Raw genomic sequence first — 288,358 nt, forward strand, 5'->3', positions numbered from 1 at the left:
AAATTCCTTGAATGATTTTACTGCATCAAAGTACCCACAGCTGAATACAAAGTAACAGCACAAATCAGAATTATTAGCAGCTATCATAGACTCAGTGATGAATTCCAAGAAGTTAAAAGCAAATATGAATATTCAGAAAGTGCACAATCAAGTGAAGAGGGATGTTACAAGTCAGAAGAATCTGCTCCTTGGTATTCAGTGTTAGAGAGTTCAGAGCATGCAATCTGGAAACTGAGTACAGCCAGAAAATAAAATACAGAAAATTTTCTGAAAATAGAGATAGATAGATAAATCAATCAATCAATCAATAATTCCACTCTACTTCTCAGCAGATACTTAAAACACCACAAAAATATATAAGATTTTGAGGTGTAGGTGTATAGAAAGATTTTAAAGGAATCTCAGAAGGTGAGGCAAGGCAAACATCCCAACATCACTCCCCACCCCCCCACCATGCAGGACTCACAATCCTTCTTGCTGGGATATTAGTTCTCTTCCAGTTTAGGTGCCACATGTTAAAATTGTATGATTTTCCTATTTCTGGCCTCACTGGCATGTGGCATGGGCAGCAATCCTGAGATCACAACCCTGGAGGTCCTGCCCTTTAATTTAGTACCTAACTCCCTGAACTCACTTTCAGAACTTCATCCCTCTTCCTACCTATGTCTATATGGACCACGACCTCTGACTGCTCACTCTTCCACGTAAGATTGTTAAAAACTCGATCTAAGATGCCCTGGACTCTGGCATCTGGGAGGCAACATTGCATCTGGGAATCTCATTCTCGTCAACAGAGCCGCCTTTCTGGTCCCCTAATGAATCCCCTATCACCACAGCTCACCTCTTCTCCCCCCTTCCCTGCTGAGCCATAGAGCCAGACTCACTGCCAGAGACCTGACCGCTATGACTTTTCTCTACTAAATCATATCCCCAACCGCATCCAGTGTTGTTGAGGAGTATCCTGTAGTAGCTGTTTAACACATTTTACCTTGACTGCCACCCAGTTTCCTGTGCCCTGCACCTTGGGTGTAACTACATCTTTATATGTCTCCCAAATGATCTGAAGTTTATCCAGTTCCAGCTCTAACTCCTTAATGCAGGATGTTAGAAGCTGGACATTGGAGGTCTCCCTGCCTTCTCACATCCCACTCTTACATTGTCCACTCCGACAAAGGCCGCTCCACTTACCCATGCCTTATTTTAATTTGCACTTGCTACTGAATCTCAATCTCTGATTGGCTGTTGTTCAAACACTGTAACTTCTGCAAAGCACTGGCTTTTAATGTACATTTGCTGACCTGAGTGAGTCATTCCTTCTCTCACTCTCAATCTGACTGGTCGCTGCTCAAATTTTAACAATTTGAGGCAATAAAAATTTCCTTTTTTTTTGGAGTGTGCCTGCGTGCACACGTGTGCGTGCGTGCATCCGTTATGATGTCTTTTTCATGGCTTTTACAAGGCGCAGAGCAAGAGAGAGAGAGAGAGAGAGACTGTGTGGCGCGCCACTCCTCACATAAACATTTACGCAGTATTTTCCCTTTATTTTACGAGGTCGTGTTGCATTCTCGACACTCAACCAGGCACGGATGGAAAGCGTACTCAGGGGTGGGCCCGACTAGTTTCGAACCTGGGAGCTTCCGCTCCCGGGTCCAGCGCTGATGTCGTTGTGCCACCAGCCGGCCCGCAATAAAACTTTTAAAATTTATTCTTATAACATTACAGCACAATTCAGGCCTTTCAGCCGATGACATGCTGATCTTTAAACCTACACTAAGATCACTCTGTTTCATTCCCCCAAGTTCAGTCCCTTCCTACCTACATCCATGATACTTCACATGCTCTGGGTCTTTCAATGATTTCAGGTTCCCTGACTCCTATTATCTTATTTTTACAATGGATGCCCAGTCCCTATACCTCAAAGCTCACTGTTTCTTTCTGGACACCAGACCAAACCAGTTCTCCTCCACCACCACTCTCCTCTGTCTAGCAGATCTTGTCCACACTTTTAATAATTTCTCCTTTGGCTCCACCCACTTTCTTCAAACAAAAGGTGTAACCATGGGCACTCGCAAGGGTCCCAGCTGTGCCTGACTTTTTGTCGGCTACATGGAACAGTCTATGTTCCTAGCCTACACAGGTATCTGTCCCCCACTCTTCCTATGCTATGGCTTACTTACAGATGTTTATTATATGCCTATGGACTCTCACGGCTACCCGCATTATACCTCTTCCCACCGTTACTTGTAAAAATGCCATCCCTTCTCTTAGTTCCTCTGCCACATCTGCTCTCAGGATGAGGCTTTTCATTCCAGGAGAAGGAGATGTCCTCCTTTTTCAAAGAAAGGGTCTTTCCTTCCTCCACCATCAACATTGCCCTCAATCACATCTCTTCCATTTCACACACATCTACTCTCACTCCATCCTCCCACCACCCTGACAGGGATAGGGTTCCTCTTGTCCTCACCTACCACCCCACCAGCCTCCATGTCCAGCACAAAATTCTATGTAGCTTCCGCCATGTACAATGGGATCCCACCACCAGGCACATCTGTCCCTCCCCCCCCCCCCACTTTCTGCAGGGATTGCTCCCTGTGACTCCCTTGTCCATTCCCCTCCCCCTCCCCCCACTGATCTCCCACCTGGCATTTATCCTTGCAAACAGAACAAGTGCTACACCTCCCTCCTCACCACCATTCAGGCCCTAAACAGTCCTGGGAGGGGACATTTCACCTGTGAGACTGTTGTGGTCATCTACTGTACCTGGTGCTCGTGATGTGGCCTCTTATATATTGATGAGACCCTACGTAGATTGGGAGACCGCTTCACTGAGCATCTACGCTGTCCACCAGAAGAAATTAGATCTCCCAGTAGCCATCTGTTTTAATTCCACTTCCCATTCCCATTCCGATGTCAATCCTTTGCCGCCTCTACTGTCGCGATGAGGCTACACTCAGGACCCTTATTTTGTCTGGGTAGCCTCCAACCTGACGACATGAACATAGATTTCTCAAACTTCTGGTATTGCACCCCCCCCCCTTCACCATTCCCCATCCCCTTGTCCTCTCACCTCACCTCCTTGCTTGTCCAATGCCTCCCTCTGGTGCTCTTCCTCCCTTCTGTACTACTACTACGTCGACTCGGGCCTAGGGGGCCGGCGTCGGGCACAATGACGGACTCTCCACTTCTCCCTCGCCCTCATCAGTGTGTCTGTCCTCTCCTATTATATCCCCCTTCTCCAGCCCTGTTTTACTTTCACAGATCAACTTCCCAGCTCATTACTTCATCCCTCCCTCTTCAGGTTTCACCTGTTGCCTTGTGTTTCTCCCTACCCTTCCAGTTGTAATTCTACTCATCGTTTTTTCTTCAGTCCTGCTGAAGGGTTTCGGCCCAAAAGAGTGACTGTATTCTTTTCCATAGATGCTGCCTGGCCTGCTGAGTTCCACCAGCATTTTGTGTGTGTTGCCTGGATTTCCAGCATCTGCAGATTTTCTTATTTGTGCTAAGATAAATCTAACTCTTCCCTCCTACGCAACCCTGTTTTTCTAATATCTGTGTGCCTATGACTTTCTTAAATCCCCTTGGTGTATCTGACTCTACCACCACCCCTCGTAGGGTGTTCCATTCACTCACCACTCCTTGTTTTTAAAAAATACTTAACCCTGGCATCCCTACCCCTTTCTTCAAATCACCTTAAAATGATGCCCCTGGTATGAGACATTTCTGCCCTGGGAAAGTCTCTCGCTGTCCACTCGAGCTACAAACGTTTGTATATCTCTTATCAGCTTGTACATCTCTATCAAGTTACCTCTCATCTTCCTTCACTCCAGAAAGATAAGATTTAGCTCGCACAACCTGCCCTCATTAAACGTGCTCTCTAATCCAGGCTGCATCCTTGTAAATTTGCTCTGCACTCTCTCTAGAGCTTCCACATTCTTACTATAATGAGGTGACCAGAACTGAACATAATTTTCCAAGTGTTTACAGAGCTGCAACTCTTGAACTCACCCCACTGACTGATGAAGGCCAACATCCCATATGCCTTCTTTACAACCATATCATCTGGTAGAAATTTTCCCCAAAGGACTAATTGTACTCAAAACTTATTATTAAAACCAAGTGGCCGTTAATAAATACAGACCAAAAAGTCAAGAGTAGTCAGATCCTGAAACCATCTGTGACAGATACCACAGTAAAATTAAATAGGAACTGTTGAGATTGCAGAATTAATAAACGTTGATAGAAGAGTGTAATTATAACATTGAGACAGCAGGATCTGGAAAGAGGAAATTTAAGCCATATGTATGACTTTGTTTTTACAAGTGGTTTTAAAATATGTACATTTAGAAAGGCAATTTGAAGTAGAGTTTTGTCTTAGAACTTGGGGAGGGCACATCACTGGACACAAAGTAAGCAATCTTAATTTTACAAAACACAAAAACCACAAAACTAGTTACTCAGTTCACATTTTATTGAATAAAACTTAAAATACAACATAATTTATAAACTTCTTTAGTCAGGTGGAGTACTTCGGTTCAGATCATAGCCCGTTTCTCTTAGACTGCTGGTTGTACCCTACCACTATTCACAATGTCAATAGTGCTTTTCAGTGGATTCACAAACAGAGCTGTGAGAGCAGGACAGGTGGTTCCACATCATCACGCCTCTCCTCCTGGGGAAGAGTACCAGTCCTAAGCTGACAGTCTATCAAACCAGAGTGATAGTCACAGAGAATTCTGAACCTGTCCTCGCCTTTAGTTCAAAAAGGAGTTAACAGCCTGCAGTCAGGAGCGAAACCACTGGAACATTCAGCAAATCAGGCCACATCTGCAGTGAGGAAAAAGTGTTCAGGCGAAAGACCCTTCATCACAACTGTGGGGGAAAAATACTGATTTGTTTTCTCTTTTCCAATTCTGAAGAAGGATCTTTGACCTGAAAATAAACTTTTGCACAGATGCTACCTGACCTGCTAAGTGGTTCCAACAATCTGAGATTTCCAGCATCTGTAGTTTTTTTAAAAATGAATCTTATTTTGATTCCTGAGCCAAATCAACTCGCACCAGGGATTAAACACAGGACCCCATAATGCACAAGGCTCAGAATTCACCAACAGCCATTGGAAATGGATTTCTGTTCCAGGAGGCATTTGTGCAAATAATTGTGACTTAAAATTATTGCTAACAAGATACACATAACAAATGTACAGCTGCCCATTGGTCAATTTAGGATCAAGATGTATCCAGGTTTGCATTCTACTCGTGAATTGCAGCTTTGAATTATAATGACTGCTTACTGAGTGATTACCCCAAAAATAAATTGCCCTTAGCCTAAAATAATCAAGAATCATCACTAATTTCTCACACGTGCAACTTTGCCTGCTGAACACCGCTTATTGCCAATGCTCCAAACCTTTCTTTTCCCACTCTCCCTCCCACTTCAGACTTACTGCCTTGACATTGAGCTGTCCCCAAATTTGCCAAATGCACACCAAACTGATACTCACTCTCATTACACCATACTAAGCTGGATACTCAATCACTTCACCCAAGCCAACGTAACCTTCCCATTCACATCACCCACACCATACCAGTTGTATCCCTCTCTGCCTCCCATTCTAAACTGCATCCCCTCACTCAGCCAAGCCCATACTGTACCCCCATAGCCTAAATACAACTGAACTCCTTACATCTCATTTCTCTTTTTCAAGCGACCCGTGTTCAGTTCCTGCTGCTGTCTGTAAGGAGTTTGGATGTTCTCCCCGTGACCATGAGGGTTTCCTCCGGGTGCTCCTGTTTCCACTCACATTCAAAAGATATAAGGGTTAGCAGGTTCACTGGTCCCATGGGTGTAATTGGCCAGCACGGGTTTGTTGGGTCAAAGGGCCTATTAACATGCTGCATCGCTAAAATAAAATAAATTAAAGGAATACTTACTACATTCTGACGGACAGAAACGATGAGTCACCTGCCCCCTGACTCTACCATCTTGCCTTCAGCTGGCATTGGTGTGAGAGGATTGATGTGCTGAACAAGTGTGGAGTTAGGGAGGGATCTGAAGATCTTATGTCCTCTTCTTGCTGGTTAAGCTCCTGAGGTTTTGTTCACCAACTTTACCCCTGATTTTAAGAGTCAGACTGAGCTAAAAGTTCTCATCCCTGGGAAATCCCATCAATACCAGAATGAAATTCCCTTGTAGTTATTATCTACATAACACAGATATTTTTTTACACTTCTATATATATATATATCAGTGCTTGTGTGGCGGATGAGAATACAGCGTAAGCAACCAAAAGAAATTGCGACAGGATCGCTGCCCCCCCATCATACAAACCATGGTGAACAAAGTGCTCAGATAATGTGAGGAAGTCATGAAGCTCGGTACATTCATCTGCATGGGCACCTCCCAGTAAAGCAGGAAGCTGCTCAAGGTAGCAGGGTGAAGGGATTTCCTTCCTTGGGCAGAGACTTCCCACAAACGGCTTGCAACTGTTCAATTCAGCATCAAGTAAAGAACTCAGTCACACTTACTAACGTCAGGCAGATCTTCTATACCACACAATATCCCACCCAGCTCGTAGTAACTCACTCAAAACTTGTATTCTCCACAGTTTGTACTTTGCTCCTGGCCAAACCAGGTAACATTGGTTCACCGTTCATACATGTGAGCGTGTGCGCAAGGTTTTTATTTCCCCCCTATCATTCTCTCGCTCTCTCTCTCTCTCTCTCTCTCTCTCTCTCTCTCTCGCTTTCTCTCTTGTCACTTGATGGCAAGGGATTCCGGTCAACCAGGGGAGCGGTTGGCGAGCTCCTCTTGCATCTTCTGCCGGCAACGGGCGTACTTTCCGAACATCTGCCTGACGTGCTCCTCCTCCTCCCGCTGTAGGATTCTCAGGAAGTTCTGCAGCTCCGGTAGAGTGAAGGCATCCCACTGAACAAAGAAGAGAAAAGAAAGAAAAACACCCATGGTCACCGCTCCTCACAAACTCATTTTACCTCCGCTCCTAAGTCACAATAGCACATCTGTGGCTCTTCTAGGGTGGAACAGTGAAAGTCATTGGACTTTATATGCTGCTTCCCTTGTTTTCAGGACAGTCAAAGTGCTTTATAACCCCAATATCATTACTGTCATGATATAGAAAACAAAGCTGCCAATTTGTAAATGACAAGCTTCCACAAAACCAATGAAATAAGGACTGTTTAGCTCTGTTTTTATAATTTGATTTTGCAGCCCTGCTGTCCTTCAATCTCATCCTACATCAAAGGCAGCAGTACCTTGGTTTAATGTTGTGTCTGAAAGAAAGCACCTTGTGTACCCCTCTCATGCGGAACTAAAATATGTGCTCAACTTTCTGGGCATGGGTTCTGATAACATGACTGTGTCTCAGAGGTGAGTGTTTTACCAAGTTGATACATCTATTCGTTGTCTTGGTCCTTCATTGTGATTTAATTGACACCATTTTGAAAGCTCTATGAGCTGTTTCCTGTGACTAAAGATGAGCTCAGATGTAAGGTGTCTGCGTGCTCATTTTAGCCAGAAATGTTACACATAAGACCATAAGACATAGGAGCAGAATTAGGCTATCTGACCCGTCGAGTCTGCTCTGCCATTCAATCACGGCTGATTTTTTTTTTATCTCCTCCTCAACCCCAGTTCCCGGCCTTCTCCCCATAACCTTTGATGCCATGTCCAATCAAGAACCTATCAACCTCTGCCTTAAATACACCCAACGACCTGGCCTCCACTGCTGCATGCGGCAACAAATTCCACAAATTCACCACCCTTTGGATAAAGACGTTTCTCTGCATCTCTTTTGAAAGGGCGCCCCTCTATCCTGAGACTGTGCCATCTTGTCTTAGACTCCCCACCATGGGAAACATCCTTTCCACATCTACTCTGTCTAGGCCTTTCAACATTCAAAAGGTTTCAATGAGATCCCCCCTCATCCTTCTGAATTCCAGCGAGTATGGACCCAGAGCCATCAAATGTCCCTCGTGTGATAACCTTTTCATTCCTGGAATCATCCTTGTGAATGTCCTCTGGACCCCCTCCAATGCCAGCACATCTTTTCTAAGATGAGGGGCCCAAAACTGTTCACAATACTCAAGGTGAGGCCTCACCAGTGCCTTATAAAGCCTCAGCATCACATCCTTGCTCTTGTATTCCAGATCTCCTGAAATGAATGCTAACATTGCATTTGCCTTCCTCACCACTGACTCAACCTGCAAGTTAACCTTCAGGGTGTTTTGCACAAGGACTCCCAAGTCCCTCTGCATCTCAGATTCCTGGATTTTCTCCCCATTTAGAAAATAAGTCTGTACATTTATTTCTACTACCAAAGTGCATGGCCATGCATTTTCCAACATTGTATTTCATTTGCCACTTTCTTGCCCATTCTCCTAATCTGTCTATGAGTCCTTCTGCATCCTACCTGTTTCCTCAACACTACCTGCCCCTCCACCAATCTACATATCATCTGCAAAGTTGACAACAGAGCCATCCATTCCATCATCTAAGTGGTTTATATACAGCATAAAAAGAAGCGGTCCCAACACCAACCCCTGCGGAACACCACTATTCATTGGCAGCCAACCAAGAAAGGATCCTTCTATTCCCACTCACTGCCTCCTACCAATCAGCCAATGCTCTAACCATGTTAGTAACTTTCCTGTAATACCATGGGCTCTTAACTTGGTAAGCAGCCTCATGTGTGACACCTTGTCCGAGGCATTCTGAAAGTCCAAATATACAACATCCACTGCATCCCCTTTATCTATCCCACTTGTAATTTCGTCAAATACCAACAGGTTCATCAGGCAAGATTTTCCCTGAAGGAAACCATGCTGACTTTGTACTATCTTGTCCTGTGTCACCAAGTACTCCATCACCTCATCCTTAACAATTGACTCTAACATCTACCCAACCACTGAGGTCAGGCTAACTGACCTATAATTTCCTTTCTGCTGCCTTCCTCCTTTCTTAAAGAGTGGAGTAACATTTGCAATTTTCCAGTCCTCTGGCACCATGCCATAGTCCAAACATTTTTAGAAACATAGAAAACCTACAGCACAATACAGGCCCTTCGGCCCACAAAGTTGTGCCGAACATGTTTCTACCTTAGAAATTACTAGGCTTACCTATAGCCCTCTATTTTTCTAAGCTCCATGTTCCTATCCAAAAGTCTTTTAAAAGACCCTATCATATCCGCCTCCACCACCGTTGCCGGAAGCCCATTCCACGTACTCACCACTCTCTGAGTAAAAAACTTACGCCTGACATCTCCTTTGTACCTACTCCCCAGCACCTTAAACCTGTGTCCTCTTGTGGCAGCCATTTCAGCCCTGGGAAAAAGCCTCTGACTATCCACACAATCAATGCCTCTCATCATCTTATACACCTCTATCAGGTCACCTCTCATCCTCCATCGCTCCAAGGAGAAAAGGCCGAGTTCACTCAACTTATTCTCATAAGGCCTGCTCCCCAATCCAGGCAACATCTTTGTAAATCTCCTCTGCACCCTTTCTATGGCTTCCACATCCTTCCTGTAGTGAGGCGACCAGAACTGAGCACAGTACTCCAAGTGGGGTCTGACCAGGGTCTTATATAGCTACAACATTACCTCTCGGCTTCTAAATTCAATTCCACGATTGATGAAGGCCAATACACTGTACGCGTTCTTAATCACAGAGTCAACCTGCGTAGCTGCTTTGAGCGTCCTATGGACTCGGACCCCGAGATCCCTCTGATCCTCCACACTGTCAAGAGTCTTAGCATTAATACTATATTCTGCCATCATATTTGACCTACCAAAATGAACCACTTCACACTTACCTAGGTTGAACTCCATCTGCCACTTCTCAGCCCAGTTTTGCATCCTATCAATGTCCCACTGTAACCTGTAACAGCCCTCCACACTATCCACAACACCTCCAACCTTTGTGTCATCAGCAAACTTACTAACCCATCCCTCCACTTCCTCATCCAGGTCATTTATAAAAATCACAAAGAGTAAGGGTCCCAGAACAGATCCCCGAGGCATTCCACTGGTGACCAACCTCCATGCGGAATATGACCCGTCTACAACCACTCCTTGCCTTCCGTGGGCAAGCCAGTTCTGGATCTACAAAGCAATGTCCCCTTGGATCCCATGCCTCCTTACTTTCTCAATAAGCCTTGCATGGGGTACCTTATCAAATGCCTTGCTGAAATCCAAATTTTTGAAAGATCATTTCTCATGCCACCACAATCTCTAACACTGCCTCTTTCAGAATCCCAAGGTGCAGTTCCTCTGGTCTGGGTGACTTACACCTTTAGGTCTTTCAGCTTTTTGAGCACCTTCTCTCTTGTAACAGTAACTGCACTCAGTTCTCTTCCCTCACACACTGCAACATCAGGCATACTGCTAGTGTCTTCCACAGCGAAGACTGATGCAAAATACTCATTTAGTTCATCAGCCATCTCCTTGTCCCCCGTTATTATCTGTCCTCCCTCATTTTCTAGCGGTCCTATATCCACTCTCATTTCTCTTTTATTTTTAGCATACTTCAAAAAACTTTTACTATCCACTTTGATATTATTTGCTAGCTTGCTTTCATATTTCATTTTTTCCCTTCTAATGATTTTTTTAGTTGCTCTCTGTAGGTTTCTAAAACCCCTATCCTCTATCTTCCCACTAATTTTTGCTTTGTTATATGCCCTTTCTTTTATTTTTACAATAGCTTTGACTTCCCTTGTCAGCCATGGTTGTACTATTTTGTCATTTGAGTAATTCTTCACTTTTGGAATATACATGTCCTGCACCTTCCTCATTTTTCCCAGAAATGCACGCCATTGCTGCTCTGCAGACATCCCTACCAGCAGCTCCTTCCAATTTACTTTGGCCAACTCCTCTCTCATACCACTGTAGTTCCACTTACTCCACTGAAATACTGCTACATCAGACCTTACTTTCTCCCTATCAAATTTCAGGTTGAAAACAATCATATTGTCATCTCTGGTTCCTAAGGGTTCTTCTACCTGAAGCTCCCTAATTGCCTGCGGTTCATTACATATCAAGGACCACTGCCGTGGTAACTAGGAAGTTAGGAGAGTGGAGGGCTGGATCTTATACATTCAACTCAGACTGGAACACGAAATTTCAGAGCTTGTTCCTATTGTTGAGGATAAACCCATCAAGGTTGGCATTTCTTCATCACCTCGGTCAGCTTGTTTTGTTAAAACAGCCTGGATTGCTCGGTCACTCCCAAGGACAGGAGTCAACATTGACGTAGGGGGCTGGACTCATGTGCATGTCAGACCAAGTAAAGAAAGCATTTTTCTCTGTAAATTACATTACAGGACCAGTCAGATATGCTACCAACCCTAATTCCTGGAATTTTAGACCAAGATTCAAAATTCCTTGACCTATATTCTATGGATATTAGTTTGTACTACTAAAAAATAATTGCTAAACAATATAACTTGTACACTCTTAAGCACCAATCTAATGTGGTAAAATAAAAAGGACGATTTGAGTCAGGTGCCAGTTTAACACCATACCTAATATTAGAACATAGAACAAAACAGCACAAGAGCAGGCCCCTTTGGTGCACAATGTTGTGCTGAACCAGTTAAATTAGTAATCAAAATATTATTAAATATCCTTCACCCAGTTAGAATTCTTCTGATTTTGCAACTAAGCCAAGTATCTGGAACTTTACACCTAAACTACCAGCATAAGATTGACTTACATTCACTTCCCCTGTCTCATTCTCTTTCAGGACGAGACTTAACATCTTCTCATCTGGCCCAGCCAGCAGCCTCAGGTACAAGGGGTGTTCATCATCAGAAAGTTTCCGAGTATAAACTGCAGAGGAGAAAATGCAGCAAAATTTTAAGTTTCTTATTTAATTACGCAATCATACAATCAAGACTGCAAAGATCCCTCCTCCCACTTCCCTGGTTATGAGCAGAAGGGACTGATGGCAGAGCGAATGCTCCTATGTGCCAAGTTTTATGACACATATTGAGAAAATGAATCAAACATATTCACTCAAGTCAGACAGCCACATTTTGACTTTTGCACCCCAACCCCCCCCCCACCTTGTTTACATTCCTTTGTTCATCAGCAGTGACTCACTAAATGCTCATCGTTCAGTGTCTGGACATGCAGTTTCAATCTGAGTAACTGCATCAGACTCTGGACACATGGTTCGATACCCAGCAGCCTAACATCCTGGAGTCGGGAAATTGCAGTTAAGAAGCAAAGGATGAGCCTCTGAGCTGTAATGGTACAACTTCATAGGGAGTCTGGCCTGGGTTGCAATTGAGGACTTAGCCAGTGACAAGGGGACAACTCAATGACAGTTAATGAAAGTTGTATATTTAAAGTTATTTAAATATACAGAGTGGGACAGCCCTTTCGGGCCCAATGAGCTGGAACACCCAGCAGTCCTCCTAATTAATCCCAGCCTAATCACAGGACAATTTACAATGACCAATTAACCTACCAACCAGTACGTCTTTGGACTGTAGGAGGAAAACATACAAACTCCTTACAGACCGCCAGAATTAGCTCTGATCGCCAGTGCCCTGAGCTGTTATAGTGTTGTGCTAACTGCTACGCTACTATGGTGTCCGTTTTAAAAAAGTTTGCTTAATCTGAAGTTTCAAATGTCTGTCGATAAAGCACCCACAAAGCTGAGTGTCATTGGATTCAAAATAACTTAATGCCATTCTTCAGTACGTAAGTGAAAGGAGAACAAAATGATTGTTATTATGGATCTGATGTAGCATAAAATAAACACATTAAACATAAAGAACACAATAAAAAAAAGCTTGTGTGTATATTGATTGATTATATGTACATAAAGTGAATGCTAGGTACAGAGTATCCAGTTAGTCATTTTAGTGCCAATGGATAAAAGGCCCATAAGATCTTTGTAAACACAATTGACCCAGCATAACACAAAAACTAGCTGGGAAAGTACAGGGTTTCCATTTCCTAAGTCTAGCTTCACAGCGTTTTAAGAAAAAGCATTTATAAGGGAGGATACGGGAAATACATTCTAACGAAATCTCCAGAGTGCAGCCTATGATCCAAAACACCACATCCTTATGTTGGAGTTGGCAGGGTATCAGTAAATTCCAATTTCTATTTATGTCAGCATTTCCTCTCAGCAGAAGTGAACGTGAGGATCTTAATCAAATTGGCAAACTACCTGGACACGATCGGTCATTCAATGCATTTCAGAACACAGCATTTTTAGGAACAGGAAATGACCATTTGACTCCTGATCATGCCTGGACTCTTTCGAGTGCTGAATATACCTACACTGGCTCAGCTGCACTTAGTGTATTAAAACAAAGTGGCATCTGCTGCTCTGCTTTTGGCATTACAGCCACATATCCTCAACAGTGCCCGGCTTCCTGCCAAGAGATTCTCCTGTGGTAGGGCGTTCTGCTGGCAAAGCTCGTTGTGAAAAGGAAAAGTGAAATTTCAAGCCTTGATTAACTATGCTATTTTACCCTATAGAGGACAATTGGTTTTAGCTCAGATCTCCTTTTCCTCTTCCTCTATGCCATCTTCCTTCTCCATGCCTTTGACTCACTGGGCAGCCCACTCACTTTGACTCAGAAAATTGCAGGGCCATATCCTTGTGCACGTAACCTAGCTGACAATCTGCAGCACTGGGTAAGGCACCACTGCCGGGAGGTGCTGTCTTTAGAATGAAAAATTAAACCCATGCCCTCTCATCTCTGTGCAAAAGACAATTACGTAATCCCATGAAAAGTAGGGGAAACCTGCTCCCCACCCTGCCCCCCCCCGCCAGTCGCCTGGCAAACATTTATCTCCGAGCAGATGCTCTGCCATTACTACAATGCTGTGTGATGTTTCTGTGAGCTAATTAGTTGCTACATTTCCGGTGTATCTACAGTAACAAGTGGTGTGTATGGGGTGCCCAGGGAAGGGTAGCGCCTCTGTTGAAGGTGCTTGTTTCCATTCTAGGACGACGCACTCCCCTCTGATCCCACCAGACACACAGTTCTCATCTGTGACTCCAAGTAGCTGTTTGCATGTGACAGCAGCCACGCTGCAGGTGGGGGTAGCCAGTGGGCCTCATAGCCCAGTGAGACAGGGACATGCCTGTCCTTAGCATGTGAAATCGGCTCTGGCAGGATGGGTGGCTGAGATCAATAGTGAGAATCAATGGCCAGGAAGGTGGTTCCGTAACACTTTGTGGGGAGCAAGGCACAGAAAAAGTCATCGTCATCCACTGCAACCCCAGCTGTGACGACTTCCCGTACCACTGGACCTGGACTTTCAAGGTCGAGAGAGTGGAATTGCCCCAGTTCAATGGCTTCTCCGCTTTAAACAACCGCTGTACTCACAAATTGGATTCATTACCCACACTCAACTGCGCGGCAGAAGGAATGCACAAATCTGTTGTCGTCGGATACGACGGACAACCCATCACATTGTCAAACATACCGTGGGTTGGAAGACATGTTGGGATGTACTGAGATTGTGAATGGCAGTATTTCTGCTATACTTCCAGCATTTGCAGAATCTCTTGTATTACGTCTTAACTGGCCTGAGGACAGCAATATTCTCTGAATAGACATACCTTGATCGTCTTTCTCAATCCGTTCAAACAGGGCAAACTTGCGGGGATTATCCACCACCATGAACTTGTTGAGCAGTGCTTTGATCACCTCACTGGCCTTTGTGTGGCTGCTGATGTGCAAGTGTTTTACGGTGTCCTTCGGGAGGTAGAAGGACGTGCGGCGCTTTATCGACTGCGGCCGTGCTGGCGTTGCTGCTTTCTTGGCGTCGTAAATTGACTGAGGCTTCGTGTTTGCAGAGACAGAGATTGGCCTTACCAACTTCAGCTGCACCTTTATGAACCCGGTGTATGTACCGTCACTGTTCTGTGGAGGTGATGGAAGTAGAGAAAAGTCAGAGCTGTCAATTGTCACATTTACATCGTGCACTCTGTCCTCATCCACGCTGAAGCAAAGCTTGGATCGCAGGCTCATTTTTTCTAGGCTGATTTTGCTCCACCAACTTCTGCTGAGGTACCATTTGGTTGTGATGTTGCTCGCTGGTTGTTATTAACTATGCCAACTTAACAACAATGAGCAGGCATTTGAGGTATTGAAAGGCAAGGAAAGTCTATGAAACTCGAGCTAATGACTGTACTTCTAAGGTCTAGAGCACTGCTGCACAGAAACAGGCCCTTCAACTCACTTAGTCAATGCTAAGCCATGATTCTGCTTAGTCCCATTGATATGCACCAAAACCATAGCTCTCCATACCCCTTCCCATCCATGTACTTACCCAAATTTCTCTTTAATGCTGAAATCAAACCCATATCTATCACTTCCACAGGCAGCTCATTTCATTCCCCCTTAAATATTTCACTTTGCACCCTCAACCTATGACCTGTAGTTCTAGTCTCACCCAACCTCAGTGGAAAAGCCTGTTTGTATTTGCCCTGTCTATACCCCTCTTAATTTTGTATACTCCTATGAAATCTCCCCTCATTCTCCTATACTCCAGGGAATGAAGTCCGAACCTATTCAATCTTTCCCTATAACTCAGATCCTCAAGTCTCGACAACATCCTTGTCAATTTTCTCTGTACTCTTTCAAACTTATTTACATCATTCCTGTAGGTAGGTGACCAGAAATGCACACAGTATTCCAAATTAAGCCTCACCAATGTCTTATACAACTTCAACATAACATCCCAACTCTTGTACTCAATACTTTGATTTATGAAGGTCTTTACAACCCTATCTACCTGTGATGTCACTTTCAATGAATAATGGATCTGTATTCCCAGATCCTTCTCCTCAGTCCCCTACCATTCACTGTGTAAGACCTACCCTGTTTTGTCCTCCCAAATTGCAACACCTCACACTTGTCTGCATTAAATTCCATCTGCCATTTTTCAGCCCATTTTTGTGGTTTTATCTGTAAATTTGTTGATCCAATTTACTACATTATCATCCAAATTATTGATAGAGATGGCAAACAACAACAAACCCAGCACTGATCGCTGCAGCACACCACTAGCTATAGGCCTTCAGTCAGAGAGGCAACTTTCTACCACCTCTCTGGCTTCTGTGAAGCCAGGGAGAGGACATAAAAATCACAACGAAGCAATAACTAAAAAAGCAAGTTAATTTAGTTCATCCATGTGAGCACACACTGGTAACATGGCAGAGCAAGCCAGAGGGCCCAAATTATCATTGTCACATTGGATGGACATTACGTGGTGTACTTCATCTTCAGGTTAGTTTCAGGGGCCCTGTTAACAGTGGATGTCCCTGTGCTGATGTAAACAGCAATGAAAAAGGCTGTCAGGCAGAATTAGCCGCAAGATTATATCAGACAAGCCCAGCTGGTTCAGTGGAGAGTGGGAGGAAATTCTGGCATCAGTGGAAGAAGGAGACTAATGCAACCTCCTCCACCCTCTGCTGCTACCCTGCATTTTAGGACGGGCAATTCCCAGGACAGAGAAGTAGTAAATATCCCCGCCCGAGTGAGAAACGCAGTAAAAAGCACATTAAAAGGCTAAAGACAAAACACAGATACGAATGGGGACTATTTAACCACTAATACAAGTTTTTATCTCATGTTCTCCACCATATCAAAGTAATGCAAGTCATAAAAGAATGCCTATTCACTAATGAGATGCAGAAGCACAAGAAAGCTGCCAAGTTATAATAATGGGTGGCAAATACTATCCAATAAAAGCCTATTCATTTTTGAGAACAAGACACTACTGGGTTTATAGGCAATTACTGATTGTTTTAAAAGGCGTTGAGTCCCCACTTATACTGTTGCATTCAATATGGTGAAGTTACCCCTAAAATATTGTTAGAAATTTGACGTTAAAAAAAATTGCCGCTTATGATCAAGGTATAATCACACATCACTTGTTAACTTACCAGGGTCATGATGAGATCACTGTTGATCTGTGAGTTGTACTCTTTAACCTTGGATTCGATTTCATCACGTGTAAGGACCTGTTTCTCCCAATTAATGTATTCATCCTGGAGAATAGCAGGGAAACTTTAATTATACACAACCTTCATTAACCCATCACAAGGCAGGTACAGAAAGGGATGTGGGGAAGAGGGTGGGAGATGTTGCTTTCATTCACTTTATAATTCCAATTTTCATATGCACATTGGTTTGAGATCTAAATGTGGTGGTTTATCTAGTTGTCATTTGACCAATTCCGTCAGTCACATACACGGCATCTTGGAGCAGGCAGTCGGGTCAGAATTACCTACTTCTACCTGTTTCTTATGTTCTACTTGTCAATGGTAAACCCTTCACATGTTTAACATGTAAGTGCTCAGAGAAAGTAAAGTAGTCTTTGATGGTGAAAAAGGCTTACCTATTAAAATTTGATATTTAGTAAACAATCTTACCAACACACTGGCTACAATTTTTATAGCCACTTTAATGTATCAAAGTGTCCAGTCTGCTTCTAAAGAAACATAATTTATTTATTTAGGCAAAGGAATATGGATTTCTTCCCAGCAGGACAAGTGGTTGATGCGGACTTGGACCCAGGTGCCCATTTCCAAGCTGTGGCACCCGAGGACTTTGATCCCACCAGAGTGAAGCTTTGGTTACCATCAATTAGTACGTACGAACATTCCTGTGACAGGTGGTGGCAAAAGCAGTTGTGGATGTCTCCCCAATCCTTTTCAGATCTTTACTTTTTACGAAATACTGCTCTTAACCTCTTGTCACATTCTTTGGCTCTCTGACAATTTTTAAATTGAGGAGGTATAGTAGGGGTCGAATTGTCATTGGGTATATTTGAGTATATTTAAAGTGGAAGTTGATACTTTTTTGATTAGTAAGGACATCAAAGGTTACAGGGAGAAGGCAGGAGAATGGGAACGAGAGCAATAATAAATGAGCTGTGATCGAATGGCGGAGCGGACTCAATGGGCTAAATGGCCCAATTCTGTTCCTATGTCTTATGGTCTAAAATAACAGACACGGGACTTTATCCTCCTGATTCCAGAGTTATTTATGCACATGAATGTAAATTCCCCAGCTGCCATGGTGAGATTTGAACTCAATGTCTCTGACTGGACCAGTGGTCCAGAACTCTGTTGCTGGTCCAACAATTTACCCCCTACCATACCAACACCCCAGTTTAAAAACTTTAAGAGCCAAAGAATGTGACAAGAGGTTAAGAGCAGTATATCATAAAAGAGTAAAGATCTGAAAAGGATTGGGGAGACATCCACAGCTGCTTTTGCCACCACCCGTCACGGGAATGTTCATACATACTAATTGATGGTAACCACAGCTTCACTTTGGCGGGATCAAAGGAGCCTTTCAAAGTCCGAGGGTGCCGCAGCATGGAAGCGGGCACTTTGGTCCAAGTCCACACATCAACCACTAATGCTATTTTTTATTCTCTCCATATTCTCACGTCCCCCACTGAAGGGAAATTTACAGTGGCCAGCTCACCTACCAACCTGCAGATCTTTGGGGAAGGGGAGAAAGCAGAGTACCCAAGGCAGAAGATGCAAACACACAGATGGTCAGTATTGAACTTGGATCCATTGCTGCGTAAGGCAGCGACTTTACGAGCTGAGCCACAGTGACCTGCACTCATCTATCTGATCTGTAGTCAAGGAAAACTCATTCATAGCAATGGTGACAGTGACTGCAGTGGAGAATGGGGCACGTGATGCATCAGAGGCCTACCAACTACCAACAAAAACATGCTCATTCAAAAACCATGCAGAGACTTCACAGTTCTAAATTAACACACAGAAAATGCTGGAGGAACTTGGCGTCAATTGTTCATTCCTCTCCATGGATGCTGCCTGACCTACTGAGTTTCTCTAGTATTTTGTGTGTGGTACTCTGGATTTACAGCATCTGCAGAATCTCGTGTTTACAATTCCAAATTAGTTGTGGGGAACGCTTGCCTATCTCCTGTGCTCGTGCTAAAATTAAATCAACAGCTGAAGGATTCAGGAAGGAAAAGGATTGCTTGGCAGTTTCTGCCCATGTGTTCAGGATGTGTCAAACAATTCCCGGAGGGTCCATTATCAAATGGAAAAGCCACATCCTGTTCACTACGTGGTCTCAGAAGGTATCATTGCTCGACTCACAGCACGCTTACAAAGCAAACCCACGTGTGTTTTGGTGAGGGGCACTGGAAGTCCAAAGCTACACCCCAGTGCATGGAGCACATGAAGAGCTAATTTTCCAAGACCCCCCGAACAACTTGCATCTTTAAGGCTGTAAAATGACTGAAGGTCCTTTATAGAAACATTACCAGGCTAAACTTAACACTAAGATCATAATATGAAAATGAGAAAGGTGAACACGGTAGTAGATATTTATAAAAGGAGGCAGTAAAGTGACAAGGGCTAAAGAGGGAATTCCTGAGTTTATGGTGTAGTCCAGGGGTTCCCAACTTTTTTAATGCCATGGAGCCTTACCATTAAGCAAGTTTGGGAACCCCTGAGACTCTAGTCAGTTAACAGCCCAGAGGCAATTGTGGAGTAAATGAAATTACTATGTTCAAGAACCCAAATCAAGCTTAAAACATGGAAGCAAACAAGAATCCAGCAGGTAGGCAGCCAGTTCATTTGTGTTACACTTCAGACTGAGTAAAAAGAATTACTTCATATGACAGCTCAGCTTGAGATTCTGCAGTTAGGCCTCCAGTGCAGTACTTTGGCCTGGTAAGAGCCGAATCCCTCCCCGCCCAGTCCCTCACGTACTGACTCACTCTGTTCTGGATCTGGTCCAGAAGAGAGAAAGAGATTGTGGGGGCGGTTGTTCGTACAATCAGGTTGGAGACTACCAAATCTATCTATCTATCTAAATGGAATGAGGTGTTGTTCCTCTAATCTGTGTCTAGTCTCAACTTGGCAGTAACAGAGGCTAGGAACAGACATATAACCACATAACAATTACAGCACGGAAACAGGCCACCTCAGCCCTTCTAGTCTGTGCCGAACCCTTTTTCCCACCGAGCTGCACCGACCTGCACTCAGCCCATAACCCTCCATTCCTTTCCTGTCCATATATCTATCCAATTTAACTTTAAACGACAACATCGAACCTGCCTCAACCACTTCTGCTGGAAGCTCGTTCCACAGCTACCACTCTCTGAGTAAAGAAGTTCCCCCTCCATGTTACCCCTAAACTTTTGCCCTTTAACTCTCAACTCATGTCCTCCTGTTTGAATCTCCCTCACTCTCAATGGAAAAAGCCTATCCTCGTTAACTCTATCTATTCCCCTCATAATTTTAAATACCTCAATCAAGTCCCCCCTCAACCTTCTACGTACTAAAGAATAAAGACCCAACTTGTTCAACCTTTCTCTGTAACTTCGGTGATAAAACCCAGGTAACATTCTAGTAAATCTTCTCTGTACTCTCTCAATTTTGTTGACATCTTTCCTATAATTCAGTGACCAAAACTGTACACAATACTCCAAATTTGGCCTCACCAATGCCTTGTACAATTTCAACATTACATCCCAACTCCTATACTCAATACTCTGATTTATAAAGGCCAGCATACCAAAAGCTTTCTTCACCACCCTATCCACATGAGATTCCACCTTCAGGGAACTATGCACCATTATTCCTAGATCCCTCTGTTCTACTGCATTCTTCAATGCCCTACCATTTACCATGTATGTCCTATTTTGATTAGTCCTACCAAAATGTAGCACCTCACATTTATCAGCATTAAACTCCATCTGCCATCTTTCAGCCCATTTTTCTAACTGGCCTAAATCTCTCTGCAAGCTTTGAAAACCTACTTCATTATCCACAACTCCACCTACCTTAGTATCATCTGCATACTTACTCATCTAATTTACCACTCCATCATCCAGATCATTAATGTATATGACAAATAACATTGGACCCAGTACAGATCCCTGAGGCACACCACTAGTCACCAGCCTCCAATCTGACAAACAGTTATCCACCAGCACTCTCTGGCATCTCCCATCCAGCCACTGCTGAATCCATTTTACTACTTCAATATTAATACCTAACGATTGAACCTTCCTAACCAACCTTCCATGTGGGACTTTGTCAAAGGCCTTACTGAAGTCCATATAGACAACATCCACCGCTTTACCCTCGTCTACTTTCCTAGTAACCTCTTCAAAAAATTCAATAAGATTTGTCAAACATGACCTTCCACGCACAAATCCATGTTGACTGTTCCTAATCAGACCCTGTCTATCCAGATAATTATATATACCATCTCTAAGAATACTTTCCATCAATTTACCCGCCACTGACGTCAAACTCACAGGCCTATAATTGCTAGGTTTAGTCTTAGAACCCTTTTTAAACAATGGAACGACATGGGCAATACGCTAATCCTCCGGCACCATTCCTGTTTCTAATGACATTTGAAATATTTCTGTCAGAGCCCCTGCTATTTCCACACTAACTTCCCTCAAGGTCCTAGGGAATATCCTGTCAGGACCCGGAGACTTATCCACCTTTATATTCCTTAATAATGCCAGTACTTCCTTTCACATGTCAGTGTGGGAATGGAAAGAAGAACGAGAATGGCTGGTCTTTGGTCTAGATTTACAGCATTGCAGACTTCTTGTGTGGCTACGGATGAGACTCCTTCTGCCATTCAACATTGAAGAGTTTGGAAGCTCCTCAAAAACAAGAGGGTTTATCACCCTAGGAGCCACACGAATGGCAATGGTAAATATGCACAGAATCATCAACATTGAGTATGTTGACTAATCGGCACTAAGAACATAAAGGGGTTTGTTTGTACTGTTATTCTTTTTATATAAATTTATAATGGAAAATGTTTATTTTTGAAATTAACAAAGGAATAACCTCAACAATACAAATCCCTTGCCATTACATCCCATTGTTGTCTTCATTATGCTCAAAGGTGTTCAAGGTAGGAAAACACTAGATGCTATTAGACTGTAGAAACAAGTTTTGGAGGTAAGATATGCAGATTTGTGAACACTGTGAAAGAGATCTAGTGCTTATTAATGTTAAGTGAGAAATCCAGCATGACAGAAACAAATATTTGTACGTGCTGCACCAATGCCCAGGAATAGGAAAGGCTGCAGAAAGTGGTGGGTATAACCCTGCCCATCACAGGCAAAGCTCTCCCCACCACATGAAGGGTCTTGGCCTGAATCGTCGACCGTTTCTTCCCCTCTGTAAATGCTGCCTCACCTACAGAGTTCCTCCAGCACTGAGATCTATATGGTGCGCTGCCACAAGAAAGCAGCATCCATCATCAAAGGTGCAAAGCACCCAGGCCATGCCCTCCTCTCACTACTACCATCATGTAGAAGGTCTTATGTCCTACACCACCAGGTTCAGAAACAGTTATTACCCTACAATCTTCAGGTAACTATTCCAAATTGATTCTGAACTGATTCTATGACCTACAGACTCACTTTAAAGGACTATTTACAAATCACATTCTCAGTTTTGCTTTTTATTTGCAGTTTGTCTTCTTTTGCACATTGGTTGTTTATTAGTCTTTGTCTGTTTAAATACAGCTTTTCATAAAATTCTTTTTTGCGGCAAGAAAATGAATCTCAAGGTAGTATACACACAATAATAATAAATTTAATTTGAACTTCTAACTTTGAACACACACACAGTCCAAAGAATTAACTCTGTCATTTTCTACTGACAGACTTAATCGACAAGATAGATCAAATTTTTAAACTTGCTCATTTTATTTATTCACAGTGATTGGACCTTTAAACTCGAAGTAACTTTTCCAAAGAAACAATATAGAAGTGAAATCAGTCAGAATTGTAAAGCAAGGAACTAGGCACACTGGTTCAGAGTTCTGGTATGAGGGGACCATTGAATTTATTATAATGTAGAACTGAAAGACCACCCTGTGGAACAGGACATGGGTCCAGACAATGAAAAATGTAACAGGAGGGTGGGGAGATAAAATATACCCAGAGGTGTAAGAATGAGTAGTATGCAAATCAAAACTTGTTTTTTTTTGCAAGAAATTGAATATCTTGAAGAAAAATGTGAAGGAAATCTGAATTTTCCCAGAACATGGGAGGGGGGAGGAAGGAAGGAAGCCAAGATAAGGAATGACTAGCAGGGTGCACTTAATTCTTACCACTGGCCTTTGGTCCACAAACTTCCCACCCTTCCGTACTTCCTGCTGACTCTGTCATTAGATCATCACATTACAAGTAGGGGATGGGTAGTCCACGTGGAACACCCTGCGGCTGTCTGCTATCATACACCCTTGCTTAGTGCTTGAAGTAGATTTGGCACTGCCATGTTCTACTGATACACATCCAATCAATTATTTCAGGAATAGTGTGAACTCTTAGTCAGGGGAGGTTGGAGAGGAAACGAATAAAAGACAAACTATTTAACGCTGTAGGGATTAACAAAAAGCTCCAGATGAAAATGACCTCACTCCAGGATCAACAGTTTCATCACTGGATGTGGTTGGTCCCTCCCCCAAACCAAGGCAGCCAGTTCCACATAGCTTTTCATAGTTTTTAATTAGCTGATACAGGGGACATGATTGTGAGACTGAACATTCAAGTAGTTTGGAAGGCGGGACTGAGGCATTTGGGGCAAGGGGAGTGAACAGTGCAACCAGCAGAGGGTCTCGGGGAGAAACAGAAGCAATAGTGTGAAGAAGCCTCAGGAAAGCAGCCAAGTCAACCCCTCCCAGAAGATGTAAACATTTGAGAGCAAGGACAACTACTGCACTGTTATCAGGCTCTTGCACAGATCTCTCATATACTGAAGAATGAACCCATGATCTCCCAATCTGCCTTGTTGTGGCTCTTGCATTTTCATCTTCCTGCACTGAACTTTCCCTACAATTGCAACACTATGTTCTGTATTGCTTTCCTTTACACTATATCAATCAATTTATGTACAGAATAATCTGCCTATGTGGTATGCAAGCAAGAGCTTTTCACCACACCTATATAATATACTGTAGTTTCTGGAAATAACTTGGAATATGTGTAGCTCAGGGGTATGACGGGGTTGAAATGAGTTGTTCGCTTACCTTGGCAATCTACTTCCAAATGTTTCAATACCATTCGAGGAGACTCAATCAGTGAAAAGTGTGCTGATGATATCTCCTCATATGGTGACGAAACGTTTGCAAGTCGATTGCCTGGATTGGAAAACTCAACCCAACTGTAGATTCTGCTGCATCTCTCCCGTATCTCCATCATTTTTAACGAACATTGAAGTTAGAAGAAAAGCGTGGGCCACGACCTGTGCGTCACACAAACCACCTTCCCTTCATTCCATGGTCCACTGCACTCTCCTTTCAGATTCTATCTTCTGCCCTTGGCCTCTTCGACCTATCATCTCCCAGCTTCTCACTTCATTCCCACCTACCCGTCTTCCCACTCTCACCTGGATTCACCTATCAACAGCTAGCTCCCACTGCACGCCTCACAAAAACTTTACTCTGACTTCTGCCCTCTTCTTTCCAATCCAATGAAGGGTCTCAGATTGAATCATCGATTGTATATTTCCCTTCATAGATGCTGCCTGACCTGCTAAATTCCTCTAGCATTTTGTGTATTGCTACCTGTATGGAACATATTGACTTCCATGCAAGTCGCTACATAAATACAAATTGTTTTCTGTGTTAGTTGAAAGGCCTCGGGTTGGCTTTAATATTTGCTGTACAGCCATATCCATGAAAATGTGTTATTTAAATGAATCACTGTAAATGGTGCTTCGTGAGTGGAGAGTGGCCCAAGAAAAATCAATCATAATTGAGTTGCAGTGTGGAACTCAGTGCTATACCCAGGCATCACATGGAATCCTCAGTGCAAACAGACCTCTAGCTCTTGCTGGGTTGTGCTTGAAACGGAATCCTCAATTAGGACCGTCTATGAGCTTTAGTTTCACTGATACGTGGTAACTTTGTAAATTCAAAGTGAACGGGAACTGGTCTTGGCAAGTCCTACTGGAAGTTTTACTGAAAGTTTCAATGAAAATAAAACCTAGAAGGAACAGAATCAGCCAGCTCTAGAAGTGCGTGCGTGAGCGCGAGTGAGACAGAGACAGAGACAGAGAAAGACAGAGAGACATGCATACGCAAAGAGAAATTTGTTGAGTGGTTTATGACCAGTCTGCTGGTATATCACCTGACCTCCTGATGCGATCAGCCAACGGTGGGCAGCAGTTTTACCTAACCAAGATACTGGAGCTGGAGATAGGAATGGGGTAAAGGATGGTTAGTCAAGGGTTAGGTAGATATTCTTTGGTTTCTGTCTCTGGACACCCTACCAGCCATCCCACCCCCAATGCTCTCCACAGACAGCGCTTACTCAGCTGACGACTGGGATTCGAGGGGGAATTTTTCTCAGTCAGAGAGGGACAAGTACCTAGAATCCCTAGAAAGACTGATAAAGGTACCATCACAGGCAACGTTCAAGCGTCCAGTCAGAGAATGGACGGGTGCCCACTAATTCGTGTGCGGACATGACGGGCCGAATAGCCCGTTCCCGATCTCTTTAATTCTATTCTCTTCGGGCCGATCCCCTCCTCATTCCACCAGCTCTTTCCCCTTTCCCTCACGGCCACCTCCTCCAAACCCTTCTCCCCCTCGGCTTCCAGCGCTCCACAACCCACCTTGTACTTCCTGGGTTTCTTAATGAACGAGGTCCTGGCTGTGAAGAACTGCTCGAATTCCGAGTCTTCCTCCTGGCTGCAGTAACCACTGCTGCTAGTGCTGGTCCACGTCATCTGGAACGAGGGGGAGGGGTATTTCACTCTTTTTAAGAAAAAATAATTTACGGTTGTGGGAAATCAAAGCAGCCACGTAGCGGGGAGAAAACCCTGCCTCACAACCGAAACCCTGGACACACTGTGACTAGTGATCGCTCTGGTATTGTCTCCGCCAGGCGAGCGAGCGCTTGATCCTCTCTCACACAACCGTTGAGATTGGAAAGTACACACACGGCAAATCTCCGGCGCTGATTTGCTCAAAGAAGGAAGTGCGGGGAATGTGGGATCTATACCGGCCCCTCCTTCTTCCTGTCGTTAATGTACAACGCCACTGATATCATCTCCTAAGTATTCAACGGCTAAATATAGCAGCTTTAACCCCTACCGTGCCAAACTCATCCAACAACCCCTATGGGCAGGCCCTCAGTTAGAAAACAGAAGCAACGCAGAAAGGGGGTTTGGTGCAGTAGGCAATCGGGGTTTGGATGAAAGCAGAACACATTAGACAGCATGGAGGTTCAGCTATTTGATTATACAGCCTCCAAACAATAATCCAATCCAGACGTAAAATGAATTTAAAAACACACAGACTGGGCACCCACACCCGCAACAGGAACGGACACCAACACTCCTTCACATGCCCAATGTGTCCAACCGCATCAGAGATGATCAATTCGAGATCCAAACATTTCCTCGCTGGTAGCTGGCCTGAAGTATAATTATTTCCCTTTTTGGTGAGATGAATTGTGGCGGGGTGCGGGCTGGAATTGCATGAGATCAGGAAGGGCGCACGCATGTCGCACTCTTCTCATGATTAATGTCTCATGATACCTCCCGGAATATCTGTTGCTCAACCAAAGTCAGCCCCAGATTATCCCGCTGTTACACTGAGAGTGATGTGCACAAGGTGCGCTCTTAACATCAGAAGACTTTAAATGTATTTCACTGGACAGAAAGTATGATCGGACATGCGATGACTGTAAAGTAAATGCTACTGTACACACCCAGCCCGGTACGCGTCCACTATCCATTCAAACCTTTACTCTGGCACATTGCCCCTGTGGTAGTGATAACTGGTCCTGGACGCCCAGCAGCGAGATGGGTAGCATTGGTGAAGGGTGAAACACACATACTAACTGAGACTCCGGTCCTTCTCCTCTTTCATCTTTTCACAGGGCACTGTGACTTTGGTCCGCTCTTCCGTTCCCACCGGCCAGCCATTTCAGAACAGCAGAGTGTGCGGCCCCCGCCCCTTTCACCTCTTCCCACCATCCAGGAAACATAAACAGTCTTTCCAGCAGAGAGTGCGGCCCCCGCCCCTTTCACCTCTTCCCACCATCCAGGAAACATAAACAGTCTTTCCAGCAGAGAGTGCGGCCCCCGCCCCTTTCACCTCTTCCCACCATCCAGGAAACACAAACAGTCTTTCCAGTAGAGAGTGCGGCCCCCGCCCCTTTCTCCTCTTCCCACCATCCAGGAAACACAAATAGTCTTTCCAGCAGAGAGTGCGGCCAATCATCTGCACTTCTTCCAATCCTGTGTACTGCATTTCGTGCTCGCAATGTGGTCTCCTCTACATCAGGGGAAAAAAAGAAATGCAGACAAGGTCAAGGCGCACAAAATGCTGGAGGAACTCAGCAAGTCAAGTGGCATCTAGGAAAAGGAGTGCAATCGACGTTTCGGGCCGAAACCCTTCGGCAGGACTGGAGAGAACAAAGCTGAGGTGGATTTAAAAGGGAGGGGGGGAGAAGCACAAGGCGATAGGCGAATCCCGGAGGGGGAAGGATGAAGCAAAGAGCTGGGGAGTTGATTGGGGAAGGAGACAGAAGGCTATTGAAGAAAGAAAAGGGGGGAGGAGCACCAGAGGGGGGCGATGGGCGGGCAGGGAGATAAGGTGAGAGAGGGAAAAGGGGATGAGAAATGGTGAAGTGGGGGGGGCATTACCGGAAGTTTGAGAAATCGATGTTCATGCAATCAGGTTGGAGGCTGCCCAAACGGAACACAAGGTGTTGTTCCTCCAACCTAAGTGTGGCTTCATCACCACAGTGGAGGAGGCCATGGATGGACGTATCGGAATGGGAATGGGAAGTGGAATTAAAGTGGGTGGCCACTGGGAGATCCTGCTTGTTCTGGCGGATGCAGCGTAGGTACTCGGCGAATCAGACTCCCAATCTACGTCGGGTCTCACAGGAGGCCGCACCGGGAGCACCGGACACTGTATATGACCCCAGCAGACTCACAGGTGAAGTGTCGCCTCACCTGGAAGGACTGCTTAGGGCCCTGAATGGTGGTGAGGGAGGAGGTGTAGGATCAGGTGCGGCACTTGTTCTGTTTGCAAGGGTAAGTGTCAGGAGGGAGATCAGTGAGGAGGGGCAAGGGAGTCGCGTAGGGAGCGATCCTTGTGCAAAGCAGAAAGTGCGGGGGTGGGAGGGGGAGAGGGGAAATGCGCTTGGTGCTGGGATCCCTTGGAGGTGGCGGAAGTTTCGGAGAATTACGTGCTGGTCACGGAGACTGGTGGGGTGGCAGGTGAGGACAAGCGGATCCCTATGCCTGGTAGAGTGGCAGGATGGTGGGGTAAAAGCAGATATGCGTGAAATGGAAGAGATACGGTTGAAGGCAGCGTTGATGGTGGAAGATGGGAAGCCCCTGTCTTTGGAAAAGGAGGACATCTCCTTCGTTCTAGAATGAAAAGCCTCATCCTGAGAGCAGATGCAGCAGAGACGGGTGAATTGAGAGAAGGGCGTGGCTTATTTTAAACAAATAACAGGGTGTGACGAGGTACCGTCCAGGTAGCTCTGAGAGTCAGTGAGTTTATAATAGACATCGGCGGATAAGCTGTCTTCGGAGATAGAGGCAGTGAAATCGAGAAAGGGGAGGGAGGTGTCGGAAATGCACACCTACAGATTAGGTGCCTATGTTCAGTGTGCAGGACAATGCTGAAGTTATCTCCCTATTGCTCGCCACCTTTATGCTCCATAGATAAGAGTGGACGTGGAGAGGGACAGAGGGTATTATCTCAGAATAGGACGTCCCATTAGAATGGAAATAAGAAAGAACTTCTTTAGCCAGAGGGTGGTGAACCTGTAGGATTCATTGCCACATACAGCTGTGGAGGCCAAGTATTTGGGTATATTTAAAGCAGAGGTTGATAGGTTCTTGATTAGCAAGCATGTCAAAAGCTTCAGGGAGAAGGCAGGAGAAAGCGTGGAGAGGAATAATAAATCAGCCATGATCAAGAGGTGGAGCAGACTTAACAGACGGACTGGCCTAATTCTACTCTGATGGCTGATGGTCATCCCACTCTCATTCCGACTCATTGGTCTGTGAACTCCTGTACTGCTACAATGTGGCCCAGCACAAGCCCGAGGAACAGCACCTCATCTTCCATCTGGGAACACTGCGACCAAACGCATTTAATACTGAATTCCGTACCTTGATTTCCCTGTCTGTATCAGTCACCCACCTGTAGTATTTCAGCTTGTTTGTGCTTCAACCCTTCCTGGGCGTGACCTGCCGGGAATGTCTTCCTGCTCTGTATTTCACAAGTCCAACATTCTTTTGTCTACCTTTTCACTCTCTTGACAGCTCTCATTCATTGACCATATAACCTTGTGAATAATTTATAACCCAGTTATACCCTGTCAGAGACATACCTCATCCGGATGGGCTGTACACTAAACTTCTCTCTCTCCCTCCCCACTCTGACGAAAGGTTTTTGAGTACAAGACATTGGCGCAGAATTAGGCCATTTGGCCCATTGAGTCTGCACCACCATTCCATCACAGCTGTTTCAAATTCCTTCTCAACCCCATTCTCCTGCCTTCTCCCTGTAGCCTTTAATGCCCTTATTAATCAAGGATCTATCAACCTCCGCTTTAAATATGTCCAGTGACTTGGCTTCCGCAGCTGTCTGTGGCAATGAATTCCACAGGTTCACCACCTCTGGGTAAAGAAATTCCTCGGTTCTGTTCTAAAGGGAGTTTGAGGCTGTGCCCTCTGGTTCTAGACTCTCACACTATTGGAAACATCCTCTCCATTCTACCAAGACCTTTCAATACTTGTTTCAGTGAGATCCCCCCTCATTCTTCGAAACTCCAGCATGTACAGACCCAGAGCATTCAAATGCTCCTCACATGTTAACCTTTTCATTCCTAGGATAATTCTTATAAACTTCCTCTGGACCCTCTCCGATGCCAGCACATCTGTTCTTAGTTAAAACTGCTAATAATACTCCAAATGTGGTCTAACCAATGTTTTATAAAGCCTCAGCATTACATCCTTACTTTAATATTCTAGTCCTCTGGAAACCTGTGTGGATGAGAGTGTGCCAACGAAGACTTACTGTACATTCCCAAACCAAAAGCCATGGATGAACCAGGAGGTATATCATCTGCTGAAGGCTAGATCTGTGGCATTCAAGTCTGGCAACCCAGGCCTGTACCAGAAAACCAGGTATGATTTGCGGAGGGCTATTTCAAGGGCGAAGAGACAATTTCAAGACAATTTTGAACGAGGTTAGAGGCGACATCAGATGCAAGGTAACTCTGGCAGGGTCTGCAAGACATTACTTCCTACAAAGTGAAACCCAATAGTATGAATGGTAGTGATGCTTCACTACCAGATGAACTCAACGCCTTCTATGCACGCTTTGAAAGGCAGAACACGACTACAGCTGTGAAGATCCCTGCTGCAGACCCTGTGACCTCTGTCTCAGAGGCCAATGTTAGACTGTCTTTAAAGAGAGTAAATCCTCGCAAGGCAGAGGGTCCCGATGCAGTACTTGGTAAGGCTCTGAAAACCTGTGCCAACTAACTTACAGGAGTATTCAAGGACATTTTCAAACTCTCTCTGCTATGGGCGGAAGTTCCCACTTTCTTCAAAAAAGCAAAAATTATACCAGTGCTTAAGAAGAATAATGTGGGCTGCCTTAATGACTATCACTCACATCGACAGTGATGAAATGCTTTGAGAGGTTGGCCATGACTAGAATGAACTCCTGCAAGGAGTTCAGCAAGGACCTGGACCCATTGCAATTTGCCTATCGCCACAGTAGGTCAACAGCAGACGCAATCTCAATGGCTCTCCACACGGCTTTAGACCACCTGGACAACACAAACACCTATGTCAGGATGCTGTTCATTGACTATAGTTCAGCATTTAATACCATTAGTCCCACAACCCTGATGGAGAAGTTGCAGAACCTGGGCCTCTCCAATTGGATCCTTAACTTCCTAACTGGAAGACCACAGTCTGTGCGGATTGGTGATAACATATCCTCCTCGCTGACGATCAACACTGGTGCACCTCAGGGGTGTGTGCTTAGCCCACTGCTCTACTATCTGTATACACAACTGTGTGGCTAGGCATAGCTCAAATACCATCTACAAATTTGCTGACAATATAACTATTGTTGGTAGAATCTCAGGTGGTGACGAGAGGGCGTACAGGAGTGAGATATGCCAACTGGTGGAGTGGTGCTGCAGCAACAACCCGGCACTCAACGTCAGTAAGACAAAAGAGCTGACTGTGGACTTCAGGAAGGGTAAGACGAAGGAACACATACCAATCCTCACAGAGGGATCAGAAGTGGAGAGAGTGAGCAGCTTCAAATTCCTGGCGGTCAAGGTCTCTGAGGATCTAACCTAATCCCAACATATCAATGCAGCTATAAAGAAGACAAGACAGCAGCTATATTTTATTAGGAGTTTGAAGAGATTTGGTATGTCAACAAATACACTCAAAAACTTCTATAGTTGTACCGTGGAGAGCATTCTGACAGGCTGCATCACTGTCTGGTACGGAGGGGCTACTGCACAGGACCAAAAGAAGCTGCAGAAAGTTGTACATCTAGTCAGCTCCATCTTGGGCAGTAGCCTACAAAGTACCGAGGACATGTATAGGGAGCAGTGTCTCAGAAAGGCAGCGTCCATTATTAAAGACCTCCAGCACCCAGGGCATGCATTTTTCTCACTGTTACCATCAGATAGGAGGTACAGAAACCTGAAGGCACACACTCAGCGATTCAGGAACAGCTTCTTCCCCTCTAAATGGACATTGAAGCTTTGGACACTACCTCACTTTTTTTTTGATATACAGTATTTCTGTTTTTGCACGTATTTTTAAAGATCTATTCATATACATAATTGATTTACTTGTTTATTTATTGTTTTATTTTACTTATTATTTTTTTCCTCTGCTAGATTATGTATTGCATGGAACTGCTGCTGCTAAGTTAACAAATTTCACATCACATACCAGTGATAATGAACCTGATTCTGAAATGAATGCTAACATTGCATTTGCCTTCCTTACTACCAACTCAACATGCAAGTCAATGTTTAGGAATCCTGCACTAGGACTCCCAAGTACCTTTGCACCCCAATTTCAGAATTCACTCCTCATTTGAGAAAACAGTCTACACGTTATACCTTATACCAAAGTGTATGACTGTACACCTTCCCACATTGTATTCCATCTACCACTTCTTTGGCCATTCTGCTCATCTGTCAAAATCTTTTGTGGACTCATTGTTTCCTCAACACTACCTGCCCCTCCATCTAACTTTAACCTGCAGTATTAACCCCATTTCTCTTCCCACAGCCTGACTTTCTGAGTACATCCAGCATTTTCTGTTTTCATTCTAGTCTGTGCAACAGACTGCTTTCCCCAAAGGTGTCATGGTCTGGTCCGTGAAGTCCGCATTCCGGTTCATGGTCCGGTCCATCGATCCTTGCTCCAAGTTTTCCTGTCTACCCTGTTTCTGTTCCTGTCGAGCACTAATTGAGGCAGCTGATTCTCGTTGGGGCTGGCTGCATAAATACCTCCAGAGTCCAGGGTGTGGCTGCTGGATTGTTCTTGTCCTTACTCCTTGTATCCCTTCCCCTGCCTTCTGTTTCCTTGCCTGAAGCCTTGCCTTGTCTTGCCGGTAACTCTCGCCTCACCTAAAGCTCTTGTCCCGCCTTGCCTTGTCTTGCTGGTAACTCTCGCCTTGTCTCGCCTGAAGTCTTGTCCTGGAGCCACCCTGTACCTAGCTCCCTTCCTGTCCCTTGCCTCCGTCGGGTAAGTCAGGCCATCTTGCCGTTACCCTGCAGTTGGTTCTGTCCCTTCCTGTCCCTTGCCTCTGTCGGGTAGGCCAGGCCGTATTACTGTTACCCTGCGGTTGGTTCTGTCCCTTCCTGTCCCTTGCCTCCGTCAGGTGGAGTACCGCGCCCTGCCCAGGAGGAGCTTCAAGACCCCAAGCCTCAAGTCTCTGGTCCCAAGCCTCGCCTCAAGTCTCTAGTCTCCAGCCTCGTCCTGCTTGCCAGCCTTGCCTAGTTCTGGGGTCCAAGCCAGAGGCAAGACCCAGGTTCCAGGTTCTAGGTCCTTGTCCAGTCTCTGGCTCGGAGTCCAAGCCTGGGCTCCTAGCTTTCTTGTCCAGTCCTGTTCCAGGTTCCCGGTTTTCGTGTCCATGTCCTTGCCCTCGACCTGTATCCTAGTCCTGTCCCCAGTACTTCAATGTCTGTGTCTTGCACTTGGGTCCATCCAGCCACCTCAGTATGACAAAAGGTCAAGTAAAAGAGACCATGTTTACTCTGCAAAGCCATTCCTGGTGGGTAAAAGGAAGCTGACAAGTGTCACCATACTGTGGAGCAAATTCAATCCTAGCAGCTTGGATGAACGATTGATATACACCATTTGCGAAACTAAGTATATAATATGTTCATGTGACATTGGTTTAAAATGCGGGCTATACACCTTCTCCTTCCCTTCTTCGATTAGGTGGTGCCGGGGTCATGTGCTTGCCAACCTGATTGCACATTTTTTAAAAATGAAATTACATAATTGAGCAAAAGAAAAACTTCCTGGTGTGGAGGGCACCACCTATATTGTGTGCCAGAAGACATTGCAGAGGTATGGGTGAGGTTGGGAAGAGGGATTTTTTTCCCGTATTTTGTATTTGTACATACAGAACTATCCCACATTCTCAGGCAAAGGTTCCCAGCCTGGGGTCCATGCACACCTCAGTTAAAAGTAAGGATCTATGGCATAAAGAGAGATTGGGAACCCCTGTTCTATGGTGTAGGCTGTGCAAGGAAGGTCAAGGCATCAGCTGTAAAATTAATAGGGAGCCTGTTTCATTATTCACAGCCACTCGGCTGTGCTTTTCAACATAATGCTGACTCTGCCTCCATTCTACACTGCTGCCCGCTCTTCCACATTCCTGAGGTGGATAATCCAGTTGTGGGAACCACTGGAATTTCAGCTTCGTCACTCATCAGTTGCTGTGGGATATATCGGGGAAGAAGAAGTGACAGACAGGAAAAGTACCCTTTTTCAATGCACGCTGTCCCACAATTCTTGGGATTACTATGTAAATAATTTTCACACACTGAGATCTCCCACGGCAAGCAAGAACCAAAATAGACAGGAATTTACTGATGAAAGCACTTTCATTGACATCAGAACAGCTAATTTTGAACCGTAGCCAATGTTTATAATAATGGGAAATGCAGCAATCATAAACAATGGCCTGATAATAGTCATTGAGAGATACGCCTCAGGAACAGGCCCCTAGCCCTTGGCTACATAAACACAAGACATTCTAAAGATGTGGAAATCCAGACCACCAACACACTCAGAAATGCTGGAGGAACTCAGCAGGTCAGGCAGCATCTATGTGGAGAAATAAACAGCTGACTATTTGGGCCAAGCCCTTTCATGGGGACTAATCGTACCATAACCCATTTTATTCTCCCTAAATTCCGAACAACTACCCCTTACTCTATTTCCCAGCTAAAACTCTAGGGGGCAATTCACAGTGGCCAATTAACCTACAAGCTCATACCTCTATGGTATGGTGGCAGGAAGCTGGAAGACCCACAGAGGGAGAACATGTAAACTCCATAGAGACAGTGCCAGAGGTAGACTGTTGGAACTGTAGGCAACACCTCTACTAGGTGCTCCACCATATCACAGAAGTTAATCAGTTTTATTTTTGTAGATGAAAATATATTGGCCAGAATGCCCGAGATAACTCTCTTGCCTGTCTTTGAATTAGTACACCAAATAGATTTTTCTTTATGTCCCTCCACCTATCTTAAATGAAAGCTAGCAGTAACCCCAATCCCTCAACAGGTCTCCAAGACCTGGGTTAGATACATAAAGCATCTCAAAGTACTGGGAAGATCCTACTAATGCATCTTTGCAAATTCCTCCAAGATTTCTGGAAGGATAAGTATCAGTATAAGGATAAGTAATGTCAGTATCTTTTCCAAAGCTAACATCCTCCAGTTACACTCAGAAAGCAATGTTGATGAGGCCATTTTGTTTGCTTGTCTAACACCACAATGGAGAAACAAAGCTTTTCTTCTGAGGGGCACCAGATAATGCAGATGCTGTTGTAACATAAAAAATACTGAAAGAACTCAACGAGGCAAGCTGCATCTGTGGAAGGAAGTGGGCAGTCAGCATTTCGGTTGGAGTACCTTAATCTAGACCAGCAGACAGAAGAAAAGATTTAACGTTGGGCTCAAAGCCTCGTTGAAGAAATGTAACATGCCACCAGCTCCTGGGATTGTCTGGCCCATGACGTTGCATTTTGCTATGCTTAGATGATACTGTTAGAGTCCCTGTGCCAGGGAGCACACAGTGTGGATGTCGGGAGAAGTGAACCACTCACAAAACAAGCCAGGTTTCTTCTGCCCCATCAGTTGAAAACTCTGTGGTTCCCACGTTGGTCTCGGTCACCTCAGAACCCATAAAACTCAAGTGTAAGCAGGTTATCTTCAATAGAGAAGGAATGCCTAGGAGGAGGCACATGGGCAGAGGAGCTGCTTTTTTTTTTACGGGAAATGTTTTCCCACTGCAATCACTGATGCCTACTCTGCCAGCTCCTGTTGGTACAGCACAGGGGATGAAAAGGAGGCGTGGCAGCTGGGGAAACATCGTGGGACATTTCATTAGAGGGACAGAGAGCTTAGCCTGCTTCACTCATTGCCAAAGCCAGAACAGGCTGATCTTGTGGCCAGATGAAAAAGGAATCAAAAATCTTAATTACATCTGCATAACATAAGGTATATATATAATTAAGGATCAAGGATCAACTTTATTCACCGCGTACACTTACATGTATTAGGGATGTGCTGTGGTGAGTTGGTTAGTGTGCAACAAGAAACTAAAAACAACAAATCAAACAATTAAAAAGAATAATGATTTATATAAAATAAAGTTAGAAGTTAAAGTATGGATATGGAACAAATATACATAAATAACAGCAGGCGTTTACAATGCAAGCAGCATTTATAAAAAGTGCTTTTGTGTGTTTGCAGTGCAGTGACAGGGGTAGTGGAGGGGGTGGGGGGGCTAAATAGAATGGTTGATCAGATTGGGGGATGTAACTTTTGGCTTGAAGAATTTGTTTTAATGACCCATTAGCGTTTCCAGAAGGGAGCCTTTGGAAAGGGCAGCTTGCAGGGTGGGTAATGTTCACAATGATTTGTCCTGCCCACTTCTTTGTTCTGGATGCATACAAGCCCTGCAGTGATAGTAGACTGCAGCCAATGACCGTTCCTGCTGGCCTGGCTGTTCGCTGTAGTTTTTCTACATTGTGAGAGGATGCTGCAACAGACCTCTGACAATATGCAAAATGAAACTGTAACCTGGATTTTATCTTAAAGGCTTTAAAGAAATTCAAGTCAGGAACCAGATTGTGAGCACTTCAAGGCCGCAGCATCAAGAGGAAAGCATGAGAGGTTGAAAGAGAAAAATGTGACCTCTGTTGGTTGCAGCTGCTTTCAATTAATCTACAAACAGGAAGAAACTGGAAGGAAGCAGCAAATACGGCACACAAGGCCGTTTCTGATTCTGGCTCACCCCCACTCCCTTAGGAGTCAGGCTTGGTGTACAGGCAGCGGCGATGAAGCCAGCAAAGACCCTTTCACTTCCTCACCAGCCGCAGGGTTTCTGTGGAGAGTTCCCGGCAGTGCTGACAGACTGCTGACCTGCCCCTCCCCCAGCAATGCCACGTCCCCAGGAGCACATTGTGCAACGAGAGAGTCCCCGACACTGCATTCAATACCATGAATAAAACTGAATGTGCTTTGGGATTATTGGGAAAGAATTGTAACAGCACCACAGTCCACACGGTAGGTTACTGTACGTTGCTGCTCCTCTTTGCCCTGGCGGGTACGCATGTCAATTCCTGTCTCAGCTGTATATCAATTACTTCCCACTACCTCTGAGCTTGCCCTGCCTTCCAAACCTCTTCCTACAGTAGTATTGTTCACTTAAAACAACTTGTGTCCCTTCTTACGGAGCTTGGGAGATAAATGGGAGACAAGCAGTTTACAGTATGTTTTAAGGCTCTCAGATCTCCTGATTCCACCCAAAGCTTTTCTGCCTGGAACAAATTTCACCTTTTCCACATTGAGATTGGGTGAGACTAGAACTGAAGGTCATAGGTTAAGGGTGAAAGGGGAAATGTTTAAAGGGAACATAAGGGGGAACCTCTTCATTCAGAGGGTGGTGAGAGTGTGGAACAAGCTGCCAGTGGAAGTGGGTTTGATTTCAACGTTTAAGAGAAGTTTGGACAAGTACATGGATGAGAGGGCTCTGGTCCAGGTGACCATTGATTGGACTAGGCAGAATAATTATTTGGTACAGACTAGATGGGCCAAAGGACCTGATTCTGTGCTGTAATTCTCTATGACTCTATGATTCTCTCTGTCATCCACCTTTGTGCGCCTATATTGGCTTATTACATGCAGTTCCCGGGTTGTAACAGGATTCTGTCCCTGAGAACTGTTTGTAAGTCGGAGATGAACAGAAAGAATATGTGGGGGAGGATCACAGAAACAATTGTGATGGGTGTAGGAAGACCTGGCCTCTGCTCAGCCTCCCACCTCGGCTCGGCTTGGCACAGCCCCTGATTGTTGCAGCTTGGGGCTGGGATTAGGGAGAGGAGGCAAGTGGAAATGATCCATTCCCACTCTGCTGAAGGTGCCTGCCACTGCCAGCAAACCTATCCCCATCCATCCCACCGGTCTCCAACGTCTTATTCATATGTAGGGGCTACCACAGGCTAGGCGTTCATCGCCCGGGAAGGACCTGTATACACTAATACCTCAGTTTAAAATCATGTCCCATCCCTCAGTATCATTGTTTCCCCAGTTTGTGACCCACCCTAACTCTACGAACATGACCTTGGTGCTCTTGATTCTGGCCTTTGGTACATCGATTATTTTCAACAATCACCTTTCAGGTCCGTCCAAGCTCAGGAGTTCCTTCCCTCAACTTCTTCAGCTCCTTAGCTCTTCCAAAAACTGAAGTGACGCTGATATTTAGTCCTGACATTGCTATGGTTGTGTGTCACAGTGGATGTGTTGTGAATGAATTAAGTCATTTTTACAACATGGGTACTTGAATAATGTTTATTCATCCATTCGTTGGTATTTGGGCATCACTGGCTAACTATTGCTAACTGCCCTGAAGAAGGTGGTGATGAGCAGCCTCCGTGAACCACTGCAGACCTTCAGGTGAAGATACTCACAATAGAGTTGGGTTGGAAGTTCCAGGATTTAAACGTAGTGATGAAGCTGGTAACCAGAGATCTGTATCTGGCAGTGAGCACTTTTGAATACTCGCCCTACTCCAACAAGAGCCAGAGTAATACAGCAGGAAACAACCCCTTTGACCCAACTTGTCCATACTAACCAAGATGCCCATCTAATCTAGTTCCATTTGCCCCAGTTTGGCATGTATCATCTCTGAACCTTTACTATCTACGTACATCTCCAAATGTCTTTTAAATATTGTTGCCGTACCTGCCTTGACTATTTTCTCTAGCATCTCATTCCAAATACGCATTACGCCGTGCGTGAATCTGCCCCTCAGGTCTCTTTGAAACCTTTCCCCTCTCACCTTAAACTCATGCCCGTGAGTTTTTGATTCCCTTTCCTTGGGAAAATGACTGTGTCCACTCACCTTATCTCTGCCCCTCATGATTTTGTACAGCTCTACTGGGTCACCTCTCAGCTTCCTTTGCTCCAAGGATTAAAGTCCGAGCCAGTCTTTCGCAATAACTCAAACCCTCATGTCCCGACAATATCCTCATAAATATACTTTGCACTCTTTTCAGTTTGACGACATCTTTCTCAGTACAGGGTAACCAAGACTTCACATAATACTCCAATTGTGGCTCACGCACTGGTCTTGTACAACTGCAACATAATGTCCCAATTCCTATACTTAATACCATGTCTGATGAAGACCGATGTGCCACAACTGTTCACCTGTGATGCCATTTTCAGGGAACTATATACTTGTATTACAGGAGCTTTCAGTTCTGCAACATCTGAGGGCTCCACTATTCACCTCAGTATGACTTCCCAAAATGCAACACCTCACACTTGACCGGATTGGACACCATTTGTCATTCCTTGGCCCACTTACTGAGCTGATTAAAAGTCCGGTTGGTTGTAGTGATAGCTATTCTGGGGCTAATCTTCGGTGGTCAGTCATTCTCTGGATTGGCTGTAGGCTTTGAACTTCTTTTCAGAGGAAAGGAAGTTTCAGTCTTTCGACACTCTTTGCATTTCTGCTTCATACTACAGGATTATTAACCTTCTAAGGCTCAGAAATCAAATCCTGAGCATATATTCTGAGGTTTAGGTACTTAACGTAATTCAATTCTTATGATTCAAGTCTGTCTGTAATACATAATTGATACCTCTTTCCTAAGGCAGCCATTAGCTGGTCAGAACAGAAGAGCAAAACAAAAACAAAAGCAGGTCTCCTATCAGTTTCTAGCCTTGTCAATTTTGTGGCAGGAAGTCAAAGAGCCACTTGTTTGTGTTTAAAAATAAATATAGTCGCTCTTTCTCATATTCTGTGGGATATCATTATCAGTTTGGGATGTTCAGAAATTCAATCAACAAAAATTTGAATAAAAAGAAAAATCCCTGAACATTAATCCTACTCCCATGCCCCATGTCTGTAGCTCCAGCCAAAGACAATTAAGCAGACTTGGGACATCAGTGAGGAGCTGGATAAAATCACTGTTACTGGAGAGGTAGTGCCAAGCAAACTGGTGTGCCTAATGGTAAACATGTCCGCTGGTTCTGATGGGATACCTCCCAGGGTACTGAAAGAAATGGACGGAAGTTATAGTAGACATGTTTGTGATAATTTAACACAATTCTCTGGACTCCGGGCAGGACCCCATGGATTGAAAGACAGCAAATATCATACCACTCTTTGAAAAAGAATGTAAGTAAAAAGCGGATAACTATAGGCCTGTTAACTCGATGTCTGTGGCTGGGAAACTGTTTGAAGCTATCATTAAGGAAGAAATACCGGGACACCTGGATAGAGTGATTCCATTAGGCAGACACAGCATGGGTTTACGAAGGGCAGACCTTGTCTGGCAAACTAAATGGAATTTGTAATAAGTGCAGTGGATAGAAGAACACAAGTGGGTGGTGTATACTTGGATTTCCAGAAAGCACTCAGTATTGTGCTGCATAAAATAAGGATGCATGGGGTTGGGGTAATGCATTAGGGAGAGGATTGGCTAACCAACAGAAGGCAAAGATTTGGAATAAATGGGTGCTTCAGGGGTTGGCCATCAGTGGCGAGCAGAGCACCACAGCAGACAGTGCTGGGCCCACAACTGCTCACAATACATTAACGGTTTGGAAGAGGGGACTGAATGCTGCTCATCCAACTTTGCTAAAATGAATGGAAAAGCAAATTGCCCAAGCGGATGCAGGGAGTCTGCAGAGATATATAGACAGGTTAAGTGAATGGGCAAGGGTCTGTCAGATCGAATTACAATGTTGATAACTGTGAGATCATCCACTTGGGCAGAGAAATAGAAGATCAAATTATTATTTAAATTGTGAAAGATTGCACTATGAAGTTGTGCAGAGGGACATGGGAATACTTGTGCATGAACCACAAAAGTTTGGTTCACATGTGTTACCGATTATCAAGAAGACAAATGGAATGTTGGCCTTCATTGCCAGAGGCACTGCCAGGGAGATTATGTTGCAACTGTACAAAGGTATTGATGAGCAACACACACAAAATACTGGAAGAACTCAGCAGCACAGGCAGCAACTATGGAAAAAAGTAAACAGTCTTTTCCATAGAAGCTGCCTGGCCTGCTGAGTTCCTCCAGCATTTTGTGTGTTGCTTGGATTTCCAGCACCTGCAGAGTTCCTCATGAAGGTACTGGTGAGATGGCACCTGGAGTAATGCATGCATTTCTGGTCTCTTTAGTTCAGGCAAGATACATTAGCATTGGAAGTAGTGTAGAGGTTGAGCTGCCTTTGATTATACTTGCTGGAATTCAGAGAATGAAAGGAGATCTTATATAAAATTCTGAAAAGGATAGATAAAATGGAGGCAGGAAAGTTGTTCGTTCTGCATAATCCTTCTAAAATTGGGTTTGAGGAGATCCAAGCACGAGCACAAGGGAAAACTAAGGAGTTGTTGGCTGTGGAGCGTGCTGTGTTGCGATATGCAAGGAGGAAATTGGCAAGCTTCTGATTCAGTGTTAGCGAAGCGTGTTCTGCTGACATTGCTCATAGTGCGTTCTTCAGACTCTGGACAAATCTTTCTGCCAAGCCATTTATAGCTGGGTGGTACATTGCAGATGTAATATGTCTTATTCTATTCACTTTTGGGAATGGCTGAAACTGTTCTGCGACAAACTGCGGTCTGTTGTCGCTGACTAAGTGTTCTTGAACACCTGTACTTGAGAAGAAGCTTCTCAACATATCAGCTGTGTGCAAAGCTGTAGTGGGGTTATTGGGAACACTTCTGTAGCTTCATCCACTATTACCAAGAAATTTGTGCCCATGAATGGTCTGGCAAAATCCACATGAATACAATGCCAGGGCAATGCAGGTCATTCCCAGGGATGGAGAGGTGCTGCTCTTGGCATCTTTTGAACGCGTTGGCAACCCAAACAGAGCGTGGTTGGCTGCTCGCTCTGCTGATACGTCATAGACAAAGCTTTGAGCTAACACTTTCATTTTGACCATGCCAAGATGATCAGAATGTAGTTCCTCCAACACTTTTGTTCTCAGCTTGCATGGAACAACAACTCTCAATCACCACAGAAGGTAACTCCTGTCAAGGGGAAGTTCATTCCGGTGCTGGTAAAAATGGGGGAGCTGGAATTTCAGCTGCACGTACCTGTCATTTTTGGTGGTCATGTAGACCTGAGACAGTGTGGGGTCTTTTCTAGTTTCCCTTTGGATTATCTCTGCAGCAGTCAGGAGTTTTTCAATTTGCATTACTGAGAATATGTCAAGAGGAGTGTCCTCTTTTGCAAATTTTTCAGGTATTTAACTTTTTAATGGTAACTTGGACAATCCATCAGCATTTCCACTTTTAGTGATCCTCTTGAATTCAATTTTGTAATTGTGTCTTGCAAGAAACAGAGCCCATCTCTGTATTCATGATGCAACTGTTAGTGGAACACCCTTCTATGCATACAAAAATGGACACCAATGGTTGATGATCAGTAATGACAGTAAACTCTCTCCCATACAAGTACTGATTGAAATTTTTTACAACCAAAACCAGAATCAAGGCCCCTCTGTCAATCTGTGCATAATGTTTCACTGCAGTGGTAAGGGGTTCAAAGGCTATGGGGTGACTGCACCTAGACCATAAGGTGAGTTGTCACAGGTAAACTTCACTGGATGACGTGGATCATAATGTGTGAGTACAGTGACTGACGTCACCACTTCCTTTGCCTTTTTGGAAAGCCACCTCATATTACGTTGTCCATTGCCCATTCTTCCTGACCTGTAGTCATGAGTTCAAGGGGTGAAGCACAGTAGCCAGGTTTGGCAGGAACCTGTTATAGTAACTGACAGACCCTAACAAGGACCACAACTGTGATACGTGTTTTGGCCTCAAGGCAACCACCACTGCTTGAATTTTCTCAGCGCATTTGTGTAATCTTTGTGCGTCAATAGTGTGACCAGAGTAGGTGATGCTTAGTTTAACGAATTAACACTTGCAGCGTCATGCTCTGAGCCCATAATCTCATAATCTTCTCAACACTGTCTTATGATTTTGGAGATCTGGTAACAATAGCGTCATCCAGGAACAATTGAGACCCTGGGCATTTCTGCTGCACCTGGTCCACAGCTTTGTGCCAGTGTACAAGGGCAGATGCCACGTTAAATTAAGCCTAGAATAGTGATAAAGCCATTGTAACTGTTTATAGTGAGAAACACTTTTTACTCTTCTTCCATCTCCATCTACAGGTAGGCCTCAGCTAATTCCACTTTGCCGAAGTGTTTCCCTCCAGAAATGTTTGAAAAGATATCCTCTATCCTGAGCAGAGGGTATTGATCTACTTTCAGTACTGGGTTGACGGTAATCTTAAAATCATCACAGATCCTATCAGACCTATTTCTCCTGGCTACTGGGACCACCGGCATTACCCATATGCTCCACTCAACCTTGGAAAGAATTCCTTCTGCCTCCATGCGATCTAGCTCACTGGCTAATTTATCACGGATGGTATAAGGAACTGGAAGGGCTTTTTAAAACTTGGGTGTTGCATTTTAATTTAACACTATTTCACACTTGAAATGTTTGAGTTTCCAATGCCATCCTAGGGTTTGGAAGGATGTGGCCTTATCCGGTACCTTCCTTAATTCGCTTTCAGTTGACTCTGTTACAGGGGATGTGGCATGCAAATGGTCAATGGATTTCCTATCAAGTTGTACTTGTCTCAGCCAGTCATGGGCCCACAATGCTGGCCCCCCTGTTTTTCCCATATATAAGCTCAGGCTTGTTGGTTGTTGTATTTCACTGTTATGAATGTCATTTTCACAGGGGTTAACTTTTCTCTAGTACAAGTTCTTATTTCGATGTCTGCAGGCTTCAGTTCAGTATCTTTCAATTACCATTCAAACTCATTTTGTGGAAATGACTGAAAAAGCTGAGCCAGTGTCCAATTACATTTTAATTAATTTGCCATTCACTTCTGGTGTAAGCCATCTTGCTTGTCTCTCGTTAATTTTCACATTATAAATCTCAGTCCTGTGTCACTCTCATCATTGTCAGATTTTTCCATCAACAGCACGTGGATTAGTGCTCTTTTTGAAACTGCAACTTGACTTTTTATCTTTTTCTCTTCCCTCTCTGGTCCATTTATTTTTGTTTGCCCAAAATGCCCTTTGTCTGCATACTACTTTGTTGCATTCTCTGTAAGTCTCGCCTTTAAATCTATATTGGTCTGGTGTATGTGAGCCCATGCCACAATGGAAATGCAATTTGTTCAGCCAGGAAGGTTTCTGTTTAGACAATGCCATTTTGTTCACATTCCCTTTCATTCTGACTGCAACTGAATTGGTTCTCCAGCTGATGCTTCCATTCATACAGCAAATTCAACTGCTCCTTTAAATGTGAGTTGTGCTTCACTTAGAAGCTGTTTCTGAATGCTTTCTTGTAAGATTCCACAAATTAAATAATCTCTCAGTGCATCATTAAGCCCGTCGTTGAACTGACATTGCTCAATTATCAATTGAATCTTTAATTCATCCACATAAGTTGTAATGAACTCCCCTTCCTTTTGACTCTACTTATGAAATCTGAAGTGTTCCTACATTATATTCACAGTATCAGCAAAGCTTATTTCAGCTGGTTTCATTGGAGCAGTTAAACATCAAAGCAAATTGTATGCCTTTCCACCCAATACATTCAGCAAAACTGACACTCACATTACACTGACCAGCTCAATTGCTTCAAAATACTACGCAATTTACTCAGTACAAAATATCCAGTTATCTGTTGTGCAATTGAACACATCTCTCTTTCTGAGGTAGCCAGCCATTTCTGCTCTTTTTTAAAAAAATTAGATTATCCCTCCATACTCACTGTTTATGAACCCCGGAATTTCATCCATTTTTGCCTTTTTAAAAATTCTCCCATCTTCTCCCCTTGTGAACAAAAAAAGTGCCATGCTTTGTTTTTTACTCAACTATTTCTGTCCTTTTGTGAAGAAAGCACGTTGCACTTATTCTTTAACTCAAACGTCTTGGTGTGCTTTAACAGGTAGGAAGTTGTCACAGGTCATTTTAAAACTTACTTGTCACCACAGTTATGTTTTGAAACTCCAAAAATGAATGGAAAGAAAAATATGGGAGCCTGGTGATAAATGTGTCGACTTCATTCTTACTTGTAGCGCAGCGCAGCGCATACTTATGGTGGCATAATAACGTATGCCGTTCACATACTTTTACATAATGAATTATTTAAACAAAGAATGCTTATTCAAACAATTTACCATATTACTGAAATATTAAATACACAAGTTATCTCATTAAATCTATTTAAGACACAGTTAAAAAGATTTTTGCATTACAGGGAAATTAAAAGTTTATGGGAAGAAAGAAGGTATGTGGAACTGAGTCCACAGACAGATCAGCCATGATCTTATTGGATTGCAGAACAAGCTCGACGGGCCAGATGGCCTACTCCTGCTCCTATTTCTTATGAAGGAGCCTCACTCAGATTCAAAGGTCAGCTTCTGACAGTATCATCAAGGCTATCACTTAATTGACAAGATTAGACACAAGTATTTGAAGAGCTTCTTTGTTCAGAGGGGTGAGAGTTAATTTGTAATGGTAGAGAGTGTCTGATTATTCAGAAGGGTAAGGGTTAACAGGGTTCATTTTCTTATAATTACATCACATAAGTATAATCAGATTTTGTGTCCTATTATAGCGGGCAGGCTTGAGGGTGCTGATTGCCTGGTGCTGACAAAGTCACTCTGGCTGTAACTGTGACCTGAAACATGGTTGTCACTGAGCTTGGAAGGATAGGCACTGGGAGTAGCACAAGCAGGTTTCACACCACTTTATGTAAGGGTATCAAATAAACTACAATTATCTGCGTCATTACCATAGTGCTGTTAGTGTCTTGCATAAACCTGCCTTGCACCAGCTGTCCCCGGGGAATCCTACCCTCCTGCATTCCTCCCCTTGCCCTCCACAGGCTCCTATTACCAGGAAGTTGTACGATCCCTACCACATTGGTGTCCTGCTCGAGCGCCTGTTCTGTGCCGTCCACAAGGTTCAACGTTTTGATCTTTGGCCGGTTGCAGTCGAGCTGGATCAGGGGTCGGCAGCGGTAGTGGCAACGGAACTTGCAGTCTGAAACAGTTAGACAGGAGGAATCTTAATACAGTCACCAGCACACTGTACACAATAAACAACTTGCAACATTACCACATTGGGCATGTAATCTCCCAAAAGTACCTAAGATGAATATTTACATTTTACATGCACCGGAATCGTTAAGGCAGAGAAGGCCAGGGACCAAACAGAATTAGAGTGGATGGGTATCTGATTGCTAGTACGGATATGATGAGCTGAACAGCCTGTTTCTGTGTTGTACGAGTCAATGCTACTTGGTGTTAGAAAACAAAACCTGATGTGTTAGGAGATACTAAGACATGCTAAGTCAGAGATGATATTGGAATATATTTATTATTGTTATGTATACTGAGATACAGTGAAAAACTTTATTTGCATGCTACCCAGACAAATCATTTCATACATAAGTACCTTGAGGCAAAATAGAAAAAATAACAGTATGCTGAACATTGAACATGGAACATCACAGCGTACTTCAGGCCCTTTGGCCCATAATATTGTACTGACCTTTTAACTTAAGTTATAACCATTCCCTTCGACATTACCCTCAATTTTTCTATCATCTACATGCCTATCTAAGAGTTTCTTAAATATCCTGAATAAATCTGCCTCTATCACTGCAGGAGGAGGAGGAGGATGATTCCTTATCCATGTTTTACCTGAAGCCAGGAGACTACATTAACTCCAGCTGCAGTTCATACCTTCTTGGTCCTCTTGGTGCTGTGGTCATCAATCTCTGCCTATACTCAGCTAGCAGAAGTACAGCCAGGTGATCAGACCTTCCAAAGTGTGGGCATGGGATGGCACAGCGTCCAGGACATCTTCAAGAAGCCAAGCCGCAAAAAGGTGTCATCCAATATCAAGGACACCCATGGTCCAGGACCTGTCCTCTTTTCATTGCTACCATCAGGAAGGAGGTACAGGAGCTTGGATTTTGATTATTATGTATGCATTGTACTGGTGCCGCATGACAACAAATGTCCTGACACATGCCGGTGATAATGAACCTGATTCTGATTCTGATGACACCCAGGCTACCCCCTCCTCTCTGTACCTCCCTATGCCTCTTCCTCTGATGGACCAGTTCAGCAGGATGTGGCATTCCCAGGGAGTGTAATGGAGGAATGGCATATTACACACATCTGAATTCTGTGAGTACAATATCAGGTATTGCATGACCAGTTTAGCTCCAGTCCCAGATGTTTGTAAGGAGGACCTTGTATGGGCAGGGAACATATCTGAAATTGATGCCTGGGTCTGCCTTACTTTTTGCTTTTGCCCTTTCATTGTTTTAACGACAATACAAATGAGTGACTTGCTAAATCACTTCAGAGTTCAGCCTTATTCCAAGCCTTAAGTCATGGACGGTGCAAGGACAACAGACTTCCTCCCTGAAGGACATTAGTGAACCTAGCAGGTTACTACAACAATACTGCACCGTGTTTTCACATTCATCATTATCAACAGTAATTTCACTTTAAATACCAAGAAATAAGATAAATACTTAATATTTTTCATTACCTAATGAAGTGAATGACTCACGTTTGTGAAGAGTGAGTTGGGAACATACTGTCTTTCAATAACAAACTAAGCCTTACTCACCAACCTTCCTTATTTTCACACGTACAAAGTAGCTTCTAAAGGGCTTCTGCAGCCCCAGACCCTGAATATTTCCTGGCATGGAATAAGACTGAAGAAGGTGTGTGCTTCACAAAGATACCTGCATCCAGACTTCATTGTTAAATCACATTCTGGTGAATCGATTTACTTCAGTAGACAATGATTTTGTTTTAAATTCAGAGATACAGCATGGTAACAGCCCCTTCTGGCCTTAAGACTCCGCACTGACAACGACCCCCATGGACCAATTAACCTACTAACCTGTACGTCTTTGTAAGGTGGGAGGAAACCAGAGCACCCAGAGGAAATCCACGTGGTTTCAAGGAGAACATACAAGTTTCTTACAGACAGTGGTGAGAACTCAACCCAGGTTCCTGGTACTGTACCATCAGTCCAATGGAGAAATGGGAAAATTCTGGCTCCTAGAATGCCTTTCTTCAATATGCTACCTCTCCTCACCCCCAACCTGATCTTGGCAGCTCAGAACAAGGGATCTTGGATCAGTACCATTGAATGCAGCACTTTTCTGATAACTGTCTTCTCCTAATAATGTTCCAATGAAGGACAGTTTCTTTTGAGAGAGGATATATTCCCATTGGCAATCACTTCTGGGTCTGCTAGCAGACCAGGAATCATTAGTGTATTGGGGAATCAAACTTCCATAAGGGTGGGGAGCACAAGTGATGGTAACCCCTAGGTATGCAAATTGGCAAGACCAGAGTTTGATGCCTAGTAACACACATAAAAGTTGCTGGTGAATGCAGCAGGCCAGGCAGCATCTCTAGGAAGAGGTACAGTCGACGTTTCGGGCCGAGACCCTTCGTCAGGACTAACTGAAAGAAGAGCTAGTAAGAGATTTGAAAGTGTTCATGTCCTGTCAGGGTGAGTTGGGTGTTCGAGGCCCAGCGTTCATGGTTATCATTCCAGGGTCCTCGTTCATCATCATTGGCAAATCTTAGGTTGCTATCGAACATCAAAGCCCGAAGGTCAATCAGAAGTCTAGAAGCCGAGACTCGTGCGCTGGAACCCCAAATCTGCTGGGGAAGTCGAAGGCCAGATTCTGCGAATCTACAAGTCTGCTGGGGGCTGAGGTTGGTCTGTGCTGGGGTTGGAGGACCGTGCTTGTGCGTGGGTGGGAGGGAGGATCAGAGCTTGTTTCACTGTTGTTGCTTGTTGTGTTTTGTTTTGTTTTGTTTAGTTGTGTTCTGTGAATGTGTGGTGACACCTGTGGGCTTTCCCCAGCCTACTGCTGGATGTGTTGGTTGTTAACACAAACGGCCCATTTCACTGTGTGCTTCAATGTACATCTGATAAATAAATCTGAATCTGAACCTGCTCTGAACCCCAAAACCAGCAGACTCCCTGTAAAAGTATTACATGTTGTGGATTACAAGCAGGAAGTTCCTTCACTAGATCATTCAGTAGAAATTATACAAGGCTGCACTATTCTCTTTTAAATTTTTACCATCCATGAAGCAAAATAGTATTTACTCCTTTCCATTTCATGCCACACTTCCATACTAGTGCCCTTGCAATAGAAACGCCCATTCCCCCCACACACACCAAAAGTTTCTCCAAACAGTGTTTAAAGGTACTCTTCCTTCAATGGAGGAAAAAAAAACAGCTTTCCTCTATTTCACATTATTATATATTGTTTCTTTTTGTTGCATTTCCTGTGTTCCAGGTTGGCAAGGTGGCACCAGCAAACCACGGCGATGCTTTGGTGGAAGGTGGGGGTGAGGTTACGTACAATATACATCTCTTTTGAATTACTCTCACTGCAGTCACCCAGGCTGTGGATTGAGTCCTGTTCAATGGCTCATCTGTGGATCTGAATGAATACACCACGGTTGTCACGGACCTCATTAAAACAGTTGTAGACGAGTATGTCCCCACAAAATCATTCAGTGTCTTCTCCAACCAGAAACCCTGGATGAAGCATGAGATCTGCAATCTGCTGAGGGCCAGATCAGAGGCATTCCAGTCTGGCGACCAAGTGAGGTACAGTCTCTGGAAAGCCATCTCACGGGCAAAGTGACGATTCCGGACTACCCTTGATTCAACAGAGGATGCTCGACAGTTGTGGCAGGGCTTGAATACTATTTCCTTTCACAAAGTAAAATCAAGTGACACAGATGCAACAGGGCTTTGCCCCCAGATGAGCTTAATGTCTTCGATGCTTGCATTGACCGTTAAAACATGGAAAAACCATCGCAAACTCCCACAGCCCCCGAAGACCCTGGGATGTCAGTCTCTGAGGCCGACATGAGAGCATCCTTCGGGAGGGTGAACCTACAAAGACAGCCCAGCCCAGACGGGGTATTGGCCAAGAACTAAAGATCAATTGGCTGGAGTGTCCACTGAGATTCTTTACCTCTAGCTTCAGCAGTCTGAGGTACCCACCTGCTTCAAGCAGATCTCACTTATACTAAGAAGAACATGGTAATCTGCCTCAATTAATATCATGCAGTAGCATTTGCATCCACAGTGATGAAGCTGGTGATGAAACAGATCAACTCCTACCTAAGAAATAACTTGGATCTGCTCCAATTTGCCTACTGGTGCATCATTCCATCTCACTGGCTCTCCATGCAATCCTGGAACATCTCCACTGCAAAGATGCATACATCAGGATGCTTTTTATTGACTATTGCATGTTATTTCATACCATCGTCCCCTCAAAACGAATCAATAAGCTTCGAGATCTTGCTCTCAATTCCTCCTTGTGCAATTGGATCCTCTATTTCTTCACCTGCAGATCCCAGTCAGTTCAGATTGGCAACACTTCCTCTACATTCTGCATCAGCACAGGTGCACCACAAGGCTGTGTGCTTAGCTCCTGCTCTACGCGCGTTACACTTACGACTTCGTGGCCAAGTACAGCTCCAATGGTATATTCAAGGGTGCTGACAACACCACTGTTGTAGACTGAATCAATGGTGCTGATTGACCAATGGAGGGAGATTGATAATCTGGCAGAGTGGTGCCACAACAACAACCTCTTCCTCCATGTCAGCAAGACCAAGCATCTGAATAATGACTTCAGGAGAAGAAAGGAAGAGGTCTATGAGCCAGTCCTCATCAGAGGATCAGAGGTGTAGAGGGTCAGCAACTTTAAATTCCTCAATGTTATCATTTCAGAGGACCTGTCCTGGGACCAGCACACAAGTGCAACATAAATAAAGCACAGCAGCACTTCTACTTCCTTAGGAAATGGGAGGATTCCTTTTGACATCTAAAATTTCGACAAACTTCCATAGATGTGTGCTGGAGAATATAGACTGGTATATCACAGCCTGGTATGGAAGCACCAATGCCCTTGTATGGAAAGCAGTGGAACAATCCGATCTGCTCGGTAAAAATGAGACTGAATACTCAGCAATTACTGGCACTGCGCCAAGTATGGAGGATTTCAGCTGAATTGAGAGATGGATAAGCAGACATTGTTCCCATTGAAGAGAGATTAGGCAGAAATTTCATGAGTTCACAGTTCTAAAGGTCTTTGATAAGTGGAAGTAAAGCAAGTCACAATGGATTGGTAATGAGCAGAGAAAACATTCAGATATTGACCAAATCCTTACGATGAAGCACAAATAAACAGGGCTCCGTCTTTCCTTTCCTGGCCAAAAACAAACAGGACAAGTTCCTGGTCATTCCAAGGTGAGCAATTGTCTTGCCAGCTCAGCCAAAGTCAAGAGAACGTTTAATCTGGCTACCTATGTTTTAAAACATTATTCAGAGCAGTGAGTTAACTTCGTAATGATCATCTTCTGGTCACTTACTGGGGCTTGGTTGGTGTAATGGAACTGGGACAAACCATACTAAGTGAATGTAGCCCAAGGCCTCAGATTACTATTTGTTTTGCTGTTGTTGTTTTGTTGTTTGTTGTGTTCTGCATTGTTCCGCAGAGCACTGTGGGCACGCCACATTGGCACCGGAATATGTGGCGACACTTGTGGGCTGCCCCGAGCACGCTCTCAGGGGTATTAGTTGTTGACACAAATGACGCATTTCACTCTATGTTTCGATGTGCACATGTACAAACTTTAATCCTGAATCACTATTCCTCACATTACTATGATTAAAATGCAACTAAATCAACTCCTTTGATTCAGGTGGCAGAGGAGTGGCAAGGAGTTGAGGATAATCTCCTTCTTTCACATCGAAAGATTATTTTAACAGAGTATTCTCATGAAAGTTCGTACACCAAAAATAATCATGTGATCCAATAGGAAAACGTTTGCCCATGGGAACCCACTTGTATGGAATCGTAACCAATTTTAATGAGCTCATAAAAGGGAATAATGTTGAACTTAATCTGAAATAATTTATTCCTGTAATGGAAACCTGACAGTTTATAAATTCTGTGTCTAGATTCAGCAGAGTTTTTATCTCTAATGAAATAAAGGTAATTTGGTGAAACTACAATATTTAAGCATTACAGGTCAGCATGCTATTTAATGAAGCGGGTTCTTTGGTGAATAAGAATTAAAACCTCTGATGAAAAACAGAATATCTAGCATTCCTCCTGCAATAAACTTGCAGGAAACGAGAATCCATATTCAGGTACATGTAATGCTGTTTCTCATCGCTAGAGTGAATGAAAGCTCAAAAGGTAAACCAATAAAGAGAGCAAATTTTGACTGATTCAATGGTGTTGATGATGAACAAAAACAGCAAGATTTTTATTTCGCAAACAACAGGAATTCTGCAGATGCTGGAAATTCAAGCAACACACATCAAAGTTGCTGGTGAACGCAGCAGGCCAGGCAGCATCTATAGGAAGAGGCGCAGTCGACGTTTCAGGCGAGACGAAGGGTCTCGGCCTGAAACGTCGACTGCGCCTCTTCCTATAGATGCTGCCTGGCCTGCTGCGTTCACCAGCAACTTTGATGTGTGTTGCAAGATTTTTATTTATTTTATTTTAATTTTGACTGAATAAAAATAACCCACACACCTTTGGAGTGGAAGTGGAGCAAAACCACGCAGTCACAGGGAGGACGTACGTATAAACTCCTGACAGACAGTGGCAGGAATTGATACCTGGTCGCTGCTGCTACCACAGCATTACACTAAAAGGTAAGCTGATAGCTTGCATTTAAGAGTATTTTGAAACATTTATTTCTTTGATTTCAGTTAACGAAACAAAAATAATGGAAGTTATTTTCCTGCTTGGCTAATAATCTAAATCAGAAACTGCTCAATTCATCCATTCATCATTACACTGAAAATATCATATGTCATGGCTGCTGCCTGGACCAGCTCCTGTGTTATCCTATTTTGGAATGTTTCACCATGGGACCTCCCACCTCCCAATGCTCCCACAATACCTTCATTGATGGTCAAATGTCAAACAATTAACAATGGTAGTTTTGATACCCACCGCATTCCACACACTCTTTTATCCATTGTGTACTCTTACTGCAGCAAGCATGTGCTTAGATCCCCGACTACACTAGATGCCCAGTGGCCTTGCTGCTTATAATAAGCCTCAAAAGAGGAAAAAAAGATAAGAATATCTCCTGATTATTTTTGTCTGAAGTTACTTTTGAGCATATCCAGGAAATTTATCTTAAGATGGTCATTACAAGACAATTCAGTAGAGTCAACAAATTATTGCAAAATAACTTAAGGTAACAAGTCAGTGCTGTATGAAGAGAGCAAGGCACTACTGAGACATATTTCAGGCGAAGTGTTAAATCAAATCCCATCTACCTACTTAGGCAGATTTGAGTAGATAGTTTTCAAAAATAAAATATTCAATCGTTTTTTTTTCCTTAATTCAGCCCCATTCAGTATTTGGGCCTGCCCAGTGCTCACAGTCCAGCTGGAACAATCCATGAATTTAGTGCCTTGCTCAGCTATTTCAGAGTTAACTAAATTGAAACCATGCAATTTGCAAAGTAAAATTGTGAAATGCACAGTTTCAAAATAGCTAACTCCTAAATAACTGAGCAGGGTACTGAACTGTAAGTACCTGCTCATCGTACCATTTGATTTCTGAGCAATGCACACAAAATGCTGAGACAGCAAATATCTGGGGGAATAAACATTTCAGGCTGAGACCCTTCATCAGGACCGGAAAGGAACCAGGGAAGAAGCCAGAATCAGGAGGGGAGGAACAACAATCTGGAAGGTGATACGTGAAACAAAGGTGAGGGGGCAAGTGGGTGGTTGGGGGTGGAGGGATGAGGTGAGAAGCTGGGAGGTGATAGGTGGACAAGGTAAAGGGCTGCAGAAGGAGGAATCTGATAGGAGAGGACAGTGGATCAAGGGAAAAGGGAAGAAAGTTCAAAGTAAAATTTATTATCAGAGTACATATGTGTCACCACACACAGCCCGGAGATTCTTTCTCTGTGGGCATGCTTAGCAAATCTATAGAGCAGTAACTGTAAACTGTAGACATCAGGAACTGTAAACAAACCATGCAAATGCAGATAAAATAAACAGCAAAAAATAACAAGCATGGAATAACAAGATAATAACCATCAATATAACAGAGTCCTTAAATGAGTGTAGCTATCCCATTTTGTTGAAGAGCCTGATTGTTGAGGGGTAGTAACTATTTTTGAACCCGGTGCTACGAGTCCTGAAGTTCTTCTGCCTTCTACCTGCCGGCAGCCCTGACAAAAGAGCATGGCCTGGGTGGTGAGGACCTTTGATGATGGATGCTGCTTTTCTACGGCAACGTTTCATGTAGATGTGTTCAATGGCTGGGAGGGTTTTCACATGATGTACTGGGCCAAATCCACTACCTTTTGTTGGATTTTCTGATTAAAGGCATTGGTGTTTCCATACCAAGCTGTAATGTAGCCAGTCAGCACATTTTCCACCATACATCTATAGAAGTTTGCCGAAGTTTTTGATGACGTGCCAAATCTCCTGAGGATGTAGAGGCACTGTCGTGCTTTCTTCACAATGATATTTATATGATGGGTCCAGGACAGGCCCTCTGAGATAGTGACACCCAGGAATTTAAAGCTACTGACCCTCTCCACCTCTGCTCCTCCGATGAGTACTGGTTCATGGACCTCTGGTTTCCCTCTCCCATAATTTACAATCAGTTCCTTGGTCCTATTGACATCGAGTGAGAGGTTGTTGTTATTACTCTACTGAGCCAAGTTTTCAGTCTCCCTCCTGTACGCTGATTCATCACCACCTTTGATACAGCCCACAATAGTAAACTTGTATATGGTGTTGGAGCTGTACTTATCTACACAGTCATAGGTGTAAAGGGAGTAGAGTAGGGGGCTATGTACACATCTCTGTGGTGCTCCTGTACTGATGGAGATTGTGGAGATTTTTGTTTACCAATCCAAACTGACTGGGGTCGACAAGTGAGGAAATCCAGGATCCAAGGAGCAGGAGAAGGGGCATCAGAGGGGAGGTGCCAGACAGTTGAGAAGAGAAGGGATGTGAATTAAACAGCTTTACTTATTTCTTGCTCCACCTTTTCTCCCCACCTCCTTATAATGGCCATCTCCCCTCTGTCCTTCAGTCCAGATGACTTTATTGCTTTTCCATTATTCTACCTTATGATCTGTATGGAAGACATGCAAAAATATGTTTTTCCATTGTGTACACGTGACAATAATAAAACAATTCCAATTCCACTGGCGTGGATCGGAAACGCCAGCTATCCATTTCCCTCCATGGATGCTGCCTGACCTACAGTTCCTCCAGTGTGTATTCATCTGTACATTGGTACCCCACTTAGCACGACATCATAGGGTGCCAAGTCATTATAGCATACTTGATCCTCTCTTCCGAAAAGACATTAGCTTGAGCTGGACACTTCTGTGCCAGAAACGTGGATCCCGGGAAACTCATGTGAATCCTTGTAGTTGACTGGTGGTGAATCTCTGCCCCTTGTGTGGTGTATTTAATATTCCAGTAATATTGTAAATATATTGTTTGATTTAGCATTCTTTGTTTGTTTACATAATTCAGTACGGGTTATATGCAAGATAGACGAATGGCACATGTCATTTGTTTGCGTCTCACTAAAGAAAATCTGATAATGATGAGAGTGACACAGGACTGAGTAGCCTTGAGAATTAAAATGCAAAAACTAACAAGTAACAAGCAATATAGCTTACAGCAGAAGTGAACCACAAATTAATTGAAATAAATTTGGACACTGGCTTGGCTGTTTCAGTCATTCAACAAAATCAGTTTGAAAGGCAATTCAGAGATAATGAACTGAAGCTTGCAGATATCCACCCAAGAACTTACACTGGAGAAAAAATAACTCCTATAGGAATGATATTTGTAACAGTGAAATACAACAACCAGCAAGCCACATTGGGCTTGCAAGTAGTAAAAAACAGGGAGGCCAGCATTGTGGAGCATGATTGACAGACAGACAGACAGACAGACATACTTTACTGATCCCGAGGGAAATTGAGTTTCGTTACAGTTGCACCAACCAAGAGTAACGTGTAAATTGCCTGAGACAACTACAACTTGTTTGAAGATCCATCCACCATTTGCATGCCACGTCCCCTGCAATAGAGTCAACTGAAAGCAAATTAAGGAAGGTACTGGATGATGCCACAGCAGTGTTCATGGATGGCATTGGAAAACTCAAACATATCAAGGCTAAAACAGCATTAAATGAAAATGCCAAACCCAAGTTTTACAATGTCCATCTCATTCCTTATACAATCTGTGATAAAGTAGCCAGAAAGCAAGATTGCAAACCTTTTGCCCTTCCTATGGTAGAAGTGCATTCATGTCACACATTATGAGTGATGGAAGTGAACACCCCATAGCCTTTACATCATGGCGCCTTATTGCTTCAGGGGGAAGAAAGCAGCTCCGATTATCTCCAAAGACAGGCGATGAGGGAGACTCTAGCAACTACTACAGTCACCATCTGACGGGGTGTGGCCCTGAGCCCCACATCTCACCACTGAGCCCTCATGAAGCTCCCTGACCCGACCCGACCCAATACCAGTCCTCGCGGAGAATGCTTGCTCACCCACCCTGTGGGACAATCCATTAGCAGCGAAGAGCAGGGATTCACCGCGGGCCCCAGTCGTGAGAGGGCCAGAGAGTGCACTAGGTCCTTGGCACAGCAACACTCTCAGTAACGTGCTTCTCTATGTATCAATTTTGTAATGACTCATGTCTCAGCACTGATTCCGTTAGTGCCCTCACTCCAGGGTCCACGCCCTGCAAGATAAGCAAGGCAACAGTTGTAAGGGAATGATAAGCAGCTTCTGAGGATTCCGAGCACCCTCAAGCTGCAGCAGTGTCTTTTATTGCAGTACAAGGAAAGCAGTGTCTTTTATTGCAGATAAGGAAAAAGAAACAAAGATATATATAAAACACTAAATCTAAAATAAATGATAAAAGAAGTCCCACACCCTTCTACTAAATGACGTAAAGGATTAACAAAACAACAAATCTAAAATAGAGTACAGAATTATTAATACAGTAGCAGCAAGTCTTTCGCCCTTCTGCTGGTCGAGGACTCTGATTTCTGACAACTGGCCTGGAGACTCCAAAATGTCCTTGGCACCAATCACGATTCTGGCCAGACAACAGATACCCGATGAGCTTGTGCACTGTTCATGATCGAGAAAGCCCACACTTATTTTCTAATCTATATATATCACCAGTCAGCTACAATTCTAAAATTAAATTTCTTAATGATAGATGTCTAGAGTGGATTTTGCGTTTCCACTGAACCAGTCTCACTTGTTCGCAAAAATCTTATCAGTCAAAGCATTACTCTGCTAACTGAAGTGGTTTTCTTCATTCTTGGAAAAAAAAACAAGTTGTATAACATTTCCTGAATGGCTTACATCTGTACACCTCAAGGTCTCATGGACCTTGTGAATCAAGAGCTATTATTTATTCATTGAGATTTAGGCTTTTCCAGGCACGCAGCTCAGCAACGCTCGATTTAACCCCAGCCTCATCACGGGACAATTTAAAATGACCAACTAACCTACCAACCGGTAGGTCTTTGGACTGTGGGAGGAAACCAGAGCTCCCGGAGGAAACCCATGTGGTCATGGGGAGAGCGTACAAACTCCTTACAGGCGGCGGTGGGAATTGAACCCATGTCTCCTGTACCGTCAAGTGCTGTGCTAGCCTCTGTGCTATCATGCCACCCCAATTATCTTTAACTAACAAACTTGCTCATTATCAGTACAGTGAATGGACAACTCCATTCCGAGTAAAAAGATCTGTTTTAACCCTTTCATCACACAGTATACGAGATTAGATTGTGCAAGGATTTGTCTACTGCCTGCATTTTACTGAATGTTATCTTAATATATCATCCCAGCTTTAAAATAATAAACCAGTCATAGAGAAACATAATTGAAAACTTCAGACTCCACGACTTCTGGAAGTGTTGGATTCAAATATATTGGCCATTTAAACCAAAGATACAAGTAAAATTTGCTTTTTGAAAGTCTAATGAGCTGAAGGCAACGAACTCCAGGAAAATGGAAGAGCCCAGATTTTTTAAAAGCCGCTCACATATTAACTGTGCTAGCTGACTTCCACTGACTCAGAGATCCAAGCATCTGATTTTAATATTCTCAATCCGAACTGCCCACCCATCTATAAGTGGCTCAGTCTGCTGCCTGTAGTCTAGGAACATTGATCAGACCAGTCATTAGTTTGGCAGGACCTGCAGGATATGAGTGCAAAACAAACTGCCCACAGTCTCCACATCCACTTCCCACAAATAACAGGGCCCTCACGTCTCAAACTTATTGGCATTTTTCCCCCTGAGGACTGGAGTGAATGTACGAGCTGTGAAATCTCTCTCAACCTGAACAAAGAGGGACAAGTTTAAGGCTGGGGATGCAGATCTCCAGAAGTGTTTATAGGGAGGTACAGAATGGGAACAGGCCCTGCGGTCCATTGTATCTATGCTGATCATTATCACTCATTTGTCGTGATGAAGGGTCCCAGCCCAAAATGGTGACAGTTTATTCCTCTCCGTAGATGCTTCCTACCTGCTGAGTTCCTCCAGCATTTATGTGTGTGTTGCTCTGGATTTCCAGCATCTGCAGAATCTCGTGTTTATTCTTCCCACCTTCAGGATTTACAATTCACAGCAGCCAAATTTACTATTTGCCTATCAGCCAGCTCCATCATGGGCACTAGCCTCCCCAGCATCGAGGTCATCTTTAAAAGGCAGCACCCATCATTAAGGACATGGCCTCTTCTCATTACTACCGGAGAGGAGGTACAGGAGCCGGAAGACACACACTCAATGTTTCAGGAACAGCTTCTTCCCCTCCGCCATCAGATTTCTGAATGGTCAATGATCCAACCCATGAACACAAATCTCACTATTTCTGCTCATTTTGCACGACTTATTTAATTAAAAAATGTAATTCTTTTTCTAATTTTTTAATTGTTATGCATTGCTGCTGCAAAACAACAAATCTCACCACTTATGTCAGTGATAATAATCCCGATTGTGATACTGACATTAACCTGCACATTTTGGGATGTGGGAGAAAACTGGAGCACAGGGAGGACACCCACGTGGTCACAGGGTGTACGCAAGAACTCCACACAGATTGCATCCCAGATCAGGATTGAAACTAGGCTGTGGCTCCACCTCTGTGCTGTCTGTTTGAGTAACTCCATGATATTCACCCTCCCTGTCCCCACCAACCCATACTGCTTGCACGAAGATAAAATCTGAATGAAAGGAGCCAAGTGGTCACCAGTCAGGATTCTTACTGCCCTCTTTCAGAAGTGTGGTAGATATTCACTTTACAGGGCCTAAGGGGCTTACTGGTGACCTCAGCCTTCTGGCACACCAGCTTGACCTTTCCAGGGGTCAGAGTGTTATTTTGACAAAATTAAACTTCTCACCAATGTTCCTCGCTAAACCTCTTGTCCTAAACAAACGAAGAACAAGGTTATCTCGTTGGCCTATGATTTAATCAAGAAAAACAATGGGGCCCACCTAGGCCTAAATAAACATTGCATTCTCCTGGTCAGGAGAATATAACTGAAGAACATCACATGCAATTAGAGGCAAAGCATTCTGTAAATGTTAGAAAGCAGTTAGGATTGTTAGGAATGGCAAAGAAAATGTCAGAAACATGGAGGTGACAGGAAGAAGAATTAGAATTCATTCCTCAGCCTTCTGCTTTGGTCTGCAACCTGCTAGCATGTCTTTTTCGTATGTAAGAATTGTACCTGTGTTTGTCAATCCTTTGTAGATCATATATCTTTTCTAATTTGGAAATCTTTTATGTTAGAAATCCTCTGAGACATTCCTGATGAAGAGTCTCAACCCGAAATATTGACTTTTTATTCCTCTCCATGGATGGTATCTGACCTGCTGAGTTCCTCCACACTTTGTGCTGCTACTCTGTTCTCAAATGCTGAGTGGCCCTCTGCTGCCCCCAGTGGTGAGCTCCAGAGGAGCAAAGTCCAAAGTAAATTTACTATCAAAATACATACGTCACCTGATTCATTTTCTTGCGAGTATTTGCAGTAAATACAAGAAACACAACAGAATCAATGAAAGACTGCACCTAGCAGGACAGACAAACCACCAATTTGCAAAAGACAAAATGAAGGAAAATACATTAATAAAGTGAGCAGCAAGCATTGAGAACATGAGATGAAGAGCCCTTGAAAGTGAGTCCTTAGGTTTCTGTTTTGAACGTTTCAATGGCGGGGCAAGTGAAGTTGAGTGAAGTTATCCCCACTGGTTCAAGAGACTGATAGCTGAGGGGTAATAACTGTCCCTGAACCAAGTGGTGCGAGTCCCGAGGGTGCCCTGCCTTCTTCGTGAGGGCAGCAGTGAGAAGAAGGCATATCCTGGGTGGTGGGTGTCCTTGATGATGGATGTTGCTTTCCTGCGACAGTGTTCCATGCAGATGTGCTCAAAGGTGGGGAGGATTTTACCTGTAATGTCTTGGGCCAATTCCACTATTTTTTGCAGGGTTTTCTCTTCAAGGGCATTGGTGTTTCCATACCAGGCTGTGATGCAGCCAGTCAATATACTCTCCACCACACATGGATAGAAGGTTGTCAGATTTTTAGATGGCATGCTGAATTTCTAAGAAAGTAGAGGCGGTGCCATGTTTTATTCATAATGGCACTTGCGTGCAGGACCTAGGAGATCCTCTGAAATGATAACACGGAGGAATTCAAAGTTGTTGACCTCGCCACCTCTGATCCCCCAATGAGGACCAATTCCATAAGGAGGTAAAGAGACCAAGGTGTTGAAGATTATTGAGTAGTTTTGATAGGATGATGGTATTGAAGGCTGTCTGGTCCATCCTGTATATCGAAAAGCCCTTGGGCCCTACTAATGTATCTGAAGTGAGCCACGTCTCTGTGAAGCAGAGAACACAGAATTTCTTCATTTCCTGCTGATGGAACAATCTTTCGCCAAGTTCCTCAATTTTGTTCTCCAGTGACTGTACATTTGCTGACAGGGTACTGGATAGAGGAAGCTTCAAGCCTTGGTATTTTAGCCTGACTTTGAGCCCTCCCCTCCTCCCTCTCTTATGACCATGGTGATGTACCTTCCTGCATGCTTGAGAGTTGAGAGCGGTCGCAGGAGGCAGAGGAGATTACTATTTCAGTACAATAATTCAGAATACATTACTTAAAGGGCAATTGCAGTGAGAGTCGTTACAATTTTTGTAAGCTGCCTGCAACATGCTGCCATCTTGCCACCTGCTGTTCAGCAGGTCTAGACAGGAAGTGCAGAGTTACGCAAAGAAGAGTAGAATATTTGGCACCTCAGCCTCAGCCTACCAAACTACCTTGTCATGGCCTTCCCACTTTATTGTCCGCCTGCACTACACTTTCCCTGTAGCCATTACAGTTCACTCTACATCTTGTTACTGCTCTCCCTTTTACCACCTTGATGTCTCGATGTCATGAAATCATCTGTAGGAGATGGCACTAAATGGCAAGAGATGGCAACCAAAGGTTTTCACTATGTCTCAGTACTTGGCAATAACAAACCAACTTACCTGAACTCCAATTTCCTACACTAACTCCATAACTCTTGATTCCCATAATATCTAAAGACCTTATGATCTCTGTCCTGGGTTTCCGTTATCCCTCCTGGACACTAAATGGCAAAGATTCACCACAACTGGTGGAAATATGTTCCCACCTTTGTGCTGGCTGGCTGACTCCTCATTTTGACTCCTCCCCTGTCAACCCCTGCAATAGTTTTGTACCTTGAAGTGAGGTCATCTCCCACTGCGTCGACAACGTTGTACGAAAAGGCCAACTGTACAGAGCAAGAAAAGGCTGCTATACACGGAAGCTTGCCCAGAATGTAATATTACCCTGCATGCAAATATACACAAATATTTTTCTTGTACAGACAAAGAGCTCATTGCAAGCAGTTGCACATAATGGGCTAGGATTCCAGCCAGACCCACACAAACTGCAGTTTCTCATTTGCAAAGCAATCTCAGAAAGTGACATCACTGGTCTACAATGTTAGCTGCACAGTTCCCAACTATATGCACACATACTCGGTCTTGCCTCTAGGATCACATCAAAATAATCCTGTTTCTCAGCCACCTCCTTGTGAAGCTCACCAACAAGGTCAAAATTCCTCCTGCTCTCATGATTTGGTGAATTGATTATGGGGAGCGAGGACATGGCAGACCAATTGAATAATTACTTTGGTTCTGTCTTCACTAAGGAGGACATAAATAATCTTCCAGAAATAGTAGGGGACAGAGGGTCCAGTGAGATGGAGGAACAGAGCGAAATACATGTTAGTAGAGAAGTGGTGTTAGGTAAATTGAAGGGATTAAGGGCAGATAAATCCCCAGGGCCAGATGGTCTGCATCCCAGAGTGCTTAAGGAAGTCGCCCAAGAAATAGTGGATGCATTAGTGATAATTTTTCAAAACTTGTTAGATTCTGGACTAGTTCCTGAGGATTGGAGGGTGGCTAATGTAACCCCACTTTTTAAAAAAGGAGGGAGAGAGAAACCGGGGAATTATAGACCGGTTAGCCTAATGTCAGTGGTGGGGAAACTGCTGGAGTCAGTTATCAAAGATGTGATAACAGCACATTTGGAAAGCGGTGAAATCATCGGACAAAGTCAGCATGGATTTGTGAAAGGAAAATCATGTCTGACGAATCTCATAGAATTTTTTGAGGATGTAACTAGTAGAGTGGATAGGGGAGAACCAGTGGATGTGGTATATTTGGATTTTCAAAAGGCTTTTGACAAGGTCCCACACAGGAGATTAGTGTGCAAATTTAAAGCACACGGTATTGGGGGTAAGGTATTGATGTGGATGGAGAATTGGTTAGCAGACAGGAAGCAAAGAGTGGGAATAAACGGGACCTTTTCAGAATGGCAGGCGGTGACTAGTGGGGTACCGCATGGCTCAATGCTGGGACCCCAGTTGTTTACAATATATATTAATGACTTGGATGAGGGAATTAAATGCAGCATCTCCAAGTTTGCGGATGACACGAAGCTGGGCGGCAGTGTTAGCTGTGAGGAGGATGCTAAGAGGATGCAGAGTGACTTGGATAGGTTGGGTGAGTGGGCAAATTCATGGCAGATGCAATTTAATGTGGATAAATGTGAAGTTATCCACTTTGGTGGCAAAAATAGGAAAACAGATTATTATCTGAATGGTGGCCGATTAGGAAAAGGGGAGGTGCAACGAGACCTGGGTGTCATTATACACCAATCATTGAAAGTGGGCATGCAGGTACAGCATGCGGTGAAAAAGGCGAATGGTATGCTGGCATTTATAGCGAGGGGATTCGAGTACAGGAGCAGGGAGGTACTACTGCAGTTGTACAAGGCCTTGGTGAGACCACACCTGGAGTATTGTGTGCAGTTTTGGTCCCCTAAACTGAGGAAAGACATCCTTGCCATAGAGGGAGTACAAAGAAGGTTCACCAGATTGATTCTTGGGATGGCAGGGCTTTCATATGAAGAAAGACTGGATAAATTGGGCTTGTACTCGTTGGAATTTAGAAGATTGAGGGGGGATCTGATTGAAACGTATAAAATCCTAAAGGGATTGAACAGACTAGATGCAGGAAGATTGTTCCCGATGTTGGGGAAGTCCAGAACAAGGGGTCACAGTTTGAGGAAAAAGGGGAAGCCTTTTAGGACCGAGATTAGGAAAAACGTCTTCACACAGAGAGTGGTGAATCTGTGGAATTCTCTGCCACAGGAAACAGTTGAGGCCAGTTCATTGGCTATATTTAAGAGGGAGTTAGATATGGCCCTTGTGGCTACGGGGATCAGGGGTATGGAGGGAAGGCTGGGGCAGGGTTCTGAGTTGGATGATCAGCCATGATCATAATAAATGGTGGTGCAGGCTCAAAGGGCCGAATGGCCTACTCCTGCATCTATTTTCTATGTTTCTATGTTTCTACGATTTATCAAGACTTTTGTTCTAAGACAGCACTGACAGAGATCTACGCTGTCTGAAGTGTTGTTTTTCAATAAGCAAAGGTCTCGTAGATGGATGCAAAAAGCCTCTTGACACTATGAAGAGCAATGGCAGTCACCCCTGGTATCATGGCCAATAATTATCTCTCAGACACCAGCACAAGAAAAATTATTCCTGATCTTATCAGTTTGCTCTTGGTGCAATTTTTTTCCCGCTTTATTTTCTTTTTCTGAGAGACGGAAATTTCCTGCAAGTCCAGCCCTTTGTTGGCTATTCTTAGCTCCAACCTTGGAGCATACAAGCTTTGAGTCTGAAGTCACAATGACATGTTTGGGTGACAATACAAGATCTCCCCTTCTTGAAAACTAGAACTGTTGTACAACAATTCAGTAATTTTGAATTTAACGTTACAGAGATGATTTTTTTTTACTGCAAAGTTTCGTTGAATTTAAATTTTCCAGGTGCCACGATGAACAGCCATTTACAGAAGTCCATCACCAGGCAGAGAATTGAAGAATTATAGACCTCATGCTGGCAGATGTATAGTTGAAACAGGCTTCGTTGCCAGCACCGACATACTGGGCCAAAGGGCCTGTTTCTGTATTGTACTGTTCTATGTTTAATGATGGGATTCAAGTTCTGGATCAATGGTCCTTTCTGATTGCTACAAAAAGATGAGGATGAGGGGTCTGGATCCTGAACCTTGGTGTTCTTCATAAATTGCTCACTACGCCTGGTCAAACTTGGGAGCTCTCAGCTGCAATATCTATAGGAGCTCACCGTGTGCAAATTGTCAATTTTCCAAGCTTAGTTGTTACTAAGCACCTTTGGATCTTCAGTGATGTAAAGAAGCTGAAGAAATCTCATCTGTTTTGAGGTAAACAGTTGAGGATTTGGTTTTTACAGGATACTTCAAAAGATGATCAAAGTTCTTAAAATGGCTGCTTAAGCAAAAAATCTGCTACAAATAACTCAAGAAGCTATTCAGGGCAGGAAGGAAGGGTTGACAGCTCCCCCTGGGTAGTCCAAACCTGCGTGACTGGGCAGACTGCACGCTCTTGCTCAATCAGGCAAACCACAAACTAACCAGCCAGCGTTCAGTTGACCTGCATTCTCAGAAATGACAGCCTAGTTCCCATCTGCCCACCTGCTCCACTGACCTCAGTGAAGGAGCACAGTCCAACTACACAAAGGAGCTGGTTGTGGATTGCAGGAGGAGTGGAGATGGGCTAACCCTTATTGACATCAATGGATCTGGGGTTGAGAGGGTAAACAGCTTTAAGTTCCTTGGCATACACACCAAGGGTCTCACGTGGTCTGTACACACCAGCTGTGTGGTGAAAAAGGCACAACAGCGCCTCTTTCACCTCAGACGGTTGAGGAAGTTTGGTGTGGGCCCCCAAATACTAAGAACTTTCTACAGGCGCACAATTAAGAGCATCCTGTCTGGCTGCATCACTGCCTGCTATGGGAACTGTACTTCCCTCAATCGCAGGACTCTGCAGAGAGTGGTGCGGACAGTCCAGTGCATCTGTAGATGTGAACTTCCCATGATTCAGGACATTTACAAAGACAGGTGTGAAAAAAGGGCCCAAAGGATCATTGGGGACCCGAGTCACCCCAACCACAATCTATTCCAGCTGCTACCATCCGGGAAACAGTACCGCAGCATAAAAGCCAGGACCAACTGGCTCCGGGACAGCTTCTTCCACCAGGCCATCAGACTGATGAACTCACACTGATCTGAGTGTACTCTATATTACATTGACTGTTCTATTTATTATAAATTATTATGAATTACCATGATTGCACATTGCATATCTAGACGAAGACGTAAAGAAAAGATTTTTACTCCTCATGTACAGTATGTGAAGGACGAAAGAAATAAAGTCAATTCAATTCAATACAAGGTCGTCCTCCTTACCATTATACACATTACTCCCTGCCCTTTCCAAGCCCTAATAGACTTGCACTCCACCTGCCCCTCGCTACTGTACCCTGCAGGTTCTGACTCTACATTCACCTCTGTACTAAACAATCTTGCAACTTTTTTCACCCACAATTCAAGTATTTTACTGGTCGTGCCCACTGTTTCTCATCTCTTGTTATCCATCAGTTGACAAGATGCCGTGTTGCTGCAGAGGCTAACCTGTGCCCTCCACTTCAGCGCTCAGGGAAAAGCTCGTATCCATGGTGATCAAGATCTCAGTGAAACAGTGTACAGAGGATGGGGAAGTCAAGGCGATGACTTTGTCTTCACCTTCCTCAAATTCTTCTTCACTAGAGAGTCAATGTAAGGAGTCAAATGGAAGTCAGCATTCATCTCCACTGGAGAAGAGTGAAGAGGGAACGGAGGAGCATAATTACAGTATATTACAAAGGAATGAGGCAGCGTGTGCTGTGTCTGGACTGGAGAGACACTGCATACATCAGTGAGTCGGTAGAAGGTACAGCACTGTTGTATTAGCCAGACAGTCATCTGGACATTGAATGAGTACACGGTACAAATCCAGATATGGCTTACAATGTGGAAAAAATACAAGAGAATACATTACATTCACCAGCAGCTAGGCTATAGCTAGCTAACAGCTGACTGGCCACCCAACTGCCGGCCAGCTACCAAACGGCAGTCACCGTGAGCCAACCAATTGTCGAATGGCGGTTACCATGGGCCAACGGAATACCAAATGCCAGCTACTATGGGCTACTGGGCTACCTACAGCTAAGTACTGCAGGACTCCAGGTTACCGAAAGCCAGCCCCTGCCGGGCAACAGGCCATGCAATGAGCCAGCACTCTGCTCTCGGGTTCCTGCATCTACATCTCATCCCTGTGCTACGATGAGCAAGCTTCCATGAAAAGTTTGACATACAGTATGTACGAATGTCTTCCCCACAACCCCCCTCCCCCAGCAACAGCAGAACTAGTTTCCTCTCTCTCTGCCATTTCTTACGGGCCTTGTGTGCTTTGATGCTCTTCATTACAATACTCTGGAGACATAGTTACCATCTCGAGTGATTTTTCTGCATTTTCTGACTTCCGAACTGCATTAACTTATTGCTATCAGTAAAATTGTAACCTATTTGTAACCCGGGGGCAACCTACATTCATGGTTTTAAAAAAAAATCAACATACACACAATTTACTCGCAATCATGACTACGCCTCCACGTTTTTGTAATGAAAAGCACTGAAGCACGCAAGGCCAATAAGAAAGGGGAGAGGGAGCGGGGGAGGGAGAGAGAGAGAGAGAGAGAGAGAAGATTGAATTAGAATATCAAAGAAGCTTTAGATACAAAACAGGGGAACCTTGGGAGTCTGAAATTTAATTAAGAGATTCATGGACATTTAACGTGACAGATGCTCCCAAATCCAGTCATCTGCAGAAAACTGATTACAGTCATCTGATCCCTGTTTGTGCAACCCGATCTGTTCTGTATTCTTCTGCCAAGCACAGTGGGCATGTCACATTGGTGCTGGTATGTGTAGTGACCCTTGAAGTCTGCCCCAGCACTTCCATAGCACCACAAGACATAGCAGCAGAATTAGGCCATTTGGCCCATCAAGCCTGTTCTGCCATTTGATCATGGCTGATTTATTATCCCTCTCAACCCCATTCTCCTGCCTTCTCCCCTTAACCTTTGATGTCCTTACTTATCAAGAACCTATCAATCTCGGCTTTAAATGTACCCATGGATTTGGCCTCACAGCCATCTGTGGCAATGAATTCCACAGATTCACTACCCTCCAGCTAGAAATTCCTCCTCTTTTCTGTTCTAAAGGGTTGCCCTTGTATTCTGAGGCTGTGCCCTCTGGTCTTTGACTCCCCAACTACAGGAAACAAATCCAAGTGCCCCTCTATTCTGAGGCTGTGCCCTCTGGTGCTAGACTCCCCAACTATAGGAAACATCCTCTCCAATCCCACTCTATATAGGCCTTTCAGTATTTGATAGGTTTCAATGAGATCCCCCCCTCATTCTTCTAAATTCCAGCGAGTATAGGCCCAGGATCATGAAATGCTTAACCCCTTCATTTCCAGGATCATTCTCGTGAGCCTCCTCTGGACCGTCTCCAATACCAGCACATCCTGTTTTTGATAAGGGGCCCAAGGCGTGTTGGTTGTTAATGCAAATGAGTTTCCGCGCATGTGATAGATGAATGCGAATCTGAATAGCACTCGTAGTGAAGGCAGAGTCACACAGAACCCCCCCAGGGTGAAGAATGTTAGCTTTGCCAGCAGCAGATCTCTCTCAGTACCTGAAGGTTTCATGATTGAGAGAGAACACAACAGGAACAGGTTTGTATTCCTGCCAGTCTGCCAACATCCAGCTAGAGAGCACGCCTCATCTTTGAATCTGATGTAGGGGAAATAAGGTGTCCTGTCAGCCAGTTGTGCACAGTACAGCCCCTTACACACCGAGGTGAGTGATAAATGAATTTTGACCAGGAGAACACCATGACTCTTCCTCACACAGATGGACCTAATGGTTTCCTTGTGCACTGACAGGGCAGAAAGTGCAATGTCTCAAAAGAGGGGAATATAATCAAAGAAAACTGCAGATGCTGAAACAAAGAGAAGATGTTGGAAACACTGAGGCAGCATCTGCAGAGAGAGACACATTTAATGTTTCAGGTCTGGGACTATACATCAGAATGAGGGGTCTTGGCCCAAAACGATGACTGTACCTCTTCCTGGAGATGCTGCCTGGCCTGCTGCGTTCACCAGCAACTTTTATATGCGTTACATCAGAACTGGGTTTGTTTTAAACCTCATTTGAAATATTGAGGGTTTGCCACAGCTGACCTCTCTCAGGACTGCACTGGGGTCCGGGCTGAAGTCCCTGGGGTGGATGTGAGCCCCAAACTCCCTCCTCAGGTGAGGCCGACACTCACTGAGCCACGTCGAAACACTGAAAAAAATGCGTCAGTGTGACTAGTGGCTCTCAGTACCAAATAAATATGGGTCACTATACTGCAACGTCCTCTCATTCAGGCCTGATGAAGGGTCTCAGCCCAAAATATCAACGGCTTATTCTCTCTCTGTAGACACTGCCTGGCCTGCTGGTTTCCTCCAGCAGTGTGTGTGTGTTCCTCTTGTTCCGCATTTGGCTGAACACATATATTTTACATTTCTCACTGCGGCCAACTGACCCGAGTCTGGGTGCTCTCAGAGCCAGTTCAATCTCACCCACCCACTCTCATCTCTGCAGCCTTTTCTGATGCCCACTAACACACTTCATTCACACGTCATCTGTTGACAGGGTGCAATTTGCAGCTGGAGTGGCTTTAACAAACAGCACGACTTTGGGATGTGGAAAGAAATCACAGCGCTCACAGTAAACCTGCACGATCCACAACATCGTGCAAGCTCTACACAGACAGCACTAGAGTTCGGGACAGACTGCGGACCACCGGAGTGAAGGGATCACCGGACTGGAGGGACCACCGGACTGGAGGGACCACCGGAGTGAAGGGATCACCGGACTGGAGGGACCACCGGAGTGGAGGGACCACCGGACTGGAGGGACCACCGGAGTGAAGGGATCACCGGACTGGAGGGACCACCGGAGTGGAGGGACCACCGGACTGGAGGGATCACCGGACTGGAGGGACCACCGGAGTGGAGGGACCACCGGAGTGGAGGGACCACCGGACTGGAGGGACCACCGGAGTGGAGGGACCACCGCGGCAGAGGGCAGTAGACCAGCTGAATGGCCTCGACAGCCTCTAATATTTGGTTTCCACTGGGTCAAAAATCAAGAAATATTACCTGGGCACCACCTCCTGCTCACTCTCAGCTGATGAAGAAGGGTAGGAAGGCAGTGAGATAGTACCCCCACCAACCAGAATGACCCAGAGTGCATCTACCTGGCCCACACTGCAGCAGGCTTAAGAATCAATGGAAGGAAAGACAGCGACTTGACCACGCCCTTAACACACACAGAATGCTGGAGGAACTCAGCAGGCCAGGCAGCATCTACAAAGACTGAAGTTTCAGTCGAGAGACTTCATCAGGTCTCGGCCCAAAATAATCAACTCTTTAATCCTGTCCATAGATGCTACCTGACTTGCTGACTTCCTCCAGCATTTTGTGTGTGTTACTCTGGGTTCCCCGCATCTTTTGTGTTATTGACCAACAGAGCGATGCAGGGGCATGAGAATATTGCTCAGAGTTGCTGACAAGCTTCCATTCCCCACTGAGGACACTCCCCTTATAGAGTGCTCACAGAACATTACAGCACCGCACAGTTCTTTCAGCCCATGATGTTGTGGCAAACATTTAACCTACTCTTAAGATCAATCTAACCCTTCCTTCCCACATAGCTTTCCATTTTCCCATCATCCGTGTGCCTATCTAAACGTTTCTTACATACCCCTCATGAACCTGCATCAACACCACCCCAGCAGTGTGTTCCACGCACCCACCAATCTCTGTGCAAAAACAATTTACCCCGACATCTGCCTATAATTTCCTCCAATCACCTTAAAAATTACGTCCTGTGGCTCTGGGCATTTCCACCCTGGGAATAAGTTTCCACCCTGGGAATAAGTCTCTGGCTATCCACTTGATCTATGGCTCTTATCATTTTGTAAAACAGTATCAAGTTTACAATTTTTAAAAAAGAATGGTATTTGATCATGAGATTAGCGCCTTAACCTCTGGGTACTGCTGCCTTCCATGATGGCTGATTATCTTACATGGGTCCACCATCGATTTGGATAAAACTCGCCCTTTGCCAAGAGAGTGCTGCAGAGTGGTTGAGGTTTGGCTATTTGATCCTTCAACTGTTGCACTCTCCCCACCCCTTTTACTTGCTCAATAATCCACTTCTCTCGTTTTGGGCTGAAGGTCATTTCCTCCATACCACTGCCTGCCAGGGGCCAGGGTAAGCCGGGCTCTGACTTTGGATACAACTGGTGCCAAGGATCAGCAACATTTATAGAAAACAATGGCATTCGACAGGACGCAGCTGGGAGGTTCCATCCACCTGTATGCAGGAAACAGCAGCAGGGCAGATGTGAGCTTGACCTGAAATGTTAACAATCCCTTTCACACAATGGATGCTGTTTGACCTGCAGAGTGTTACCAGGTTGTTACACAGGGGACTGGAAGAGAGATATGGATTGCACAAGTTTAAATTCCTCCACAGTATCTGGGCAAGAAATCAACTATATCTGGAATGAAAGCCTGCTGGCAGTAACGGTGCCAGGAAGCCTGTATAATACCTGCCCGGTTCTCTTTGGGATACGAGGTATAGCTGGGTATTTGATTAATGAGTTCTCCAGTTGCAGTGACAGCCATCCTTGCTGGTTCTGGGCTAAGTGCAACTCCAGACCCAGTTGGAGACCCAATTCCTATCCCCAAGTAATGTGCTCATTTCATGGATAATGAGGGATGGGCTTGCATTACCTTCTACTTCTACAGCCCTTGAATAAATAAAAACAATTTTATGTGGCCAGAGGAATCTTCAAAGATTAGCTGTTACTGTAGGATTCAGGCTCCAACACAGGTGCGGGCAAAGCTGGTGCCAGGTAGATACAACAGAAATACAAGGTGGCTTGGCGCATGGCCAGGTGGTTAAGGCGTCGATCTAGTGATCTGAAGGTCGCTAGTTTGAGCCTCAGCTGAGGCAGCGTGTGTGTCCTTGAGCAAGGCACTTAACCACACATTGCTCTGCGACGACACCGGTGCCAAGCTGTATCGGCCCTAGTGCCGTTCCCTTGGACAACATCGGTGGTGTGGAGAGGGGAGACTTGCAGTCCATACAACCTTGCCCAGGCCTGCGCCCTGGAAACCTTCCAAGGCGCAAATCCATGGTCTCACGAGACTAACGAATGCCTACACAAGGTGGCTTCATCTTTAGTAACAGTTATCCAAATACTACAATCTTCAATCATTTCCAGAGCTCTGAAGTTCCAAGGAATGGCAGAGGGAATTTAAATGTGAACTGTGTTGCATTTTGGGATTTTAAACTTATGCCAGGATGCATACAGCGAATGGCAGGACCTTGAAGCGTTTTGCAGAACAGAGGGGCAAGTACATAGTTCCCAGAACTATGTAACACGGGTGGACAGGGTGGCGAGTGCTGTTAAGTACAAAAATTGTGATGTTATGTTCGTACTGTTCAAAATACTGGCGAGACCACACTTGGAGTATTGTGCGTAGCTTTGGTCACCTAGTTATATAAAAATGTCATTAAGCTGGGAAAGGTGCAGCAAAGATATTACGTGCAGAACTTGAGATGTGAGGACAGGCTGGTTAGGCCGGCACCAGAAACATAGGCCGGAACCTTAGGGAAGTATACAGAGCCTTGAGGGAAATACACATTTGTAGATGGCCATAGTCTTTGCCCATGGTAGGGGAGTCCTAAAACGACAAGGCATAGGTTTAAGCTGAGATGGGGAAAGTGTAAAGGAGACCGGAGGGGAAACATTTTCCACACAGGGGGTGGGGAGTGTGTGGAACTAGCTGGTGGAGGCACAGTTTAAAATTCATTTAGGCAGGTACATGGATAGCAAGGGCTTAGAGGGATGTGGGCTGCACGTCGGCAAATAGGACAAGCACAGGTAGTCAGCTTGGTCGGCATGAGTGAGTTAGGGCAGAAGGCCTGTATAATGCTTTGACTCTGTGCTTAATATAAATGCTTGGCTTGGCATAGACTTGGTTGGGGGTGGCGGGGGGTGGGGCGCTGAAGGGCCTGTTTTCATATTGTGTGATTCTATGAAGCCAGTGTGAAGTCACTGCAGCTGGACGGCGCGTTAACTAGATCCTCAGAGATGCCTCACTACAGCTTCTCGCCCCAAAGATCCCCAGGTTAGCTGAAGTTCCCGTTTGTAATCAAGCTGCTGGGAGCCAAGGAAAAGCTCTGTTTACCCATCAGAAGAGGATGAGTTATAAATGGGGATGGCAAGAGATTCTACGGAAGGAGTACCCACCCATTCCCAAAGCTGTGTCCAGAGATATAAATGAATGAGTGGCCCGCATCCAGCATGTAAATGGAAACACCGCCCTCCAGTGGTGAACTACTCAAAATACACAATTAAAGTATCACAAAATGCTGGAGGAACTCAGCAAGTCAGGCAGCATCTATGAAGGGGATAAACAGTTGACATTTTGGGACGAGATCATTCTCCTGATGAAAAGTCTCAGTCTGAAGTATTGCCTGTTTATTCCTCTCCACAGATGCTGCCTGACTTGCTGAGTTCCTCAGCATTTTGTGTGTGCTGCTGTGGATTTTGAGCTTCTGCAGAATCACTCGTGTTTACATTTAAATATATATTAATTATCACTGGCAAGGCCACCATCTGTTACCCTGAACCAGGTAGTGGTGATGCCGTTTGCCTTGAACTTCTGTAGACCTCCACAAAACTGTGGAGTAGAGCTCCTACTTTCAGCAATAAAGAAAGGCCAGACGATTTCATGCCTGGTAGGAGTAACTTGGGTGGAGAGGCTGAGCCCAAAAAAGGTCAAACAGGAGCATAGGCCACATGAAAAGTACCCTCATATCCTGGAGTCTAGCTCCGGAGAAAATACATTTTCCTATCAGGATTATTGTTGATTATTTTTGAGCTTCAGTTTCAGATTTGACTGCAGAAAATCACACGGCGGTGTAGTTGGGTCTGCCCTGTTGATAACCTGGCCCACACAACATACAAACTGAAGTTGTAGCCGGTGGTGGAGGTAAGCAAGTCTCAAAGTGCTTTTGAAAACCAGAACATGAGAATGGAATCAGCTTCTCAGGAGTCATCTACTTGATCAGAAATGATGTTTGATACCAAGTAGACAGGGTGAAGGAGGGCAGATATGCAGGAAAGCGAGCTACGTGATCCCACATTTACCTTCCTTGGTCAAACTTTGGATTGGAGGGCACATGTCGATTAAAGCATTTTTTTTCTGAAGCCGTGTAGATCATCATCACAATCATTGCACCCAGCACTCAGGAATCCAGCCCTGGAGAAAATCTTCATCAAACTTTATATAGATGCACAGTGGAGAGTATCCTAGCTGATTGCATCACAGCCTGGTATGGAAACACCAATCCCCGGAAAAGGAAAAGTCTACAGAAAGTCCGGTCTGTCACAGGCAAAGCGCTCCCCATAGACCGCATCTGGAAGGAGTGCTGCCACAAGGAAGCAGCATCCATCGTCAAGGACCCCCACCATCCAGGTCATACTCTCTTCTTGCCACTACCAACAGAAATCTATAGGATTTCTTTATTTTCCTGTAAGTGCCTGCAAGAAAAGCAATTTCAAGGTAGTATATGGTGACATCACTTTTTTGCCCACTGGGGCTCTGTGGTAAATCATATATATATGTTGTAACTGGGTTACCTGTCTAGACACGCCCCTCTGCCGACTGCCCCTGTGGCTCCTCCCACAGACCCCTGCCATGCCTCCTCCTCTCAGTCCAGGGGCAGACACTCAGCATGCTGGAGGTCACATTTTACTGCGAATAAAAGCCTTTCAGTATTTACTCTACTTCCAGTCTTTTGGAGTTATTGATGGTGCATCAGGCTCACTGACCTTCCTTCAACTGGGAGTGAAGGACCTGTTTGGGGAGATATGAGCTATCCATCGGAGTTGGTATTACTTTATCGTGGTGGGGATGTTGATCATGTTGGCTCCCTCCAGTCACTGGTGTCAGTGTGTCTGCCCTTCCAGCTGATCCTCAGAATCTTTCGTAAGGATCTTTGGTTCCAGGACTTTAAATTGCCTATTGTACACGGTCCATGATTCAGCTCGATACAGTAATGTAGAAAGGACAACTGCTCCATAGATCAAGAGTTTTGCTCGGACCTGCAGGTCACGGTCTTCAAAGACTCTTTTCCTTAATCTTGCATAGGTTCCACTAACACTAGTCGGGTGGTGGTTGATCTTTGAGTCGATGTCTGCTTTTGAGGAGAGAATGCTGCCGAGGTAGGGAAAGTGGTCTACATTTTCAAGGGCGATACCGTCAACTTTAATGGAGCACTGGATAATCAGCTGGTTGGGCGGTGGTTGATATAGGACTCAAAGATAGTATCAATATCAGCCTGAAGGAATTCAACATTACATGTAAAAACTGGGAAGACACTGCCCGCAATAGACACAACTAGAGGAGATCTGTTGAAGAGGGAGCTGCACTACATGAGAAGGTCCTCCACTGTGCTGCAGAGAACAAGGGGAAGCAGTGAAAGGAGAGACTGAATGACTGAAAGTCACAGCCACAGCTTACTCTTGCCCACTCTGCACCAGAATGTGTGGATCTCCAATCAGCCAATAGGGTCACCAATAGACCCCTCAGTAGACATCATACTCAACTCAAGTGATTGCACTACTACGGTGACATACTGTATACGTACTTTGATAATAAATTTATAAGGAACTTTCTATTTTTCCCTTTCTAGAAGTACTTAGTGAAATCCCGGTATAGGGTTTTGTAAACTGGGATTTGCCTCTCCTCTCTCCAAGGTTTCATCTGGTATCTGCCCTGCCACCTACCTAGCTGCCCTTTACAGGAAAGTAACTTGAGAGCCTTCTGGTGACTGCACGTCCACGTGTCTCGGGATCCAACTGGGTCAGAGAAGGATATGTCCAGGTGTATAGAGAGGTATGGTAAATTCTGTTCTGTGCTTAGCTTCCACTTCCTCCAGAATAATGTGAAAAGCCCCTGAAGATGTATAAAGCTCCAAAAACTAATACCAATGAGGAGGAACCGTGGTCCATTGGTGCCAAGGCTCTGGTGCCTAGGTCCAAGCTTCTGGAAGGCACATATGAGAAACTCAAGTACAATGCTCACAACACAAGATCTGAATGTACACACAATGGAATCAGGTGAGCGTGAGCCAGTCGAAACGAAAGATCTGGTTTGACCCGTCCTGTCAGATTATACTCCTCCCCCCCACCCCCATATTCTTCTTCTGGCTTCTGCCCTCATCCTTTCCAGTCCTGATGAAGTCTCAACCCAAAATGTCAACTGTTTATTTCCTCTATAGATGCTGCCTGACTTAATGAGTTCCCTTGGCATTTTGTGTGTGCTGCTCAAGATTTGCAGCATCTTCACAATCTCTTGTGTTATTCCCTTAGAATATTATTCATCTCTCCTGCTCTCTGCACAACAACAAAGATATCCTGTTCATTCCCGGGGTGGATTTGCAGTCTCCTATGTTGGTCAGTCAGCTTTCTGCTTCTTTTTCTGCATGGACACTGCTTTATTCGAAAGCCCTAACCATCAAGAAATGGACGTAATTACCCATAATATCCCATCAATACTGTATACCATTCCAATTAATAAAATGGGGGGGGGGGCACAGCAATTTTCAGATTATTCCTTGCTCCTTGCAATTTGGGCTTGCATCCAGCCCTGATAGAATGGAATAATATAACATAGGACATAGAAATTTACAGCACATTACAGGCCACAATGTTGTGTCAACCATGTAACCTAAGGAGAGTATCTGTTGCCTACAGCAACAAGGCCCTTGGATAACAGACCCATCTTCACACAATGCCTCAGTTTTAAACTTCCATGCTTTTTTTTTACATTTTCAATGTAACATCTTGCAGTCATTCACACCTATCAAATCAGAACTGTTCATTTACTTTTACCCCATAACCAGCCACGGTCCAGGCTTCAAACTGCAGGATTCACTCCCTAAAATATTTCTGTACCTCCTTTGGACATTCATTTAATATCTGATTCCTTCACCAAACTTTCATTCATCCATTCTAATGGCTTCGTAGGGGGTCAGTGACAAACACTGTCTATTGTCCCTTCACTGGAGCATTTTGGGATCTTCCACTTCATCCTTATAAGCAGTGTAAGCACCTATAAGGTATTACAGCTAAATTTGTCCTGTCCACACCTGCTTTCAAGCAAAGACCACTTAATAGCAATGACTACAGTAGCCCTGACAGACTTTCTTCCTCATAAACCCAGAAGATTTTTTTTTGAACACAAGCACAAGACTCAGATCAGCTGTCAGCACGTGCCAGCAGGATACCCTGACTGGATGACTCATTACCCAACCACATGAAGCAATTCTCCCCAGGCACCAAGGACGATCTTCAGTCACATCATCAAAAGGTTCCGTTATCTTCTTTCGCAACTTGCAACAGCATGGGTATTTCAATGTACTGTCACGGGAGCAAATACAGTAAAAAGTTCACGGGATTAAGGTGAAAGAAATCACACCTTTGGTCTGAGAGCGTAACAGTATTGTAGCACTAGCAACCCAGGTTCATTTCCCACCGGTCTGTAAGAGAGTTTGTGCACTCTCCCCCAAGACTGCGTGGGTTTCCACCAGGTGCTCTGCTTTCCTCCCTCAATTCAAAGATGTGGGTTAGCCGGTTAATTGGTCATCAGAATCAAAATCAGGTTTATTATCACCGGCATGTGACATGAAATTTGTTAATTAGCAGCAGCAGTTCAATGCAATACATAATCTAGCAGAGAGCGAAATAATAATAATAATAAATAAAATAAAACATAATAATAAATAAACAAGTAAATCAATTAGGTGTATTGAATAGATGTTTTAAAATGTGCAAGGAACAGAAATACTGTATATTAAAAAAAATGAGGTAGTGTCCAAAGCTTCAATGTCCATTTAAGAATCGGATGGCAGAGGGGAAGAAGCTGTTTCTGAATCACTGAGTGTATGCCTTCAGGCTTCTGTATCTCCTACCTGATGGTAACAGTGAGAAAAGGGCATGCCCTGGGTGCTGGAGGTCCTTAATAATGGACGCTGCCTTTCTGAGACACCGCTCCTTGAAGATGTCCTGGGTACTTTATAGGCTGGTGCCCAAGATGGAGCTGACTAGATTTATAACCTTGTGCAGCTTGTTTGGGTCCTGTGCAGAAGCCCCTCCATACCAGACAGTGACGCAGCCTGTCAGAATGCTGGGTATAGCTGGGCAGTGTGGGCTTGTGGCTGGAAGGGTCCATTACTGTACTGTACCTCTAAATAAAATAACTCTGCGTGTGTTAATGAGGAACCTAAAGCTGGAGGGGAAGTGGATTTGCATGAGTGGCAAGGATTCTGAAGGGAATACCCACTGATGGTGTCAAAATGGTTGTTGTGCTGCGTCTAATGTGGTAGTGTAGTGGACAGTGATTGTGCTCTCACTTTCAGCTTCCAAAGCTGGCTAACAGACAAATCTGTGAGTCTCTCCCTGCCAGTACATAGCCTGTCCCACAGCAAGCCTCATGTAGTGCCTCCTCACTGGTGACACACGGAAACTGAACTCCTTTCGGACTCAGGATGAACTGCAGAGGCCGGTGAAGAAGTCTGGCCCCTGCTCACTGGTGTGTGGACACGCCCTGGTGCTCGTGAACCAGATCCCCAACTATGGGTAAATAGCCCCACTGCCTTTGTGGGCAGCCTCAAGAGAAACAAAGGCCACAGGAGTAAACCTGGAGTGGAGCCCCTGGACATCATTGACCATCCTTCTGGCAGCTCCTGCAGCCAAGCTGGTGCCAAACGTACTGCTTCATCAGCTTTCCCTTGGACTTCACTGGTGAGGCCGAGCGGGGGAATCTTGACGACTGGGCATCTCAGGATCTCCATACCTTCCACCCTGGCTTCTGATGATGATCATCATCGATTGTCCTTTGAGACAGGCAGGTGCTAACCAGCACCAAGAACACCAGAGACCCTGCTTATCCCATCAGTTCTTGTACAAGATCCACTACTAAGCTGCTATGGCGGCGGGGGGGGGGGGGTCCTTCAACTTGCGCAGACATTGCTCAGACGAGGTAGCATTACAGAACGGAAGAGAAAAAAAGCCCACCTCAAAGCAGTATTTACAAGCTGTAAAGCAATTTGAATTGGCCAAATGTCATGAACCGCTCTCCATAAATGAACATCTCTCCTTGCCAGAGCTGTTCCTGGAATCAGATCCAGAGACTGCAGTGGGACTAATATGTAGAACTCAGATCCCTTGGTGAGCCCCATATGGCTAAAACAGCAAGAAGAGAAATTTAATCATGTTAAACAGCACACAGATCATCCCTCAGGATTCTTTCACCATGAAGTAAATCATAAATCTGCTGTGGCAAAACTTAGAACAGCGGAAACAATCGCATTTGAGATCTACACCCACTGAGTACTGTGTAGTCTGACTTCCTGTAGAACAAAGCTCTTCCCTCATACCAGACTGGTAAGTATTGACATTTCCTCTACCAGTACAGCCCCACATCCTGCTCCCTATTAATTTGTCCTGACCTGATTTGCAGTGTGATCTCTTTGAAGAGGCCGTATATATAATAGATGCAGATGCAGCTTATGTGAAACTGCATCTACACGTCATGAGGCCGTCCGAAAAGAAAACCATAGGAGCAGCAACAGACCACTTAGCACCTCAAGCCCGCCCCACCGTTCGCTGTCATCATGACTGATCTGCCCCAGGCCTCCACTCCTCCTCTGTCCCCGTTCCCCATAGCGATCCTTCAAAAAATCATCCGCTTTCTTTTTAAACACACCCTATGATACAGCATCCATGGGGTAGATAAATCCAAAGATATCCTAAACACTTCTTGCAGATGACAGTGAATCTCTTTTTAAAATCACTGCCTGCTAATTTCTTAACTATATTTCCTCACCTCCCCCTGGTGCCCCTCCTTCCCTTTCTCCCATCAGATTCCTTCTTCTTATTCAGCCCTTTACCTTTCCCACCTATCACTTCCCAGCTTCACACTTCATCCCTCCTCCCCCCCCAGCCCCCACACACCCCCTCACCTGGCTTCACCAACTTGTACTCCTTCCCCTCCCCTCACCTTCTTATCCTGGCTCCTTCTCCCTATCCTTCCAGTCTTGATGAGGGATCTTGGCTTGAAATGTTGATTCTTTGTATTGTCATACACTTTAGTAGAAGAAATGAAAGGGTTAACTATTTTCTAAATGGAGAGAAAATACAAAAAAAACTGAGGTGCAAAGGGACTAGGGAGTCCTTGTGTAGGATTCCCTAAGGGTTAATTTGCAGGTTGAGTCTGTGGTGAGGAAGGCAAATGCAATGTTCGCATTCATTTCAAGAGGACCGGAATAGAAAAGCAAGAAGATAATGTTGGGACTTTATAAAGCACTGGTGAGGCTTCACTTGGAGTATTGTGAGCAGCTTTGGGCCCCTTATCTTTGAAAGGATGAGCTGAAACTGGACAGGGTTCAAAGGAGGCTCACAAAAATGATTCCAGGATTGAATGGCCTGTCATATGAAGAGTGTTTGACGGCTCTGGCCCTGTATTCACTAGAACTACAACTAAATGCAATAAGGCTTGTTTCTAGTCTGTAACTGAACAAACACGCACCAAGTCTTTCGTTTGGCAATTTCCTTTAAGTCTTTCTAGTCCGTAACTGGACAAATACGCACCAAGTATACCGTTTCCTCTTCACTTGTTTTCTGTGTGTCCTGCACATGCCCAGTAGGAGGAGATTAGCCCAAATATCTGCTTTAATGTGGACAGAGATATTTTTTTAAATGCCTAATGTGGATGCCTGTCACTTTTAAGCGAAACTGGCGTTTTCAAAATTATCCGGTCTAGTGTGGACGTAGCCTTATATTGAAAGAATAGAGTTATATTGTGATGCTGACGATTTTAATGCAGAAAAGAAAGCCAGCGTCTTACTTAGTGTAATGGGCACAAAAATATACGGCCTACTACGCAGCTTGTTAACCCCTGAAAAGCCAGCTGACAAAACGTTCAAGCAAATAGTGGACACTCTCCAACAGCATTTAAACCCCAAACCACTGGTCATTACTGAAAGATTTACATTTCACAAACGGAATCAGAGCAAAAATGAAAGCATTTATGAATATTGTGCTGAATTGCACGAATTATCAGAACATTGTCAATTTGGAGCTGGTCTATCGGACGCATTGAGGGATAGGTTAGTGTGTGGCATGCACTGTGAAACCACACAGAAGAAGCTCCTGTGTGAAAGAGACCTTACGTTAGAGAAGGAACATTGCAATATCAACGGAAACAGCAGCACGAGGTGCTTCAGAGATACAACAAAAATCTCTGGAATATGCCACAAATAAAATGTCACTGAACGAAATGAAGGAAAGAAATGTTACCGTTGTGGGAATATGTCACATGACCCTGATGACTGTTGGTTTAAAGATAAAGAATGCAGAAACTGTGGCAAACAGGGCAACACTGGCAGAGTATGCAAAGCTAGTAAACAGCAGGAAAAGGGCAAAATACAAAGAAACAAGAAACTCCAGAAAGGAAAATACAACAATGTGCACAAAATGAAAGAAAGCAATTCTGATTAAAGTGACTCAGACAAAAGTGAATTGTCTTGTCTGCCACTTCACAGCGTGGAAGAGACAGATGATCGAAGAGTAATATGGATCACTCCACAAGCAGCAGGCGTGAGACTGAAAATGGAGTTAGACACAGGCTCAGCCTTAACAGTGATCTCTGTATATGACTACAAACAACTGTTTTCACACATACCTCTGAAACGAACTTAACTACTGCTAAAGACTTACACAGGACAGAAAGTGCGTCCCAAAGGCAAAATTAAAGTGACAGTGACCCACGGAGGTAAAACACAGCAACTGAACCTCTATGTACTGAGAAATGGAGGACCACCATTGCTGGGACGTGAATGGCTCAGGAAAATCCAGTTGGATTGGCACACCATCACGGCACTAGATGTGTCAGCAAGGCTACATCTGAGAGACTGTCACAATACTTGCTGACTCTGAGGAAGTGTTCATGAAAGGAATAGGAACACTTCGGGGCATGAAGGCAAAGATTGAGACTGAGGAAAATGCACGTCCAAAATTTCACAAGGCCAGGCCAGTGCCATATGCAATCCGTCCTACAGTAGAGGCAGAGCTGAAAAATCTGGAGCAGACTGGGGTCCTGTCAAAGGTGGATTGGAGTGAATGGGCCACACCTATTGTTCCAGTGATGAAGAAAACGTCCAGCACAAAACCAGGAAAACCAAGCAAGGTGTGCATATGTGGAGACTTTAAAGTGACTGTTAACCCAGTTCTCCGCATAGTACAGTATCCTCTACCTCGTATTGAGGACATCTTTGCTTCCCTGTCAGGAGGGGAACATTTCACAAAAATCGATTTGGCCCAGGCTTATCTCCAAATGGAAATCGATGAAGCATCCAAGAAATACCTGACAATAAATACTCGCAAAGGACTTTACCAGTACAACACGTTGGTGTTTGGGATAGCATCAGCGCCTGCAGTCTGGCAAAGGGCAATGGACCAGGTCCTGCAGGGGATTCCAGGGACTCAGTGTTACCTGGATGACATCATTGTCACTGGCAAAGATGACGACGAACATCTTTCTAACCTAAAACAAGTGCTCACCAGGTTACGAGAATATGGGCTCAGAGCTAATCGACAGAAATATGAGTTTTTCACAGTTTTTCACTGTGGGCATGTGATCAACAAGGATGGCTTACACATGTCTCAAGACAAGATAGAAGTGGTGCTTAAGGCACCACCACCTGAAAATGTGTCTCAGCTGAGAGCATATCTTGGTCTAGTAAACTACTACCACAAGTTCTTGCCTAACCTATCCACAGTCCTACACCCACTAAGTGCATTATTACAGACAGGGACACAATGAAAGTGGAGTGAGAGCTGAGAGAAAGCGTTTCAAGAAACTAAAAGACTCATAACTTCAGACGGGGTGCTCGCGCACTTTGACCCCTCCTTACCTATCCGACTGGCTTGTGATGCCTCGCCCAATGGGACAGGAGCTGTGTTACCGTACAAGTTTCCAGATGGCTCAGAAAGACCAATAGCCTTTGCCTCAAGAACGCTAACTTCAGCTGAACACAACTACGCACAATGACAGAGAGAGGCCCTAAGCCTCGTGTGGGGAGTCAAGAAATTTAGTCACTACCTGTATGGCCAAAAGTTTACTCTGTTGACTAACCATCAGCTGCTCATGTCAATCTTCAATCCAAGAAAAGGCGTTCCAGTGATGACAGCACAAAGGCTACAGCGATGGTCCCTTTTCTTAGGAGGTCACAGGGACGACATTGAACACAAGGGGACCAAGCAACATGGCAACACAGATGGTTTGTCACGTTTACCACTGCCCACTTCTGAGGTAGCTACGCAAATGGATTAAGCAGAGCTCTTTCACACAACAATAGTTAACAATTACCAGTAACAAACAGCCTCATTGAAAAGGAAACACACAATGACCCTATGTTGTCAAAAGTGTATGACATCACGGTAAAGGGATGGCCAGCACGGGGTAGTACACTGTTTCCAGCCTTCTCAGCGAGGAAGGAGCAGTTGTCAGTGTGTCGGGGAACACTAATGTGTGGTTCACGAGTTGGGATTCTGGATGTCAAAAGATCCAGAACACACCACCACAATGGGAGTGGCCCTCATCACCATGGCAACGAGTGCACATCAACTTTGCTGGACCATTCATATACTCTATCTTTTTCATCGCCGTTGATGCACATTCCAAATGGCCAGAGGTCATCAAAATGAAGACAACCACATCAGAAAAGACCATTACAGTTCTGAGGACCATGTTCGCCAGGAATGGCATACCAGAGCAAATCTGCACAGACAATGGACGACAATTTGTCTCTGAAGAATTCCAAAGTTTTGTGAAGAACAATGGAATCAAGCACTTTACATTGGCTCCTTACCATCTATCCACAAATGGCTTGGCAGAAAGATTTGTACAGACATTCAAGAAAGCCCTCAAGGCAAGGGACAGTGAAAATCGACCACTACAACACAAGACAGACAGCTTCCTCCTTGCCTACCATAACGCAGTACATGCAACCACTAACCAGAGTCCAACGATGATGTTTCTGAACAGAAACCTGAGGTCCCGCATGGATCTTCTCAAATCAAATGTACAGTGTGATGTGGAGAACAGACAGTTCAAACACTTGAATGCTAAGTCAACACGGAGCTTCAGTGTGGGACAGTCAGTTCTTGCACGGGATTACCGGACTGAAAAGTGGCAGCGGGTGTAATTTCTGCCATAGACGGGCCACTGACGTACAGAGTTCAGGTGGGAGAGGATGTATGGAGACGTCATGTGGATCAAATCCTGGATGCTCAGGTGGAAAACACAGCAACACCTTGCCCTGACTCCCCGGACACAGAAGCAAACACTCCTGATGTGACCACGTCAGCCTCGCCCACAGATAAGCCTGTCATCAGTGCTGAGGACCCACCTGATGTACCTGTGGAGACCAATTCCCCAAATCAAACGTTGCAGGGCAGACGTTACCCGGAGAGGCAGAGAAGGTCCCCCCCAGAGGCTTCAGTTATAATTATTAGTATAATAATAATAATAATTATCATTACGTTACTTTGTTATAATTTCATATTATTAAGTTACTAATTAAACAGTTGGTGGGCATTTGTATATTAAGGGTACACATACAGTATTTGTTTAGTGTAGTGCCTCTAAAAAAACAGTTGATACACTTTTAAAATAAAACGGGAGGAGTGTACCATATAGCCTACTGTATAATATGGGACTATTTTATGTCGTGGTAACACGTTATTGAGTATTGATCTGTCTATGTGTGTTCAGTTCGGGTTCCGTAAGTAAAAGCCCCTGTTAATTTAGCTCCAGTCTCCAGCGTTGTTATCAATGATTATTGTTGTGTAAACGGCCACATACACAACAGTGGACGCGTCTAAGATAAGAGGACACGGCCTCAAAACAGAGGGGCATCCTTTTAGATCGGAGATGAGGAGGAATTTCTTCGGCCAGAGAGTAGTGAATCTGTGGAATTCTTTGCCACAGGCCAAGTCTTTCTGTAAATTTAAGGCAGAGATTGATAGGTTCTTGATTGGTCAGGGCATGAAGGGATACGGGGAGAAGAAAGGAGATTGGGGATGAAATGTCTTGAGGGGCCAAATGGTCTAATTCTGCTCCTATATCTTATGGTCTTAGTTCCTCTCCATAGATGCTGCCTGTCCTGCTGAGTTCCTCTGGCATTTTATGTGTGTTACTGTGAGCTCAGTGGCCACTTTGTTAAAGACCTTCTGCCACATTTGTGGTCTTCTGCTGCTGTAGTACATCCACTTGAACGGCAGACATGTTGTGCCTTCAGAGTTGCTGTTCTGCACACCACTGTGGTAACACAAGTCTATTTAAATTACTGTCACCTTCCTGCACCTTGAACCAGTCTGGCCATTCTCCTTTGACCTCTCTCGTTCACAAGCTGCTCTCACCCACAGAACAACCGCTCTCTTGACCTCATTTTTTGCTTATCGCACCACTCTCTGTAAAATCTATGCATGAAAATCCCAGGCAATCAGTAGTTTCTAAGATACTTAAACCACCCCGCTTGGCACCACGGTCAAGGACAATTATATCACATTTCTTCCCCATTCTGATGTTTCATCCAAACAACATCTGAACGTCTCGACCATGAATGCATTGAGTTGCTGCCACGTGATTGGATGATTAGGTATTGGCATTAATGTACAGGTGTAACTAACAAAGTGGCCACTGAGTGTACTTCCAGCTTCAAGATTCTGTCACAAGTAGAAACATCTACCCTGCCATATCACCATCATATAGTATCTGAGTCGTTACATGACTCACCAAGTTTGTGCTGACCAGTTTTGAGGAGGAAGAGGTTAATGCACGAAGTGCACCTGTAAAACGCATCATGGGAAAGCTATCTTAAGGTTTCTTTTGTGAAGTTTTGTTATTTGTGGAAAAATATCACAAACGCTCTTCATTTAAAATAACAGCATTACTTGACAGTCATTCTGTTAGGTTGCAAAAGTGCGTTTGCTTCGGAACGCCCACGGGTAGATTGTCTGAGCGGGAGGATGCGTCACGAAGGCACGGAGATGGCGAGCAATGTTGGGGTGGTTGGAGGTGCGGGCCACGTGATAAAACTTCCAGGAACTGACCTGAGAAAAGCATGATTGGTTTGAGGGTAGAGATACACACATTTTACAGGAAGTCAGACCACACAGCACTCGGTGAGTAAAGTTCCCAAGTAAACTTTTTCCTCTGTGCAATCTCTGCTACGGTGTGTTTATGGACTGAGAAGGCATAGATTAATCAAGGCCAAATTCCCTTTAATAACAGAAACTTGCATGTCTAAGTGAACTCAAGTTATTACAAGGAAAGCCACCCAGCTTGAACACTGAACATCTTCGGCGTCAGCGAGTTGCTGTGCATGGCAGACTGCGAAGGGTTAGTAAAGCAAGAACTGAAAGCGAGATCCAAAACAGACAGGAAGGAAGTGGGCATTTTTTGACTGAAGGCTACTTTTGATAAGAATCCACAGCACCCCAAAATAGAGCACTTGCATTTTGTTTTGTTGCAAGGATTGGGAAATTTGCAAGTGACACACACAATTTAAAAAATCGCCTGTGTTGTTGTCAGTGTGGAAAACACTGTGTACCACAGGAAATCATCAATAGATAAGGCAGATGCGTGGTGAAAGGGAACAGGGAGCTTCAGAGGGTGTGCAAGAATGTCTTATGGAGAGAGACATGTTCACATCCTTTGTATTATTTTAAGTAATTATAATTATGTGCATGTATATACATATTGGATTGACACGTCCTGGGCCCAGCACTTTATGAAGAAAGTGCGATTATTTGTAGGTTAAGGAGGTTTGGCTTGTCATCAACCGCTGTCAAAATTTTACAAATCTACAGCTAAAAGTATCCTGACTGGTTGCATCATGCAACTTGAATGCACAGGGACATAAAAAATTGCAACGCGCAGTGAAATTAGTCGAATACATCATGGACTCTTCCTTCCCCACCATCGGTAGCCTCGACAGCAGGTGCTGCCTCAAGAAGGCACCATCTATCATCGAAGACTCCCACTGTTCTGGGCCACGCCATTTTCTTCAGGAGCCTGAGGTCTGACGTCCCTCACCAGCAGGTTGAAGAGCAGCCGTGTCCCTTCAACCAGTCGCTGAAGCAACCCCCAGTCATTATAGCTGCGCAAACCTACGACCTCTCAGCACTAAACTAAAACGGACTGTTGGTTTTTGCTCTAAATATGTTTTTTTTTCTTGTAAAAACTATGTATAATTGATGCTTTCTTGTTTATATTGCTTATATGATGCTAGGTACTTGTGATGCTTTTGCAAGTTTTCCATCACACCTGTGCATACGTGGACTTGTGCATAGGACAATAAACTTAACTTTGATTATAACAAGATCGTGCTCAATAATTATCCTAGTGATGGCATTTGCTGACGCTACTAACCACAGCAACATTATTTAAATCATTTAGATTATTTCATATGCAAGCATTGATGTGAGCAGATTATTGGAGCTTGTCCTGTCCCACTTATCCCCAGCCCCCTCTCCTTGCAGGCAAGGAGGCCATGCATTGGCTCTTCCAGTGAGACATCGCGTTGGTGTTTAACAAGCGAGAAGTGGACAGATACAGACGGAGAGATCGGGGAGCAGAAATGCTTGGAGTCTGTTTTCACAAATTCCTGAATGCAGAAGCACAAGACGAGCAGATGGTTAAAAAGACGTCCAGATAAGGAGGTCTATTCTAAGGCTATTCCTGATGTAATGGAAAAATCCACAAAGCAGAATTTAAAACCTTCAGCGGCTGGCACAAGTCCACTTACCATCCCATTAAATTTAATTCACAAAAGATGATATATTTTAAGTAACTCCTTAAACTCCCTTTTAAGAAAAGAACAAAACATGGGAAACTTTACGCCATTTGTCCTTACCCAATCTCTTACTGAACAGTGCACCCTCCCATCTTCCATCTTTTACTCCATCACCCTTCAGCCAGAGAAACCGAATAAATGGACATTTGTGCTCATGTCTGTCAGTAATAGTGGGGATTAGGGGAAATTACGATGCAGTGTTTAAAACTGGTATTAGATTAGATTAGTTCACTGTTACGTAGGTCAAGGGATACGATTCCCGCTGTCATCACCATCCACACGAATAGCCTCTGCCTCCAGCACATCGTTCTTGGTAATTTTCATCACCTCCAATGGGATCGCAAGCCCTGAAATATCTTCCCTTCCCCACCCCTCTCATCTTCACTGTAATCGATTTCTCTGTGACTCACTTGTTTGCTTGTCCCTAACCCCACCCTCCCGCCCCCCCGACGCTCATCCCTGCAACCATGCTATGTTACGTCTGCCACTACACCTCCTCGCTCACCACCACTCAGGGTCCTTCCAGGTGAGACAGCACTTGTATCCATCTGTGCCATCTTTATATCCTGTGCAGCCTTCTCTACATCAGTAATTCCTGATGCACATTGGGGGAAACAGCTTTAAACACCTTCGCTCTGTCTGTTGTAATGTTCTGGTGGCCAGCCATTTCAATTCTACTTCCCATTCCCACACTGCCATGTCCATCCATGGCCTCCTCCACTAGCAGTCTAGGCACAGACTAGATGAAGAACACCTCATACTCTGCCTTGGTAATCTCACTTCCTTCACTTTATTCCTTGGTCCACAGTCCTCTCCTACAAGATTCCATCTTCTCTAGCCCTTTGTAATCTCCACCTACACGTATCTCCTCCCAGTTTCTTAAATCATTCTCACTCGCTCCCTCCCCTACCTGCCTATCTTTTGGATCTACCCATCACCCACCAGTTCTTGCCCCCCACGCTATCTCCCTTCTTTCTTTCCAGTCCTGATGAAGGGCCTCGACCTGAAAAGTTGACTGTCCATTTCACGCCATAGGTGCTGCCTGACCTGCTCAGTTCATCAGTAGTTTGTGTGTTGTTCCAGATTTCCAGCATCTGCAGTCTTTCTTGTGTCTCTTTAATTCCAGACCATGCTTTTGTGGTTTCTCTCCTAAATAACCTTGCAAGTAACTCAGCTGAAGTGACCCCTGAACCCTGGTGTCTATGCCTCTGTGAAGATGTGGATCTCACTTAATTAGTTCACCCATTGACAGAGTCACTAGCACCCACAGTGGATCAGAAATAGTCTTTGAGTCATTGAGTTAGACAGCATGCAAACAGGTCCCTTGGCCCAGTGCCTCTATGCCAACCAAGTTATCTACCAGAGGTAATCCCATTGGCCAGTGTTTGTCCCAAACCCCGCTAAGCCTGCCTGATCCAGGTACCTGTCTAAATTTCTTTCAAATGTTGTTAACTGAATTGTATCATGGAAATGCTAACACACAAAAACCTGCTAATTTGGAAAACAATTAAGCCTAATTGTTATTTTTGTGCTGAATACTGAGATTTTTCCCACCCAGTCATTTCTTGTAAAATTATTTCTTAGCTATCATAAACTAAGCGGATCTCATTTGCCTGAAGTGAATCATCTTATTGTAAACTGATTTCAGGCAAAGGATTGTTTTGACTTTCAAAGCAAATGTCGCTGAAGTTTTCAGGTTTGCCTGCCTGATTTCATGCTGAGCTGGTGGAAAAGAGCTCCTGCCATACGTCTTCGTCATTTGCTCTTCAGAGACTCAATCTGTAACAAATTACTGAGATTTGGACTCTGAGAGAAACCTATCTAACAAGTAGCTTTCTGCTCTGTGGGGAAACAAAGACAACCACAGTGAGAGATTCATAATTGCCTGTTAATTACTTCTCCTGTTGTTCTGGGAGAGTGGGTTTAGACTTGGGGTTATGAACGCAAATCGAGTTTTTATACACTGTTCCTGAGCCTAAATACGTGGCAGTCTAGCCATCTGACACATACAATCCGACACAAGACTGGATTGTGGGGGGGGGGGGAATTACCTCTGAATGTTTCATTTAGCTACACTGCAACTAATTTGCCTCTTGAATTAGTTCACAGCAATGCTGCAAAGCCAGATCAAGTCTGATATGATGTCAATACCATGGCATAGTGCAGGCTACGCACAGGCTTCTGATCTGAAACAGCTGTTGGCTTGCTTCACCACATTCTGCTGTTGCCTGTGGAATAGAGTCACAGAACATGTCTGCACAGAAACAGGCCCTTCAGCCCATCTAGGCCATGCCCAACCAATAATCTGCCTGGTCCATTCGATCAGACCATAGCCCTCCTTTAAATGTTGAAATCCACCACTTCTGCTGGCAGCTCTAGCTACACTTTCACCATTCTCGTCTTGTTCCCCTTAAGCATTTCACCTTTCATCCTTAAACCACGACCTCTAGTTCTAGTCTTACCCAACTTCAGTGGAAAAAGCCTGCTTGCATTTACTCTGTGTATACCCCTCATAATTTTGTATGTCTCTATAAAATCTCCCCTCATTCTCCTACGCTCCAGAGAATAAAGTCCTAACCTATTCAACCATTCCCTATAACTCAGGTCCTCAAGTCCTGGCAACATCCTTGTAAATTTTCTCTGCACTCTTTCAATCTTATTGACATTTTTCTTGTAGGTGGGTGATATCAGGATGAAAACAATGCAAAGATTTTCTCACAGCAATTGGGGAGGAGGAATAGGGTTTTCCTGCAGAATGAGATAATTCAAAGTCAAAGTAAATCTATTATTGAAGTATGTATATATCATCATTTACTGCCTTGAGATTCATTTTCTTGCAAGCATTCACAAAAGAACAAAGAAACACTATAGAATCAATTAGAAACGACACACTGTGGCCTCGGAGGAATGATGTTTGCTGGGCTAAATTCACGTGTGGCTGAATGATAATTAAACTTGAACTTGCTGTTTTTTTGTGTAGCATATAATTCCATATGATCAGCAGAGTGTCACAGCAAGCAGCACTGCAGCCTCCAGCACAGTCTGTGTGGAGTTTGCATGTACTCCTCATCACCCTGTAGATGCTCCTCAGTGGACTCCACATTTCCAAGCTGTGGTTATTAGGTTAACTAACCACTATAAATTACCCCTAGTGTAAGTAGGACAAACAGACATGTAGGAGACTGAACAGTTTGCAGGGAGTTAAGTGGGGGAAATGGGAGTGCCCTGAGAGCCAGCACAGTGTCAATGGGCTGAATGGTTCCACATCCCAAGGAAATAAGACATAAAAGGGGGAGGAGGATGACAATTATCATCTTGACCATGAACCTGCAAGACTAAACAACAGGAATTCTGCAGATGCTGGAAATTCAAGCAACACACATCAAAGTTGCTGGTGAACACAGCAGGCCAGGCAGCATCTCTAGGAAGAGGTACAGTCGACGTTTCAGGCTGAGACCCTTCGTCAGGAACCTGCAAGACTAGTTTACTGCTATTTGAAGGATTAACTGTCCTTCCCCTCCACAATGCTGCCTGACTTGCAGAATGTTTTCTGAGGGTTTTTTTCCGTTCTGTTTGAAATGGAAGAGCTTTATTAACATGTTGGGGATTTTGCCTCCACAAACTAATTTGTTTTGGCCGTAACCCATAGAAAGTCCTCCTCCTGCAATCTGCAGCTGACTAACCTCAATACAGATGAGCATGAAAATGTGTGTAGTTCAGGGACCACTGCCCTGCCAGAACACAGCCAATACAGGTATTCCTCAAATTGCTTAAGGGTGCTGTTTCTAGAACATATTTAATGGACAGTTTATACATTTTAAAGGCTGGGTACTTTCGGGGGATTTTGCCACCCATTTCAGTCAACGTCACTTCTTCCCCCTTTCATCAGGCAGCAGATGAAACATCTCAAGCACACAAACCACCAGGCTCAAGGACAACATCGACCCCATTGTTATCAGATCCTTGAACTGATGACTTACGTGACAGAGATACCTCACCATGGCCCTTGCACTTTATTTGTCTGCCAGGACTGCTCTTTATCTGAAACTGTAACACTATATTCTGCATTTTGTTCCTTCTTCCTTTTGTACTAACTCGACGTACTTATGTATGGAATGATAAATCAGGATGGCACGCAAAACAAAAGGTTTTCACTTTATCTCTGTATGTGCGACAATAATAAACCAATTATCAAATTACAGGTGTTCACGCGTTAAGACCCTTTTCATATTTCCTTACAATATAGAAGGATGCCATTTAGCCCATCGAGTCAATGCTGGGTCTCAGCACAATTCCATTCTCTCATGTTCCCTGCATTTTATTCCCTCTCACATGCCTTCCTGTGGCTCCTACCGGCCACTTACATGTGGGGGGGGGGGGGTGGAATTTACAGTTGCTAATTAACCCAAGAGAGTCAGTGATATTATAGCAAAAGACAGTGTTGTAAATTGAGGAATATCTATTTTTAGGACTAAGCAACAGAGCCTGCACTTCCTCTCAGTGTGAATATTGGGAGCTCACCTTTTCTGTATGATCCCTTTTTCCCCCAATTTCTCCATAGTGCTGAAACTGCCAGCCACGATTGTAAACTGTACCCATAACTCTCATTTTTTGGCATCCACTGTCTTTGCACAAGAATATGAACACTAGGAGTCTTGTAACCCAGCCATTAACAGCTCCTTTGCCACCACCACCACTTTAAGTCACTGTGTGTGCTTTCTCCAACCAGAAGTCTGCAGATACTGGAAATTCAAGCAACACGCTTCAAAGTTGCCAGGCAGCATCTCTAGGAAGAGGCACAGTCGACGTCTTGGCCCGAAACGTCGACTGTACCTCTTCCTAGAGATGCTGCCTGGCCTGCTGTGTTCACCAGCAACTTTGATGTGTGTTCCATGAACACCAGCTCACTTTTTTTTTTGTTATTTTTGGACTCTTCTCATTTACTTTTTTTTAAAAGAAAAAATACATACATTTTCTTTTGTTACTTATAGTTTTTTTTAAAGTTTTGCTCTGCCCTGCTGCTACAAAACAAGAAATTTCATGGATTATGCCAGTGATATTAAACCCAATTCTGAAAGTATCATCTCATGGTCACAAAGGTATCTGGTCACAATGTGGTCACTGACTGGATCAAAGGGAAAATTTGTCTGGACAGACTGCATGCTGACATCAAAGACTGTCTAATCCCCCACGCCCCCCCCCCACTTTGAACTTATCTGGGACAACACTCCCTAGGTCTGGATCCCACCTTCAGCAGAAGCATCTGCAGAGCTGAACCAGATCAGGCTTCCTCAGTAAGATTGAAGGCGATACCAGGCATCATTCCCAGGATGAGCATTAACTTTCAGATGGATGTAAATGATTCTTATGGCACTTCTTAAAAGAACAGGTGGACACTTGTTTCAAGGAACTTCACAACCAAAGTATCATTGGGCCTATTAATTCTGCTCTGCCATTCCATTACGACTGATACATTAGATCTCTCAACCCCGTTTTCCTGCCTTCTCCCCGAGAGCTTGGCAAAACCCTGCTCGTTCCTTTCTCATGAACACTATAATGTTTTGGGGGGTACTGATTGCCGGAGAATCGGACTGAATGAGAGAGCGGCAGTTCCACAAATAGTATCTTTGTGGGATTTTACAATGTGTGAGTGAACAACTCTCGCGGACTCTCACTCTCATGGTATGCTCTACATACTGTGAGCTTTTATTCTGCACAAGGATGGGTCTACCACAGTGAGCCACCCTGGTCAAACCCCAACCTGGTGAGTTCGTGCCATGAGAACAATCAAGCAGTTTTTTCACTGGACTGCTGAAAATTAGGATCTTGACATTTAAAGTAAAATAGAGGGCTGTAGGCTGAGAGGACAATACTGAGCACGACATGAACGAGGGAAGGCTAAGGGATAAGAAAGGAAGAATTACTGATTATAGACTTCAAGAGAGGAAAACTGGAAGCCTGTGAGCCAGTCTTCATCAAAGGGTCAGAGTGGAGAGGGTTAGCAACTTTAAATTCCTGGATGTTACCATTTCAGAGAACCTGTCCTGACCCAGCACGAAAGTACAATAACAAAGAAAGCACGGCAGTGCCTCTACTTCCTTAGGAGTCTGTGGAAACTCGGCATGACAGCTAAAACTTTGACAAACTTCTTTGACAAACAGTGGAGAGTATACTGACTGGCTGCATCACAGCCTGGTATGGAAATATCAATGCCTTTGAACGGAAAAATCACATAACAGGTTGTAGATTCAGCCCAGTACATCAGGAGTAAAACCCTCCCAACCATTGAGCACACCTATATCACTGACCTCCAATAGAGGCCCCAACCACCCAGGCCATGCTCTCTCATCAGGCAGAAGGTACAAGAGCCTCAGGACTCACACCACCAGGTTCAAGAACAGTCCCTACCCCTCAATCATCATACTCTTCAATAAAAGGGGATGACTACGCTCACTTGCCCCGTCATTGAAATGATCCCACAACCAATGGACTCACTTTAAGGACTCTTTATCTGATTATCTATTGCTATTTAAACTGTGTATTTGCAGAGTTTGTTGTTAATGCACTCTGGTTGACCTTTCACTGATCCTGTTACAGTTACTACTCTATAGACTTGCAGAGTATGCCCACAAGAAAATGTACCTCAGGGTTTTATATGGTGACAATAGTTTTCTTTTTGACAATTTTGAATTACTGATGTAGTGAACATACAGTATGTTTAGCACACTGACACAGCTAGTAGAGCCAGTGTCTCAATGAGACAGAGACCCTGGCTCTATCTGTCCTCTGGTGTCGTGTGGAGTTTGCATGTTTCCTCCAGATAGTCCTCCCACATCCCAGAGGCCTGTGGGTAGACAGCTTAATTGGCTCCTAGTATGTGGATGTATCTGTAGGGGAGTTGATGAGTATATGGGGAGAATAAGAACTAAGGGTAGGAATAAATGGGATTAATGGAAGATATGGTTGACAATCAGCACAGTCTTAGTGGACAAGTGAACATGGAGTGTTAGCCATTTGGTTCTATTGAGTTTAAAGCCGCTAAAAAAGAACGGTTTGGAAAATCAACAAGTCAGGGTCTATCAGACAGAAACAATGCTTCAGGTCAATGAAAAAACTGTCAGAGACTTTCTAGGAGTAGCTGCCAGCAAAATATTAAAAAATAAACATTTGAAATTTGCCCTTGAGCTTTGAGCAAAGTAATATCTATTGCAAATGATGCTCATAGTTCAAGATCGTGGCAACTGGCTTTCTTAAGTTACTGGTGATAGGAATGCAGGGTATTGATCTTGCACTTAACATTAAAGAATAGTGATGCCCACTAATGCAGGATGGCATGGGATTTAGTACACCAGCTACACTTCTCGACATTCATAGCAGTGAGTGTCACTGCAGCAGTGCCTATCACCTGTAGGAAATGTCTGTGATCACTTGCTTCTCTGATATCATGCCAGCAATGGGCATAAAGTCACTCTGTGTGAAGCAGATAGAAATTCTCAACTGGCCACTTTAACTCATATGTATTGGTCTTGTATAAAGCTAGATAACTTTTGGAGAGATGTTTTTAAAACACTATCAAAAGTTTTGGATCTGGATCTACAACCTAATTTGCTTACAGCAATTTTTGGGATTATCCCATCGGAAGCAGGAAATATTCCTCTTTCCACTCAACCTATGATAGCCTTTTTGACCTTGCTGGCTAGGAGAGCCATTTTATTGACGTGGAAGGATTCTAATCCACCTACGGTTTTTTATTGGCTTTCCTCCATTATGTCCTGTTTAAGTTTAGAGAAAATAAGAAGTCAGACATTTGATACACCCTTTAAATTTGAGCAAATATGGCAACCTTTTATCCAATATTTTCATTTAATTTGATTTATTACTCTTTCAATCCTTTTTTTTGAAGTTTTAGATTTGATCAGAAAGTCTCTCTTTCTTTTTTGATCGTATCCTCGAAATGGGCTGCCCAGTTCCTTTTTTTTTGATTTCTTTTTTTTATATATAGTGTAGTGGTTTTTTTTTCATTTAAAACCCAGTGTTTTTTCCTTTCTCTTCATAAACTGGTAAGAGGAGAATTGTCATTTTCATTTTTTTTATTATATATTTTATAGTTTAACAATATCTATGATTTTGACAATGTCTATCTTAATCTTGGCTTATATTGTTACTGATGTATATATTTGAACTAATTCTCCTCTTGATTGTATTTATGCTTTTTTTTAATCAATAAAAAGATTAATAAAGAAAGAAAGAAATTTTGAGGGAAAAGAAATTACCCAAAGCTGAAATTTCCTCACTTAAAACCAATTCTCACTTTCTCTGACAGTCTAATTGTTAACTGATTGTCCTCGTTATGTCTCTCCATGAAAAATTGAAACAAGATGTTTCATGCAAACTAAGAGGCACAGATGAATTAGACAGCCAGAGACGTTTTTCCAGGGTGGAACTGGCTAATAGAAGGGGACATAATTTTTAAGGTAACATTGGACAACAAAAATTTTGCTTCCTCAATACCTTTGGGTGTATCTTATGTATTTTGGACTGCTGATCATGAAAATGACCATGAAATTTCTCTATCACGCACAATTTTTTTAAAAATTTGTTACTTCAATTCATAATTCAAGTCAGAATAACTGATGTCAAGATTAAGGAAGGCATTTTGGTTGGTCCACAATCCAAACAGGTCATCAGTGACAAGCAAACAAGAGAAAATCTTGTTTTCAATTACAGGCAATGCGAAGAACTTCCAGTGGGACCAGAGAAAATCACATGGAAGGCATTCAAGTATGTTGCTGAAAATTTTCTTGGCAACTGCAGAGTATCAAACTATGTGCAGCTGGTTGACAACACGCTCCAAGCATTAAACACCGTTTAGTGCAACGTGTCACTGAAGATTTATTTTCTGCATTCCCATTTAGACTTCTTCCCTGGAAATCTTGGTGCTGTCAGTGACGAGCATGGTGTAAGGTTTCACTAGGACATTGCGGTCATGGAGAAACAGTATCAGGGCAACTGGAATCCATCAATGCTGGCTGATTATTGTTGGATTCTTAAGCGAGAAGCCTCAGACACTGAGTACAAATGAAAATCATCAACACAACATTTTTAGCTTAGTTCATGCAATTAAACCCATCATATTCAATAAAAGTTAATTCCTTGTTTCTCCAAATCCATACACGATACAAGTAGTCTGAAATTATATTTGAGTTCAGCTTAGTTATCCAGTGTAATTGGAGTGTATGGGGTAGGGGTTGAATAATGTCAGAGGTAAGATTGTTCGTTTTTTTTTTACACAGAGTGGTGGGTGCGTGGAATGTGTTGCCGGGGTGGTGGTACAGACAGGTACAGTAGGGACATTTGAGAAACTCCTAGATAGGCACATGGAAGATAGAAAACCACAGGGCCATGTGGGAGGGAAGGGTCAGATTGCTCTTAGAGTAGGCTAAAAGGTCAGCACACCCCTGGGGGTGAAGGGTCTGTACTGTGCTGGTACGCTCAAAGTTCTACTAAATCTATGAAACACTTTGAATGCAAAAGGGTCACATGCTCTAAGATGAGCACACTCTGTGCAGAACACCTTTAACAAAAGCAGGCTTCAGTCTGCATCGTTGGCTGCAGCTGATCATGTGAGGCCGTTGCCAGTGTTTGCCATACTTCTAAAAGTCTTAACTTGATCAGATAACCTTACAGCTTGTGTTAGCCGTAAACCACAGCCACTGCGACGAAAACGGCCCCACACGAGTGAGATCCGATCAGCACACATCCTGCCCTACAAAATGTAAACTGCTCTGACTTTAACATGGCACTCAAGGAACCAGCAGAGACTAAACAGCCAGCTTCTTTCTCACTCTCTCCCTCACACACACACACACCCTCACTTTGACAGATCACAGGAGAGCCCTGAGGGACAACCCAACTCCTATCCTGCCTCTCTCCCTCCCCCACCCCTCCTCAATTAGTCCTTTACAAACTATGCTTGCAGGACTGGGGAAACATAAATGATCTAGTCAGGCATGTGAAAAATATACTCATGAAAACGAATGGATGGCCAGAGACTTTTTCCCCGGGGTGTTAATGGCTAATATGAAGGGGAATAATTTTAAGGTAATTGTTGGAAAGCATAGAGGGGGAACTCAAAGGTTGTTTTTTAAACACAGAGTGGTGAGTATATGGAACACCCTGCCAGAGGTGGTAGTAGAGGCAGATACATTAGGGACATTTAAGAAGCTCTTAGCTAGGCACATAGTTGATAGAAAAATGCAGGGCTCTGTGAGAGAGAAGGGTTAGATTGATCTTAGGGTAGGTTAAAAGGTTGGCACAGGATTGTGGACCAAAAGGCCTATACTGTGCTATTACATCCTTTGTTCTCTGTTCTTAACTACCAAGAGGTGCTGCATAACAAGTGAATACACAATAACTGAGAGGGTATTGGATAATGAGGAACAAAGGGACTTTGCTTGGTGTTTATGTCCACAGATCCATAAAGTGGACAGGACAGGGCAGGTAGGGTGGATTTTTTGTTGAGATGCTGAGTGAGAGAGCAGGAAAGCAACAGGGATTTGAGTACTGGCCCAATTCCTGTCTCCACAATACAGGAAAACTGTAATTGCAGTGGGGAAGGTGAGGAGGAGGTTTACCATTATTTCAACAGGGCTAATAGACTGTAATAGTAATGGGCAAAAAAAGGTGATAAGCTAGGATTGTTTCTCGTGGAAATAAATTACTCTGTAGGGAGAAATAATTGGTGTATAAAATTGAAGGCCTCAGATAACTGGGAAGTGTCTTCTAGCAGATGTCAAAAAAAAAAGGCAATTAAATTGACGTAATTGAGACAAGGGTGAGAGCGGAAATATGGCCGCTCTGTTCTAACCACCCAGAGGGAAGTGAAAGTCTGGAACACTTGATATGGAGCAACTACTTTCTGCAGTGCTATAGACCCAGTACTCGATGGGGGGTTTAGTGGGAATCTGGAACTCTGCCCGATTGGGTCATGAAGCAAGAAATGCTTACCACAGCATGGACGGCCTATGTTCTGCAGTGCCATAGACCCAGTACTTGATGCTGGGATTAGACCGGATAGATTTCCCTTAACTAATGCAGACAAAATGAGCTCAATGGCCTGTGCTGTAAGTTTTCAATGATCTATATTTCACTCACCTGGTGTATGCCACAGATGCTCAGCCAGAACACAACAGTTCCTCTGCCTCTGCTGCATCTGCTCTCAGGATGAGGCTTTTCATTCTATTACAAAGGAGGTGTCCTCCATTTTCAAAGAAAGGGGCTTCCCTTCCTCCACCATCAATGCTGCCTTTAACCGCATCTCTTCCATTCCACGCATGTTTACTCTTACCCCATCCTCCCGCCACCCTACCAGAGATAGGGTTCTTGTCCTCACCAGCAGTCTCTGCGTCCATCACGTAGTTCTCCGAAACTTCTGCCACCTCCAAAGGGATCGCACCACCAAGCACATCTTTCTCTCCCCCCGCCCCAACTTTCTGCTTTCCACAGCCATCCCTTGTCCATTCATCCTTCCCCACTGATCTCCCTCCTGGCACTTATCCTCGCAAGCGGAACAAGTGCTACACTTGCCCCTATACCTCCTCCCTCACTACCATTCAGGGCCCTAAACAGTTCTTCCAGGTGAGGCAGCACTCCACCTGTGAGTCTGTTGTGGTCATAGACTGTGTCTGGGGCTCCTGGTGTGGCCTCCTGTATATGGGTGAGACCCGGCGCACATTGGGAGACTGCTCCGCTGAGCACCTACGCTCCGTCTGCCAGAAAAAGCTGGATCTCTCAGTGGCCACCCAATACTTATCACCAGTTCAGTTGACTCCACTATCTTTGGCCTGCATTCACCCTACTCACTGCATGCCATTGAGAAGTACTGCCTCTCTACTTGTTAGTCTTCAAAGTAATGATTCAGAACAGAGATCCTTCCTCGGCCTGTCTCCAGACAACATTCCATCCTCTATCGTCCCCAACAACACAAGAATGGACAACTAATTTTATTCCGATAAAGCTACTTTACTACTATTTGTATACAATTACTTAGCAGAAAGGCCACAGTGGGTCCATGTGGGCAGAAACACCTCTAGCTCCATCGTGCCGAGCACAGGTGCTCCCCAGAGCTGCGTGCTCAGCCTGCATCTGGCACGGGACTGCACCGACAGATCCAGCTCAAACCAAATCATCAGATTTGCTGATGATACTACAGTGGCTGGCCTCACCAACGACGACGATGAGACAGGATACAGAGGGGAAGTAGGGCAGCTGACAGAACAATGCAAGCACGGCAACTTGAGCCTCAACACAGACAAAACCAAAGAGATGGCTGTGGATTTTTCGGAAGGTGCAGGCCGGCTACTCCTCACTGCACATACACAGCTCCTTTGTGGAGAGAGTTAAAAGCACCAAATTTCTGGGAGTGCACATAACAGATGATCTCACCCGGTCCCTCAAGCGTCTCTTTGTTCAAGAAAGCACAGCAGCATCTCCACTTCCTGAGGAGAATGAGGCGAGTTAGGACTCCCCGCCCCCCCACCTCCCACCCCGCACCTCCATTTTAACCAATTTTTACAGGAGTACCATCGAGCGTGTCCTGACCAGCTGCATCACCTTTTGGTTCAGAAGTTGCAAGGATTCTGACCACAACGCCCTACAAAGGATTGCAAGGTCTGCTGAGACGATCATTGGGGTCTCTCTTCCACCCATCAGAGATATTTATTGGAAATGCTGCACACACAGGGCCCTTAGCATTGTCAATGATCTCTCCCAACTGTCCAACAATCGCTTTGACCCCCTACCATCAGACAAAAGGGACCATAGCATTAGGACAAGAACTGTTAGGATGGGAAACAGCTTCTTCCCCCAGGCCGTGAGACTACCGAACTCCCTGCCACCGCCCACACCGTTATGCTGTTTACGTTTTAAACTTCGTATCGTATATGCACCTTATTATCTGTGGTAATATTATGTGTTGTGTGTGTGAGTTATATGTACTGTGTAGTGCACCTTGGTCTGGAGGAACCGTGTTTCATTTGGAGGGATACAAGTGTACCATTGTATGATAATAAACTGAATTTGAACTTGAAACAAATCCTGGGGTGGGATGAGGTACAAATTATTTACATTAGCATCTGTTTTTTTCCTTTGCGATGAAAAAATAACTTGATGCTTTATATCTAAAACAACAGCTCAACAACAACTGGCAAGCATTTTCCCCTTAGGTTGGGTAAGATTAGAAGTAGAGGTCATAGGTTCTGGGTGAAGGGTGGAATACTTAAGGTGAATTTGAGGCGCAGAACTGCTTCACTTAGAGGGTGGTGCAAATATGGAACGGGCTGCCAGCAGAGGAGACGGATGCAGGTTCATCTGTAACTTTGAAGACAAGTTACGACAGGTACATAGATGAGAGGTATGCAGGACATTGGTGGGATGCATGGAGATGGGATTAGATTGACACAGACTAGATGGGCCGAAGGCCTGTTTCAGTGCCGTAGTGCTCTAAGATTGTATAGATAATACCGATAAACAATAATAAAAATTACTTTACAGAAACAGCACAGTTACAAGCCCTTCTGGCCCAACGAGCTTACACTGCCCAATTATACTCGGCTTCCAATTATTCTGCAAACTACAAGCCTTTGGAAAGTGGGAGGAAGCTGGAGCACCCCGAGGAAACCCACACAGTCACAGGGAGAACTTAAACTCCTCACATAGAGCGGTGGAATTGAGCTGGGTCACTGGTGTCGTAATGGTGGTAGGCTAACCACTACTCTTCCGAGTTGCCCAATTATACTTAATTACAAGGTCAAGGATACAACTGACATTATTCTTGCTGAGAGTCTAATCTGCAACTGCAAAGCATGAATTGCATTTGAATGGCAATATAACCCAGCTCTGAGATCACCTATGCTTGATATATGATGAACATGCATGAATTTCTGGGCTCTGATAATTCCTGACAATGGGCACCAATTTTGAGGGGAGAGTCCCTTCCAAACCCCACTCTCTATGTCCTCCAATTCTAAGCTCAGATCCAAGATAATTATTCTTGCATTGCTGAATGCATCAATCACAGGTAAGTGGGCAGTTGCTACCTGGCCTGTGATACAAATTCAGCATCCAAATTCCCTTCCCCCCATGCAGAGCTCTCTCTGTCCCCCACTGTGGCTGTCTTGTAACACAGTGATTAAGTGAAGCTCTATGCAGATGACTCTTTGCTACTTTCAGGAGTCTTAGAACCCTGAGGAAAGAATCAGTTAGAAACCATAGTTTCTGCAAGCCATAGTTTCACAATTCAACTGACGCAAGATTGGCACATTTGCAATACAAACTTACAAACTCCTTCCAAAAGCTCAATTGCCCAAAGTGTGTACCTTTGAACATTTGCCCGGCTTTTAAACTTCAGTGCTGCCAACATACTGGGAAATATTAGCACTCCAACTTGGCCACAGGATCCACAGGAAGATAAATCTTACACTGACAAAACCGATAATCAGTTCCTAAACCACAGCAGGCCAGGCTTTGCAGTGTTTACAGTGGCAGTGGTTTGGGGGTCCCCTTCAGTATTATTAAAAGACCAGCTCATCCAGCATGTCACTGTTCCCACTCGAATCCTGTCCCAAATCATCCCGAGGGCCTCGGAGACCCAGCTCACATTTGAAATTTTTCACCTTTAGGGCCTTATCCTCCCTGTGGGAGATCCTATCCCTGTCCTACAGATTGTGAGGGGCAAGTATCATTGGAAAGTTGCTTTCTGCAGTTGGTTAACATTCCAAGATGTTCTCCTCACACCTCTTCTCAGTGAAAATCCTCCTAAATACAACTGTAGACCCATTTAACATCATTGTTCTACTGTGTACAAATCAGTCCTTCAGCCCTCCACATCCATGCTAACGTTTTATGTTCACCTACACTAATCCTATTTGCCTGCATTAGGTCCTTAGCTTCTATGCCCTGCTCACTGAAGCATCTCCCTAAATGCCTCTTAGACATAGTAATTGTACGCAATTCCGCCATCTATTCTTGTAACATGTTCCAAATATCAATTAATCCCTGTGTAACAGACTTTCCCCTCAAAGCTTCTTTAAAACGCCTTCCTCTCACCTTAAACCAGTGCTTCCCTTGATTCCAAGTTGTATTGTGCCTCACTGTTCCTCTAAAGTTACGTCACATTAAACCCATTCCATGACCGAACAGTTCACAGTAGCTTAAAAAGCTGAAGTGCATAGAAAAATCTTCTTTCAGAGGGCAGGACATCTCTACAATTCTCTTCCTTTAAGAATGGTAGAGACAAGACCAGTAGATATGGTTAAGTTGGAGATAGATAAATATTTGAATGATCGAACAGTTGAAGGAACTGGCACAAAGGAGCAGCTGAAACCAGCCATGATTATAAGGAAAGGTAGGACAGGTTTGAGGGGCCGAGTGGCCTTCTCTTGCTGCTTTTTTCCTGTGCCCTTGTTTTCTGCCACTGGTCAGGTTTTCAGAGGACTGTGTTTAGGTCTGGGCGGGTGGTCAGGACTCTGCTGATGACTTATTAACTAGGATGGCACAGGGCGTTTAGTTACACAGAACGTCTACAGAAGCTGAGGCCTCTCAGAGGAGGGAAGGTGGATGAAAGATTTACAAAGCAGCCAAAGTGCAGATGAGAATAATCCACATTGAACCTGATGCAGTGAGTCCCCATGAGGGAATTGTCCAATCCGTATGTGAGTGATCCCTGTGACTGTACACTCTCATGTAAGCAGTCTCCCTGAGTCAGCATCCATTTCCACCGTAGCTGTTGTTACCGAAGGCTACCAGCTCGAGGTATGTGAACAGGAAGTTCAGGGTGTGGTACAGAGTTCATCAAGTTCAAGTGGAAGAATAATGGCTTATTTTGAGCAAGGACCCTCAGGTTATTTTCAACAATTTGGATCATGGCCATATCGGATTTTCATTGTAGGATCTGCTGGATAGCACAACCACAGGAGATGGAGTGTGAGGCACACCAAATACAAACTGTGGGCAAGTGTTTTTTTACTTCATCAGCCTGACAGATTAAAGACTGAGAAGCTCTCAGCCACAGCCCATTTTGCTTCCAGCTGAAAGAGATCTGAGCATGCAGTGGGGTCTGATGCCCAGCACCAAGGGACTGCTGAAATATTATAGCTGCTGGGTTTTGTTAACTCAAGATCCAATCTGCTTTCTCAGAATAAAAACAAAACCCATGCCATGATCTCAAACAGTAGAGAGTTTTTCTTTCCTAGTGCCCCAGCCAATTCCCATGACCAAGGCAGGTCATTATATTATCATCACAAACAAGAGAAAATCTGCAGATGCTGGAAATCCAGAGCAACACACGCAAAATGCTGGACAAACTCCGCAGCCTAGGCAGCTCCTATGGAAGAGTATAGTCGACGTTTCCGGCTGAGACCCTTTATCAGGACTGAAACGTCGACTACACTCTTTTCCATAGATGCTGCCTGGCCTGCTGAGTTCCTCCAGCATTTTGTCTGTGTTGTATCATATTATAATACCATTTTTATTTCAAGAACCCTGCTGTTCACAAAGCAACTACTACCTTACAGGAGAATGCACTCAAAGTGTACCACGGCCAATAAAGTTTTCTGTGAATGGCACTATACAAATGCTTTGCCCATTTTCCTTCTGAAGCCATCTTCATATTGCATGATATTATTCGTCAAACAAAAAGTCTTTCCATCAAGGAGCAGAAGTATGTATCTAGGTGTAGTTCTCCTTCCCTGTGGAAGCTAACGTAAGAAGAGCCTTAGGCTAATTAACCCGCCGTGCCTGCTCTGCCATGCAGTGAAACAGCACGCACTGGTTCATCACTGTCACGTGAACAAAGGTACAGTGAAAAGCTTTGTCTATATGTCATTCATGCAGATCTTGTCACTGACAAGAACACCGAGATGGCAAAAGAATGGGGAATCCAACCAACTACCACCACCGGGGAGGAGGTACCACACCACCAGGTCCTCGATAAACATCAGGCTTCTGAGCCCGAATGGATAACTTCATTCACTTCAGTGCTTCACTGACTCCACCCATAAAGTCTCGCCTTCAAAGACTACATATCATGTTCTTGGTGTTTCTTAAAAATCATAATTTGCATGATTTGTCTTCTTTTGCATATTGGTTGCTTGTCAGTCTTTATTACTTATAGTTTTTCATAAGTTCCTTTGTATTTCTTTACTTTTCTGAAAATGCTTGCAAAAAATGAATCTCAAGGTAGGATATGGTGATGTACACGTACTTTAATAAGTAATTTACTTTGAACTTTGAATATGGTATAGCTACAAAGTGCAGTGCAGCTCAAAAATCAACTTCCGGACTCGACAACTAATCAAATGCATTGATGTCCTCCTATGGAAGAGAGTACCAAGCTTACAGAGCCCGCTGTAGGTGTCAGTTGAATACAGACTACAACACTGCCCCTATCACTACTCCAAGATGGCACAGACCCGATCAAGGAGCAAGTACAGATGTCACTGACTTGCCCCACATTCACAGTGGGAGTGAGTCAACCTTCAGTGTAGCACACACAAAATGCTGGAGGAACTCAGCAGGTCAGACAGCATCTACGGCGAGGAATAAACAGTCTATATTTCGGGCCGAATCCTTTCACCAGGGCACTTTCAGTGCAGTATTGATGGAGTTAATATTTCAGTTCTCGTGAAAGGTCATCAACCTGAAATATTAACTGTTTCTTTCTCTTCAGATGCTACCCGATTTGCTATTTTCACTGACGTTTTCTGTTTTTTAAATTTATGATGCTGGAGCAGGCCATGATCCAAATTGCTGAAGATAACCTGAAGGGTTCTTGTTCAAAGTAGCCCATTATTCTTCCACTTGAACTTGATGAACTCTGTACCACACCCTGAATTTCCTGTTCTCATATCCCGAGCTGGCACCTGTCACAGGTCTAATAACAGGTCTAATGGATGACTTTGTAAAATTACCATACCTGAAGCCAAAGGGAATGCTGCAAGTGGCAGAGTAATAGATGCGATTCTGTATGGAAGAGGTTAAAATTTCCCTCTGGTCAGTGACTCATCACCACCAATGAGAGGAGAGACTATTTGGTAGACATTCTACAGTTTTATTAGACCATCAAATGGCAGGGAGGATCTAATCTGCAAATATTTCACAACCAATTAAGTATTTTTGAAGTATTCTCACTGCTATACAATGTAGGGAATTAACATTAAGTTGGCTATATGCAAATACCATTAACAGCAATGAGATAATTAATGAATAATCGTATTTTGAGTTATTTTGCTTAACCTGCAAATACAGACCAAGGAAACAGAATTCTCCTGGTTTCCACTGTATCAATACCATCTATCCATGCAGATTTCCACTCAGAGGAGGCCTAACCTCAATATAATGCTCCCTTAGTATTGTACTGAGTGTTAGTCTATATCCTCTGTTCAAGTCTCTGGAGTGGATCTTGAACCCACAAACTTGATTAAAGTCAGAATTGCTTTAACTGATATTATCTGCAATGCCAATATCCCATCAATGCCGTAATTTTGCAGGATTTCACATGCAAAAACCATATCTCCTTTAAAATAACAAAAAGGCTCTGCAGAGGATATAGTTCTTGCAATAGTTGGTAAAATTTCATCTTCCCCAAAACACAGTGGTGCAATTCTGCACCGTCATCATTGACAGCATCCTCACATCAGCTAATACTGTCAGTTGGTGCAATATCCTCTCACAATACACAAAAACTACTGGAAACTGCCGGGTCAGCAGAGACCTGACCAGTCACCAGTCTACCATCACTGCAGGACTTGTGTGAGTCCAGGACAAGGAAGCAGGCAGGAAAAATCATTGCAGACCCTACAGACCCAGCATCTTCTGGAAAGCACTAGAAGGCTATTAAAGCAGAAACTCCACACCATTTTAAAAGTTTCTTCCCCCAGTTAATCTGATCAAAGCAACACTTTCAGTACGCTGGATGAACTCAGCAGGTCGGGCAGCATCAATTAGAAACGATGAGTCGACGTTTCGGGCCGGAACCCCTCATCAGGACTGAAGAATGAAAGATGGGGAAGGATTTGAAGAATGCTTGTAGCGTCAGTTGATAGACCAGTAATTTGAAAGACAAAGGGTTGGGGGAGGAGAAGCATTGACGTCATAGCCCTGAAAACAATGGGTGGTAGAAGAAGGAGGCGGAACAATGAGGGAGCTGGGGGAGGGGGTAGAGTGAAATAGGGATAGAGGAAGGGAGGGGGAGGGAATTACCGGAAGTTGGAGAATTCTATGTTCATACCAAGGGTCTGGAGACTACCTAGACGGTATATGAGGTGTTGCTCCTCCAACCTGAGCTTAGCCTCATCATGGCAGTAGAGGAGGCCATGTATGGACATATCTGAATGGGAATGGGAAGCAGAGTTGAAGTGGGTGGCTACCGGGAGATCCTGTCTGTTGTGGCGGACAGAGTGGAGGTGCTCGACGAAGCAGTCCCCCAATCTGCGTCGGGTTTCACCGATGTAGAGGAGGCCGCACCGGGAGCATCAGATGCAATAGGTGACCCCAACAGACTCACAAGTGAAGTGTTGCCTCACCTGGAAGGACTGTTTGGGGCCCTGAATGGTTGCAAGAGAGGAGGTGTAGGGACAGGTGTAGCACTTACGCTTACAGGGATAAGTGCCAGGTGGGAGATCCGTGGGGAGGGACGTGTGGATCAGGGAGTCACGGAGGGACCGATCCCTGCGGAAAGCGGAGAGGGGTGGAGAGGGAAAGATGTGCTTAGTGGTGGGGTCCTGTTGAAGGTGGCGGAAGTTGCGGAGGATAAAGTGCTGGATCCGGAGGCTGGTGGGGTGGTAGGTGAGGACAAGGGGAACTCTGTCCCTGTTGTGGTGGCGGGAGGATGGGGTGAGGGCCGAAGTGCAGGAAATGGAGGAGATGTGGGTGAGGGCATCATTGATTAGGGTAGAAGGGAAACCACAATCCTTAAAGAAGGATGACATTTGAGATGTCCTGGAACGGAAAACCTCATCCTCGGAGCAGATGCAGCGGAGATGGAGGAACTGGGAATAGGGAATGGCATTTTTGCATGTGGCGGGGTGGGAAGAGGTATAGTCGAGGTAGTTATGAGAGTCAGTGGGCTTGTAGAAGATGTCAGTGGACAGTCTGTCTCCAGAGATGGAGACCGAGACATCGAGAAAGGGGAGAGAAGCAAGTGAATTTGAGGGCTGGGTGGAAGTTTGAGGTAAAGTCGATGAAATTGACGAACTCAGCATGGGTGCAGGAAGCAGCACCAATGTAATCATCAATGTACCGAAGGAAAAGTTGGGGAACAGTACCAGAATAGGTTTGGAGCACAGACTGTTCCACATAACCAACGAAGAGGCAGGCATAGCTGGGGCCCATGCGAGTTCCCATAGCTACACCCTTAGTCTGAAGAAAGTGGGAAGAGCCAAAAGAGAAGTTATTGAGTGTAAGAACCAGTTCTGCCAACTGGAGGAGGGTAATGGTGGTGGGGAACTGGTGAGGTCTATTATCCAGGAAGTAGTGGAGGGCTTTGAGGCCTTCTTGATGGGGAATGGAGGTGTATAGGGATTGGAAATTCATAGTAAAAATGTAGTGGTTGGGACCGGGGAATTGGAAGTTATTGAAGAGGTGGAGGGCATGGGATGTATCCCGGATGTAGGTCGGGAGGGACTGAACTATGGGTGACAAAGTGGAGTCCAGGTAGGCAGATACAAGTTCGGTGGGACAGGAGCAGGCAGAAACTATGGGTCTACCGGGATAGTCAGGCTTGTGTATCTTTGGAAGAAGGTAAAACTGAGCAGTACGGGGTGTGGGAATAATGAGTTTAGCCGCTGAGGATGGAAGGTCCTGAGTTGATAAGGGCGGTGATGGTGCGGGAGACAATGGTATGATGGTTTTTGGTGGGGTCCTGTTCCAGTGGTAAGTAAGAGGAGGTGTCAGAGAGCTGACATTTTGCCTCAGTAAGGTAGAGGTCCGTCCGCCAGACTACTACGGCACCACCTTTGTCAGCAGGTTTGATGGTGAGGTTGGGATTAGTGCGGAGAGAGTGGAGTAATCTGATCAACCATTCTATTTAACCCCCCTCCCCCACATTATTACCTCAGTCACTGCACTGTAAATACTATAAATCACTTTTTATAATGCTATTTAAATTATAATTACACGCTAGTATTTGTATATCTATGCACATTTTATTCTATATCCATACTTCTAACTTTATATAATTCTTTATTTTTTACTATTGTTAAACATTGTTATTTTTCGTTGCGTTGTGCCAAATGACCACAGCAAATTTCTAATATATGAAAATGTATATGGCAAATAAAGTTGATCCGTGATAATAGCTTTATGGAAGACAAGACAATTTAATTTGGGCACAGCAAGACATAAATTTTGATAAATGTCTATGATCTGAAATACAAACTTTTGCTCTCTAACCGCAGATACTGTCAGACCAGCTAACTGCAGTACTTTCCTATTTCCTGAATCTGCTGTTTTGCTGATTTCCATTGAAATACACTCAGTGGCCACATTATTAATGCAAATATCCAATCAGCCAATCATGTGGCAGTAACTCAATGCATAAAAGCATGTAGGCATAGTCAAGAGGTTCAACTGTTGTTTGGACCAAACATCAGAAAGGGGAAGAAAGATTGTTTATTTTATGTTACTTTGACTGTGGAATGATTGCTGGTGCCAGATGGGGTAGTTTGAGTATCTCAGCTTTTGATCCCCTGGGATTTTGATGCACAACAATCTCTAGAGTTTACAGAAAATGGTGCGAGAAACAAAAAAACACATCCAGTGAGCAGCAGTTCTGTGGGCGAAAACACGTTGTTAATGAGAGGGGTCAGTGGAGAATGGCCAGGCTAGTTCAAGCTGACAGGAAGGTGAGAGTAACTCAGATGACCACACATTACAACAGTGGTGTGTACAAGAGCACTTCTGAATGCACAACACGTCAAACCTTGAAGTAGATGGGCCAGGCAGCAGAAGATCACTGAAGTGGCCACTGAATATATATTCATTGCTCCTTTCATGTGAGCTACAACACAAATGGTTTTATGAACTCAAATTAACTCACTGGAGGAAAGCAATCAACATAACTGAGAAACCATCTCAGATAGAGAAACCACATGATTGTTATATCAAAATTGATGTGCTGTTGAGTTCCTGTGTTGAAGTTTTTTTAAATTTTAAAGCAATCTAAAATCTTCATTTTGAATGTCGTGGCTACATTGATTTGTAGTGGCCTGAGAGATTAAACCCTCTAAAGGAACTAAAGCATTCGCCACTTCCTGTATCAACTTGTTAGCTGAGAGAAGTAGCGTATATCCAGCTACAAGTCAGACCAGAGACTGGAGAAACAAGCCCAGTCACAGTCAAACTGGATCTGCAATGAACTTCTCTTCATATCCCTGGGGCACCAGACTGCACGCTGACCTTGGTTAGCTGGAAAACCCAGCAGATTTCAATGGCAGCTACCCTGCAGATTCACTATACCCACTGTTTTCTTTCAACCATACAGCCTGGAGGTACTCTTTATTCATTTGGGTGGCAAGGTTGCTTACTCTGAAAATGCACAAAATATGAACATCTGAAGATGCATAGATACTGCCAGACTTGTTGAAGGAACTCAACAAATCAGGCAGCATCTGTGGAGGGGAATAAACTGCTGACGTTTAGGGCCGCCACTCTGCTTTACTTGCTGAGTACTTGCAGCATTTTCTGTGCGTTGCTCAAGATTAACAGAATCTCTTGTGTTTATGACGAACACCGACCACCTCAAAGCATACAGGTACATTTCAGGATCAAGCCTGAATGGCTCGGCGTGTTCAGCCATAGGACAGATGCAAATTGACTGTATGGAAAGACTGGAAATGATGAGACCACAGTCTCTTCCAAGACCCCTTCAAGCTCTTCTTGCAGTAATTGGATACTCTCTAACATCTCTGCCACAACCTGTATGACTATCCTGTGAGTGACTACCTACCTTCAGGAAGGGAAGGAAGGCAACAGAGAAGGGGAGAAAGGATTTTCAGCCTTTAGAACCTCTGCTTGTTGCCCCATAGAAGGGAGACAAAGGCAGAAAATAAATTACTGACAAATTATATTTTGGACGATATATTCAAAAGGAGAGTTGTTTCTGAAGCATTTTCTCAATGTTTAGTTGCAAACCCAGCTGTCTGGGTCTTTAAGATCCACAAACGAACAAAAACACATTCTAAAAGGGATTGATTCCTTCCCTACAATGAACGCATTCTTGAGAAAATTACTCATACAGCTGATGCTTCTTAAGAGAAATTATTTGCCAGTCGATAAGGAGAGCCAGACAGAGAGCACTGCAAGTTGCTTTGTTTATAGAGAAGTACAGTGTGTCACTGTGATGGGCCTGATAAATGCATCAAGTACAGCTAGTCACTGGGTTTATATTCCACAGTCACAAACACACAGGGCTAGAAAGCCCGATTTACAACTTGCTCAACACCCCAACACTACAAGTATGAGATGCAATTGATCCACAGGACAGACGCTGGCATTCCACATCAGTGACTTGGGAGATCCTGCTTTCTCTGGCGGACGGAGTGTAGGTGTTCAGCAAAACGATCTCCCAGTCTGCGTCGGGTCTTGCCAATATATAGAAGGCCACAATGGCAGCATCTCCCAGTGGCCACACATTTTAATTCCACATCCCATTCCCATTCTGATATGTCTATCCACGGCCTCCTCTACTGTAAAGATGAAGCCACACTCAGGTTGGAGGAACAACACCTTATATTCCGTCTGGGTAGCCTCCAACCTGCTGGCATGAACATTGACTTCTCTAACTTCCGCTAATGCCCCACCTCCCCCTCATACCCGTCCGTTATTTATTTATATACACACACATTCTTTCTCTCTCTCTCTCCTTTTTCTCCCTCTGTCCCTCTGACTATACCCCTTGCCTATCCTCTGGGTTTTCCCCCCCTTCCCCCTCTTCCTTCTCCCTGGGCCTCCTGTCCCATGATCCTCTCATATCCCTTTTGCCAATCACCTGTCCAGCTCTTGGCTCCATCCCTCCCCCTCCTGTCTTCTCCTATCATTTTGGATCTCCCCCTCCCCCTCCCACTTTCAAATCTCTTACTAGCTCTTCCTTCAGTTAGTCCTGACGAAGGGTCTCGGCCCGAAACGTCGACTGTACCTCTTCCTAGAGATGCTGCCTGGCCTGCTGCATTCACCAGCAACTTTGATGTGTGTTGCTTGAATTTCCAGCATCTGCAGAATTCCTCGTGTTTACGTAATTCCATTCCAGCTGAGTTGACCAGTAGTGATAGAAAGTTAATACAGACAAAATGTTCTTCACATGAATACTTTCATCACCACTGATCTACCCAAATGAACCACAGTTCTCAGCCCCTTTTCCAGACATACATGTCCTACTTTTTCAGTTTTCCATTGCTACGTATCTGATAGTTTTCCTTAATTACACACGAGGAGGTTTGTGCATCGGCGTAGTTCATGTAATTATTGAATGATGTGCTATATTGGACATTACAGAGAATTTCCCAAAGTCTGAAACTGCACTCATAGTCATTACTCTCCCACTTACTATTTTAAACCCCATTTTGCATCTCATTACATGACTCAGACTCTGAAGTCTTAAATCCCTCTTAAAGGCCGTGTTGGGGACATCAAGACCTTTCCAGTTAAGCAGACATCTAACACTTTCCGAGGCTTATTACAGAGTTGTCCATACTATACTGAGTGCTAATGATAAACTGGCTAACTCTTTTTAAAAAATATATATTGATTCAAGGGATATGGGCTTCACAAGCTGAGCCAATATTTAATTGCCCGTTCCTAGTTGCCCTTGCATCAGTGAGAGCAAGAATAGGATGATTTGGCAGATGGCTGAGAAATTGGTACAGGGGCAAGGATTTAGATTTCTGGATCAATGGGATCTCTTCTAGTGGAGGTATGACCTGCACTAAAAGGACGTGTTACTCCTGAACCTGAGGGGGACCTACAATCTTCTGGGCAGATTTGCTGGAGCTGTTGGGGAGGCTTTAAACTAATTTGGAAGAGGGATGGGAATCGGAGTGATAGGCCTGAGGATCGGGTAGTTGGTATAAAAGCAGATGCAGGGTGTAGTGAGACTGTGAGGGAGGACAGGCAGATGACAGGGTAAAATTGCAGTGAGAGGGATGAGTTAAAGTGTAACTTCAGAGCAAAATCGAAAAGAGTGATGAATACAGGACTGAGAGTGTTATATTTGAATGCACGCTATATACAGAATAAGGTAGATGATTTTGTAACGCAGTTAAAGATTGACAGGTGTGACATTTTGGGCATCACTGAGTCGTGGCTGGAAGAAGTAGGGAGCTTAACGTCCAAGGATACACATTGTACTGAAACGACGGGCATGTAGGGCACGTGTGGGCACGTGGCCGAGTGGTTAAGGCATTGGACTAGCTACCTGAAGGTCGTGAGTTCGAGCCCCAGCCAAGGGAACACGTTGTGTCCTTGAGCAAGGCACTTAATCACACATTGCTCTGCGACGACACTGGTGCCAAGCTGTATGGGTCCTAATGCCCTTCTCTTAGACAACATCGGAGTCGTGCAGAGGGGAGACTTGGAGCATGGGCGACTGCTGGTCTTCCATACAACCTTGCCCAGGCCTGCGCCCTGGAGAGTGAAGACTTCAGGCGCAGATCCATGGTCTTGCAAGACTAACGGATGCCTTTATATTTATATTAGGGCATGGAGTGGCTCTATTGGTAAAAAAATGAAATCAAACCCTTAGAAAGAGGTGACATAGGATTAGAAGATGTGAAGTGCTTATGGTTAGAGTTAAGAAATTGAAAGGGTTAAAAAAGTTCCTGATGGGAGTTATATTTTAGTCTCCAAACAGTAGCCAGGACGTGGAGTACAAATTTCAACAGCAGATAGAAGGGATATGTAAAAAGGGCAATGTTATGATAAATACGGGTGATTTCAATTTGCAGACTGATTGGGAAAATGAAGTTGGTGCTGGATCCAAAGAGAGGGAATTTGTAGAATGCCTATGAGATGGCTTTTAAAACACCATGTGGATGAGCCCACTAGTGGAAAGGCAATTCCAGGTGTGTTTTGTGTGATGAACCAGATTTGATTAGGGAGCCCTTAGGAAGCAGTGATCATAGTATGATAGAATTCACCCTGCAGCTTGACAGGGAGAAGCTCAAGTCAGATGTATCAGTATTACAGTGGAGGAAAGGGAGAGGAACTGGCCAAAGTTGATTGGAAGGGGACACTAGCAGGGATGGTGGCAGAACATCAACTGATGGAAGTTCTAGGAGCAATCAGAACACCCAGGATAGATACATCAGTGTGAAGTGAGTGGGAATCTTTTAAAAACCAATAGGAGAGAAAAGATGAAATACGTATGTAAGCGAGCCAATAATATAAAAGAGGATACCAAAAGATTTTTTTCCAGATAAATAAAGAGTAAAAGAGAGGCAAGAGTAGATATTGCACCACTAGAAATATACATTGGAGAAGTAATAATGGGGGATGAACTTACTATGTATTTATAGGAAAATTGGAGCATTCAGCCTATCAAATCTGCACCAGCCTTCACTGTGGAAGACACTAGCAATATGTCAGAAATTCAGGAGTGCTGGGGGCAGAAGTGAGTATAGTTGCTGTTGCTAAGGGGAAGGTGCTTGCGGAAGATGAAAGGTCTAAAAGTAGATAGATCACCTGGACCAATGAACTACATCCCAAGGTTCTGAAAGAGGTAGCTGACGAGATAGCGGAGCATTAGTATGATCTTTCAAGAATCACTAGATTCTGGAATGGTTCCGGAGGACTGGAAAATTGCAAATAACACTCCAATCTTTAAGAAGGGAGGAAGGCAGAGAAAAAAAGAAATGATTCTCCCCCTTCTCCAGCCTTGTATCCCTTTTGCCAATCAACTTCACAGCTCTTGGCTTCATCCCTCCCCCTCCTGTCTTCTCCTATCATTTCGGGTCTCCCTCTCCCCCTTCCACTTTCAAATCTCTTACTATATTTTTTTCCCGTTGGTCCTGATGAAGAGTCTCGACCCGAAACGTCGACCGTACTTCTTCCTATAGATGTTGCCTGGCCTGCTGCGTTCCCCCAGCATTTTGTGTGTGTTGCTTGAAATGATAGGCAGTTAGCCTGACTTCAGTGGTTGGGAAGATGTTGGAGTCCATTATTAAGGATGAGATTCCGGTGTACTTGGAGGCACATAATAAAATATGCCAAAGTGAGCATGAACCCTTCAGAGAAAACCTTGCCTGACAAATCTGTTGGAATTCTTTGAGGAAATAACAGGCAGGATAGACAAAGGAGAGTCAAAATGGCTGTTGATTATTTGTAACTTCAGAAGGCCTTTGACAAGGTGCCGCACGTGCGGCTGCTAATCAAAAGCCCATGGTATTACAGGAAAGGTACTAGCATGGATAGGAGATTGCCTGACTGGAAGGAGGCAACGTGTGGGATAAAGGGGGCCTTTTTTGGTTGGCTGCCGGTGACTAGTGGTGTTCTGCAGGGGTTGGTTTTGGGATCATTTCTTTTCACGTTATATGTGAAAGATCTGGATGACAGAGTTGATGGCTTTGTGGCCAAGTTTGCAGATGATACAAATTTAAGAGGAAGGGTAGGTCATGTTGAAGAAGCAGGGAGTTTGCAGAAGGACTTAGACAGAATGGAAGAATGGACAAAGAAGTGGCAGATGGAATATGGGGTAAAGAAGTGTATGGTCTTGCACTTAGGTAGAAGGAACAAAGGCCTAGACTATTTTCTAAACAGGAAAAAAATTCAAAAATCAGAGGTGCAAAGGGTCTTGGGAATCCTCATGCAGGATTCCCCAAAGTTTAATTTGCAGGTCAAGTCATTGAATACATTTAAAGCAGAGATTGATAGGTTCTTGATTAGGCAGGGCATCAAAGATTACGTGGAGAAGGCAGGAGAATGGGGTTGAGAGGGATAATAAATCAACAATGATGGAATGGCTGAACAGATTTGATGGGCCAAATGGCCTAATTATGCACCTATTTTTATGGTCTTAAGATGGTGATGATCAGACTTCTTGAATCACCGTCGTCCTTGAGGTGTGGGTGTACTCAGAGTGCTGTTACGGAAAGCTTTGCAAAATAAAAATCAGTCCAAATCATTCCAAACCTGACCCAGTCCAAAATACTTCTAATTCTTTGTAATCTCAAGGCATCTAGATGAGCCACACATTCTTTGGATTAGGCCTATGCTAACGAATCTTTGTCATAGAGTTGGGTCTTATACTGTGGTGAGGCAGCGCACTGACAGAGAGAAGTCGCTTCCTGCGCTTCCTCTGGCTACTTGTGGCCCTATCACATCACACAGCACTAAACCATAGGCTACTGATTTAGGAAGGTGCCAGTCTGGCCCAATCCAACCCAAGTCTGAGGATATAATCTTTGTTTGCCATCCAATGCAAAGCCGTTTCTCATTAGATAGCCGGGGACTGAGTATTATTAGAGTGTGCAGTGTTCTGACTGGCCTCTCCCTACACGATGCTTCAGATGGGCTGACAATGTCCACTCTGTGCCTGGACAACAAGGACGATAATTGACCCAACAGTGCTCAGGACAGACAATGAGCATTGAGTGAACTGCACAGAGCCTCTGATGAGGTGTCGGTTGGGAAGTGTGGCAACAAGAGTCCAGCTCCAACCTTGAACCACATTTTGAAGATGGTGATGTTCAAAGAACATGTTACGTGGACAGAAGAAATAGGAGTAGGAGGCCACTCGGCCCATTAAGCCTACTCCACCATCTTAACTGAAGATCTGGCTGACTGGTGCCATGACGACAACCTCTCACTCAATGACAGCAAGATCAAACAGATGATTATTGAATTCAGAAGGAGGTAAGGTCTAGGAGCCAGTCTTCATTGGTGGCTCAGAGGTAGAGAAGGTCAGCAACTTTAAATTCCTCAGGGTTATCATTTCAGAGGATCTGTCCTGGGTCCAGCTGTAAGTGCCATTATGAAGAAAGCATGGCAGCACCTCAACTCACTTAGAGGTTTGTGAAGATTCAGCACTTTGTCTAAAACTTAGCCAAACTTCCATAGATGTGCGGTGGGGAGTATACTGACTGGTTGCATCACGGCCTGGTCTGGAAATACCAATGCTCTAGTATGGAAAGATCCTATAAAAAGTAATATGGCCCAGTCCATCGGGGTAAAACCCAGAACACCACTGAGCACATCTACACAGGATGCTATTGCAGGAATGCAGCATTCACCATCAAGGACCCCCACTACATAGAACATGCTCTCTTCTTACTGCTGCCATCAGAGGGAAGGTACAGGAGCATCTGGACCTGTACCACCAGGTTCAGGAAGTTAATGCCTTTCAACCATCAGGCTCTTGAACTTCACTTGCCCCATCACAGAATTGTTCCCACAACCTAGGGATTCACTAGAGGATGTTTCACCTTATGTTTTCAGTATTTATTGTTTGTTTATTTACTTTTTCCCCCTCTTTCTTTTTTTGTATTTGCACAGTTTGTTGTTTTTTTGCACATTGATTGTTGTCTGTCCTATTGGGTGTAGTCTTTCATTGATTCTATTGTGTTTCTTGTATTGAGTGTGAAAGCCCACAGGAAAATGAATCTCAGGGTTGTATATGGTGGCATATATACACTTTGATAATAGGTTTACTTTGAACCCTGAGCTGCCCTGACCTCATTTCATTTGTTTCAGTTCGCCTTCGCCCTCAATTCCATAAAACTTTCAGAAATGTATCTACTTCCTCTTTGAATACCACCTTTGGGGCAAGGAATTCCAGCAATTCACTAACCTCTACAGCAACTTGTTCCTACACACATCATTTTAAATGATTTTCCCCTTCACTCAACCCTTTCCACCCTAGTCCCGGAAAATAATCTCAGCACACAAGGCAGCAAGACCTCCAGGGTAAACACATCCAGAGGCTATGTATCTGCAGGAGGACTTGCTGTTTAAGAGCCAGATGCTCCCCTGCTCATCCTCATCTAAAGTCATTTGCTTCAACTTTAGAAAATTCAATGCAAAATAGTCTCAAGAAAGATGTCCAAGTTTAGTCAGCATCTCCAAAGAACAAAAAAACTGACAGTAGACCATTCCAAAGGAAAGTTATGATCTCTGTTCCAACAATGCAGCTGACACATTTTACCTTTAATAATTTCAGAAACAATATTGATAAGACTATAAGACCAGAAGACATGGGATCAGCATTGGGCCATTTGACCCATCGAGTCTGCAATGCCATTCCATCATGGCTGATTTATTATCCCTTTCAACCCCATTCTCTTACCTTCTCCCTGTAACCTTTTGATGCCAAGAACCTATCAAACTCTGTTTTAAATATACACAATGACTTCGCATCCACAGCCATCTGTGGCAATGAATTCCAGAGATTCACCAGCCTCTAGCTAAAGCAATTCCTCCTCATCTCTGTTCTGAAGGGACATCCTTGTACTCTGAGGCTGTGCACTCTAGTCCTGTACTCCCCCACTATAGGAAACATCCTCTCCAATCAACTCTATCCAAACCTTTCAGTATTTGACTGGTTTCATTGAGATCCTCCCTCATACTTTTAAATTCTACATCTAAAATTCATTAATTCAGGGAAAAATCTAGGTTCTCAGGCAAAAATGTATTTTGAGTTATTGGGAGGCAGAAAAACATTGGTCAGAGTTACCTTTTAAGGCAGTTTCAGGAAGGAATTCCAGCGTGCGCAAGAGATTGCAGATACTGGAATCTGGAGCAACAAACAATCTGCTGGGGAAGCTCAGCGAGCTGAGTGTACCCATGGGGGAGAGAGAATTGAAGATGATTTGGATCAAAACCCTTCAAGCCAAAATGCTGGCAATTCCTTTCCTCCCACACATGCTGAGTTCCTCCAGCGTATCGTTCCAGAGCACTTAGCTCAGTCAGCTGAAGCCATGGTCCCAATGATAGATTAAAAGAATATCAACGTGCAGAGATGGTGTAGCTGGTTTCAAACCAGGAATAGATACCGAGCCTGACTAACCATGCTACTAACCTTAATTTTTAGTATATGTAACAGCTTAATAATACCTTAAAATAAACACTACACTTCGCACAGCTGAACCAGGCAAACATTAAACTTTTGCTGTCTGATTAATTAGCAGAAGCAATTTTGAGTGGGTTCTGCTCGGAGTCGGGGCCCAGTACCTACCGCTTCTTTGATATGATTAACACAACGATGACAGTGGATCCTTGATACTGGGTATTATAAACAGAAGAGATTCTGCAGATGCTGGAAATCCAGAGCAACACATACAAAATGTTGGAGGAACTCAGCTGGTCAGACAGCACCAACGAGAGGAAATCTAGAGATGCTGGAAATCCAGAGCAACATAAACAAAACTTGGGAGGAACTCAGCAGGTCAGGTCAATGTTTCAGGCTGTGACCCTTCATCAGGACCGGAAAGAAAGGGGGAAGAAGCCTGAATAAGTTGGTGGGGGAAGGGAAGGAGCACTTACACACGAGATTCTACAAATGCTCTTATATATCTCTTGAGAGTGGATTATAACCACAATGACATGAAAATTGAGGCAATTTCCTTCACAGTAAAAAGCTTTGACTCCAAAAGGGCAGAAATAGCTGAGACAGAGGATGGCACAAGGGGAACAGGCATCATTATTACCCTGCAGTAGGGAACAGTATCTTGAGGCATTGGGGTAAATAACTTCATCAGCTGTGGTTAATCAAAAGTTATGGGTTGAGTGGCAACAAACAGCTGAAGTTATGAACTCTGGTCAAGTGTATTGATAAACTTGACACCCACAAATAGCAGCTCAGACGTCAGCAGTATGAGGTTTTTCTGAGAACGGCCCGCCCCAAGCAACAGCAGTGCACTAAGTAGAATTTTAAAAACAGACAGCTCTGATAACATTTGCATACAAGGTACATGGCTACATTCTCTTCAGGCACCGGCAGCAGGAAGAGGAAGTCTGTGCAACTGGCTGCTTGGGAGAACAAGGAACAGCTGGAATTTTTCACCTCACTGCTCAGGGACTTGGTGAGAGGGATAATGTTGCAAGGGAGAGTTAACAGGAATGCGGGAGAGAATTAAATGTGATTCGAACACAAGAACACAGGAGTAGGGGAAGAGCACCAGCCCCTTCAATTTAATACGATCGTGGCAGATCTATCCTGGTGTGAGCTCCTTTCCTGTGCCATTTCTCTATGCCCCTCTATTAGGATCAGTGGGTGGTTGATGGTTGGCACAGACCCAGAACAGTAGAGCACAAGAACAGGCCATTTGGCCCACAATGATCTGCTGAACCACTTGATTAATGACACCCAATCCCTTCTGCCCTCATCTGGTCCACCTCCTTCCTTTCTCTGCATATTCCCACGTCTATCTAAGAGCATCTTAAACACCACGATTGTACCTGCCTCTACCACCACCCCTGGCCATACATTCTAGGAACTCATCATTCTCTGTCTAAAAATAAAACTTGCTCCACACATCTCCTTTGAACTTTGCCACTGGTGGGCTGAAAGGCCAGTTTCTATACCGCATGGCTTTATTATGACTGGGGGCAGAAGGCGGCTACTAACACTGCATCATTTCTCAAGCATTCCCACTTCTTGTCTACCACAGTTCTCCTTAATTCAGATACTTGGAAGGCAGACACATTTTAGGTGTTGCTTCTCAAGCCAGTCCCATCCACTCATTTTAATTACTTGGTCATCTTAAGCCAAGACAGCTTTGACAGGCAGACGTAGGAGGCAACTTTATTAAAGTATTTTTTAAGGCTCCTTGTGTTCAGAGGAACACCCCTTATTCCCAAATTAAAAATCAGCATTTAAAAATTCTTAATGGAATGGATAGGAAATGGCAGGACCTCAACAGCATTGACACACAGAGGGATCTTGGGTTGCAAGGCCATAGCTCCCTGAAAGTGGCATGGTCAGGGCACTGATAATAAAAGTCAGGAAGTCAGGTTGAGCCTGTAGAAAACTTTGGTCAGGCCACACTTGAAATATTGTGCACAATTCTGGTCACTACATTACAGGAACAATGGGGGAGGTTCTGGAGAGAAAGAAGAGCAGATTCACCAGGATGTTGCTTGGATTAGAACAAATGAGCTACACGGAGAGTTCGGTCAAATTTAAGTTGTGTCTCGGGAGCGTCAGGTACTGAGGGGTGAAATATTGTATATAAAATTATGAGTGGCATAGAAAGGGTGGATGGTCAGAAACCTTTTTCCACAGGCATTATAGTTGGCACAGATCTTGTGTTATGACAGCTGTTTTTGTGCTGTACTGTTTCATTCAATGGAATAAATAATAATATCCACAGTGCCATTCAAGTCATTTACCCAGTTTCAAAACCAACGTCCAGGTTCCACAGAAGCCTTCCCTTATCCCTTTGCATCTAATCCACTCAACGTTTACCTTCTGTTCTTTCTTTCCTCCTGCGGGCGTTTATATTGCTTCATTATACACTTAGGAATCCAAATGTGCTTCGTGAAGGGATCTGGGATTTACGTGTATGAGCATTCAATGGGCATTTAATTAGACAGAAGGAGAACTGAAAGGAACTGATTTTAAAACGAATCATCGCTTGTCCAGTGTTGGATGGGAGAAAGGCAAGAAGAGGTCATCTTTGAATTTCCACTGAATTATGGTTCATGGGCACTAACCTCCCCACCATCTGGGATACCTTTAAAAGGTGAAGCCTATAAAAGGTAGCATCTGTCATTAACAACCCCCCACCACCCAGGACATGCCCTCTTCTCATTATTACCATCAGGGAGGAGATACAGGAGTCTGAAGCCCCACACTCAATGTTTCAGGGACAATACCTTGCCCTGCACCATCAAATTTCTGAACGGTCCACGAATCCATGAACACTACCTCACCATTTCACTCTCTCTTTGCACTATTTAATTTTTATTTATTGTAGCTTAGTCATTTTTATATATTGCTCTGTACTGCTGCCACCAAACAAACTTCACAACATAGGTCATTGATAACAAACCTGATTCTGATTCGAAACAAGTTTAAATCTAGAAAGGTGATTGGGGAAATTAGACCTTTTATTTGCACCTGAAGACTTCTTGGAATACAGGATGTGTAATTGGTTATTGAAGCAGAGACTGTCGCAGATTATAAAGTGAACTGGGTAGGTACTTGCAAAGGCAAGGTGCCACAATTTCATGTTTTGCCGCTAACAGTATGGCACTGGCAGGGCACCTACATTACAGCCATCGGCGGTTTCGAGTGATTCTCAAAGCATTTACTCAGTCGAACAACGCACTAGATAACATCAGAAACTAAACGTGACAAGCTTGCTGGGGAGGTACTTTTCAAACAAAGTGATTTTCATGTGAACTCTCACAGTAATAGTTTAAATGTGAGAATTGGACTTGGGCTTTAATGCCCTGTTCTGCCCAACTCCATTACTCCAGCTGCATTTACTGGCCTTGAAATATCTCTTGGTTACATGCACCAGAGCTGATGTGGCTCACTTCTTACCCCGCCAATGTCAGGGATTGCCAGCACCAACTGAAAGAGCATGGCCAAGTCTTCCCGTTGACTGGGAGCAAACAAACATTTTTCAGAGCTTGTCCTGCACTACCAGGACATGGAGGACAAGTTCACATTAATTCTTTATACATCAATGAAAATATTTTATTTTATTTAGTGATTCAGCACGGTAACCGGCCCAGTGAGCCTACACCACCTACTTACATCCATGTGACCAATTAACCTTTAACTCTTTGGAATGTGCAAGGAAACCAAAGCACCCAGGGGAAACTCGTGTGGTCATGGGGAGAACATACAAACGCCTTACAGACAGCGGTGGGTTTGAACCTGAATCTCTGGCTCTGTAATAGCATTATACAAACCACTATGCTACTTTCCCATAATATATATATATGTTATTACAGCGCCAGTGACCCGGGTCCGACATAGTATCTGTGGAAGGAGAAACAGTTAATAGCTCAAACTGGAGACCATTCAAAAGAAATTATATTGACTGTTCTCTCTCCACTTTTGCTGTCAGAACCCTTGAGTGTTTCCTGTATTCTTTCCTTGGATATTGAAATTCTAGTAAGACTTAATTCTTGAAATCCCAGCCAATGCCATACGACAAAATGCTAATGAAACATTAACAAGAACACAGAATACAGTGCAGCAAAAGTACAGGGCCTTTGGCCCACAGTGTCTGTGCAAATATGATACCAAATTAAACTAATCTCTTCTGTCTGCACATAATCCACACAGATAGTCTCTTAAATATCACTATAGTATCTGCATCCACCACTAACCCTGGCAGCTCATTCCAGGCACTTAAAACTTTTTGTTTAAAAACAACGTGCCAGCACACCTCCCTTAAACTTTCCCACATTATCTTAAATGAATGCCATCAAGAACTTGACATTTCAACCCTGGGTAAAAGACTCTTGCTAACCACCCTATCTATGCTTTACACAGCTTTATACATTTCTTCCAGGTCTCCCTTCAGCCTCTAGAACTCCAGATAAATCAACCCGAGTGTGTTCAACCTCTCGTTATAGCTAATATACTCTAATCCAAATAGTATCCTTCATCTACGCCCTTTCCGAAGCCTTCACCTCCTTCCTGTAATGGGTCACATAGAATTTTTCCCTTTCTGTTTCTCCTTCCACAGACTCTGCCTAACCTGCTGAGTGCCTCCAGGATGAACGTGCATCACTGGGCCACATACCCAACAGGTACAAACATCTGGTAAACAGAACCTGTGCTTTCAAGGTGATTAACTGGCCATCAATTGCACTGAAGCATGTGAAAGTCAAGGAAGGTGTGACAGAAATGTAGGCTTTTTTCTCCTGGGAGTGGAGCATAGGTACACCATCTTTCCAAGAGATGCTGGAGATCCAGAATAACACACACAAAATGCTGGAGGAACTCAGTAGGTCAGGAAGCATCTATGAGAAGCAATGAAAAGCTGACATTTCAGGCCAAGACCCTTCCAACTACTAACTTTAAACAAACCAAAAATATAATGATCAGCAAATTCCCTGCAAGCCACCAACCGGTTAAACATTCCAGTCTTCATCAGAACCTCAGTTGTGGCTTCGATTTCCTATTTTTATGTCAGCTTTCCAGTGCCTCTGCGTTTTTTTGATTTTCAGGAGTTGAATGAGTGGCGGCAGCTGGCAGCCAACAGCACACAGCGAGGATTGAGCCAAGGTTATTCCTTGTATGAACAGGCAGCTGCTTTCACTGCCAGGGGGAAGGACAACAAGGAGATGTCGCTTTCTAACAATCACACCCTCACCAAAGCCATTCTCGGCTGAGCAGAGCACAATTAAGTATTTCTGTGGTCCTTTTGCATCATCGTATTAATAATTTGCCAGCCAGACTACAAATCCAATGCACTAATACCCTGATGACTGCCATCTCACATCCAATAAACAACGCCCCCCCATCCATTTTCAAATTATTCCAGAAGATTTTACTGGAGAGCGGGTGGAAGTGGATAGACCTCTCAACGGGACTGGGCAGGAATGCAATAACCTTGACCCTTTATTTTCTCCTTTAAATGTTATATTATATTAATATATAATTAATATAAAATATTATAGAGTTTACACCATAAGTTCTACAATAGCAAATTATGAAAAAAAAGTGTTAATACTGAAACTCTGAAATAAGAATAGCAAGTGTTGGGAAAGGCAGTTAACATCGGAACAGTTCTGAAGAACGATGTACTGTACTGGCATTGGAGAGGGTCTAAAATAGGTTCACTAGAATGATCCCAGGAATGAATGAGTTAATTGTGTAAGGAGTGTTTGATGATTCCGGGCCTGTACTCACAATTTAAAAGAATGGGGAATCTCATTGAAACCCATCGAATACTGAAAGGCCTGGACAGAGCCGATGTTTTCATTAGTGGGGAAGTCCAGGACCAGAAGGCACAGCCTTACAATACAAGGATGTATCTTTAGAACAGAGATGAGGAGGAATTTCTTTAGGCAAAGGATGGTGAATCTGTGGAATTCATTGCCATAGACGGCTGGGGAGGCCAAGTCATTGGGTATATTTAAGGCGGTGGTTGATAGGTTCTTGATTAGTAAAAGTGTCAAAGGTTACGGGGAGAAGGCCGGGGAAGGGGGTTGAGATGGATAATAAATCAGCTATGACGACGGAACTGGTGGAGGTGACTCGAAAGCCAATGGGGTCGAATTCTACTGTGTCTTTATGATTATAACGAAAGGCGGGTAGGCTTGACGGGCCATGTGGCCTTCTCTTGCTTCTATTTTCCTGTGTTCTGTTTTCTGAACCCCGTCCCTGTCCTATGTCTTATGAAAGGTCTCCAACCTGAAAACTTAACTTTTTCTTTCCACAGATGCCGTCTGACCCGCTGAGTTTTTATACCCATCACTAACTTCACAATGTTACATCAAATCAAGCCCGGCGACCCATGATTTGCACTGAGCACCCACAGAATCTCTCTTGATGTACTGTACTTGGTGCGTTTATTACTCCTGAATTCTGGTCGCGATCCCTCTCTGATACAAGTATTTCAGATTCCCAGTTCAAAGTCCATCTACTCATTCCCCTACTGACTTACTTGCACACTGTAGACTTTGCTTGTACAGTCCCCAGATAAAGTCCCCGCACAGATCGCACCAGCTGGGCTGGGTCTGGGTACAGGGGCTGAAATCGTGTCCTTCCCCCGCAGCTTCTGTCAGCCTCGGGTCCCGGTCCACCAGCAAAAAGCGCTTCTTCCCCGACTCCCTGCCGCTCTTGCCCCGGTCCTGACCGCTGGCCGCCCGCACTTTCGGGCTGATCCTCATGGCGTTCGTCCTCTCCAAACCCGGGGAGCGGCAGACCGACTTGTAACTGCCCGAGCTGGGAGCCCCGTCCGACCGCTGAGAGTCTCTCAGATTCCGCAGCTCTATTAACTCAGCCATGAGAAAGTGAGAGACAGGGCGATGGGTTCGAGCCCCCGAGCAGACTCGAGGTGAGCGGTTTAGAATTAAGCAACGCAAAGCCTAACAAACAGGTCCAAACAAACAGTCCAACCAGGGTTAAAATTGTGGTTTAATTCCACTCAGCTCGATTAAAAGTTCCATCTGCCACTGTCCCGGACCGAGTAACTGCTCACTTCTCCGTTACTCCAATCATCGTTGCAAAGACCCGCCCCTCCAGCCGCTCCCATTCAAACCAGTGTCGCCACCCAACAGCGGAGACGTGAGTCGCGGCGCAAACGCTGGAGTAGGTTCCAGTTGCAACCGATAATCGTCGAGTCCCGTAGTTTATTTCCAAATAAAAGCCTTAAACCCTGCTTAAAGGAGGAGAGCAAGTTGCGGTGTGGTGGCGGACTGTGGGAAGATCTGCGTCAGTAATATGTTGATGGTGTTCCGGAGCTGGCAGCGCCGAGATCTCACCGGCTGCCCAGCCCTGGCGCAGCGCGGAGCCAGGCGCGGGTCCGTCTCCGCCGCGCACCACGCATTGTTTACTAAATCCAACCACTTGTCCGGGACATGTCTGCGTTGGCCCCAAAGTATGGGAATTTATGTTAATTGTTGCTGCAGACATGCGACATGAACCCTGGGTCACCGACATTGGGCAGGTTGCCGGGACTTTGGTGTGTGTGCTCTGGTGTGGACATCAGACTTGGGGATCACTATACTTAGTATCCCACCTAATCTGTGTGTGTGTCTTCATCTAACCCGGGATCTGTGTGTGACATAGCGCCTGCCTGTGTGCCCAACCTTTGGCCAATGCACGCCCCTTACCTGGAACACTTACATCTAGTGCACACACCTGATCTGTGTGTGTGTGTGTGTGTGTGTGTCTGTGTGTGCGTATGTGTGTCTGTGTGTGTGTGTGGCTGTGTGTGTGTGTGTGTGTGTGTGTGTCTGTGTGTGTGTGTGTGGCTGTGTGTGTGTGTGTGTGTGTGTCTGTGTGTGCGTGTGTGTCTGTGTGTGTGTGTGGCTGTGTCTGTGTGTGTGTGTGTCTGTGTGTCTGTGTGTGTGTCTGTGTGTGTGTGTGTGTGTCTGTGTGTGTGTGTGTGTGTGTGTGTGGCTGTGTCTGTGTGTGTGTGTGTCTGTGTGTATGTGTGTCTGTGTGTGTGTCTGTGTGTGTCTGTGTGTGTGTGTGTGTGTCTGTATGTGTGTGTGTGTCTGTGTGTGTGTGTGTCTGTGTGTGTGTCTGTGTGTGTGTGTGCTTTTACTCAGCGGCAGGTTACAGGTTTCATTTCCTGCGGACCTGGTTTCAATAGCTGCAAGCGTTTGATGAGGGAAGTGTTAGGTGACACAAATTTTAGTATTAAGGGGACCTGTATTTGCATTGCACCTTTAATAAAGTATAACAGAACATAGCAATCTATAGCACATTATAGGCCTTTCGGCTCACAATGTTGTACTGACCATGTAACCTGCTCTAGAAACTGCCCAGAATTTCCCTACCGCATAGCCCTCTATTTTTCTAAGCTCCGTGTACCTATCTGAGTCTCTTAAAAGACCCCATTGTATCCACCTCCACCACTGCTGCAGGCAGTGCATTCCACACACCCACCCCTCTGTGTGAAAAAACTTAGCCATGACATCCCCGTTGTATCTACTTCCAAGCAACCTAAAACTCTGCCCACTTGTGTTAGTCATTTCAGCCCTGGGGAAAAGCCTCTCATCATCTTATACACCTCTATTAGGTCATCCCTCATCCTCCATCGCTCCAAGGAGAAAAGGTCAAATTCACTCAACCTATTCTCATGTCCGCTCTCTAATCCAGGCAACATCCTCTGCACTCTCTTTATAGTATCCACATCCTTCCTGTGGTGAGGTGACTAGAAATAACACAGTTCACCAAGTGGGTTCTGACCAAGGTTTTGTATAGCTGTAATATTGAGCTTCACCCTAAGCCAAAAGAGTCAATTAGACTTATAACCAAAGTCCAGATCCTAGAGGTTCTGCATTAGGGTGATGCTCGGTGTCATGTTATACTCCAGTAAAGGCACAGTGTAAATGCAAGTTCCCCTGCTTATTGTGTGAAAAAAGGGTCAGAGGTGTGCAGTGCAGATTAAGGAACATGTAATCTAAGAGACACTGCTTTTGTCAAGAAATGATGTGAGGATGAACAACAGGCAGAGTCTGTTGGGACTTTGGGAGTTGTGGAGCTGGAGGAATTTCAAGAGCTGGGGTAAACAGAAAGGCAACTGCTTAAATACACCTCAAACTGGGAAGCCGTCATAAATATTGTTGAAAACCAAAAGACAAAATAGTGAGGTAGTATTCATGGGTTCATGGTCCATTCAGAAATTGAATGGCGGAGGGGAAGAAGCTGTATCTCTTCTCTGATAGTAGTAATGAGAAGAGGGCATGACCTAGGTGGTGGGGGTTGTTAATGACGGATACCACATTTTTTTGAGGCATCGCCTTTTGAAGACGTTCTCAAAGCTGGGGTGGACTCTTATCTGTGAGAGAGCTGGCTGAATTTATCACACTCTGCAGCTTTTTCTGATCTTACGCATTGGTGTCTTCATACTAGACAGTGACCCAACCAGTCAGAATGCTCTTTACAGTACATCTGTAGAAATTAGCTGGAATTTTGAGGACATACAGACATAGGGTGCAGAAGAGGTTTACCAGGTTGTTACCTGGATTAGATGGTATGTGATATAACAAGAGATTGTCAAACTTGTGTTGTTTTCTCTGGAGCGATGGAAATTGTGGGGAGATCTGATGGAGGATTATAAGAGGCATTGAGTAGGCAACCAGTATCTTTTACCCAGGGTTGAAATGTCTAATACCAGATGGCATGCATTTAAGGCGAGAGAGGGTAATTTTACAGGAGATGTGATAGAGAAGTTTTTTTTTACACAGAGAGTGGTGGGCATCTGGAACGTGCTGCCTGAGGCGGTGCTAGGAGCATCACTATCTGGTACGGAAGATCTACTGCATAGAAATGGAAAAAGCTGCAGAACATTGTAAGCTCTGTTAACTCCATCATGGGCACTACCTGCCTAGCATCGAGGACACATTTAAAAGGCGACATCCATCATTAAGGACCCCCATCTCCCAGGCATGCCCCCTTCTCATTGTTACCATCAAGGAGGAGGTACAGGAGCATGAGGGCACACACTCAGTGTTTCAGGAACAGCTTCGACCCCTCTGCCATCAGACTTCTGAATGGACTATTAACCCACGGATATTACCTCAGTATTTTTCCCTTTCCTTTTGCACTATTTAATTTAATTTAATATTTTTATATATAACTATTGTAATTTATAGTTTTTCTTAATATGTATTGCAATGTACTGCTACTGCAAAACAACAAATTTCATGATATATGAAAGTGATGTTAAGCCTATTTCTGATTCTGAATTTTATAGTCATTGTTTTATTATATTTAATGCTGTTTCATTTTCTTTGATTTGTTCAAATTAATACCTCTCTTTTTTCTCATTTAAAACCAGTTAAGTGATTTTCTTCCTCTAATGAAATTTGTCCACAAGCAATCTATTTTCTTTTCTAATGTAGTACCACCTTCTCTACTGTATCTTTCTGAGCCCAGTGGTTATTCTTTATTCTCTTTCTTTTTTTAAACAAGCCTTCATTTTCTAATGCAACACCAATAGCAGACCAATATGTTTTTGTGGTGCACTGATAACTTCGACTGATTTCATGCAAGGTCTACACATTAAGACAGCTCCTGGTTTACCGTGTGCAAAAGGGATGTCACAGCAGGCTAGTGATTTGCCTTCTCAACATATTAACTCCTTTTTCTGATGGAACTACTTCCACTTCTTCAGGAAAAGTGCCATTTCCCACAAAATGGAAACCCTCCTCTTGGCAGAATACCCCCCCCCCACCTTACTTTAAGCCACTCCATATATCCTGTACAAGCACTTAGCTGGATGAGTTACCCACTGCAGTAAGGCTAAAGGAGAAATAAAAATGAAGAAACTCTGTAAAATATAGTTTGCCCCAACTAAAATATTAACCCAGCAATTCTCTTTAGGGACTCTAACACACATTTTGTCTATATTCAACATACTCATTTTATATATTTTTTTGGCTGAATAAAAGATGGTGATGAATCGGCAAAGGAGGAAGATTGAAAATCTGTTTGGCCGCACCATCCAGGCCATGCTGTCTCACTGCTGCCATCAGGAAGGGGGTACAGAGGCCTTGGGTCGCACACCACCAGGTTCAGGGACACTTATTAACCTTCAACCATCAGGCTTCTGAACCACCAGCATGAATAACTTCACTCACATCAACACTGAGCTGATTCCACAACCTATAGAATCACTTTAAAGTTCTCAGTATTATTTATTTATTTATTTTTGTTCTTGCATAGTTTGTCTTCTTCAGCACATTCATTGTTTGTGCATTGTTTTTCATTGGTTCCATCGTCTTTATTTTATCTTTTGTGAATGCCTACAAGAAAATTGATCTCGGTAAGTATACAGTGACATATATGTATTTTAAAAATAAATTTACCTTGAACTTTAGTTTTTCTCTTCATAGCTGTTACAAATTCTTGCTTCTAGTTTAGAATGTGATTCAGTGGAATTGAGTGGCAGAGATCATGAACTACTGCTTAAAGCAAATGAGATATAGTTCATTAATGACTGGATCTTGGAACGAATGCCACAGCTGTCATTGTGCAGTAATTTCTCTGATTGAAACCAGCCTTCAACAGAAACATATTTAAACTGGATTAACAGGACATTAAACTCTGCAAAGTCTTTCTTGATCCAACAACGTTTTTCTGAAAATGTACAAGGATTAAATTACAATTTTATTTTGCCACTTAAGGACATATTGGAATTGGATTAACAATATTTTTCAAAGAATTTAATATATTGCAGTAGTTCCAGATTTTGGCAATTAAACAGAATAATCTCCCACTGTGAATTGCAGTTACTGAAGCATCTCCTTTAATCTTGTTAAGGACAAAATATTTTGTGCAGCTTGCCAAATACATATTAATTATCTGACACCACTGGTTCAAATGATATATGGTAACTGCAAGTTGGGAATTTAACTATTTAGCATTTACAGAGCTGGTCAATCCCTAATTGTTGAAAGGTCCTTGAAGAGGTTGTGTTCTTGTCATCACTAGCTGGTTGGTCCTATCTTCCTGTGCATCTGAAATAGTGGATTGAAAGGATAGGGGGAAGATAGATTCTTCAAGGTGTCTGTCTTCTTGTGGATCCATTACCTTCTGCTTTACAGCCTGGGAATCAATGAAGAATCTGCAAGAATCTCCCTTCATGAGAATGGTGTTGTATTCCAGGAAAAATGCAGCGGTTTGCTTTGGCTGTTAATTAGTTTAAGTCAGAGGTCTATGTTCAGTTCATCCTAATGACTAGTGACAGTATATTTTTTGACCAATGCTTATCAGTCTGCTGCCAGAGACAGAAAACTGGACTAGTGTCCTAAGGTTTCAGCCACTGAATTCAGGTCCCAGTGTGGCAGCTCTCACTTGAATCAAATGGTCTCCTTCTGTGCTGTGTGATTCTATTTACGATGTCAAATAGAAACATGCAAGAAAACGAGAGCAGGAGTGGGTCCCTTGCCCTCTGAACTGCTCCACTATTCAATATGGTCATGGTTAATCTACCCTAGGACTCATCTCCTCTTCTGCCCCAGTTCCCCATAGCCTTCAATTCCCCAGTCATTCAGCATTTTCTAGACTTCCTTTTTCAACATCCTTTGTGACATAGCTTCTACAACCCTCTAGAATGGAGGAGTCCAGAGATTCACTACCTTCTGAGAGTAGAAATTCCTACATTTTAAATGACCACCTGATAAACTTGTATCTCTGTCCCCTCATTTAATATTTCCCAGTAATAGAATCATTTCTATATCTACTCTGTCATTGGGATCTTGTAGATCTCATTTTTCTAAACCCCCCAAAAAAATTCCTAAATTCCTTAGCCTCTCACAATACAATAATCCTGTCACACCAGGAATTAGCTTCATGAATCTCTTGGATTACCTCTAATTCTGGTATATCCTTTCTTGAGTAGATGGAATGAATAACTGCCCAATAGCCTCAGCCACACCATGGGAAATTGTAACAATACTATGCTAATTCTAAAATCCAACTCTCCTGCAACAAAATGCACCTCGTTGGGTCCAACGTAGTTATTCCATGATCTCAACAGTTTCCTTTGGGACCAGTCTCCGTCTAATGATGGAGAGAAGTTAGTGTACTGGCATCCTCAGATTTCAATGACTGAATTCTGATCCCGGAGCGGCAGCCTTCGATATGGGCCAAATATCCTGTTATGTGATTCTAGTTGATAAATTGGTGTGTGAAGATTAAGCTGGCCCCAGATCATGTTTAAAATGCTCCTTGAACTCCAGTCTCTCCTGTAATTCTGATTTTCTTCACCTCACATTTAGCAGCCCTGCCTTCATGTGATTTAATTATCAGTTGTTGCTTTATTTGGCATGATGGTCAATTTTCATATGGGCTCGCATTTGAAACTTGGAAGACACTCTTTTTGCAGGCAGAAACACAGATAAAAGGCTGAGTCAAAATGCTATTTACAGTATGTTAAACAGTCGTGCAAAATTATCTTTTAAGTGGATTTGTATGATTTTTAATATCCTTCAGACATTTTGAGAAGTTCCATAGCCAGAACGGTACTTTGATGTTGTAACTTTTGTAATGTCTGGTCTTTTTACCTGAAGCAACAATGCAAATATATACATATCAGGATGTAGAATACAACTCCTTTTGTGTCAAACATGAAAACCGATTAAAACGAGTGTTTGACTTGTGTTGCTGTCTGGTTATTAACAACGTACTGGCTGAATGTAGATCTCTGCTGCCTTTACTGACAGATACGCACTGACATCTTTCATTCCCCTCCATTCAGGCAGCTGCAACTTAAAACTATTTCTCTGTGATATCTGTTTCTTTTCCCCTTTGGCTACAAAGTGAAGTCACTCTGCTCCCAAACTACAAGACAGAATGACAATCAAACACGTACAGATGGGAGATAGATTAGCAGGTTGAATGGTGTCACAACAGCCACTTTGCACCCAGCCTCAGGAAGACCAAGGAGATGGTTGTGGACTTCAGAAAGGGGGAGTCAGGGAAACACACACCAGTCCTCATTGAGGGATCGATGGGGCGAGCAGTTTCAAGTTATTGGATGCCAACATCTCTGAAGATCTATCCTTGGTCCAACATATTGACGCAATTACAAAGAAACATAATAGTGGACGTATTTCAATAGGAGTTTGAGTGAACTTGGTATGTCATCAAAGACTCTCGCAGATTTCTATAAGTGTTCCACGGAGAGCATTCTAACTGGTTGTTTCACTGCCTGGTACGGAAGGGCCACTGAACAGGAATCGGAAAAGATGCAGAAAGTTGTTAACTTAACCAGCTTCATCATGGGCACTAGCCTCCCCAGCATCAAAGGCACCTTCAAAAGGCAATGTCTCAAGAATGTGGCATCCATCATTAAGGACCCTCATCACCAAGGACATGCCCTCTTCCCATTGCTACCATCAAGGAGGTACAGGACCCTGAAGACACACACTCAATATTTTGGGAACAGCTTCTTCCCCTTTGCCATCAGATTTCTGAATGGACAATGAACCTATGAACACTACCCCACTATTTTTCTTGCTCCCTTTTTGCACTAAATTTTTATATATTTTTCTTATTGTATTTTATAGATTTTTATTATGTATTCCAATATACTGTTGCCGCTAAACAACAAATTTCACAACATATGCCAGTGATACTAAACCTGATTCTGATTCAAATGGCCCCTCATTCCTATAGATAGGCATTATGTACAGTAGCTGATTGGAACTAGTCCGAAATTAAAGCAGAGTTCTTGGAATCAATAATCCGAATGTTTCACATTTTCTCCAAACTGATTTAATGAAAAGGTTTCAACAACTGAAGCATGTCTCAGGTTGAAATCAAATAAAAGTTACTGGGTATTTGCTTGTTCAGGACTGCATGCACAAGTATTTTGCAAAGTGGGCATATTTGCAGACTAAAACTTACATTCATAACATTATGAAGGTAATGCACAGTATATGTATTAAAGTTTTATGTCTATGTGGCAAACCAACAGACTCAATAAGTTTATTTTAAAAGCACAAGGTGCTGACATTCACCAGCTTTCAATAAAGGCTCCTATTCCCACATTGTGGGATCTTGCCTTGGTCGATTTACTGGCGGTATCTTAGGAGTAACACTCAAATAATGGACAATTCCATTAGTCTAAAACAAAATCTGTCCTAACCTTATTAATTGTCTAATGGAAACTGGCACTAGTGTTCCAGAGAAAGCTAAATATCTCTGTTATGGGTATTGGACATTGAACATTTAAATCAGAAAATATTTGGGCATGCAACAAGCCTTTTTTAAAAAAATAGAATTTGCAAATAAAGAACTGTTACTTCCCATAGTGTTTCCAAGGCTTTTCCCATCCCTGCTTCTTAGCTTTTTTGGGATACTGACCATGAGGTTAGAGTCTAATGACAGAAATATCCAACATGCAGTCTATCAAGGTTGCTATCAGAGGTTAGTCCCAATGAAGCAAGGTGATAGAACTGAATGTACCAGGACTCATGGTGACCTAGTGTATAAAACGCAAACCTTTGATGTATCTCAAAATTAATCACTCTAGGTTTCCACATGATGCATGGGTGACACAAACAGAATAAATCAAAAGGGAATTGGAAGGTGTTTGGGAAAATATAATTGTAAATGGGATAATTTGGATTGCTCCACTGGGAGATGGCATAGATCGGTTGAAATTGTGGCACAACAAGTATAATACTCTAAATTTTCATAGTATGGAGATGGGGAAAAATCTCAATGGTCAGACGTATGGTAACAAATAGCTTGATGATCCTGTAGCTGCCCTAGATCCAGTAGCTTTGGGTGAATAAGGGGCATGTTGAACACCTTGTCTAAGCTCACTGATTTTATCTGTGAGGTTGGAGTCTGATGACAGAAGTACACAAAATGCACATTGACAAAGTTGCTGTTAGAGATGATAAGGCTCCCTGCACCCATGGAATAAAGGGCAAACAGAAAGAATATTTTCTTGCAAATCATGTTTAGTGATTTAATTTAATTATAGTTTCATTGCCTCACATTCTGTAATTGACATTACTGAATTCCAACAAAGCCCCAGAAATTAACTATGACCCTAACTAGTCTCCTCAGTTGTCTCTACAAACGTCTCATTTGAGGAGCTCTGTTCCAACTCCTACTTGAAATTGTTGTTAAAAATACTCTTTCTGGTTATCTGAAAATAAACACTCCCCCATAAAACGTTTTTCTTCAGCATCAAGACATTGACAAAAGACGGAACTGCTACAGAATAAATCATACTTTGACTCACAGCATCAATGAAATGCTTTTCTAGATTTTAACAAGCATTCTCTCTTTAGGATTGTAGTACCAATTTCATAATGGTATTTGTCTTTTCCCATCGCTGCATCTTTGTATTTTCATTTCTTCTCCTTTCTGCTCACTCCCACCCATTACTACCAATACTGCACCCTCTCTCACCAAAAGACTTACACAGCCCATTTGCTTCCTCAGCTACAAAGGTGCTTTCAGATTTTTGAAAGGGGAGTAATGCTGTACAGTACTTACATGTTAAACTACTCATTATAGAAGCATTTAAACTGAGGTCATAATTTCAGGCAAGATCCAAAAATAAGTAAGGATTACAATTATGTAATGTAGAGACTATGAGATGGAGTAAATCCTGAATGGTTTAGTTAATTGCTCTTGTAAAAAAATTGTTTGCAAGTGTTCTACTTCAAAAGATGTTGGTGAATTTGGGTTGACTGCAAAAATATAGTTCTTCCATTCTCTGTTCCCCAGCTTCAAGAGACAGGAAATTATGATTTTTGTTTTTGTTTTTGCCCCTTCTTGGGGCCTCTTAACAGCAGACGTTCTCTGCTATAAGATGGAAAAGACAATCGGCAGCAAGGTCTCCTCTACAATCTTAAATACAGAGCAGCCAGTAATTCTCAGGGCCAACTGGCAAACACAACGAATGAGCATTTTAATTTGCTATTCTGTGATGGTATCAAAGCACAGAGATGATGATGTAATTGCATTTAATTTCGGCTTTCTTTCACTTAGTTGATCTGATTTTCAATACAGTATCCTTTTGCTGTGTTAATACTTACTATAAAGTGTGTAGGACAACTTTTCTTACTAGACTAGGTGAGAAAGCTATTTTAGCCTTACTCAAAAAGGGAACCATGTGTATGATTGATAAAGCCCAGGAGCACCTAAGTAAAGGAATGAGGGTCAGGTCCTGATGTACTTGGTAGGGCACTGAAAACTTGTGCCAACCAACTGGTGGCCGTGTTCAAGGACATCTTCCATCTCTCACTGCTGCAATTAGAGGTTCCCATCTGCTTCAAAAGGGCGACAATCATGACAGTGCCTAAGAAGAGCAGGGTGAGCTGCCTCAACAACAATTGCCCAGTTGCACTCACATCTATGTGATGAAGTGCTTTGAGAGGTTGGTCATGACCAGAATCAACTCCTGCCTAAGCAAAGACCTGCTCCCGCTACAATTTGCCAATTGCCACAATAGGTCTACGGCTGATACAATTCACTGGCTCTCCACTCAGCCTTGAATCACCTAGAGAATAGCAATATCTACTTGCGGCTGCTGTTTATTGATTATAGCTCAGCATTCAACACCATCATACCCTCAGTGCAAATCAACAAGCTCCAAATCCTGGGTGCTTGTACCTCCCTCCACAACTGGATCCTTGACCTCCTCTTTGAGCGACTACAGTCGGTGCAGATTGAAAACTGCATCTCCTCCTCACTGTCAATCAGCATTGGCACACCTTAAGGATGTGCGCTTAGCACACAGCTCTACTGCCCCTACCCCCAAAACTATGTGGCTAGGCACAGTTCAAACATCGTTCATAAATTTGCTGATGATACAACTATTGCTGGCAGTATTTCAATGGTGAGGAGGAGGCATACGGGTGTGAGATGGATCGGCTGGTTGAGTGGTGTCACAAAAACAACTTTGCACTCAATGTCAATAAGGCAAAGGAATTGATTATGGATTTACGGAAGGGAAAGCCGAGGGAACACACCAGTCCTCATGGAGGGGTCAGCAATGGAAAGGGTGAGCAGTTTCAAGTTCCTGGGTGTCAACATCTCTGAAGATCTACTCGGCCCAATATATTGATGCAATTACAGATGGCACAACAGCACCTACATTTCATTAGGAATTTGAGGAGACTTGCTATGTTGCCAAAGATTCTAGCAAATTTCTATAGATGTACTGTGGAGACCATTCTAACTGGTTGCATCACTGTCTGGCATGGAGTGGCCACTGCACAGGATCGGAAACAGTTGCAGCAAGTTACACACTCAGCTAGGTTCATCATGGACACCACCCTCCCCAGCATCGAGGGCATCTTCAAAAGTCCACGCTTCAAAAAGCTGGCATCCGTCATTAAGGACCCCCATTACTCTTTTCATTGCTACCATCAAGGAGAAGGTACAGGACCCTAAAGATCCACACTCAAAAGTTTAGGAACAACTTTCTCCCCTCTGCTATCAGATTTCTGATCCTGACATGAACCCATGTCATTATTATTTTTTTTTCTTTTTCTGCTCTCTTTTTGCACAACTGATTTAATTTAAACTTGTTATAGATATTTCTTATTGTACTTTAATGTTTTTATTACTATGTATTGCAGTGTACTGCTGCAGCAAACCAACAAATTTCACGTCATATGTGAGTGATATTAAACCTGATTCTGATTCTGTGTAGGGTCCATCACAAGTGATTATGGCTTAGTAGTAATCCCATAGATATTTCTTTGCTCTCACAAGATATAAATTCAGTTTTACTTAACGGCCACACTTTCATTCATGCACAACATCACTTTACAGTGTTGCTGCCCCTGGCTATATTGTTAGCCGCTCACCTGTCTTCCATATTATAGAAACATAGAAACATAGAAAATAGGTGCAGGAGTAGGCCATTCGGCCCTTCGAGCCTGCACCGCCATTTATTATGATCATGGCTGATCATCCAACTCAGAACCCAGCCTTCCCTCCATACCCCCTGACCCCTGTAGCCACAAGGGCCATATCTAACTTCCTTTTAAACATAGCTAATGAACTGGCCTCAACAGTTTGCTGTGGCAGAGAATTCCACAGATTCACCACTCTCTGTGTGAAGAAGTTTTTCCTAATCTCGGTCCTAAAAGGCTTCCCCTCTATCCTCAAACTGTGACCCCTCGTTCTAGACCTCCCCAACATCGGGAACAATCTTCCCGCATCTAGCCTGTCCAATCCCTTTAGGATCTTATACGTTTCAATCAGATCCCCCCTCAATCTTCTAAATTCCAACGAGTACAAGCCCAGTTCATCCAGTCTTTCTTCATATGAAAGACCTGCCATCCCAGGAATCAATCTGGTGAACCTTCTTTGTACTCCCTCTATGGCAAAGATGTCTTTCCTCAGATTAGGGGACCAAAACTGCACACAATACTCCAGGTGTGGTCTCACCAAGGCCTTGTACAACTGCAGTAGTACCTCCCTGCTCCTGTACTCGAATCCTCTCGCTATAAATGCCAGCATACCGTTCGCCTTTTTCACCGCCTGCTGTACCTGCATGCCCACTTTCAATGACTGGTGTATAATGACACCCAGGTCTCGTTGCACCTCCCCTTTTCCTAATCGGCCACCATTCAGATAATAATCTGTTTTCCTATTTTTGCCACCAAAGTGGATAACTTCACATTTATCCACATTAAATTGCATCTGCCATGAGTTTGCCCACTCACCCAACCTATCCAAGTCACCCTGCATCCTCTTAGCATCCTCCTCACTGCTAACACTGCCACCCAGCTTCGTGTCATCCGCAAACTTGGAGATGCTGCATTTAATTCCCTCATCCAAGTCATTAATATATATTGTAAACAACTGGGGTCCCAGCACTGAGCCTTGCGGTACCCCACTAGTCACCGCCTGCCATTCTGAAAAGGTCCCGTTTATTCCCACTCTTTGCTTCCTGTCTGCTAACCAATTCTCCACCCACACCAATACCTTACCCCCAATACCGTGTGCTTTAAGTTTGCACACTAATCTCCTGTGTGGGACCTTGTCAAAAGCCTTTTGAAAATCCAAATATACCACATCCACTGGTTCTCCCCTATCCACTCTACTAGTTACATCCTCAAAAAATTCTATGAGATTCGTCAGACATGATTTTCCTTTCACAAATCCATGCTGACTTTGTCCGATCATTTCACCGCTTTCCAAATGTGCTGTTATCACATCCTTGATAACTGACTCCAGCAGTTTCCCCACCACCGACGTTAGGCTAACCGGCCTATAATTCCCCGGTTTCTCTCTCCCTCCTTTTTTAAAAAGTGGAGTTACATTAGCCACCCTCCAATCCTCAGGAACTAGTCCAGAATCTAACGAGTTTTGAAAAATTATCACTAATGCATCCACTATTTCTTGGGCCACTTCCTTAAGCACTCTGGAATGCAGACCATCTGGCCCTGGGGATTTATCTGCCTTCAATCCCTTCAATTTACCTAACACCACTTCCCTACTAACATGTATTTCGCTCAGTTCCTCCATCTCACTGGACCCTCTGTCCCTTACTATTTCTGGAAGATTATTTATGTCCTCCTTAGTGAAGACAGAACGAAAGTAATTATTCAATTGGTCTGCCATGTCCTTGCTCCCCATAATCAATTCACCTGTTTCTGTTTGCAGGGGACCTACATTTGTCTTTATCAGTCTTTTCCTTTTTACATATCTATAAAAGCTTTTACAGTCCGTTTTTATGTTCTCTGCCAGTTTTCTCTCATAATCTTTTTTCCCCTTCCTAATTAAGCCCTTTGTCCTCCTCTGCTGAACTCTGAATTTCTCCCAGTCCTCAGGTGAGCCACTTTCTCTGGCTAATTTGTATGCTACTTCTTTGGAATTGATACTATCCCTAATTTCTCTTGTCAGCCACGGGTGCACTACCTTCCTTGATTTATTCTTTTGCCAAACTGGGATGAACAATTGTTGTAGTTCATCCATGCAACCTTTAAATGCCTGCCATTGCATATCCACCGTCAATCCTTGAAGTGTCATTTGCCAGTCTATCTTAGCTAATTCACGTCTCATACCTTCAAAGTTACCCCTCTTTAAGTTCAGAACCTTTGTTTCTGAATTAACTACGTCACTCTCCATGTTAATGAAGAATTCCACCATATTATGGTCACTCTTACCCAAGGGGCCTCTCACGACAAGATCGCTGATTAACCCTTCCTCATTGCTCAAAACCCAGTCCAGAATAGCCTGCTCTCTAGTCGGTTCCTCGACATGTTGGTTCAAAAAACCATCCCGCATACTTTCCAAGAAATCCTCTTCCTCAGCACCTTTACCGATTTGGTTCACCCAGTCTACATGTAGATTGAAGTCACCCATTATAACTGCTGTTCCTTTATTGCACACATTTCTAATTTCCTGTTTAATACCATCTCCGACCTCACTGCTACTGTTAGGTGGCCTGTACACAACTCCCACCAGCGTCTTCTGCCCCTTAGTGTTACGCAGCTCTACCCATATCGATTCCACATCTTCCCAGCTTATGTCCTTCCTTTCTATTGTGTTAATCTCTTTTTTAACCAGCAACGCCACCCCACCTCCCCTTCCTTCATGTCTATCCCTCCTGAATATTGAATATCCCTGAACGTTGAGCTCCCATCCCTGGTCACCCTGGAGCCATGTCTCTGTGATCCCAACTATATCATAATCATTAATAACAATCTGCACTTTCAATTCATCCACCTTATTACGAATGCTCCTTGCATTGACACATAAAGCCTTCAGGCGCTCTTTTACAACTCTCTTAGCCCTTTTTAATGCTTGCCCTGGACCAACACATATTCCACTCTCCCCTCCTCACAGACCCCCACCCTGCTCTCATGACTATACCCCTTCCCCACACGAAACCACCATGGGGGCTTCACAGCTGAACAGGTGAGAAGACAGTTGGAACATCTCAACCCAAGCAAGGCTGCAGGACCGAATGGTGTCAGTACCAGGGTGCTCAAAGCCTGTGCCCCTCAGCTATGTGGAGTACTCCGCCGTGTATTCAACCTGAGCCTGAGGCTCCAGAGGGTTCCTGTGCTGTGGAAGACATCCTGCCTCATCCCTGTGCCAAAGACGCTGCACTCCAGCGGCCTCAATGACTACAGACCGGTGGCATTGACCTCCCACATCATGAAGACCCTGGAGAGACTTGTTCTGGAGCTGCTCCGGCCTATGGTTAGGCCACACTTAGATCCCCTCCAGTTCGCCTACCAGCCCTGACTAGGAGTTGAGGATGCCAACGTCTACCTGCTGAACCATGTCTACGCTCACCTGTTCAAACCAGCGAGCACTGTGAGGGTCATGTTTTTTGACTTCTCCAGTGCGTTCAACACCATCCACCCTGCTCTGCTGGGGGAAAAGCTGACAGCGATGCAGGTGGATGCCTTCCTGGTGTCATGGATTCTTGATTACCTGACTGGCAGACCACAGTACGTGTGCTTGCAACACTGTGTGTCCGTCAGAGTGATCAGTAGCACTGGGGCTCCACAGGGGACTGCCTTGTCTCCCTTTCTCTTCACCATTTACACCTCGGACTTCAACTACTGCACAGAGTCTTGTCATCTTCAGAAGTTTTCTGATGACTCTGCCATAGTTGGATGCATCAGCAAGGGAGATGAGGATGAGTACAGGGCGATGGTAGGAAACTTTGTCACATGGTGTGAGCAGAATTATCTGCAGCTTAATGTGAAAAAGACTAAGGAGCTGGTGGTAGACCTGAGGAGGGCTAAGGCACCGGTGACCCCTGTTTCCATCCAGGGGGTCAGTGTGGACATGGTGGAGGATTACAAATACCTGGGGATACGAATTGACAATAAACTGGACTGGTCAAAGAACACTGAGGCTGTCTACAAGAAGGGTCAGAGCCATCTCTATTTCCTGAGGAGACTGAGGTCCTTTAACATCTGTCGGACGATGCTGAGGATGTTCTACGAGTCTGTGGTGGCCAGTGTGATCATGTTTGCTGTTGTGTGCTGGGGCAGCAGGCTGAGGGTAGCAGACACCAACAGAATCAACAAACTCAGTCGTAAGGCCAGTGATGTTGTGGGGATGGAACTGGACTCTCTGACAGTGGTGTCTGAAAAGAGGATGCTGTCCAAGTTGCATGCCATCTTGGACAATGTCTCCCATCCACTACATAATGGACTGGTTGGGCACAGGAGTACATTCAGCCAGAGACTCATTCCACCGAGATGCAACGCAAAGCGTCATACAAAGTCATTCCTGCCTGTGGCCATCAAACTTTATAACTCTTCCCCTGGAGGGTCAGACACCCTGAGCCAATAGGCTGGTCCTGAACTTATTTCCTGACATAATTTACATAATACTATTTAATTATTTATGGTTTTATCACTATTTAATTATTTAAGGTGCAACTGTAACGAAAACCAATTTCCCTCAGGATCAATAAAGTATGACTATGACTATGACTATAAATTGCAAGCTAGTAAATTTATGGCTTCAATCTTTACTATCAGTGGCAGAAACTAAGCAAAAGATGTTGATGCCTGCTTTTTCTGACCGTGTTGTACTTGGAATACGATGGATGCTGTAAAAAACACAAAGGGATAAATCAAACAAGTCTTCAGAGTCAGTTATTGTTGATTTTATTTTTAATCCAATCTGTTTAACTTTCTTTTAGTTTAACTGATACAATATGGTCTTTTAAGAGATTCCTGGATAGGTAATTGGAGCTTAGAAAAATAGAGAGCTATGGGTAACCCTAGGTAATTTCTAAGTAAGTACATGTCTGGCACAACACTGTGGGCCGAAGGGCCTGTATTGTGCTGTAGTTTTTCTATGTTTCTAGGTTTCTAACTGCAGACATTAACTGACCTAACAGTATTAGTGATGCTACCTGTAATTCCCCTCAAACTCATCTGCTGACAACAATTGAAGAAATGTAGGTCCCCTTCCATTACTGATTCAAGGAACAGCAGTAATACAAGTTGCTTCATGAGTAAAATTATGACACCTGGAAAGTTCTTGACATTTAAGAACATATTCAGTTCTGGAGTCTTAAAGCAATAATTGTTAGTGCATTTCCTGCTTGTTTTCAAGGCATTTACCCATTGGCAGCACCAAATGATGTTTGCATGCTGAGAAAGTATTAACCGGTCTTTCATTTTCTGAGGTCCTTTGAAATGCCAGCAACAGAAAGCAGTTAAATTGGGCGGATCGCTTCAAATATGTACTTCATCCTGATGCTCAAAGTCCCCTATTCCTGATGTTACAGAGCGATCAACAACAGATAATTTAACCATGGTTTTCTTGCTCCTATGTAACTGGTCAAACAGGACCTTAGAAAAATAGAGAGCAACACACAAAAACTACTGGAGGAACCTAGCAGGCCAGACAGCATCAGTGGAGAGGAATAAACAGTCAATGTTTTGGGCTGAGATCCTTCAGCAGGTCTGGACTGGAAATGAAGGGAGAAGAGGCCAGAATAAGGTGGTGGGGGGAGGGGAAGGAGTACAAGCTGGCAGGCGAGAAGCAGTTAATTGATTTAAAAAATAGTTCATCAAGCTCACATTATGACAAAAAAACCACAAAGCAACTTGCTTAAAAACTAAATAAATATTTTTCAGAGTATTACTTTTATTTAAGTTGGAATAAACTTGCAAAAGAAATAAATTCAATTTATCCATTAAACACACTCTCCCCAATCCACATCAATACGAGAGATTGTAATTCTGCCTCATAAATTGCTACCTGCTAACCATTTTTGAACAAATGGGAGATTTAAATGGCTTGCTTCACCCATGTGTGATGCCTCAGAGGCAGTAAGAGTTCCCCATAGATGTGCAACCCCATAAATGAGACTTCACAGTTCTATTCAGTTCCTAATTCCCAGAAAACTAAATCTTCATTGTATGATTTCCACTGAATGTCTTCCAAAGCATAGTCATATTTTTCCAGCATCAGCCATCAGATCACAGGCTTTCTTGTGTTTCGGCCAGTGTTTCACCTGACACTCTCTGAAAAAGAGACAAATAGACAAAGTTAAACAGTATCATAATTAATTAGTGTTTTGACCAACTGATCTTGAAATTTGTTGGCATAGATTTAGGATTCTCCCGTGTCTCACTTGGCTGGATTTGGATATGAGATCAAATGTGATTACTAGCAAGTATTCTGTGAGCACAGAACTCTTCATTATTCATCAAATAAATACACACTCATCATCCTTATACATGTCCCTAAAAACACATAGCCCTCAGCCTCAAAACCCCTCGAAATATATACCCCTCAACCTGACACAACCTTCACACACACATAACCTCATATCTTACATCATATCATGGACCTAGAAATACATCTATTCAAAAACACTGAAGAAGTGCCACTGGAAGATTCCAGACGGTTTCTATTGATGTCACTGAAGCACAGTTTTTATTCTGCTCCCTCTTGTAATATTTGTGGATTTACATTGTGTGGTGTTTCATTGTTCCTATTGTCATGCATCAACAAATGATTACTGTTCAAGTGTGCAACCAGATCTTAAAGTCAAAGTAAATCTATTATCAAGGTATTTATGTTACCATATACTACTTTGAGTTAATTTTTCTTTTTTTTTAAATTTTATTTTTATTTGGATAAGGAGTTCACAATTATCACGTACTTTTTTCACACATATAACTTTTTCCATTTTTTTATATGTATAAAACTACAATTATTTATACATTCTTAAGTATACATTGAGATGATATAAAAGCAAAATAAACATTTAAATAGATAATTATGTACTGTGGTAAATCTAACCTATTAGGCTAAGTAATGAAATTAGTTTTTAAGAAAAATGGTAATAATAGTTTCCATACAACCCTTCTGGACCATTTCCACTGGTCCAAAATGTTGCATACAAGCCTATGTACCAACCATTGTAGGTGTTTATATCCCAATTTGTTCGTGCTTGTTCCTGCCCGCAGACATAATTATCCAATCCCTATGTACTTATTTACTTAATTTTTTCATTTTTTTTATCCCTTTCCCAAATCTTTCCCTTTACTTGTGTTAATTCTCTATTTTCCAAAAAAAAACAACAAACATTTAGACTAGGGGTGCTTACGTTAGCAATATTACTGTGTTGATGAGAAGAGCAATATAAATCATTAGGACAGTCATCTAAAGTCTGCTCGCATTGGGGTTATATATTCAATCCATTTATTCCAGATTCGATAAAATGTTTCTTTTTGAGTTCTCAGGGAGTAGGTCAACTTTTCCATTTTAAATATTTCCAAGATAATTTCGCACCAATCTTCTAATGTAGGTGGTATTGGATTTAGCCATTTTCTAGTGATTGATTTCTTACTTGCTGCTAAGAGGGCCTGCAGCAACTTTATATCTTCCTTCTGTTCAAGGAACAATACATGCCCCAAATAGAGCGTCTCAAAGTTCAGAGGTATCTGGGACCTAAGTACCTTAACTAATGTTCTATGAATACCTTCCCAAAATAGACTTAATTTAGGGCAATCCCAGAAAATATGAAAATGATTTGCCTCCTTAGAGCCGCACCTTCTCCAACACATCACATTTGTATCTTTATATTTTTCCTGATATGGGGTCTTGAAGTATCTTATAATGTTTTTCCAACAATGTTCTCTCCAAGTCAAAGAATTAGTCGAGGACCATTGAAAGCTGCAGATTTTCCCCCAAGCCTCCTCTGAAAGTACCAACCCCGCTTCTTTCTCCCACTTCTCTTTAATATACAGTGTATTTACATTTTTAGCATGGGAGAGTGCATTATATAGGCGAGAAACTGATTTACTAGGTATTGAAGTGCAAGCCGAATTCAGAATCTTGAAAAATTCTAATTCTACTGTTGATAGGTCTGTATATCTACAACTCTGGTTAACATAGTTTCGTATTTGAAGGTACCTAAAAAAGTCATTATGTTCTAGGCCATGTTTGTCCTGCAGGATTTGGAAACTTTGTAATACTCTTTTATCTATAAATGAGAGGTAGGTTGTAAGACCTTTCTTTATCCATAGCTCAAATCTTTTATCTCCTCTAATTTTTCTTAGACATTTACAGAAAAAGTAAGGAAATACAAAAAATAAAGAATTTATGAAAAAACTCTCCAGCTCTCCAAGTTGTGTTGGGCACGTGGCCAAGCGGTTAAGGCATTTGTCTAGTGATCTGAAGGTCGCTAGTTTGAGCCTTAGCTGTGGCAGCGTGTTTGTGTCCTTGAGCAAGGCACTTAATCACACGTTGCTCTAGTGTCTGTGCGAAGAGTGACACCCCACACAGACTTCCAATCTGCGCCTTGTAAGGCATGAAAATGCCCGACGCAGGCCTCTCATGGTCTGAGTCAACGCTCCCTCCCCTCCATAAATAAACACTGACAAAAATCATGCAAATTTTTAAAGTCTATTTAATACTGAGAACATGATTTGTAGAGTTGGGAAACCTGTTCAGAGTTGAGGTGAGTGAAGTTTACCATGCTGGTTCACCATTAAAACACAGCACTGTCAGAATTTGTTTCCAACTTTCTTTTACCTGCCTGATTTATTTCCTCAACTGGGCAGTGTGCAGATATCCAGATTTACTGAGTTTCACCTCAAATGCCTTGGAAGTTTGTTGACAAGAAGTCCCAGTGTGGTGAAAGCAGCAGCATTGGAGAAAACAGCCAAAGTTCTAAGATCAGGAGTAAGTCAGCAAACCCCTAAATCTTACCCCTTTAATCAAGGCTAAATTGTCAAAAAAAAAGCCACAGCTGCACTACAGAAATACATCACTGCTGCAACATGCACACCTTAGGAGACATTTCCTATTCACTTTTCTTTATATCCTGAAGATGCAGTAGTAAGAAATCATCACTTGTCTGAGCAAACAGGAGAGGCACTGAGGAAATGCTCCAGTCCCAGCATCTTTCATGGCCAGAGGAGTATGTGTTATATTTCTTTGTTCTGAATTCTCCAGAGTCTGTGACCAGTGACAGAGCAGAATTGATAGTGAGTGTTGGACCACTAATCTGTCCTTTCAGATCTCTCCACATACATCTCTCTAATCAACATTTTCTCTTTAATGTTCTGTTCTCTTTATCTTTGCAGAACTGAGGGGACCCACTAATTTCTCCATGTCACTGAAGATGATGACATTGGTAATGAAGACAAGAAGTATAATGCATAATTGTGCTTGATGGTGTCACATACCAACATTAGCAACTCTCAGAACAGGAGCTTGTTCAGAGATGCACAAGGACTCAAAGAGCAGAGGCAGGAATCGTTGTTCATGCTTGCTCAGGTATTCAATATGATCCTTCGCATCGGTGCCATCTTTCTGTACCAGGTACACTCTAGCTGGCTCAGCCAGGCTACGAGGCCAGGGAAAGTAATAGACCAATTCTCCACAAGGCAAAGCTACATGATTTCTGTTAGAGTGATCAAATGAGAATTAATGTGCTGAATGAGAAAATAAAATTGAGTGTAACTATGCATTTAAACTTCTGGTCAAGGTTGTGCTGAGCTGCTGTCTCTGTTGTGGTCATGGCTCAGACTTAGCTGTTGTTTTAAGTTGTTTTTTAGGCTTGTAGGGATGAGTTTGGGGACAGAGAGGGGATTTAGATGTCAGGTTAGGGATTAGGGACAGGGACGTGGGGGGAGTTAGAGGTCAAGCCGTAATCTAGGCCTCTGCTCCATACTCTGCTTTTGAAGGCCAGCGATGAGATTGTGTGACAAAGGACATTCATGAACTTCCCTGGCGGGCAGACCAGGGAGGACGAGGCCTGATGCCTCCTTTCCCCATCAGTAAGTTGTCAACGGATTAGAATTCCATGTGGACAAGAGGCACGAGGGCCAGTGATCCACTAGGTATCTGGATCGGTGAGACTGAAATTTGAGACCTAGTGTACAGAGTCTTGTCATCGGTGAGTCTGGAGTTTGGTTTCTCATTCATTGAAATTGGCGAGTACTGGGTGAACACAGAAGATTGAAGCCTGAAGGTTAATAGAAATTAAGGCTTGATGGGCAAAGTCCCAAGTCTGCGCTCTCTGTGAGCCCGCTGGGGAAGCTAAAGGCTCAATGTCTGTGAGTCTGAGTCCGCTGAAGGCTACAGGCTGGAGATGTTTTGACCTGGATTAAAGCACTGTGTATGCGCATGGGTAGTTGGAATGGGACTTGTTTTGCTGTTGCTTCGTTGCTTGTTATGTTCTGTTTTGTTATGTTCTCTATTGCTCTGCCAGCATTATGAGCAAACTAAGATGGCACTGGAATGTGTGGCGATACTTGTGGACAGCCCCCAGTACATCATCAGTTATGTTGGTTGTTAACGTAAACAACATATTTCATTGTATATTTAGATGTACAATTGATAAGTAAAACTGAATCTAAATAATTCATCACTTTTGTAAAACTGCAGTAGCTGATCATTACTATATCTACTATAGTGAGGAGGTGAGATGGCAGTGACCAAGTCTGAATCAGCATTCTCAGTGTCTACTGATAGAGCTATACCCAAGTTTGGGTAGAAAGCAAAGGAACAACAACTGCCACGGGCCAGGCATCATAAAGGAATCACACAAATTCCCCAAAAATACAGCATTGGCTATGAGAAATTTCCTTTCAGCATCTGAATAATCTGATAGGGAAGTCCTGCCTTTCCTTAACCATATTTCTATGATTGCAATAATATGATTGTAATTAATTTTGAGGATGTCTGTCTTTACCATCCTTTCAGCAAGTTCCAGACATCTTCCGTTCTCTTATAACCTTATAGTCATAGTCATAGAGCACTACAGCACAGGAGCAAGCTCTTCAGCCCAGCTAGTCTATGCCAAACTGTTATTCTGCCTGGTCCCATCAACCTACACCTGGACCATAGCCCTCTGTACCCCTCTATTCATGTAGTTATCCAAACTTCTGTTACACATGTTTAAATCAAACCCACATCCACCATTTCCTCTGGCAGCTCATTCTATACTCTCACCACTCTAATGCTCCTCTTAAACATTTCACCCTTCACACTTAACCCATTACCTCAGGTTCTAGTCTCACCCAATCTCAGTAGGAAAAAAGACTTGTATCTATTGGATTTACCCTTTTATCTATACCCCTTAGTTTTGTATACATCAAATCTCCCCTCATTCTCCTACACTCCAGGGAATAACTTACTTAATCTTTCCTTATAACTCAGGCCCTCAAGTCCTGGCAACGTCCTTGTAAAACTTCACTGTATTCTTTCAACCTTATTGATATCTTTCCAATATGTAGGTGACCAGAACTGCACAGAATTCTCCAAATTAGGCCTTACCAATGTCTTGAACAACTTCATCATAACATCCCAACTCCTGTACGCGATACATTGATTATGAAAGCCAATTACCAATAATCTTCTACAAAAAGTTTGTTCTCTATTTTTCGATTCGCCATGCTGAAGAAAATAGACACTTCCTATTTATGACACGTGGGTATCTCAATATTATATTTCATAATTAAGCTTTCCCTCAGCTTCCTGTTCCAAAATAAACAATTGCTGTGTATCCAATCTTTCCTCATAGCTACTGGTTTACAGTCCTAGCAATATCTTTGTCTATTTTCTCTGCACCTTCTTCAATGTAATTGCACCTTTCCTGTAACTTGGTGACCAGAATTCAATGTGCCATCCATTGATTGTTGTTTACAGTTTTAATTTAATTCTCCTGTTCTTCAATGTCAAGTCATGAAATAAAAGAATGGCATTCCATAAGCTTTTTCAATCACCTGTCATATTTACTTTAAAGATTGAGGACATACATTCCGAAGTCTCTGTTTTTCCATACCATATTATTCTGCACTCTGTTGCCTTGTTGCATCTCACCATACGAAATGTCTCATACTTCTCTGGACTGAACTTCCATTGTCAATTTTCTTTCCAAATAAGACCATAAGATATTGGAGCATAATTAGGCCATTTGGCCCATCAAGTCTGCTCCACCATTTCATCATTGTTGGTCCAATTTTCCTCTCAGTCCCACTCTCCTGCCTTCTCCCTGTATCCCTTCATGCCCTGATTAATCAAGAATCTATTAAGCTCTGCCATAAATATACCCAATGATTTGGCCTCCACAGCTGTCTGTGACAATAAATTACACAGATTCACCACTCTCTGGCTGAACAAATTCCTCATCATCTTCATTGTACATGGACATCTATCTGTTCTAAGGCTCTATCCTCTAGTCTTAGACTCCCCCACCATAGGAAAAATCCTCTCCATATCCACTCTATTGGGGCCTTTCAACATTCAATAAATTGCAATGAGATTCCTGCGAGTAGAGGCCCAAAGCCATCAAACACTCCTCATCTGATAAGCCTTTCAATCCTGAAATCATTTTTGTTTTCCTCTTTTGAACCCCCTCCAATGTAAACAAATCTTTTCTTAGATTAGGTGCCCAAAACTGCTCACAATATTCCAAATGAGGCCTCATCAGGGCCTCACAGAGCCTTAACATTACATCGTTGCTTTCATGTTCGAGTATTCTCAGAAGCAATGCTAACATTGCATTTGCTTTCCTCACCACCAACTCAACCTGCAAATTAACGTTTAGAGCATCCTGCACGAGGGCTCCCAAGTCCCTTTGCACCTCAGATTTTTGAATTTTCTCTCCATTTAGAAAATAGTTTATGCTTTTATTCCTTCTACCAATGCGCATGATCATATATTTCCAGACTCTGTATTCTGTCTGCCACATTTTTCCCATTCTCCTGATCTGTCTAAGTCCTTTGGCAGCCTCTCTGATTCCTCAACACCACCCTGCTCCTCCACCTATCTTCGTATTGTCTGCAAACTTGGCCAGAAAGACATCAATTCCATCGTCCAAATCATTGACGTGTAACGTAAGAAGAAGTGATCTCAACATTGATCCCTGTGGAAAACCACTAGTCAGCGACAGCCAACCAGAAAGTGCTCACTTATGGTATCTTCTTTAACATTATTGGCTAGCTTACTTTTGTAAGCGATCTTTTCCTTCTTTATGACTTTTTAGTTGCCTTCTGTTGGTTTCTAAAAGCTTCCCACTAATTTTTGCTCTATTTTCCTCTCTCGTGCCTCTGTAATTCCCTTTATTCCACTGTAACACTGATACATCTGACTTTAGCTTCTCCTTCTCAAATTGCAGAGTGAATTATAGCTATCATATTATGATCACTGTCCCCTTAGGGTTCTTTTACTTTAAGCTCTCTAATCAATTCTGAATCATTGCATAATAGCTGATCCCTCTGTGGGCTCAACCACAAGCTGCTCTAAAAATCCATCTCACAGGCATTCTACAAATTCCCCCTCTTGGGATCCAGCACCAACCTGATTTTCCCAGTCTTCAAAACCCCAAAACTATTGTAACATTGCCCTTTTGACATGCATCTTCTATCTCCCATTGTAATTTGTAGCCCACATCTTTGCTACTGTTTGGAGGTTGGTATATAACTCCCATCAGGGTCTTTTTACCCTTGCAGGTCCTTAGCTGAACCCACAATGATTCTACACCTTCCAATCCTATGTCACCTCTTGGTAATGATTTGATTTCATTTTTTTTTCCAACAGAGCCACACCTCCCCCTCTGCCTGCCTGCCTGTCTTTTCAATACAACGTGTATTCTTGGACATTAAGCACCAACTACAATCTTCTTTCAGCCATGATTCAGTGATGCACACAATGTCATACATGTCAATCTGCAACTGCGCTACAAATTCATCTACCTTATACCGCATACAGTGGGCATTCAAATATAACACCTTCAGTCCTATATTCGTCACCCTTTTTGATTTTGGTCCCCTTTTGCATTGCACTCATCCCATTGACTGCACTTTTGCCCTATCATCAGCCTCTCCTTACTAGCAATCTCATTATACACTGCCTCTGTTTGTAAAACAACTACCTTATCATCAGCCCTATCACTCTGGCTCCCATCTCCCTGCCAAATTAGTTTAAACCCTCCTGAGTAGCTCTAGCAAACCTGCCTGCAAGGATATTGACCCCTCTCAGGTTCAGATGCAACCCGTCCCTTTTGTACAGGTCGTAACTTCCCAGACCAGGCTAAAAATTTTCTTCCTAATGGTCAGCCACAAAGTCAGCTTCTGCATCATTTGCAAAACTTCTTTATCCCACAGTGAAATCATTGACATGTGTTACAAAAATCACTATTGAGCCCTATCAAACCCCACTAGTAGCAGCCTTACAATCACCAAGATGACCATCATCAATCACTTGCTCTTTCCTGCCACTGAGCCATATTTGGATCCAATTTTCTTTCTCTTAGACCTTACAGGCTCTTATTGCTTGAATCAGCTGACAAAATGGGATATTGTCAAGGTTCTCGCCAAATTTCAGGTAAACACCAACAATTTAACTGCTCTCATCGACACTGCATCTTACCCCCTTAAAAATAACATCAATCGATTAAAAAATTCTGGCTGTTCGGGATAAATAGGTGTCTTTCTAGGGAAATGTTTATGCTCTTCAATGTTCAAAAGTTCAAAATAAATTTATCATCAAAGTACATACATGTCACCATATACCACCCAGAGATTAATTTTCTTGTGGACATTCACAGTAAGTACAAAGAAACACAAGAAAATAAAAAATAGATGCCCATAACTTGCATTCCACTGAAGTTATACTAGCAAGCCTGTGATTATTCATTTTATTCCTTCCTTCCTTTTTACACTGTGGTATGTTAGTAGCTCCCACCCCCCAATCACCTAACATCACTTTGGTAGCTATAAATAATTGAAAATTAAACAATGGAGCCTTACAATTTCCTCTTTGCTTCTTTTAAACAGCTGGGTTTATGGTTCATTCAGGTCTATTTACTTATCCACTTTCAAAATGCCAGGAACTAATGCTTCCCCTTTTACTGTTTATCCCATCCTATATTTGACACTCGTCCTCCTGAAATAATACACAAGTATTTTGTTCTTCTTTTACAGAGAATGTTGTGTATTCAGTCTGAATCCTACCCATTTGCTCCTCAACATACAGCTTAATTTTTTGATCCCTGAGGTTCTTTTTTAGTTATCCTCTTGCTCTTTACATTAAAAGTATCTGTAAGATCGTTCATAGTTTAATACTCAGATTTTTTTCATACTTATTGCCTTCATAATTTTTCTTTAATTTCCTTCCTAAATCTTCTACTCCCTCAATTTTCTATTAAGCACCTGACATAAGCTTCCTGTTTTTATCTTGAATTTCCCTCTTATGGTACCTAACATTAGGGATGTCCTAAATCCGGTATGAACTCAAAACTATGAAATAAAGGCATGCATCAGTGCAGTCAACTTTTGAATGCTGCATGAAGTACATAGTTTTGTTGTAACTGGTGATACACTGATTCAAAGAAAAAAAATGCATTCTATATATAACATTGAGCAACATATTACAATTTTAGCCCTCACATAATTGCGCACACACACACACTCCCTTCTGAAATGCACACGCTCAAATCAACAACATCCCCCAATATACGTACATATCTAAACCTCTTTTTACTTTCCAGTTTACAATTGAAAAAGTAAACAATGGCAGGTCTCAACATCATTTTAATATGGCATTAAGTAAGCGGAATGTACTTTTTTAACAATAAACCATGGATAAAAGTGCAGGGGCAGTACAACTTCTAGCAGGAAGAAGCATCTCACTTTGAGTTGCTGATTTCCTGATAAGGATTGGCTCTGTAAGCTATTCTTGCTGAGATACCTCGAGATGACTCTCTTACCTTGCACAGTACCATTCAACCTGGCAGCGTGAGCACCGCTTTGCTGCTTCTGCTCCACAAAATCCACATTTTGGACGGTCTGCAATGAGATTCTGCATCACATCCAGATTGTAAGTCTCTGCCAATCTGTGCATCAAAAGAGGCAGTGCTGCTGATATTCATTATGGATCAATGTGTGATTCTGTGTCATGAATTCACTTTCAATACCACAGTTGAACATTTCGATAGTAACACTGACAAATGTGGCAATGCGTTTTAAAGTTACACTCCCTCAGTCTTCTCTAGCTGCAACTTTGTGTGATCTTGCATGGATCAGAAAATATCACCTTCTGTTGGGATCATATGGAAAGGGCATTCCACTTATTTACTGATTGCAATCTCTGAATCATCTGCTGTTATCTGTGAATATTAGTACATGAAAGAACTGCAATTTATCGTTTGTACAAAAAGGTATTTTCCTAGGATGTAAAATATGTTTAAAAGAATTATTGTATCTTTATGCAAACACGAGGAAATATGTAGATGCTGGAAATTCAAGCAACACACACAAAATGCTGGTGGAACGCAGCAGGCCAGGCAGCATCTATAGAAAGACCTCGGCCCGAAACGTCAACTGTACTTCTTCCTATAGATGCTGCCTAGCCTGCTGCATTCCACCAGCATTTGTGTGTGTTATTGTATCTTAATTCCATTTTTTTGGGCCAATGCATCAGTACACCCTGTATTAAAGGGATTAAAATGTTTTCACTCTTATAAATTTACTTCCTTATGCTTGATTCTACTTTTTATATAATCACCTATATACATCCAATTGTTCTGGGAGCTTTCCAGTGGTTACAGTTGCCTCTGTATTTTTCTGGAAACTTCTTGGATTTTAGTGATTCATGTCATATTACTTGCACCTGGCTACCTTATTGCTTAATTGTTATCAGTGGAAATTCTGTTATCAGTAGTCTAGTATGAGAAGGCCACATTATTTTTCCTCTTTCTCTTTTCTTTGCTCTCTCTGCTATGCTTTTTATTCCCTCTTCTTCTTTAGTCTTGCAACACATAATAAAACAATTATCAGCAATAACCTTTGGTTCACAATAGCATCAGGATCCAGATGGTGGTTACTAAGATCCTCGCAACAGAGGTTTGTAGTCCCTGACCAGCAATAGTAGGCATGAACCTAAACTCTATTCTGTCTCTAATGTTTTACTGTTTGCACAAGTGACACCAGAGTAGTTAGTGAAGTCTCAAGCTTTTTAGCAGGATTTCCCCTTGAAACATCCTAAAGTACGCACTACTGGGCCAAGTAAAAGGAGTTTCAGTCTGTCAACATTATGCTCAAATTGGGACTAACAAGGGTAGACATACAAGCTCTCAAACCTGCTGTAATCACTCCGAGAAACCTTTCCTAATGTAATCAATGATCTCAAGTCCACTTTTCCACCTGATCAAACAAACTATCCAGCATGAAATTGAATCTTATATTGCTTCAATTGAACTAGATAAGCTTGTCACTTGAAGGTGTGGGTGCCTAAAATGGACAAATACATGTTCCAGTGCTGGCACTTTTCCCCCGGTTAATACATACTGACTTAAATGAAAGTATGTTTGAAGATCATATGTCAAACTTCAAAAAGAATAAATTATCTCTCTGTATGTAGTTGTATCACCTCTAGAGATACGAATAAATGGGTTGAGTTATCATCCAGCATTGTTGTGTAGCAGATGTATTTTAAATCAAAAAATGGAAAACAAATAAAATTATGGCTGCTGGGATTTAGAACAAGATCAGAAACTCTGTAAGAACTCAGCCAGTCAAGCAGCATCTGTGGAAAGAGAAACCAACGAAACTCTGTTCATTGGTTTCTCTTCCCATGGATGCTGCTTTGTTGGCTGAGTTCTTCCAGCATTTTTTTTGTATTCTAAACCAACTTCTTTTAATAATATGGTACTGATTTGAAAATATACTTGTCTGTATTCCATTTGTTTCCATGATTAAACACATTGTTTAGTTCCAAGTTAATTATAGCTTTGTGTAATTCTAGTCTTTATGTGTATATAAACATACCTTGCTACAAGTCTGGAAGTCAGACAATAAGCTGTCAATCATACCTACGTGCCTGTTCGAGCAAGTCCTGTTCAGAAGGGTTAAATGCAGTCTTCACTAGGTGCTTGGCAATAGCTTTCCATTTGTTCGAGTTCTCTCTGATGATTCTATCCCTAATATCAGGGATCTAGCAGCGGAAAGGAGAAAGAGACAAATGTAAAACCCAGGCATTCTATCAAATTAAAGAGCACAAATATTGATCCACAGCAGTAATCCATACATCTTACAGCACCAAATGATAGATCATTCAACTCACTCTGACAAGCAATTCTACTCATTTCAAAATTCAATTCAGTTGCAACTGCAGTGTTGTTAGCAACTGATACTGTGAGCAAGTTACTTGAGTTATTCCTGATCCATTGTTGGTTATAAGATCATTCAGATCATCTCTGGTAAAGCAGAATGGATGAAAATACCTCAGAGACAGAGATCAGTATCCTAAGAATTCCTGAAGCTTGAAATTCTAAAGATGTTCTATGACCAAACTAGTTATAGCTAAAACTAAGTTTTTGTACCTTATTGAAGAACTTGTGCTTTGTTGAGTTCCAAATTCTACTTTTAATGTTAGAGGGGAAGTCAAGAGGAAAAGAATTATGTCCCAATCAATTCAAGCATAATGGAAACAATTCAGTAAAAAAATTACAAAAGCACATAAAGGTCACAGTTTAACTAAATGACAGATAACAGGAATAGGACTTGATATGATTCTAGGTGACAAGGTCCTCAAATAATAAGCTGAACAACTTTTTTTAAAAACATGCTTAGAGCTTTATAATTATATCTGGACCAGAAAGCTCAGAAACGGCAGAAAATGAATGCAAAAACCTGTAAATAAAACATAAAACGATAAACACATTATGAACATTCTCCTAGTGTAAGAATGTACTTTTTTTCCCGCTAGGGAGGCTAAGACTTAACTAGCTGCCACTGATCACATGGTATCAGTCAATTTGGCCTCCAATTTGAAACTACCACACTAACAGTACATAACTGAACAAACTATATATACATTATATGAGACTACAACTAACACTGGAAATCCTTAGGTTGGGAGTTATCTGCTCTAATGTTGGGTGTCATGTGAATAGAGCACATAAAATCCACATGGCATGAGTAGACCATAATATATCTGTATAGGTTATGTAATAGAAGCATTTCCCTGGATCCCATTACTAATGAATAGGAGAAAATGTTGCGAGTTAGTGTTTTAAATTCAATAGAAAAGCTGTTTTAACCAAGTCAGGATAGATAAAGAGATATTATATTACAAAATTTAGACTGATTAGAAAACTCAGTTTTAAATTTGGATACAACAATTTTATCTCCATAAGATTGATGCCATAGGTGTCATTTATGGATTTAGTCTATTCAAAAGCTGTTGCATTTCTAACACATTTTATGGTGGTGATAGTGAACTTATCCATAATTATAGCCTAACACCAAACCTGTTCTAGGACGAGATTTTTCTTTGGTAGAGGAGGATTGACCACGGCAAGATGGCCTAGAAAGCGTTGTAGTTCCACCAGATTGGGTAGCTGGTCAATGAGAACTTCAGTCAGGAAGCCTTGAAGCTGATGAACAGAAAATATTGTTGCAGAATACTTAATACAAGTCCTGGAATGTGACTAAAATAATTTGAGCCCTTTAATACTACTGAAACCGTACGATATTAAGGATGTGCTATCAAAATGAAGTATTTTGATTTGTCTCAATGAGCATTAAGGATGACGTAAATCATATATAAACTACTGGCTGTGATGATTCGTCATATGCAACTTTCCACCTGAATGGAAAACTTATGATACTTAAGTTCCTGTAGAAGGAACAAAAAGAAGACAACTGAAAAAAACCTTAAAGTTCTTATTTTTAATTTTAATTAAATATTTTATTTATAATATACAATAAAATTCAGATTAATTTATTTAATCACATGTACAGTATGTGGGAACATACAGTGAAATGCATTATTTGTGTTAACAAGCAACAAACCCAAGGATGTGTTGGGGCAACCTGCAACTGTTGTCAATACATTCTGGCTCTAAAATAGCATTCCACCACGTTAGTAAAACAATACAAGCAATAACAACAGTAACAAGACAACAGAATTTGGTCGACATTTCAGGCCGGAACCCTTCGCCAGGACTGTAGAGGGAAGGGGCAGAGGCCCTATAAAGAAGGTGGGAAGGAGAAGGTGTAGGGGGAACCCTTCTTTGGGATCTTTGGGTCTTTGGGATGTGAGACAAAACAGGAGCATAAAAAAAGAACCCATCCAGTCATGGAAGATTGTGTAAATGACAAAAGGATAGCAAACATGCAGCTGAAAATTCTGCAGGCAGGTTTTGGGCACAACCAGAGAAAAACTTGAGATAAATAACAAATAATGCTTCTATTTTGGTGGTGTCACTTGTAGAATCCTCAATAATGCATCCCCACTTCCTGAACTTCTACCAGATAAGCAACAACTTTGCTTCATGTCTCTGTAGGTCCAGGGGTCACAGAGTGACTTGAACCAAACCACAATTATAAAATTTGATACTGTATAGGGCCCAGTGACGAAGCAATGCACTCATGTCAATAGACAGTAACATTGCTTTTTTCATTATAAGACATCCTCTATCCTTGAAAGTCATATAGCCATGCCATTAATGAAGCTCCTTTGATGTTTATGTATTAAAGAATACAAAGGATGCTGGGTTAGTTTAAGAAAGTGGTGCTAAGTGGTTCAAAGATCAGTCATTATCCTATTACATGGAGAGCAGGCAAATGGTTGAATGGCTTTCCCCTGCCTCCGTTTGTTATGTTCTTACCATACATTTATATGAGCTGTAAACACCTGTAGTAAGCTTAAAAACTTAAAAAAGAAAAGTCTACAATGTAATGCAAAAGGTAATAAACATTAAGGGAATTCTGGAAAGTTCACACATCTATCATTATGTCGCACAGATTCATGCTGACCACACCATGCTGACAAGTAAACAGTACACAATGGTAAGACAGACAGTTTCCTTCTGAAATGAGAAACTGCCAGGAAATGCAAACCCCTTGTTCCTACAGAGTAAATTAGAGTAACAGAGTAATCCAGCAGAGAAACAGGCCCCTCGGATCAGCTCATCCATGCTGACCATGGTGCTCACCAAGCTAGTGCCATTTGCCTGCATTTCACTCATATCCCTCTAAACCTCTCTCATCCTATAGGTGAAGGACAACATTTCTTTTACAACACAATCAAAATCCTCCTCAAATCCCTCAAAGCTGCTGGACTTGTTGCTGCTGTCAAACTAGCAGAAGTGGTTAGTGTACTCTGACTGAACCCTTGTCAAGTGCAGACCACAACAAGATTAGGTACTGATGCCTGAAGATCAGTGGCCTTAGTATTAGCTCTGCAATGTCATGTGTCTAATGTATATCACTAAGAAATGTTTGCTAACTAACTAGAAGTGACCTAGTTATAGACAATAACTTCTGATTCTTTGTTCCTGATCGATCCACATGTACCACATAAAAGCAGGACCTATGTAGGGAAGGGACAAAGTAAGATATTCAACTGCCTGAAGGTGGCCACAGAGGTGCTTTCTACTCAAATCTCACCATTTACCAGGAAAAGTTTTATGTTACTGCTCTTTCTTTTCAAATCTTTTTATTGTTATATTATACAGAAAAAATAACGAGTACATTGAAGTAACAACACTTACAATGTCTCAAAAAAGACATTATCTTAGAGATTGAAAAAAAAATTGTGATAACAAAAAAAACCTACTAAGCTGAAAAGTGAGAAAAAAAAACCATTAGGTGTACAACCCCGGAGTCATGTGTCATACAAAAAGCTTCTAAAAATAAACATCAAACCGATGTGTTACTGTTTATCCACTCTGCCTTGCAGGATGCATTGCAAAGAAGTCTATTCATCAGAAAACTGAAGATTTGCAATAATTACAACTCTAAAATTATATTTATTAAACAACTGAGTACGACTGCAGAAGAATGCAATCACTATCCTGTTATATTGAAAAGTAGTCTCTTAGGAAGAAACACATCAGACTACACATTCTACAATGTAGACTTAAACCAAAGTTTGATTTGCAACCACCGGGGCACAAGTCTCTAAGTAATTGTTTATCACTTCAAGAATATATGTACAGTATAATGAATGCATACATCTCCAAAAGCAGTCAAATTTAAATTCATGTACATTCCCTTGAAAGCAATACTATGATAATGCAAGAACACAGCCGACAATGTACAAAGGTATCTCCATCTGCTGGCAATTAGTGGTCACTGCAACCACTACCACTGAAGGATGAGGAAACTTTGGGGTAGGGGATTTACATGACATTAACATTTAACTTCCCAATCTTCCCCACTCCTCTACCTTCTCTCAAACGCCTGCCAAATCTCAGATAATCTCACACTGGTTTTAATCATTAAACATAACTCAAATCCTTTTCCTTACAATTATAATCAGCAGTACCTTTAATCTCATAACCCCCAATGAGTAATTGCTTCTTTGACCTGTTCTCTCCAAGCCACAAACAGCAATGCTTCTGATATTTTCCTTCCCAATCATGAGCAGTAGTACATTGGATTCTGTTTATTTGGGACACATCGAGACCAGTATATTTTGCCCAATTAAGCAGCTGCCCCAATTAGCCAAAGTTTCATGGAAATAGTTCAAAGTACATTTATTATCAAAGTATGTCAACATATACACCCCTGAGATTTGTTTTCTTGCGGGCACATTCAGTAAATCCAAGAACTATAATCGAATCAATGAAAAAAATCACACCCAACAGGGCAGACAAATAACTAATGTGCAAAAGAAAACAAACTATGCAAATACAAAAGGCAGAAATAATAATAATAATAAATTAGCAATAGATATCAAGAACATGAGATGAAGAGCCCTTGAAAGTGAGTCCATAGGTTGTGGGAACATTTCAGTGATGGGACAAGTGTATTAAATTAACCCTACTGGTTCAAGAGCCTGATGTTTGAGTGTGAGTCCTGAGGCTCCTATACCCTTTTCCCAATGGCAGCAGTGAGATGAGAGCATGGCCTGGGTGGTGGGATCACCGATGATGGATGCTGCTTGTCTTGATAGCAATTGGTGTAGCTGTGCTCAATGGAGGTGAAGGCCTTAGCCATGATGGACTTAGCTGTATCCACTATTTTAATTTCCCATTTTTTCCGTTTTCTTTTCAAAGGCATTGGTCTTTCCATATCAGGCTGTGATGCAACCAATCAATAAACTCTCCACCACACATTAAGAGAAGTTTATTTAAGTATTAGATGTATGCTGTATCTTTGCAAACTTCTAAGGAAATCGAGGTGCTGCCATGCTTTCTTTCTTATGTGCTGGGCCCAGGACAGGTCCTTTGAAATGATAACACCAAGGAACTTAAAGTTGCTGATCCTCTCCACCTTTGATTCCCTGATGAGGACTGGCTTAAGGACCTCTGATTTCCTCCTCCTGAAGTCAATAATCAGCTCCTTGATTTTGCTGACATTGAGTGAAAGGTTGTTGTTATGGCACCACTCAGCCAGACTTTCAATCTCCCTCCTATATGCTGATTTGTCACCTTTGATTTGCCTAATAACAAAGACGTTGTCAGCAAATTTAAATATGGCATTGGAGCTGTGCTCAGCCATACAGCCATAAGGATAAAACATGTAGAGCAGGAGGCTTAACACACAGCTTTGTAGTGCACCTGTGCTTGCAGACTGTGGAGGAGATGTTGTCAATCCAAACTGACAGAGGTCTGCGAGTGAAGAAAGTGAGGGAATTGGAGAATCCAATTGCTGAAGGAGGTATTGACGCCAAGATTTTGAAGCTTATTGATTAGCTTTGATAGTATTGAATGCCAAACTGTAGCTGATGATGAGCAACCTGATGTATACATCTTTGCTGTCCAGATGTTCCAGGGTTGAGTGAGATGGTATCTGCTGTGGATCTGTTGTGCCAGCAGGCAAACTAGAGAGGATCCAAGTTGCTTCTCATCAAATGTTTATATGTTTCATCATCAACCTCTCAAAACAATTTATCACAGTGGATGTAAGTGCCACTGGGCAATAGTCACTGAGGCAAGTTATCATGTTCTTCGTAAGCACTGGTAAAAGTGAGGTCTGCTTGAAGCAGGCGGGTATCTCAGATTGGCAAAGCATGATGTTAAAGTTATCAGTGAACACTCCAGACAGTTGATCTGCACAGGTCTTTAGTTCTCAAGCAGGTACCCCATCTGGGATGGATGCTTTTTGTGGGTTCACTCTCCTGAAGGGAGAGTCCTTTGACCTGTTCTGTCTAAGCCACAAACAGCAATGCTTCTAAAGTAAGGTTCACCTCAGAGACTGAAATCAAAGAACCATTAGGGGCTGTGGGAGTTTATGAAGGTTCCTCTATGCTTTGATGGTTAAAGGAAGCACAAAAGGCATTGAGCTCATCTAGGAGCGAAGCCCTGTAGTCACCTATGTCACATTATTTCAGTTTGTAAGAGGTGATAGCATTCAAGCCCTGCCACAGCTGTTGAGCATCCTTCATTGTTTCAGGTTTAGTCCAGGATTGCCACTGTCCATAAGATGGCTTTCCAGAGACCGTACCTGAACCTCCTGTATCTTACTTGGTTGCCAGACCTGAATGCTTTTGATATGCCCTCAGCAAATTGTGGATCTCATGGTTCACCCCAGGCTTCTGGTTTGAGAAGATCCTGAGTGATTTTGTGGGGACACACTCATCTACAATTGTTTCTATAAAGTGCATGGTAACCTTGTTCTATTTATTCAGATCTACTGATAAATCCTTGAGCATGGCCCAGTCTACAACTTGAAACAATCCTGTAGCCACTCCACAGCCTCCCATGACTATCTCTCCATTGTCCTAATCTCTGGAGCTTTGTTCTTTAGTCTCTGCCTGTATGCAGGTAAGAGAAGGGCAACAAAGTGATCAGATTTTCTGAAATGCGATTTGGGCATGGAACTACATGGTTGAAAAGTAATAAAAATAGTTTCAAAAGTATGAAAGAATAACAAGTTATGTATTTAAATTAAATACAGAACAAATTAGAACATTACCAATACTATTACAGTACTATTAAGCTATTGCCGGCTGGTGGCGTAGTGGCATCAGTGCCGGACTTCGGAGTGAAGGCTCCTGAGTTCGAATCCAGCCGGCTCCCTTGCACACTTTCCATCTGTGCGGGGTTAAGCGTCAAGCTAGCAACTCGGCCTCATAAAAATAAGAAAGCCTGCTTAAAAAAAACACCACCCTGACAGCATCCTGATGACTCCACTTGGAGTAAAGGGCCCTCTTCTTCCTCTTCACTATTAAACTATGGATTAGTTCCTAATAGTTATCCAGTGTACTCTGCCGTGTTCTTTTGATTGAATGTAAATGAACAAAAAGCAACACAGACACCTAGTACAGATAATGGACTGTCTTCATACAATGCTTTCAGCTCTTGCATCCTCCAAATCTTCATTTTCATAGTAATATTCAAGATGACTGTTGATACCTTCAAATTCTTCAAAATTCCCAGTTTCTTGAAGTAGTGAAATTGTTTCGTTTTCACTCCTGGCTCTTTCTGGCGTCTCCAACACTGAATGCTTGAAACTGCAGTAACCAAACAGTTCTGAATTGTCTTACTCCTTACTTCTCACCAACTATCAGTGACAAAATCACTGCTTTTTGAACAGAAACACATGCAACTGACACTATTTAAAAATAGTTCACTCTAACCACAATGTAGTGTCCAATATCCACTGCAAGTGCACATGACTGGTGCTGATTAGAAACTGCTCAGCAAGTCTCCTGTCCCAATTAGGTAGTGTAACGTCCCTAGTAAGTGAAGGGAATTCAGGCTATTTTCAATTAGTTTTTGTTCTTTAAGAGTTGTCTCAAATAAGAGGCTTAACCAATGGCTCACTTAACCAGCATCCACCGTATTTCTAATCCCTTCCCACCCAGCCACAAGCAGCAATGCTTTTTATGGTTTTTCCTCTGACCAAAACCAGTGGCATTCTCAGGTCCTTTCCCATCCAAACACAAACAGGTGTGTTGAGCTGCATTTCCTTAGCGACCGGGTTAGGGAACTGGAGATGCAGCTCGATGATCTTCGTCTAGCCAGGGAGAGTGAGGAGGTGATAGAGAGGAGCTATGGGAGGTAGTCACACCAGGGCCTCGGGAGACAGATAAGTGGGTACCAGTCAGGAGAGGGAAGGGCAGGAGTCAGATACTAGACAGTACCCCTGTGGCTGTACCCCTCAACAATAGGTACTCCTGTTTGAGTACTGTTGGGGGGGGACGGCCTACCTGGGGGAAGCAACAGTGGCTGTGCCTCTGGCACAGAGTCTGGCCCTGCAGCTCAGAAGGGTAGGGAAAGGAAGAGGATGGCAGCAGTGATAGGGGACTCTATAGTTCGTGGGTCAGACAGGCGATTCTGTGGACACAGGAAAGAACAGATGGTAGTTTGCCTCCCAGGTGCCAGCGTTCAGGATGTTTCTGATCGCATCCAAGACATCCTGAAGTGGGAAGGAGAACAGCCAGAGGTCATGGTACATATTGGAACCAACGACATAGGTAGGAAAATGGTGGAGGTCCTAAAAGCAGACTACAGGGAGTTAGGAAGGAAGTGAGAAGCAGGACCACAAAGGTAGTCATCTCGGGATTACTGCCTGTGCCACGTGACAGTGAGTATAGGAATAGAGTGAGGTGGAGGATAAATGCGTGGCTGAGGGATTGGAGCAGGGGGCAGGGATTCAGATTTCTGGATCATCGGGACCTTTTCTGGGGCAGGAGTGACCTGTACAAACAAAACGAGTTGCACTTGAATCCCGGGGGGACCAACATCCTGGCGGGGAGGTTTGCTAAGGCTATTGGGGAGAGTTTAAACTAGAATTGCTGGGGTTTGGGAACCAAACTGAAGAGACGGAGGAAAAGGCAGTTAGCTCACAAGTAGAGAAAGCTTGGAGACAGTGTGTAAGGGAGGATAGGCAGATGATAGAGAAGGGATGCACTCAGACTGATGGTTTGAGATGTGTCTATTTTAATGCAAGGAGTATTATGAACAAAGCGGATGAGCTTACAGCATGGATCAGTACTTGAAGCTATGATGTTGTGGACTTAGATGGCTCAGGGGCAGGAATGGTTACTTCGATTGCCAGGCTTTAGATGTTTCAGAAAGGACAGGGAGGGAGGCAAAAGAGGTGGGGGCGTGGCACTGTTGATCAGAGATAGTGTCATGCCCATAGAAAAGGAGGAAGACAGGGAGGGATTGTCTACAGAGTCTCTGTGGGCAGAAGTTAGGAACAGGAAGGGTGTTTTTTTATAGACCATCCAATAGTAACAAGGACATTGAGGAGCAGATAGGGAGACAGATTCTGCAAAGGTATAATAATAACAGGGTTGTCGTGGTGGGAGATTTTAATTTCCCAAATATCGATTGACATGTCCCTAGAGCGAGGGGTTTAGATGGGGTGGAGTTTGTTAGGTGTGTTCAAGAAAGTTTTTTGACACAATATGTAGATGAGCCTACAAGAGGAGAGGCTACTTGATCTGATATTCAGAAATGAACCTGGTCAGGTGTCACATCTCTCAGTGGGAGAGCATCTTGGAGATAGTGATCACAACTCTACATTAGCATTGGAGAGGGATAGGATCAGACAAGTTAGGAAAGTGTTTAATTGGAGTAAGAGGAAATAGGAGGCTATCAGGCAGGAGCTTGGAAACATAAATTGGGAACAGATGTTCTCAGGGAAATGTACAGAAGAAATGTTCAGCGGATATTTGCGTGGAGTTCTGTATAGGTACATTTCAAGGAGACAGGGAAAGGATGGTAGGGTACAGGAACCATGGTGTACAAAGGCTGTTGTAAACCTGGTCAAGAAGAAAAGAAGAGCCTACGAAAGGTTCAAAAAGCTAGGTAATGATAGAGAGCTAGTAGATTATAAGGCTAGCAGGAAGGAGCTCAAGAAAGAAATTAGAAAAGCCAGAAGAGGCCTTGGTGGACAGGATTATGGAAAACCCCAAGGCATTCTACAAGTATGTTAAGAGCAAGAGTGTAAGATGTGAAAGAATAGGACCAATCAAGTATGACAATGGAAAAGTGTGTATGGAACCGGAGGAGATAGCAGAGGTACTTAATGAGTACTTTGCTTCAGTATTCACTACAGAAAAGGATCTTGCCGATTGTAGGGATGACTTACAGTGGGCTGAAAAGCTTGAGCTTGTAGATATTAAGAAAGAGGATGTGCAGGAGCTTTTGGAAAGCATCAAGTTGGATAAGTCACCGGGACCAGAGGAGATGTACCCCAGGCTACTGTGGGAGGTGAGGGAGGAGATTGCTGAGCCTCTGGCAATGACCTTTGCATCATCAAGGGGGACGGGAGAGGTTCTGGAGGATTGGAGGGTTGCGGATGTTGTTCCATTCTTCAAGAAAGGGAGTAGAGATAGCCCAGGAAATTATAGACCACTGAGTCTTACTTCAGGGGTTGGTAAGTTGATGGAGAAGATCCTGAGAAGCAGGATTTATGAACATTTGGAGAGGCATAATATGATTAGGAATAGCCAGCATGGCTTTGTGAAAGGCAGGTCATGTCTTACGAGCCTGATTAGATTTTTTTCAGGATGTGACTAAACACATTGATGATGGTAGAGCAGTAGATGTAGTGTATATAGATTTCAGCAAGGCATTTGACAAGGTACCCCATGCAAGGCTTATTGAGAAAGTAAGAAGGCATGGGATCCACGGGGAAATTGCTTTGTGGATCCAGAACTGTCTTGCCCACAGAAGGCAAAGGGCTGTTGTAGACAGGTCATATTCTGCATGGAGGTCGGTCACCAGTGGTGTGTCTCAGGGATCTGTTCTGGGACCCCTACTCTTCATGACCTGGATGAAGAAGTGGAGGGATGGGTTAGTAAATTTGCTGATGACACAAAGGTTGGAGGTGTTGTGGATAGTGTAGAGGGCTGTCAGAGGTTACAGCGGGACATCGATAGGATGAAAACTGGGCTAAGAAGTGGCAGATGGAGTTCAACCCAGTTAAGTGTGAGGTGGTTCATTTTGGTAGGTCAAATATGATGACAGAATATAGTATTAATGGTAAGACTCTTGGCAGTGTGGAGGATCAGAGGGATCTTGGGGTCTGAGTCCATAGGACACTCAAGGCTGCTGCACAGGTTGACTCTGTGGTTGAGAAAGCATATGGTGCATTGCCCTTCATCAATCGTGGGATTGAGTTTAGGATCTGAGAGGTAATGTTGCAGCTATATAGGACCCTGGTCAGACCCCACTTCGAGTACTGTGCTCAGTCCTGGTCGCCTCACTATAGGAAGGATGTGGAAACCATAGAAAGGGTGCAGAGGAGATTTACAAGGATGTTGCCTGGATTGGGGAGCGTGCCTTATGAGAATATATTGAGTGAACTTGGCCTTTTCTCCTTGGAGCGATGGAGGATGAGAGGTGACCTGACAGAGGTGTCAGATGATCAGAGGCATTGATCGTGTGGATAGTCAGAGGCTTTTTCCCAGGGCTGAAATGTCTAGCATGAGAAGGCATAGTTTTAAGGTGCTTGGAAGTAGGTACAGAGGAGATAACAGGGGTAAGTTTTTTTTTAGAGAATGGTGAGCGCATGGAATGGGCTGCTGGAGACGGTGGTGGAGGCGGATACGATTTTAAGAGACTCCTGGACAGATATATGGAGTTCAGAAAAATGGAGGGCTGTGGGTAACCCTAGGTAATTTCTCAGGTAAGGACATGGTTGGCACAGCTTTGTGGGCTGAAGGGCCTGTATTGTACTGTAGGTTTTCTATGCTCTAGAACTATCTTTACCTTAAAAAAACTTCTGAGTCCAATAAGCAGCCAATACAATAGCACACTACACTCCAACCCAACTATGGGCCCAGACTATATTGGCATATGACAGATTTCAGAACCTGGCCTCAGTAGAAGGAGGCTTGGTGAAACTTCCTCACTGGCATAAATGTATAATGCTATGCAACTAGTGACTAGATTCAGCAGGATAATAACTAAAGTGGTGTTTGTTCCACTGTATAAATGCTATTCCAGAGGATCATTTAGAATGCAATGGCATTTTCAGACAACAAATCTCTCATCTTCCTGTTAATTTTTTAAACATCTATCAACTAGCTTTTGGTGATCTGTCATAAGAACCTTCAAATCATAAACATGAGAAAGTGTGCAGATCCTGGAAATCCAAAGCAACCACACACAAAATGCTGGAGGAACTCCACAAGTCAGGCTGGATCTATGGAAATGAATAAACAATTGCCTTTTCAGGACGAAACCCTTCTTCAGGAGTCCTAAAGAAGGGTCTCAGCCTGAAACGTTGACTGTTTATTCATTTACATAGATGCTCTCTGACCTGCTGAGTTCCTCCAGCATTTTGTGTGTGGTTGCTTTGGATTTCCAGGATCTGCACACTTTCTCATGTTTATGATTTGAAGGTTCTTATGACAGATCACCAAAAGCTAGTTGATAGATGTTTAAAAAATTAACAGGAAGATGAGAGATTTATTGTCTGAAAATGCCATTGCATTCTAAATGATCCTCTGGAATAGCATTTATACAGTGGAACAAACACCACTTTAGTTATTATCCTGCTGAATCTAGTCACTAGTTGCATAGCATTATACATTTATGCCAGTGAGGAAGTTTCACCAAGCCTCCTTCTACTGAGGCCAGGTTCTGAAATCTGTCATATGCCAATATAGTCTGGGCCCATAGTTGGGTTGGAGTGTAGTGTGCTATTGTATTGGCTGCTTATTGGACTCAGAAGTTTTTTTAAGGTAAAGATAGTTCTAGAGCATAGAAAACCTACAGCACAATACAGGCCCTTCAGCCCACAAAGCTGTGCCAACCATGTCTCTCAGTAGTTCGCAGCTTCTCACAACTGAATAATTTTTGATGTTTCTTTTGATTGGAGAATTGTTAAAATCACCCATATTAAATTCTATTTATCATTTGCCTACACAAACAGATACTTTCCCTGATCAGATCATATTTATCCAATTTCTTGTGTCATATGATGCATTCCAGAAATTATCACACTGTTAGACCTTTTGGTTTCTAAGTTGATTATAAAGGCAGTAATTTTGAGTGGTGGTATCCCAGAATAGGACCTCAAAATGAACTCCAGTGCAATCATAGTATAATCTCTATTCCCCAACTGAAAACGAAGCTCATCACTGTTCTTTGAAACAAGATCACCAGGACAATCCAACTGGACAGTACAGGCTGGGTTACTACTCGCTCTTGCTGTTGGTGGGGCAATACAGGCAGTCACTAAGATAGCCAGATGTCGGCTATGCCTGGAGATCAAAACTAAACAGTATTGACTTGGTAGTGATTCAGTTTGAAATTTCCCAGTTCCCACCTAACAGTGTTGTGTCCTGCAGGCTGCCTTGCTTACTTTGTCCCTGGTTATGGCCCTGATGTGGAAAAAAAATCAAGTTGCACATTAACTTGAAATAGAGTGCAATATTTAAAAATGTAAAACTTCAATAATCTGTTATCCAACTATTTGAAAGTTCAGATGATTTGGCATCTGGCTCACCAGGTGAAGTGTGCTACACTTCCTTTAAACTCACTGGCGTTCTAGTTCCCACACTCTTTAATCTTACTGGATTCACCGGAAAATTTATTCTGACACTGTAACATCTAAAAATATCAATTGGAAGTGTGTTTGTATATTAATAATAACATCCAACTATCCAGAAAATCTGCCAGTCTGACACCACTGAAGTCCCATGCATGTTAGATTATTGCAGTTTTTACTGTAGTTTGGAAATATTTCCGTAAGATGTGCAACAGATGGCAACACACAAGATGTTGAAAATGCTCATTTCCGTATTGCCTTTGTGTACATTTTGATGCCGTCTTTCACTAATTTTTTCATCCTGGCAAGAGAAAATTTCCAGTTTTCTGGTTCCCTCTGGAACCCTGCCCCGTGATTCTTTTGCATTGGGAATGATTTTGATCAGACAGCATTCATTGTCTACTTTGAAGTTTATAATTCCAAAGATTATATTGCACTTGTATGCTTCAAACATGGTTTATTGTTAAGCCTTGCAGGTTAGAAACCAAGGCATATTTCCTTTTTCCTAGTTCAGACTGATTGAAGCAGTTGATTTTTACCCTTATAATGTTTGAAATCAGTAAATTCAGCACAAATCATCGATTGAATTGGAAGTTGCAATGACCAATGTAACTCAGTCATTGACAGGATAATTGTGGATAAAACATCCAATATGGATATCATAAAAAAGGGAGTAAAGCAAGTAAAGAATTTACAGAGGGGGAGAAAAGACAATTAGCTTAGTAAAACTTTGAGGAAACTTCCATACAAAACTTTCTTATAAACTGATAAACTGAAATTGGCAGACAGAACCTTCTGATAAACTATACCTTAAGCAACTGTGTTTTGTTGAAGTTGTTGAAATCATAACTCTGCTGGCATTCAGGCCTCAGCAATAGGTTGAACAATGCAATCCAGACCTGTCCATCCAGCTTGGTTATTTTCAGCTGATCCTCCACGGGTACTGTGTACCACTTCCCATCAGCATATTTCTGCAATTCACCTATTGCGACACAAATAGATCCAAAGAAGTGCAAGGTAGTTTTGTAAAGATCCAAAAGTCTGAAGTTAACTATTTTGTGAATTACCAGAGAAATACATTGGACAAAACATTAATTAATTCTTGTCCTGGGGATGAACTAAGAGAGTTGTAAGACAGATAAAGAAAATAATTCTGGCTAGTACGAAAGGGTACAGTTTTAAGGTGCTTGGAAGTAGGTACAGAGGAGATGTCAGGGGTAATTTTTTTTTAAAACGCAGAGTGTGGTGAATGCGTGGAATGGGCTGCCGGCGGCAGTGGTGGAGGCAGATACGATAGGGTCTTTTAAAAGACTCCCAGACAGGTACATGGAGCTCAGAAAAATAGAGGGCTATAGGTAACCCTAGGTAATTTCTTTCTTTTCTTTCTTTATTCATCTTTTTGTTGATTTAAACAAACAAGAGGAGAATGATCTCAAATATATATATATATATATATATATCAATAACAATACAGACCAAGATTAAGATAGACATTATCAAAATCACACATATTGTTAAGCTAGCATAAAATATATCATTAAAAAAACAGCAATTCTCCTCTTATCAGTTCATGAAGAGGAAAGAAAAAAACTTTGAATTTTAAATGAAGAAAAAAAACCCACTACACTACATTAAAAAAAAACAAAAAAAAAGGGACTGGGCAGTCCATTTTGAGGATACGATCAAAAAAAGAAAGAATTTCTGATCAAATCTAAAACTTCGAAAAAAAATTGAAAGAGTAATAAATCAAATTAAATGAAAATATTGAATAAAAGGTCGCCAGATTTGCTCAGATTTAAAGGATGTATCAAATGTCTGACTTCTTATTTTCTCTAAACTTAAACAGGACATAATGGAGGAGAGCCACCCTAGGTAATTTCTAAGGCAAGGACATGTTCGGCACAGCTTTGTGGGCCGAAGGGCCTGTATTGTGTTGTAGGTTTTCTATGTTTCAAATTGCCTTTCATAGATCACTTGTGAACCAGAATAATTTATTACAGCTCTGAGTTCATTAACCCGAATTAGCAGGCGAGTCAAATAAGGAATTTGGTTCTTTAGAACATCGATGAGCACAGCATAGGAACATAACCTGCATCCCATCATGTCAGTGCCAAACATGAGGCTAATGTAGTTTAATCCATCTATTTGCATATGGTCTACATCCCTCAATTCCTTGTCTATTCATGAGTCTGTCTAAATTTATCTTAAATGTTGCTCTCATATCTATTTCTACCTCCTGCCCTGGAAGCATGATCCAGGCACCTCCCACTCTCTTTAAAACAAAAAACTTACCTCCTTTCAAACCTCTCCCCCTCACATTAAATCAACACTATTTAGTATTGCTATTTTCACCCATGGAAATAAAAGGTTCTGCCATATATTACATACTTTCTTCTGGCATTTGACCTCCCAAAATGCATCACTTCTAACTTGCCAGTTCTCCACCCTAGTTTCCAACTTATCTACAGTATATTCTGCTGAATCCTTTGACAACCTTACTCACTATGTACAACTCCACGAATTTTCTTGCCATCTGCAAACTTACTAATTGGACCACCTACATTTTTATCTAAAATGTTTTATATATATATTCCAAGCAACAGAGCTCCCAAAACGCCACTGGTCACAGACTTCCAGTCAGAAAAATACCCCTCAACCATTTGTCTTCTATGATCAAGCCAATGTACCAACTCATCATGGATCTTATTAACTTAATCTTCTGACCAGCTTAATAATAAAGACTTTGTCAAGTGCTTTACCAAAGTCCATGAAGATAACATCCACTACCCTACCCTCATTAATCATTTTCATCTCCTCAAAAAACTCAATGAAAATAATGAGACAGGACCGGCTCTACACAAAGCCTTTCATCCCTAATATACCCATGCTTTTCCAAATGCAAGTAATTCCTGTCCCTAATAATCTTCTTCAATGATAACAGTGCAAATTTTATTACAAGTAAAACAATTTTTTTTTAAACTTAGCTTTTAAAAAGCCAGTTTGGCTTATGTAAATAAATAGAAAATTTCATATTTATTAACACCACTGATTCAGCTACTGTTTTAAAAACATTCATTTTTGTTCAGTTGCAGAACTGCAGCGATTATAAAATTTTAAAACCAGAACAGGGCACAAGATGCAAACACGAAGAAATCTGCCAAAGCTGGAAATTCAAGCAACACACAAAGTTGCTGGTGAACGCAGCAGGCCAGGCAGCATCTCTAGGAAGAGGTACATTTGACGTTTCGGGCCGAGACTCTTCGTCAGGACTAACTGAAAGAACAGCTAGTAAGAGATTTGAGAGGGGGAGGGGGCAATCCAAAATATAGGAGAAATATAGGGCACAAAATGTAGTTTAATCTGTGTTTCATTAATTGAATCAACATTAATAATACATATCCAGATGGTTCTATAGGTAAAAGCAGCTAGGGGATTTGTATTGAATTAGATTAATGATATCAATTGCTCATGGGGCAGTGAAAGGATTAATAAGTCAATGTAGTTTCACAAAAGCTAGATTAGTCTTTTATATTTTAAGCCTAAGGAAATAAATACAAGATTAAGCACCACATAGCTCCTTAAAAGCTCTGTTCAACTAATGGATCATTTCCCTTTTTCAATTCCAGACTCGTTGAGGCCAATATTTCATCAGGATTTCTGAATAACTTTTATTTCATTGATAGAGTGATTGCCACTTTTAGTGATTTAAATCCAAATCCCTCTAGTCCATCAGAAAATGCTGTTGGTTCACTGGTCGGGCTGTTTAAAAGCAAAAGACTAAGTATTATGGGTCAGTTGGACTATCACCATGGTAGGCAAACTGATAGAGGAAAAAGTCTGGATAAATCACTTAGAAAACATAGAAAGTAATCAAAAATAGTCAAAAGGACACATTATGGAAAAGCCATATACCGTTCCTCAATTCCCCCACTGGCTGAGTGTTGCTCTGTTTCCCACCACTACCCCTTCCATTCTAGTTTACAATTGTTTATTAATTATTGCAGCAATATTTTTATTCAGTTATAGGATGTGGCTATTATCGCCAGGGTCAGCAGATAAGGCCTAATACACAATGCAATTGAGAATTACAGAAATTTTGGAGCATTAAAGGAGCTCATGTGGTCTATTGAATTTGTTCTGACACAACCAAGAACAATTATGCTTGTCTCACTCAGCTACCATTTCCTCATAGCTCTGAAAATATTTGAGACTCAAATGAAAGGTAGAATTTTTCCTATTTATTTTCAATAACAAAAAAACTAAAGATTATGTTTGAAATTGCTCTACCTCTGTGGCACATTTGGCGTCATTTTACTTATTTGGTGCAATTAAAATTTAATATTTACTACAGCTCGGAGAATGTGAGAGTAAGGCATCACGCATGTGCAGGAAGTATGTGCGAAGAAAGTACAAGGGCATAAGCGGGTAAGTCAGGGCAAAAGGAAGGGAAGCACATTGAAGAGCAGCATTTCAAGGCTTTAGAGCAAGATTTCTCAATCGGGGTTCCGCGGAACCCTCGAGTTCCATGAGAGGTCATGAGGGGTTCTGCAAGAGATTGTGATAAAAAAACATTGTTTTTTGAACTTCGCGCAAAATGCGATGCTGCACTCGCAGTGGTAGTAGTGACCAAGCAGCCACATTAGCAATCGCATGAGAGGTCTCTCAGTCCAGTATGGCAGTGCGCTGTAGGACCATGCTTTCTTAGTTGAGTCCATTCTCAGTTTTTGATGCGAGATAGGGGAGGCCATTGATAATTGGTGAGTGCTGTATTGCACGGAAGAAAGGACGGTAGTTGCCTGAAGTGCATTTTCCGAGCATTGAATGGACTCACCCAAGGGCTGTGACGTCAGCCTCTCCCTCCAGAATAACCTCCTACAACTTTCCCTTATGCACCACTGACTGACTTATGGTAGTGAACAAACTCTACTGGTGTAGCAGAAAAATGGAGGGAAATTTTCATTCTAAAGAAGGTATTTTTATGCGCTGCGACTCAGCTACTGGCCTGCTGCTTTGCTGTTGTTTTATATGTTGCAAAAGGTGGATTCTGTAGGTTAAAAGTGAATTGCATTGTTAAGTTTACGTATCTTTTGCGTTTTTCTTGTTTAGTAATTTATAATGCCATTCTTTTTTATATTTTATTAACCCGTGTTAGAACAAGATGCAGTACGAGAAATTGAAAAGGTTTCACTCTTAAATAGTATAAAAAAGTCGACATTTTGATGACATGTCACATGATGCTAAAGAGGGTTTTGTGTGATAAACTAAAAATAACAGATTCTCTATCTAGGTTGATGAGTCAACAGATTTCACCAATAAATTGTAGCATTTGTAAGATTTGTAAATGATAGTGAAATTCAAGAAAACTTTTTCTGTTGTAAAGAGCTGCCCAAAACAAGCAAAGGCCAAAATATATTTAATGTTTTGCCTTCAGATCTGGAAACAAAAGGTCCGTCTTGAAGGAACTGAGTTGGCATTTGTACTGATGGTGCACCATCAATGATTGGCTCCATGAGAGGTTTTGTTTCTCTCGTTAAAAAAAGAAAATTCTGACATTGTCACAACGCATTGCTTTCTTCACAGAGAAGTGCTGATGTCAAAAACTCTTGAAGATGAAATGAAAAATGTTCTGGATGGTACTACAAAAATGATTAACTTTATTAAACAAAGAACAGTTCCCTCGAGAATGTTTAAAAATATTGTGTGAAAGCCTGGACAAACAGCACACCAATCTCCTGCTACATACAGAAATCTAATGGTTTAACAGAGGAAGAATTCGCAACAGGGTGTTTGAGCTGAAAGGTGAATTGCAGGGGTACTTTCAAGAAAATAGCAGGCCAGATTTTGCTGAGTGCTTTAAAGGTGAAGAATGGCTGTAGAAACTAGTCTACTTAGCAGACATTTTTCATCTTATGAACCAGTTGAACAAGTCTCCGTAAGGCCTTGGAGAAAATGTTCGACTTCAAGTGGCAAGATTCTTGGACTTAAAAAGAAACTGAATCTTTGGAAAAATCATGTTGCAAAAGGAAATTTTGAAATGTTTCCACTGCTGCTTGGGCTTGAGAGTGAAGAAGGATCAGAAAGTCTCAAGTCTTTTTGAAAACAGAAATTTATTACATTTGCCTTATGAGTTTTTAAAATTTATGAAAGGTAAAGAAAGATTAATTGCAAGAAAGGTAAGCTAAGCTTAACTACCTGTGTTCTTCAAGAAAGGCTGGCTAAAAATTCATTCTCCACTCAAAAGGGCATTAACAATTATTTTTGGATTATTATATGTACAACTTACTGATCATGCTAACGTACCATGAGCTCTAGATATAATAATTTTTATGCAAGGGTTCCCTGAGACTTGGAAATCATTTCAAGGGCTCCTCCAGGGCAAAAAGGTTGGGAAAGGCTGCTTTAGAGTCTTGGAGACATGGAGTTGTGCATTTAAATATCTGTCTAAATGTCTCTTAAATATAGTAATTTCTCATTAAGGATGGGAAGCAGAAAACCTCTCGCATGTTTAGATAGTCATAATCAGCCACAATTGTGGCAACAAACATCAGGCCACATACCTTTTGAATTATATCGTCTCCAGGGGCAATGCTCCACCAGGTGAACCAGCACACAAGGCAAATTGTGAGTGTTCAACAGTCGTGTCTGAACACTGATCGGCAGGCTTCAATTAACATGAAAGAATGTACAATCAAATTAATTAAAATAGCATCTCCAATGAAAACCAAATGTTGACCAAATATATCTGACAATTACACTATAGAATTGTCACAATTTGGCTAGGGTATTCAAATAAAAAGAAGATTGTTTATATAATGACTTTCAACTATGTAGTACCTTTAATACCCCAAGGATATTTTAAAGTGCTTTATAAAACATTTTGAAATATAGCCAGTATTGGAAATGAATCAGCCAATTTTTGCACAGCAGGTTGTCATAAACAGCACTGAAGTAACGTCAAGATAATGGGGAAAATCTTCCACCCTGACACCAGCATTTAACTGGGTATGCAGCATCGCTGCTGGATAAACTGATGGCAGCATCTTACTTCATCATGGGACAGCATGAGCTTCTGCAGGCTAACTTGGGATGCCCATCCTCTGCTCCTGCACCAGTTTTAGAATGAGGAAAGCAAACTAGTCAAATAAACTAGCTGCTGGAGAAAAACAATTTTAATATTTAGGTTATTTTAAAGCTTTTAACAGTATCTTTTTCAGTGTCGTGAATATTTAAAAAGTTTCAATTTTTCCCTCAATATTTTTTATAGATCCCAGATGCTGCTAACTAGTCTTGATGACATTGAACATCAATAGTTAATTAATCTGCAGACAGGGCTTCAAAGACTATCAAAGACTTTCACCATTCTAAAAGATCATAAGATATCAGAATTGAGTTAGGCCAACCGGTCCATCGAGTCTGCTCTGCTGTTCGATTATGGCTGATTTCGTATCCCACTCAACCCCATTCCTCTGTCCTCTCCCCATAACCTTTTACACCTTACTAATCAAGAACATATCAACCTCCACTTTTAATATATCCAATAGCCATCTGTGGTAATTAATTCCACACATTCATCACCCTCTGCTAAAGATATTCCTCCTCATCTCTGTACTAATTAGGTATCCTTCTATTTTGAGGTTGTGCCTTCTGGTCCAAGACTCCCTCACTATTATAAATATGCTCTCCACGTTCACCCTACTTAAGCCTTTCAATATTCGATAGCTTTCAACGGGTACAGGCCCTCAGCCATCACATACTCCTCATACATTAACCCTTTCATTCTACAAGTTGAGTCTTTCTGCTGAACTCTACTTCACTAAAGCATTGGGAACTGAGCTCCAAGAGGACAAGTGTAACAAACGGCACAGTGCTGTGATTGACAGCCAATGACTTTGCAGCAAAGGGAGATTTGCTCCAATGTGCTTCAGTAGTGTAGCTCTTCCACACTGTAGTGCTTTCCAAAACTATTCATAATAAATTTTAAAGCATATTCATTGTTGTAACATAGGTACATCCCAGGATCTAATATTTAACAAGATCTTAGCTAGAATATTGAGATAAGTGTCTGAGTTGTGTTGGTTGGAGATTATCATTGATTATAATTGCATTGAGATGGCTCTGTTGAACAGCCCATTTTCTTCACTTGGCCAACACCAAACTCCCGAAACAGACATCAACAGATTACCAAGTGAACAGAGGAATAGAATTCATGGATGTGTTTCCTTGAAAAAAAACACGAAAATTCCAAATGACTTTGGGAATTCCTGCCCCATGAGCATGAAAGTAGAGAAGGAGCTTTCAGAATGGCATTGAGAACCTCAAGTCAATGGTCCCATATTGGCCTCATCAATCACTCCAGAACCTAGAAAGCTGGAGAGAAAGCAAGTCATTTTTCAAAGTTCAAAGTAAATATATTATCAAAATACACATATGTCACCATATACCACTCTGAGATTCATTTTCTCTGCAGGCATTCACAGTAGTACAAAGGAATACCACAGAATCAATGGGAAACTACACATCAACAAAGACCCTGAGAGACTGCTTAATATTGTTAGCATACTACCATAATAACCCAGTTATTCTTTAAATACTGCTGCAGAATATTTTTCATGCACTGAAGTTTAGAGAGCTTTTGGTTCAATTTCTTATCCAAGGCATAGCAGTTATAACCAGTGCAGCCTTGGGATTCCACTCAAGCCAACACTGTAGACATGATGTCTTTCTTCTCCCCAGCCTGCTTACAGAAATCAAGGATGCCTTCAGCAGACAATTTTACAGCAATTTTATCCCTTAATCAATAAATAAAAATAATAACAAAGGCATTTTAATTGTTTGTAGGACTTTACTTCATGAAAACTATCTGACATTTTCCAGATATTTGACTAAACCTCAAAAGCAATTTACTTACTTCCAAAATATTTTGAGGCAATTAAAGACAGAAACTCAATGCAAGGTAACTTTTTTAATGTTTTGAACTAGCCATAAAATTAGGGAGAAACCACTATAAGCAAACCACAAATGCGTCTTATGGTTGCAATAAAGCATTTACGTACCAAGTAACATCTGGAATAAGTGTATCAACTTCAGGGATAGTGGTCCATCAGGTAAAAGTTCCAAAAGTAATTTATTCTACATAACTGAACAGTTTAAAGTTTAAAGCAATTTAAAGATTTCTTTTTTCTCCCACATCATGGAAAAAAAAATTAGGAGTTGAATTCAAAACATCTATGATTGAAAATTATATGTTAACTATCCAAAATAAAACATATAATTGCTAATAGAGAAGCAGGAATGACTAGAACAGTTTAGTATGTGTATGGAGCATTGCAACGCAAGCAGCGTTATTAAATGATATTTGAGGAGCTAGGAGAAGAGAGAGGTAGAGAGTTTCTGGAAGGAAATACCAAAGCTTATGGCCAAAGCAGCTGAAAATACAATCATCAGTGGGTTTCACAGTAATCGACTGTGCTGTAAATCAGGGAAATATATAAATCTAATTCAAGGAGCCCAAAATCTTGGTGGTTAATAAGGCTGTATGTATATCAGACATACAGAGTCCTTGTAAAATGTTGCTCACAACTAAGCGGATGCACAAACATAACTAAGTGCAGAGTAATAGCATTATGGAGCACAAGGCAATGAAACAAAAAAAAATTCTGCTATATCAATCTTGTAAAAAAGTACAGTAAAATATATTTCACTTTTTAACATAATTAGATGTCAAAATAATAACCTCATTCAAAGAATGATAAAATTGTCACACTACTGCAGAAATGACACTGGTAATGGTATTAGAGCACCATTCTGAAATGCTGGAAGGAGCATATTATTTGACTTTGGGATGCTTCATGGGCTTGGGATAAAATAAGGAAAGCATTCCTCTGAAGTCTCCACATACCACATCTCAATAAGCACAAAATTGATACTTCTTGTTGTGAGAAAAGCTATAAAATTTCTCAATCAGCATGCCAATATTTATCATACAAAATATGATCCTTCATTAACCATCCATGTTACATGAAGCAACGATCATGTTACTCACCCGTCAATGTGATCAGTTATATAGCGAAGAATAGCAACAGCCTTCACCGAGATATCAAATTCCAACTCTTGACTCTGTTTTTTCAACTCCTTTATAAAACAAAACACACGCAGATAAAATTTCAACCCGTACTGCAGCCTTTCTTTGAACAGAAAGTCACACAGAATCTAGGTACATCTTTGCTCACAAATTTTAACTTCAGAAAGACAATCCTGCATATATATTTTATGAATAGCAAGGTATATTGTTAGAGCCAAAAATCTTTAAAAATTCTGTTTTTCTTGGTCTAATTTCATTAGCTAATTAAAATAATTGGTAATAAATCTGTGTTATAATGTTACCTTGTGTGACATGTGATTAGTAATCAGTACTTTTCATTATTTTACACCAGTTCTTATTGTTTTTGTCTGGTGGGAGGGGGGTACCACACAGGACGGAAAGAGAATACAAAAAGTTGTAAAATCAGTCAGCTCTATCTTGGGTACTAGCCTTTGTAGTATCAAGGAGTGGTGCTTCATAAAGGTGGCGTCCATTATTAAGAACCCCCGTCACCCACCTTTCTGTTGCCATCAGGAAGGAGATACAGAAGCCAGAAGGCACACACTCAGCAATTCAGGAACTGCTTCTTCCCCTCTGCTATACGACTCCGAATGGGCACTGAACCCATGAACAGTACCTCACTTTTTAAAAAAAATATATACTTTGTGTTTTTGCACTATTTTTAATCTATGACATACATACACATACACACACTTACTGTAATTGATTTACTTTTTTTAAAAAACTTCCAATATTATCATGTATTGCATTGTACTGCTGCTGCTAAGTTAACAAATTTCATGACACATACTGGTGACAATAAACCTGATTCTGATTCTCATTGGACTCCACTAACCATCCATTCAGAGGACTACCAGATCATTTTGATCCCGCTGTATTGATAATTTTTTTAAGGCAGGTCTACCAGTACAGCTATGACAGGACTCCATAGTCGCATCTAAGGAGGGAAGCTCCCTTTTAATAAATGCAGCATCTGACTCAACTTTTCTCTTTTTACAAGTTGGAATCACAAATGAATTTTGTGTAAGGAACATAAAAATGGGATGGCACTACACACACCCTACAGCTTCTATAAATATGCTTGTCAAAAGAAACATTCAAAAGTACATGAAGGACCAGATTTGGAGATCAAATTCTTTTGTTACACTTCATGGAGGATGTTCTGGACTATCCAATGTTGCTTTCAAAATCAAATGAAGAGTGCAAAGAGCACACGTCCAAAACAAAACTGGTTTTAACGTTATCTATAAATTGAGCATTCTGGTTTCTAAAATAGTCATAGTCATACTTTATTGATCCCAGGGGGAAATTGGTTTTCATTACAGTTGCACCATAAATAATAAATAGTAATAGAACCATAAATAGTTAAATAGTAATATGTAAATTATGCCAGTAAATTATGAAATAAGTCCAGGACCAGCCTATCGGCACAGGGTGTCTGACCCTCCAAGGGAGGAGTTGTAAAGTTTAATGGCCACAGGCAGGAATGACTTCCTATGACGCTCTGTGCTGCATCTTGGTGGAAAGAGTCTCTGGCTGAATGTACTCCTGTGCCTACCCAGTACATTATGTAGTGGATGGGAGACATTGACCAAGATGGCATGCAACTTAGACAGCATCCTCTTTTCAGACACCACCGTGAGAGAGTCCAGTTCCATCCCCACAACATCACTGGCCTTACGAATAAGTTTGTTGATTCTGTTGGTGTCTGCTACCCTCAGCCTGCTGCCCCAGCACACAACAGCAAACATGATAGCACTGGCCACCACAGACTCGTAGAACATCCTCAGCACCGTCCGGCAGATGTTAAAGGACCTCAGTCTCCTCAGGAAGTAGAGACGGCTCTGACCCATCTTGTAGACAGCCTCAGTGTTCTTTGACCAGTCCAGTTTATTGTCAATTCGTATCCCCAGGTACTTGTAATCCTCCACCATGTCCACACTGACCCTCTGGATGGAAACAGGGGTCACCAGTACCTTAGCTCTCCTCAGGTCTACCACCAGCTCCTTAGTCTTTTTCACATTAAGCTGCAGATCATTCTGCTCACACCATGTGACAGTTTCCTACAGTAGCCCTGTACTCAACCTCATCTCCCTTGCTGATGCATCCAACTATGGCAGAGTCATCCGAAAACTTCTGAAGATGACAAGACTCTGTGCAGTAGTTGAAGTCCGAGGTGTAAATTGTGAAGAGAAAGGGAGCCAAGACAGTCCCCTGTGGAGCCCCAGTGCTGGTGATCACTCTGTCTGACACACAGTGTTGCAAGCACACATACTGTGGTCTGCCAGTCAGGTAATCAAGGATCCATGACAGGATTTGGCTAATATACATACACGGAAACAGGAGTGGAAAGATTCCAGATTCCAATTAGAAAAAGAAGTAAGTATGCCTTGAAGAAATTCAGTGATAAAAAGAATACAGCATGTTGAGAATGAGAGGAAATTGGATGGCTTCTTTTTTCCCTTCTTGTGTCCTAATTTGCCAAATTTAGAACAGTGCAATTTGAAGTAAGAAACTGAAAAGAACCATTGTTCTCCATCTACATGTAATTATTTTAAATACAGCATGCTGGGGTTTATATTGGAATTCAAGCTGAGTATTCAGTCATATAATTAAGAATCATAAAATTGATGAAAAAAGGATACAACAATTCTGTCATGTTTATACCTACTCAGAGGCAATAACATCTTTTTCAAAGATTCAGAAGACAAGAAGAAACTTACATGATATTCTCCTTTTATAATTTCTGATGAGTAAGAGTGCTTGAAATCTGCCAAAGAACATTTGGGAGTGTGTTCTCTGCTACAGTGCAAAATATTGTAGCTAACCATTTGTGCACAGCAATACCCAATAATCAAAATCTATTATCTGGGCATGTTGGTTGACAAACAAGAAATGCCCTTCTCAAGACATGGGATTTTTATGTTCGTCAAATTTCAGAGGATAGATGACACTCTAGCTTAATGTTTCGGCCTAAGCAATGGCATCTCCAGTGAAACAATGCCCATAATAAACTACAGTGTCAGATTAATTTATGTGTTCCAGGAGTGAAACTGAATAGGTCCCTTGCGTATATTCACATCTCTGATGTGGCAATTATACATATAGTTTAATAAGGAGTTTGTCAACAAGTGGTCATGTTTCTAATCAGAACAACCACCATTATAGATTTTTTTAAATCGGCATATATATGCTCATTTCTTAGTACAGTATGTTAATGCCCAATGTCAAATGTCAAAGTTCGGAATCCAGAATTGACCACAGAAAGACATATGAACATGATCTAATCATATAGCAACCCTCATTAACAGGAGTTTAAATATACATCTTACTGCTAGGGCTGTTGATGGAGTTTGACCAGGTTCTTGCTTTTCACTCTGTGCAGCTAGTAGGGTCATTTTTCGATGACAGTAATCGACAAGGTCCAGCACTGCTTCCTCTGCAGACTCGCACACATCCTGCACAGGCACCATGAAGAGAAATTATTTGATACATTGTGTTACGTACCCCGTAACTGGGTTGCCAAACCAGCAGAAATGGATCATTCAGTTGGAGTCTGGAGTACTAGAACTAAGAAAGTTTTATTAAAGAAATAAGCAACACAGTAATCGAAAGAATAATAAATGCAACAGTTCAGCAATGATAACCACACATGTGCACAGGATTAAGATAACAGCATCAATCAAGCTCTATCGTTGTCTAGGGGTAAATGACCAAATTTCAAAGTGACTCAAAGTTCAGTCCAGTTTTAGTAGTTCAGTTCGCAGTAATCGTTGCCGTGGCGGTGGACTACGTGCGGGGAGAGAGACAGAGAGAACAGGAACAACTCATCATTCAGCACAGCTTCACTCACAGACCGGCGAGATGCTCACAAGCAACTTCTGGGCGGGTCCTTGGAGATGTCACCTGAGGTCACCGACTGTGACCCCTCCTCCAGATGCGGTCGATCCTCTGCAGTGAACCCGGCACCCAGGCAAGGGTGGACACACACCGGGTTCCCGCTGATCGTACCTTTCCACCCTGGTCGTTGTCTGATACTTCTCACCTACTCGTGAGAGGCGCACCGCTTCCAGGGTCTCGTTACCTCGGGTGGCGTGTGTCTGTCTTAGCGAACCTGTCCCTTTTTAACCCCCTGCTGGGGTATCGCCTGTCCATCACTTCAAACAGTTCAGGGTTCAAAGGGGGGAGCCGCTCCAGACAGCTCTCTCTCTCCCACGTCCCTTCATTACACATCTCCAGACGCTGCTCCATTGTTCCTTATCTCTCCTTCCCCTGAGGGCAGGTGGCAGACCAACTGCTGATGCCACTGATGCTAGCCCAGGCCAGCAAACATCTTAATTTTATGTGTATTCTCGTAACACTTCCCCCCTTTTAAGGATTTTTACCGGGAGGTAAAAATTACAAACATGACTACATTATTGGATACACACACAAATATGCATCTTTATCAGTTGTTTGGCTAATACAGAGAATTTGAAGCTGTCAACACCTTGACAGACAGTCATCACATTTTCTGTTCCTTTTACACGTGTTATTAATAATCCCTTAGACCAGGCTCCAACTCAGCAAACTTCATAGTGGCCAAAAACACTGATGAATTTCGACCAATGTAACCTCTCATTTGGTTTTTTTCCCGGACCACAATAACAAGGGTCGTCCCATTCCGACTCAGTTTCCTCTCGCAAGGGCTTAGTAGGAGGGGGACGGGTATTGACCGCAGAGTTATTGCAAAACTTCCTGCAGTACCCCACCATCTCCAAGAGCCTTCTGAGGGCCCTCTTGTCTGTCGGGGTTGGGAGGTCAGCGATAGCCTGCACTGTAGCTTGTATCACTGCCAGCTGCCCCTGTGTCACCACAATTCCCAGGTAAGTGACCCTCGTGTGGCCGAATTCATTTTTTTCAAGGTTCACTATCAAACTGGCTTCAGACAGCCGTATTAAATTGCCAATACACACCTCTGTGTTCATCAGCCCTTTAGTCACTGAATTACTCAAAAAATATGGGTGTTGTTTACTTGGCTGCCCTATTGTAACCACAATCACCCAACGTCCCAGTTCTTTGCATTTCCTCGGGACAATCAAACACATGGGTGCGAGTCGTTTAATTACTCCTTCTAAAGATTCGCTTTGTTCGGGGATTAAGGGGAGACCTTATCAGTAGACCTGGCCAAAACAATAGCCTTCTCCCATCTGACCGATCCCATCCTAATCTTTTCAAAATGGTTTTTTCCTCTTATCAGGGGGCCCCTAGCTTCATTGATTTCCACGCTAATACCGACTAGGTTTGTTAGCATATCAAAAGCCGGTGACCGTCTCAGTTCGCGTCGGTCATGATCAATAACATTTTTTTTCCTGGGCAGCCGGTAAATCTCTTTCATGATTCCACCAACTGTTTCCTCCAGCACTGCAAAATGTCTACCGGGGGGTACCTCGTGGGCCATGTTAAAAACCTCATCCCCATAGCTCTTTTGCACCACCCCCCACTCCTCATCTGCGGATACTGTCCTTGATTTCCCTTTCTTCCTTAGCACTTCCTCATCCGCACAATAGCCTACTAGTTCCCTTGTTAAAGCTGTGTCAGAGAGAGCTGTCTCGGCAAAAACCATCAGCCCCTCGCCTCGCTCCTGCGTCTGCACAAATTCTTTCCTGGCTACTGCTACGTCCGTCCCAGCTCCCTCACTACCTCTTATCTCACTACCCCCTGTCTCATACAAGCTTGGCAGAAATGTTTCAGCCAAATTCACCATCACGGGCCCGCGATGAACCCGCGAGTCCATGGGCGGGGCCTCAATGCTGGCAGGCTGACCCGTCAATCTCACGACTGGGAACACGATTCCTCCGGCGATGTCATTACCGAGCAAGACTTCCACGTCTTTCACCGGTAATTCGGACCTCACCCCGATCGTGACCAGTCCAGAGACCAGGTTGCTCTGTAAGTGTATCTGGTGCAAAGGGACTGACTCTGTCCCTTCCCCAACACCTTTGACCTCTACCTCCCCAGTCTGGGTCTCTGAGCTAAACTCTAATACACTCTTCAGTATTAGTGACTGACACGCTCCCGTGTCTCTCCAGATCCGCACTGGAACTGGTTTTAACCTCTCCTTCACTGACACCAATCCGGCCGAGATAAACCTCTCGCGCCCTTCCTGGACTTTTTCAGACCTGTCCTTCCCTAGCGGTTCGCTTAACAGCTCGATACAGCCATTCAAAATTTCCGCTTTTCCTTTCCCCGTCTCCTTCCTTGGGGCAAAGCACCTGGACGCAAAGTGTCCAACTTTCCCACAATTATAACAGACGACCCCAGGAAACTTCCGACCAGACTGCTCCCGGTCTACCTTACCCTTTTCACTAGTCCCCGGCTTACTTTCTGACTTTTCCGGCGGACTCTCCCCGCCGTCCTGACTACCCTTCTGGTAGCCTTTACTCGGGGCAAACTTCATTTTATGCGTCAACGCATACTCATCCGCTAACTTAGCAGTTGCGGCTAACGTGGCTGCCTCTTTCTCATCGAGGTAGGGTCTCATACCCTCAGGGACACAACCTTTAAACTGCTCAATCAGGATCAGTTGCAGCAGTCTGTCATAATCCCCCTCTACCCCCTTAGAGGCGCACCAACGCTCACAATATGTTTGCATCTCACGGGCAAACTCCAAATACGTGCAGTCCCACTACTTCCTCGCATTCCGGAACCTCTGCCGGTATGCCTCCGGGACCAACTCATAAATCCTGAGGATGGCCTCTTTCACCACCTCATACCTCTGGGCATCTTCCGCAGACAAAGCTGAGTAAGCTTCTTGGGCCTTCCCTTTCAGTACACTCTGAAGTAAAACAACCCACTTATCCCTCGGCCAGTCCTGACTTATAGCCACTTTTTCGAAGTGGAGGAAGTACCGATCCACGTCGGTATCGTCAAATGGGGGAACCAGCCTAACCTCCTGGGTCGCCCGGAACCCTCCACCTTGGTTCGGCACGAGCCCCTGCTCGGCCCTTATCTTTAACTTCTCCAGCTCAAATTCCCTTTCGCTCTGTTTCCCTCTCTCTTCTTGCTCCCATTGCCTCTCCTTCTCCTCTCTCTCTAACTGTCTGTCTCTCTCTTTCTCTTCTCTTTCCAACTGTCGTACCCGGAACTCGTGCTCGAGTCTCAGTTTTTCAAGCTGTACCTGTACCGCGTCTCCAGCAGGTTTTTCAATAGACACCACCCCCAGCTCACCTTGGGGAAACACACCTTTAGATACATAGTGCTCTACAATAGCTCTGTGTATCTCCTCTCTCCTCATTGTCGACTTCACCTTAGCAAGATTCAACCGTTTGGCCACAGCTATCAATTCCGATTTCCTGGCATCCTCTAATGCCTCCAAGGTCGGCGCCTTTATAAATTCCTCAACCTCCATTTCTGCTGTTTGTCTTTTCTTTCTTTCGGGAATTTTAACCCAATCAATTTACTCCGTCCCAAATTTAGCATTCAAAATCCCGGACGAGCCCCCACTTATGTTACGTACCCCGTAACTGGGTTGCCAAACCAGCAGAAATGGATCACTCAGTTGGAGTCTGGAGTACTAGAACTAAGAAAGTTTTATTAAAGAAATAAGCAACACAGTAATCGAAAGAATAATAAATGCAACAGTTCAACAATGATAACCACACATGTGCACAGGATTAAGATAACAGCATCAATCAAGCTCTATCGTTGTCTAGGGGTAAATGACCAAATTTCAAAGTGACTCAAAGTTCAGTCCAGTTTTAGTAGTTCAGTTCGCAGTAATTGTTGCCGTGGCGGTGGACTACGTGCAGGGAGAGAGACAGAGAGAACAGGAACAACTCCTCATTCAGCACAGCTTCACTCACAGACCGGCGAGATGCTCACAAGCAACTTTTGGGCGGGTCCTTGGTGATGTCACCTGAGGTCACCGACTGTGACCCCTCCTCCAGATGCGGTCGATCCTCTGCAGTGAACCCGGCACCCAGGCAAGGGCGGACACACACCGGGTTCCCGCTGATTGTACCTTTCCACCCTGGTCGTTGTCTGGTACTTCTCACCTACTCGTGAGAGGCGCACCGCTTCCAGGGTCTCGTTACCTCGGGTGGCGTGTGTCTGTCTTAGCGAACCTGTCCCTTTTTATCCCCCTGCTGGGGTATCGCCTGTCCATCACTTCAAACAGTTCAGGGTTCAAAGGGGGGAGCCGCTCCAGACAGCTCTCTCTCTCCCACGTCCCTTCATTACACATCTCCAGACGCTGCTCCATTGTTCCTTATCTCTCCTTCCCCTGAGGGCAGGTGGCAGACCAACTGCTGATGCCACTGATGCTAGCCCAGGCCAGCAAACATCTTAATTTTATGTGTATTCTCGTAACAATTGAAAAGTTCACAATTTCATTAAACCCAAAAGAATCCTTAACTGATGAATAATTCATCAGTTACCTTGCTGAGAACCACCTTTTCAGGATATTTAATCCCTGGACTCCTTTCAAGTTCGTCAACTCATAATTAGTTTAGAAACCTTGATACTTTCTATTCCAAACCCACATTTGCTTCAAAATGTTGATAAGGGAACTTCATATGAACAACAAGTACCCAACTGTCAAAAAGGTGTAAACAGAAAGTTTTAGACTAATTTCATTTAACATTAATTCAACCAAGAAAATGCAGAAGGGCAAAAAACACCAAGTGAAATAATGCCCAACTATTTCAGAAATTTGCTGCTCTCAAAGTAAATCTCACCATTTGCATTTCCCATAATGAACAGAGGTTTCAATTCGTCAGAGCAATCTTGGGTATGGTGATGGTTGAAATGAAGTGGTAGGAGATTGAGCAGCAGTAGGGCCTCAGACTAGATAGTCATACAATATGGGTGGATCACAACTAGTTTCATTCATAAAGCTTTCCTGAAAACGTTTAACAGAAGTCAAAGCTCTATACCCAATGTTACCACCTATCAAAGCTATCAATGCTTTTCCAGTGGTTTTTAATATCATGGTGTCTTGGCATCCATCAACCATGGGATTGAGTTCAAGAGCTGTGAGGTAATGTTACAGCTATATACGACCTTGGTCAGATCCCATTTGGAGTACTGTGTTCAGTTCTGGTCACCTCACTACAGGAAGGATACCGATACTATAGAAAGACTGCAAAGGAGATGTTCAAGGATGTTGCTGGATTGGAGAGTGTGCCTTATGAGAATAAGTTGAGTGAACTTGGCCTTTTCTCTCCTTGGAGTGACAGAGACCTGATAGAGGTGTATAAAATGATGAGAGGCATTGATTGTGTGGGCTTCTTCCCAGGGCTGAAATGGCTAACATGAGGGGGCATAGTTTTAAGGTGCTTGGAAGTAGATACAGAGGGGGTGTCAGGGGTAAGTTTTTACACATAGAGAGTAGTGGATGTGAGGAACGCTCTGCCGACGACAGTGGCGGAGGTGGATAAAATACAGTCTTTTAAGAGACTCAGATCGGTACATTGTGCTTAGAACAATAGTGGGCTATGTGGTGGGGTAATTCTAGGCACTGTCTAGAGTAGGTTACATGGTTGGCACAGCATTATGGGCCGAAGGGCCTGTAATGTGCTGTAGATTTCCATGTTCTATGAACATTCACAGATTAAAAAAATGAAATTGACATCATTTAATAATATCTCAAAATGTAAATGTAGAACAAATGAAACATTAAAATCAATGCAATTAATCAAAAAAACTATTTACTCTTACCTTTCTTATCAGTACTCAAGTAAATCAGCTACCATTCCTGTGCCAGGTCTAATGTGATGTGGGATCTAGCAGAGGTTTCCTCAGAACAAAAGCTATTCCCCTCTTTAGGTTCCATGCAGATTTATGACAGAATACATGGGGGGGGGGGTTGGGTAGCATGATTTGTGTTGTGGACATGCCAGCGAAATTCAAGCAACTGAAATTCTGTGTAATAGTCCCTGAACTTTGGGTGTCTTATCACTGGCAGTAGCACCATGCATTATGAGGTTTTGGAAAAACAAAGCCTAATTTTTTTATTTGCTTGGCAAAAAATAGTGGCATCATAGTGAATGATAAGATAGCAATTGAACTTCAAAGAAATGCTTTATATGTCTGCTTTAGGAATAGTTAGTTCAGTTCACTTAATAGTCAAGCATAACACACCTACCTTGTGGTAAAAGATAGTTTCTAGGAGGTTAACAATAGTTGCTTCATGATGGATCTATGCATGAAAGAGAAAACAGTGAACTAAACTTATCCAAATCAAAGCTAATGTGAATATTCTGAAGATAAAGAACACTACATATGTCACACCTTTGTCTTTAAATGACATGTTTAAAAAGTTTACACATTGCAGTAAATATATGGGGAGCGTTATGTGCTGGACTATAAAGGTCCACCATGCCCAGGTGCAATATTGACTTTTACTGGCTGTGAAAATCCATATTGATTCAAATGAATGTAAAAATTAATCTATTTTAAATAAGCAAATCACCCTATTGTATCAGCAATGGATAGATATATTGGAGTGGGATTTTATAACCATTACAGGGACAAGACTAGCAGTTTATTAAGTTCCTGGGTACAGCTGCAATGGGTGAGATTGAGGTGGAGGAAAGAGAGAAGGGAAAGTTGCATTTTTGATTAAGGAGGCCATCAAAGCAGTCGTCCAAGTTAAACTTACTGAGGGATCATCCAATGAGGTTATATGGGTGTAGATGGCAATTAAGAAGTGGATAATCACCTTGTTTGGGTTTGTACTATAGATCTCCAAAGAGTCAATATGAATTAGAGAAATAAGTATGTAAGGAGATTGCAGAGTTGCAAGAATAATAGTTGTCATGGTAGGGGATTTTAACTTTCTGAAAATAGACTGGGCAGGAATGTGTTAAGTACATTCAGGAAAGTTTGCTCAGGCAATATATGCTGGGACATCTTGGCTCTACTTGGAACAGAGCAAAAATTAACCTACTTTTGGGAAATAGAGCAGGGCAATTGACCGAGATGCCAGTGGGAAAACATTTTGTGACTTAGTGGTTCAATTAGATTTAAAATGGAAGAGGATAGAACTGGTGCACAAGATAAATTTCCATTTTGAGACAATTTTGATGGTATTAGACAGGAAATTGCAAAAGTTGATTGGAGTAGGTTGTTAGCGGGCAAAAAAAAAACATCCAGCAAGTGTGAGATTTTAAAAAGTGAGGTACTCGAGAGTTCAAGGTCTGCATGTTTCTGTTAGAATGAAGGCTGGTGGAATAGAGAACGCTGGATGACAAGGGATGGTGATGCTCTGGTTAGGGAAAAGAGGCATGGGTCAGGTAGAGTATCTGGGATCAAGTAAATACCTGGAAGAGTATAGGGGATACATGAGTACACAAAAACACGAAACCAGGAGGGTAAAAAGAGGGCATGAGATAGCTTTGGCAGTGAAGATTAAGGAGAATACAGAGAGATCTTATAAATATATTAAGGAAAAAAGAATAACTCAGGTGAGAATAGGGCCCCTCAGAGACCAAAGGGAATATCTATATTTGGAGCTGCAAACTTTTGATACGCTGAACTTCAGAACATTGAAGTATTTGTACTGATACATGGATGTGAAAGTGTTAGAGGGACATGGGTCTAATGGGACTAGCTTAAATGGGTATCTTGGTCAGCATGGACAAATTGGGCTGTTTCTGTACTATTTCAAAGGCGCATCAGGAAGGTGCAAGACAAAAATCAGTAAATGCAACAGATAAACCCAAACAGACTACATGACAATTACACCACAGTGCAGAAAGCCAAATTTGCATTTGTGTATTTGTGGGAAAAAGTTCAGAGTGTGCTAGACGTTGTATTATTCAACCCAAAAGTACATTTTATGCAGCAGGTATGCAATGTGGAAAACATGCCCCAGCATTGTTATACAGCACAGCTATAATGGTCACAATACGTTGACAGGGAACTGGCGGATCTGCCAGCCAGTTGTGTGGGCACAGTGGTAGACCAAAGTTTAGATAGAGCATTCTGCAACTCACTTAGCTGTGTTATCACGCGAGCCAAAACTGGCATACATGTTCATTTGATCTTTACTTAAAAGTTTAGGCAAACCTTGTGCTTTCTTTATATTTCATCAGTAGTCTAATTAAGTTTGTCATGAATTAACAGCAGTTTCCTGTGTTCAAAATAAATTTATCATTTAAAAAAAATAAATTTACTGTTTTTACTCCAACTGTTTGCAAGTGTCTGATTTAAAGCCTTTTCAGATTCCAAACATCGGCCGTTAAAGCCACCAATTTAAAGTGATGCAGGCAAGATTCCTTCCACTGATTATGTCCAGAAAATGTCTAACAGATAATCTTACTCACCACAATATATATGGGAAATGTGCTCTTTGGATTGAAATCCTGGAGCTGACACAACACAGGAAACACCTTCTGCTTCCAAACTTCCACAGCAATGAGTTCATGAATCAATGTGGGGACCTGAAATGTAATCAAGTTTTAAATGACAGCGATAAGGTCCCCCAGGGACATTTAATACAGTAATATAGTGAATGTAATAGGCAGCAATTCAAATTCAAATAATAACAAATTAACAATCTGGAATTTTCATCTGTGACCAGTAAAAACAAGGCTGATCTGTTCACTAATACTGATTAGTTACTGCCTGGCATGAATTTACAAATAATTCACTGCAGATGATATTTTAAGTAATTTTAACAGCTGAAGCAACTGATATTCTCGTTGGCAGCAAGGATTCACACAGATTATGGGTTCAGCAGAATTTTGGAAAGGGGCAGAACTGGTAGAATTCTAAAGTATTTATGGAATTTATATATAACCACATGCCAGTAAATAGTAGGAATTATTAATCCTTTACAGTTTTCTGTTTTTATTTCAGATTTCAAACATCTGTAATATCTGCGTCTGTAATTCAGTGTAATATTTTCAACATTTAGTTGAAATGAAAAATATCAAACATCTGAAAATATCTAACAGCTTTATTTGCACTTAATAGAGAAAAAAACTAATGTATCAAGTCGATTACTTTTCAATAAATTTGGGAAAAGTTAGAGTAGTAACGGGTTTTTAAGTAGGAACTGGGAGAGGGGAAAGAAAGAACGGAGCTGAAGATTTGTAAAGTGCTGCAAGGAAGGAAAGAATGATTAAAAAAAGGTATGTAAATAATCAAAATGATGATGAGAATAGTAAATTATTGTTCTCTCTGTGTGTCTGGTTGAAAATTTCTAGCAACTAGCAGAGACCCAAGAGTAGTGAAGTTATTGGAGGAATCAGTTGAACTCTAGACCACATTAGGTGGGGATGGTTTAAAAAAAATAGCCTGGTTAGTGTTAGAATTGGGGAGGGTCAGTAGAAGGAGAGGATTTGCAGATGTTATTTTAAGAGAGTTTTATAAGAAGCTCGGAGCAAAAAGATGATGATCAGTTGAGCAGGTGATAGTTGGTTCATGGTTGGTTATATTGAAAACTGACTGATGGTGCAGAAGTAAAATTAAGCAGACAAGCCGGGAATCAGGAGGATAAGGAATAGGGGTTATAAGACTTATCTGTTTCTGGAGGACAATCAAAGACCCTGAGGCATCAGAAGTAAGAGTGGGTAATAGGGATAAAGGTACTTTGCAGTGAGTGGGTTGGGGGAGTGGTAGTGTGGAGAGAAATGGCTTTTAACTAATGCTAAACCAAGCTTCAACACTCTGGTTAAGTACTGAATCACTTGACCTCACCTGGAAAGAACAAAATGCACAAAGAAAAGCTTGTCTTCTAGACAGCCAGCCTCTGTCAACTGACAAATTTTCAGAAGTGCCTATCAGCAAATTATGCACTGATTAGAAGTTAACAAAGTAGTTGTGCTACATGACAAAACTTCTTGAGCAAGAACTTTTCCATCTCTCCAATTCAACCATACATGACTTAACATGTCCAAGCTACTGGCACGCTGTCTTTCCACGCTGATTAGAAAATCAAGAGGTAACACTTAACTGTTTAGAAGGTTTTTTAAGAATAGATAGCCAATTTTAACATTCCTTTTGTAAGAAATAAAGTACCTTGAAAAACTGCAAAATCCATTTTTTTCCTAAAAAGTTCTTGATTGCTCATACAAGTGTTGATGGAACTAATCTACTTCACAACTTTCCCACCACTGAAATTAAAAATTAAAACATCATCTACATAGAATAGATTTCAAAACTGAATTTCCTTACTTCTTTATGTTCTTAGGTTTTGAGTCACAAAGTATTTCCTGACTTAACCTATCTTCTCAACCTCTGAAATATCCTACATGGCTTGGTTTTGTTTCATGTGGTTTAATAGGTCATGACTTTTACATACCAATTTTATTTACAAATGGTGAGAAACAACATTTGAATAACTTCTCCAAAAAGGAAGTGTAGTTATCATATGATGTAGTGACCTTACGGTTTCAAAAGTAAAATGCACAAGGAATTTTCCCTGATAGGAATAAAGAATCCAAATGATCCCTGCAGTGTAACTGGATAAGTAGTTCAAAGTCAAAGGCAGGGTAATCTTACTATCAAAATAAGTACTTGTTACTATATACTACCTTGAGATTATTTTCCTGTAAATGCTTACAATAAAATGAACTTATGAAAAACTATTCCTAAGTAAAGACTGACAAACAACCAATGTGCAAAATAAGCCAAATTGTGCACATAAAAACATAAATAATACTGAGAAAATGTGTTGTAGAGTCATTGGAAGTGAGTGTGCAGGTTGTGCAGTCAAAGGTTCAAATGGACAAAAGCTCATTTATTGTCAAAGCATGTACCTATATACAACTCTGAAATTTGTCTTCTCCAGACAGCCATGAAACAAAGACCATGAAAGTCATCTAGCGAGAAACATCAAAATCCACCCCCACACAAAAAATAATGACATCCTGATCATCAACCCCCAACACCCCTCCCCCCACACACACAAAATGGAACAGGAAAATCAAACCCCCAAAAAGCAACCCCTCCCCCACACAAAAAGCTAACAAAACATCAAAACATCAACCCCCAAACATCCTTCCCTCACACAACAAAACAAAAAAGGAACAGGCGATAAAAAAACACATAATATAAAAACCATAAGTCTGAAAAAGTCCACAGTCCATAAACACAATTGTGCAATCCATAAATGTAGAATCACGATACCATCTTTCGATATCACTGACATTCATTGAAAGAGAGGGACACTACAGAAGGCAGAGAGGCCTACCCGCCTGTCACAGTGAGCCACACAGTGATAGGTTGCTCACAGACTCCTTCTTGGTAGCGATCAAAAGGAAAGCCATCAGTTCAGTGTTGTGGTGAGTGAAGTTATCCATGCTGGTTCAAGAGCCTGATGGTTGTAGGGTAATAAGTGTTCCTGAACCTAGTGGTGTGGGCTCGAAGATTCCTGTACCTCCTGCCTGATTGTAGTAGTAAGAAGAAATCATGGTGGAAAGTGCCTCAGCAGTATTAAAGAGAGAAAAAAAGACTGATATTGTATATCTAGAATGCTGAAAAGACAGAACATACATGCATTATAATCTACAACAAAAAGGGGCAGGTTAATGATTCAAGTACACTTCTGTTGTCAGAGTCTGACAAATGGTCTATATCTAAAACCTTAGCTCTTTAGAAGACATGCACACCTTGCCAAGAGAGTGAATGTTTTCCTTGACAAATTCATCTTGCTCAGCAGTGACATTGATGATGGCTTGCATATTCAGCTTCTCAATATACTCATGTTGTCTGAACCACCTGTGAAATGAACAGAGGCAAAGAAAACTGAAGAGATGACATTGTGTGAGTCACAATGACACGTTGAGGGCACTTGGTATAAGTTCATGAAATTTGCATCAGACCAAGATCATTAGAGAATATTACAGATTTATAAGGTGTAAAAGTAATATCTTAAGTAGCTACTGTCGTTAAAAATGCTGAACACTTAACTATATGCCAAGATGAAAAGACCGGAATGCAAAATCAAAACCATGACCCAGCTCCATTTCTGAAGTACTGACTGGTCTTCTAATTCCCAGAGTGAGGAGGAATATAGAGGGCAAACAGTAGAAAAAAATTAGGCAAGCATGCAGGAATAAAGTAGCAATGGAAGGTGCAAAGTGGAAACTATTTCACCTCAACAGATCAGATAAGAGAAAATTCAGTGGAAGTGAGTATAATGTTTATACCAGCAGAAGTGGTGGATGTGGGGTTGTTTTTAACATTTAAAAGAAATGTGAATAAGTATGTGGATGGGAGGGTTACGGAGAGCTATGGTCCTGGTATGGACTGATGCAACTAGGCAGAATAATAGTTTGGTATGAAGTAGATGGGCCAAAGGGGCTGTTTCTCTGCTGTAGTGTTCTATGAATCTAATTATGAAGCATTAAAGCAATTTAGAGCGAAACAGATTGTACAGCAATCCCACTGCAATCCCAGTAAATGTATCGAAGCTGTGAGAAAGAAACAATGCTGACAAGGCAGTGAAAGAAACCAAAGTTAACCTTGCACACCTCCTGGTGTCCTCAGATCACACAGTCCAGAGTGTCCTTGATGTGGGAACAAACCCAGGAATTTTCATCCTTCACCTCAGCCTCTGTCTTTCATTTTGTCTACACCTAGTGCCGCATATATCACATCAATGATGCTACTCACTCTACCATCATCTCAGCTGAAAACCCTCACTCTCCCACATTGTCTTGCCATTGAACACCAATGGTTTTTACTCACTTGTGATCTTCCCAGTGTTCATCAAGGTTCTTCCTATTCAAGCACCCTGGCATCTCACTTTTGCTTATCTCTGATTCCTCCTTGAGATCACCTCACAGGCTCCCAAATATTCCCCCATCGACTGGGACTCCTTGGCAGGGCAATCATGGGAGCTCTTATTTCACTCTTCTTCTTCCCTTCTATATCTCCTCCCTTATACCCTGTTCTCCTCACCTTTTCCTTCCCCAATTGTCTTCTCATCCACCAGAGCAACAATTCTTTTTGTCACCCTCTCCTTCCCCAGGGTGAACTCAAGGTTCACTCCCTCCCCAAGACCAACCTCTCCATCCCCTTCTTCCCACCCCAAGAACAATTCCTCGACCTCATTCTTCCTGTCCCAGGATCAACTCTTCTGCCTCCTCCCTGGGTCAACTCCTCCACCACCTCTCTCCTACAATCTCCTTCTCACCCTCCACCCACCCTGGGGTCCATGTCTCTGCACCCATCATGGGGTTTCGTTCCTGCATCCACACACTCATTCCCTACCCTCCCCAACCGTCCTGACGAAGGGTCTCGCCCTGAAACGTCGACTGTACCTCTTCCTAGAGATGCTGCCTGGCCTGCTGCATTCACCAGCAACTTTGATGTGTGTTGCCCCTCTTCTCCCGTTGGTACTCCTTCCTCTAATCTCCGCCCTCCCGCGGATCCCAGTTAACCCCAACTCCCCGCTCACCGCGGGCATCCGATCTCTCTTAGCGGGAACTCCTGCAAGCTCTCGGCATAGCCGGCGGCTTCCACCGGCAGCAGCACCGCTTGGCCGGAACCCACCGTCTCAGCCGCCATAACACACCTCACGCCGCAGCGGCCAACGCCGTTCCTATGGCAACTCAAAACACCAACAAGCGCGGGATGAAGGGGCGGGGTAACGCTCGCAGTCAACGAATGAGAGAAAGCGGTGAGGGTGGAGGGGCGGGACTTTCCAGAGCCCCGCCTCACACGTGACGGTGGGTGGCTTTCGTACAGTTGGAGAGGGAATCCCAAACAGTGAAAGAGTGCGGTCAGATTGCGCTGGCAGAATTTTCTTAAATCATGATAACAAATATGTACTTGACTGTACTAATTCAACTTCCAATCTTTCCTGGCCCGAAATGTCGACAGTTCATTCCTCTCCATGGATGCGACCTCACCTGCTGAGTTCCTCCACCTCCAGCATTTTCTGTGCGTGTTACTCCAGATTTCAGCAACTGCAGAATCACTTGTGCTCCAAACTTTCAATTCCATTACGTTGCAAGTGCTCAGTCTCTGTGCTCCTGCACCAGCCCCCTCTTCGCCTCTGGCGCTGCCCCTCACACCCCGCCATGGTCCCAGCAGTGCGTTTTTATTTTACTCAGTTTCAATACTTCGTACATCTCTGCCTCCAGCTCTTGCCCAGACACTCCGTTCTATATCCCAAACACCCTTTACCTCAAATCCACTCCAAATCACCGGTCCCCTGCTTTAAACTTAAGCCCTCTGGTAATTGACGCGAAATTGGGCGAGAAGTTCCACTTCTTCTGTGTGCCGCACATAATTTTGTAATCTCTACTGGGTCTTCTCAGTTTCCAAGGTAAACAGACCCAACCTATCCCCTTCTCCTCATTAACACTGCATTGCATGGAGTATCCCAGCGAATTTGCTCTGTGCCTCCTCATGCAAAATTACCATCCTTCCTATAGTGTGGCATCTAGGACCATGCATAATTCTCCAGCCAGAGTCTTAAAAAGATGTTGTACCATCGCGCCCCTCCCGGGTTAATGAAAATAACTACTCTATCTATCAGCTTAACCATCGTTTCTACCTGTTCAACTACATTAAGGGATCCTTGGGTTGTCACTCTGTTCTACAATTACTTTTGTCTATCCTAGCTGTATTAGTGATCCTAAAATCCATTTTACAGAATTAAACTCCCCGCTTTCTCTGTCAATCTCACTAACTCAACAATACTGTCCTGCAACTGAAGACAATCCTGCCCACCATCCACTGCAACACCCATTTTTCTTTCATCTGCATACTTCTTACCTCTTACATTCACAGCAAAATAAACAAGTTGTTGGATGAATTCAGCGGGCGAAACAGCATTTGCAGAGACAAAGAGATGGTCGACGATTTGAATTGAGATACTACATCAGAAATGACTAGTCGACTTTCTCCGGCAGTTTTTATTTTGCCGCCGATTCCAGTGTCTGGAGTTTTTGTGTACTTTCACATCCAGTATATAACAAACATCTTAAACCGCGTTAAATTTTAATTGGTGCTGTGCTTTATGAACGATTGAATTTTATGAACGCATTTGGTGATTCATGTACAGGTGATATTGTGCAGCAGGGGGACATCTACCCATGCTCACCCGTGATTGGGTAAACTTGCTTCAAATTTTGTACTGAAAGCGTCACTGGTCACAAAGGTGAGTCGAGTCGGTAACAGAGCAGTGAGTGAAGCAATGTATCTGCGGCCTGACCGGGGGGGGGGGGGTCCAAATGAAGGTTGGGAGGGTTTTTTTTTGTACAAGAGAAGAGTTTGCATGTTCAAAATAGCTCTGTTTCTCCATATCTGAAAAGTTTGACGAATTAGTGTCATAGCAAAAAAGACAGACCGGGACTAAAATCAGCTCTGGCATTTAAAGCAAACCAGCCCAAACTGAAGTTGCTGACATATGAAGGTTTACAGCCTCACGAATAACACATACAAATCAAAGGGAATAAAAACAAACATAAACAAGCGGCGGGTAGAGTGTTTGTTATTTTGCCGTTTTATTTAGCTTGTTCATGAAGACAGGCTCACCAGCTTTTGACCTAAGCAGCCCCTCGGGCATTTGCTAGATGTCCAGGCTGGGCCTGCCCAGTAGGTAAAGGAAGAGAAATAAAAAGAGGGGAAGAAAGATTAGCTAATAATGTGGAGGAAAAGAAATGGAAAGGTGTAGTAAGAAAAAATGTGTTAACTTGAAACTTGACATTTTGAAAATTAAAATCTGATGAAATTAAACTCTCAGCATAACAACAAAAGATACTCAGTTACATCAGTGGAAAGAGAACTGGAGATAATTTTACAGGTTCCATCATGGCCAGGTATGTCCTACAGAGTTCTTGTTTCTCCATCACCCCGGGTCCCTTACAATAGACCACAAATGGGCTGATTCATACAGTTCGTAGCTTTCAAAACATAGAACCTGGTTCTTCAGCACTGGGGCTTGTGTGGCATTGGGACAAAGAGGTCCTGCTGATTTGCATGACAGCCATGGCTGTGGGGGCTCTATCGCTCCTGAATATTGCTAGTGAATCATGGAGTAATACTACAGACTCTTCGGCCAAACTTGTCAATGCTGCGCAAGATGCTAATCCAAGCTAGTTCTACTGCCTGTCTTTGGCTCATAGTCCTTCCTTTCCTATCCATATACCTATCGAAATGTTTCTGAAACACTGTAATTATACCTGCTTCTACCACCTCCTCCAGCAGCTTGTTCAGTATGCTCAACACTGTCTGCATGAAGAACTTGCCTCTCACTTCCCTTCAAGTCTTTCCCCCTCACCTTAATTCTCTGCCCTCTAATTTTTGGTTCTCTTTCTCTGGGGGAAAAAGAATGTGTGCATTCACCCTATCTACATCCCTTGTGATTTTACGCACCTCTGTAAGGTCTCCTCCATGCCAAGGAAAGAAGGTCTAACTTGCTGAACTCCTCCCTGTAAATAAGAATCAGAATCACCACTGCCTTATAATGATGTTAAGTTTGCTGTTTTGAGGCAGCGGTATGGTGCAAAGGTGTAAAGATCTATAAATTACAACAATAAATAGTAATAATGAGGAAGTTCATGGGTCCATTGACTGTTCAGAGGATAGAAAAGGAGGAGTTGTTCCTGAATCATTGAGTAGGGATCTCCAGGCTCCTGTACCTTCTGCCTGATCACAGTAACAAGAGGGCATGGCCTGGGCGATGAGGGTCCTTTATGATGGGAGCTGCCTTTGTGAGGATGCCCTCAATGATGGGTAGGGTTGTGCCTCCACACCATTGAGAACATCTCCATGCAGCACTGTTGCAGGAAAGCAGCATCCATCATCAAGGACCCTCCTCTCTCTCCTGCCATCGGGAAGAAGGCGCAGGGGCCTCAGGATCTACGCGACCAGGTTCAGAGACAATTATTACCCCTCAACCATCAGGCTCTTGAACTAAAGGGGATAACTTCACTCAACTTAACTCGCCCCAACACTGAACATTTCCCTCAACCTCTGGGCTCACCTTCAAGGACTCTTCATCTCATGTTCTCAATATTTATTGCATATTCATTTATTATTATTATTGTTATTATTATTATTATTATTATCTTCTTTCTTTTTGTATTTGCAGTTTGTTGCCTTTTGCACATTGGTTGTTTGTGCTGTTTGTTGTGTTCATTTATTAATTCTATTGTGTTTCTTGCATTTTCTGTGAATACCCACAAGAAAATAAATGCCAGGGTTGTATATAGTGACACATAGGTACTTTGATAATAAATTTACTTTGAACAACTATGCACCCACCATTAGCAAGACCAAGAAGTGATTGTGGATTTATGGAAGGGGAAGTCAGATTAACACACTCCAGTCCTCATTGAGGGGTCAGTGGTGGAAAAACTGAGCAGCTTCAAATTTCTGGGCGTTAACATCTCGGAGTATCAATATTGGGCCCAACATATTGAGACGATCATGAGAAAGGCATGCCAGCAGCTCTAATTCGATCAGAGTTTGCGAAGATTTAGATGGATGATGGAGAGCATTCTGACTGGCTGCATCACAGCTCGGTATGGAGACTCCAAAGTTCAAAAATAAATTTATTATTTGTTTCTTCAACACCACTCAACCAGATGATCTGTCTCACCGCTGTAAGCTTCCTCATATCCATCTGTGATTCTGCCAACAACAGTTCTTTCATTGGTGAATTTACAGATAACGTTTGAGCTGTGCGTAGCATCAGATGCTCCAGTCCTGGTCACATTTTCATAAATCATCTTTCCATTGTTTCCAGCTTGTGGTCAAATCCCATTCCACGCACTTCATCATATAATCAGCCTTCCATTTCGGCACTGCATTGAGCAAATGCTGGTCTGCTGCAGTAACAAGAATTACCTCTGTTACTAATGTTACCAAAGAAGAAAGTCCTAGGGACTAAGTAATCCCATATGTGGAGAATGCATTGGGACCTGGAAACAGAAAAATTCAGAATGCTCATACTGGTGGAATTTAGCTCATTATTATTTCAGGATTGAATGGCTTGACATATGAAGAGTGTCTGATGGCTCTAGGCCTGAATTCAGAAGAATGAGGGCTGACGTCATTGAAACCTATTGAGTGGTGAAAGGCCTTGATAGAGTGGATGTGGATAGAATGTTTCCTGTGGTAGGAGAGTCTAAGACCAGAGGACATGGCCTCAGAAAAAAGGGGCATCCCTTTAGAATGGAGGTAAGGAGAAATTTCTTTAAGGAGAGTGGTGAATCTGTGGAATTCTTTGCCACAGGCAGCTGTGGAGGTCAAGTATTGATGTATATTTAAGGCAGAACAATCAGAAGTGGTGAGAGTAAGCAGTTTCAAGTTCCTGGATGTCAAGATCTCTGAGGACCTAACCTGGTCCCAACATATCGATGCAGCTATTCAGAAGGCAAGACAGCGACTGTACTTCATTAGGAGTTTGAAGAGATTTGGTATGTGAACAAAAACACTCAAAAACTTCTATAGGTGTACCTTGGAGAGCATTCTGACAGGCTGCATCACCCTGGCGGAGTGAGCGGTGGGGGGGGGGGGCGCTACTGCACAGCACCAAAAGATGCTGCAGAGCGTCGTAAATTTCATCGGCTCCATCTTGTGTACTAGCCTACAAAGTACCCAGAACATCTTCAAGGAGCAGTGTCTCAGAAAGGCAGCATCCATTATTAAGGACCCCCAGCACCCAGGGCACACTCTTCTCAGATAGGAGGTACACATTCAGCGATTCAGGAACAGCTTCTTCCCCTCTGCCATCTGATTCCTAAATGGACATTGTACCCATGAACACTACCTCACTTTTTTAATATATATTATTTCTGTTTTTGCACAATTTTTTAATCTATTCAATATACATATACTGTAATTAACTAATTTATTTATTATTTCTTTTTCTTCTTCTATATTATGCATTGCATTGAACTGCTGCTGCTAAGTTAACAAATTTCACAATACAAGCCGGTAATAATAAACCTGATTCTGAGGTTGATAGATTCTTGATTGGTCAGGCATGAAGGGATATGGTGAGAATGAAGCCGATTGGGGCTGAGAGGAAAATTGGATGGGCAAAATGGCCTAATTCTGCTCCTATATCTTATTTCAACCACATCTGATTTGACAGCTCTATTTCTCTCATTGAACGGCTGCTGCTAAGTTAACTAATTTCACATCGCATGCTGGTGGTAATAAACCTGATTCTGATTCTGATATCTCTCTTTTTCCTTTTCAAGGTGCTTTTGAAGAGCCTGACCTGGAGTTACACTCTGACTTTGGTTCTTTGAGGGAATGGGACCCGCTCTCAGGGCCTCACGACCGGCCGCTTTTCGATATCCCAAGGACGCAGCCTGGAAGACTAGCGTGCCTTCAGGGTGCCGGATTTTCAGGGCTCTGGAGATGGGTTGATTCAAGGCTGGTGCCCCTGACTGAGGCGTCACAGGAGAACACAGAACAGGGAAAATGTTACAGCAGTGCTCAGGCAGGACAGATTAGAGGGCTTGTCTGCTGAGGCCATATGGGTGGCGCTGAGAAACAGAAAAGGTATGACCACATTAATGGGGTTGTATTACAGACCACCCTATAGTCAGCGAGAATTGGAGGAGCAAATCTGCAGAGAAATAGCAGACAACTGCAGGGAACATGAAGTTGTGCTAGTAGGGGATTTTAATTTTCCACATATTGATTGGGACTCCCATACTGTTAAAGGTCTAGATGGGTTAGAGTTTGTAAAGTGTGTTCAGGAAAGTTTTCTAAATTAATATATAGAGGTACCAACTAGAGAGGACGAACTATTAGATCTCCTATTAGGAAAGGAGTTAGGACAGGTGATGGAAGCGTGTGTAGGGGAACCCTTTGGTTCCAGTGATCATAACGCAATTAGTTTCAACTTGATCATGGATAAGAATAGATCTGGTCCTTGGGTTGAGGTTCTAAACTGGAAAAAGGCCAAATTTGAAGAAATGAGAAAGGATCTAAAAAGCGTGGATTGGGACAGGTTGTTCTCTGGCAAGGATGTGGTTGGTAAGTGGGAGGCCTTCAAAGGAGAAATTTTGAGAGTGCAGAGTTTGTATGTTCCTGTCAGGATTAAAGGCAAAGTGAATAGGAATAGGGAGCCTTGGTTCTCAAGGGATATTGCAACTCTGATAAAGAAGAAGAGAGAGACATATGACATGTATAAGAAACAGGGAGCAAATAAGGTGCTTGAGTATAAAAAGTGCAAAAAATACTTAAGAAAGAAATCAGGAGGGCTAAAAGAAGACATGAGGTTGCTTTGGCAGTCAAAGTGAAGGATAATCGGAAGAGCTTCTACAGGTATATTAAGAGCAAAAGGATTGTAAGGGATAAAATTGGTCCTCCTGAAAATCAGAGCGGTCGGCGATGTGTGGAACCAAAAGAAATGGGGGAGATCTTAAATAGGTTTTTTGCGCCTATATTTACTAAGGAAATTGGCATGGAGTCTATAAGGCAAACAAGTAGTGAAGTCATGGAATCTATACAGATGAAGAGGAGGAGGTGCTTGCTATCTTGAGGCAAATCAGAGTAGATAAATCCCCAGGACCTGACAAGATATTCCCTCGGACCTTGAAGGAGACTAGTGTTGAAATTGCAGGGGCCCTGGCAGATATATTTAAAATGTCGGTGTCTATGGTTGAGGTGCCGGAGGATTGGAGGAGAGCTCATGTTGTTCCGTTGTTTAAAAAAGGCTCTAAAAGTAATCCGGAAAATGATGGGCCGCTAAGTTTGATGTCGGTAGTGGGTAAATTATTGGAAGGAGTACTAAGAGATAGGAATTACAAGTATTTGGATAGACAAGGACTTATTAGGGAGAGTCAACATGGCTTTGTGCATGGTAGGTCATGTTTAACAAATCTATTAGAGTTTTTCGAGGAGGTTACCAGGAAAGTGGAAGGCAGTGGATGTTGTCTGCATGGACTTCAGTGAAGCCTTTGACAAGGTCCCGCATGGGAGGTTAGTTAGGAAGATTCAGTCATAGGTATACATGGAGAGGTAGTAAATTGGATTAGACATTGGCTCAATGGAAGAAGCCAGAGTGGTAGTAGAAGACTGCTTCTCAGAGTGGAGGCCTGTGACTAGTGGTGTGCCACAGGGATCAGTGCTGGGTCCATTGTTATTTGTCATCTATATCAATGATCTGGATGATGCGGTAAATTGGATCAGCAAATTTGCTGATGACACAAAGATTGGAGGTGTAGTGGACAGTGAGGAAGGTTTTCAAAGCTTGCAGAGGGATTTGGACCAGCTAGAAAAATGGGCTGAAAAATGGCAGATGGAGTTTAATACAGATAAGTGTGAGGTATTGCACTTTGGAAGGACAAACCAATATAGAACAAATAAGATAAATGGTAGGGCACTGAGGAGTGCAGTAGAACAGAGGGATCTGGGAATACAAACACAAAATTCCCTAAAAGTGGTGTCACAGGTAGATAGGGTCGTAAAGAGAGCTTTTAGTACATCGGCCTTAAAAAAATCAAAGTATTGAGTATAAGAGTTGGAATGTTATGGTGAGGTTGTATAAGGCATTGGTGAGGCTGAATCTGGAGTATTGTGTGCAGTATTGGTCACTAAATTACAGGAAGTATATTATTAAGGTTGAAAGAGTGCAGAGAAGGTTTACAAGGATGTTGCCAGGACTTGAGAAACTGAGTTACAGAGGAAGGTTGAATAGGTTAGGATTTATTCCCTGGAGCTTAGAAGAATGAGAGGAGATTTGATAGAAGTATATAAAATTATGATGGGTATAGAAAGAGTGAATGCAAGCAGGCTTTTTCCACTGAGGCTAGGGGAGAAAAAAAACCAGAGGACATGGGTTAAGGGTGAAGGGGGAAAAGTTTAAAGGGGACATTGGTGGGGAGGCTTCTTCACACAGAAAGTGGTGGGAGTGTGGAATGAGCTGCCAGATGAAGTGGTAAATGCGGGCTCACTTTTAACATTTAAGAAAAACTTGGACAGGTGTATGAAGGGATATGGTCCAGGTGCAGGTCAGGGGGACTAGGCAGAAAAATGGTTCAGCACAGCCAAGAAGGGCCAAAAGGCTTGTTTCTGTGCTGTAATGTTCTATGGTTCTATGGTTCTATCGGCAGCAGCAGACTAGCTGCTGGCCGTGTGTCCAGAGACCTGAGCTCTCTGGGCACAGAGCTCAGAGAAAGCGATGCAACAGACTATTAACACCATAAATCAGCGATTTGTTTGTTATGTCTCCCCTCTCGCTGTGAAATGGAGACATCTCTTTTTCCCTTATTAGGGAGAGAGGGAGCCTGTGGTATGTCGAATTACTGGGTGAACAGGTAGTTTTTGGGGTACTGCAAGTCTATATCTTTATTGATGCTTTGCTGGACATTTGAGTGCTTGGGTGGGGGGTGCCGATGCTGGTGGGGGGATGGTTGTTGTCTTGCTGCTGTTTGTGTGGGAGGGGGAGCTGGGGGGGGGGCTTTGGGGTTCTAACATTAAACTGTCATTCATACTTTGGGGCACTCCTCTGTTTTCGTGGATGTTTGTGAAGAAAAAGAATTTCAGAATGTATATTATATACATTTCACTGACATTAAATGTACCTATTGAACATTCTTTATTTCATTTTGTTGCATAATTTGTTATATTCTTTGGGATTTCCATTTCAGTGATTTATCCTAAAGGAAACAAATAACTTGCATTTATATGGTCCCACCTGATTCACAAAGCATTCGACGGCATATTGATCTTAAACTGTAGTCACTTCTGTAATGTAAGAAACTCAAGTAGCACAAACTGTCATGTTATAATGACCAAATAATTCTGCTAAAATATTTGAAAGGCAAATATTGGTTTGCACATTGGAGAATAAACCCATCTACTGACAATTAGATCAGATCTTTACCTGAAGGGCTGTTGGAAAAGTTGTTTTAAGAGCTCACCCGAAAGACAGCACCTTCAGCAGTATAGCACTCTATTCTCTTTAATTATAAGTTTGCATTTGATTTTGGAGAAGGATTTAAACCCACAAAATCAGACCTGTAAAATGTGCCAGATTAATTGAATGAGAAGTGCATTAGTTGGTTAGTGTGAAACAAATAGAAACAGGCGGGACAGAATTAATTTCACCAGTGTATGCAGTTACGTCCAAGAGAAAAGTTCTGCAGATGCTGAAAAATCCGAAATAAAACAGAGAATGATGTTATTACTCAGTTGGGCAGGCTGCATGTATGTAAACAGAAAATGTTAACATTTCACTACCTCACTTTTTTTAATAAATAGTATTTCTGTTTTTGCACATTTTTAAAAATCTATTCAATATACGTAATTGATTTACTTGTTTATTTATTATTATTATTATTATTTTCTTCTCTCTGCTAGATTATGTATTGCATTGAACTGCTGCTGATAAGTTAACAAATTTTACATCACATGCCAGTGATAATAAACCTGATTCTGATTCTGATTCTATGAACTTTCAACAAAAGTCAGTGCATATAAAGACACTCCATAAATTGACATCAGTGTTCCTTTTTAGAGGAAAATAATAATAAAAAACATACACAGTAAAGGATCATAATGAACAATAATTTTGTTTGTATACTATTGAGCAAATTATTTTGATTAATCTGCAAGAAGGCACTGGGGACCGAAATACAAATACATCAAAGCTATAAAATGAAAAAACATATGGAGGATGAAACAAATTTAAATCATATTATTTTCGCAATCTGCCACACTAAAGTTATCCCACAATGCCTAAGATTAGTGGAAAGTTTTGCAGTATTCTTCTCTCAAAAGCATTCCTGAAGTTAAATGTCTCATTCTGACCTGTAGATGGCAGTGAAGCTTTGTTCTTTGTGGGGCACTACATACTGACAGAAAACTTCCTGTCAAAATATAACTAACAGGTCCTTCTGGGCATCAAATTTAACAGAGCCTCTAGATTCTCACCCTGCTTGAAATGGTACAGATTGATAGGTAGAGTGATCATGTCGTCCTTTGCTTCACGAAGGGGGCAAGGGGCTTGGAGATGGTTTCCATCAAACTTGAAATTTAAGCAAGATCCTCCTTGCATTAACAGTCCAAGGCACCAGAGGGCGTTTCCTCCTGTATTGATTCATAAAGATCTATCAGCTTTTCCATGTGTTCTAGTAAGCTACTCTTCAATCTCTTCAACCCCATTCTTATTTTTTGCAAAGGTATTAGGTCCTTGAAGCTCGGGGAGTTTCCATTATGAAATCCTATACACATTGCGATATGTACATTATTTTAGTTTGGCAATATATCCAGTGCAATCTGAGCATAGTTAGTGCATTGATTAATGGTTCTCTGAATGACAACATTTGAATAGTCATTAATAGCAATTGATATAATCTGAGATCCAGAATGTTTGCAGAGAAAACAATCTGAAGCAATTTACTTGCAATTAAACCTCCTTTTATTGCAATGCATTAGCTCTCAAGTACAGTTTGTCTTCACTCTGCAGATAATGACGTGTGCAGCAGAACTGCAATTTTGTAGATGAAAGCAGCAAGAAAGAATATGAATTTATGTCTCTTTATGACCTAAGGATGTCTCAAAAGCACTTTATAATTAATTAAATCCTTTAAAAGTGTTGTCATGTAAAGTGTGGTAATGTAAACATTAACATCCCAGCTATACTACCAGACTGTCAATTCAGAGGCCTGGCTAATGATCCAGTTGAATAAATTCAAATCCGACTGGGGAAGCTGAAGAATTTAAATACAATGAATTAATAAATCTGAAGTAAAAATCTAATACTGATGATGTGGATAGCAACATCAATGGATTGTTGTCGGGAGTCCACCCAGTTCACTAATGTCATTTAGAGAAGGAAATTTTCTATCCTTAGAATGGTCTGGTCTTTGTACTGAAAGATCACAGCAACTGGTTGAGTGTAATATTGATGAATTTACTAGAGATACCAACATTGCACGAGAGAAGGAAGTAACATTTGTTAGACCTTAGGATATTTGAAGCACTTTTACAACCAATGAAGTATTTTTGAATACAGCCTTGATCAGCGTCGCAAATAGGGCATCTAAATTCATGCACAATATACAGTCAGTGACTACTTAATTCGGTACACCTGTACACCTTCTCGTTAATGCAAATATCTGATCAGCCAATCATGTGTCAGCAACTCAAAGCACACAGACATGGTCAAGAAGTTCCGTTGTTCAAACCAAATATCAGAATGCAGAAGAAATGTATTTTAAATTACTTTGATTGTTGGTGCCAGACGGGGTGGTTTGAGTATCTCAGAAACTGTTGATCTCTTGGTATTTTCAAGCACAACAGTCTCTAGAGTTTATGGAGAATGATGCAAAAAGCAAAGCAAAAACATCCAGTGAACGGCAGTTCTGTGGGCAAAAATGACTTGTTAATGAGAGAAGTCTGAAAGGAATGGCCAATCTGCAGATGCTGGAAATCCAAAGCCTCGCACACAAAATGCTGGAGGAACTCAGCAGGCCAGGCCTGGAAAAGAGTAAACAGTTGAGTTTTGGGCCAAGACCCTTCATCAGGACTACATCTCTGCCCAAAAAGTCAACTGCTTACTCTTTTCCATAGATACTGCCTGGCCTGCTGAGTTCCTCCAGCATTTTGAGTGCGTTGAGAGGAATGGCCACACTGATTCAAGCTGACAGCTGATTCAAATAATCACATGTTACAACAGTGGTGTGCTGAAGAATATCTGTGAATGCACAAAAGGTCAAACCTTGAAGTGGATGGACTACAGCAGCAGGAAACCACGAACATTCACTCTGTGGCCACTTTATTAATTCCTGTAAAAAATGTTAACAAATATACAACTCCTCTGATACTTTTCCAATATAACACTTTGGGAGCTTATGTCTACCAGAGAGAGCAAATAGTTCAGTTCTGAATTTGACATTCCATTTAATAAATAACATCTTCAACAATGCAGTATTCACTCTGGAATTCTTTGGAATGTTATCCTTGATGCTAAAGTGCCAGGAGTAGAATTTATACTCACATCCTGGTTGAGTTTTTTTCATATTGAATCATGTAGATAAATCTGCAAAAAACAAAAATAATTGAATAGCAGTGAAACAATGACTGGGCGAGCTGGTGTCCATTGAAGGCCAAATTCTGACCAACACAATGAAATCTACTTTCCTCACTTTAATTGAACAATCTTTATATTCGATCTGTGGTGGAAGCTGGACTTCCAAAGCAAAGCACTGCCTATCCTTTGCCTTGGATATGGCAAATGCCCCCAATATTGCATAAGGGCCTGAAACCTGCTTGCAGAATGGGATTCAAACTCTTAGCCTTTCGGCAGATGCGAGAGTTGCAAAAGAGTCAAAACTGCAAAAAAAAAAGAACTTTTAAAGGTTTGCAGGCAGAGCAACACACACACACACACACACACACACACACACACAATGTGAGCAGCACAGCAACCGGACCAAAGACTTTTTCATACATTGTTCTGTGAATTAGGACCATAACCACCCACTACTGTTTGTACAGACCATCCAGGTTCAACAGCAGTGAAAATAATTTCCACACAAAGAAAAGGTAATATCCATAATATGTTAAACCAAATCCCAACACAGTTCCCACATTCCAGACCCACCTGCTGACAAGGGCAATTTGATTTTTATCTATCTATAGCATTTATCCATTAATCTCTTTACCTCTTGACCCCCCCCCACCATCTAGGTCATGCTTTCATCTTGCTGCTGCCATCAGGAAGAAGGTCCAGAAACATCAGGACTCACACCACCAGGTTCAGGAACAGTTATTACCCCTCAACCATCAGGCTCTTGAACAAAAGGGGATAACATCACTCGCCCCATTACTGGACTGTTCCCACAGAACTGGACTAACTTTCAAGGATTCTTCATCTCATATTCTCAGTTTTTATTGCTCATTATTATTATTGTTTCTTTTTTCTTCCTCTTTCTTTTTGCAATTGCACAGTCCCTTGTTTTTTTTTGCATGTTGGTTATTGTCCATCCTGTTGGGTGTGGTCTATCATTGATTCTATTGCATTTCTTGTATTTACTGTGATTGCCTGCAAGAAGATGAATCTCAGCGTTTCATATGGTGACATACTGCACTGTGCAAAAGTCATAGGCACATATATAGAGCTAGGGTGCCTAAGAATTTTGCACAGTGCTGTAGTAATTTTATGCATTGCACTGTACTGCTGTCACAAAAAAAAACAAATTTCATGACATACGTGAGCGATGACAAACCTGATTCTGTCCTGGGATCTTTGTTGTAGACTGAGAGCGGGAAGGGGCAGGGAGAGGGGAATTATGATTGGGTAAAGGGGAAGGAAGACGGGAGGGAGTGGGAAGCGCCAGAGAGACATTCTGTAATGATCAATAAGCCAATTGTTTGGAATCAAATGACCTTGCCTGGTGTCTCAGGGCTGGGTGTGTCTGCACCCATGCAACCCCCTGTCTCTGGCACTCCTTCTCTGCCACCTGTCCCACACTCCACCTGCGGCATTCCGCCCTCACCATTCCCAACATCTTCTGCTCCCACCAGATTTGCAAACTCGCTCTCCACTCCACATTGACAAATACAGTACTGGCAAAAGTCTGAGGCACCCTGGTGCTCTCTCTCTCACTCACTCTCTCTCTCTCTCTCTCTATATATATATATATATGTATATGTGTGTGTGTGTGTGTGTGTGTGTATGTGTGTGTGTGTGCGCCTAATAGTTTTGCACAGTACAGTATATGTCTGTTAATAATAAAAATTTGCTTTGAATTTGTGAACTTTGAATACAGCACAGTAACAAGCTATTCTGGCCTAATGAGCCCATGTGATCAATTAAACTACTAGCCTGATTTTCATCTTCATTGATAGTATTGACTGAGTGATCTTTACATCATTATCTTGTTTTTTTATTGAAGGGAAATAAAACTGAAAAGGGAGCATTGAAAAAGTGGGCTGTGTCATTTAACTTTTGCACAAAATCAAGGTCTATCCTATTAATTGTAATGTGAGGTATAAGATGAAGCAGCAAACCCTTTTCACATGCCAAAACCTCAGCCTTACAAAAGCAATTTTCACCACATCCACCTTTGCACCAGGTTGGGATTACTTTATGGGATACTTTTACTGATTTTTAATTTGATTTTGTGTAAAGTAATTTAAAAATTGCATTCAGTCTCTGGAAAAGATATTGGGCATTCTGATAGCTGAGAATGTTCCACCATTTAGTCAGATCATCCACTTGACATGAAGACATAGAACTTCACTGAGCGCAGTATTAAGAAGCTCAGGCCACATTCTAAATCACAGAGAATCTCTCCATTGGCTGGACTTATACCCAGCAGAAAGCTAGGTGACTGCAGGTGTTGGAAATATTCATCTCAACCCAAAGGCATATCCTCTGAGGTTCCTCAGACTCCTGCACCAAGCCTAAACACCTTTGGCTGCTTCATTTCAAATCCATCTGAAGATCAAAGGCCAAAGTTCAAATTAAATACATTACTACCCTAAGATTCATTCTTGTGCAGGCAGTTAAAGGCAAATGAAAAAACAGAATTTATAGAAAACTAAACTTAACAAAGATGAACAAATAACCAAGTGCAAAAGAAGGTTAATTGTGTAAGTAAATAAGTAATGCATGAGTAGTAGAGTCCCCTTCAAATAATGAATTATTCTGAGCTTGCATGCTGATGCTGGAGATAACATTTGAATTATACAAAAATGCAGGATATTAGAACTTGTCCTGGTAGTTAGCAGCACTGCCTTTGCCAAACCCTAACCATCAATATCCAGAAACTTAAATAGATTACTGATTTCACTAAACCAGCCACGTAAATGCTGCAGCTACAGGAGCAGTCTAGGAAGTGAAAATGGTCCGGTAATTGACTCATCTCCTGACACATCACAGATTCTCTGCATCAGGAGTATGGTGGAATGCCCTCTTTTGTCTGAATGAGGATATCCATAACAATGGCTGTACAAGTTGCTTGGGTGGTAAAGAAGACATGTTTGCCTTTATTAGATGAGGCATTAAGTTCAAGAATCAGGACGTTATACTGCATCTTCACAAAGCTCTTGCTAGTCACACGCCTTGATGTGGAATATTGCATTCAATTCTGATGGAATTCTGATGGAATATGTCAAAACTTTGGAGCGGGTCAGAAGAGGTTTACTGGAATGCTGCCTGGATTAGAAGACATGTGCTATAAGGAGCAGATGGACAAGTTGCAGTTGTTTCTCTGGAGCAGCAGAGACTGAGGGGAGATCTGATAGAAATGTATAAAATTATGAGAAGTTTAAATAGACAGTCAGTATTATTTTCCCCCAGGGTTGAAAAGTCTAATACTAGAGGGAATCCAGTTACGGTGATAGAGAGAAAGTTCAATGAAGGTTTCAGGGTAATTTTTTTTGCATTCGTCTCCTGACAAATGTGGTGGATGCCTGGAATGTGCTGCCAATGGTAGTGGTAGAGGCAGATACCATAGAGGTGTTTAAGAGGCTGTTAGGTAGCAACATGAAAATGCAGAGAATGAAAAGGATATGGGCCTTTATATTTTATATTTAATTAGGCATCATTAGCTTAATTAGCTTGGCACAACAGTGTGTGCCAGTGCCAGTGGCTGATTCCTGTTCAGTACTGTTCTATATTCAATAATGTTTGAAAAGCTCATCGCCATTCAAAACACCTTATATTCCGTCTGGGTAGCCTCCAACCTGATGGCATGAACATCGACTTCTCTAACTTCCGCTAATGCCCCACCTCCCCCTCGTACCCCATCTGTTACTTATTTTTATACACACATTCTTTCTCTCACTCTCTTTTTCTCCCTCTGTCCCTCTGAATATACCCCTTGCCCATCCTCTGGGTCCAACCCCCCCCCGTCTTTCTTCCGGGACCACCTGTCCCATGATCCTCTCGTATCCCTTTTGCCAATCACCTGTCCAGCTCTTGGCTCCATCCCTCCCTCTCCTGTCTTCTCCTATCATTTTGGATCTCCCCCTCCCCCTCCAACTTTCAAATCCCTTACTCACTCTTCCTTTAGTTCGTCCTGACGAAGGGTCTCGGCCTGAAACGTCGACTGCACCTCTTCCTGGAGATGCTGCCTGGCCTGCTGCGTTCACCAGCAACTTTTATGTGTGTTACTTGAATTTCCAGCATCTGCAGAATTCCTGTTGTTCGCCATTCAAAAGAAAGGTGTCCACTTAAAGGTGTCCAAACAAGAGAAAATCTGCGGATGCTCAAAATCCCTTCATGTCTTGGCCCAAAATGGCCACTGTTTACTCTTTTCCGTAGATGCTGCCTGTCCTGCTGAGTTCCTCCAGCATTTTGTGTGTGTTGCTTTAGCCTGACCAGCACAATACGGTTCCAACATGAACTATCTTCAGGAATCACTGTGCCACTCCCCAAAGCTTATTCAAAAACACTTCAAAGTTTAAAGTAAATTTATTATCAAAGTACATACATGTCACTGTATACTACCGTGACAATCATTTTCTTGTGGGCATTCACAGTAGATACAAATAAACAGCAGAATCAATGAGAAGCTACACACAAAGAAAGACAGACACACAACCAATGTGCAAATTTTAAAAAGCAAACAATACTAGTAGTAGTAAATAAATAATATTGAAACAATTTTATGACATATTCTCATATAGCAACGGGTACAAGAAAATACCACCAAATGTAACACCTTCCTTTGCATCACCCTAACCCCTCCCCTCCCCCCCCAATCTCACCACCACCTCACACACCTCGACCTTGAAGCACGTCACCTCCTCAAATGTTACTAAACCTTGGAGCTTCCTGTCCGACTGCACTACAAATGTAGCTACATCCACTGCAAGCCAGGGACTCTGAATGGTGGTTTCCCATCCCTTCTCGAGGACAGTTCGACATAAGTGTAACCGCTGACCCTGCCAACTACCCCCATGCGCTTCTGTGCAATTCATTGGCCTCAGAGGGCTGTGGAGGCCACGTTGTTGGGTATATTTAAAGCGGAGGTTGTTAGGCTCTTGCTTAATAAGGGCGTCAAAGAAGGAGGCAGGATAGTTGGGTTGAGAGGAATGATAAATCAGTCATGATGGAATGGCGGAACAGACTCAATGGATTGAATTCTGTTAAGTCCTGCTGAAGGGTTCAGGCCCGAAACGTCGACTGTACTCTTTTCCTAGATGCTGCCTGGCCTGCTGAGTTCCTCCAGCACTTTGTGCGTGCTGCTCTGCCCTCATGTCTTATGCTTTATGGTCATCTCAACTTCCCCCAGCTGCCTTTGTCCCATAACTCTGGGTAACTATGTCGTATAAGAACCTCTAAAATTCTCTATTTTGAAAGCATTCGTCCACAATAGATATTGTTCTGCAAAGAAATCTTCCACTTTTTCTTCATTTAATTTCTAAATGGGCCAGTGCTGGTTCTAAATGTATGCCCCTGCTTTCCAATGAACTCCTCTCAAGAAACAGACCCTTTGAACACTTTATCTTATAATCACTTCTTGGATCAACTCAAAATCTCCTCTTCTCAGTGAGTGCGGGCCAAATATGTCCAATCTGCCCATTTTCCAGCATCTGCCCCCCCCCATTATCACTCCGTTTAAATCCCGATATCACTCCCTGTTGCCTTTTGCCGAAAACCGATACTCCGTGGTTCTGACGGTGAAGGCTCCCGTGGCATTGCCATTAAAACCAGTGAACGCTGTAAAGTGCTTCCGCGGAAGGAAACAATTAATTACTCTGGTATCCGCGCGTCCCGAGCCTCCCTCACAGACCCACGCGGCCGCTTGAACAGTGAGTCAAGTGCAGCCAGTCCAGAGGCGCATCAGCACTTACAGAGACACCCTCTCTGACACACCCAGGATACAGGCAGGGGTTATCTGGCTCCAACACTCAAAAGAGCGAGCAAACGAAATCCTGGATTTCATTGATGCCGACAGGACATCTTCCTAAACTGATTTATGTGCCGATCAAACACACGTGGAGCGCAAAGGGAGAGGCTGAAGTTTTCAGTCATATAGGACTCTGCGACTGAAAAAAAAAGGAATCGCAAGCTGGAAATAAAGCGGTGAAGGTCAGTAGACAGTCTTGGGATCGCATTGAAGGAGAGTCGAGGGTCTGTTCCGGGCTCCGCCTCTCCCACAACAGATAGACGCGTTGAAGCAGTCAGATCACTGGGCAAAAAGGCAGCCAGAAATCAAAGTGGGACCACAATAGCTAATGTCTCACACCTAACGTTACACCGAGAGAGAGAGACAGAGAGAGGGGGAGAGAGGAGAGAACGGCGCTGATGTACGCTTAGTGTGTGCCCGGCAAAAGGCGACGAAGCCGGTGACAGCCTCCAACTGTGCGCTTCTGACCCTTTTATCCAAAGAGGTTAATTGGGAGGAAAAGTCTTGAGATTTCTGTGGTTCGTCCATCCCTTGGGCTGGAAAAGGTCAATCAAACTGAAACCTGAGTGTCTTTTTTTAAATTTGCAGCTGCTTTTCCTTCTCTTCTCCTGTCAACCCCTGCACCCTGAGATTTCACCGGGACCGTTAGGTTTGGAAGGATTGCTGTTGTGGTTTACTGAAATAGACTTCGGAGAGACTGGAAACAAAGTGACAATGTCGCGGATCGGTTGGGTTCCCCGTTTATCCCCGGATCCCAGTGGACGTCGGCTCACCTTCGGTCTCCGCAGGCTCAGCGCGTTCATCCTTCAGGTTTCCCTTCTCTGTCTGCCCGGGGACAGGGCGGCGATCGCGTGGAGACCGCCGCAGGCCAGGCTCCGGCTCACCTTCTCAGGTACAGCTCAAATGTTCACGCTTGCTCCCTGACCGTGCTCTCCTCGTTCTCGTGGCTCGCCCGTGTCTCACTGTCTGTACCATCCAGTATCACTTTTTCTATCGTTTTCTTCTGCCTCAACCACCTCATCAATTATTTGGTTATTTCTGATTGTCTTTCAGTTTTTTCCCCTCTGATTCTTCCTCAACCTCCCGTCACTTCCACAAATTTGAATGTCTGATTGTCTCTTGTCTCTTGTGTCCATCACCATCTCTCACTCCGCTTTCTTTTTCAAAAATATCTATTGCTTTATTCCCCCCCACCGCACCCCCACTCCCCCTGGGTACCAGAGTATCGCTTCTCCACTTAAACTTGCAGATGTACATCTAGTCTCTTGGTCTTAATATGCGTTAAGACCACACCCTGTCTATTAATCAATTGTTGCTGAAATCTCACAGTCTCAGCAGGTTTTTCATAAAACCAATGCCTTACACATGTTTTATGAAATGTCAAATTGAATACAGTAATATCAATTGAAATCAGCCCCAGTGTTCTTTGTCTGAAAACTATTATTGGAACCATTAATTTTATTGGACAATTACCTTATAATTTGTGACACTTCTCTGGCAATGTGTTAGTTTGGGCGCAAATGGCGCGTTTAAATATTAACTAACTGTATAGCAGGAATTCCAACTCTTGTTAACCATTACCTATCCAAAAGTAAACACGAGAGATTCTGCAGATGCTGGAAATCCGGAGTAACTGGTACAAACTGGTGGAGGATTCAGCAGGAGAGGAACGCAGTTGAGGTTTCAAGCTGTGTCCCTTTTTCAGGGCTGGAAAGGACCGGGGAAGAGAGCAAAATGAGAAGGCGGGAGGGTGGAGGAGTGCAAGGTAGAAGGTGATAGGTGAAGCCATTTGGGTGGGGGTGCAGTAATATTCCTTTCCCTCCCCCCCCCCCACTTCTTATTCTGGCTTCTTTCCCCTTCCTTTCCAGTCCTGATGCAGGGTCTCAGCCTGAAACGTCGACTGTTTCCTGTAGATGCTGCCTGCCCGACTGAGTTCCTCCAGCATTTTGTATATGACCTACTACCCAATGGCTGTATGACAAGAATTTTGCAAGTAAGGAAAGATTTTGAGCTATCAGAAGCCCCCAGAATATGTCATATTGCTTTACAACTTTGGATTTGAACACAAGTTTCCATAAATCAGATGATAGGCTTACAATCTGTTGTAGATGTCATTTGAAGGATAAATGTTGATAAAGAACATGAGTTATTGCTGGTCAATCTTCATCAACGGATCTATGAGGTGACACCCTAACATTACAGTGTGACGGGTGTCCTGCAGCTATGAGTATTGTACTCTTGTGCTTTATGGTTGAAAACAGACAAGCCGGCTTTGAAAGCCACAATTGTACTGTGGGTCATTTTTCAACAGCTAGTAGATGTAATGCAAAATATTTATGTGATGAATGTATCTTTGGGTAAAATTCCAGCAACGATGCTTAAGGGTAGATTTATTGATGTCAGGCATTCACTGAGCAAAGAAAAGAGTGCAAAAAAAGAGCACTAAGATTTTAGTGATAACTCTTCAGTGGAGCTCACATACAGGACATCAAGTCTCCATCCAAATAAAGACCTCCTTCAAGGAGGAACTCCTCTTGAGCAGAGACTTTTGGGCAGGGGTTGTTTGCTGCTGAGTAGAGTTTTCTCATGGGAAAAAAGACAGGGTTTCATTGGTTAATCTACCCCTGTTTATGAAGCTGTTCAGGTAGATCCTAGAAGACATCTTTCAAGAGTTGGGGGTAGTGAAGGTGGTATTTGATTTGGTGGACCTTGCGTTCATCAAACTGTGAAGTTTTCCTTTATTCTTATTTGGATTTTCTCAAAAAGTTTAAAGTTTTTAAGAATTGAGGTTACTTGCATTCACCAGATCGGCTCTTGAAGGCCATATTAGTGCTCTCAGACAGATTTTCACAAAAATGGCAAACAGATGTTAATCCATGGCAGGTGTCTTGAGATCCCATAAATACATGAGACACCACCATTCTTTAAAGAAGGGAATCTATTATCCTTACCTTGGTTGGGTCTTTCTTAGATTCAGGGGACATAAATACAAAAGCTGAAGGCAGAGTGATGTGGAATTCCTGATTTATCTGGAAATATGCCAACTTCCCTATATTTCATTAACTTCTCATGAAGATTCATTATCATGGCTGTTCTGTCTGTAACTCTGGAATGCTAGCAAGGTGGTTGATTTTTAACTGCTTGTGAAATTACTTCGTAGGTAATTTGGTTGTATCCAACCACAATGGAAAGTGTATTGAAACTCAATGGGCCCCCAGGCATTGGCCATGATTTTGGATGGAGGTTGGATTATCAAGATTTGACATTCAGCGATGCTCTTCTGCACACCACTATTGTAACATGTGGTTATTTAAGTTACTGTTGCTTTCCTGTCAGCTTGAACTAGTTTGGCCATTCTCCTCCGACCTCTCTCATTAACAAGGCATTTTTGGCCACAGAGCTGCCACAGACTGGATTTTTTTTTTTGTTTTCACACCATTCTCTGTGAATTCTAGAGACTGTTGTGCACGAAAATCCCAGGAGATCAGCAGTTTCTAAAGTACTCAGATCACCCTATCTGGCAAAACAATCATTCCACGGTCAAAGTCACCTACATCACATCTCTTCTCCACTCTGATGTTTGGCGTGAACAAGAACTGAAGCTCTTGACCAGGTCTGCATGTTTTATGCATTGAGTTGCTGCCACATGATTAGCTGATTAGATATTTGCGTTAACAAACAGGTATACAAGTGTACCTAATAAAGTGGCCACTGAGTGTAAGTTGGGTGGTGAATGTTAACATTCACCATTGAGTGACTCTGAAACACTGTGACTGAATCCTGAGAGACCTACTTATAGGACTGGATATAGAATGCGTGGTGAATGAACTAGCATGGGACTAGCTTACTTGACTTAATCATTCCCATCCTAGGTACCATGAATGCACTATTAATAGAAGACTCCATCCCATATTTCTTACGGAACTGAAAGCCCCCATCGTAACAATGAGGATGCTTTCATTCTGGCACTATCACCATGCTAAATGGGATAGATTCAGAATAGATCTAACACTCAAAGCTCGTCACCCACGTGACAGTGACAGTCCATTGCCTTGAGCAGAAATTTCTTCCATGACAAATTATAAACACATCTCTCACTCTGCGGTATGAGACAGCACCTGATTACATATCTGCTCAACAGTGGAATCGGCAACTGATAGATAGAGTTAAGGGCCACAAGAGCAGCTGAAATTTTACATTAAAAAAAATCAAACCACTTATGGGAGGAGGGTGTCTAGAATATTTCTGCCCCCTGTGATGGAGCTCTCTGACGGGAGTGCATACTGCAAGGCTGAAGTGTTTGTAGCACTAATTCACCTTGGTCACCTCCTAATGGTCTTTTGAAGTGATGAACGGCTCAGTGTAATGGATGCAGCAAAGACCATGGGCCTCTACAATATTGTTAAGCAGAAGATACCAAAGGCTTGAGAGGATATACCACCAGGCTCAAAGACAGCTTCTCTCCGCTCTTTTCAGACTCGTATACACTAAACAATGGACTCCTGATCTCCCAATCTAACTTGTTGTGACTCTTGCATTTTACCTACCTGCACTGCACTTTCTCTGTAATCTAACACTATATTCTGCATTCTTTTATACTACTACAATGTACTTATGTGTGGAATCAGTTTGAATGGCAAACAAACAAAAGCTTTCCACCATACCTCGGTTCATAAAACAATTCGGTTCAACTCTTTCTGTAGCAAAATGTCATTAGTGGTATTTATTCATTAATCACCTTTTCACTGAAAATCCTTTTGGTGTTCATCAGAGTTATTTAGCTCCAGACCTCATCAGAGTTGTACAAACACAGGCAAAATATTGAATTTCATAAGAGATGTGCGAGTGACTGGCGATTGAATGAGGGTCAGAATCTGAATCAGAATCAGGTTTAATATCGCTGGCATATGTCATGAAATATGTTGTTTTTCTACAGCAGTACATCGCAGTATATTATAATGAAAACTGTAAATTATATATAATTAAACAAGGAGTGCAAAAGAAAACAAAAAAAAGTGATATAGTGTTCGTGGGTTCATTGACCAAACAGAAATCTGATGATGGAGGGGAGGAAACTGTTCCTAAAATGCTGAGTGTGTATCTTCAGGCTGCTGTGCCTTTTCCTTGATGGTAACAATGAGAAAAAAGCGTGTCCTGAGTGATGGGTGCCACCTTATTGGGACATCACCTTTTGAAGGAGTCCTGGATGCTGGGAAAGCCAGAGCCCATGTTGGAGCCGGCTGTGTTTTCAACCTTCTGCAGCTTTTCCCAATCCCGTGCAGTGGCCCTTCCATACCAGACGGTGTTGCAACCGGTTAGAATGCTCTCCATGGTACATCTCTATAAACTTGCATGAGTTTTTGCTGACATACCAAGTCTCCACAACTCCTAATGAAATATAGTTGCTGTCATATCTTTATAATCACAACAATATGTTTGTCCCGGGACCAGATCTCCAGAGATGTTGACACCCAGAAACTTGAAACTGCTCTCCCCTTCTACTGCTGAATCCTTGATGAGGACTGGAGCATTTTCCCTCAGCTTCCTCTTCCTGAAGTCCACGATCAGTTCCTTCGTCTTACCGATGTTGAGTGCCAGGTTGTTGTGACACCACTCAAACCAGCTGATCTTTCTCAATCCTGTCACCATCTGAAATTCTGCCAACGGTAGTTGTGTTATCAGCAAATTTATAGATGGCATTTGAACTGTGCCTAGCCACACAGTTGTGGGTGTAGAGAGAGTAGAACATTAAGCTAAGCACACATACTTGAGGTGCACCTGTGTTAATTGTCAGTGAGAAGATGTTACTTCCAATCTGCAATGACTGTGGTCTTCCGATGAGGGTGACGTTATACAGCAGTGGTACAATTGAATTTATTGAGAAGATTCTGGTTGGAGTTATTCCCTTGCACAAAGGAAGTGGTTGAGGTTGTCAGGTGTCATTCACCCCTGTCCCTTGAATCGTTGCAGGAGATCTTGAGGGCAGTGTCCTAACTTGCCCATCTTCAGCTGCTTCATCAATAACCTTCCTTCTGTTAGTAAGTCAGACATAGGAATAGTTAATGATAATTGTACAGTTTCTTTTTCAATTACTGAGATAATGAAGCAGTCTGTGTCTGCCCACAGCAAGATCAGGATACAGGACAATATTTAGGCATGGACACTGTGTGCCACACATAACACCTCTAGCAGGTGACAGTCCAGTGATGTTTTTTCGACAGTCTATTGTTGTTATTATCACCAAATCTGGGGATCAGAGTTGACCTGAAACTTAATTGAACTAACCAAACAATACTGTGTCTACAAGAATAGGTCGGTAGTGATGTTGCAATTATGTGCAAAGCCCCTCCAGTATTTGGATTGCTCAAGTTAACACTGTACCAAATATTTTCTACTTGTTCGATTGAATGCAGCTTCTTCAATACTCATGAAGTTCCGTCATCAAGGCAAAGTATATCCCCACTTAAACAGCAACTTATCCAATGTGTTAAGCATTCACTCCCCCCATGATAGGCATATCTTGGCTGCAGCATTCACCATCAAAAAGTACTCCGAGTTTCTCCGCTACCTCTTCCCAAATCTGTGGCCTGCACAATACTGAGAAACTAGGATAGCTGGCACATGGGAACATCATCCTCTCTGGAGTTTCGTTCAAGTCTCACACCACCCTGATTCGGGAATGTGTCATCAATCTTAACATAGAAGTTAAGCAGTAATGTAGGAGAACTTACATTATTTGTCCCACAGGGAAATTATTTAGTGACAAACCACCACTCCTGTACATGGAGACTGGAATAGGGATTACATACTGGCTCTGCTAGTAATGTTCTCTTCCTGAAAATCAATTTGATTAAAAATGTTCAAGGCAGTTTGTTTTCATTTGTCTCTATCACCTCACCAAACCTTCACCTATTTCCTTCACTCCACCTCTCTTCTGAAAGCACTGATTTTCACTGGATGAGTTTCTATGATAACTACCTACATCAGCATTTTTAAGTTGTGCAGTTATATAGTGAACATTTATTTGTTTATTCAACTTTGGGAGATGTTAAGTTGATCCTTACCTACCTACATCAGATTCCTTCACATATGCATTTCCAGCAGGGGCCACTGAATAACTAGTTACAAGTAGTTGTCTCTTTGCCTTCAGCTATGAAAATGCAATACTCCCAATCCCTCTGATTTTGTCCTCCATTTAAAAGTGATGCTCTTCCATTGTAATACTTCAGCTCACTCTGAGAATTGATGTCTTTGCCTTCCTGGGATAGAATCGGAGATCACATTGTCCTACATCCTCCCAATAGCAACTCAGTGGGTTTTAAGGGAGAAAACAATATTTTACTTTGACCAAGCGGTATGAACTGAACTCCTTTATGATATTATTTTGGAAGTACGTAATAGTGAAATACTATTTTTAAATGAGTTTCACTCATGATGGTGCAAGACTGAGATCATTAACTTTCCAGCAGGGTTGGCAGCAGCTTTAGATTTTTAAGAAAAAGGAGTTCATAGTGGGCAATGTGATAAAGATGGCCAGTACCAAATGTTTTAACTGGATGGATTCCTACTTGCCCTGGACCACAAAATTGAGGCGATCCATTTCTTCCGTATTAATTACCTGCAAATAGCCAGCAATAGGTCAGTGCACCATATAAGTATCCCAGAACTGACTGGGCAACATTATCCACATCTGTAACAAACCGTAATCTTTGAAATTTATTGCATCAGAGGTGCCATCTCAGCCCATCCTGGGGAAGTGTTCACTTGGTAATTGGTCTGTCATCAATCATGTTGATTCTTCTGTGGGCTTTGCGGTCTGATGACACACTGTTTGAGCAGGTAATTCTGGATGTACTGTTCCAGTGTCTTCTCGGGTACTCAACTCCTATGCAACTGAAAGTTCCTGTGTATCACATGGCATAGTGTGTTAGTATGCATCTGTTTCGTCTTTGAGATCATTGTCAATGTTCCTCTAAGGCTAATGGCATAAAAGCACTTTCCTTTCTTAAAATGGATTTTAAGTATTCTGATTTGAATTGGAGTTTAAATTTGACATCCAGCAACCCAGACACAGGTAATGAACTGCACCTTAAATTTAGAGAGATCAAAACAAATTGGCATTTACGGGGAATGCAAATAGAATTCAAGGTGCTGAAATTGGGATTAATTTACATTGGGAGAGGCAGTGGAATCTGTAAAAAGAGACTGGAATTTACAGGTTAAACTGGACACACAATATACTTTATATTTTATACTTTATTGTCGCCAAACAATTGATACTAGAACGTACAATCATCACAGCGATATTTGATTCTGTGCATCCCGCATAATATAATATATAATCAGGCAGAAGAATTAGAAGTGAAATTTAAGGCAGGCAGGTGCCATGTTCTATACAAGAAGAAAAAAGTAGTTTGCACATGTACAGAGTTAATCCTGGAATAATGCTAAAGGAGAAACTGAACCAGACTTAGGACTTTTAGGAAACTCAGTGCTTAACAGGTCCAGCCAATGCAATCTGCAAAACCAATAGGGATCAAATGAGAGAGCCAAAGAAATAAAGCATGTCAGCAGAGGTGAGTAGTTCTGGAAGAACAGAAATGAAAGAGACTTCCTGAGATGAGCCATAAACCTGGATCCAGCGTTTGTTCTCTAGGTTCCAAGGAAACTATACAGCATTGGAAGTAACTGTGGAAATTTTATAGTCATAGTATCATATAAAGGGATTGGCAATTATAAGCATGAAAAAAAAACAGAATTTGAGAAATACGTGGCAAAATATAAAAGAAGCTTCTAGGGGAAACAGGGGCAACAAAAGAAGCAGAAGGCATTAGGAGATTTTTCGGATCAGTTTGTGTGACAGTAGGCACGATCACTTATAAGTAGAGTTTCTGATATCCTTTACTTTGTTTAGTTTCTCTATTAACATTCGAAAATTAAAAAAAAATACAATTCTAGTACTCACAATTTAACCTGTAAATTAATAGTATTCAAAGTTCATCGTTTAAAGAAAGTTTGAAGTACATTTACTATCAAAGTACTATATACTATTATCTTGGAATTTATTTTCTTGAAGGCATTTTCAGGAAAAAAGAAATACAGTAAAATTTTATGAGAAAATCTACATAAACAAAAACTGACAACCAACCAATGTGCAAAAGAAGGCAAACTGCAAATAAAATAATACTGAGAACATGGGTTGTAAAAGAGTCCTTGAAAGTGAGTCTGCATGTCCACAGTAGTTGTGAATGAAGTTACCCATATTAGTTTAGGAGCCTGATGGTTGTAGCGTAATAACTGTTCCTGAACCTGGGTGGTGTGGGACCTGAGGCTTCTGTACCTTCTGCCTGATGGTAGAAGTAAGAAGAGAGCTTGGCCTGGATGATGGAGGTCTTTGATAATGGATGCTGCTTTCTTGGGGGAGCGCACCATGTAAATGCACTTTGTGGCGGAGCGGATGTTGCCTGTGATGGACAATTTACAATTTACAATTGCTGCTTTGTATGTGAGGTTGCCTGCTGGAGGTCACACCTGAATCTCTTGTACCTGTATGGATTGCCACCACTGATTTAGCTCTCAGCAGATTGTGAACCTCTTAGCTTATCCAGGGCTTCCGGTTGGGGACTGCTGAAAGTTTCTATGAGGGATTCACTCATCCACGTGCACCTTTATGAAGTCTATTCATTCTTTATAAAGAATATTCATTCACCACTCTATGTAGTCTTCTCCGTTTCTGGGCAGATGAGCTTCCGTACCAGGCTGTGATGCACCCTGTTAGGATACTCCCCATTTTGCATCTCGAGAATTTTTAGTGACATGCTGAATCTGCACAAGCTTCCAAGAAAGTAGAGAAGCTGTCGCGCCTTTTGTGGTGGCACTAACATGCTGGACCCAGGACAGATCCTCTGAATGAGGTTACCCGTATTAGTTTAGGAGCCTGATGGTTGTCATACACCAAGGAATATAAGGCTACTGATGCTCTCCACCCCTGATCCCATAATGAGGTCTGGCTCACGGACATCCAGCTTCTTCCTCCTGTGGTCAATAATCAGTTCTTTGGTTTTGCTGATGTTGAGTGGGAGATTGTTGTTCTCGCAACTAGATTTTTGATCTCTCTCCTGTAGCTGATTTGTCACTACATTTGATTTGGCCAAAAACAGTGGTGTCATCAGAAAACTTAAATGTGGCATTGGAACTGTACTTAGCCATGCAGACATTAGTATAAGCACATAAAGCAGAGGGCTAAACACACAGCCCTGTGAGAGCACCGATGGTGAGTGTGGAGGGGATGCTGTTGCCAATCCATACTAATTGAGGTCTGCCGGAGAGGAAACCAAGGATCCAGTTGCACAAGGAGATACTATGGCCCAGGTCCTGAAGCTCAGTGATGTTTCAAGGGGATAATGGTGTTGAATACTGAGCTGTTGTCAATAAAGATGTATGATTCCTCATTGTCCAGGTGTTCTAGGGCTGAATGAAGAGCCAAGGAAATGGAATCTGCTGTTGACCTGTTGTGACAGAAGGCAAATGGAAGCAGATCTAGATAACTCCTTCATGACCAACCTCTCAAAGCACTTCATCACCTACTGTAGGAAGACTACCACCTTCTTCTTAAGCATGTGTACGATTAAAGCCAGTTTGGAGCACGTGGGTACCTCAAACTGCCAAAGTAAGAGGTTGAAGACGTTCTTAAACACTTCAGCCAGTTGATTAGCACCGATCTTCAGTTCTTGGCCAGGAACCCTGGCTGGGCCAATGCCTTTTGTGGATTCATCCTCCTGGAGGATGCTCTCACGTTGGCCTCAGAGACTAAAATCACCGGGTCACCGGGGGTTGTGTGAGTTCGTGAACGTGCCGCTATGTTCAATCGGTAAAAGGTGAAAACTCTTTGGGAGCAAAACTCTGTTGCCATGTATGTTGCTGCGTTTTTTTTGTAGGAAGTGGTGGCATTTAAGCCCTACCACAGTTGTTGTGCACCTGTCTGTGATTCAGGTTGAGTCTGGAATTGCTGCTTTGTACATGAGGTTGCCTACTGGAGGTCACACCTGGGCCTCTTGTACTTGTCCGCATTTCCACCAGTGATTTAGCTCTCAGCAGATTGTGAACCTCTTAGTTTATCCAGGGCTTCTGGTTGGGGAATACTGAAAGATTCTGTGGGGACGCAGTCGTCCATGCGCACCTTTATAAAGTCAGTGATAACCATGTCATATTCATTCAGATCCTCTGATGAGTTTGTGAATGTGGCCCAGTCCACTGACTTGAAGCAATCCCGTGACCACCTCTTTATTGTCCTTACCTCTGGTGCCGTGCTCTTTAGTCTCTGCCCATATGCAGGTGGGACGAGGACAGCCAGTATTATGCTGCTGAAGCCCTTTTAAGGAGATACAGCTTTTCTCTGATTCTCCATCTAAGTTCAAATGTGAGGTAGAATCAAATCAAAGACTGTAAATCACAAAGTGTCACTTTGTTGATTTTTCAACTGTTTAGATTCTGTTGACCATTCTGATAAATTTTGCATTCATGTAATAGCTTTTGGTGGTATACGTGCATAAATCCACAAATCCCTCCACAGTTCCTAAATTCTCACAGTTAAGACAATATTTCATCTTCTTTTAAAACTTAAGATAGATGACCACAGCCTCCTCAAAATTAAGCTCCATCTACCCACCCACTTAATCTATGTCTCAGAATATTATTTGCTCAGCTACACGACCTATAGTGGCTTTAAACTTAACTTCTCCAATAAGATTGGATATAAAATGCACTACTTCTCAACCTATTGCCAGTACATAAGGTGAAAACCTGAGGCCCCAGTATAAGTTCCTGAACAATACTATTTGCCACATCTTATCACACACACAGTACATTCCATTTCTCAGTCTTTGTTAGGTGTCTTGGATCCTGATACTTTAGGGATCCAGATGTTCTTTGCAAGTCAAGAATGTGATTGCTTACGATCAGTTTATTAAGTGTTATAAAACTGAAAAGCAAGTAAGAAAGAGGAGCCAAGAGAACAAAAAAAAACACGATGAAGGACAGAGCAGTCCTGGCCATCTCCTACTCAGACTGGAGATAACAAAGTTCCAATGATAACAATTAACCTATAGAATAGCCAGATTCAAGTGGCCTGCCACCTATGACTGAAAACTAAGAAGCTTTGAGGAAAAACACAAAGCATCTGTACCATAATTACTGGAAAATTCTCTGAATAATTAATGCATGTATATAGATGATTATAACAATACAAGCAAGCATAGGAAAGTTAAATTACAAGAAAACTAACAATGCTACATGCCAATCCAACAAGTTCTTGTTTGTTGCATAGCAAAATTTCTGCTGACTGTCCTGCATCTGCACGAATGTATAAAGGTTTACCATAATAAAGTGATTTCTGAACTTTGTTAGAAACAGGGAATCTGAAATCACCCTTGGTGTGTGCATAGGCTCTTTGCTTCAGATTTGGGTAGTGAAGTATTCTCTGTCAAAGAGATTAACTGTTACTTTATTGTTGATTTAGACTGAGTTTAAAATTTAGGGCTTTAGTGACTGGGTGAGACGATTAACTTTGTGGAAGAAACTACTGGTAATTCCCTTTGCATGGTTGAATATATATCACTCACTGGCAGGCAAGGTCAGAGCTGAAGCTATCCTCAAAGATTAATATAAAATTTATCTTGTTTTGTGTTCAAGAAATACATTTTAACAGCAGTGCAATGATTCATGAAAAAAGTAATGTTTCATATTTATAAAGCACTATATCATATCTGCACCATCAGTTCCTTGGTGTGTAGTTATAGTTGCATATGGTAACTAACTTGCTCAAGCAGATTCCACGAAAAGTAAATAAATTGAATGATAAATTGCTCCGTGTTTTGATGCTATTGTTTGAAACAGACTTGATAAACTGCCTCATAGCTCCAGTGACCCTGCTTCAATCCTGACCTCTGGTGCTGTCCACGTGGAGTCTGCACGTTCTCCTTGTTGTTGCGTTGATTTCCTCTGGCTGCTCTGGTTTCCTTATAGACATGTGTGTTTTAGGGTCAAATGGGCCACTGTAAATTGTCAACAGTGTGTAGCTGATGGGGCTGCTGGGAGAATAAAGTGGGACTAGTGTTGAAATAGTGCAAACTGGTGCTTGAAGATCAGTGTGTACCCGTTGGGCCAAACAGCCTGTTTCCATGCTTTATGACTGCAGCACGTTTCATTCATATGAGTAGGTACTTGATTTAATGCCTCAGATGAAAAATAGTTCTACCCAACAACATAGCATTCTCTTGAAAAATCATCTTGGACTATACATGTTCCTAAGAAAGCGTGAATCCAGGCCCTTTGGTTTCAGAGGTTAGACTACAACCAGATGAACCTTTCTGACACAAAGAAAAACTTAAGCAAGCCTATTCATACACTTATATTCTACCACAAAGCCTAGGAGGTACATTACATTAAATATGTATAAATTATGTGACATAAATGGAATTTTAAATGTTTTTCCTACCTCAGCAAACGTTTTGTTCACCCTTTCATTATTTTCCATAAACATTGACCCATTATAAATCTGTTTATTCTGGATAATGTATCACAAGTACTGAAATTTTCAACAGTCATGCGGAATATATGGAATGTATTGTGGAATCTCTAGCTTTGCATACTCAAGGAATTTTGTTAAAAAGGAACTTTATTCATTTTTACCATTTTGTTATTCTTTTCTTCCCAGTTAAAAATCTGGCATTTTCCTACCCCTTACCTGAATCAGTGGCCTCTTACGAATAGGTCAGTGATGCTGGATAAAATGTCCCCTATTTTTGTTGAGAAAAATATTTTCTTCATACTTATTCTCTTTTTTCGACCCCTTTTGTCCTCATTTGCAGCTTCTTTCACCCACAACAAATTCACTTTCATTTTCTGGCATTTTTCCTCACCCTCTCCCCTTTCAGCATTTCCAGTCCATTTCCCTAGTTGACCAAATTTTTCTGGTGATCTAGGTCCTCCCTGTCATCACCTTTAATTGGTATCTGACTTGGTTCTTCTGTTTTACCACCCCCTGTATTTCTTCTCCATTTAATCTTTTTTTTACAATTTGTCTTCTTTTGTACATTGGATGTTTGTCGGTTTTTGTATGTATAGTTTTTCATAAATTCTATTGTTTTTAAAAAGACTCTTCCCCAGTCTTCAACACTATCTACACCACCAACATTCATATCATCTGCAAGATTACCAACCCACCCATCTGCAGTACTGTGCACATGTCTTCGCACACACATATATATATTACTAGGGGGCCTAAGACTTTTGCACAGTACTGTAGTAATTTTATGTATTACACAGTGCTGCTGCCACAAAAAAATTCATGTCATATGTAAGTGATGATAAACATGATTCTGATATGGGTCTCTATTGTGGACTGAGAGTAGGAAGCAAGCAGATGGGGAGAGGGGAGGGAGCACGAAGCACCAGAGAGACATTCTGTAATGATCAATAACCAATTGTTTGGAATCAGAATTAGGTTTATTATCACCGGCATGTGATGTGAAATTTGTTAACTTAGCAGCAGCCATTCAATACAATACATAATTTAGAAGAAAAATAATATAATAAATAAATAAATCAATTACAGTATACTTATATTGGATAGATTAAAAATCATGCAAAAAAACCAGAAATATACATTAAAAAGTTCAGGTAGTGTTCATGGGTTCAATGTCCATTTAGGAATCGGATGGCAGAGGGGAGGAAGCTGTTCCTGAATCGCCGAGTGTGTGCCTTCAGGCTTCAGTACCTCCTACCTGATGGTAACAGTGAGAAAAGGGCACGCCCTGGGTGCTGGAGGTCCTTAATAATGAACACTGCCTTTCTGAGACACCGCTTCCTGAAGATGTCCTGGGTAATACCCAAGATGGAGCCAGCAGAATTTACAACTCTCTGCAGCTTCTTTTGGTCCTGTGCAGTAGCCACCACCCCCCCCCCCACCCCATACCAGACAGTGATGCAGCCTGTCAGAATGCTCTCCATGGTACATCTATAGAAGTTTTTGAGTGTAGTTGTTGACATACCAAATCTCTTCAAACTCCTAATGAAGTATAGTCGCAGTTTTGCCTTCTTTATAACTGCATCAATATGTTGGGACCAGATTAGATCCTCAGAGATCTTGCCACCCAGGAACTTGAAGCTGCTCACTCTCTCCACTTTTGATCCCTGTATGAGGATTGCTATGTGTTCTTTCGTCTTACCCTTCCTGAAATCCACAATCAGCTCTTTTGTCTTACTGATGTTGAGTGTAAGGCCGTTGCTACGACACCACTCCACTAGTTGGCATATCTCGCTCCTGTTTGCCCTCAAATGACCTTGCCTGATGTCTCAGAGGTGGGTGTGTCTGCACCTATGCAACCCCCGCCCCGGCATGCCTTCTCGGCCATTTGTCCCAAGCCCTTCCTGCGGCGCTCCACCCTCGCCATTCCCAACATCCTTTGCTCTGGCGGATTCACAAACTCGCTCTCCACTCCACATTGACAAATACAGTACTGTGCAAAAGCCTAGCTCTATCTATGTGCTTAAGACTTTTGCACATTACTGTAGGTACTTTGATAATAAATTTATTTTGAGAATAAATTTACTTTGAATTTTGATCTTGCCTTACTTTCTGACATTTTATTGTTACCGCCTTCCCCATGTTATTTTTTTCACCTCCTCCCTCATTACACTCCCATTTAATCACTTCCTCTCCACAGTCTGATATTCTTCCTTCTCATTACCTCCCTTCCATTATAAAGTATTACCTTCATCTAACTGCATTTGCCATTTCTCGATGTTCATCCTAGTTTGCTAACTTCTTGCCTTTCTTTTCATTCAATCCTGTAATGGTATAACTGAGAATAGACGATTTGTGTGGAAAGACTGACAGTTATTGAATTAAAGCCAAATTGAAAATAATGTCCCAGTACTTTAGCAATTGTTTGGACAAGTAGCTAAATAGCTGTGGGGAAGCAGGTGTTTATGTGAATTAGTCATGTTACAAATGTTCTATAGTGCAAAAGCATTTGATAATTGAAACGTTTGTACCATGATAAGGTATCATTCACCTATCACGGCTTAAGGTAAATAAATCAATATTTACCCTGTACATTAGCGGTTGCCAACCAGTCGATCTTTGAGACTTTCCCAGTAGATCCCGGAAAAAATGAAAATTAAATAAATACACAAATACTGCTGTAATGTGAGCATTATAAAAATAAGTAATACTAATTAGTATTCTCAACTCTTCACTTCATCCCTCCCCCTCCCAGTTTTACCTATCACCTTGTGTTTCTCTCTCCCCTCCCCCACCTTTTATATCTGCTCCTCATCTTTTTTTTTCTCCAGTCCTGCTGAAGGGTCTCTGCCCAAAACATCGACTGTACCACAATTGGCAATCGCCTCTGATCTGCGCCGACATTTACGTGCTGGGCAGCACCTAATTAATTAGCATGTTTATTCCGGCTTTTTTCTTAAAGATGTGCTGGGTCCCTGCCGGCTACCCCTGCGTGCTTCGCAGCAATATATCGGGTCAGCGGCTGGGAGGGTGGGGGCCACTGCACCACCCAGCCTGCGGCGACTCAGTCTAACACACCATCATCAGTGTGCTCGGCGCTGTTTTCCCAATTCCGGCAAGTGATACTACACTGTACATACATTATTTCTACTTTATATAGGCTGTGTATTTTTACGTGTTATTTGGTAGATTTAGCAGCTTCATAGTTTAAAGGTGACTGGAGAGCGCGTTTATGCCAACAGCGCTTGCGTGGGATTTTCTGCCGAGAGCGCTTGCGTGAGATTTTCGCTACGGAGATCTGTGCAGGCAATCGTTGTAGAGAAGTATTTCTACTTTATATAGGCTGTGTATTTATCATATCATTCCTGCTTTTACTATATGTTACTGTTATTTTAGGTCTTATTTGTTATTTGGCATGATTTGGTAGGTTATTTTTGGGTCTGCAAACGCTCACAAAATTTTCCCATATAAATAATTTCTTCTTCGCTATACGACATTTCGGCTTACGAACCGTTTCATAGGAACGCTTTACCTTCGGATGGCGGGGGAAACCTGTAATACATAAAGTTACCAGCATGGTGAGAAGATTGGCTGATTGACAGGAGGCAAAGTCGGAATAAAGGAGGGGGATTGTCAGGAGACAAAGTCGGAATAAAGGTGGTGGGGAGGGGGGAGGTGCTACTCTGGTTGCCTGCCAGTGTCAAGTGGAGTTCCGCTGGGATCAATATTGGGACTGCTTCTTTTCACATTTGTCAATGATGTGGATGGTGGAGTTGATGGCTTTGTGGGGCCAGGTTTGTAGATAATACAAAGATAGGTGGAGGGGCTGGTAGTGTTAAGGTAGCAGGCAGTCTGCAGGAGGACTTAGACTGATTATGAGAATGGGCAAAAAATTGGCAGATGGAATATAGTGTAAGGGATTGTATAGTCATGCACTTTGGTAAAAGGCATAAAGCTATAGATTATTTTCTATATGGGGAGAAAATTAAAAAATCAGAGGTGCAAAAGGACTTGGGAGTCCTTGTGCAGGACTCCCTAAAGGATAACTTGCAGGTTGAGCCGGTGGTAAGGAAGCCAAATGCAATGTTAATATTCATTTCGAGACAACTTGTATATAAGAGCAAGGATGTCATGCTGAGTCTTTATAAGGCATTGGTCAGACCACGCTTGGAGTATTGTGAGCATTGTTGTGCCCCTTTATCCAAGAAAAGATGCGTGGCATTGCAGGGGGTCCAGAGGAGGTTCACGAGAATGATTCCAGGAACGAAAGGGTTAACTCATGAGGAACATTTGATGGCTCTGGGCCTGTACTTGCTGAAGTTTAGAGGAATGAGGGGGATCTCATTGAAACCTATCAAATATTGAAAGGCCGACATAGAGTGGATGTGGAGAGGATGTTTCCTATCGTGGGTAAGCCTAGGTCCAGAGGACACAGCTTCAGAATCGAGGGACATCCATTTAGAATGGAGATGAGGAGAAATTTCTTTAGCCGGGGGCTGATGGATCTGTGGAATTCATTGCCATGGAGAGCTGTGGAGGCAAAGTAATTGAGTATATTTAAAGCAGTTTGATAGATGTTGGTTAGTCAGGGCATCAAAGGTCACAGAGAGATAGCAGGAGTATAGGGGTGAGAGTGATAATAAATCAGCCATGATGGAATGGCAGAGCAGACCCAATAGACTGAGTGGCCTAATTCTGCTCTTATGACTTATGGTCTTATGGTCTAACAGATATACATACCATGGCAGTGATGAGATTTGAACCCACATCACTGTGGAGATCTGAGTCTCAATCCATTCTTAGAACCATTTCCCTGCCATATCCTTGCAGTTCTTCATTCCTGTACTGTCCTAAAATCTACCAATCTGTGTTTTGAATTAATACAATAACTGAGATCCCACACGCCTCTGGGGTAGAAAATTCCAAAGATTTACTCGATTGCATTTGTCAGTACCAGTCAACAGGGCAATTAAGGAGAAATATGACAGTAAAGTTAAAACATTGGGAATGGAATGTTGAATGGGTGTTACTGAAGTTGTTTAAAGGGATTGTCTCATCAGGCAAGATAACTGTATAAACAGCCAACACCACTCAACAGCTCTTTTGCTTTTCAGAAAACTCGTTTTCAAATCCTGTCAGTAAGATTGGATCTGTCTCCTGTGTTTGTTTTCATTCTTGGTATGAGTTTTTTTTGTTTGAGTCACAGACCATTAGGGTGAATATATCAGCAGGCACTTGGCCAATGGGTGAGTTATTGTAAATAATTAAGCACTGATTTCATTATCTACTTTTGGGAGGCCAAAGATGGCTCTTAATATGACTCAAGAATATCTGCAAAGAAAAATAACTTTTAGGCCACCCAAGACAAAATACTGGAAGCACTTAGTAAGTCATGCAGCACCCGTGGAGAAACAGTTAACGGTTCAGGCTTGGGACCTTTCATTATAAAGAGAAGAGGAGAAAATAATTTAGTTGAGGTGACAAGAGAAGGTGGCAGGGTGGTGGTGGAGGGGGTAAAGGGGTGGAACAAAGGGAAAACCCTGGTAAATAAGACGAGATAAAGTTAATGTAACAGTTAAAATCAGCTGAGGTTTTCCCTGTATAATTTATTGCTAATGGTAAAGCCATATGACATGCCATTTTAATCCAAAGAGAAAGAAAATCCGAATCAAATGATGATGTCTGTAATGGCTGGTTCTGATATAGGTAAAAAGAATGAGTAAACTCAAATTGGTGAAAGCGACGATGGGTCCTGAGACAGGGAAGCCAAAGTAGGGAGTTGAATGGTGAACGAAAATGACAGACACTTGCAAACTCAGATGCCAATATGACTGAATCCCTGGGCTCCAATTTTGTATTGTTGGCCAAGCAGTCTGAATGACACGAGGGAAAGAATAGGGTGTGTGGATTAGTGCAGATGGGCTTACTTGTTGGCCACCATGGCATACAGTCCTTGCAGTAGGACTATATGACTGTGACCCGAAATGCCATCATATAATAGGCAAAAAGGTACCTCAGTCTTTTGAAGTCTATATTCAGTGGAGTTTAGAAATGGGAACCAAAACTATTTTACCAGGATTGGACAGGCTAGATACAGAGAGGGTGTATTTGATGCTTGGGGGGGTGGGGCGCATCTATAACCCCGGGTTTTAATCTCAGGATACAGAGTAAGCCAATTGAAACCAAATTGTGAGAAATTTCTGGGTTGATGCCAAAGGATTTTAGTGTCCACATAGCTGGGACTGCGTCAGGATGGTGTAGGTACTGGGCAGGCCTGCCTTGGTAGGTACCTCAGTGTCTGGAATTCTGTCACTTAGTGTTGAGGAGCTTTCTGATCCAGACTGTGTGGAAATGGTTCTTTCCGTTGGTACACTGTCCATGTTTCACAGGCGTAGAGCAGAGTGGGAAGTACTATGGCCCTGTACACCTTCAGCTCCGTCTGTAGACTTATGCCTCTTCTGTTCCGGATGTTGGTATAAAGTCTGCTGAAGGTTACGCTTGCTTTGGCGATCCTGGTGTTTGCTTCATCCTCAGTGATGATGTTCTGGGACAATTCAGAACACTGTTAAAATGCTCAGCCCACCAATGAAGAATTTGCTCTTTGTCTATTTTCAGTATGTTCCCATCAGCACTAAGAAATGGGCCACTAAGGATCCTGATGATGTAGGCCATAGACTTCTTTTAGTGCAGCATAGAAGTTCTTTAAATCATACCTATCTGCAATGCCTGGATCTCATCAGCTTTATTGCTCAGCCAGGAATCCTGCCTCTAGTGCGGTTTGTGTTGTATGATCCTTCGTATGTTATTGAAGGCATCCTTCTTTGTGGTGGACTTAGAGTCACTGGGGAAAGCATCTCTTGGGCTGGATATGGATATTCAGTTTAGAAATGATGAGACGGTGGTCCGTCCATCATTCAGCACCACACATAGATTTTCTCACTCTTGCCTTCGGTCAGTCTCTCTTCCTGAAGATGACGTAGTCAATTAGATGCCAGTGCTTGGAGCGGGGATGCATCCATGAAGTTCTGTTATGGGTGGGAAGGTGGAAGACGGTGTCTGGAGTAGTAGATGACCATTGCTGTTGCAGCCGCCAATGCTGTATTTCCCCATGACCATAGGCCAGGAGGTCTTGTCAAAGCCTACTCTTGCGCTAAAGTCACCAAGGATGATCAGCTTGTCTGCTCTGGGAACAATGGCGATAACTGAATGTGGATCTTTCATGGAACTTGTTCTTGATATCAATCTGGGTTGGTCGTGGTTGAGGTGGAAGTGTTGATGTTGGAGACATGCTTCCTACCATGCGACAGGGGGAGTGTCATGGTCAGGAGCTGGTCATTCATGTCCTTTGGAGCTCCAGCAAGTTTGCCAACAATCTGTCTTCACTACAATCCCAACCCCAGCCTCATATCGGTCTTGATTTCCTCTTCCAATCTGGGAGGGGGAGGGGGGGAGATCCAAAATGATAGGAGAAGACAGGAGGGGGAGAGATGGAGCCAAGAGCTGAACAGGTGATTGGCAAAAGGGATATGAGAGGATCATGGGACAGGAGGCCCAGGGAGAAGGAAAAGGGGGAGGGGGGGGAACCCAGAGGATGGGCAAGGGGTATAGTCAGATGGACAGAGGGAGAAAAAGGAGAGAGAGAAAAAGAATGTGTGTATATAAATAAATAACGGATGGGATACGAGGGGGAGGTGGGGCATTAGCAGAAGTCAATGTTCGTGCCATCAGATTGGAGGTTACCCAGATGGAATGTAAGGTGTTGTTCCTCCAACCTGAGTGTGGCTTCATCTTTACAGTAGAGGAGGCCGTGGATAGACATATCAGAATAGGAATGGGATGTGGAATTAAAATGTGTGGCCACTGGGAGACCCTGCTTTCTCTGGCGGACAGAGCGTAGGTGTTCAGCAAAACAATCTCCCAGTCTGCGTCGGGTCTCGCCAATATATAGAAGGCCACATCGGGAGCACCGGACGCAGGATATTACCCCAGCCGACTCACAGGTGAAGTGTCGCCTCACCTGGGAGGACTGTCTGGGGCCCTGAATGGTGGTGAGGGAGGAAGTGTAAGGGCATGTGTAGCACTTGTTCAGCTTACAAGGATAAGTGCCAGGTGGGAGATCAGTGGGGAGGGATTGGGGGGGGGGAACGAATGGACAAGGGAGTCGCGTAGGGAGCGATCCCTGCGGATAGCAGAGGTGGGGGGAGGGAAAGATGTGCTTAGTGGTGGGATCCCGTTATCAGGCCCTGTAGCTTTACATGGCTTGACCCCTGCTAGGGTCCTCCTCACATCAGCTGTGGCCAGACAGAGTGCCTGGTCCTCAGGGGGAGGAGCTTCAGAGCACTCTCTGCCTCTATTTATAAATTTCATTGATTGGTTGTCCATCATATCTGACAACAATAGTGAAACCTCTGTAGGAGTGTTTTTAAAATGGGAAAGTTGTTGCACTGAGACAGTTCCACATTCTCGGCCTCAGAAGTCGTAGTTCAGTGGTGCGAGTAGTCGCCACAACTGGGGCCTTCCTTGGTTACAGTGAATGACCTTCTGTGCCTTGTCATTCCCTTTGCTGTCCATGAAGTGTTAGAGAACCTATTCCCGGCCATTGGATCTCACTATTGAGCTCATCCAACGAATCTGCTGGAGCTAACATTGCATGCTACGACTGCATGTCCCTATCTTACCAGGTACGAGGCCAGTAATTGATAATGTTATGATTATTATTAGTAGTACTTATTTACTCTGAGTTGTGCACCCATTGTTTTTGTGTTCCTCTTTTTCAGAATAAGAGAATTTACTAGGTTGTGAAGGGATCACCATTAGTATACAGCTCTGAAATCTGAACTCATTTTGTGGTTTCAGTGTAAAACATGATGTCACATTGTTGTGTCTGGGATTTGTGAGCTCTCTTCGACTGAAGTACACCACAAGAGGACACTTGGACAAGTAAGAAAGAGAAAGATATTGGGATGGTAAACACAAGACGTTGTGCAGTTGCTGGAAATCCAGAGAAACACATATAAAATGCTAGAGGAACTTAGCAGGTCAGGCAAAATCTATAGAAAGGAATACTCAGGCAACGTTTCAGGCCAAGACCTTTCATCAGGCATCCGTCGATCCTGCCTGACCTGAGTTCCTCCAGCATTTTGTAGATATTGGAATGAATTGTGAATCTCAGGATCAGAATCACTATCACCATCATGAAATTTATTAACTGAGCGGCAGCAGTACATGATAAATAGAAAGAAACAACTACATAAGTATATCAATTACAGTAAATATATATGTATATTAAATAGTTAGATTTAAAATAGTGTAAAACAGAAATAATATATTAAAAAAGTGAGGTAGTGTTCACGGGTTCAATGCCCATTTAGGAATTGGATGGCAGAGGGGATGAAGCTGTTCCTGAATCACTGAGTGTTTGCCTTCAGGCTGCTGTACTTCCTACCTGATGGTAACAGTGAGAAAAGGGCATGCCCTGGGTGCTGGAGGTCCTTAATAATGAATGCTGCCTTTTTGACATACCACCCCTCGAAGATGTCCTGGGTACTTTATAGGTTAGTACCTAAGATGGAGCCAACTAACTTTACAACCCTCTGCAGCTTCCTTCGGTCCTGTGCAGTAGCCCCTCCCCCCATACCAGACAGTGATGCAGCCTGTCAGAATGCTCTCCACGGTACATCGATAGAAATTTTCGAGTGTTTTAGGTAGCAAACCAAATCTCTTCGAACTCCTTTTGCCTTCTTTATAGCTGCATCGATATGTTGGGACCAGGTTAGATCCTCAGAGATCTTGACACCCAGGAACTTGCAATTGCTCACTCTCTCCATTTCTGACCCCTTTATGAGGATTGGTTCACATTCCCTCGTCTGACCCTTCCTGAAGTCCACAGTCAGCTCTTTGTCACTTTATCCAACTTTAGAATTGTTAAAATAGGCTAACTGGTTTGAAAGCATTAAAAAGTGGATAATATATGGTCTGAAGAAAGAAAGGGGTTAATGGGTTGATTTTGTTTTTCTTATGTCACCTCCTTTACATCATCGTGCTGTAATTTAGGAGATAATAATTGCTGTTTTCAAAGCGAATTACACACTGCGTTCGGGGGCCAGTTATGATTTACAACATCTTTGCTCTGTAAGATCTCAATAAATTTATGCACCCATTTTTAAATTACAGAGTCATCCCAAATGCTTCATGCTTGCATGGTTGTGTTACACTTGTGCAGGCATTCAGGTCAGAGACTGCTGCAGGCACTGCAGAAGCCTACTAGAGCAGGTGAACTCAGATATACCCTCTGAGGTGAAATGTCCATTGTAGAATAAGTACTTGGTGAATGGATAAATTAAAGTGAAAAATGTCCCGGTCTGATATGTTGGCGCTTGGTATCTCAAGTCAGTAAGGTTTAAATAACCTCACAGCTTTGCGGCTCCAGTGACCTGGGTTTGAACCTAAGCTCCGGTCTGTGGGGAATTTCCATGTTGTCTCTGTGACCATTGGGTGCCTTGGTCTGCTCTCAGATCTCAAGAATGTGCTGGTTGATTGATCAAGTGATTATTGTGAATTGCCCCTGCTGCAGATGGGTGGTAGAAGAATGGGGGTGGGGAGGGGTGGGTGGGTGTGGTGAAAGCCATGTGAGAAGGAATAATTAGCGGGGAAGTTGATAGGGGAATGGGACTGATGGGATCGTTCTGCAAGCTAGCATAAACTGGATGGCCCAAACAGCCTTCTGTATCATAAGGAAAAACGAGAAATGATATATGACAGCCTCCCTACATTCCATAGATGCAACCAGGCACGTGCCAAATACCTCACATTCATCTGCTTTTGACGGTTTAACAGCCCCCTAGTCACTTCTGACAGAAGCCCTGAAAAGTTACCATTACCCAGGATATCAAGTGAGCTACGGTATTCTCAACCAAGTCACTCTCCTTGCCAGAATGAGACATAAGAAGTGATAGAAAAAGAGCCAGATATTATACGAAATGAGAATGCAGTACGAGGGGATGTTTTATTGCTTTGCTCAACATTTTAAAGGGGTTATGAGAGTAGAAATAGAGTTGTAGAACATAGAAACAGCAAACAAAGCAGAAAGGTGATAAGATTTTTAATACTGTGGGTTATTAAATGTTGAAGGGGTGGACACCTATTCTACAGTAAGTTCAAAAGGGAATTGGAAATACACGATGGAAAAATTAATTGCAGGAAGAGTGTGAGGAATGAGATTAATTAGTTAGCTCTTTCAAAGAACCAGCAGAATCACAATGGAGAAAGTGAACTCCTACATGCTGTGTGGCAATGGCATAGAATGTAAACTGGCTTGAATAAAGTAGGTGTGGTAAATCGATGGCATCAATTTATAAAATTACTTTACTTCACATTCAGTTCTGATTCAGTTTATTTATCACATGTATATGGAAACATGCAGTGAAGTGTACCATTTGTTTTACAACCAACACAGACAAGGATGTCCCGGGGCAGCCTGCCTGTGTCACCACACAATCTGACGCCAACATGACTCAGCAGAACAACACGGAACAGACGAAGCACAAAGCAATGAAAGCAAAACAAGCCCCATTCCTCCCTCCCACAAACCTACACAGTCCTTTAACCCCACAACAGGCCTCTCTCCCACAGACCTACACAGTTCTCTAAACCCACGACAGGCCTCCCTCCCACAAACCTACACAGTCCTTTAATCCCACAACAGGCTTCCCTCCCACAAACCTACACAGTCCCTAACCCCACAACAGGCTTCCCTCCCACAAACCTACACGGTCCCTAACCCCACAACAGGCTTCCCTCCCACAAACCTACACAGTCCCTAACCCCACAACAGGCCTCCCTCCCACAAACCTACACAGTTCTCTAACCACAGGACAGGCCGCCTCCTTCGGCTTCCAGCGGACTCGTGTATTCACAGATATCGGGCCTTCACCTTCCCCAGTGGATTTGCAGACTCGGAGCTCTGGCCATCTGGCCTTGACCGCTTGGCTTCCAATCAACGTTTGGGCTTCAGTCTTCATTGATGTGAGACTTTCAGTTGGATCCTCATCTTTCACTCATCCTTTATTGTCCTGGAGCAACTTGTGTGGCAAGTTATGTCAGGCCAGTTTTGGGCTCTAAAAGCCTGAAAATTACAGGAGAGCCAAATACAGTGAGGAGCTGTGATGATAAGAAGTAATGTATTAGTGTTCTAGGGCAATTGCAGTAATGATGATAGATTATCTGAATATTGTCCATGTTTCTTGTGTTTCAACCAACAATAAAATTGCAAGACCAATATCTGTTCATTCCCAGATGAAAGGAATGGCTTTTTGGCAGCAACTCTTCCATGAAGACCATCTCTGACAGGACTTCCCTGGACCGTAGAGGGGTGTACTTGGGTTCTGTGAGGTCAAAGCTGATAGCAGAGCTGGACTTCAGTTTGAGGAATCTCTCGTCTGTGGCACTCAGCTTCCATGGCTGACCATCGTGTTTCTGGTCCTCAACCTTGCCTGTTTCTTTGTGCTTCTTCAGAAGAGCTTCGACAACACATCTTTAAACAGGAGTTTTAAGATGTGTTGTTGAAATTTCTACTTGGGAGAGTCCTTGCTGATGCAGGATGATCATCTTGTGTCTTGTTGCTCTGCTCGCTCTTGCCATGGTTTTTGGAATTGATGATTTGAAGGTTAAACTATCACATCAACCACAGCTTCACCTGTTAGTTTGGTTGTCCTTCACTCAGTCTTATTCCTTCTACACCCATTTCTGTTTCAGTTAATCAGTTTAGCTCATTCAACTCATTACGTCATTGATCATTAGCAGCTGGTTGTTACCTTTGTTTAATCATTTACTGCACGATATACCTACAAATTAGTCAAGTTTTTATTTGAAAAGTGGCCTATTATTTAAGATGTTACTTTCTTTAATAGAATATAAACATTTCAGAATCAGAATCAGAATCAGCTTTATTATCACTGGCATGTGACGTGAAATTTGTTAACTTAGCAGCAGCAGTTCAATGCAACACATAATCAAGCAGAGAGAGAGGAAAAAATAATAAATAAAATAAAACATAAATAAACAAGTAAATTAATTACGTATATTGAATAGATTTTTTAAAATGTGCAAAAACAGAAATACTGTATATTTTAAAAAAGTGAGGTAGTGTCCAAAGATTCAATGTCCATTTAGGAATCGGATGGCAGAGGGGAAGAAGCTGTTCCTGAATCGCTGAGTGTGCGCCTTCAGGCTTCTGTATCTCCTACCTGATGGTAACAGTGAGAAAAGGGCATGTCCTGGGTGCTGGACGTCCTTAATGGATGCTGCCTTTCTGAGACACCACTCCCTAAAGATGTCCTGGGTACTTTGTAGGCTAGTACTCAAGATGGAGCCGACCAGATTTACAACCTTCTGCAGCTTCTTTCGGTCCTGTGCAGTAGCCCCTCCATACCAGACAGTGATGCAGCCTGTCAGAATGCTCTCCATGGTACAACTATAGAAGTTTCTGAGTGTATTTGTTGACATGCCAAATCTCTTCAGACTCCTTATAAAGTATAGCCACTGTCTTGCCTTCTTTATAACTGCATTGATGTGTTCGGACCAGGTTAGGTCCTCGGAAATCTTGACACCCAGGAACTTGAAGCTGCTCACTCTCTCCGCTTCTGTTCCCTCTATGAGGATTGGTATGTGCTCCTTTGTCTTACCCTTCCTGAAGTCCACAGTCAGCTCTTTTGTCTTACTGACGTTGAGTGCCAGGTTGTTGCTGCGGCACCACTCCACTATCCACTAGTTGGCATATCTCACTCCCGTACACCCTCTCATCACCACCTGAGATTCTACCAACGATGGTTGTATCGTCAACAAATTTATAGATGGTACTTGAGCTATGACTAGCCACACAGTCATGTGTATACAGAGAGTAGAGCAGTGGGCTAAGCACACACCCCTGAGGTGTGCCAGTGTTGATCGTCAGCGAGGAAGATATGCTATCACCAATCCACACAGACTATGGTCTTTCGGTTAGGAAGCTGAAGATCCAATTGCAGAGGGAGGTACAGAGGCTCAGGTTCTGCAACTTCTCAATTAGGATTGTGGGAATAATGGTATTAAATGCTGAGCTATAGTTGATGAACAGCATCTTGACGTAGGTGTTTGTGTTGTCTAGGTGGTCTAAAGCTGTGTGGACAGCCATTGAGATTGCGTCTGTCATTGACCTGTTGTGACAATAGGCAAATTGCAATGTGTCCAGGTCTGAACACTCAATTTTTTTTTGGAAAATGAATGCTTGGAAATCTAAAATTTGTTCTTTTCTACTGACACATTAATACAGAAACAAAATTTATATAAAAAATCTAGGGTACCTAAGACTTTTGCACAGTATTATACCTTGAGGCTATAGTTCATTGGCATACTCACCTAATCAGTGCAGTCGTTCTTTAATCTTTATCAGTTAAATTATAAGCCATTATAACTTGGACAAACGCAGAGCATATTGAAACCATATGACCATAAATACCAAGCAAAATTATACAGATTGTCCAGAATAGAATTCCAGGGATGATAAACACATTTTTGAAATACTTAGATTTTAGATATACATCTTGTTCCAATGAGTTATGAAAAATTGCTTTGTAAAAATAAAAAAAAGCCAGTAAGTGGGGTTGAACAGTTTTTTTTAAAGGTATGAAGAAAAGAGACGTTGTGGAATTTGAAAGTAATTTTGAGATGGATGAGTTCATATACAAGAGGCCAAATCCTTCACTGTGGAGAAAACAGGAGGTTTTCGGGCAGGAGCTCCAAAAAACTCCTTATAATCACTCGTCTACTTTTCCGCTGCTCTCCTCTATGGCTCAGCTAGATTTATTTTATTTGTTTATCTGTCTATCCATTTATATATGTTTAGAGTTACAGCACAGTAATAGGCCCTTCTGGCCCAGAGAGCCCACGCTGTCCAATTAGACCGACAGTATGTGACCAGTCAACCTACCAGCCTGTACATTGAAGGAAACTGGAGCACCCGGAGGAAACCCATGCTGTCACGGGGAAAACGTCCAAACCCCTTACAGACAGTGGTGAGAATTTAACCCCAGTAAAGAGTTACTCAAACTGATACCATTTCTTTCCTGCAGTTTGTTTTGTGAGCTGGCCTCATATCACTCATTGTTGGCACTGGGAGAAGCAGTTGGCTGTTCAATTGTTTATTTTTCCAAAGCTCGGCTAGGACTTTGAAAACTTGTGAAGAAAAGTAAATTCAAACTCACTTCCTAGCACGCTTAAGGCAAAGAGTCTGAATGCATTTTACCATGGACCACCATCATTCTTGGTGTTAATTCAGCATATAAATCTTCCTCCTGACTCTCGCTGTACAAAAGGTTTTCCAGTTACTCCCATTATGGAGAATTAAGTATAGCTACCTTTCAGTCAACAATTCCAACAGCCTACATCTAATATAATAAAGAAAATCCTTAACTAGCTTCACAGTCGAAACAAAATTTGACAGAACTATTTGACAATGAGAGGCAGCTTTAAAATGGTGTCTTTATGGAGGAAAGAATGTTAGGGAGGGTGGGAAATATAGGATGGGAATTAGTGTTTATAGTTAAGGCAACCTGTAGGCATCATCACCAGTAGTGGATGCTGAGGTAGTTTCTTAATTCACAGTAGATGCCATTTGGTTTCATCATATCTATGCCAGCTCTCAGAGCATTCCCATTTCCCTGCTGGTTTTCGCTGTACACTATTCTCCCAGATTCTCATTGTCTCTTTCCTAATTCACACACAAATCAGGGGCAATTTATAGTTACCGTTAAGTCAGGATCAGAATCAGAATCAGGTTTATTATCATCGGCATGTGACGTGAAATTTTTTAACTTAGCAGCAGCAGTTCAATGCAATACATAATCTATCAGAGAGAGAAAAAAAAACAATAATGATAAATAAACAAGTAAATCATTTACGTATATTGAATAGATTTTTAAAAAATACACCAGTCCAGCTGCCTTTGGGATGTGAGGAGAAACTGGAGCACTGGGGTATACACACACACACACACCCCTACAGGATTGAACGCAAGTCACTAGGTGGTGTGAGGTAGTTTCTTTACTAGCTTTGCCATCTCTTGTGGAACTGGAGAAACCTAGAGGAGTGGGGCCAGTAAAAGTCATGGAGAACGTTCAACATTGAGGTTCTATCTTACTCAATTTAATTGATTAGAATTCAAAGGGAATAGCAATCACTCTGTGCTTGCAGGATTCCTTAGATCCAAATTACTTATATTCTGTTGTTTTATAATGATTTACCCCTTTGGATGATAGTCAAACTTCCCAACCCCTGTTCTATTATATAGAATAGCAGTGGACTAAACCACTTCTCTTTAATTCTCATATTTCAGAATTGCAATAAACTAAACCCTTATCTAATTGTACAGATTCATGCTCTACTCAGAGAAAAAGATGTTGATCCAAACGTTATGCTACTCCGTTCTCAGGATAAATTGTGACCAGTCAACCTCAGCCACACTCAGAACTCGAAGAGACAGCAGTTAGTCATTTGAGTGTAAAAATTACAGCTGCTTTTGTTTATTTTGCTTATATTTGTATTGTTGAATGTATGATCACAGACTAAAAACTTTTCAGATGGCATCTTTTATCTCAAATCTATAGAAGTCCAAGTCCAGAGGGCTGTTTAGTGATCACTTCTACCTCAGGGACTTGGCTTCATTCCATCTAGCACTGATTAGATACAGTTTTATTTCCTCTGATGTCCATAAGGTCTCCAGATAAAATAAGTCTGGGATACTAAATGTAATTTCTACTTGGCATGAGTCCACAAGCAAAAACTGCCTACGTCAGCTTGACATTCATTATTGCATCATTGGAGAAGTCCCAGAGCAAAACTGCACGAGAATATTGATTGAATGTATGAGAGTTGTCACTAGATATTAGGGGAAAGTCGGAGTAAAGGTTACTGTGCTGTACATTCCACAGACATATAATATTTGATTTACCAATGCTTGATGTTCTTGTTGCATGTTGAGATTTTAATCCTTTTGTTAACCATACTTTATCTTCTTCGCTTTAAGGACCACATGTATATTAGAGGGTAACAGTACTTCTAATCCAAAGCTTTGCTAGTCAAGACTCAGGAGATAAAATTTTGATATGTATACTAGAGAACTGTGTTTCCATCTTTCTGTTGTCCCCTCTGGTTTTGCAACTTCACTACAGCACAATCCAGGCCCTTAGATTCAACCCATGATGTTGTACTGATCCTCTAACCTACTCCATGATCAATCCTTCCCTTCCGAATAGCTTTCCATTCTTCTTTCATCCGTGTGACTATCTGAGGGTCTCTTAAATGTCTCTAATATATCTGCTTTTACTACCACCCCGGCAGAGTTTTTCATGCACCTACCACTCTCTGTGTAAAAAAACTTACTTCTGACATCCTGTCTTCCAAATTTTTAATTGACTTTATTACTTACATCCTTCATATACATGAGAAGTAAGATATTTACATTATGTCTCTGTTTAAATGTGCAATGTGCAATTTATTGTAAATTTATAATAAATAGTATGTACAACAGGACAGTCAATATAACATAGAAATACAATAGTATCAGCATGAATTAATCAGTCTGATGGCCTGGTGGAAGAAGCTGTCCCAGAGACAGTTGGTCCTGGCTTTTATGCTGTGGTACTGTTTCCTGGATGGTAGGAGCTGGAACAGTTTATGGTTGGGGTGACTCAGGTCCCAGTGATCCATCTGACCCTTTTTACACACCTGTCTTTGTAAATGTCCTGAACAGTAGGAAGTTCACATCTACAGATGCGCTGGGCTGTCCGCACCACTCTCTGCAGAGCCCTGTGATTGAAGGAGGTACAGTTCCCGTACCAGGCAGTGATGTAGTCAGTCAGGATGCTCTTCCAATCACCCGAAAATTCTACCCTGTGGTATTTGACATTAGTGTCCTGTGGGGGAAGGGGGGGGGGGGAGGAATCTCTGGCTGTCCACCTTTATCACCTCTCATCCCCCTTCTCCCCAAAGTGAAAAGCCCTAGCTTGCTCAACCTGTTCTTATAAGACAGGTTCTCTAATCCAGGCAGCATCTTGAAAAATCTCCTCTGCACTCTCTCTAAAGCTTCCATATCATTCCTATGATGAGGCGACCAGCACTGAACACAATACTCCAAGTGTGGTCTAACCAAAGCTTTATAGAGCTGCAACATTAGCAACATGTGCTAATATTTTATAGGGTGCACTGTTGGTGGTATTGTCCTGCAGTTTAAGTTTCCCTGGTTCAGCCCTAACCTTTGGTGCTGTCTGTGTGGAGGGTGTACATTCTCTCCATAACTACACAGGTTTCCTCCAATTGCTCCAGTTTCTTCACACATCCCAAAGACATCATGATTGATTGGTTGGCTGCTAAAAAATACCCCTAGTTAATGAATCTTAGAAGACGGAGTCCGGGGCTTGGTGATGTAACAGAAAACAAGTTATAGGAAAAGGAGAGAGGGAATAGGAACATAAATTGGAGGAAATCTGCAGATGCTGGAATTTCAAGCAACACACATAAAAATTGCTGGTGAATGCAGCAGGCCAGGCAGTATCTCTAGGAAGAGGTACAGTCGACGTTTCGGGCCGAGACCCTTCGTCAGGACTAACTGAAAGAAGAGCTAGTAAGAGATTTGAAAGTGGGAGGGGGAGAGAATAGGACTTTTTTTTATTGGGAGCTGTCAGTGACCTAATCTGCCATATGACCTCCTTTGTAATAAGCAAGGAAATAAAATTATTCGGTAGATGGTACATATTGCAGACCAAGTATACTTCAACTTTATTTGGACAAATTATTTTAGGTCCTAGACTTGTTAACCGATTTTGGATGCTCATTTATCTGTAATGTAGAAAAATAGCAGGTGGTCCTGGTTTTCATGCCTATTTGGGTTGAATTTGGATGTTGTGGATTGGCAGATGAGGATGCTGTCCAAGTTCCCGCTCTGATTATGCTGGGTAAATAATGACATGTCAACTCAGTATTAGCGGGACAACTCAGCGCCAAGAATGTTAAAGTCAGTCACACAAGTGCTCAAACACACGACTCTGGTGGTTAATGTAAGAGGGTTTATTATTCTGTATGGGTCACGGCTATAACCTCCACAGCTGCTGCCTCTGTTTCTGCTTTCATACAGGCTCCATGGAATTGGTTTGTTCCACTCAGTGTGTTACATTCCCCAGTCTTGGCGTTGTACCCAAGTTGCATTCAGCCCCTTTTGGAAAGAATACATAGCACAACAGGTGGAATCATGGAAGCCTTTCTCAGGGTTCAGAAATAATAAAAAAAAATGATGTTTGATCATTACATTGAGCTCCTTCACTCCTCTCCCCCATGTACCTCTCATCACCGAGATGCACTGTCTGCAAAGACCTAATCTCAAAAGGAGATGTTAAGGCCTATCTGATGTAGATATCTATGGGTAACCTCACTTTAGGGAGGTTATACTGTGTCAACCTTCTCTTCAAAGACCAGCTTACTTCCCTGTCTACTCTTTGTGGTGAGGTCTAGATACCAATACCCACTGTTTGAGTGATGGGTTCCCCCTCCCTATCGAGGAGGAGATATTTCCAGCTAACCAAGTACTTTAAACACGTTTATTTTATTTTTAATAACACATGTTTAAATTTAGACAAATAGTTCTTAACACAAATATAGCACTCACAAAGGATTTCTGAATTACAAAAGATTTATAAACTACGAAGGGAGGTATAACTCTTACGCACTGAAAGAACATAACAATGGCAAACAAGAGAAAATCTGCAGATTCTGTAAATCCAGCAACACAGACAAAATGCTGGAAGGGCTCAGCAGGCCAGGCAGCATCTATGGAAAAGAGTAAAGAGTTGAAGTTTCGAGCTGAGACCTTTCATCTGAACATCACAAGTTATGTCCATGCCCGTTGCAGAAACTGAAGGTTGAGAAGTGAATTCTAGTTCTTTCTGTCATCCCACTTTTTTCTCATTCTCCTTGTCATTTTTAACTTTGCCACAAACAACACTAACCCTTTGGAAAGGTCTTGCTGCTGGGCTAGAAAGCTGAGGTTAGCAATAAACCTCTCAGTCCCTGGAAAGTGAATATCCATCACACCACCTTCCGACATCTTCCTCAAAGCCCACTAAGTCTTTCAAATGTGCCAAAATTATTTTTATTTTCTGTTCTTCTGTTGGGATTTTTTTGGCTTGTTAATTCTTGGGATTTGGATGTCTTTGGAAAACATTCTTTGTCCTCATTTGATTGGCTGTGAGAAGATTTTGTGACCCACCTTCCCAAATGCTGTGGTCCATGCATTTAAGGAAGGCATAAACACAAGAGATTCTGCAGATGCAGGAAATCCAGATACAAAATGCTGGAGGAACTCAGTAGGTCAGGCAGCATCCATGGAGAGGAAAAAAAGAGTTGACGTTTCAGGTCGAGCCCTGATGAAGGGTCTTGCCCCAAAACGTTGACTCTTTATTCCTTTCCATAGATGCTGCCTGACCTGCTGAGTTCCTCCAGTACTTTGTGTATGTTACTCAGTTTAAGGAAAACTCTCACTGCTGTTGATCAGGAAGTTTACAGACAATGAGACAAAAGTGATTCATTTCTGATCAGGATGGCATACAAATTGGACCTGAAGCTACACTTTTATGTTTTGTATCTTCCTACTGTCTCAATCCTTCTATCTGGTAGAGATTATGGACAGCTTTGGTAAATTGGTACAGTACACTTTGTGGATGGTGTACCCTACAAGGACAGTCTGGTGATGGAGCGAATGGCCAGAGTAACACACACAAAATGCTGGAGGAATTCAGCATGTCAGCCAGCATCAATGGGGAGGAACAAACAGTCAATGGCTCAGACTGAGACCCTTCATCAGGTCTGGAAAGGAAAAGGCCAAAATAAGAAGCTTGTGGTGGGGGGGCGGGGGCGGGAAGCAGGGGGAATATAAACTGGCAGGTGCCAGGTGAGGGGGCATAGACAGGTGGGTGAGAGGGGGGATGATCTGAGAAGCTGGGAGATGATAGGTGGAAAAGGTAAAGGGCTGGACAAGAAGGAATCAGATAGGAGAGGAGAGTGGACCATGGGAGAAAAGGAAGGAGTAGGGGCACCAGAGGAAGGTGATAGGCAGGAGAGGAGAAGAGAAGGGTAAGAGGGTAGCTAAAATGGGGAATTGGAAAAAAGAGAAGGGGGAAAGGAGGAAGAAATTACCAGAAGTTAGAGAAATTGATATTCATAGCATCAGGTTGGAGGCTGCTCAGATGGAATGTGAGTTGTTCCTCTGACTACTTGGGTAATTGATAGGGTGTCTTCAATCTCATCAAGCTTTAAGACTGAGATAGGTTCCTTCTCAAAACGACTGCAAATATTTCAACATTGTCTGTTGCATAAATACACTGGGCCACACCACTTTTGAGAATATTCATATTATCTCCTCCTCTCACTAAATGGTCAATTTTCCACCATAATTTGTGACTGCAAGTGAAAGATTGTAAAGATCTGGTCTGATCGAAGGCTGTAGAACAGTTTCATTCTACCTGCATCATGCGCTTCCACCCCGGTGCCAAGTTTGGGTATAATTCTGTGTCAGTAGCGCTCGCTCTCTGCCTGCACTCCCATAAAACCATAGAGTATCCTGGATTAGTGGGAATGGTGGGCAGAGGGAAGGCAATGGAGGATATCAGGCCACGAATTACACGTTGTGGCGGAATGTAATTCTGCTACAACCAATGGCTGGTTTCGAGATTTTAACTTCATACTTGTTTAAGCAGCTAAATTTAAGTTTCCTAGCAGTCATGATTGGATTAACTGTGTCTCCAGATCATAGCACCCTTTATTTACTTTTCCAGTAACATAACCATTATGCTGCTTTTGAGGTTATTACTCTGTTTTTTATTTGCTCCGTCTATTTATAATTACTAAATTACTAACTTTACTAACTCTTCCTTCAGTTAGTCCTGACGAAGGCTCTCGGTCTGAAATGTCGACTGTACCTCTTCCTAGAGATGCTGCCTGGCCTGCTGCGTTCACCAGCAACTTTGATGTGTGTTGCTTGAATTTTCGTGTGTGTTATTTTATTCTTTGTGACTTCATCCCCCCACCTCTTTTCTAAAGCATAGTTTATTATGAAAGAATTAAAACCTTTATTGGAATCGCAGATGGAAACACCGGGGGTCATTAAGCAATACAGAATGGATTCAGACGCTTTGGCCCAATTAATCCATGCCCACTACGGTGCCCAGTCAGCTAGTCTTAATTTCCTGTGTTTAGCCCGTATCACTCCACGTGCTTCTTAGATTATACTAATGTACCTGCCTCAACCATCTCTTCTGGCACCTCATTCCATATACTTAACTGTCCGAGTGGGAAGATTTGCTAGTGCTGATGGGCTGGGGAGGGGGTGGAACAGTGGTTTAAGCTAGAGTTGCAGGGAGATGGGAACCAGGGCACCACTATAGATAGTGGAACGTTTGTGGAGAAAGATGTGTTAAACCTACATACAAAATTAGGAATCAAGAAGTCGAGCACGGTGGGATTAGTGTCCTGAACTGCGTATATTTCAGTGCATGGAGTATTGCAGGAAGGGCGGATGAGCTTAGGGTATGGATCAGCACATGAATTTATGACACTGTAGCCATTAATGAGATTTGATTGCAGGAGGGGCAACCTCAGAGTTCGGTTGTTTTAGACATGACAGAGTGGGAGGGAATCAAGGGGGAGAGGTGGCATTATTAGTCGGGGAAAATGTCACACTGCTCAGTCAGGACAGACTGGAGAACTTCTTTACTGAGGCTTTAATGGTAGAATCGAGGAATAAGAAAGGTATGACCACATTAACAGGATTATATTATAGACCACCCAACAGTCCGTGGGATTTAGAGGAGCAAATTTTTCAGAGAGATCGCAGATTGTTGCAGGATACAGAAGGTTGTGATAGAAGATGATTTTAACTTTCCACATATTGACTGGGACTCCTGTACTCTAAGAGGGCTGGATGGAAAAGAGTATGTTAAATGTGTTCAGGAAAGTTTCCTTAATTTTAATCATTACAGAAAAAGTCCCAACTAGATACTAAATCTCCTATTAGGGAATGAGACAGGGCAGGTGACAAAAGTTTGTGGAGGGGAGCACTTTGGATCTAGTGATTATAATGCCATTAGTTTCAAGGTAATTATGGAAAAGAATAGGTTTGGTCTACAGGTTGAGATTATAAATTGGAGAAAGATTGGAGAAAGGTCAGTTTTGATGTTATCAGAAAGGAATTGGAAAGTGTGGATTGAGACAAGTTGTTTTCTGGCAAAGGTGTAGATGGTAATTGGAAGGCTTTCAAAAGTGAAATTTTGAGAGTACAGAGTCTGTATATTTCTGTCAGAATAAAAGGCAAAGATACAGTAACAGGTTTAGGGAACCTTGGTTTTCAAAAGATATTAAGGCACTGGTTAAGAGCTTTGAGGAGTGCGGTAGAACAGAGGGATCTGGAAATACAGCTACATAATTCCTTAAAAGTGGCATCACAAGTTGATAGGGTTGTAAAGAAAGACTTAGGCACATTGGCCTTCATAAATCAATGATGAGTACAGGAATTGGAATGTTACGTTGAAATTGTACAAGTCATTGTTGAGGTCTAATTGGAATATTGTGTCCAGTTTGGTCACCTACCTCCAGGAAAGATGTAAATAAGACTGAAAAAGTGCCGAGAAAATTTACAAGGATGTTGACAGGACTTGAGGACCTGAGTTAAAGGGAAAGATTAAACAGGTTAGGACTTGATTCCCTAGAATTTAGAAGATTGAGGGGAGATTTGATACAAAATTATGAGGTGTAAATATAAGCAGGCTTTTTCCATTGAGGTTGAGTGCAACTACAACTAGAGGTCATGGGTTAAGGGTGAAAGGTGAAATGTTTAAGGGGATATGAGGAGGATCTTATTCACTCAGAGAGAATAGAATCAGTTGCCAGCACAAGTGGTGTATTCTGGCTCAATTTCAATATTTAAGAGAAATTTTAGACAGGTATATGGATGGGAGGGGTATGGTCCAGGTGCAGGTCGATGGGGCTAGGCTGATTAATAGTTTGGCACAGACTAAATGGGCCAAATGGCCTGTTTCTGTGCTGTAGTATTCTATGATTCTCTGACTCTAAGGGTTTCAACACTGACCCCTGCAGTAAACAATTAGTCATCAGCCTCCATTCTGAAAAACAAGCTTCAACCACCACCCTCCGCTTCGTACCCCTAAGCCTATTCTGAATGTACCGAACCAGCTCTCCCTATGTTCCATGGAATCTGACCTTCCAGACCTGCCTATCATGTCAAAGGCCTTGCTTAAGTTCAAGTCGGCATCATCCACTGCCTTACCCTCATCTACCTTTTTTATATCTTCCAAAAAAAACCTCTATAAAGCTTATCATGCACGACTTCCCATGCACAAAACCATGCTGAGCCCTCCTATTCAGACTCTGTCCATCCAAATGCTGGTAGAGCTGGTCCCTCAGAATTTTCTCTAGTAACTTCCCTATTGCCAGCTGACCAGCCTGTAGCTCCCTGCTTGTCCTTGCTACCTTTCTTAAATAATGGAACAAAATTAGCTATTTCCCAGTCCAAGGGAACCTCACCAGTGGCTAATGATGAAGCAAATAATCACGAAATAGGGGCCTGGTTGATCTCTTAAGGGATCCACTCTCTCTCTAGCCACCATTTTACACTTAATATACAGTGGCATGCAAAAGTTTGGGCACCCCTAGTCAAAATTTCTGTTACTGTGAATAGTTAAGTGAGTAGAAGATGAACTGATCTCCAAAAGTCATAAAGTTAAAGATGAAACATTCTTTTCAACATTTTAGGCAAGATTAGTGTATTATTTTTGTTTTGTACAATTTTAGAGTGAAAAAAAGGAAAGGAACACCATGCAAAAGTTTGGGCACCCCAAGAGATTTGACCTCTCAGATAACTTTTACCGAGGTCTCAGACCTTAATTAGCTTGTTAGGGCTATGACTTGTTCACAGTCATTGTTAGGAAAGGCCAGGTGATGCAAATTTCAAAGCTTTATAAATACCCTGACTCCTCAAACCTTGTCCCAACAATCAGCAGCCATGGGCTCCTCTAAGCAGCTGCCTAGCGCTCTGAAAATTAAAATAAATGATGCCCACAAAGCAGGAGCAGGCTATAAGAAGACAGCAAAGCGTTTTCAGGTAGGTGTTTCCTCAGTTCGTAATGTAATTAAGAAATGGCAGTTAACAGGAATGGTGGACGTCAAGTTGAGGTCTGGAAGACCAAGAAAACTTTGCAAGAGAACTGCTCATAGGATTGCTAGAAAGGCAAATCAAAACCCCCGTTTGACTGTAAAAGACCTTCAGGAAGATTTAGCAGACTCTGGAGTGGTGGTGCACTGTTCTACTATGCAGCGACACCTGCACAAAAATGACCTTCATGGAAGAGTCATCAGAAAAAAACCTTTCCTGCGTCCTCACCACGAAATTCAGCGTCAGAAGTTTGCAAAGGAACTTCTAAACAAACCTGATGCATTTTGGAAATAAGTCCTGTGGACTGATGAAGTTAAAATAGAACTTTTTGGCTGCAATGAGCAAAGCTATGTTTGGAGAAAAAAGGGTGCAAAATTTCATGAAAAGAACACCTCTCCAAGCACTGGGGTGGATCAATCATGCTCTGAGCTTGTGTTGCAGCCAGTGACGCAGGGAACATTTTACTGGTAGAGGGAAGAATGAATTCAATTAAATACCAGCAAATTCTGGAAGCAAACATCACACCATCTGTAAAAAAGCTGAAGATGAAAAGAGGATGCCTTTTGCAACAGGATAATGTTCCTAAACACACCTCAAAATCCACAATGGACTACCTCAAGAGGCACAAGCTGAAGGTTTTGCCATGATCCCTCACAGTCCCCCGACCTAAACCTCATCGAAAATCTGTGGCTAGACCTCAAAGGAGCAGTGCATGCAAGACGGCCTAAGATTCTCACAGAACTAGAAGCGTTTTGCAAGGGCAAATGGGTGAAAATCCCCCAAACAAGAATTGAAAGTCTCTTAGCTGGCTACGGAAAGCGTTTACAAGCTGTGATACTGTTACTAAGTATTGACCATGCAGGGTGCCCAAACTTTTGCTTCAGGCCCTTTTCCTTTTTTGTTATTTTGAAACTGTTAAAGATGGAAACAAAAAAGTAATCTTGCTTAAAATATTAAAGAAATGTGTCATCTTTAACCTTATGCCTTTTGGAAATCAGGCCATCTTTTATTCCCTTAGCTATTCACAGTAACAGAAATTTTGACCGGGGTGCCCAAACATTTGCATGCCACTGTATCAATAGAACCTTTTGGGAATTTCTTTAATCTTACTGCCAGATCTATCTCATGCCCTCGCTTTACCCTCCTGACTTCCTTCTTAAGAGTATTCATATTTAGAATATTCAAAGGATTTGTTTGAAGCTGATATTTTAAACTCAATGAACATATACTTTCTCTTTCTTGTCGAGAATCTCAGTATCCATCATCAGCAAAGGTTCCCTAAATTTGCCGTATTGACCTTTCACCTTATAGGAACGTGCTGCTCCTGGATTCTTGATGCCACGCTCCCAAACGCCTCCCACTTGCCAATCGTTCCTTTCCATTCAAACAGGGTCAGCCAATCAGCCTCTGCTGGATTGTGTCTAACTTCTCCAAAACCACCCCTGCTCCAGTTTAGGACCCTGCCCTATCCTTTTCTATCACTATCTTAAAACTAATAGAATATGGTCACTCGTGCTCCTTGAGTGCCCCTTCAGATAATTGCCCTAGTTCCCCAAGAGGAGGACAAGTACTGCACCCTCCTGAATAGAGCCCTTTATATACTGACTCAGGAATTTTTCCTGTATGCATTTCACAAATTCCATTTCTTCCAGGCCTTAACACTCTGGGTGGCCTAGTTAATACTGGGAAATTAAAATCTTCCACTAATACAACCCTATTATTCTTACAACAAAGAGAAATTTATTCATAGACCTGTCCCACAAGTTCCTACTGACTTTTGGGGGGTGTCTATAACACAGTTCCATTAGAGTGACATTCCCCTTCATGTTTCTAAGTTCTACCCATATGGCCCCACTGGATAATTCCCCAAGAATGTCATCTCTTAGCACTGCCATCACATTCTCCCTTAACAAAAAGGCTACAACTTTTCATTGCTTACCTGTACTTCTGTCATACCTGAAGCATCTGGTTCGTGGAATGTTGACAGCTAGTTCTGCCCTTTTCTCAGCTATATTTCCATTAGGGCTATAACATTATGATTAGTCCAAGCTCTGAATTACTCTGCCTTACTTGTTAAACCTCAAACATTGAAATAAATGCAGTTTAACTGAGTATTCTTTTTCCGCCTTTCCTATGTCCATGGCCATCCTGATTATTAGGCTTGCTCTTATTGGCTACTGCTTTATCCAATGACTTGCTCCTCTTTGTAGCCCCACCTCCTGCCAATGTAGTTTAAACTGTTCTATTTAGGACTAGCAAATTTTCCTGCAAGAATATTGATCCCTTTTAGATTCAAGTGTAAGCCATTACTCTTGTACAGGTTGCCTCTACCCCCAGAAGAGATCCCAATGGTCCAAGAACCTGACTCCCTGCTCCCAGTGCCATCTCCTCAGTCATAAATTCATCTTGCCCACCCTTCTCTTTCTGATCTCGTTAGCACACAATACCAGGAGTAATTCTGTGACCACTATCATCGAGGTTCTAGCTTCTTACCCAATGCCCTGCACTCATTCTATAGGACTTGATACCTTCTTCTAACTGTTGTTTGTACCACCATGTACAAAACCTCTGGTTGTTCACCCTTCCCATCAAGAATTTTCTGTAGTCGCTCAGTGATTCTGACACCCAAGGGGTAACAGGACCCTGGTGGTGTCTCTTCTGCAGCCACAGCATCTTCTGAGTGTTCCCCTCACTATAAAGTATCCGACCACTGTTGTCTGAGTGCACCTTTCCCCTCTAACCCTCAGACCTGGTTGCAGCACCAAACACCCAACCTCTATTGCCAACTCCTGAAAGAATAAAGGGATTAAAACTTAGAAGGTCTTCAGCACCTCATGTGGCTCTTTAAACTGTGCTAGCATCAGGGAACACCACCAAGTTCAAGACCAGCTATTGCCCTTCAATCATTTGGTTCTTGAATGAACCAGCACAACCCTAATCACTTTCTCAGTATTGCAACCACATGACCACTCTACACTGAAATGGACTTTTTTGTTCTAATTGTGTTTTTTCTTGTAAAAATGGGATACAATTTATATTTTATTTGTGAATGCTGCTTGTATGGTGATAGTTGATGTGTAATTTTTATTGATTCTATTGTATTTCCTTGTTCTAATGTGAATGCCTGAAAGAAAATTAATCTCTTGGTAAAATATGGTGACATCCACGTACTTGAATAATAAATTTACTTTGAACTTCGATATGTGCCAGTGATATTGTTGTAATTAAGTTTTTTATTGCACCTGCACATACCTGTATTTTGTATATCTGACAATAAACAGAACAGAATATCGACTGGATTCATACTGGCTTTGTATGAAGTCCCTTTTCACTCCACTGGTTATACTCAAGGACCAGGGCATTTACCACAACAGAAAGGAACAAAAAAAATGTGTCAAAGAAAACCTGCCCCATGTCCTACAAAGCTTGGCAGACAACCCACAACTCAACAAGCAACAAAACAACAGCAAAACTTGCCCTGTTCCTCCCATCCATGGGGCTTAATGGGAATTATACAAAGTTCACCATTTCTATTCCTGTTCTCAGTTAGTTTGATTGAGGACCCTGGTGATGTCCTACAGCAGGTAGTTAATGAAGAGGAACCACTTCCATACGTTTGAAATGCACTATTAGTAGGCAACTTGTGAAGAAATAGGCATCTATGCTACCTGTGCCAAAGTGGATTTCATGGCTTCCATGCAGGTACCAGCCTCAGAACTCATATTGAACGCTTGATCTCTTCAGCCACATCTCTTTCCCACAAACTCCCAATTTTTATCTGACCACGACCCATTGATTGGCCAGCCCCCCCCCCACCCCTTCCAAACACTCTCCACCTTTGTTCGATCAAGCTGCATTGATCTCTTGGCCCAAACATCCCACCCTGATCTCCTTTGCCCCCCTCAATTCTCTCTTCATATTCCTCAATAACAAAGTATACATGAGAACGTGGGGTCTTCAGAAATCATATCAGGCGTAGGTGATCTGTCCCCTTTGAGTTTGCTCCACCATTCACCAGGTTCATGAGAAATTTCTAAACACAAGAGATTTTGCAGATGCTGGGAAATCCACAGCAACACACAGAATGCTGTGGGAACTCAGCAGGTCAGGCAGCATCTATAGAGGGGGATTAAATTTTCTAAAACAATTTTCTACCTCTGTTGCATTCTCCAGTACTATCCATGTATTCATTGATTCCCTTAATGTTCATCAGCTTGTTTTTTTTGGTGTATTGAATGAACATCGTGACAAAGCTACTCCAGCTTCTATGGTGTTGAGAATTCATCGGCTTCCTCTTAGCTCTTTACCTATAACATTGTAAAGCATTTCCTGGCACTCCACAGGAGCAGTAACAACAAAACTTTGACACCAAGGGTAAATAATGAACGACTGCTTTTAGAGGAGTTGCTAATTTGCAGACAAACTAAATTAATTGGCAAAAGAAAAGGAGGTGACGTGAAGACAGTGTCTTCTATTTTGTCAGTTTTTATGATCTAGAATAGATGCAAAGGTAGAGGAAGCAAATTCAATAATACCGGAATTGGATCAAAACTGGAAGGGAAAATATAAACACTCTAAATTTCCTGCAGATGCTGGAAGTTCAGAGCAACGCGCACAAAATTCTGGAGGAACTCAGCAGGCCAGGCAGCATCTATGGAGATGAACAAACAGTTGATGTTTTGTGCCAAGACCCTTCATCATGACTGGAAAGAAAGCTGCAAAAAGCCAGAAAAATATAGGATTTTTTTTGAATGGACAGGTGTACAAGACCATTTAGAAAATCTCTTCAGTGTCACAGATATTATGAGTCAATTAGAGATTCTTCTTTTGATTATTATTCAATTAGTATTCTATAATTTTGGTGAAGACAGTGTCTTCTATTCTGTCAGTTTTTATGATCAATTAGTATTCTATAAGTATTCTATAATTTAGTATTCTATAATTAGTATTCTATAATTTTGGTGATTGGGGCAATTACTCAACAGATTTGATTTTAAGGAAAGGAATGGTGTGGTATTTTAGGGAGGAATTTGACTGCTGACTGCTGATTCCAATGAGAGTATCATATTGCTGAAGGAAATAAGAGATGGGAAACTGCACATTATAGTGAGTTTTAAAACTTATAAAAGATTAAATATTGTCATTTCTACTCCCATTGATGACTGTGTGGAAATTCAAGTTGGTAGGATTGAATCCACTTGTTCAGGGGCAGCTGTGCATTGCCCTCCATGTCTGTGATGTGCCTTCACTGAGGTCAACTGAAAAGAATTTAGTAAGGGGAATACAATCTGCAGCTGCCACTCTGTAACTCCTTTAATGTTATGGCACAGGAAAAACTTCAAAGCAAAGATGCAACATCAAAGTAAATGGATTTAGCTGATAATACAGCCTGAGATATAATTATTGTTGCAAAAGTTGCAAACGGTTGTAAGTTTGACTGCCAGCCAGCTGAAGGATTTTTCTTACTGTTTGTACCAAAGATGTTGCCTGGAAACACAAGAGGTTGCAGATGCTGAAATCTGTAGCAAAAAAAAAACACAAACTGTTGGAGGAACTCAGCAGGCCAGGCAGCATCTGTGGAGGGAAATGGACAGCTAACATTTTGTGACACGATCCTGCAACTGGACTGGTCTGTTATGGCTGTCCCATTGTAGGAACGATATGGAGACTGGAAACGATGTAGAAGGGGTTCACCAAGGTGCTAACTTGATTAGAAGGTATAAGCTATAAGGAAACATTGGAAAAGCTTGGTTTGTTCTCACTAGAACATCAGAGGCTAAGGAAAGACCTGGTAGAGGTTTGTAAAATTATCAGAGTCAGAGCGGATAGACAGTCAGAATCTTTTCCCCAGGGTAGAAATGTCAAATACTAGAGGGCATGCTTTTAAGGTTATATGGGGGAAGTTTGAAGGTGACGTGAGGGGAAATTATTTCACACAGAGAGTGGTAGGCATCTTGAATAGATTATCAGTGGTGGTAGTGTAATCAGGCAGTTTGCTGGAGTTTCAGAGAGTTTTAGATAGACACATGACTGTCAAGAGAATGGAGGGATATGGACGATAAGCCAGAGGAGGACATTTAATAAAATTGGCATCAAGTTCGGTGCAATGTTGTAGCTGAATGGCCTGTCCAGTGTTGCACTGTTGTATGTTCTATCTGCTACGGGATATACCATCTCTCCTAGTCACATATTGTATGGGAAATAAGGGCACTGATCAGAAAGGGTTAAGATCTGGGGGCTTTCAGCTACTTTTGCTTCATTTGGCTTTATAATGCTTCAGATTCATTGAAAACTTTGGTCTTACTGAGGTAATATTGCATCATCCCTTAAAGCTGCCTGTGTGTGGTAACTTGGAAAGATTACATCAAGCATCTGATTGATAACTGTAGGATACATTGGCAGAATTTGTGCAGAGTCATTTGACCGGAAAATAGGAAGACAAGTAAAAAGGAAATTATCTGGTGGTGGGTGGCTTTACTTTCGGAGCTTGATCTCTGATGTTTGTTTTCCTGTTCGGAGTGTCTGCAATATTGCTGGGAATTCAGGATACTCTGAAGGTAGGGAGAAGGGAAACTCCTCAGGCATCACTTATTTATGCCTTGTCCCGATGAGTCAGAACCTGCTCCAGTTAAATACAGTAAAAACCCAAATCATCCCGATAATAATTGTTTTAAAAATCTGTGTCTTGCTCTTATATCCTCGCTGAATTGAGTCCTGTACTGAAACCTGATCAGTGTCAGCCTAACATGGGTTCATCACTTCTTTCTAGCCAGTGCATCTTCATGGTGCATAACTTCAGGAAGGTTGACAGTAACACCAAAGGTGCCCGCCAGCCTGGCCATTCTATTTCCTCTCTTTACCTTCAGAAAGAAGACAAAGGAGTTTGGAAGCCCATACTTCCAGACTTACAAAGATCTTACCCACTGCAATCAGATTTCTGAACTAATCACCTCTTTCACATCCCCTTCTTGGCGGTGCTGCCATTTTCTCCTATTCTTAACTCTACCTCTCCCAGTTCTTCTGTTATTTTTCTCTTCAGCATTTCTTTTTGCAGTACAATAGAACACAGTGCAGGTTCTTCAACCCACAATGATGTACTGACCTTGGCGCCGATTCTAAGACCAATTTAACCCTTCCCTCCTACTTAGCCCTCCACTTTTCTCTCATTCACGTGTCTAAGAGCTTCTTGAATGTCCCTACAATATCTGCACCTTTCTGCTGTTTTGCAGTCATTCTTGCATTTATTATTGCCATGTGCACTCGTTGTTCTGTGAGCTTCATGTGAGCAAACAACGTCATGGCACCCTGGTGAATATGACAATGAAGTGATCTGACAGAGGTTGTGTCTGACATACAGTTCAGTAAGAGATTCTCTTCCTTCCTGATACACTTAACCATTACTTCATTATCTTCATGTTTAGAGTTTTACATATTGCTGACATTCACTGCCTTCAATTCAACCAGAACTCTACAACCCGATTTTATGCCGTGGACCCCTACCATTATCTGAGGGGTCCATTTCCGCCAGGTTGGGAACCCCTGCTACAACCTGTCTCATAACCTTTCCCATGTTCCAGTTAACCACCCCAGATCTTTTCATCCTCTTTACTCAACCAAATGACTGAATTCAAAACGCTTGTCCATGTCTTAAAATTCAATCCTTGATTTCAACTCATCCAACCATTGCAACTCCTTCCACAAACAAGAGAAAATCTGCAGATGCTGGAAATCCAAGCAACACACACAAAATGCTGGAGGAACTCAGCAGGCCAGGCAGCATCTATGGAAAAAAGTACAGTCGACGTATTGGGCCGAATCGTTTCGGCCCAAAGCAACCTGTTGAAGGGTTTCGGCCCAAAATATCGACAGTACCTTTTTCCTAGATGCTGCGTGGCCTGTGGAGTTCTTCCGGCATTTTGTGTGTGAAATTCCTTCCACCTCAGCTTGTTATCTCCAAGGAGTCCTCGAAAATATCTCTCCCCATCACGAGAGCCACTACTTGTGGACATCAGAGTTTTACATTCCCTCCTTAAGATCATAAGACCATAAGACATAGGAGCAGAATTATGCTATTCGGCCTGTCGACTCTGCTCCGCCATTCCGTCATGGCTGGATTACGTATTATCTCTCTCAACCCCATACTCTTGCCTTCTCTCCGTAACCTTTGATGCTCTTGCTAGTCAAGAATCTATTGACCTCCTCTTTAAATATATCCAATGTCTTGGTCTGCCAGCCATCTGTGGCAATGTCTTTCACAGATTCACCACCCTCTTGCTAAAGAAATTCCCTCTCATCTGTTCCACACTCTTATTAAACAATCCTCTCCTAATTTTACATTTACGTCTCCTCCTCTGCCCACACCATTAAAGTTACTTTTTTTCATCTTTCATAGGTTTAGTGGAAAGTAATGAGGTAGTTTACCAGTTAATGGTAGTGCAGTTGCACATAGTAAATTACATAGAATACCCCATCCATTTGATGGTATTTATAGTCCACTTCAGTTCCCTCCTGTTGTATTTATAGATAGCATAGAGAAAAGCCTTCCAGCTCACCATGATGACACATTATTTTTAAGACCAGCTTTGTTGTTTCTTCCCTTAAATCCTCCTTCCCCTATTTTTCTCGTCTTTGGGTTTCCATAGATTGTAATTCATTGGAAACTCTGGTCTTACTGATATATTCCCACCCATCAAACCACACATATACACACAAACACGAGGAAATCTGCAGATGCTGGAAATTCAAGCAACACACACAAAAACTGCTGGTGAACGCAGCAGGCCAGGCAGCATCTATAGGAAGAGGTACAGTCGACATTTCGGGCTGAGACCCTTCGTCAGGACTAACTGAAAGAAGAGATAGTAAGAGATTTGAAAGTGGGAGGGGGAGGGGGGAGATCAGAAATGATAGGAGAAGACAGGAGTGGGAGGGATGGAGCTGAGAACTGGAAAGTTGATTGGCAAAAGGGATATGAGGCTGGAGAAGGGAGAGGATCATGGGATGGGAGGCCTAGGGAGAAAGAAAGTCGGTGGGGGGGGGAAGCCCAGAGGATGCGGAAGGAGTACAGTGAGAGGGACAGAGGGAGTAAAAAGAGAGAAAAAAGGGGGGTAATAAATACATAAATAAATAAGGCATGGGGTATAAAGAGGAGGTGGGGCATTAACGGAAGTTAGAGAAGTCAATGTTCATGCCATCAGGTTGGAGGCTACCCAGACGGAATATAAGGTGTTGTTCCTCCAACCTGAGTGTGGCTTCATCTTGACAGTAGAGGAGGCCATGGATAGATATATCAGAATGGGAATGGGATGTGGAATTAAAATGTGTGGCCACTGCCTAGAAAAGCAATAGGAGTCAAACTGGACACACTGGAGGCTGTGGTAGAACCCAAGGAAAATCCTGGCAATTTAGGACAATATTTCTCCTCACCCTCTGCATGCCACCTTGGCTGAACAGAGGAGCACTTTTAGTAATAGACTAAGACGACTACGCTGCTCCAAAGAGTACTATGTGAGGTCATTCTTACTTTCAGACATTAGGCTCTATAATGAGTCAACATACAGCTGGGGAAGTGATGACCCCCTCCTGTTAGAGTGTTTGAGATAACTTAAATTTATTCTTTCTTACTCCTCTTCTAATATTTGTACAGTTGTATATCTGTGCACTTGTAATGCTACTGTGATACTTTAATTTCTCTTGGGATCAATAAAGTATCTATGTACCTATATAACCTTGCGTAATCCATTTCATTTTGTGAGGTTCCTTGAGTTCAATTTCCCCTTTATCACCTGCTGCAATGGTCACAAATGACAATGACCATTGAGATGAGGTACATAATGGAACTATTACTGGAATACACGGCCTTCTTCCCAACCAGTGTCGAAATAGATGCAGAAACTGAAGGCAGTGAGCCAGAGCTCCAATTCTGCAAGTCCGCTGGGAAAGTCTAGCAACTCACAACACAGTAAAATGCCCCTAGCAAAAATTTAATCATCCAAAATCTTATGTTGAGCCATCTAAGGAAATATTGTAATGGATGACCAGAATTCTGGCTAAGAGGCTGGTATGCTTTGAGAGAAAGATGTGGAGGTTTAAAGTTAGGTTTAAAACTAGGTCTAGAGCTAGGCAGGAATGCACACCACCGAAGGTTAGATGAAGGAATTTTGGAGATACACAAGGGGCTAGAAAAGAGGAGAGGAGATTTCACAGATGGCTGTGAGGCTGCAGGATGGTGGTGAAGTAGTGTAGCATTTCCTTTCTCCCCCCGACAAACTTTTTGTTCGGTTCTGGGCCTGAAAACCAGTTTTCCCTTTGTCACAGAGGCATATGAGCCTGCAGGTGCCAGAGTCTGGGGAAACAGACAATCTGCTGGAGGAACTCAGTACACTGAGCAGCATCTGTAGGGGGAAAGGAATCATCGATATTTCAGGTTAAATCCCTGCATCAGGTCTAAGGGTCTGATATAGAGCTATCTCCCCTCTCCACTCCTAGTCCCGAGGCAGGTTTTTGATCTGAAGCACTATCAATTACTTTCCCCTCACAGATGCTGCTCAACCCACTGAGTTCTTGTTGAAGAAGTTTACCATACTTATTTTCACTTATCATTTGCCATTACCATTAGATTGTCCTCTTTTATTGTCATTTAGTAATGCATGCATTAAGAAATGATACAATGTTTTTCCAGAATGATATCACAGAAACACAAGACAAACCAAGACTAAAAAAACTGACAAAAACCACATAATTGTAACATATAGTTACAACACTGCAAAGCAATACCGTAATTTGATAAAGAACAGACCATGGGCACGGTAAAAAAAAGTCTCTAAGTCTCTTGAAAGTCCTATCGTCTCACGCAGACGGTAGAAGGAAGAAAAAGTCTCCCTGCCATGAGCTTCCAGTACCACAAACTTGGTGATGCAGCACCCGACCATAGCCGACTCTTGAGTCCGTCTGAAAACTTTGTGCCTCCGACCAGCCCTCCGACACCAAGCACCGAGCACCATCTCTGCCGAGCGCTTCGACCCTGGCCCCAGCAACAGGCGATAGGCAAAGCCGAGGATTTGGGGCCTTCCCCTCCGGAGATTCTCGATCGCACAGTAGCAGCGGCAGCGAAACAGGCATTTCAGAAGTTTCTCCAGATGTTCCTCCGTGCTTCTCACGTCTGTCTCCATCAAATCAGGATTGTGCACGATACCTACTTACAAATACGATATCATTTTGGAGCGGCCATAAAAGCTGCTTTCCTTCCACAGCTGTAGCCCTTGGTTTACATGATGAAATTTAATTGAGGAGTTTATTATATCTATTCAAAGGGGGAAGGATTTGCAAAAAGGAGAAAACCTTTGCAAAAATCAAAGGTCTTATTTTCTGATATCTGGGAAATGTTGAAATAAGTTTTTTTTTCTCTCTTTGTGCTTTTCAAATGGCTTCCATATGGGAGGTTCAAGAGTTTTTCCTTGGTTAAAAGAAATGTTTTTTCTTCCCATCCCCCATGCTTGGCAGGCTTCTAAAGGATGCTAGTGAGATCAGGCTCCTGAGCACAATTATAACAAGTTACATTGCAACATAGAGCATCACTTGCCTTCTGAGCAGGTCATTGAGTCACATACGGGCCCTTTGGTCCGCAGAGTTTGCTCCCATTTACACTAATCCCACTTTATCATCGTGGCACTGCCATCAACACTCTACAGATTCTTGCGCTCCCCTACACATCGGGAATAACTTACAGTAGCCAATTATCCCACCAACCTGCATATCTCCGGAATGTGGGACAAAACCGGTATACTGGACGTTTAATTTTTAATTTTTTCTTAGAATGTTGATATCACTGGCAACCTGCATCAACGATTGCTCCTTAATCACTTGCTTAGGCCAGTTCGGAGGGAGAGAAAACCTTGCTGATCTTAGAGTTGCTGTTGCTGGCGCGAATAGCTCCGTGCTTAAGTTTATGTCAAGCTGGATTCCTTGAAGGATATTACAGTGCCAGATGATGTTTTAATGTAAATGGAAGCACCTGGAGCTAAAGAGAACGGCCTCACAGGACATGGAGATATCTGCTCCATTCACCAAACTTCTTACGGCGATCCCACACAGAAAGTGTTGATAATGTGTTCACTATTATATGGCTTGCTTGAGGCTAACAATGTAAACAGCTGAAAGTAGATGCTGGATAAATACATCAGGGAGAAAGCCACATAATGGGGCAAGCTGAGGGGAGGAAGGAGCTTAAAAAATCTGATATTTCTTGTTAGCATGTTTCTCTAAGGAAAAAAGTAATTGCATTAAAACTTCATTTAAATTAAAATATTACATCAGTTAAATATGCAAGGTTAGAAATAATGAGGTGAAGAAGATTTACAATCATCTATTTTCACTATCCACAGTTTTCAAATGATAATATTATAAACGAGCTGCTGACTAATAAGTATAATTAATCACTGTCAATTCATCTGCAGCAGACCCAGTCATGAGATGAGGAAATCCCAGAATAAGGAGGGTGGAAAATCACCTGCTCCTTGTGAGCTGCACAGTTTACCACATGCTATATCTCAAAATATTCATATACTCTTTCCCAAGATGCTGTTTTCTTGAGGAATGAATCAACTCTATCTGCCTCTGTTAGTCCCAGAAGGAGCCTGCCCCATGCACTGACAGCTCAGTGACGGGAAAACTGTTTCTACGGATTAGTTTCGAACAACCCCCACTTGGCCCAATCTAACATGTGCCTGCTCATTAAGGAGAAGGACGTCAGAGCTGGACTCTCAGGTCAAATAGAAGGAAAGTTCCATCTACTCGGCATCAACCCTTCAACAGCAGTACCCATTGCATCAGTTTAATAACTTCCACTTCTGCATGAGCCTCCTCTGGGTCAGGCCAGCTTACACACAAATGAGCAATTTTGTGCTCCACACTTAAGTTAGGAATTCATTGCACTGACAACCCTAACAACTGCAAAACAGAGGGGACTTTCTTCACATCAGCTGAACTCAGGTCGTAGAGGTGAAAGGAACAATTGAATTATGAACCAAACTCTCTTTCACATGGAACTTACTAAGCTCCACAAAACACAGACCTTTTGTAAAACTAAGCACGGGCGCATACCACACGGCCATGCCAAAAGCACCTTGGTCAAAGTTAGCTCCTATCCTAATAGCAGACAGTGCGAAAAGTTCACATTCATAGACTGCCATGTCCTCTTAGTCTGTTAACTGTAAGCAATTACTGTATATTGAAACCTCCCTTGTGTTCATTGTTAGAATTACCCAGACTTTCAATTCTTGACTTTTCACATGCTACGCTCTTAAATAATTTAATCTCTCAACAATGAAATCTATGCAAACTAATTGAAGGAAACACTAAATGTAGCATTGCTTCCTGTTCCCTTTATGAATTATCTCCAGGGTAAAATCCCAAGTGAATAAGTCAGTCATGTGGTATGAAATAAAGATGTAGACACTAGGAGTACAAAGGTTTGATCCCTTTTTCCTGTACTGGGTAAGCTGGTGAGAACTAAAATCACTAAAGTGCAGAACAAGGCCCATTAGCCCATAGAAAGTGATTTAGGTCTCTGCAAGAGGGACCCGACAGCTCCCTTTCCCAATAATTTTCACACTAACCCCAGATTCTAATCACTCTGCAAGTATCGCTTTGACGTCAGGCATGTGAACTATTCTATAAAGCACCAACTTAATCTACTTCAACCACCTTTGAGGCAGTGAGTTCCGGATGTCACTGATTTCATTAAATAAATTGTGCAAAAAGAGACCAAAAATAGCGAGGAAGTGTCCATGTGTTCCATTGTCCATTGTCCATTGATGGCGACTGGAAAGAAGTTGTTCTTAAAACTTTGAGTCTTTATGTGCTTGAAAACAAAAATACCAGCATATACTTACAATGTAAACTGAATTACAAATAAAAAGTGGTTTAACGTTTTTAATCAAAGAACAACTCCATTACTGACGTGTGATACAGCCATCACGAAGGTAAAACTAGAAGAACATGTCATTTTCACCTGTGGTTTATTTATTCACTTGGCTGACCTAATGAGTTTACAAGACGAAGTCTGAATAATTTTGTTTTCTTGTGGGGTGTACAGTACAGAAACAGACCATCTGGCCCAACAGGATCAATGCCAATATTTGTGCTCCACATTCGCCATCTCCCTCATTACTTCATTTCATCCATTCAACATGACCTATTGATCCTTTGTCCCCTGTGCACTTAACAAACTTCCTCTTAGAATACATCAGCATTGTTTGTCTGAAGAACGAATGCATGTGCTTATTACACTCAACCTCTCACATCCAACCTCTGCATGAAGTAGAATTTCCAAATACCAGGAGGGGTGCAGAATAAACACAAGAAATTCTGCAGATGCTGGAGAATCAGAGCAACACAAACAAAATGCCGGAGGAAGTCAGCAGGCCAGGCAACACCTATGGAAATGAATAAGCAATCAATGTTTCGGGCTGAGACCCTTCATCAGAATTGAAGGTTTATGCGGCTTCCTTTCATCCAATTTATAAAATATCTTTACTGATATGATGAAATGCAGGATGAGCTTGCTTGTGCTTGTCTTTGATTTGCTTTTGATGGGATCATTTCTAATACAATCTGATTGGATTCTTAGTATTACATGAATTGCAACTTGGCATTAGTCCAGTGTTGGACACCCATTCGCCAACAGCTCCATTTCCTTTGATGCGATATTGTCTTTTCAGAAGTACATAAATGACTCATCAAAGAACTCTGATAAATCCATCTAATGTGAGATAAAACTAGGAAGATGCTCAAAAGTCTCAGCATGGTCAGGTGGCATTTGTGGAACGAGATTGGAGTATTTCCATCATCTTCGTTTTATTTCAGATTTCCAACTTCTGCAGTTGTTTCTTTTTCAATATCTGATAGGATGCCTTGTTCAAAGCTCCTTCACCAATAAAGAAAACAATTGATCTTAAATCCTCCGTCTCCGCCGCATCTGCTCTCAGGATGAGGCTTTTCATTCCAGACCTAATCAGTTCCCCTCTACCACCACTCTGCTCCGTCTAGCGGAATTAGTCCTTACTCTTAATAATTTCTCCTTTTGCTCCTCCCATTTCCTCCAAACTAAAGGTGTAGCTATGGGCACCCGTATGGGTCCTAACTATGCCTGCCTTTTTGTTGGGTTTGTGGAACAATCTATGTTCCGTGCCTATTCTGGTATCTGTCCCCCACTTTTCCTTCGCTACATCGACGACTGCATTGGCGCTGCTTCCTGCACGCATGCAGAACTCGTTGACTTTATTAACTTTGCCTCCAACTTTCACCCTGCCCTCAAGTTTACTTGATCCATTTCCGACACCTCCCTCCCCTTTCTAGATCTTTCTGTCTCTGTCTCTGGAGACAGCTTATCCACTGATGTCTACTATAAGCCTACTGACTCTCACAGCTATCTGGACTATTCCTCTTCTCACCCTGTCTCTTGCAAAAACGCTATCCCCTTCTCGCAATTCCTCCGTCTCCGCCGCATCTGCTCTCAGGATGAGGCTTTTCATTCTAGGACGAGGGAGATGTCTTCATTTTTTAAAGAAAGGGGCTTCCCTTCCTCCACTATCAACTCTGCTCTTAAACGCATCTCCCCCATTTCACGTACATCTGCTCTCACTCCATCCTCCCACCACCCCACTAGGAATAGGGTTCCCCTGGTCCTCACCTACCACCCCACCAGCCTCCGGGTCCAACATATTATTCTCCGTAACTTCCGCCACCTCCAACGGGATCCCACCACTAAGCACATCTTTCCCTCCCCCCCTCTCTCTGCATTCCGCAGGGATCGCTCCCTACACAACTCCCTTGTCCATTCGTCCCCCCCATCCCTCCCCACTGATCTCCCTCCTGGCACTTATCCGTGTAAGCGGAACAAGTGCTACACATGCCCTTACACTTCCTCCCTTACCACCATTCAGGGCCCCAAACAGTCCTTCCAGGTGAGGCATCACTTCACCTGTGAGTCGACTGGGGTGATATACTGCGTCCGGTGCTCCCGATGTGGCCTTTTATATATTGGTGAGACCTGACGCAGACTGGGAGACCGCTTTGCTGAACATCTACGCTCTGTCCGCCAGAGAAAGCAGGATCTCCCAGCGGCCACACATTTTAATTCCACATCCCATTCCCATTCTGACATGTCTATCCACGGCCTCCTCTACTGTAAAGATGAAGCCACACTCAGGTTGGAGGAACAACACCTTATATTCCGTCTGGGTAGCCTCCAACCTGATGGCATGAACATCGACTTCTCTAACTTCCGCTAGGCCCCACCTCCCCCTCGTACCCCATCTGTTACTCATTTTTATGCACACATTCTTTCTCTCACTCTCCTTTTTCTCCCTCTGTCCCTCTGAATATACCTCTTGCCCATCCTCCGGGTCACCCCCCCCCTTGTCTTTCTTCCCGGACCTCCTGTCCCATGATCCTCTCGTATCCCCTTTTGCCTATCACCTGTCCAGCTCTCGGCTCTATCCCTCCCCCTCCTGTCTTCTCTTATCATTTTGCATCTCCCCCTCCCCCTCCAGCTTTCAAATCCCTTACTCACTCTTCCTTCAGTTAGTCCTGACGAAGGGTCTCGGCCTGAAACGTCGACTGCGCCTCTTCCTATAGATGCTGCTTGGCCTGCTGCGTTCACCAGCAACTTTGATGTATGTTGCTTGAATTTCCAGCATCTGCTGAATTCCTGTTGTTTTTGATCTTAAATCACTGTTTGGTTATAGGTCTTAGTCAGACTTATAGAATTATACTGCACAGAATTTTGGCTCACCATATCTATGATTCAAAGTACATTTGCTATCAAAGACTGTATGCAGTATACAACCCTAATATTTGTTCTAAACTGTGATCTTTCTGCTCATCTACATTAATCCCACATGCCTGCACTAGGTCCATAATCTTCTCTGCCTTGTGTGTTCAACTACTATCAGATTATCTCTCAGGCATGATCTGGGTCCATTCCCTCATTTGCTAGCAAATTCCAGATATCAGTAAACTTGAAATTCCTTTAAACTACTTCCTCGCACCTTAATCCTATGCTCACTTGTTTTTGATATCCCTACTGCAGGTTAGAAGATTGGGACTACCTGTATCTCTTACACATCCCCATCAGGTCACCCCACAGCTTCCTTTTGATTCCACCAAACACGCCCGTCCTGGCCAATCTAAAGTCCTCCTATCTAGATAACATCCTGGTAAATCTCCTCTGCTCTCTTGCCAGTACAACCATATGCTTCTTATAATCTGGCGACCAGAACTGCAAACGATCTTCCAAAAGCAGTCCAACCAGTGTTTGCTAAAGTCAAAATTAGAATCAGAATCAGGTTCAGGTTCATTAGTCTCTGACATATGTCATAAAATTTACTGTTTTGCGGCAGCAGCGCAGTACAATATAAATTATAGGAAGAAATACATTAAAAAATTAAACAAGTAGAGCAAAAAGAGAGCAAAAATAGTGAGGTACTGTTCAGAGATCTCTTGGTGAAGGGGAAGAATCTGATACTAAAACATTGAGCATCTGTCTTCAGGCTCCTGTACCTCCTCCTTGATGGTAGTAATGAGTAGGTGGTGGGGAATCCTTAATGATGGGTGCCATCTTTTTGAGACATGGCCTTTTGAAGATTACCTCGGTGCTGAGGAGGCCAGTGCCCATGATGGAGCTGGCTGATTTTACAACCCTCCGCAGCGCTTTCTGATCCTGTGCAGTGGGCCCTCCGTACCAGGTGGTGTTGCAACCAATGAGGATGCCCTCCGCAGTACATCTGCAGAAATTTGCTGGAGTCTTTGGTGACCGGGCAAATCTCCTCACACTCCTAATGCAGTAGCTGCTGGTGTGCCTTTTTAAGTTGCAGCATAACAATGCAGCTGTTGTATTGTCTGCCCTGATCTATGAAGGCAAGCTTTCTTCATCACCCTATCTACCTATGTGGCCTCTTGCATAAAACTATGAACTTGAACCCGAAGGTGCCTCAGTTCTTTAGAACTTTACCATTTATTCTATATGTCCTTTCCCTAGTTGACTTCCCAAAATTCATTACTGGGTTAAATTGCATCAGTCAATGTTCTGTCCATCATTCCATCTCTACTAATAGACAATAGGTGCAGGAGTAGGCCATTCGGCCCTTCGAGCCAGCACCGCCATTCACTGTGATCATGGCTGATCATCCACAATCAGTATCCAGTTCCTGCCTTATCCCCATAACTTTTGATATTAAAGGTTATCAGTATCCAGTTCCTGCCTTATCCCCATAACATTTGATATTAAAGGTTATAACCCTTAATAACCTGCTATGACTTAGAGAATCCCCATCTCTAAAACACCATCAATCTGTGTGTCATTGCAAACTTACCAATCAGTATCATTGATATATTTCACACACAACAAAGGTTCAGCACCGATTGCTCCAGTACACCATTGGTCACAGACCTTCAATCAGAAAAGCAATCATGTACCACCGTCTTCTGCTTCCTATCACTAAACCAACTTTGGATCCAGTTAGCCAGCTCACCTTGTGACTTAACCCTCCCTACCAGTCCAACACATGGACCTTACAAATACCGTACCTTACTAAAGTCCATATTGACAACACCTACCACCCTGCCTTCATCAATCTCCCTTGTGTTTTTTTTTGTATAGACAATTAAAGTTATGTCTTAGGGTTAAACTCCAGCTGAGACGCCAGTGTAATACTGACGGAGTGCCACACTGTCAGATATGTTGCCTTTCAGACGAATTGTTAAATTGAGGCCATAGCTGTCTTTGGGCAGATACTAAACAATCCATGGCACTCTTCATAGAGGAGCCAGGAAGTTGCCTCTGGTGTTCTAGTCAATAGTTATCCCTGCACAAACATCACTGAAAAACGTGGCTGTTTATGGATTTATAGATGTGCATTGGAGAAGGTCCAGAGGAGCTTCATGAGAATGATCCCAGGAATGAAAGCGTTAATGTGTGAGATGTGCTTGATGGCTGTGGGCCTGTGCTCACTGGAATTTCGAAGAATGGGGGTGAGGAGAGATCTCACTGAAACCAATCGAATATTGAAAAGCGCAGATAGAGTGGATGTGGGGAGGATGTTTCCAATGGTCAGAGTCTAGGACCAGATGGCATAGCCTTAGAATACGAGGATATCCCTTTAGGACAGAAATGAGGAGGAATTTTGTTAGCCAAAGGGTGGTGAATCTGTGGAATTCATTGCTACAAATGGCTGTGGAGGCCATGTTATCAGGTATTTAAAATAAGGTTGATAGGTTCTTGGTTAGTAATGTGCCAAAGGTTACTGGGAGAAGGTAAGAGAATAGGGTCGAGAGGGATAATAAATCAGCCATAATCAAACTGAGCCAAATGACCTAATTATGTTCCTATATCTTATGGGTTTATAATATTTATCATTTGTTGAACATGCCAATATCACTTTGATTGTAGGACAGTGCCCTTTGTGTATTACCTGTAATGTTTCTGACACTCCAACAGTCAGAAGTATGTTGGCTACAAACTGCTTTGAAGATCCTAGGACATAGTAGATGTTATAGAAATGAAAATTGTTGAATCTAGTTATTGAGCTTCCTAGTGAAACAATATAGAAATTAGGAGCTAAACTACAATGCAGAGCCTCATAATTAATCACCTTGCGATTATTATCAGAGCCACATAAATTTGGCAAAGGGGCAGCAGATTAGGACAGTTTACATTTGACTAAAGAACAAGTGGTACTGACATCAGTACTGGGATAGGACAGAATTGTACAGTTGCACAAGAACTTAATAAAAACAAGAACATGTGGGCAGGCAATAAGATTTATTAAATAGACTTTAAACTAAAATGGGTGGGGGAAATTGCCAGAAATTACTGAACAAAGAACAGTCAGGCAAAGAGAGCAAACAATAATATAAATGAAAAGAATATTGTAATAGTAAGTTAAAAGGCATAAAGGGTAAAACTATTATGCAAATCAAATGGAGAAGAATAATATTCAGATAGGTTTAATCAAAACCTAATGTAAGAAACCGGTTTTCAATTAGTATTGGGGCATTGAAACTAAGTGGGGTTTAGTGCCCCTCAAAAGTATTCAAATTATAATGGCAATAATTGTAGGAAGGATCAGAACATATTAAAAATGAAATATTGCTGGTCATAACACACACAGGAAGGAAAAATAGCTGGACAATTTTAATGGTATCAAAAGAAAAAAAAATATTGTAACAATAAAATCCATATGGATAATGTTAACTTGTAAGAAGGGATCCATCATTTCAACAGATTGTTGTTGTTCGTCCATCGTTGTCGATGAAGACCTCAACACCATTAATGATGATGATGGTGTCGAGACTAGCGCGTGATTTGGATTTAAGTGAGCGAGAGTTGCGCAGCGTCAGCCTCACTCTCTCTTCCCAATTCCCATCTGGATCCAGTGGCAAGACAAGATTCGAGATGGCTGGAGATGGGACTAGGCGCAGTGGATGTCCAGGACATCCTCTCTGTCTTGTCATGCTCTACGCATTCCACAATGCTTGCAGAGACCGCCTTCTTGACTGTTGGACCTTCCATTGGTCTCGTCCGCTCAATCCGCCGGAGTCTGTCTTCACATGCTGGGATAGACAACTCCCTATCTCACTGAGGGTTTGAGACCCGTCGGCTACCCTCACCTGGTTTAGCCGGATTGTCGAGGCCGTTGCCCGGGGTGTGGCCGCTGTCGCATGCAAACAGCTACGGGGAGCTCACAGGTGAGAGCTGAGTGCCAGGTGGGGACCAAAGGTGGACAAACCACCTGTAAGGGACGCAACATGTTCCCCCAGCAGAGGTGCCACCCCTCCCTGACACCCCATACACCCCTTCCCTGTTCCAATAGATATGTACCATAAGACATCAATATAGAAGGGGATTGGAGGAAGGAATACGCAGGCAAGTCTCTGAAGTGAGTAACTGGCCTAGAATGATAAAGGTGATGGGGGTCAGCTACGTCTATGTACCTTGTCAGGGGGTACTAATGTAGGAGAACAGGTGATGAGATTTTACTGTTTATTCGAAATTTACTCTGCGTTTCAATGCATGAGGAGTCCAGTGGGAGAGAATGAGGCAAGTGTTGTGGAATCTTGTAACAGATAATGTACTAGAACCAGTAAGAGTGGGAGAGCATTTTAGTGGCAGGAATCACAATTTGGTAAGGTTCAGAATTTCAACTATGAGTGATACAGACCGGGAAAAATCAAAAGGCAATAGATTATAAAAGCAATAAGTAAGTGAGTTTTAAGAGATATGAAGTCCTTAAAAGCATGAGAGATAAAGATTGAGAGAAGTGTATTTTTAATGCAAAGAGAAACAAGGGAGTAATTATGGGGCACCTGAATAAACAGAGAAATACAGGGAAGATTGAAATGTCAAAAGAAGACCAAAAAGCACTTAATTAGTAAAGTTAATCAGGACAAAAGAGAATAACAAAAACTTTAGAGACCACTCAAATTCTTCGGAAATGCTTTGGATTTCCAGCATCTGCAGAATTTCCCGTTTTTAAATTTTATATTGTTATTGATGGGTATGAAGAACAATATTAGACACAAATAATAGATTTAAAAGTAAAAATACAGTGCCACTCAACAATGGACACGTTAAATCATGAGTAATGCACAAAGAAAGTTTAGAAATATTGACTAAGTATTTCCCCTCAGTTATTTCTAAAGAAATTAATACCTTAGCCGTGGATAGATTTCGGGAGAGTATCTCTTTGCATTTCGGAAGGAAGTGAGAGAGGTTTCACTAAAATCATTAAGACACAAGAATCATTGTAGCACAGAATGTGGCCTTTCAGCTTAGCTAGCAATAGTGCAATCACTCAAGTTAAGTATCACGTTCTCCAAAGCGGTTTGCCTATTAGTGGGTCCTCAGGTGGCTGTAAAGAGCAGTTTGGGATCCACATATCTGGACATTAGTGTGGATTCCCTTAACAGAGAATGGCTGTGCATGACTTTGGCTGACATGACCACATGGTCTTTCACAGATCAGGACAGTGTCCAGTGACATGGAAATTCAGATAACTGGGGGTCCTTCACCGCTGTTGTGATGTGATATCATCTTCTGCCACCACCTCCACCATTGAGGTCTTGGTTGGATCGTTCTTTGTCAGAAACCTTTCCCTTAACCTTATCGCCAAGTGAGATTCTACCAGGAGCGAAGCGCCAGATGGCTAGACTCCAGACAGCATTGATCTTAGGATCTCAAGAGCTTGTAAGCCCCTCCACACAGTGACAATTCTTGGAGAAGTCAACCCATCTTGTGTACTTCATATAGTGCATAGTTTCCACAAAGAAGGAGAATACTGGCAGGGAACTAATGTTCTTGAACATAAAAATGGGGATAGAATAAAACTGGGGACTATAGACTAGCCAACCAAATGATGATAGAAAAGCCAGTAGAATTGATAATGAAAGCATTAAAATGATATTAGAACAAAATATATGATTTAAAAAATAGTATAGCAGGGAAAAATAGAAAGATTTTCGCATTCGGAGATTGGGAAGAATGTGATTTGATGTTATCCAAAGGATTTGATGTACAGTTGAATACTGTAAGTACTTTAAATCACATTTTATAATGCTGTTTACATTGCAAATACATGCTGCTATTTAGATATTTATGCACATTTTATTCCTTATCCCGTACTTTATTTAACCTCTAAGTTTATTTTCATATAATTCTTTATTCTTATAATTGTTGAATATTGTTGTTTATTGTTGCACATCGCACCAACGCATCACAGCAAATTCCTTAAACGTGTAAATGTAAATGACGTATAAAGTTGATCCTTGATCCTTGAAAGACATGAGAAGAGAAAGGCAGATATGCAGAATGGGAGTGTAAATATCACCATGAATACTCGGGCTAAGTAGCTCATGTTTGGATTCTGTATTCTATGTAAATTTATCTTTGTTCTTCTTATTCCTTTTGCAACCTTATTTTCTTCCATTATTTATATGCTTCCATTTGAGCCATGCCGTGCTTTATTGATTGGTTGGATTGGTAAATTGCAGAAGTGATCCAACATGATTAATCTGTCATGCCCCGATGAGAACCACAATTGATTGATAGCTACACTCTACTCTAAACTTTTACTTACACATTCTCTCTTTCAAAGTGATGGACATTAAGAAAGGCAAAACATCATCATGTTAGACACTGCTCCAGAACATCTGGTTGAGACACTTGGAAGTGACCCACCCCGTAATTAAGACAATCTTAACTTGACAGAATCAAAGTTAAGTCATGTTAGCATTCCAGAGAATGTTGGAGTTTTAAGGATCATATAAAGGGCAGTTAGATCCAATGGGATATCCATTGTTGTTGGTTCAAACTCAGCTTGAAACAGCTGGAGAGTTCTTACCTTGTTACCACACATTTTGAAGTCTATGATTCAAAAACAAATGGACAAGCTTTTCTCATCTTCTACCTTGCATCTTTCAAGATCTCAGAATGTTCCAATATTTTCTATTGCTGAAAAATTATGGCTGAAATGCAGCCTTTGCTATAATATATTCAATGCACATTTAATCTGAGCATAGCAAGTGTGATTATCACTGGACAACCTACTATTAATAATGTTGATTGAGAGGGAAGTATTAGCCAGGGGAACAAGGATACCATGTGTGTTTTTCTCCAAAATAATAGCATGAATGTATTTTTTTCTATCTGTTTGAGGAGACCAACAGGGATAAAACTGAAAAAAAAAATCACCTTTAACACTCCCTTAATCGCAGCCTGATTTGGAGCACTAGTTTCTGATGTGAGGCTTGAATCCACTGCTTTCTGACTCAAATCTTAGATACTGCTCACTAATCAACATCTGAAGTAGGCTGGCTTTTCTGTGCAGTGCTGGAAAAGTCATATGGTCTCAGAGGTAAGTATAGAACTTTGGAAAGTAGGAGCTGGGCCACCTCCATCAGTCCATTTCACCATGGCTGATCCTTCATCTGGGCACCATATTCCTACTCTCTTTCTTTACTACTTCCTTCCTAACTGTAGCCTTGCTTATTGTCTTGCCAGTGGACCTCCTGAGTGAGGAAATTTGCACTCAATGTAAACTGCCTGGATTTTGCCTTTCTCCAGTTCCGTCTTCCCATGTGCTTGCCATTTTCTTCACTCTACTAACAGTGACTTGATCTTCAGCCATCAAGGATCATTTAGGCTCTCCACGTTATGCTACCAAACTAAGACGACAAGACCAAAGAGGTAGCACTTGGAACTAATGAGTCTAAACAGGGATGTGGTAGATGTAACCCACCAGTGTATGTTTGTAATAGACAACAATGCAGCTTGAACAATAAATGTTGTTGCGCTTTAAGTGAGAAGAGCATCTGCCTTTCCTCAGTTTTCTGATCCTGTTGCTAAATCTCAGTTATGTATTTCAGACCGTGAACCTCCAGTCATGGGAAGCATCTACCCACATTTGGCCTATCTAACCCAGTTTGTAACTTGAATACCTGGTCCAGAGGAGTTCCATGAGAATGATCCCGAGAGGAGCGTTTGATGGCTCTGGGTCTGTACTCACTGGGGTTAAGAAGAATGAGGTGGGGGGGATCTCATTGAAACCTGGTGAAAATTGAAAGTCCAGGACCAGAAGGCACAGCCTCAGAATAGAAGGACATCCCTTTAAACAGAGATGAGGAAGGATTTCTTTAGCTAGAAGATGGTGAATCTGTGGAATTCATTGCCACAGATTGCTGTGGAGGCCAAGTCATTGGGTAGATTTAAAGCAGTGGTTGATAGGTTCTTGTTTAGTAAAGGTGTCAAAGGTCATGGGGAGAATGCAAGAGAATGGGTTTGAGAGGGAAAATAAATCAGCCATGATCAAATAGAAGGCAGATTCAATGGGCTGAATGGCCTAATTATGCTCCTATGTCTTATGGATGATTTTGTGTGTCGTCAGGTGACTCTATCTACCTGTACAGGTCATCCCTGGGTTGCAAAAAGGTTCAGATCCTGTAAACTATTCATCATGCAAGTTCCCACATTAGCAGAAGATGACTGCAGCCTGCAGCACCGGGCAAATCTGTCTCACGAATCTTTCCAAATGTGTGTTTGTGTGTACAGACTGTACATGAGTTAGGCATTCATAACCTGGGCAGAAGGGCCTGTGTAGTGAATAAAATATTGCATGGATTATTTTGAGGAAAATTAGTGGAGTTATCTTGGTATCATGACCAACATTCATCGCCTCAACTAACACCATCCATTGTCTCTTTGTTTAGTGTGCTCAAATTGGTTTTGTTTACAAATGAGTGTGATCACATGTTTGTATTATTCCATTCGCTGAGGATGTGAGAGGTGCTGTATGAGGTCAGTCATGTGCTGTATCTATCTATCTATCTATTTATTGAGATACAGTGTGGCTCTTCAAGCCATGGAGCCCGACAATCCTCCAATTTAACCCTAGCCTAATCATAGTGCAATTTACAGTGACCAATTAACTGACCAACCGGGACGTCTTGGGACAGCGGGAGGAAACCCATGTGGTCATGGGGAGAACGTACAAGCTCCTTGCAGGCAATAGTGGGAATTGAACCCAGGTCGCCCGTGCTGTGAAGCGTTGTGCTAACCACTGCGCTACCATGCCACCCCTCTGATTTCATCACTAAAAGTGGTTTCTTGTCCTTAAATCTGTGGTTGAAGAAATGATTATTTTCACAGAGTCTTTTCTTGCATCTTAGTAGGAGCTATGATTCAAACTTCTCATGTGAAGTATATTTCTAAAGATGTTTTAACATCCTGATTTGATTTTTGACCATATCCCCATTTTTAGTTTGTCCCCATCACACCTTATATTCCGTCTGGGTAGCCTCCAACCTGATGGCATGAACATTGACTTCTCAAACTTCCGCTAATGCCCCACCTCCCCCTTGTACCCCATCCGTTATTTATTTATATACACACATTCTTTTTCTCTCTCTCCTTTTCCTCCCTCTGTCCCCTTCACTATATCCCTTGCCCATCCTCTGGTTTTCCCCCCCTCTCCCTTGTCTTTCTCCCCGGGCCTCCTGTCCCATGATCCTCTCATATCCCCTTTGCCAATCACCTGTCCAGCTCTTGGCTCCATCCCTCCCCCTCCTGTCTTCTCCTATCATTTTGGATCTCCCCCTCCCCTCCCACTTTCAAATCTCTTACTAGCTCTTCCTTCAGTTAGTCCTGACGAAGGGTCTCGGCCCGAAACGTACCTCTTCCTATAGATGCTGCCTGGCCTGCTGCGTTCACCGGCAACTTTGATGTGTGTTGTTTTCTTCCCACTTGTTTGGGAAGAAGGCTATGACGTTGTGGTCTTTTTAGTCTTCATTCAGTCTTCACTGGAAAACGGTCCCATTCAAGCTATTTTATGAAGGCAGAAGTTCAATACCTTTTTTAGACCTGGAATAACCAAACAAAAAATCAAGTTATTGATCAAAGAAATGAATTGGGCAGGCAGAGGATTGTTCTTACGAGGCAGGTTATTATCTGGAGTGTACTGACTGAGAAGAAGGTTGTTGGAAGCTGATTCAGCATTAACATTTAAAAGGAAATGGGTAAACAATAGATGGAAGCTATTGATTTTCAGAGCCACAAGAAAAGGAGAGGAACTAATTTGATAATGTGTTCAAGTATCCTAGGACAAGCACAGCAGATTAATGTTGGTACTCCACCATATGCTAGCCCCCACCATCTGTGTTTTAAACTTCAAAATCAATCATTTCCACCTGCCCTGTTTTCAAATCCCTCAAGGCCTTCTCCCTCTAGAAATCTATTTAATTGCATCCGCATGCACTTTGTCTGAATTATATTTCCTGGTAGCTCATCTACAAGTCATTGACTTGAGATGAGGAAGTGTTTGATCAAAGTTCTGTAAAACTTTTACCTTGTAACCCTGAGCATTTCTGAAGCAGTTTAATGCAATCTGCTTTCATGCTGGATCATTATCAATTGCTTCCATGAATAAGTCTAGTTTGTGATCCCATCTGGTGTTCAGGAACCTTTTGGTAAATTATCTATTTGTTAAAAATGCATAAACATGCTACCATAACCCATGCTCTCATCCATAACTAGGATGAGACAGTTTGTCTATTATTTATACAGAGCACAAATGGCCCTGTGTTGCCTGCACCCACTATTACAAGGTCATCTTACTGGCATCGCAGAGGATTCATATTGCTCATCAGCAAAGGGTAAAGAGATGCTGTTTTAAGGTGCAATTTGCCTTTTCTTGCAGTTGGAAATGTCGGCAAAGGGTGATCCTCTAATCCAGTTTGAACTGTTTGCCATCACTTTTTTGGTCTTTTCCTTTAACAATGGAGACACAAGAGGCCACGGACGATGGAATCTGGAGCAAAAATGAAATCCTGAATAAACTCAGCACGCCGAGCAGCGTCTGTAGGGTGGGAGGGAAGGACTTCTCTATGTTTTGAGCCAAGACTTGAATCAACATCAGAAATTCCTTCTGTCCCCCGATGCTGTTCAACCTAGCGTGTTTCTCCAGCAGTTTGGTTTTCTCTTTCCTTCTGCTTTTACAGTATTTATCCCACCCAGTATTTCACCTTGTCTCTATAAAGCATCATCATGACACATCACTAAAGAATGTGTCCACATCCTCCACCTCTGCCCCCTGTGGTTACCTTTGATCCGACTCCTCCCTTAATTCCCCTCTTGCTATTTGTGTGCTGATAACATTTCTCTTTGAGTATTCTTTGATTTTATCAGCCTGTATTTTTTATAGTTTTTTTTTGTTTTCTGTGCTGCTTTCTTTTTACTTTCCCTCCCACACTTTGTATATTGTTCTAGCCTGGGTGCCTAGAAAGGGAGTATACAATAAGAGCTCCTGGTGAAAGGGGAGGAATAATGGGATGCAGGTTCCCAGTCAGTTACGGAGTAATAGAGTCAGAGAGCAATACGGCACATAAACAGGACCTTTGCCTAATTTCCATACTGACCATTTCCCCACATTACGCTTAGATCTCTCTAAACCTTTCCTAATCAATTTCTCGAACTTCTGGTAATTTTTTCCCCCTCTTTTTACATTCCCCATCCTGACTCCCCTTTTACCCTTTTTCTTCACCTCACCTGCCTCTGGTGCCCCTGCCCCTTCTTCCCTTTCTCTCATGACCCTCTCTCCTTTCCTATCAGATTCCTTCTTCTTCAGCCCTTTACCTCTTCCACCTGTCACTTCCGAGCTTCTCACTTCATCCCCCCTTCCCCCACCTACCCACTTTTCCCTTACCTGGTTTCAGCTATCACCTGCCAGCTTATACTTCCTCCCTTCCCTGCACCTTTTATTTTTGCTTCTTGCCCTTCCTTTCAAGTCCTGATGAAGGTTCTTGGCCTGAAATGTGAACTGTTTATTCCTCTCTGTAGATGCTGTCTGGCCTGCGGAGTTTCTCCAGGATTTTGTGTTCGTTGCTCTGGATTTCCAGCATCAGCAGAATTCCTTATGCAAGCCTTTCCTCTCCTTGGATGAATATGTAAATGAGCGGATTAAGATTGGCGGAATTGTGAATAATGTAAAGGGCTATCAAAGAATACAGCAGGTTATAGATCAATTACGTACATATATGGGCAGAGAAGAGGCAGCTAGATTTTACTCTGGGCAAGTGTGAGGAATTGTACTTTGGGAGGTCAAATGGAAGGAGAAAATCATACAGGTGGGCCCCAGAATAGCATTAAGATGCAGAGCAATCTAGGAGTCCAGGACCATGGTTCACATAAAGAAGGCATGTGAATGCCTGTCTTTATTGGTAGAGGTAAGAGTAAGGACATCATGTTGCAGTTGCATAAAACTTTTGATCAGACTAGCCTTGTCCTGCTGAAGGGTCTCAACCTGAAACATCGACTGTTTACTCTTTTCCATAGATGCTGCCCGGCCTGTTGAGTTCCACCAGCATTGTGTGTGTGTTGCTTTGGATTTCCAGCACCTGCAGATTTTCTCCTGTTAATGCTCAGACCAGCCTTGCTGTATTGTGTGCCATTCCGGTCACCCCACTATAGGAAGAATGTTGAAATTGCGGATAAAATGTGGATGGAGTTTGCCAGCCTGCTGTCTGAATTAGAGGGTTTGAGCTATAAGGAAATGTTGGACAAACCTGGGTTGTTGTCCTCAGAGCAATGGTGGCTGAGGGGCATTTTGAAAACTATGAGAGCAGTTGATAGGGTAGATGGTTCCCCAGGGTAGAAATGAGAGGGTACTTTTGAGATTAGAGAGGGGATATTTAAAGGTATCATGAGGGGCAGAGATTAGTTGTAGCCTGGAATGGGTTACCTGGGATAGTAGTGGAATTAGAGTTTTGTGGAGTTTCCAAGAGTCTTTTCTGTAGACACATGAATATGAAGGAAATGGAGGGAAATGGATAATAAATAGGAGAACATTTGGTATAAATTGGCATCCAGACTGGCAGAATGTCATGGGCTGACTGACCTGTCCAGTGCTATACAGTTCTATTTTCTATACTCTGTGTTATCCATGTACCCACTCATTTGCCTTTTAAATGTTAATACTGTACTGGCCTCAACCACTTCTCGTTCTAAATACCCACTATCCACTGATATAAAAAGTTGCCTCCCCAGGTTGCTGTTGAATCCTTCCTCTCTGGCCTTAAATCTGTGCCAAAAAGTTTTAGATCCCTTGTCCCTAGGGGAAACATTTACCCTCTCTCTGCCCCCTCATAATTCCACACATCTCAAAAAGTCACTCCTCAGTCTCCTGTGCTGGAAGGAATAAAGTCTTAGCCCACCCAGCATCTCCCTCTGACTTACATCCTCCAGTCTTGGCAACATTCTTGTAAGTCTCCTTTGCATTCTTAATGATGTCTTTCCTGTGACATGTTAACCAAAACCATACACAACACTCCAGATGAGTTGAAAAAGAAAGCAGGAGTTAGTACCCCAGTGAGTGAATGGGAAGGGCCTGAACAGAGGTCCTGTTAATTGTTGAGTGGGTACAGGTGAATTTCAGGAAAGTACAGGAACTGGGACCCGGTGATGGAAAGGGACCTGCATTACCATGAGTTTCAGGGAAGTTGGATCTGGGCCGTACCCTCCAAATATCCGGACCTGCCTCTCAAGTTTTTTTGCACTACCTTACTTTCCCTTTTCTATTTTCTACTTATGATTTATAATTTAAATTTTTAATATTTACTATCGAGTTGTAATCCAGGGAGTGCGAAGTCCAGAATCAAATATCGCTGTGATGATTGTATGCTCTAGTATCAATTGTTTGGCGACAATAAAGTAAAGTAAAGTAAAGTTAGGAAACACGGGCAACAGTGTAGAAGGACTGCGGGGGAACTAAAGCTACCATTATTGTCTCAGGAGCCTACAGGAACTGTGGCTCCAGGTCGCTTCAGGCGAGAATGTCGAACATCACTTGGTCAGGCAGATGCTGAACTTTCGGGAATTGGAACGCAGATAATTGAAATTTCATAAAAGTTTCAGTATCTCACATACTGTCAGCTTTGTTTTATTTTTTGCCTCATCATACTCTGTGCATTCTATGTCACTGAGCGATTTCTGGATCTAGTACTTTACCTTTGTGTGCACATACTTAAGCTGAACCTTTGAAATCTCCCACTGCTCAGAGACTGATTTGGCACTTGCTAAATGTTTTCTCATCCAGCAAAGCTGACCTTATTCTGATTTGGAACAGAGACCCCTATTTTAAGAGGTGCACTGCGCATTGAAACGTTGGGGCAGGGTGGAAGGAAGTGTATTGTTCCAGCAGACTTTGGCTTGGATCCTCCTGGGTCTGGCCTGTCACTTGGGCTGACACCTGCAGTCCCCACACACACACCTGTGCAGGATCAACTTGGCTGACCCTCTCTATCCTCGAGTGGGATGGTGTGGTCCAGATGTTGACCAGGCCTTAGGGCCCAGCTGTTGGAGCTCAGCCCATTTAGCACATGGAAAGGACTTGACAGCTCCTCACCAGGAGACCACAGTGAGAGCCGATCGGAAATAACCTCTGCTGCTCACTGGCAATCAACCTCAAGGATGCACGCTTAGCCCAGTGCTGTACTCTCTCTACACCCATAATTGTGAGGCCAGGCACAGCTCATACATTAATAAATTTTTTGACAAGGCAACTACTGTTGGCAGAATCTCAGATGGTGACACGAAGGAGTACAGGAGTGAGATAGATCAGCTGGCTGGGAGGTGTCACATCAACAACCTTGCACTCAACGTCAGTAAGACTGAGGAATTGATTGTGGACTTCAGGAAGAGGAAGTTGAGGGAACACACGGCAGTCCTCATCAAGGGATCAGAAGTGGAAGGGCTGAGCAGTTTCAAGTTCCTGGGAGTCAACATCTCTGAGGATCTAACCTGGACCCAGCATATTGATGCAATTACAAAGAACATACAGCATCAGCTTTATTTCAGTAGGAATTTGAGGAGATTTGGTTTGTCATGAAAGATATTCTCAATTTTCTCCAGATGTACAGTGGCGAGCATTCTAACTGGTTGCATCACCATCTGGTATAGAGGGGCCACTGCACAGGATCAGAAAAAGCTGCAGGAAGCTGTAAACTCTGCCAGCCGCATCATGGGCACTAGTCTCCCCAGCATCTAGGATACCTGGATGCCTCAAAAATTGCAGCATCCATCATTAAGCCCTCGCCATCCAGGACGTGCCCTCTTCTCATTGCTACCATCAAGGAGGAGGGACAGGAGCATAAAGACACACACCCAGCATTTTACAAACACCTTCTTCCCTCTGCCATCAGATTTCTGAATGGACAATGAACCTAGGAACATTACCACAGTCCCACCCCCTCTTTTTGCACTCCTTATTTAATTTTCTTTTTTATATATACTTATTATAAATTATAGCTTTATTGTTATGTATTGCCACAAAACAACAAATTTCATGACATACATGTGCCAGTGAAATTAAACCTGATTCTGAGTCTGGAGGTTTTGCTTTGTTTTCTTTCTTTTTAAATCTTTTTATTGAGTAAGTATACAAAAAAGGTAAGCCATATAAACATTAATACAATGTTAAAGTACAATAAAATTCCAAAAGATAACAATACCAAAAAGAAAATACTACAAACAATGTAATTTAAGCATAAGAAACCAAGATAACATAATAGTATACTAGATTTTATATATATCAATGGAAAAAAAAGAAAAAAAAAACCCCCAAAAAAAAACCCACCGTGCAACTACCTAAAAGCAAAGCAAAGCAATGGGCTAACTTGAAACCAAACAGAGTTAAACTTAAAATCACGTCCTCAATCCCGACCTCCATTAAAACAGTGAAAAAAAAACAAGAAGGGTAAATATTACATTAAATGAAAATATCGAATAAAAGGTCCCCAAATCTGTTCAAATTTAAATGAAGAATCATAAAGGTTACTTCTAATTTTCTCCAGATTCAAACATAAAATCGTCTGAGAAAACCAAAAAAAGGTAGTTGGAGCATTAAGCTCTTTCCAATGTTGTAAAATACATCTTTTCGCCATTAAAGTAAGAAATGCAATCATTCTACGGGCTGAAGGGGAAAGATTACTAGAAATTTTAGGTAGTCCAAAGATAGCAGTAATAGGGTGAGGAGAGATATCTATATTTAATACCTTAGAAATAATATTGAAAATATCTCTCCAAAAAGTTTCCAAAGTAGGGCAAGACCAAAACATATGAGTTAAAGAGGCTATCTGCCCCGAACATCTATCACAGAAAGGATTAATATGCGAGTAAAAACGCGCTAACTTATCTTTGGACATATGTGCTCTATGAACCACTTTAAATTGAATTAGGGAATGTTTAGCACAAATAGAGGAAGTATTAACTAATTGTAAAATCTGCCCCCAATCATCCACAGAAATGGTAAGCCCCAATTCCTGTTCCCAATCTACCCTAATCTTATCAAATGGAGCTTTCCTAAGTTTCATAATAATATTATAAATCATAGCCGATGCACCTTTCTGACATGGATTAAGGTTAATTATCGAATCTAAAATATATATAGGAGGAAGCATTGGAAAGGAAGAAAGTATAGTACTTAGGAAATTTCTAACTTGTAAATATCTAAAAAAATGTATTCTTGATAAGTTATATTTATTAGATAATTGTTCAAAAGACATAAGGGAACCATCTAAAAATAAATCCAAAAACCGTAAAATACCCTTAGTCTTCCAAGTTTGAAAAGCGCGATCCGTAAAAGAGGGAGGAAAAAATATGTTGCCTAAAATAGGAATCGCTAACCCGAATTGATTAAGATCAAAAAATTTTCTGAATTGAAACCAAATGCGCAAAGCATATTTAACTATCGGGTTAGAGACCTGCTTAAGGCGTTTCGAATCAAAAGGAAGAGAGGAACCTAAAATAGAACCAAGTGTATAACCCTGAACAGATTGTAATTCCAATGCTACCCATTTAGGAATAGATAGTATGTCCCGGTCAAGTAACCAAAATTTCATATGTCGAATATTAATAGCCCAATAATAAAATCTAAAGTTAGGTAATGCTAAACCTCCATCTCTCTTAGCTTTCTGTAAATGTATTTTACCCAGTCTCGGATTCTTATTCTGCCAAATAAATGAAGAAATTTTAGAGTCAACTTTATCAAAAAAAGATTTAGGAACGAAAATTGGTAATGCCTGAAACACATATAAAAATTTTGGCAAAAAAAACATCTTAACTGCATTAATACGACCAATCAAAGTTAAATATAAGGGAAACCATTTAGATGAAAGTTGAGTAATATGGTCTATTAATGGTAAAAAGTTAGTCTTAAATAAATCTTTATGTTTACAAGTAATTTTAATCCCAAGATATGAAAAGTAATTATTAATCAATTTAAATGGAAATTTATAATATAAGGGAAGATGTTTATTAATCGGAAAAAGTTCACTCTTACTAAGATTTAATTTATAACCTGAGAAAAGACCAAATTGTGCTAATAACTCTAAAACAGCAGGAATGGATCTCTCAGGATTAGAAATATATAAAAGTAAATCATCAGCATAGAGTGATAATTTATGGGACTTTAATCCCCGAGTTATCCCAGTAATATTTGAAGATTCTCGAATAGCAATTGCAAGAGGTTCTAATGCAATATCAAATAATAGGGGACTAAGAGGACAGCCTTGTCGAGTACCACGAAAGAGAGGAAAAAAAGGTGAGTTTAAGGAGTTAGTACGAACCGAGGCTACAGGGGAGTGATATAACAGTTTAATCCAGGATATAAATTTCAAGCTAAAATTAAACATTTCAAGCACCTTAAATAAATAAGGCCATTCTACTCTATCAAAAGCTTTCTCGGCATCTAAAGAAATAACACACTCAGGAACATTTTGTGAGGGAGTATAAACGATATTTAACAATGTACGAATATTATAAAAAGAGTAACGACCTTTAATAAAACCCGTTTGGTCTTCCGAAATAATAGAAGGAAGTACTTTTTCTAGTCTATTTGCTAATAACTTAGAAAAAACTTTAGAATCAACATTTAATAAAGATATTGGTCTATAAGATGCACATTGAGCAGGGTCTTTATCCTTCTTTAGTATTAAAGAAATTGATGCTCTATTAAAAGATTCCGGAAGTTTACCAAGTTTCAAAGAAGCCTCAAAAACCTTATAGAGCCAAGGAATCAATAA

General features: G+C 42.5%; 3 protein-coding genes across 7 annotated transcripts in view; 1 reads left to right on the forward strand and 2 right to left on the reverse strand.

Annotated features, from left to right (window-relative positions):
* Positions 1-4,447: 4,447 nt before the first annotated feature.
* Positions 4,448-125,742, reverse strand: rassf1 (Ras association domain family member 1). Of its 2 annotated transcripts, XM_063067849.1 has the most exons (7): positions 125,162-125,739; positions 45,780-45,904; positions 25,647-25,760; positions 16,932-17,036; positions 14,601-14,904; positions 11,724-11,839; positions 4,448-6,924 (listed from the first exon to the last, which is right to left on the reverse strand). In XM_063067849.1, the coding sequence occupies exons 1-7, from the start codon at positions 125,502-125,504 to the stop codon at positions 6,778-6,780; spliced, it is 1,254 nt and encodes a 417-aa protein (XP_062923919.1). In that variant the 5' UTR covers positions 125,505-125,739; the 3' UTR covers positions 4,448-6,777. The 2 variants fall into 2 exon arrangements, with proteins under 2 accessions (XP_062923919.1, XP_062923920.1); XM_063067850.1 differs by lacking the exon at positions 25,647-25,760 and having other exon boundaries at positions 125,162-125,742.
* Positions 125,743-142,584: 16,842 nt separating this feature from the next.
* Positions 142,585-196,703, reverse strand: zmynd10 (zinc finger, MYND-type containing 10). 3 transcript variants are annotated; one of them, XM_063067847.1, is made up of 12 exons: positions 196,666-196,703; positions 194,778-194,886; positions 191,487-191,603; positions 189,305-189,358; positions 182,511-182,636; positions 179,119-179,207; positions 175,634-175,737; positions 169,886-170,058; positions 156,920-157,045; positions 155,480-155,601; positions 153,377-153,502; positions 142,585-143,669 (listed from the first exon to the last, which is right to left on the reverse strand). In XM_063067847.1, exons 2-12 carry the CDS (start codon positions 194,847-194,849, stop codon positions 143,597-143,599), a joined length of 1,182 nt encoding a protein of 393 aa, XP_062923917.1. In that variant the 5' UTR covers positions 194,850-194,886; positions 196,666-196,703; the 3' UTR covers positions 142,585-143,596. The 3 variants fall into 3 exon arrangements, with proteins under 3 accessions (XP_062923917.1, XP_062923916.1, XP_062923918.1); XM_063067846.1 differs by having other exon boundaries at positions 196,571-196,680; XM_063067848.1 differs by lacking the exon at positions 194,778-194,886 and having other exon boundaries at positions 196,571-196,701.
* An 18,109-nt stretch (positions 196,704-214,812) lies between these two features.
* sema3h (sema domain, immunoglobulin domain (Ig), short basic domain, secreted, (semaphorin) 3H) overlaps positions 214,813-288,358 on the forward strand; it is a 234,663-nt gene continuing 161,117 nt past the window's right edge. For both annotated transcript variants that reach the window (XM_063067851.1, XM_063067852.1), the window contains exons 1-2: positions 214,813-215,140; positions 215,547-215,850. In XM_063067851.1, the coding sequence (XP_062923921.1) occupies positions 215,673-215,850 (178 nt within the window). In that variant the 5' untranslated portion in view covers positions 214,813-215,140; positions 215,547-215,672. The remainder of the gene's footprint in view (positions 215,141-215,546; positions 215,851-288,358) is intronic.

The sequence above is a fragment of the Mobula hypostoma genome, chromosome 15 (assembly GCF_963921235.1).
Source record: "Mobula hypostoma chromosome 15, sMobHyp1.1, whole genome shotgun sequence".
Taxonomy (NCBI): Eukaryota; Metazoa; Chordata; class Chondrichthyes; order Myliobatiformes; family Myliobatidae; genus Mobula; species Mobula hypostoma.

Excerpts from the sequence above, each read along its gene's own strand:
- rassf1 (XM_063067849.1), bottom strand. The coding sequence starts at position 125,504 with ATGGCTGAGTTAATAGAGCTGCGGAATCTGAGAGACTCTCAGCGGTCG. Across the intron at positions 25,761-45,779 it reads TCGAGCAGGACACCAATGTG|ATGACGTGGACCAGCACTAG; the intron begins GTAGGGATCGTA and ends CCCTCGTTCCAG. Across the intron at positions 6,925-11,723 it reads ATGAGACAGGGGAAGTGAAT|TGGGATGCCTTCACTCTACC; the intron begins GTAAGTCAATCT and ends TTCTTTGTTCAG.
- zmynd10 (XM_063067846.1), bottom strand. The coding sequence starts at position 196,680 with ATGGCGGCTGAGACGGTGGGTTCCGGCCAAGCGGTGCTGCTGCCGGTG. Across the intron at positions 191,604-194,777 it reads ACATTCACTCTCTTGGCAAG|GTCCCCACATTGATTCATGA; the intron begins GTGTGCATGTCT and ends ATTACATTTCAG. Across the intron at positions 155,602-156,919 it reads AAAATCTCGTCCTAGAACAG|ATCCCTGATATTAGGGATAG; the intron begins GTTTGGTGTTAG and ends TTCCGCTGCTAG.